Source organism: Mercenaria mercenaria, chromosome 8, assembly GCF_021730395.1.
Source record: "Mercenaria mercenaria strain notata chromosome 8, MADL_Memer_1, whole genome shotgun sequence".
In the NCBI taxonomy this organism is placed as follows: domain Eukaryota; kingdom Metazoa; phylum Mollusca; class Bivalvia; order Venerida; family Veneridae; genus Mercenaria; species Mercenaria mercenaria.
This window is the reverse complement of record NC_069368.1, coordinates 55,875,545-56,163,902: the sequence shown is the minus strand read 5'-3', so window position 1 is coordinate 56,163,902 and position 288,358 is coordinate 55,875,545. Positions and strand designations below refer to the sequence as shown.

At 34.2% G+C, this 288,358-nt stretch overlaps 9 protein-coding genes across 19 annotated transcripts; 6 read left to right on the top strand and 3 right to left on the bottom strand.

Moving 5' to 3' along the window:
* Window positions 1–3,024: 3,024 nt before the first annotated feature.
* On the bottom strand, window positions 3,025–4,861 carry LOC123565726 (C1q-related factor-like). The gene is made up of 3 exons (XM_045359526.2): window positions 4,801–4,861; window positions 4,176–4,454; window positions 3,025–3,806 (listed from the first exon to the last, which is right to left on the bottom strand). The coding sequence occupies exons 1-3, from the start codon at window positions 4,859–4,861 to the stop codon at window positions 3,346–3,348; spliced, it is 801 nt and encodes a 266-aa protein (XP_045215461.2). The 3' UTR covers window positions 3,025–3,345.
* Window positions 4,862–58,790: 53,929 nt separating this feature from the next.
* LOC123566297 (uncharacterized) lies at window positions 58,791–79,231 on the top strand. Of its 2 annotated transcripts, none has more exons than XM_045360256.2 (15): window positions 58,791–58,829; window positions 60,744–60,925; window positions 61,356–61,473; window positions 62,163–62,391; window positions 64,513–64,642; window positions 65,389–65,498; window positions 67,146–67,230; window positions 67,558–67,685; window positions 68,404–68,575; window positions 69,089–69,210; window positions 70,011–70,253; window positions 70,888–71,045; window positions 71,560–72,081; window positions 73,625–73,800; window positions 74,550–79,231. In XM_045360256.2, the coding sequence occupies exons 2-15, from the start codon at window positions 60,776–60,778 to the stop codon at window positions 74,766–74,768; spliced, it is 2,562 nt and encodes an 853-aa protein (XP_045216191.2). In that variant the 5' UTR covers window positions 58,791–58,829; window positions 60,744–60,775; the 3' UTR covers window positions 74,769–79,231. The 2 variants fall into 2 exon arrangements, with proteins under 2 accessions (XP_045216191.2, XP_045216190.2); XM_045360255.2 differs by having other exon boundaries at window positions 73,586–73,800.
* A 6,743-nt stretch (window positions 79,232–85,974) lies between these two features.
* On the top strand, window positions 85,975–112,883 carry LOC123566298 (ras-like protein family member 12). Its single transcript, XM_045360258.2, has 5 exons — window positions 85,975–86,471; window positions 107,241–107,297; window positions 107,618–107,691; window positions 108,398–108,585; window positions 111,171–112,883. The coding sequence occupies exons 1-5, from the start codon at window positions 86,405–86,407 to the stop codon at window positions 111,487–111,489; spliced, it is 705 nt and encodes a 234-aa protein (XP_045216193.1). The 5' UTR covers window positions 85,975–86,404; the 3' UTR covers window positions 111,490–112,883.
* Window positions 112,884–126,090: 13,207 nt separating this feature from the next.
* Window positions 126,091–126,564, top strand: LOC128558891 (uncharacterized). Its single transcript, XM_053549160.1, has one exon. The coding sequence runs from the start codon at window positions 126,091–126,093 to the stop codon at window positions 126,562–126,564; it is 474 nt and encodes a 157-aa protein (XP_053405135.1).
* Window positions 126,565–129,722: 3,158 nt separating this feature from the next.
* LOC123566299 (uncharacterized) lies at window positions 129,723–136,315 on the bottom strand. Its single transcript, XM_045360259.2, has 5 exons — window positions 136,205–136,315; window positions 135,080–135,119; window positions 132,617–132,706; window positions 130,652–130,781; window positions 129,723–130,034 (listed from the first exon to the last, which is right to left on the bottom strand). The coding sequence occupies exons 2-5, from the start codon at window positions 135,106–135,108 to the stop codon at window positions 129,948–129,950; spliced, it is 336 nt and encodes a 111-aa protein (XP_045216194.2). The 5' UTR covers window positions 135,109–135,119; window positions 136,205–136,315; the 3' UTR covers window positions 129,723–129,947.
* A 4,846-nt stretch (window positions 136,316–141,161) lies between these two features.
* On the top strand, window positions 141,162–158,379 carry LOC123566301 (adenylate kinase isoenzyme 6-like). Its single transcript, XM_045360260.2, has 4 exons — window positions 141,162–141,290; window positions 147,110–147,261; window positions 149,287–149,432; window positions 152,480–158,379. Exons 1-4 carry the CDS (start codon window positions 141,248–141,250, stop codon window positions 152,664–152,666), a joined length of 528 nt encoding a protein of 175 aa, XP_045216195.2. The 5' UTR covers window positions 141,162–141,247; the 3' UTR covers window positions 152,667–158,379.
* Window positions 158,380–162,195: 3,816 nt separating this feature from the next.
* LOC123566302 (sodium channel protein 1 brain-like) lies at window positions 162,196–264,126 on the bottom strand. Of its 10 annotated transcripts, none has more exons than XM_053550023.1 (28): window positions 264,029–264,126; window positions 249,223–249,746; window positions 230,770–230,984; window positions 224,153–224,281; window positions 222,944–223,056; window positions 218,406–218,621; window positions 214,850–215,052; window positions 213,738–213,872; window positions 211,939–211,989; window positions 200,997–201,087; window positions 196,683–197,029; window positions 192,806–192,838; window positions 192,174–192,342; window positions 189,735–189,991; window positions 189,237–189,407; window positions 188,319–188,512; window positions 187,514–187,664; window positions 186,771–186,993; window positions 185,697–186,132; window positions 184,411–184,428; window positions 183,668–183,809; window positions 182,737–182,910; window positions 181,873–181,995; window positions 181,332–181,595; window positions 180,668–180,859; window positions 179,771–179,881; window positions 178,242–178,512; window positions 162,196–166,222 (listed from the first exon to the last, which is right to left on the bottom strand). In XM_053550023.1, the coding sequence occupies exons 2-28, from the start codon at window positions 249,592–249,594 to the stop codon at window positions 164,931–164,933; spliced, it is 6,093 nt and encodes a 2,030-aa protein (XP_053405998.1). In that variant the 5' UTR covers window positions 249,595–249,746; window positions 264,029–264,126; the 3' UTR covers window positions 162,196–164,930. The 10 variants fall into 10 exon arrangements, with proteins under 10 accessions (XP_053405998.1, XP_053405997.1, XP_053406001.1 ...); XM_053550022.1 differs by lacking the exon at window positions 264,029–264,126 and adding an exon at window positions 257,313–257,480; XM_053550026.1 differs by lacking the exon at window positions 264,029–264,126 and adding an exon at window positions 252,648–252,744.
* Window positions 264,127–264,159: 33 nt separating this feature from the next.
* LOC128559048 (molybdopterin synthase sulfur carrier subunit-like) lies at window positions 264,160–273,013 on the top strand. The gene is made up of 4 exons (XM_053550020.1): window positions 264,160–264,200; window positions 268,733–268,854; window positions 269,916–270,056; window positions 272,905–273,013. Exons 1-3 carry the CDS (start codon window positions 264,189–264,191, stop codon window positions 270,043–270,045), a joined length of 264 nt encoding a protein of 87 aa, XP_053405995.1. The 5' UTR covers window positions 264,160–264,188; the 3' UTR covers window positions 270,046–270,056; window positions 272,905–273,013.
* LOC123566303 (molybdopterin synthase catalytic subunit-like) lies at window positions 272,914–286,097 on the top strand. The gene is made up of 3 exons (XM_053549159.1): window positions 272,914–273,010; window positions 280,691–280,848; window positions 282,816–286,097. Exons 1-3 carry the CDS (start codon window positions 272,914–272,916, stop codon window positions 282,876–282,878), a joined length of 318 nt encoding a protein of 105 aa, XP_053405134.1. The 3' UTR covers window positions 282,879–286,097.
* The last annotated feature ends 2,261 nt before the right edge of the window (window positions 286,098–288,358 follow it).

The window sequence follows — 288,358 nt, the reverse complement described above, 5'->3', positions numbered from 1 at the left end:
TGCGACCAGCATGGATCCAGACCAGCCTGCGCATCCGCGCAGTCTGGTCAGGATCCATGCTGTTCGCTTTTAAAGCCTATTGGAATTGGAGAAACTGTTAGCGAACAGCATGGATCCTGACCAGACTGCGCAGATGCGCAGGCTGGTCTGGATCTATGCTGGTCGCAAACCCACTATGTTGGTTTTCTCATGGCGCGGCTCGATTATGATTTTTTTATCTAGAATTCTCTTCACAGTTTCCATTTTTAAAAGGACTATAGTAACAGCTACCATTACTCTTGGTACAATTGATCTTCCAAACAATATGAAAAGCATCATACTGTATAGTTTCAAATGTGGTAAATATAGAGAAATTCTGTTTACTTTTAATGGTTGCGTTGGCAAACCAGTTCTGTTTAAGGTAGTTTACACGGGACTGATGATGCTATATATTTTAAGTATAATGCTCCAATATTTTAATATTTTCTGCTTAAAGAAGAATCCTCAACAATTATTTCTCAAGGAGTTTTACCCCAGAGAACTGGAAATGTTACTTTTGCACAAAACTATACAGTTAATGAATAAAACAAACAGCATTACATTTGTTTCTTAGACCATAATTGGAAGCCTTATTGAATAATGTTCATGCACAAGACTTGACATTTTGTAAAAGTAGAGCAGAAATAAATTTTTATTAAAATAAACTTATTATATGCGTGAGTGTGGGAGAAAAAGAGGGGTGTTATGGAACATTATGACGGAAAAATAGGAGGAATAAAAATAAACATTATTAGACATCTGATTAGTTATTAACTAATTAAACAGAATAAAGTGGAGGCATGATAGGAAGGGGTGGGGGGGGGGGGGGGGGGGAGGGATATTAAGAGACAATATTAGATATAAGATATTTGTTTTGGGGGGCGGGCTGGGGTGGAAGTGGGTGTTATGGTCGGGGGATGAGGGATTCCAAGAAACGATTTAAAATATGACAGAGTATGAGGAAAGTCCAAAGTCAAAACAAAATAACCTTAGGGGAGGACATTGGAAGGTAGGGTGGTGTTAGGGGCGGGGTATGAAGATGAAGGAGGGGACCTAAATGGTTGTTAATGTATGAGAGATACTTAGAAGCAACTGAGATAAAAGTTAGTTTAAGAAGATACAGTGATAATGCGAAGTTACTGGCCTAATTTTGAAAATAGCAATGTTCATCCTCTTAGATTCTGCTTGGATTCTGCTTAAATGAAGAGTCAGTTGACTTATATTTGTTTTTATTGTACCCTATTGCAGTATAGATAGTATTTTGTAATTTATGACCAGTCGCGGTGAGGTGATTTTTAGGTTATAAGTAATTATGTTGCCTTTTAGCATTTTCATGATCTTTTAGAGTGTGATATGTGAATAATACTAATGGTATTTTCTTCCAGTTAGGCGCAAAACGTAACTCATAATTCTTTTTATTAATATAAGAACAGTCATACGCGACGACATTTACGACATACATTTTTGTATTTATCAACAATAAACACAATCTAGCTTGAACTTTCTTATTTTGTCTGAGTGTATTGATCCGTCTGCTCGAGCAATTTTGAAGTGATATTTTGTCCGACGTTATAGAGAACGAAAGCAGTGTGCTACTGGTGACCGATCGCTTTTTTGCTTGCACATTAGCACATGACTGCTTCATACAATCGTCAAGTGAAATATCGCAGTTAGTTGTCGACATCATGCTTGAAAGACAGTGGGACCGCCATTGCTATTTTTCGATAGTTATACATCAAGCTGGTTTCAGCAATTGTTACATAAATTGCTATTATGGGCATGTGCTTAGTAGCGACTGATTCAGTGGAAGAGCGAATAATCTTGATAGAACATCTGGACACGAAAGATGTTTTGATGTATATAAATACCAGCCACTTTGCAATATATTTTTACCCATTGATCGCCGTTGGTCAAGAGCACGTGCGATGCTGTGTACAGGAATGCGGTATTAATATGTGTTAAAATGGTGACTTAATTGATTTGGACAAAACAACAGTAGATAAATAAAGCTAAGATTATTTCAACTCTTAAAGTATACATATTTATATTCCCAATACTTTGTTTTATTCATAGTAATTTCCTTACTAAGTCTTACTGAGTTTGCACTAGTACACGTTTATATAAGCTGTGAATGTTTTTGGATGCAATGTTAGTCTAATCGTCAAGTATCTTGTATGAGTTTGCATAAGAATTTATCAAATTAGTCAAATGTTGTCAGTTGCTTAATATTGCTCGCAAGTTAAACCACATTCAAGACTTGGACGACCTGTGGTTTTCCACTTTTTTATTTTGTTACACTTAATCCTCATGATATTTCTGTATTCCTGAATTATCCTTAATCGCTGGACAGAATGATTAAATAATCAGTTTCAGATTTAGATATTTTTAAAATTTCTTATTCATGACCTGAAATTGCCATATTATGGAGTTTCGGTAATTTCCAAATCGGCTCGAAACAGTAAGAGTCGTCTCAATAAATCTTGTTGAGTAGACTTCAGTTTTTATTTAATAGATCACCTCTGTAGGGATCACGTCGTGTGCCCTTACAAAGCCTTGCATCTAGTTAAATTCAGTAACAAAATTTCCGAAAAAGAGTACAGAACAAGCTATGTCTACTTTGTACAAAATAAACATTGAAAATGCAACAACCGTCGCCAGTATTTGTGGTGCTTGCTATTTTAGGCAGATGTTGCGAAAGTAATTTAACACTATGCGGTAGAAACTTCATGTTCATATGTTTTAAGGTTTTGATGACTTTCTCGCCTCATCGTGTAACTGGAAAGAGAAATGTGTCTTTCACAACAAAAAAAGAGATCATTCTATGTTCGATGTAATTAAAATAGAGGTCAAACACAAAAATGTCACTTGATAACGTTATGTCCCAGTTGGTACATACTGTGGTTATATTAAGAATCACTTAGGTGACAATTGTACTATATTCACTCATGTCGCTTATCTGACATTTGAGGAGTGGAACACTTAAAGACGAAGGAAGAACTAGCAATCTTCGATTTTATGTATCATGTATTTAACCCAATGTTAATGTCCTAACTTAAAATTATAAAAACAGAATAAACTTATTAAACTTAGTAACATGTTTCCCATACAATAACTGGCGTATGTGCTCAACTTCAGATTTCTTTAAAAATACTGTTAGTTGTTTTCATGCTACAAGCTAAAAACTCATTTCGAATGAAAATGTTACACATTTACAACATGGTTATCACATTCCGTTATGCATTTAACAATGTATATAAGTTCAAGATCTGTAAAAACTGAAAATTTTGAATATAGCATGACTTATTTTCTTGTAATGTTCTTTTGGCCTTATTTTCCCACAATAACAGAGCTTGAGTAATCCTCCTCCAATAAGAATCCCGAAAAAATGCTGTGACTGTCTCCGTAAAAGGATTTGTCCGAGTCGAGATTTTGGACTGAAACATCTTCGCCTTTCTCAAGCTGAAGAACAATAGTTTGGCTAGTCGTATCATCCCCAGTTTGTCCAGCGCTTACGTACATAGTTGTCAGAGCAGTTCCGTTTTTTACGAATTGTGCATGTGCACCGTTGAAATGGCGTGACACCAGCGTTGTTGAGAAAACGTACGTTCCAGGTAAGGGAGCTATGAACGTGCCAATGTGGCTGTAGTAAGCGTTTCCTACGTTTGTAACGACGCTGTCAAATATAACGGTCTGATGTACACCACCATGCTCAAGATGATTTACCATCTTAGCAAAGAATGCAACAGGAGTTTCATTTTCTACTCTCCGTATTCTTTGCATTGATGAACCTACAAAAAGAAAAATATATTGTTTTTCACATTTGATATTTCAGTAAATGATGACTGAAAATGGTCATTTAAAGGATATTAAGCAAAATTATAAGCAATAAACATGCAAAAATTTACTCCGACTTCAGCAAGTGACATTTGATTCTATCTCATATATGTGTGTACGTTTTGAAAGTATATCTATCACTACTTGAATTAATGCAAATCAAATTCACAAAGTATAATAAAATCGAATAGTACAACATTTTTCGTAGATACAAGAGAGTTGATTTTTTATTAATTGATATACTGAGAACAGGTACATGTAATATAATATAAACATGTTAATAATTTTCCTGTCTCAAAGTAATCTTGAAAATTTAAACCTGCCATTGTCTGTAGGGAGAGAATGCTTCTTGGATGGTAGAACAGGAGACCAGTCTGTTTTATCGGAACTCTCCTCTTTGCCAGAAACTTTAAAGCTCCTCATTAGAGTTTCTAGTTGAGAGCTTCGTTGCTGCTGGGCACGAAGTTGCTTTTCCATGTGAGCAATCTGGCTTCGTTGAATCTTGTCTTGAGATTTCACTTTGTTCACCTCTTGAAGAAGATCCCGAACTAGGCTTTCAGTTGCTTCAAGTCTTTTAAGTAAAGCTGTTTGAAATTCGCTTTCTGAAAAAAGATAGCATATAAACCTTGTTGAAAATCAGACTGCGTTCCATATATAAGATGGGCATTTTCTCTTTAAAATATTACTGTCTTGGTTTAAACAATACTTTATTCTTATATATACATTAACAACATGAAACGCTTCATTATTAAGGCATGAAGTATTGAGTAGAAAGCTAAGCTTATTCGAAACTCTCTCCTTACGTATTTTGATATATTGTTTCGGTAACATGTTAACTTTACAATATACAGTATCGTTTGTATTACTGTCTTGTTTCCTGCACAAGTCGAAATTTTATGACTACTTGAAAACTGAAATAAATTACGCAATGTAATAACTCAAACCGACCTGTTTCAGCTGTAGTCATCCCAAATATGGTGACACAGATGATGAGTAAAAATTCAAACATGTTTACTTCTTAATTAAAGGCAAATTTTACTAACACACTCTATTTAAAGTAAGTAAGATAAGAAATATATGAGATGTCAACTTGTGAATGAATGATAACCAAATAACCCAGGGCTGAAATCTAGGTCTAATATCTGGTTTTTAAATGCTTTATGAAGGAAGCGAAAAATCGCTTCCTAAGAAACACGACATGTACAGTAAATTTCATCTTTCCATGTAGACCATCAAACATACAAATCCAATACCTCGAAGCAATTATTAGAGTCAAACCATCAGATAATTAGGTTCAAAACTAATGACTCGACTGCCGGAAGCAAGACACTTGAAACATATGCTAGTTATTTTATTTTAAAACTTTAATTTTATGTATGGTTGGTATCACGTGGCATGGAATTATGATTTTGTTACGAGGAATATTATTCTGCTGAAGCTGCTAGAGGTGCATCTGCCAAAAATTTTGAATAGTAAACTGTTTTTGTTACAAAAGTTCGGCTCAAATTTGTAATTGATCTCGAGGTCAATTGTCGGGCCTTTCAATCTTATTCGTAAAAATATGTAAGGCAAACGCCAAAAAGGTGCAATAACGTATTAAACACCATGCATCTGGAATAAAAACTGAGCTTTTCAGTTGACATTTCCAGACTTTGGCTGAGCTGAGTTCACTATATAATAATTTCATAGCAATTTTGCATGTTTGAACACTAATATAATAAAATTTGTGAATATTGTTTTGACTTTTGATGTTGTTTTTTACCATTAAACGCAAGTTAACCGTTGTTGGTTGTTTTCTTTAATCCAACTTGAGGGGGAAAAACAAGGCATTTACTTAAAACATTATCGTTATTAAGGCAAAAATGTTATTTACAAGTTAAATGTACACACATGTTAAATGTTGCTGGTTAAAAAATGAAATTAGTTTCAAATACCTACATGAATATATAAAGGAAATAGATGCTTCTTCTTCAAAATACAACACGTTTTTATTATGATTATTGTTCAGACAACACCGGCATGTGAAACAATTAACAGGAATCTAACCACGTTGTTAAGTTTTGAAACGTACCTGTCTATTAATGTTTTGAATCTTTTTAGATTAGATTTATTAAAAGACGAAGCATGCTATTATATTCAGGTTTAATTAATTGTGGGTTAAAAATGTTAAAGCTGGTATTCAGTTGTTGTTGTTATTATTATTAATATTATTATTATTATTTTGTTATTCATATCGCTATTTGGCTCTACAATTTCCATATTTTAGGAAGTATGTTGCATCATTTATTTTGATATATTTGATGATCTTTTTACACTTGGAAACAAAAATGACAAATGAGTTGACGAAAATAGAATATGTAACAGGGTCCGATCAGGTGTATGTCTAGCTATTATAACTAACTAAATCTGAAGCTTTATCCTGTTTTTAACTTTTCTGAGAATGTGCCTTATAAGGTCTCCTCGTGTCTTCGGTTAAAACAAGCCTGGTTACATCAGATAAGAGGTTGCTGTTTGCAGAAATGAAAATAGTCTCTTGCAATAGAACTGAACACAATTGGTTTCTCCTTAAAATCCAGATTGTCAAAAAGTTTATGTTTCGTTAAAGAGATGAAAATACCTTCAGTTTAGTCAAATTGCCAGTTGTCAGATTATATTTCGGTGCTTTTTGGGGCCGATGCATATATATAATTAAAAGTGGCTAGAAACTGAAATGTATTATATAACCATAACTGACGCTTATATTCGGCACCAAGAGAAGATATTTCAAAACGACAACGTTGAAGGGAAATACATACTAGTATGGCCAAAAATCTTATCATATTAAAATGATTTCATAACCGGCTTAAGCATTAGACTTGAGGTAAGTGACAAATGAAAGGACAAAATTGATTACCTCTATTACAGACTTTACAACCAAACATTAAGAAAGGTATTTCAGCGAAGTACATTAACACGGTAGACGATATAGATGGTATTTTTCTCCCTTCGAGCCAAATTAGTTTTTATAGGCGCCGAAACAACCGACAATCCTTTTATAAGTGTGAGAACTGTCAGTCATAATGACATTTCTAGCATATTTGTCCACAATGAATACAGTGTAGGCTAACAATTTCTTATTATGTTTGTATTTTCCATCTGCTCAAAGAAGCAATCGTGGTTCTGTAAATTTTGTCCGATGTGATATACAAATATAGAACAATAACTAAATTATTGTATCTCTGATGGCCGATCGTTAACGTTAATTAAATTGAACTTTTGGAAATTGTTCCATTCACTCAGTCAACATAATTATTTGTTTTCTTTCAACATCAAATAACAATGTTCAATTTACAAATTTAAATGATATTTGTTAACTTAGTGTTTCTCAAAACGAGGCTTCTAAAGGAGATGGGGGTGGGGTTATTTCTTTCATTCTCTTTGCATTCAACTCTTCATTCTTCTGTTAATTATTTTGTTGTTCATTTATTTAGGTCTCATCCATCCTATAATACTTAACAAATATGACATATTTTAAGATACATCATTAATGTTAAAACTGGCTATTCTTCAAAATATTTTAATAAAAACAATATACAAGACACTTCTTATAAGAGGAGAAACGAAACTATGTTAGTCTTTTGTTAAAATAAATGACAGTTGACAACTTTGTTAAAAAAATCAGAATCTACAGGTTATACATCTTCATTGAAACTAAGCACGCGATATGCTAATGTTTTAAACACTTGGTAGACTAACAGTGTGCTCATTGATCTAGACGATAAACGATTACGGATACGTATTAGACGATAGACAATGCGATGACCCTAATTACTTCATAAACAAACTCTGCAAGAAACACGCGCAAAAAGCTTATATCAGCTCATTTCCTGCAAGAAGGTGATTCAAACATTGCTTTTATTGACATTTTCGTTTTTTTTATTCTCTTTTTTTTTTTGTGAAATTCACGTGCAATTGATTATATTATAGTACACAGTTGACGACGCAATCGAGGTCTGATGCACATCTTTATTTGTAGAAGAGATTATCGATCCACCCACGCAGTCCATACCTATATCACGTTTCAGATATGTATTGGACATTTACAAATCTATACATGATACAGTAGGGCATTCTCTATTAACAAAACAAATATGTTGTTAGTCATTTACTTGTAAAAATGTACCATGTCGTGTGAAAAAATTATTTTCATTTGAACTTTGTATATGTCTACTCTTATGTTACTGTAACATGTAACCAGAATTAAATAAAGTGATGTTATGTTATGTTATGTTTATGTTATGTTATGACATATAGCACTCTAAAGCAAGTAAAAGCAACACAGATTGAAGCATGACTTTGTTCTACTTTCTATCTTAAATGCTGAAATATAGACAATGGTGTCTCATATATATGTCACTTCTTTGTTCTATTTTTCATTAATTAGTATAATGTATACATGTGCTCAGTTGTTGTGACCAACAACACATTTATATATACATTTCTTTCAGTGTGGAGTGCCACTCCTTGCTATGGAGATAAAAAAATACCGGGTGTATCTCCATGCAAAGGGGTACAACTCCCCCCAAAATGTAACCGCCCGTTTACTGTGTGTGGCGACCCGTAAGCTGAGAAAATGGTCCTTGATAATAAAGTGCCCCATAGCACCCAAATGCTTTGATGGTAGCTTTAAACACTTAAACTCCTGCTGATCAAATTATTTAAAGCACAGATATCCTGATACGACAAAAAACAAAATCAAATCAATAAAACCAAAAGGATTCTGTGACTGAAACTGACAGAATTCGATGATATGAAAACCAACCTTAAAAAGTCTTGAAACTATCCTTAAATATTTAAATCCAAATTCAAAGAAATCAAATCGAATGAAAGGATTTTTCCAAATTCATACTGCCGATTTCAAGGACGATTTAAAGGTAGGCTGTGTTGCCGTCAGCCGTTGCCTTAATCGATCAAAATTACGTTTGTCACTAACGCAAAACTATCTTCAGCTAATGCAAATGCTATTGACTTAGCTCTGAATTTTATATCTAAATACAGTGAAGACAACCATATCATTTTTCAGATTCTTATTGTGTTTTACAGCCACTTAATAACAAAATTATGGAACATTCTTTTATTCAAAATATCATCCCCAATACAGGCTTCATTTACTATTTTTCTAATCGTCTATTACAGTTTGTTGGAATGTTAGTGTAAGTTAGATTTCCCGGAAGCATAGAGGACAGCAAACGTATCGAAAAGTAGGCCCGAAACAAGTAGTAGTGGGAAAGATATAGCAGACAGATTGCTTTAAAACTCCAGCAACAAGTACACTTTAAAAAAAACTCCAGCAACAAGTACACTTTAATTATGTAAGATGCAACCACAACGACAACAACAACAGCAATTACTTTTATTTAAGTCAGGTCACATAGTGTAACAGTATAACTGAATAAAGTAAATAAAGTGTGCGTTTTTTATTAGCAATAATACAATAAGATAATTTTCTGTAATGAACATGGGGACAGTTATTTTGTTATCAACAAAGCATATTGTTAATTGTACAGATAGATGGAATTATCTTGCAAATAAATACAGCCTAATCGCCTTAAAATTACAGATAAAAAAAAAGTTAAGTTAAGAGAAAGGTAAAAGAAAAATTAGTGTCAGTTTCTCGCTGAAATACAGGTATACACAGCAATATTGAATACACATGCGCAGACAGGATTTAATGGACCATGCCAAAATACGGTCAGTTATCGTGGAAAAAAATCTACAACCGTACTACGATGGTACTTTTGCACGAAAATCTCGCTTACTGCGGGTTTTATGAATGACATTCTCGATAGTGATTAAAATAGAACAAAACGTGTGTCAAGTGTTTCTGTGAACATAATTTCAAAACAATATAGTAAAAATTATAGCGAAACAGAAAAGGGACTTTATTCATGTGAATGATTTATGAAGGGAAAAATGCTAATTCTTTGAAGACGATATTCTTAATTTGGATTACATACACATGTTCGGGTGAGTTAAAAATAAATGCACTTTCATTTTTTCCAAATTTGACATGTCATCAAGTAGTGCATTTAGTTTCTCGTCACTTGGCAGTTTCTTCAGTTCTTCCACATTCACATGCGTAAATGGTTGAAATACAGGTGCATTTACCTGTTGTCCGTGTAAAGACCCACCACCTGTGGACCGGCGAGCTCTTTTTCCACGTTGCTCCTCAAATCCATCAGAAAGGGGCTCAAACCTATTTGTAAATCTGTCCGTAGGCAAATCACTTGCCTTTGCGAAATAATTGCTAATATTTGCATGCATTTTTATTGTTCAAGTCACAAAAAGTCCATCAAAATATTGCCACGTCGAAAAACACGTCCGCCATGTTGTACCCACAATTATCATTGCAAAAATGGGGATGTGGTAAAGAAAAGGGTGGGGATGTAGGGGGAAGTGGATAAAAGTAAAAATAATGTTGGTATTAATGGAATAGCGGTGATGTTACAGCACAGAAATCCCTTTCATTACAACAAACTAATACGAAACTTCAACATGATACTGATTTAAAGCTAATTAATACATTTTTTATCTAAATATTATAATCGTCACGGAACGATGCTGAATTTAATTTAAATCTACTTTAGGTGAATGGCATCAAGGTAAAAGATCTGTTCGCAGGGAGAAAGTTGTCCTATCCCGCTGGTGAATAGGTCATACATATTTGCTTATTCTTATCTTCTCAAAAACAACATCATTCTGATTTTTATTCATTCAAATTATGCTGCTTATAATCTAGACGTTGTTGCTATATAGTATTTCATACAACGGAGGTGGTAAATTAGCATCGTTAGACGCGGATATGTTTTGCTCTCTTTCAGCTTGATAATGAAGCGGTACCTTGTTTAAGATAATACTCCGCTCGACAAATACTTCCGCACGATTACTTGTTAACCATTCATTTGTTCAAATTGTCTAGCTGCCAATCAACATTTCATCTTGCTCATCACACAGTGTATTATAACTACTTTCAGGGAACTAAACCATGTGATTTTATGTATAGATACGTAGATGCCATGTTTCACGCTGTCTGTGAAATACAAAGATATCAGCAGTTCAAGTCTGTGGTTTCTATTTGTATGTTTTATTTTAAGAAAGACTTACAAAATAATGAATTCGCAAAAAGGAGGATTGCTTCAAGACAATATTTTCCATGAAAATACCTATTGTTAGTTATTATCTTATTTCAAACTCGTACTTTTTTATTCAAAGCAGTTTTCATTTATTCTAGATAGACCAGAGCAAGTCTACGAAGAAAGACTGTTTATGCGATAACGGCAGATGTTGACTTGGCAATACAAGCTTCTACGTCAGTATATGGTTAACACATCTTCGGTTTATATTTTGTATTTAGATTGTCTGTGATACAAGTTAAAAAAATACTGTTCGCATGTTTACATTTTCTGTCTAAATATCCATGTTTGGAAATCAGTTAAAATATTTACTGAGATCTATATCTTAAGCTGTTATATACTTCAATTACAGATTTTTTTCATCTAAGTTTTTGTCTGATTGACTGTCAAATAAGTTTACAAGTGTTTGAAAATTAACTTTAACGGACCATTTTTTACAGTTGCCAGGAATACCCGGCATGATGAAAAGGGAGCAGAAATGACAACAATACTACCAAGAAATGAACGGCTCTTTTCTCCGCTACACAGATTTTTTTTAAACACTGTTACTACGGATGTTAACCAGTTTTATCATATCTATACATTTTATGACTTTTTAAGTTCATGTCCCTTGATTTATTTCATCTTTTTCCTGTTATGAAAAAAAGACAAATTTGGCAGTTACTTGCTGAGAACAGGTTTGTTCTGGTAACTGTCTGCCGTTACATAACTGAAATACTGTTGAAAAACGGTGTTAAACCCAAAACAAAAACATATTTCACATTTTGAATTATGTCACTGGCGTTTCTCCACTACGTAGAACATATTTTGAAGTATATCTTTGAAGAAAATGTCCAATGTAGTTTCTGCTGACAGTATCTCTTCTTTCCTGAAAAATACGCTAATTTGATCATACTACATATCTTAACGATAGTTATAGTACCTGTTTCATTTTCCTCGGCGAGGTCTTGTCGATTCACCGTTGTTGTTAAAATCAATCCAGATTATGTTAAAAGTGAAGAGACATAGGTCATTTTCCACTCTATAAAGGTGATAAATCATTGTCAAGTAAGATCCTAACATAAGCAGTTTGTTTTGTTATTTAAACACAATGTTGCTGTATTAAAGGAGAACTGAAATCAAAACTAGAAATAGAGGTTTCCGATCGTGTACCAGACTTATACTTTTAAAGCAGAATTTTATTTAAAGTGTGTAATGTGTTGTCAATTTAAAACTGCACTGTCTTCAAATATAAAACGCAGAAGAGTTACCTCCGTGGCCGGACAATTAAGGCATCTGTCTACGAATCACTTATCTCTCAGCGATGTGGGTTCGAAAAGTCGATTGGGATGTATATTGTTCCTGACAGGTAATGAAATGTGCAACGCCCCTTACGCCCCCTAACACCTGCTTTAGCAGAATTCTATAATTGTAAAAATGAATGTACTCCATAATCCCAAAGGACCAGAAAATAACAACACTGAGGTCGGTGGTTCTACCTGGGTGCCCGCCAGTCTCTGACACAATGCACCGTGGGTCTTCCTCCGTAATCAGAAGTTAGAAAGTCGCCATATGTCGGTAAGAATCTAAAACCAACAAAATGAAGCGTTAGTTATTTCAGGAATTATAGTTTCAGAGTTTTCCCTCATCATCAACAGCTACCGCAGCCCGTAGTTTGAGCGGAACTTGTCAAACAAGAGATTGCTGTTTGCAGACATGAAGATGATATTTTGCACTAGAATCGAACACAGTTGTTTTTCCTTAAAAAAGACCAGGTTGTCAAACTGATTATGTGAAAAACTTTCGTCTAAGTCAAACCTCCAGTTGTTAGATTACATTAGTATGCATTTGTTGGGTCGACGTATGTATATATTGTTAAAACTGACTGGAAATTCAAATACATATATACATGTACTAATAATTGACGATAATATATGGCACCACGAGAAGGTAAACGACAATGCACGTGTGAAGGGTAATGCATTACCAAAAATCGCATCATATCAAAATGATTTTATAAACTGCTTAAGCATCAGATTTGATGGCCGTGTCCAATGAAAGCACAAAATTCATTACCTCTATTACAGACTTTACAACCAGACATTAAGAAAGATATTTCAGCAAAGTACATTATCACGATAGACGAGGGTCTTTTTTCTCCCTTCGAGTCCAATAATTATTTTATAGGCACTGAAACAACCAACCATTCATTTTTTTAGTGTGAGAACTGTCAGTCTTATTATGTTTGTACTTTTCCGTCTGGTCAAAGAAGCCTTAGTGGTGCTATTCATTTTGTCCTTGATAATAATAGACAGATGTAGAACAACAACGAAATCGTGTCACAGATAGCTGACCGTTAATAAAATTGCATTTTGAATTTTGTTTTTCACCATAGCAACATATTTGTTTTTCCGAAACATCAAACAACTACTTATAAAAGGAGTGTGAGTCTTTTATTAAAACAAATGACGGATCTTTTGTTGAAATAAATGAGGTTGACAATTTCGTCATGATAACCAGAATAACAATTTATATAATTTCATTGAACAACGTGTAAGTGATAAGCTTATGTTTTAAAAGCCTGCTGTCACATATATAGACGATAAACGTATACAAATACAAATTATGCGATGACCTTGTTTATTTCATAAACACACACTGTACAAGAAACACAAGCATCGAGCTTTCATCAGCTCATTTCCTGCAAGAAGGAGTTTACAACATTGCTTCCGTTGAAAAATTACACTCTTTAGGAAATATAAGCAACGAATATTGAAGGCATGACTTTTTTCTACCTTCCATTTTAAATGCCGAATTGTAGACAATGGGGTATATATTCTGTGTAAGTTAATTCTATGTATTATTACCGTGTTAATTAGTATAATGTATACACGTGCTCAGTTGTTATGCCCGATTACACATTTGCATATACACCTATATCGATGTCGCGTGTCACCCCTTGCAAGAAGGGATATAGAAAATGGTGGCTGTATCTCCATTCAGAAGGGTACGACTCCCAAAACAATGGGGCTCTGAAGGCCCTGTATAACTCACCTTACCTAGTTCTTACCCTGGATAATGTCCTAGATTTTGCAGAAACAAATATTTGGACCATGTCTTATGTAAATCAAATAAATGATGGGTTTTTTTTTTCAATTTGCGTTTCCATTTAATCTATCCTCGGCGATACATGACATTTTGTGTCGATTCTCCGTAAAATCCAACTCACTCACTTAATGCCAAGTGTGCTGTGAGGATGGCTACGTTCTTTAAATGCGGTTTACCGTGCTCATCTTTTGTCCGTGTTGTTAATTATTTCTTTATAAATGTAAGAAACCGCTGTTTTATTGACTTGAATTGATAAGGACTTTTCTTTCGCTGTGATTCATTTAAACCTGATTTATGTCATCAATTTTGCTACAGTTTCTATAATCAGACTAGTAGCTTGTAATTGCATTATATACATTTAAGTTAGGCTTCTGTGTTCATAGCAGTTTTCATTAATTCTAGATAGTCCAGATCAAGTCTAAAAACAAAGACTGAGGCAAACCCTGTTTACGCGATTCCGGAAAATGTTGACTTGGCAATACAAACTGCTACGACAGAGTGAAAGATCCTGTAATGTTAACACGTTTAAATATGTAAAAGGTGCCAATTGTTTTACAATTTTTGTTCGTCAGCTCTTAATTGAAGACACTTGATGTCTGCCTGTCTATTTCATCTCATCCGTTCATCTTCCGAAATCCTTTATTTTTTGTACCAGACTATCTTTGATACAAGACTTAGTTTAAAAGTTTACAATTTCTGTCTAAATATCCATGTTTGGAAATCAATTCAAATACGTGCTATAAGATAAATATTTACAGAGAGCTAAAACTTCAGTTGTTATTTGTTTTAATTACATATTCTTTCGTTTATTTTTTGTCTGATGGATTGTCAAATAAGTTTCGAGGTGTGCGGAAATAAACTTTATCGGAACTCTTTTTTATATTAGCAAGGAATGGCCGCCATGATAAAAAGCAGCAAAGTTTACGGCTAAGAACGGGACTGCACAGAATTTTTAGACACTGTTACTGGGGATGTTAAACATTTTCATCATATCTATTTATATTGTTTGACTCTTTAAGGTCATGTCACTTGATTTATTCCATCTGTTTCTTTTTTATAAAATCTATACATGTTAAATAACATATTTGACGTATAAATTATACACAAATATCACATGCTGTTTGTAACTTGAGAACCTATCTACTATCTTCATAACGCTGTAAAACAGTCTGTAAAGCAGCAGAGTTTTACTTGTTTTTAACTTTATTCAAAGTATATTGATTTTAATATTATTCATTTTGCATTCATTTATAGACGTTGCTTCTTGAACATGTTGATGTGCGATGCATGATTGGAGTATGCTGCTTTAAATCGTACTCATTTCATTTTCGTTATAGATGTGTTCTCTGCTTGAATTTATTGTGGTCCTCCAGAATCTTGATTTGAAATTACTATATCGAAAAGTTAAATAGACAATAAATGCGTATACTTCATTCAAATGACAATGAAAATATACAATTCATATTCTAAATACATTCTGGAGGCGATTGACACCGCAGAAACACCTCTATTTATATGGTAGATTTCTTTCATCATTGTTGTTACCCTCTAAGTCATTCTTATCTTTTTAAGACTGCAGATCAAATACAAAACATATCTTACTGTATTGCATATCTTTATTGTTGTTGCGGACGTTTCTCCACTACGAAGATGTCCGAAGTACGCCGTCTTTCTTGAAACAAAACATGTTTTATTTTGAATAATAAAACAATTTGTTGTCAAAAGAGTTTGATCATACAACTTATATTTTAACAATATTTACAATAACTGTTTCAATGCCCTCGGCAAGGTCTGGTCAAGTTGCCGTTTTCATTAAGATTAATCAAGATGATGTTAAAATGTGACAAAATTGGAATTTTCCACTCTACAATGGTGATAAATCATTGTCAAGTAAGATCAAACATAAGCGGTTTATATTTAACAACATGTACAACACTGGTGCTGTATTAAAGGAAAAATGTAAACAGAACTAGAAATGAAGGTAGATAAAAATACAGGTCTCCGAGTGTGTATTACAGTGAGTTTTATCTGACTTAACGAACACTTTTAATAGCATTTTGATTTTTTTGTCATGTAAAGCTGCGCTGTACGTTAAAAAGGGGGCCTACGTGGTCGACTGATTAAGGCCGATGACTTCGAATCAATTATCCCTCAACGATATGGATTCGAATCGTCGTTATTGATGTAGATTTTTTTCTTGTGAGAAAGCCATCACGAAATGTAAGTGTTTCTACCCGTGCGCCCGCAAATGCCCGAAGGAATGCCTGGAGACTTTGGGTCTTCCTCCATCATCAAAAGTTGGCAAGTCGCCATATGACAAAAAAATGTGTCGGTATGACTCTAACACAACAAAGTAAGTACATAAAACGTTAAATGTTGTTGGAACAATATATTTTTGTTTGGCCAATAATAGATTCATTGTTTGCTGCATACATGTTAATGTATTACGTTTATCATTTAAAATACTAAAGCATACACGTTGATTAAAAAGACTATGATTGCAGAATTCAAAAGTATTGTACGCTCTATGCATGCTTATAGTTCATGAAACATAGCAATTGCTTTTTTTCTAGACTCTGACTAATTATATATAATTATATTGGTATTTATAGGAGGAAAATATAGAAAGGTAATATGAGACAAATATATTCGCTGATGTATTGCCAGAAGACGTCATTTAAACCTTTGACGTAATTGTTAAAGGTTGATACAGGTTTAGATTTCAGACTAATTCAGTAACAAAGAAAGGCGATGACTATCCCAAATATAAAGAAATTTATACTTATAATAAAGCTTTCAATTGTCCTAGCAGGACCAAAATATCTGGAAATTCTTTAATGACGTAAACGACACTAATGGGAACGTATCATTATTTTTAAACCAAACGAATAAGTCTGTGCTATTACAACAAAGTCACAAGCTTAACAATTTGTAAAATCTAGTCAGGGACCCGTTTATTATGCTGATCATAAATGAGACTGAAAGATCTGTGAAGAACATAATACTTGTATACCATCGAGCAGTTACACAAAATGGAAACAATTTTCATTTTGGGTTTATATAGTTTATATATGGCAACAGCTATTTAGGCGATTTTGTTGTTTCACTGAGAACTATTGAGAACTATTTTTTTCTCCCTTTTAAATCAAGCAGATCTGGTTTTATTTCGCCTCCTCAGATTGGCCAACGGTTTTTTTTAGTTTAAATCCATCTTAATGTATTGGATTTTTATTTTGTTTCTTTAATCCAGTACGAATCTAGTCAGATTAGTTCATTCATCATTTTTTCTTTGGTCAGATCATTTAAAAAAATCAAGTCTTCAAAAAACGGAAAATTCTCCGCTCAAATTACATTCTGCATTTATAGTTCATAATATGTGGAAATCGGAGAGGAGTTTCGGAAACATATTGGAAGTTAAAACATTTGTACACAATTTATGATGCCTTCATTAGAAAAAAAGTCAAGTCGGCAGATAATACACACGTCAGCGGCGAAGGATTTGAAAGCCGCTAAAATGAAATTCCTTCCGACAGTACAAACGACATTGATTCTCAGCTTGCCAATGCAATTGCAACAGTTCGCACGGAACGCAAGGTAAAAGCCTTTATGGGATTCGATGGCAAGAAAAAAACTATCGAAATACTGTCCTGTCGAGACGGACCGGAATAAGCCAATATTGTTAATTTGATAAGTGTACTCGCCCTCCCGAGGCTTCATACACTATGTTTGTAAGAGTGTATCATAGTTTGTTGGATTCCAAAAAATCAAAATGCAAGTGTTAATTAGATTTCCCGGAAGCATAGAGCACAGCAAAAAAGAAGGCCAAAAATAGTACTGGAAAAGATATAGCAGAAGGATAACTTCAACAACCCAGAAATAATTACATTTTAGTTATATATTAGGTGCATAACTGGGGGGGGGATATAGGGGAAAGTGGATAAAAGCACGGATCCTGTTGTTATATATGGGATAACGGTGACGTACAGCAAAGAAATCCCTTTCTTACACCACAAACTAATTTGAAATTACAACATATAGATTTAAAGGCGCTCGCTACAGTTTATCCGGACGGGTCTATATTTACCGCAACACCGTGCCAATTTGGTTGTGTTTCTAGGTATGAAGGTATTAAATGCATCCGCTGCTATTTTCTATATAAAATTAACAACTTATAACATATTTTTATCAAGATTTCTAGCCTTTCACTTCCTGCGAGACTACCCTTGTCTTGAAGGTCTGTCTTTAGGCAATCAAAATATACCCCAAAAATATGGGGTTGACCATAATGCAGTGAAACCATGTTCACGTGACTGAGACACGTGATGAAAACGTTAATATTGCGTAGGTAGACATCAGGAAATACCTACTTTCACTTTCATTTTACAAGGCAGCTTCCAATCAACTTCTGAAGCATATAACGTAGCTTAAAATCATCTGCGGACATTCCTTTTTACAATCAAGCATAAATAAAGCTTATATCTGGCATGAAAATGGCCTTTACTAGGCGGGAAAATTGCACTATATATTGATATGGACTACATTCGAGTGGACCACGGAGGCATATCCGGCTAATTGCCCCCTTCATGCCTATAAGAAATACCAAAGTTTTCAAAATCGTTCTGTTGTAGTCAATTATTGTACGTAAGTCAATTGTCAACAATTTTGCCAACGTTCAGTTTGAAAGAATGGCTACTGTTGGAATTATGCCCCATTCAGACAGACAGTCCGCACCTGCAAAAAACGTGTCAGGGGCATAGATAATGCCAATTTTTCATTAAATATAGTATCATACGGCCTTACTTATCTTATTTCTATTATTTGTTTGCAAGAAACAGCTAGAAGTACACGAAAAATAATCGATTTCTGTCATTCTTACCTAAAATGGTGACGCTGATGCAAAACTGAGATGTGGGGAATCACCTTAAAAATCAGAATTTTGCCTACTTTCCGAAAAAATCTCAAATTTGCCCAAAATATGCAAATAATATGCCATGTTTGTCTTAAAATGGTGCTTATTGCTCAATTCTGATCAGAAAATACCAGTTTTACATCGGTTGAAGCAATTTTCACGAAGTGCGAATTTTTCATTTTAGGTATGAAGGTATTAAATGCATCCGCTGCTATTTTCTATATAAAATTAACAACTTATAACATATTTTTATCAAGATTTCTAGCCTTTCACTTCCTGCGAGACTACCCTTGTCTTGAAGGTCTGTCTTTAGGCAATCAAAATATACCCCAAAAATATGGGGTTGACCATAATGCAGTGAAACCATGGTCACGTGACTGAGACACGTGATGAAAACGTTAATATTGCGTAGGTAGACATCAGGAAATACCTACTTTCACTTTCATTTTACAAGGCAGCTTCCAATCAACTTCTGAAGCATATAACGTAGCTTAAAATCATCTGCGGACATTCCTTTTTACAATCAAGCATAAATAAAGCTTATATCTGGCATGAAAATGGCCTTTACTAGGCGGGAAAATTGCACTATATATTGATATGGACTACATTCGAGTGGACCACGGAGGCATATCCGGCTAATTGCCCCCTTCATGCCTTCTAATCGATGTAGCTCACTGCAGAGTTGGAGCGGTCTTCTGCGCATGCCCGGAAGTGATTATCTAATGTCGCATACGGCTAAAATTCGCAAATTATTGTATGTTCGAATGCATTTAATGTATAATATGTATAATATACTGACTAAAGGTTAGGGTAAGTATCACCATAGTTACAAAATATATACATTCAAGGTACTTTTAGTTCAGTCCTCCATATACTGGAGTCTGTAATTTATACCGGCGCTCCAACTCTGCATTGAGTCACAGCTGTTTCTAATCCCGTACCGTACCCATACCGTACATCCGTATTCGTAAACTATAGGTTTTGTTCGGAGAAAGGCGGAAACTTTCATCGTTCTATGACATCAAAATGCTTCAGAAACACCTTAAAATCCGCTTATTAAGAAATCTGCCGTTTGATAATTTGATATATCTCTTAAGTCATTTGCTCAAACACTGAAAGAGTATTTCATACCAACCTGCGTTGTATAAATGCTCGCCACACCCAACATCGTTGTAATTTGATTTAAGCGAAATCTAATATGGTGACCTATCAATTTTATTTTTGTTTTAGATTAGTTAGACATAACCAAAGGTATGTGCGGAGTTTGATTAAATTCTATTATGTGAAACTCGATAAAATATCAGAAGTACCAACTTAAAATTGACAAAAATATGCAAAAATAGCCCTTCGGTCTGCTGAACATGCATTCCTTTCTTTACAAAATCATTTTCTTTTGATTTCTCTGAGCATGTTTCAAATAGATATATTGTTTTCCGTTATAAAAATACTTAGATATCAAATTTATGCTGATTATTGTACTTTACTGAAATATATTTTAGGTTTATAGAAATTTTGAAAAATGTAAAAAATAGCACCATATCTAGGGGCAAATTAAATTGAAACAAAGCTGGTGACCTAGTATTTTTATTTCATTATTCAATACATCAAAACATGATCTTTTAATATAAAACATTTCATCAAAATCTATTATTGAGAAAAAAATGACGAAACTGTAGCGAGCGTCCTTAAACCTAAATCGTCATGGAAAAATGCTTAAATAAACTTTATGGCATGATACTAATTCAACTTTAGGTGCATGGATAAGTTCATATCTTTACCGCTGCAGAATAGGTCATACAAATTTGCTTATTCTTATCTTCTGAGAAAAGGTCAACCTAAATGCGTACTATGTCAAGCACTACTTAATATTAATTTCAATTATATTTTAATTGTTTATGTGTTGCTTAATTTGAAGTGCAATCTATGAAAGAGTTATTTAAAATAGTTTCTGTTGACTGTAGATTATCCTTTTCAAGATAGACAAGCCTCTGTCATACCATATAAACTATTCTATTTACTTATACATGTATTTATCTATTGATATATTTACAACTAAAATATTAACTATCCAACTCACTCTCTTAATGTCAAGTGTGTTTTTCTAAATGTGGCTTTTAATATTCAACTTTTGTCTGTATTGTTTATTATATCTATGGAAATGTAAGAAACACCTTCTTTATCTAATTGAATTGATACTGGAAATTTCTTGCGCTGTGATTCAGTTAAGCCTGATTAACGGTCTTCAATTTTACAACAGCTTCTGTAATCAGAGAAGTAGCTATTGCTTACATTTTATACATTTAAGGTAGGCTTCTGATTACATAGCGACGTCCGCTAATAGATTGTTGCTAAGTAGCATTTCATTCAACGGAGGCCGTAAATTAGCATCTTTAGAGAGTGATTTGTTTTTCTCTTTCGGCTTGATAATGAAGCAGTATCTTGTTTAAGATTATACTCCACTCGACAAATATTTCTGCACGATTACTTGTTCAGCATTCATTTGTTGAAATTGTCTACACTACCAATCAAAACTTCATCTTACACAACGTTATACAATGTATAATAACTACATTTACTTTAAGGGAACTAAACCATGTGATTTCATGTATAGATAGGTCGATGTCATTTCTTACGCTGTCTGCGAAATACAAAAATCATCAGCAGTTCATGTCTGTGTTTAACACGTGAATGTGCAAAAGGTATCTATTGTTTTATAATTTTTGTTCGCTGACTCACTAGGCAGTATAGCGAATTTCTAGCTTGAAAAGGAAGACCTTTGGCGTCTGCCTGTACATTATGCACAGGTGGTTCCCTGCTTAAGACAGTTCATCTTCCAAAAGCCAGGCAGTTTATATTTTGTATCTGTCTGTACTGAGTTGCAAGTTTAAAAAATATTCCTTTATTTACATTTTCTGTCTAAATATCCATCTTTATAAACCAGTCAAATATATACTATAAGATAAATGTTTACTGAGAACTAAAACTTAAGTTGTTATTTGTTGTAATAACAGATTCTTTCGTTTCAATTTTTTCTGATGGATTGTCAAATAAGTTTCAAATTGCTCGGAAATAAACTTTATCGGAACTCTTATTTTACAGTAGCGAAGAATAGCCGCCATGATAAGAAAGGAGCAGGATTAACAACACAACTACCAAGAACGGGACGGCTATTTCGATCGTTACACTGAATTTGTAGGACTACTACTGGGGATGTGGGGATGTTAATCATTTTCATCATATTTATGCATTTCATGACACTTTAAGACATGTCACTTGATTTATCACATCTGTTTCTTTCTTATGAAAATGTGTTTCTTTCTTATGAAAACCAATACATTGAAATAACATAATTACATGTATATTTGAAGAAATGCTTTTTGTTACTTAAGAACTTATCTACTCTCTTAATAACGCTGTAAAACAGTCTGTAAAAGCAGCGGGAATTCACTTGTGTTTTACTTTTTTCAGCTTATATTAAAATGTTATTAATCAAGCAATTTCATATTGGCCTTGTTATTTGTCCAAGGGTTGTCGTATTGGTCCGAGGCCGTAGGCCGAGGGCCAATACGACTGCCCGAGGACAAATAACTAGGCCAATATGAAATCGCTTGATTAATGATAATATTATTATTCAACTTTCGACTGTTGGCGGTAACAGCTAGTATAAGAACTCTGTGAGTTACCTTATGGCAGCTATACGCATTCAGGTGAAAAATCTTGACAAGTTTAGACATATTTTAGAAATCGGAATCATTTTAGCAGGTAAAACAGAATGACTTGTATGTAGGTACTCGAGAACAATTTTGAGAGATATTGTTGATGTGACAAAATCAAGAGTAACAGAACTTACCTTACTTCTTGAATTCCTATAGGCGTTATCTTATCATTTGAACTGTGATAAACCTGCTTTAAAAATTTCCTTTTATGTTGCAGACAACGAGACACAAAATTGTATACATATGTGTTGATCAACATAATACAACCAACCAAGCACACATTATACACTCCCATGCCTCGTTTAATTCTTATCCGAAAATTGTTTGCAGTTCACAACTGACACTTGTTCGCCAATTTATTCATCCACTTTCCAGCATTTGAATCGCTATTTATCATTGCATATAGAGTCCACACTATCAAAATGTCTGTTAAAGATAAGTCTCATCCTTTTAATTAATCTGAGTTTCCGTATTTTCTCATTATTTTCCTTGACAACTGCCAGAATTTCTGACAGGAAACACTTGCATTTTACACAATACCGAATAAGCGAAAATATCGTTGTAATCTATGAAGACGTACATACCGCTCAGTCATACTTGGTTATTACATGAACATGTCAGATGATTTTGTTTGGTCAAAATGTGAAAAAAATTGTAATCTATAACTCTAATGTAAAAAAATGGTGTCTTTTAAAAATCTAACGGAAGTGACTTCTCCGTATTGGCCTTCTCTTTTGAACCAATCAAAATGCTTGAATTCCGTATTGGCCCTGTTTTTCTCGTATTGGCCCTGTTTTTCTCATATTGGCTCAGTTATGTTTTGTATTAGCTCTGTCTGTTTCATATGATGTTTGCAATTGATCTAATACAGTGTGTAATATTGTAAAGTTGAATAATAATGATTTGAATAATATTGATTTTGCATCCTTTCTGTACATGTTGATGTGCGATGCCTGATAGGAGTATGCTGCTTTAAATCGTACTCGTTTCAGATTAGTTATCGGTGTGTTCAGCGCTTGAATTTATTGTGGTCTTCCACAATGATCTTTATTTGAAATTACATGACGGGTATTATATACTAAGTTAAAAAAAATGAATGCATATACTTCTTCTAAATGACAATGGAAAAAAAAAGTCATATATATACTAAACAAATTCTTGAGGCAAATGACACCACATACACGCATTTGTCAATATGGGTTTTATAACCTTCTAAATCAATCTTATCTTTAAAGACTGAAGATCAAATACCACGCATATCTTACTGTACTGCATATTTTGACTGATGTCGCGGAGGTTTCTTAATTATGTAGAAGACATTTCAAACTGTTTCTTTGAAGATGTCCGATGTATACGAAAGACCCGTGGTGACACTTCAACTTCATTATTTCACGCTTTCTGCTTCGTGATTTCACGATTTAGACTTCATGAATTCACGAATTCACGATTTCTACTTTCTGATTTCACGATTTTCACTTCACGAATTCACGATTTCACATTAAAACTTCACGATTTCCACTTCACGAATTCACGATTCCATGATTTCTTGATTTCACGATTTCTGCTTCCTGATTTCACGATTTCCACTTTATGAATTCACGATCTCACGAATTCACGATTTCACACTAAAACTTCACGATTTCACGATTTCCACTTCACGAATTCACGATTTCATGATTTCATAACAGTACAATTTTAACTTCTCGCGACTTTATTAGTCACATGACTAATGTATGACGTAGAAAATCGCGGGTGATATTCGTTACATGTAAGATGGCGTGTTATATAATTGCACAACCAGGCTTAGGTACTGAAAGTGGAAACTGGCCGAAAATGCCTCAACTGATGAGGAAATAGACTTACAAACAATACTTTTAGAATGCATTATTGCTTTAAATGTGAAACTGATCCAGTCCCTTTTTTAGGTTTTAGAATCTTTGTTAGATATTTTAAAATGAAAAGCGAGGCATCTTATTCACATGTAAGCTTTTTCCACCTGCTGTGTAAATGGTATGCAAACTGAGGTGATCAAGAGCACGGCTTACCACGAGGCCGTTTAAAACGTAAAAATGCGGCTTAGACGTTTTACTACGTTGCAGGCTGGAAAGGATATACATACAAAATACAATTTAATCCATGAAATTCTTTTTTTAACTGTATGGAAACAAATGTTGTCTATGGACGGATAACACGGATTCCAAATAACGGACTGACGGACGGACAACTGCAAGGTTTAATGCCTTGTCGCAATAAATAGCAGGGGCATAATAAACAAACTCAGTTTGGAATTGTCTAAAAAAGTTTAGCTACTTGGGCATCCTATTGTATTCATACATCTATTAGTGCTGAAAGTATCCAATACTGTGTTGGTACAGGCACCAATATCCCTTCCCAACCTCCATACAGATGTATGCAGGAGTATAAACTCATCCTCGGTAACCCAGGCCATTCATCACGTATTCATTGACTGGAGAGTTACGGAATGGATTGGCCAACTGGAAATAGTGAAATCAAGAAATCGTGAAATCGTTAAGTTTAATGGTGAAATCGTGAATTCGTGAAATCAAGAAATCGTGACGTTTCATGGTGAAATCGTGAAATCAAGAAATCGTGAAGCTTAATGGTGAATCGTGAATTCGTGAAGGTTAATGGTGAAATCGTGAATTCGTGAAATCGTGAAGTTTTATCGTGAAATCGTGAATTTGTGAAGTGGAAATCGTGAAATCAAGAAATCGTGAAGTGTTATGGTGAAATCGTGAAATTGTGAATTCGTGATTTATTTTGCGTGAATTCGTGAAAATGAAGTCGTGAAATCAGAAAGTAGAAATCGTGAATTCATGAAGTGGAAATCATGAAGCAGAAAGCGTGAAATAAGGAAGTTGAAATGTCACCACGGGTCTTTCGTAGATGTAGTTTAGAATGACAGTTGATCTATGTTATTTAAAAAAAATGAAAACTTGTTTTATAACACATTTTGAATACCAGAACATTTTATAGTCATGTTAACTTGATCAAATTACTAATTTACTATAACTTTCATTTTCCTGGGCGATGTCTGGCGGATTCGTTCTTTTCATTAAAATAAATCAAGATGATGTTAAAAGGTGACAGCAAGTGTCATTTTTATCTCTACAAAGGTGATAAATCATTCTCAAGTAAGATAAAATATAAGCGGATTATGTTTTATTATTACAAAAACAATGCTAATGGATAAAGTCAATAATGGTGCTTTATTAAAGGAAAATTTAGGTAAACAAAACTAAAAATGAATGAGTTAGAATTACAGGTTTCTTAGTACTACAGTGATTTTTATCTGACTGATCAAATACTTCTAAAGCAAAATTAAGTTAAAATTGCGCTGTTACTCTGAAAGGTATCCATGGTCGAGCAATTAAGGCTGCTGACTACGGGTTACTTATCCCTCAGCGATGTGAGTTCGAAAACTCGATAGGGATGTAGGTTTTTATTCTGAGGATGCATCAAGCTGGCGTACGGAATGTTGGCGGTCTTAACCGGGTGCCGGTGCCTAAAACAATGCCTGCATGAGCACTTTAGGTCTTTCTCCATTATCAAAAGACGGAAAGTCGCAATATGACCAAAATTATGTCGGTATGACTCTGAACCGAACAAAAAAAAATAAATAGAACATTAAAAATAGTTTAAGGAATTGATGTTTCGGACTTTTTCCTCATCAACAATAGCTGCAGCAGCCCGTAATTTGTGTGAAACATCCCTCAATTGCGATCTAGAAATGATTAATTGCTAAAATACTTGTCTTTTATCTACGCAATGTAAGCTTATTAAACGTTTGTTTAAACCCGCTTATTTCAGAATAATTAAGCACCTTGTGCAGCGTATGTGACATAATCATATTACTACGAGAACATGGTCGCCGTCTTCTTATATGTCTTGTCAAATCAGAAGACTTCGCATTGGACTTCTTCACTATGTTAACATTATATTATGATGTAAAAAAGTATGGTAGTCAATGCTAGTTGGCTGGACTTGTTTCCATGCTTATATCTAAGCTGTAAAATATGGGTGATTGGTCTAGGATCACCATGACACTTTTGTTTCAAGGTAAACTTTTATCAAGTTATCGACTTTTTTCTCCGGAGTACGATATAATATCTCAAGCTTTCAACAGATTCTATCAAGTGCTCAACACATTTTAAGCGCATAACATAATATCCCGGAAAGCGGACTTCCAATCTCGAGCACTCGGCACATTATCTCAAGTGATCAGTAAGGAATTTCATTACAGAAGAGATCTTGATTAAAACGCTCTTGTCTAGCTAAATTGCAAATTTGAATATCTATTTACAAAAGCTTAAATAAGTAAATGTTACACTCGTATGCTGTTTACCATTTGACATATAGGCATGTAATGTAAGGTATGCACTACTTCAGTGGGTCTTGCGAGTGACGTTAGGCGGTCACACTAAACTGGTTCAAAATCCCTCAGTGGTGCGTTGAACATTGGTTATTTCGCCTTATTTTTGCCTTTGTATTTTGGTTTTATATTTATCGTAAACAATTTTCATAAAACATATGATGTAGTTGTTTGAGGGGGCACCGTTGCTGGAACTCTAGAGTTTCGTTTGACAATAACATTGTATTCTTAATCATCTAAAATAATAAGCATACACGTAGAATCCTTCTATTGCACAGGATTTGTTTACTGAACAAAGGGTCACTGATCATGAGAACGAATTGTATGCTCCATGCATGTTTAAAGTTCATAAAATATAGCAATGGTTTTTCGATACTCCGAAAACACTCAAATTACTTATATCTTCTACTGAAATTTACAGGAGCCTAAAGTAATGTCAGATAAATGTTTTATCTGATATGTTGCCTGGAGACGTCAAATAAACTTTGACGTAAATTTTAATGCTTAAGATAGGTTTAAATTTTAAAGTATCTCAGTTGCAAGGAAACACGTCAACTATTCCACAAAGAAAGAAATTTATATTTGTAATATATCTTTCTGTTGACAAAGCAGGCCCAGAATAACTGAAAATTATTTGACTAAAGTTAATGTATCATATTTTTTAATCAAATGAAGCCTGTGAAATTACAATACGTCATCAGCCAATTGCATTATTTTCATTACGTGTATTGCTCACAAAAGAAGTAAATATAGGAAAAATCCGTCTCAGTCCTTTGTTGCTAGACCACTATCCATTTTGCTTTAAAACAGGCAATATCTGTCAATTATGTATAAACAATATTTATATGTTATTAGCTTTGTATCGGGAAATATGCACGAGTTCTTCAGCGGAAATATTGCGCGACTTTAGGAGCGCAATATTCTTCCGCTGAAGAACGAGTGCATATTTCCCGATGCAAAGATAATAACTTTTTTATTACATACGCATCTACACGTATAAATAATATGTAAATATCATAAATATGTTCAATAGCCTGAATAGGATTGACAATACTGAACTAAACAGAAAAAAATAGTTCAACAACACACACTGAATTACGTCACGCACCCGATATGAAATTCAGGCGTCAGTGTATGGAAAAATATTGATGTTTCCGGTACCAGTGTAACTTAACGGGGAATAGAAACGAGTATGTAATAAAGTACTATATATCACAATATGTTATAACACAACACTTGAATTAACATTTGCATATACAAATATCTACAGTTGTTGATTGTTTCATAACATCTATAAATATAAAAAAGTATGAAATCATCATATTAAAGGGATGTAATTCTGAAGACAATACACCAACATTTTTTTAATTGGGTCCATATGACGCATGAGCTTATATAAAAAAAATTACAGACTGGACAGGAAAAGGTCAATGTTGACTTTTGACCTACAGGTGTGACCTTGACCTATGCACTAAGGGTCTGGGTTTTGCACATGACACATTGTCTCATTATGGGGAACACTTGTGTCGAGTAATATTAAAATCCCTTAATTGATGACAGAGTACTGGACCAGAAAGGAAATAAAATCCTATTTACCTTTGACCTCTATAATTGACCTTGACTTTGAGTTAGGGATAAGGGATTGTCTCATTACGGAAAACATTTGTGCTAAGTAATATTAAAACCCCTTCATGGATGACAGAGTTATTGATCATACAGAAAAAACCATCGACTTTTTGACAGCCATTTGTGACCTTGACCTTTGAGTTAGGTGTCTAGTTGTTGCGCATGACACATTGTCTTACCATGAGGAACATTTGTGCCAAGTAACATTAAAATCTCTTTAAGGATCGTTTAGTTACAGACCGGACAGGAAAATAAAGCCCTGTTGGCCTTTGACATTCAAGTGTGACCTTGACATTTCAGCTTAGTGTTCAGGTTTTGCGCTTGACACGTTGTCTCATCCTGGAGAATATATTTGTGCTAACTGATATTTAAATCCTGTTTTGCATGACAAAGTTACGGACCAGAGAGGAAATCAAAGGCCTGAATGGCCTGAGTCGGCTAATGATTGATGTACTGACAGTATAGTCTACCAGTTTCAGTTTGTTTTTAGTTTTTTTTCTTAAAATTTCATAACACAGCTCGATATTTACCCAAAATATTATATCCGGATACGATTACACTTTTCTCCAGTTTGAACAATATATTTTACAAATTGTGATGATACGAAGACATTTAGCAGCAATTGGCACTATCTGACATTGAAGTTTACGGTTAAATTACCTCTTATTTAAATCTTTTCATAAAAAAGTTGTTTCATTTCGCCAAACATAGACGATCTACTTTCGATTTCAAAAACTACAAGAAAATACAATTTAATGTTTCGCCGATTTGTTTATTTCTCGAAAAATAAGAATTAAAATTATTTTTAATATCTGTAGTAACTAAACAAACCAGTAAGAGCTTCTTCTTCCGATAATTTATCCGTTTACTGACTGCAAAATTCATGTGTGTGTGTGTAGAAACCCACGCAAAGTTTATAGAAATCATACGATGCGTGTATACGTTCAATGTGGGAGAATTAAGGCTGATCGGGATCGGCTATGTTACCTAACGCATCCAGATGATTCAGATTTTGTTTTTAAAAAAGCACTGTGTGCATTTCTGTAATTTTATATTCGTTTAGAAATTATTAGACATGCGTATTTGCATTATTTCTATACGTAATTTACGCTAATACGCATCTTATCTGGAGCCCTGTGGAACTATTTTTTGTCTTTCGCTGGATGTTACGCAAGCTTTGTAAGCCTGCGCAATTCATAAAATGCACATTTATGCTTAATGAGTTACATTCGAGTATTGCACAATTACAAGTCATAAATACGACAGATTACATCGTATATTGGTCATAGCAAAGGGAATTCACGCAACTTAATTTCATTCTTGCAGTGAACTGTTTGAAGTTTGAGAAATCTAATGGAACTACATCGCTTCACTGTGTTATTTGGTCCATTTAGACTTAGAGAATCGCTGGATAGCAAGGACTCGTCAAAACGATTACATCGTTTAGCCGACTCAAAAACCCTATTGACCTTTGATCTCCAAGTGTGATCTTTACTTTTAAGCTTGGGGTTTAGGTGTTGCGCATGACACGTCGTCTGATTATGGGAACATTTATGCCAAGTAATATTGTAATCCCTTAATGGATGACAGAATTCTGGACCGGGCACGAAACAGACGCTGTTCATGCCATGTTAACATTTGACTGCCAAGTATGACCTTGTCCTTTGAGCTAGGGTCTGAAAATTGTGCACGACACCGTCTTATTATGGGGTACATTTTTGCCAAGTAATATTAAAATCCCTTCATGGATGGCAGAGTAATCGACCGGACAGGAAAGAAGCCCTGTTGATCTTTGACCTCAAATTATGACCTTTATCTTTGAGCTAGGGGTCCGTGATTTGCGCATGACATGTGCTCTCATCATAGGGAACATTTGTGCCAAGTAATATTATAATCCTTTGATGAATGACACAGTTTTGGACCGGAAACGAAATTGCGAACCAGTAGGGGACCAATATCGATAATTAAATGATATTATATACAAAGCCAAGGCGTTTAATAGATGTATCAAAATAACAGCTTTGTATGTTTGTGTGTATGCCGTATTTTCAACAGTATTTCAGTTACATAACGGCGGACAGTTATTCTTACCAGTTTTCAAGGATTCTGAACCTGGACAAACCTGTTCTCCGCAAGTAACTGCCAACTTCCCCATATGAATCAGAGGTGGAGGACGAAAGATATCAGACGCACAATGTCTTTTATCAAATAATCACGGAGAACATGCACCCCTCCTAGGGGATCGAACTCATTACCCCGCGATCCAAAGATCTGCGCTCTACTACTGAGCTAAGCAGGCGGTTAACAGAATATGTGTTATTATAAAATACAACTACTTAACAATATCATATAGAACTATAAAAAGCAGCTTATTATTTTCAGTTTTCACAAAACATTCCAGGGAACCTTTTTGTCTAAAATCAAAATGGCAATTAATTTTAATGATACGTAATCATTTCAACCTGAAATATAGCAGCTGAGCTCACAAATTACGGAAAGAGAGCCTAGATAAACGTGACTTAGCATGAAAGAAAATATCAACAAAAACACAAAACACAAGTATGATTACGTGCTTTTTAGGAAATATCTAAATATACCACACATTGTTTTTGTAAAACTAATAAGATCCTTTGGAAGTAAAAGGCGCAATCCAGCGACATAATTTACAGACTCGTCTGTCCAGGAGAGATTATTTCATGTCACGCCAAAGTCATGAATTTGTAACAAGAATATTTTCTTTTTCAAAATGCATTGGTCATATATCACTTTTATTTAACTTTAAGCCTCTATGTCTGTAAAATCATTTTTGTTTCTATTTGCACTTCTTGTTTTGTTTGATTTTCAAAAGAACTTAATCGTGACCATATCAAGTAATGTGTCAAAAATAGAGAGTTTTCCAAGGAAAAATACTTGTTTTGCTAATGAAACAAATTCAGAAAATTAAGAGTCAGGTAACAGCATTTTTGTAAATAATGACACATTTAAGAGTGTTTTCGAAACAAAAAAAAAAGCAAAATGCTATTCGACACAAAAATGAATAAAGATCATATTTTTGAATTGCCAGATTATAAATTTAAGAAGAAACCCTGTTATCACGAAAACTCGAACTGTCAAAAAAGTATTGAATCATGAAAAAGACAAATTTTCTAATTCTTGTGCATTCTTTCTGGAAATGTGACGCTACTAATGACCAAACAGGTGTTAAACAGTCATGAATGTTACATGTACTTGAATAGGGAAAAGGATTGGCAAAAAATAATCGGGAATTTGGTTGCACCCCGGGAATGGAGTTGCTCGTATACATTATATAATTAAATAATCATTTTTACATCCCTATTGTTTTTCCAATGTCCTTGTTTCCTTCTTGTATAATTTTCATTTATTTAGTTTTTGGCAGGAAAACTCTTTTGTAGTCGGTGTCCTTATAATAGCAGTTTACGGTCAACACTATGCTGAAAGTACACATGAGCCGTGCCATGAGAAAACCAACATAGTGGCTTTGCGACCAGCATGGATCCGCGCAGTCTGGTCAGGATCCATGCTGTTCGCTTTTAAAGCCTACTGCAATCAGAGAAACCGTTAGCGAACAGCATGGATCCTGACCAGACTGCGCGGATGCTGGTCGCAAAGCCACTATGTTGGTTTTCCCATGGCACGGCTCATTTGCTGTTCATATTGAGGTTAAAACTAATGTAACATTTGCTTCAAGAAATTTGACTTCAACTGGTCTTAATCGACATTAGAGCAGAAAACCTGATGTTGGCTTTTGGGGTTTTAAAACGCCGTATTCAACCGAGGATCGAACTCATAACCCTGCAATACGTAGATCTGCTATCTCCCTGATTATTGCTGTTTTGTATACGTGCGACCTGTGTGGCAACATTTCAGCAGGAAGACATCTTAATTCTTGCAAATAAATACTCCGACAGAAGAGTGTCCAGAAATGCAGAGAAACTTCACTACTAAGCAACTTTCCTTAACCATGGAATATTAGATTTGTGTAAATGCAGTCAACGGCATTTGGTCAATGTTAGTCCAGAATTGCAAACGTTGCATATATGTTGGTCTGCTAATTGCCATGTTATTATGCAAATGATATAGACAATGATAATAGCACGGTTTAAAATATAGCACTTATGCATGTTTTCCTCATGACTATATTTCCATAATAATTACACTAACATTTCTAAGGTCCATTGTACCATTGGTACGTACAATAATTTAATGCGTGTGTTTCTTTATCTCCGATGGAATCAAATCATGGTCCCATTTTTCTTGAAATAATTCAGGCAGTTATTTCCATTGAATCGATACAGGTATAAATACGTCTGTAGGTGCAAACTTGTTATGCAGTCAAATATGTGACAGAAAATTTTGACATTATTGTGTATACGAGCAACTCCATTCCCGTTGCGTAACCCCATTCCCGATGATTTCTTTTGTCAATTATATCCCCGTAAGCAGGATTTGAAGCAAATATTCGCTAGCTACTTTATTACAGTAACTTTGTCATTAGAAGCGTCAGATGTCCTCAGATTAGGCATATGAGGTCAGAAACTGCCATTTTTGTTAATTTCATACTTTTGGTCGTGTCGTTTTTTTTTTGTGATAATAGAGCCAAGTCTTAAACTACAACCAGATATTTTACATATATGATGTATTATCATATTTGTGTCGAATAGCATTTTGCTTTATTTTTTGAGAAAATTTAATATTGTCTCATACTGAGCAAAATCATAACTTCACATATCTCAATTTCGTCTTTTTTTACGCGCAGCACCAGCACCGGACGTCGCGCAACCCATTTTAAGAGTATTCCCAGCGGGTATTGGATTGCATGTTTACCACCCGTGATGTTTCGATTTTTCTGATAAGATTTTGCCAAATCCAAAATTAAAATATTATGTATCCCAAACAGCGATTTGTCGATGGATAAAATCAATGTTTGGAATTCAGATTCAAATTGATTAGTTGTATTATAATACACATCTGAACGACAATGGTTTCATTCAAAGACAAATCACTAATAATATATATTATTTCGAATTTTACACATTTTAAGGATTATTATCTATATACTTAACTTACATTTGTTTGTTTTGTATGATTTTCTATTCAGCGCACCGACGTTTTAGCTATGACGTAATAACTGTGACGTACAAACAGTGCAAATGTTGCATAATAACATAGAATCAGTCTGGGAATAAATTGGGTCGTGTTATAATGCTCAGTTTTAAATGTTTAATGCCAAATGTAATTATGGAATGTTAAATATTAAATGTTCATTACCAAATTTAAGTGGCAAATGGTTATTGCCAAAGGTGAAATGTCAAATGCTTTTTTACTATTGGTTAGAGACTTTTATCTCTATTTGAACAATATTTCAAAATATATTATGACCTACCATTCTAATATGCGATAATTACATGTTTTGCTAGAAAAACGAACATAGCAAGACAGTGTAAATAAACACACGTTATGGTTACGAATGGTACGATATGTTAAGCACAGAAATTACACTAAATGTACGTATGCTAAACGCTTTTGCCAAGGCATCACAACAGGAAAAATATTACTTAGGACCCGATAAAACAAGACGGAAAAATAGATATTGAAGAAGTTCAATACCTGCGGGCCAAAATGTTTGCCTTCAAGGCTTCTCCGCTGTTTAGTTACACTTCTTAAAAGAAGAAAGCGTAGCACCAGGCGGTTAATGTACTGAACACAATATGGAATGTTTCGAAATAACCGGGTCATAAACTCTTTCATAAAAACCTTTTATGAAATACCAAATACGATTATAAATTGCTATGACCCAGAAGCTTACCAAGTTTATGAATAGTATCCTTATTAAAGTCAGGTATAAATATTCCTTGTCGAAGAAGTGTCTTTGAATTACCATTAAAATTTACAAACAAACAATAAGCATCGTAGTTTGGGATAACGATAGTGCATTGGAAAGATTTACCACGCTTACTAGGCTTCTCACTCTGGCAAATCTTACCGATTGAAAGGGTATACCTAATTAGAAGGTCCTCTAAATCGTCTCTCTTGTCAAAATTTGTATGGATAATATTGTTACTTACAGAGAATTTTAATCCAAAAAAGAGTGTTGATTTAAGAAATAATTTATAGCAAAAGCGTGTTATAACACTAATTATGCACGATGGGCGGTTAAACGTCGGGCGTAATAATTCCACCCACGAGGGCGCAGTCCGAGTGAAACTATTTGTACGATGTATTACCGCCCGAGTGTATAAATAGTGCTTAAACACGGTTTTGGTATAAACCATTTCGATTCTAATATGCTCTTAATCTAAAACAGTAGATAAGATATAGTAGCGTCCTTCTTGGTCGCAACAAAAACATTGACGTCACCGCACGTTAACGTGACGTCATTCTAGCGTAAGAGTGTTTTAACAGAGAAAAGCATATAAGATTTATCTCAATGCATTTCTCGGGAATATATCATCGGCTTAAAAAGGAGTGCTGGAATTTGGAAAATTGTCATTTTCAACGATGTCAGGTACGTTTTGAAGCTTTTGTTCTATTTGATGTTAAATCCTTTATCTTAGAAGATTTAACGATCCTACAAAACTTTGCTGAGTAACGGAATGCTAAAAGAGATTATGTAGATTCTAAACACAAATCTAACATCATTCAAGTTAAAAATCCGCTTTTCAGGGTATAAGTGCAAATATACATTTTGATCTCTAATTAAGTATCAACGCCTACGTTTAAGACCTTCTATTGTTTCGTGTTATACTGCATTCAATGTTTTCTAATTTAACTGCATACGCATTAGTTGTTGTTTAAGCGACTAGGCGTTAAATAAACTCAATGTTATTTTATTCTATTGTCATACTTTACAGCACACCTCTTCACATTCAGACAGATTAATTGTTCACATTGTTCGTAATATGCATTATAATATGATACTTTCCAAAGAGCGGTGATTTAGAGCCATCTGGGCGAGTAAAATAACAATCCCATAAATACCCTTATTGCAGGATATCCGCTCTGCTTACGTGGTCCCTATGGCAGGTAGGGTATGAAAGGGGCTGCTGGTGACAAATTTATTTCATTTAAATTTGGATAACAAATATTAAAACAAATGACCGAGCATCGACGCAAAGAAAAGTGATAATTTTCATAACTAGCCATTCGTATCTTACATAGTGTTTCCAAGATGTCTGATTCAGTCTATTGACGGCATATTTAAAATGACAGGCGTCTTTCTTTTATTAAAACAAAACACACCGATGGTATAGCTGATGATGAAGAAATTAGTAGTCAGTATGGGGATCTCGTCTAAATTGAGACTGCTTGATATAACAATGTCTTGTTAAACAGCATGTCACTTCCGGTAGACGATTCAAAAATAAAATGACTAGGCAGAGAAATCCGTTCAGATATTAATATTCTTACATTTGCCATTCGGTTGCTTACTTATTTGTATAAACTGGCTAAAAGTCAACACATGTATGTCAAATCCTGTTCAATGCTGCTGTACGTGTAATAAATTCGGTCACAATGAAGTCAGATGCAAAAGAAGGTACACTTGTCAAATATTGAGACAAAATAGAAATTCGCATAACATGACTAGACACGTGAAAAAGTTCTGTGGATTGCGGCGACAAAAGTGATTCTCAAAGACAAGAAAAAATAAACAAGACATTAGATTCCTATACGCCAGACAAATTGGAAATGCCAGATTTACGCTTCAATCACTCACATCAACGTATTCATCATACATTATTTCAAGCAGCAAAAAACATACAGTCTATTGGTACTGTCACTAAAATTGATACAGAGACTGCCTCACCCTCCATTTTCTGTAGCCAGTAAACATCCATGAACTTTGTCAAAAAATCTGCAAGCCAAATCCCCATCTGCAGTACAAAACATACTCAATTACAAATAACAACCACAACGACAGGAACTTGTTATAAAATGTGATTATCATATGGACTTTGTATTAACATTTCTTGTCATTTTACCAGGTATACAAATGACATTTGTGACGGTATATATTTTACAAACATAATACTTTTTCATTTCGAACTATTGCATCTGTGTATCAAATCTCAGCTGAATCCAATTCGCTCACATGCGTACTTTTAAGTATTTCGGATTTCTGTATTCTTGCTTAATGCAGTGTGTTATTTTGATACTAGTTTGCAATATGTAAATGTTTTACCACGATTTGAATTAACCCTAGTATATGGACAAACAACAAGTCAAAACATTTTAGAGACATTTAATTGTTATTCCAACAAATGTGGTATGTTTTAGCAGATTTCGGATTTCAAATTCATCCTTGCCCTCTTTCTGCTAATAACATATTTCAAGATTAAAGACGGTGTCACCAAATCCTTGACATTAATTTACTGTCAAATACACATTTTAAAGTGCATATGTACTACTGGTTAATGGAAATGTTCTTCATGATATTTCCTTTCCGTAAAATAGACAGGTGGATTTACATCAACAAAATATAAATCTCATTACAAGAAATTTACGACTTCGCGTGACATTTATGTTAAAACCGAGACATTACGATTGACATTATCAATTGGAAGGAACAAATGATGCCTCATGTTGGAGAAAATATGTTCACCATGAATATTTTTCAATAGATACGAGGAGTTAAACACTTTACAAACATACAGATATGTTCAGGTGATCCGTGTTTCACTTGAACGAAAGTTCGATTTGAGATCCGTTACAGTAACTAACCATTCTGCAACGCTTAGACCAAGACGGCAAAGTTGTATATTAACAGCATATTGACCCAGTGTCTCCCATGTGTCCTTTAGATTAATATTAAGTCACCGAGGATCTTTATAATGCGCTATTCGGCATTCCACATCTACCATAGGTCCTTGGGGATATATAGAAATTTTGGAATCCATTCCTCAGGAATTATAGAATTGATTTTTGTGGTTTTAGTACGTCATATGTCGGATTAAATATCTTACCAGAGAGATGTATTGATGAAGCATGGATATGAGACCATGGAAAGTACTTTTGTGTCCGCAAATTGTCCTAAACAAATAGTAGAATAATATGTTATGAAAACGTTTTATGTGTACAATAAATTGTTCACTGTGTTTCATTTAAAACAATTGCCCGAACTGATACTCTATCCTATGCAATATTCCTGCAGCGCCAGAATCAAGCTAGTAAACGATCCTCAGATTCTCGCAAACATTTTCATGGTTTTTTTCCATACATGTTTAACACAACAACCTATGGCCATATGTTTTATCAAAATAGAAGACATCATCATCAGAAATAACGATAGAATCTATTAAAAGATCCTATGGAAGCAAAGGCGCTTTTTAAATACATTCACTTCGTATTGTCAATGTTGTTATACTTTCTGGTCCTTCGGAATCATTGATTTAAACTCAGTTAGATTTGAAAATTGAATACTGCTTAAGCCGGTGCTAGGGGGCGTGGTCAGTGTTGCATTTTCCATTACTGCTCATGAACAGACTCAATCAAACCGAGTCTGCAGTTTTTACTGTTTGGATTGTTCTCGGTGCTTCCGAGGGTTCTACTTTCCAGATTATATTATACAGCCTCCACAGTGTTGAGTTAACAACCGTGCCAACCCAAATGATTTTTCGGTATCGTACACACGGAAAAACCGCACTATTCAGATTACATGTTTACCTATAATTTAATCATTACTTCATAGTAATATTAAATAAAAAGCGTCGAAGACAACATGAAAATTGATGTTTTTCTCGCCACAAAGCTTCTGTCAGAAGTGTTTGAAGAAAGTATTGGTCAAGTCAGGCATTGTTTTTTGCAGGGGAATCCTCGACGCTTTTTATTTTATTAAAATCCATCAAGTAACAAGGAAATTACGTACAAAAATATTACATGAATCGAGATATCTTCTCCGTGTGTAAAGATATGTGGGTTGGCCACCCTGATTAATGAACCTTGCATTTTTGTACTTCTGCGTCCTAAGTTTAAAACAAAACACGTTCAAACGTTCTGAAGAAAGCTCCTTAAGGCATTGCCACAGTGGCGGCCATTTTACTCAAAATTTTAAATGCAAATTTTCATAAAAATAAAAGATGACTAAGTGGTAATAAAAAGTCAATAATTTTGTCATAATTATGTTCTAAATATCTATGTGAACATATGCAAGTAGTAAAATGGTGGCATTTCACTGCCTGTATTATGCCTTTATTCGATACTTTTCTCTGGCCAAAATGCCAAATTTTGCAATTTTACGTGCAGTCAAACTCAAAATATATTCAATACATGTAAAAAATAATTACAGTCAATTGTAAAGCAGACCGTGAAGAATAAAGTCTTTGGGAATTATTTTGAAATTTTACCTGGTTACTGAATTATACAGAAAAAAAATCCAAACATCATCAATTTATCAAATTTGTTTTTCCGTTCACACAAAATTAACATGTATATAAACAGGTGATATTATAGAACATTGTGTACTGGTTTATTCAGCCAGCTGTGGTCAGTAATGCATGTATAAACAAATTAAATATACATGGGGTTGTCTTTTTTGTGTCTAATGCAATAACCAGGAACAATTTTGACAAAGATTCCATAAGAGTTTGTAGTATACATATTGTACATGTACTTCAAAAAGAACTAAATTTTGTCTTTGTAATATGTGTTATAATGGAGTTCAACTGCGCGTAAGATTTCAATATTTTTGGGTAAGCTTTCAGTCTAAACGTGACACAAACATTTTACAAACGGCGTATGTACTATAAATCATCATATGCTTCTATGTTTAGGATATTTTGACCAACTGTTAAGGCTTTAGAGAAAAATACTCAGCCTGAAAATATGAACTGATATTGAGTTGTGACTGTGGCGATGCCTTAATTAGCTGACAGTCTGTCTTTATGTCAGTAAACTCATTTTTGAAATCATACGGTAAATTCTTTAGATAACATGGATTCTGGAGAAATTTCAAGAAATGGTTTAGGCGAAAGCACGATTTTCGGGTACGGTAAAGACAGCGATTTATGTGATGGAAAACGATACAAATCTCTCACTTAAAACAGTGAATTTTAATACTGCAATTTTCTACGTCAGGACACAACTTTTCTTCTTCCGGTTTTGACGCTATTGACAGGTCTGTTATACCCGTGAGGGGAGTCCAGCCGTATACAAAGACAGATAGGTCATTCACGGAAATACATTAATGCAGCAGGCGCGGAATGTCGTACAAAACTCTTAGCCGGGTACAAAATGTTGAAACATTAAGGTAAGCCAAGCAAACAAGTCTGAATCAAATGTTATCAATACACATAACAATAAATTGATTTACAAAGAAAGAGTCACATTTCTTTTTATTATCGCCTGTAAACAATGCGTCATTAATTATTATACGCTTCGATCGGTTCGTTTGAGTATAAAAGTACAGGGATTGTCTGGCACCAGAAGCACAGCAGTCCCCTGAATGATCATTCCTTTGCGAAATCAGTAAAAAACGTTGCCGATAAACCTTCGTCATAAAAACATTAGAAAAACCTCAGTCTATATTTCATTAATCCCCACCTTTTGAAATTCATTAAACGATTTCACTTGTACTTGCGAATTAATTTGTCCCGAGTCTAATATGTGTCTGCAAATAAACTTTTTAAAAGTTTTCAAAGTAACGGTTTCTTAGCAAACCTTCTTGACACACTACCTTGATGACACGTTTAATATGACCATGACATTATTACTATGAAAATACCGGTATCTACTGAAAAAGAAAGTTACCAAAAGGTCCTATCTATATCAGACATGTAGCAAAACGGTTATGGAAAGGTATAATTCAATGCTCATAAAAGGAATGAACACGGGATAGGAAAAGCAGTTGCGGAACCTGAAGAAAAGTATTCTGTTCAGAGTCCGCATTTGCAAGGCATTGTTGTGTAAGTCATTTTTTTAAATGAAAAAAAGACTTATTTAGCACTTTTTAAAATTCATACAAACACTGTTCTTACTTATTATAAAGTTTGGTGTCAGAATAATTTGTATGTTTGATATATTGATAACGTAACACATACGCACAAATAGTGTTCCACTCCCTTTTTATGCTACCATTGCTATAATTATATTTGAACTGGTGTAAATTACAGGATTTTGGTCATTTATGGACGATTTGGGTAAATTACATTGATAGATGGATCTTAGCATCACGTATTATGTTACATACAAAAGTAAAAGGGAACCAACTATTTGATAGAGCAAGTACTCATTGTAAAACACAAAGTTGGAATTTGGACATATTGGAATCAGACATAAGTTCTATAAATAGCACCAATCAAAGCGCACTTCGTGGAGCCGCCGTAGCGCAGTGGTAGCGCGTCCGCCTTGAGATCGAAGTGTCCCGGGTTCGATCCCGGCCACTGCCTTGGTGGTAGTGTCCTTAGGCAAGACACTTTAATTCCATAATGCCTCTCTCTCTCTGCTCTTAGAGGTTGGTTCCATTTAGAATGAGTCTCGAGAGCCATTAATATAAGTTGTAAGAACTTGTTTGGCAATCGAGAATAAATAAATTAGTATAAACTAAAGCGCACTTCGGCTGGCGTATAAATAGGTAGGCGAATGACAGAGAGATCATTTCGTCTCTCTTGCTCTCGCAGCGTGCACGTCGTGGAGAAGGCATGCGGCTCCACCGGAAGTCTTCATAATTATATTGAGGTCAGCTGATGGAGTCACAACTAATGGCGAGAGCTGTAGCCTTATGAAGGGCGGTGCCTCCTCTATGCTATGTTTATTGTCATGATCAACCAACGACTAGGACTACGATAGACGGCAAGAAAATACGCCCGTTGCGGCTCTACAATCAGCGACGAAGGCGCAGATATTCTCGCCCATATTAGACTCCCGGTGGCGAGTATAAATAAACTCAACAACAACAACAGAGAGGTCATACTGTATCTAGCGATTGATGTAGACACATCGGGGATTCAACTTATAATTTATCCCAGTACCTTGATGAGTAAGTTATTGCAACTACGCTGTCAGGGCGGATAAATTTTTAAAAAGAAGACGTTTGACGTGCATAGACTAAAGAAGAGTTGCAGAGTTGTAACAACGTTTTGAGCTATAGGGCCAGCACATATGAGTTTTACCTTAACGGTAGTTGAGTGCTGTAGACGATAGCAAATATAGGCTGAGCATCGAAAAGCTGAGGCAGAGACATAGTGTTTGGTAATCTACTGAGACAGTAGGAGAGTACCAGCTTATAGACGAGGTTCAGCGTTATAGGCAAAATACAGCCAAGTCATCGGAGTTTTACCTAATATGATAGTTGATTTACTTATTTTGTTGGGTTTAACGTCGCACCGACACAATAATAGGTCATATGGCGACTTTCCAGCTTTGATGGCGGAGGAAGACCCCAGGTGCCCCTCCAAGCATTATTTCATCACGAGCGGGCACCTGGGTAGAACCACCGACCTTCCGTAAGCCAGCTGGACGGCTTCCTTGCATGAAGAATTCAACGCCCCGAGTGCGGCTCGAACCCACATCGATGAGGAGCAACTGATTTGAAGTCAGCGACCTTAACCACTCGGCCACAGAGGCCCTTATATGATAGTTGAATGTAATAGCATATAGGCGCTAAGCATCCAAAAGTCAGGGCAAACATATTGAGTTGCAGCTTCAATTAAGAGGACATAGGCTGAAAATCTATGCTATAGGACTCGTATGTTGTTGATTAAAAGACATTGTCTGACAAGAAATTCAACAAAAAGACAGTCATGTATAGTATCTCTAGCCTATAGGAGTTTGAGCTAAATATCATGTATTGAAGATTGTAACTTTGAAACATTTAGTGATTCGCCTGATCCCTGAAATTATTTAGCTCCTAATTGAAATCATTTACGAATCATTGATACACGAATCATTAAGGCAAGGCAGCCGAAGATAAAAATTATATACGAGAAACTTGGTGTCACCAGCTATACGTTTTAACAAAGGACATTCTACATCGTTTGTCAGCTTGTCTAAGACATAGTCACCTTAGCGATTGGACCCGTTTCATTGTTTAAGCACCTGGGTCTTATAACTCGTATCCTGACATTTGTAATGATTTATGAGAGAAACCGGATTCAAATGAACTGTAAATAGAAATTCGAGTTCTTAAATTAGAAAAGGATACATAGCTATCTTAGTAATTCTACTGCCTGATGTTTATCCAATTGCATACACCCGGAACCGCGTGATTTATTGTTATTGTGATTAATCTCTGATTATTTTATTTCATTTTTTGTATTATCAATAATGTTATCAAAACGCAAAATCGTGCCCCCGGGTGTTGATTGTTGGATCTTAAGTTTAAAGGTGAAGATCATATGAAAGTCAATGTCATCTTCGTATAGATCAGTTTTTAGGTATTGCCACAAGGTTCGTCGAGTGTGGGTGTTAACTAACTACAGCCATTTTTATGAGATCGAAAATGGCGTTAAAGGTTTTAGGCCATATCAAGGTCAAGGTCAAGGTCATTTATATACAGGCCAGTTTGTAGGTCTTGCCACAAGGATTGTTGAGTGTATGAACTACATTCAATCCTAAATGTGGGTTGTAAGACCATGTCATGTTGTTTCTAAGGTTTCACGCTTGAACTAGGTTATATGAGGTTAAGGTCATCTACTTATAGGTCTGTTTGTACGTCTTGCCGTACGGATATAGAGTGTGGGTACGAAAAATGGGTCTCAGTATATTTTTTTCAGTTTCCGTTCCATGATCCACTATTTATTTCACTTTTTCTAGTGGTAACAGTCATTTGTTTTTAAAATCTACCAGTTGTGCAGTGGAGGGGGTGTTAATGCCGTTTGTCAACAGTATTTCAGTTATGTAACGGCGGGCAGTTAACCTAATCAGTGTTCCTGGTTTCTGTACCAGTACAAACCTGTTCTCCGCAAGTAACTGCCAACTTCTCTACATGAATCAGCGGTGAAGGACGAATGATTTGAGACACGTCTTTTATCCAATCATCACGAAGAACATACGCCTCGCCCAGGGTTCGAACTCCCGACCCCGCGATCCGTAGATCTGCACTCTCCCTAGTGAGCTAAGCGGTCGTGCTTTTTTTTACCTAATACATAATAGTACTGTTTATATTTGCACATGTTTATTCGTAACTCATTTTTTTCAAATTTAGACATAACTTAATTTTTAATTTGATATCTGTTTGAATATATACCTTATACAAGATAACCCATAGCCTAAAGTGAAAATTATATAAACCATGATTTAATAGAAATTAAAATGAACGTACACAAATAAAGAACAGTTTAATTAGGAAATATTTACCGACATATCGACACGTGTGTCTTCAGGTTAGTATAATCATTTAGACTGCTTTAAACAGTGCCTTTTTAAACGATCCAAGATCAAAACAACTTGGGAAAAAAATCAAGTTTATAAATATCTCTACTGTATAGATATAGGGCATACACCCTAGGTGCTACTGTAAATCCAACTTGTATGAAGTGCTAAGTGATAATAAGTAACTGTAAATGATAAAATGTTAAAGTTTCGAACAAGTACGTTGTTTAATAGACATCTTATTAACCACTTTTTGAAACAAACTTACAGTTTCTGCACACTAATCTATAGTGTATTGCCAAAGAGGGAAAGGTATTTTCATACAAATATTTAATTTAATAGTTCACTTGCACTAGTTCAAGTGCTGTTTGAACTTTACCTCCTCTTCACTCTATTATAGAATATGAATACATTAGCGCGTCTTAAAACTGCAGAAAAGTCTGCAATGAAAGTACAAAGTGAGGCCTTGACTCTCTACAATGGAAATAGAACAAACATTCATAACGATTACGCTTGTGACTAGGTAGAAAACGTAAAGCATCCCCTAAATAGAATGTTTACTGTACTTTTAGATAATAGGGTTAAAGAAAGAAGACAACTCAAGTACATTTAGATGAAGTACATCAATGAAAAGAACCGTATTCATTACGTCAATTTCGAAATAGACTGACGTTTTCTTATCATTTGTTATTATTATATTCATACGCATGAAAATGTCAACATGTTTACAGAGCGACTTTGTTAATCATCATCTGTGTTCATATTTTCACAATAGCGCAAATACGTTAAGATATCAAGTTATTATTAAACCTCTTTTTTTTAGAAATGAAGACGTTTTGTGATGAACGCTATTTTAATAGCTTTATCTTCATGATAATTATAATTTGTAATTCGTATAACTAGGAGCTATCACGTATGACAAAAAAAACTATATACTCGAAATGTTGATATTTAAGGAAGATGATTTAATTAATGAATCGCATTATTAAGCTCCAGACGATAGGACAGGGCTCTTTTGTAATTTTTGTACGATTTGTTTCATTCTATTAAACGCCCACTTCATCAGTATTCCAAAAGAGTTTAAAACGTGAACTGCTTATTTTTAATACATCATTATTTATATCCACGCACAATTACAGAGGATGGTAGGTGGTTCTATTATGGCACCCACCCATGCCTGAAACAAGGCCTGGAGTGGAACCTCATGTCTTCCTCTACCACCAAACTACTGAAAATGTCGTCATGTGACCTAACGTTATGTTGGTAAACTCTTAAACTGACAAAACAAAAAAAACATGCACACATAATTTTTACTATTTTATACAATGTGTTGGGTCTTAATTGCATGAATTCGTGTAAAATTCCGAGCATTATTTCAACAAATTAGCCATTAATGGACACTGTGTGCAAAGATGTAAAGTGCAACCGCAATATTAAAGGGGTGTCTTATGTTTACGGACTAAAAATGTTTCATTTAGCATGGTTATATGCAGGATACTAGGAGATCTCAAAAGACGGTTGCAACTTCGGAGCTTATACGCGCATGAATTTCGGCTTTTATCACTACCTTTGTTCTTATTCCTGATGATCTATAGTACTGAGATAACCTCAAACAAAATAGTTATCTATGTCCAAATTTCTTTTACAGAAAATCAATTTTGTCAAAATAGTAAGTGCTTCTTCTATTTTATTTCCTGTGTCACAGAGGATTTATAACATGAACAATGACAACTGTGATGTTCTTGTCATACGATTTTTATCCATAGACAATTTATTGCGTTTTTATAATAATTTACATCGTCAAATAGAATCCCCTATCTGAGCAGGAAAAACGCAGCATGGCGACCTACAGTTTTCTACCTATATTCTAAGACTGATGCAGTATATTTGTTTCTACATTTGTGAAACCTTACAAAAGAAATACAATTTTATCGATAAAAATATAGATGTTTTCCTGCTGGCATTTTTCACCATTCAGCGTTCATGTTGTGTCGTGTTTGAAAGCAAATGATGGTTATGTATTTACTTTATTTTTTTGTTTAAGGTAGTGGGCCCGTACTGACAATCGGTAAAAAAACAGGGATAAATATCAAATAGGGAATGCCATGTTCCATAAACGCAGCCTCCCCAAAATAAAACCCACAGCACGCAGATGTGCACACTACACACACACGCGCGCACACGCACGCACACAAACACACACACTCGCATACAAAGCAAACACAAGAGGACAAAACGAACAAACAAAGGAACACAGTGGGGTACCGCCTTGGAACGGTCAGGTGCAAAAACACCACTGGGGACCTTAAACCGGTTTATGGTGTGCAAACCGGTTTATGGTGCACACCCAACCTGTAAATATAAGTAATCCCCGCCAGGTGAATCTCTAACACACGTAATGGAAACAAAAAGGCATGGCATGTAAAACACAAAAATGCTCCTGTATATATATATGAAAAACAAACCTTAAAAAACCAAAAACGTATGTAACTCAATGCCTTTGCAGAAGAAAGAGCAACAAGAAAAACACCTATAAGGGCCCGACGAAACAGGCCAAAAGACAGATATCAAAACAGTTCAGTCCTGGTGAAAACTGCTTATCATAGAGTCCTCCCCCTCTTCCGTCAGACACAATCAAAGAGGGAAGCGTAGTGTCCAACTGTAAACGGATTGAACACTAAACATGCGGTATGTCTCAAAACAGTTGGGTCGTAACCTCTTTTAATAAAACGTTTTATGATTTTACCAAATACAGTTGGAAAAATACCATGACCCAAGATCTTACGAAGTTTGTAAACCACATCCGCATAAAAACCGGGTTTGAAATACCTTCTCGCAGAAGTGTCGGATTTTAAAACCAAATCAGAATTTACGCAATGTGTAATAACGGTAGCCTTGCTGAAGAAGTGTACTTGTAATATATTGATTACGTCCATTGAAATCCTTGACATGACTACACGCTCTGGCAAACCGAATTAATTTAGAAATATATACCCCATAAGATGTAGCCTGAGGTACATCCACATCCAAATGGGGAAAATTTACAACACTGAAATTAAAATCACCGTTTCGTTCGATAGCGTTTTGTATTCGCATGTGATATCGCCGTTTTTCTGTTGATACCGAAACTCTTGCTGGTATGCAATGCATTAACGGCTGATGTGTGCTGAAATAACGCACGACAAAACGTAAATTGCCGAACATCATTACATGTCCACTACCTTAATATGTATAAATTATGTATATCTTTTAAAATTGTAAAATGTTCAAGCTCGCTTATTTTTAAAAGAAGATTTCATTAAGTTTCAAGACGTAATGAAACACTACAATAATGAAATGTGTCAACACTGTACACATGATTTTAATAATGGCATTTTTGTTACTTTGCGGCATAAACCGACTTTCTAAAGCTTTTTTTATTTGGTAGTTTCTCTTTAGTAACCTAGTATGTGCTTGAGGATTTACAATGGAAATTACTGTATTTTATGAGAAAATGCTTTTTACAGACTTCACATCAAATCCAAATAATGTAAGGTAACTTACAGACGCCATAATTACTATTTGCCTTTAAACTGCATGCTGTGTTTGAAATGACAGGTCTCATGGGTCTGGAAACTGTTTGTAAATTGTTACGACAGTTCCAATAACTAGAATAATATCTCTTGTTTGCAAGAAAAAAAGCTTTAGGGCGATATAGACAGGAGTGCAGTAAATTTCTTTATTCTATAACTTGCATTTTCAGATAAAAATGAATGAGTGTGTTTACGACACGAAAATGTAACATATTGCCGTAAATGTAGCAATGTCATAATAAATGTGAATAAAACTATTTCATGCGTAAGTTTTGTAACATATTCCTTTCTGTTTTAAAACGGATAAAAAGGTCAACTCTTGTTGAATTTTTTTCTTAAAAATAGGTATAAGGTTGTGGAGTGAAGTCCAAACATTCAATTAAAATATTCTAAAATTATGCATACCAATTTCCAATAGAAAATGAGACTTGTCGTCTAGCAAATAATAGCAGGCTGATTCAGTGCAATCGTACCAGGAAGCACTACAAGATTCAATTGATTTTACAATGAATCTCCATTTTTCAATCATATGAACAATTTTGACCAAATAAGCATATTGTTCTGTTCCATATTGTCTTAAGGCTTCATTCTAACATGTTAGTGCGAATAGTATGATAAACGTCATCAACCATTTATGCAGCAGTTTGACTTGATGACTGACGTCATAGTCAGTGCTTAAGAATTGTTTATCGCAAAATATGATGTTGGCGCAGTTAATGAAAACAATAGACCTTTTGTAATCTGTAAGCAAGTAGCTTGATCTGGGTGGGGTGGATTTTGAAGCGCCGAGTGTGATCCGGCCTGACAAAATCCACGAGGGCCGAATACAACTACTGTTATAATGACCCTTTCATTATATATCTTAGAACTGCTTTGTGTTTGTTGTCTTCCAGCAATAGATGACTAAATACACATCTGCAACATTGAGCTATTTGTTTACTTCACGCAGGAATATGTGCATTGACACGCATTCAAAACCGTTAAAGCATTGATTGCCACCCGTTCAAACGTTTCAGAGCTTTATTTCTATAGGAAAAATAGTCAAAAAAGTACAAATTAGGATCATTTTTGAAATTTATTCTTGCATAAAACCTTTGTTTTTTGCCGATTTCGGGCATGCACAAACAGGGAAAAAACGTGTACAAACAATGAGATTCTCGTGAGCACGCTCTGTTGGTGAACGTTTTGAATATGCTGTTGCGGGTCCAACGTAAGCAAATTATGGATCCCGAATTAATTTTGGCCTAAGTCGAAATGTCCGAGATTTATGAAATCTTTTCATCTGCATTTTTATTAAAGATATCATTTTTCAACCTTACTTTACTTTAACTTGTAATAAGCGCTACCTCTCTTGATACGCGACTGAATTGACGTTCCTTATTATTGTATTATTACGCGTATTTGACTCAAAAGAAGTTTACACGCCGCGATTTAATCCCTGAAAATGATAGGCAAACAACATTTACAAAAATACTATTTCGTTTTCCAAATTAATTTGAGTCGAGAAAGTTGACATGCTAACTTTAAATCTTACACTTAAACTTTTAAAAACTGTTTGTGTCTACTTTACATATGCAGTCTACTGATATAGTGATGGTGTGTAATGTAAAGCATAAACATGACGAAGCTTTAAGTTTGAAGGATTTTTCCATAGTTAATGAACATTTGATGAACAGAAGGTATTTATTATATATTTTTCAATTTATTTGTAGTTCTCACCAACCATGTTTGAGTTTATAAATCCAATCTAAGTTGATTATATCGATGTTGGAAAAATTCAAATTTTTGTGTTTATCAAACTTTGATCGCGATGGGGTGGGGTGCAAAGCAAAATTTTCTAGTTATAGACCTAGAGATTTCATTTTTAACGACATGAAGAATATAGGTATCGATACCAGTTTCTATTAAACGATAATATTTACATTTAAAAAGCGTAAGGGACGGACTATTAATTTAAACCAAGCAGAATTGTGTTCTGTCGACACCTCACCTGCAAATTGTGTAAAGACAGGATGCCGTGTATGCTCTTTTCTCATAATTCCGAGCCTCTAAAGCTAAAGTTCCTACCGATAGGCCTATATCGGAAAAAGGAGGAGTCATGCTTATTTTACATATATTTAATATTAAAGAAATTACCACAACAAGAATGTCCGTTCGACATGTATAAAATATGCACTGTTCTGTATGCCCTGGAAATGCATAAATAAAACATGTGTCCATAACAACCTGAAACGGCCGACTTCGATCGGCTAATGTCAGCTGAATAGTCTTGTTTTTTTTTCGATATTTCCAGCACTTTAGTTGTGTTTTATGCAAGAATAGCGATAACACACGTTTGTTTCGTGAAACAACATCTGCAGAATCCCTCGGGCTATGTTGGTGCACTCGCCCTACGGGCTCGTGCACCAACCAATCCCTTGGGATTCTGCAGATGTTGTTACACAAAAAAACGTGCGTTAACCCTACATTCTTGCATAAAAACTACTTTTTTTCACTGGATCTGCCCATGTATAAACGGGAGAAAAATCGTGTGCAAACAAGGCAATTCACGTGCTGTTAATACATGATTTTTTTTTTGAAATGCTTTGCCAGGGACGTATGTATGTATTTCTGCGCAGACTGATATTTGGCATCTGCATCTTGTTTCTTCCATAATAACCTCTTCTTGTAGCATTATAGATACAATGTAATCCATAGTATGTTTAGCTGTATCAGTTTCCAACCCCAAACGTACAGCTCCCATCAATGTACGCTCTAGCTTCTCTTAGAGTTTACTCCCTTTACAAAGCGTCTGTTCAGTTATTGTAAATAACTGTGAATAAATAAGTATCGCGTGTAACTTGTGCTATTGCCCGTTTTTAGGTATTATATTAATGATTTTTGTTAGTATCAGTCGGTTTGTTTTTACTTGATTGTTCGCAGAATTCATATAATAAACCTCGAAAGCTAGTCACTAGCTTCGTACTCATCCGTACTCTGTTCGTTCGTACTCAAAATAATTCGAATGTAAAGTTGTTATTCTTAAAATAATTGTGTTCCTGTTTATCAATTTTTTTAGTTATATGCAAAATTATGTGTAATGTAAAATTTGTAATAACTAAAAATAAAAATAAGATGCTCAAAAACCTTCAAATCACGCTTTTAGTAGTGTTGTTGTTATGTGTGCCCCGGTTATGGATATTTAAAACATGTTTACCGTTTCCAAGAACAACAAGAATGGTAAATAAAAAATGTACCGGAATCGTCAAGTCATCACATATGAAAGCAATGCATTTAGTCGTCATGTAATGTTTTTCATGCAAGAATAGCGACAATACACGTTTGTTTTGTGTATTAACGCCTGCAGAAGCCCTTGGGATATGTTTGTGACCTCGACCTTCGGTCTCGGTTACAAACAATCCCGCGGGCTTCTGCAGACGTTAATACACAAAAAAAAACGTGTATTATCCCTACAGAATTACATTTCAATTTAAAAATCATTGATGAATGCTTTCAATGCTCTGCAAGATTTAAACGTCCTTTTGAGCACAGCTAAGTTTTCAGCCATTGGTTGCCGACCGTAAAACGCTGACAATTGAAATCATAATATCATCGCTCCTCCTACATACGTAATAAGGATCGCTTTAGATTTATCACTGTGGCATGTGTCTTCGAATGTCTACGGTTCCAATAGATTATTTTCACACAAAACTAAAGAAAAAAATCTGATACAGTTTCAAACAAATAATATTGATAACAGAATAATAACATAAATGGATAAAATGTTCTGCTTAAAAGTCTATTGGAGTTGGTGTGCGCTGTTCATAGAACTTGGTTAGGTCATGCATATTGATTAATGAGAGTAGTCCGGAAACATGTAATACATGTAATACAAAAGGTACAATACGGATTTTTTTCGGCCTCTTCATATTTATTTGTGGAATATAATCTGTAGATTTTGCAGATTTACATAGGTATAAAATAGGGTTATTATCAGAGTAGCTCGATCTGGATGCTGTTTTCGGCTCGAATGGATTTTTGTCACATCGGATCCCACGAGGCGCGCAAGCGCCGAGTGTAATCCAAACTTGCAAAATCCACGAGAGCCGACTACAAAATCCCAGATCTAGCTACTATTATAATGACCCTTTTATTATATACCTCCATCTTTGTGTTTGGAGTTTTGAACGAAATCTTCAATGTTTATCGATGTTAAAATGGAACTTAGTGAAGTTTTTATGTGCGCTATTGATAGAACTGTATCAGGTCATGCATATTAATAAAAGTAGACCGGTAACATACAATACAAAACAATACAGACTTTTTTCTGCCTGTTCATATTTACTTGAGAAATACAAGCCGACTTTTCTACAGAATTCATATAGGTATATAATGTAATAAAATAAAATATTAATATACTATGCACACCTTTCATTAAAATCTTATATCATTTGATATTAATTATAAATGTAGAAAATCATAATCAAATGTATTTAAAGGGACTGGTCTCCGATCTCCAGATCGAACGACAAGAAAGAGAAAAAAAAGAAAATTTGAAGACATCAGGAAATTATTGCTGTATTTCTTAAATTGCTTTGAAATTAGTGTTACGGAAAACAGGAAAATTAGTTGTGTTCACTATTTTTTGCTCTTGATTAAAAAAAACACACATTCCTATGACAACAGAATAATTTGTTTCAACCATCACAGGCTCTGGAGCTCCCTACTATAATACTTTGTTTGATAATGATAATCATAATGATCGAAAATTAAAATTTCCAAAAAGTCTTATTTCAAAAAAAAAATTATTTCGAACGAACTCAGTGATCGAAAATTCGTATTAAGTACATCGCGGGTATAAAAACATTCAATTTAAAATCTATCTCCACATTAACCTATTTTGTTTTTTGAGGAATGGGACCTCAAATCAATGACACGAGAAGTAAAATAAAAAAAAGTCGTAAAAGACAAATAGAGATGCATTTTCTAGACGGAGCACTTCGTCATACTAATATTCTACAATATCGGTTTTAGAATACGATAATTGCTGATATTGCCGACAAAAATATCATTCTTGTTGGAGTGATAGTAATTCGCCCGCTGTGCTTCCGTTGTCCACTCGAATGAAGGACATAATCATATAAAGTATCACTTGCCAGCAATGTAATGGCATATATAATACTGTAAGTTCCTTCGATGCTTGACTGTGAGGAGGAATTTTTAAAATATAGAATTTGACAAAATCCTGATTTTTCACAACTTCTGAAAATACTTAGAGAAGTCAGCGAATAGCGATTGTCAGCTAGAAACTGACTCACACGAGTCTTCGTAATTGGAGTCTTTGGGAAAATCAATTTTGATGACATTATCGTATACTACTGATAAACTGATTTTCGTTTCCGTATGCAGAATCCATGCTTTGTAATAAATTGTCCGGATAAATGACATTACTCCATTACTTCTGGTTAATTAAAAGTGGAGATTAATTTTAAGGAGAAAGGCAGCGTTGTTTCAATGTCAGTTCCATCTGAAAGTTATTCTTCAATTACTTAAGAAAGTGGAAGAATTTTTTAAATCAGCTAGGAAATGAGAATGTTAAGAACATCTCAATATTTGATCAAAATGTCAGCCATTTTGTACCCATAATCCATGACAATATCAAACAAAATGTTTTTCCTAACTTTCATGTTTTGCATCTTAAACATTATAACCTATAGAAATGTATGTATTGTAAAGGATATGTGCTTAATAAGCAATCCGATGGTGTTCAAAAGACGTCATAAACGCATTACAATCTATAATAAGCTATTTTCTAAAAATGCAAACTTATCAATATTTGCCTAATTTTAAAAATGATTTGAGCCGTGCCATGAGAAAATCAACATAGTGGGTTTGCGACCAGCATGGATCCAGACCAGCCTGCGCATCCGCGCAGTCTGGTCAGGATCCATGCTGTTCGCTAAAGGTTTTTCTAATTGCAATAGGCTTTAAAAGCGAACAGCATGGATCCTGACCAGACTGCGTGGATGCGCAGGCTGGTCTGGATCCATGCTGGTCGCAAAGCCACTATGTTGGTTTTCTCATGGCACGGCTCATTTCATTCTTACGAACGCTTGATTGTGGTTAGGCGTTTCCTTTCCCTTTAAGTCATTTGATATGCTTCCAAGTTTGCGGCTGAGCTGCTGAGTAATTTAAATTGACATTTCCTGATACATGTTTATACTTAAAAGTAATATTAGCGGTAATAATACGTGTTTCAGTCATGTTACCATGGTTTTCTCATATCATGCTTTTGGTACTTTCAAGATGTAAATAATTGCGGTGCGGAAACATTTAGCATAATTATCATTTGCATTGGATCTTTTAAAGTGTGTATTTTCAAAAACTGTGACATTTTTTTTGGTAAAATCGGTATTGAATATAAATAATATGAATAATTTTCCCTCACATAATCACCTACATAATTATTCAAATATTATTCATGCTCACAGAACTCCTCTCAGATACTAGACTATTTGGTTTGCACGAAATTTGAACCTTTTCTCTTTGGTAAATATGAAATTAATTGGAAACTGTTCCAACTGTAAATCGTCTGCCGGTGGGCGGACATTTTTCCTTTACATTAAATGGCAGAAGACAGTTATTTGATACTAATTATGTTCTATATATATTATGAACACTAACTAAGCGTTCTTACACAATACCAAAAGCATTACGTCTGGCAGGAAGTCACCTGGTTAGAACAACAACATTTCAGCAAGGTGCTTCCACACAAGGAAATAGTCGCTTACGAAAGGGGCGATTAGCTGCTGGTTTTCGTAGCAATTCAGTCATGTCGTGTTTAATGATAAACATACATCATTCTGACTTATCTTTACATTAATAGTGTTGATAATAACTGGTCATATTGATGTTAAACTCGTGTAAAACTGCGCTTTGTTAAGTTGACACCTTAGATAAAATCCATGGTTCTTTGCTCATTGCAACCTGACAACCGTGAAAGTCTGGTGTTAATCAACTGACCAAATTGTTAATTGAATTAATTTCTCGACGTTCAAGGTTGCAGAATGACTATGTTCAAAATATAAGAGAACGTAAACGTTAGACATTTTTGACCATGTTTTGGGTGTAACTTTTGGGTTTATACCTTATGTACTAGTAAAACATTGAGTCGCCATATGATTACAATAACATAAATATGTCAGTCGAACTAATATTCTTACAAAGCAAACTAGCAAACTGAATTATCGATACCCAGCATCCAGCAAAATAATAGTAGGCTCGGTCCGATAAAGATGTTCCTGAGATATTATAAAATGTACCCGTGCGCTTCCTAGCACCGGTAATGCAGAATTTAATTATACGTATGCATTGAATGGGCTCCATTATCCCAAAGGACAAGAAAATATAGCTACGGGGATATTTTGCACGTCCGCCACATGTTATTAAAATTGCTGTTTCGAAAGCAATTATTTTTTTTTTTTAAAGATGACGTATCAGAAACAAGGACGTAAGTCCAACAGGAAAAGCAATATTCAAAAACGATGCTGTCTATACTGCACTCCACATAGAAATGGAATTTCAAAAAAAAACACGGATGTTAATACAAGTACTTGTATTCATGACGAAGGAACACAGCAGCACCGTACAATAATACAAAAACTCCCCTCTAAGGCGAATCTCTAATATACATAACAGTAACAGCAATTTGTGGACATGCACATAGATAACACTGGAACGTAGTTGTCTGGAAGACAACCGTTGTAAAAAAAAAAAGGGCAGATTAAAATAGTTCTCATTGTTTTTGCTCAGTGAAGTATTTGTGCTGAATTTCATTAAAAACATTTATGCAGCTATTTGATAGCATTTTCATCACGAAATACCTATACTGAAGACTTTTATAATGTATATTTATGTTATAACAAGGAGGAATTGAAGTCAAAAGTTTACAACGTACGTGATGATTAAAAAATAACATTTTGTTCCTAATTAGGTTAGTTACTCCAAACAAAAACGATTCTGACTGAAAGTGGCAAAGTAAAGACAGTTTTAGCTTCAACAGTTACTATAACGAGATGTTGAACGAAAACAATTATTATGAAAATCTTTTATTTGTTAGATATGCAAATGGAAATACTGTTTAGGCGGTAACGAGGCTCTGTCAAATAACCGCAAAACAATTACCCGGGAGCCAGATATTTCCATCCACACATTCAACTAGTGATAGAGATTTTTCTTGCATACCGTATATTTCGATTAACAGAAGAAATTATGTTAAACGAATACTCTTCTTTAAAGTACTATTTTATTAGTAGCATATGAATTTACGCATTCATTCATTAATTCAGCATGTGTGTCATCCTGCACTACTGAGAATGTTACAAGACGAGCTTTTCTAACACCGGCAAAACACATGAAAATCATGTCCTGTATAATCAATGAACGTATACAGACAGAGACAAAGCAGGCACATGAGGACAAAACGAACAAACAACAGAACACATTGAGACACAGCCATTGAACTGTCATTTTTCACATAGTTTTGCAATCTTAACAGCTAACATACGTTGCTATGTAACTGGAAGTTGTTTGATTCGTTTTACATTTGAGTACATGACGAGTCTGAATTTAGCAATAATGATAAAAGATCTGTTAAAACATGTTAGTGTTAGAACGAAGTCAAGAAGAAATGCTCGTTTATTTTAAAAAGTTAGTATAAATAAAACATAAAACAAAAACAAAATCGGAATAAAATTTGTTTTCTCCGCTTAGAATATATGAAAATAACCACGTTTCTGAAGCAATACGTAAACATACCAGCTTTTGATATGATTGAAAAATTCTGCTGTTAATTATATCATTTAAAACATTCTACCTTTTTTCTTACACATATTTTTTAATTATAGAAAATGATGTATATCTCCAAATTTTGTATTTGTCCGATTTTGCAGGACAAGCACAAACGTTTCGTGGAACCCAGGCCTGGCAAAATCCACTCTAGCCTAATACAATATTAGAGATCAAGGTACTGTCAAAAGAACCCTTTGGCAGAATGTCAAGACAACTGATTTAAACATGAGGAATGTAACCAAGGTTTCATTAAAGGCTATAATCATGCCAAAACGACGCTAGAATATGACAGAAAAAGATGTGACAGATTAAATATGTACGTAGATGTCCAATAATCTATAAATAGTACAACTTGCGAGCAATAGCGTGAGCATTTTCATTGCAAGTCGGAAATTTTATTGATACCGAGTAAAGTATATTTATTTTTGCTCGTTTATATATTATGTTTATCAATTACAAGCAGTTCATATCTATATCTATTAGTCCCCTACTAGTGTTTTCTTCCACGTCAGCTGGTGTATAGTTAGAGGTGGGGAAGGAAAAAAGAATATTGTATCAGCTTTACTCGTCGCACTCCTTGAAAAAGAATTGACGAGCGTAAGCGTCCAGCAAATTTCATTTAGTTAGAGCCATTGAATGCTACTAAACAGACAAGCATCACAGGGGACGGAACAAGTAATTACCCTAAATGTTGGGATCAATGTGAGAAGAAACATGTCTTATCTAAATGCCAGTATCAATACAACTTCGATATATCATCCGCTCTGTGTGAACCTAATATTCCGTCATGATCTAATCAAGACGTCATTATTGTTATTTGTATGTATTGATAATACAATATTTTGAAAAGTCCATATAAAGGTCATTGTCATTTACCAAACGGAAGGAAGGACGGACATTTCTCCCAATTATATACGCCTCCCTTCGGGTTATTAAAATCGTTAAAAGAGGCAACACAAACAAGTGAGGCGCAGTAAATACGTTTAATGATAATAGAGCTCCAAACTGTAAAACAAATTACTACTGAGCGGAAGAAGGGGATGGTTAACGTCGCTGACTCAAAAAAACACAGATGTTACACAAGTATTAGTATTCATGACGAAGGAACACAGCATGGCGCCGGACAATAATACAAACACTCAGCTCTAGGCGAATCCTTAATATACATATAACAGTAACAACAAATGTGTGGACATGCGCAAAGATAGCGCTGGAACGTAGTTTTCTGGAATACAACCGTTGTAAAAAAAAGAGGGGCAGATTAAAATACTTCTCATTATTTTCCTCAGTGTAGTATTTGTGCTGATTTTCATAAAAAAATATGCAGTTTTTGATAGTATTTTCATCACGAAATACCTAAACTGAAGACCTTTATAATGTATATTTATGTTATAAAAATGGGAATGGAAGTCAAAAGTTCACAACATACGTGATAATTGAAAATAACACTTTGCTCCTAATTAGAATTCTTATCTACATGCCATTATCAATACAACTTCGATATATCATCCGCTCAGAGAGAACCTACTAGTGGGTAACGAGCTAATCAAGACGTCATTATAGTTATTTGTATGTATTGATAATAAAGCATTTTGAGAAGTCGATACAGAGGTCATAGTCACATACTAAACGGACAGAATGGCGGACATATCTCCAGCCATATACTCCTCCCTTTGGGGCTATCAAAATCATTAAAATGGGAAATACAAACATTGGAGGCCATTAAAATGGGAAATACAAACATGGGAGGCCATTAAAATAGGAAATACAAACACATGGGAGGCAGAAAAACAACCTAAATAAGTTTATTGTTAACATAGCTCCAAATTGGGAAACAAATTGATACCGACTGGTAAAAGTTGGTAAACAGGCATCAAGAAAATAGGAAAAGATTCCTTAAACTGAATGATACAAACATTTTAACTGATTTTTCTGATCCTGCCAGAGATCGTTAACAAATAAAAAAAAGTGTAGAAAACACATATCCGCATCGTATACACTAACAAAACACATACTACATGTGCATTTATCCTTTCTTTTGTGGTGGCGACTGCAACATGATCACTTGATTACTTAATAAAAATTGTACTTTTACATAACTGATTATGTGATGACAATGATTATTTAGTAATTTGACACAATCTAAAGACACTCATATTAGCTGATAGTATATTTGGAGTATGAAACACAACTTAAATGCGTGATAAATGTGTTTTCACACTATGTCCCAGGCGTGCATGTGGAAAATATATAGCACCTGTCCTGTACTACCACAGTATGGTATAGGTTTTTTCGTTTGCCTGACAATGCCAAAACGAGGTTGTAAACAATATGGCTGTCGAATGAGAAGTTTGTTTTGTGCTTTATTTCTTAAATGACTGAGGAACCGCTCTTATAGATTTATTTAGCCATATATTGTTGGTTAAATTATCTGCAAAGTTTAATATATAGATTTCATTACCATTCATATATCACGTAGATCTAATCCTCTGTTCTAATATTTACCGGTTGTTCTTCCGTTTGTTTCGTTCCAGTAGCTGTTCGAACCACTAAAATATGTCAGCTTTTTAGCAGCTGCATGTATATTAGTGAAAGTGGACGTTGTGCGAAAATGCAGTTTTTTTTGGGTGGGGGGTGGGGGGGAGTTTGAGATCATGTAATGGGGTGATTCATCCCTCTTAGTCCTTTTACTCGCCTGTTGGCTAGCCTTACTCATTTGGATGGCTTAGTAAGTTAGTTTATACAAGTAGAGAATTTATTTTAGCTTGATTGTGATGAAAGCTTAAAGCTTATTTGAACCAATCTCGAGTCCGCTTCCTGGAAAAACCAGTGTTGTTGTCATTTGATAGGTTGTGGTTGTGACCCTAGTGGGGCTCGAACCCACAACCCCCAGGTTGAGCGGCCGGCTTATTTTATGATCTTAAATTTTGTAGTTGCCATCCCTTTGACAGGACTGTGGCAGTCAAAAACTGCCGTGCTATTCCTAAACATCCTACTATTTAGACATGGCGTACAGGGCTCTACAACAAGAAATTGCAATTGTGCAAATGGATTTTTAATATGTCACCAAAATTAAGATGATTGTGTCTAGGAGAATGAAATAACGCCGGATCTGTACTTTTAAAATCTAGAATCTGCATTCTAGAGGTACAGATCCATACCTCTAGACAGTACTGTTAGGGTTATAATGTAGAGGTTACCTAACAGACCTCATTTTCCCTGATATTTTTGGTTATTTACATAAACTTTGTTGAAAATAAAATATCAAATAAAATATAATCAGTATTCACCTAAAACGTGAGTCTAAAAGGCCCGGTTTACAGATGCCAGCTTATATGTTCTTCTGAAACGTAAATAATCAAGGACTTCCAAAGAATTTACTGTTCTATGCCGATTCATTTATTTTATTAAAGATTAATGAGTGTATCAAATTCCTGTTCAAATGAATTAAAAGCTAAATTGTTACAAACAAATTTTATGACATGACAAGGCATATGCACCTATTTATGTCATTATTTAATAATAATAATAATCAGCACAGAACAATTTGTTTTATAATCAATTAACAGACACGAGTAAAAGGGACATTTTGCAAAATCTTCAGTATGTCTCGTATAATGATTATCAAATGTGAGGGAAACATAAATACTCTTAAATATCATTTTATCAATATCATTTTAGCTAGGAAATGGTTTGTCACCAAGTAATTTAACAATTTTTCTAATTCATTTTGTGCCTGGTCAATTCCTCATGATATATCAAAGTCTGGTGACTACCTCGGTTATTTACATTTTGAAAAAATACCTTGACAATCTGGTAAATGCTGGTATCTGTTAACCATTTAGATTCAAGTGGTGAATATTAGGAAAATAGTATTTGATATTTCATTGTCAACAAAATGTAATCTGATGTAAGTAACCCTAAATTTATATCTTGGAAAAGGAGGTCTGTACCCCTGGACAACCCCTATCAGGCTTGTCCCCTATCAGGCTTGTCTAGAGGTACGGATCCATAACTCTAGAATCAGATTCTAGAGGTACGGACCTGTATCCCTAGATACTTTCTTCTAAAATAAGCTCTTTTATTTTGAAACCAGAATGAAAATATATTATGTATTGTTTAGAAGGTAATACAGTTTTAAAACGGTAAGCTTCTTAGCTACATAAAAGAGCTTTAATTAACATACCTTTTAACATAATATTAATTATATGTTTTATAAGTGATTTTTTCATATTTATTTTCCTACATATTTTTCTTTCTTAGGCAGTATATGAGCTGTAAAAAGGCACTGAAATATGGCTAGAAGTGTACCATGGAGAAGAACTTGCAATGATCTTGTGTTCTGGCGACAGACCCAGGCTCAGAATGCTACCATTTATATACTACGGGAAACAGGGCCAACAGGTTTCCTACTCAAGGAAGAGGGTGAAACTAAGCCTTGCAAGGTTTTTAAATTTTTAGTATTAAATTTTTTCTTTAAATATTTCACACGGCATAGCTGTAAAAATCCTGCAAGCCATTTTGATATATTTTTTCATGGCTGGCAAGTCTACTGATCATAACAAATATGCCATCTATAGTTCATAGAATGTGAATGACAAAGCTGACCACAGCTTTGGAAGAAATGTCTAGCTTGATCCTCCTGTAGTGTCAGTATTGGTAAATTTAAGTCAGATACATTATTATATAATGCAACATACTTCCAACTTTCTTATAAATCTGTCTCAAGAGGCAGAGAGGCCCTTGTTTCAAGAATAAAATACAATAAAACTAAATACAATGGCAGTTTTACTTTCAGAAGTTTCCATTTCTTTAAGGTTTTACTTTTACATGTATTTAATTATATTTAGTCTCAGGTATTCCATCTTATTTCAGGCATTTCTTGGAGACCCTCACAGCTGTACATGTACACAGTTTATGAAAGATCGAGATCTATGTAAACACATATGTTGGTTGTTACTAAAGAAATTCCGTGTGCCACAAAACAACCCAAGTATGTTTCTCATACATTTTTTTTTTGCTTTATCAGATTTATGCAAAAGTGCTGATCAGAATTTCTACACAATGTTTATTTGTAATTTACATGAATGACAGTGATAAGACTATGGTTTAGGATTATATTATCAAAACACAGAAATATTTGATAAATAAACAACATCAGATCTAGAAATAAAGATAAACAGTTACTGAAAACTATGTTCCACCTAGTTATGTGAAAGTTTAGCAATGGGACATTATTGCAAATGCATCAAAACGCAGATATGTAACAGTTCTATGAAAATGGTGAGTTTTTAAAGGCGCTGAACTGCCTGAAAGTGTGGCCGCTTTATGCAGTCCTCTTTTCTTAATTCTATGTATAAATCAGTAAAGTGACAATTGTTTTATAGAGTAATATACATGTTCAACATGCTTATCAATTTTCATGCGAAACTGCCCTTTCTTTCTAATTGATTTGGTGTTGATTGAAGTTTTTCTCAAAGTGTACGGCTAAGTGTTAATTCTTCTCTGTAACAAACAGATTCACTTACTGGCAATCGTTTTTGAGTTCAAAATCACAAAGGAACATTCATCCTTCAGTGTCACACAAACTTAGGCATTTGATACATTTTTGAAATTCTAGCAGTAATAGTGGCCCATGTATAGTCTCTAAGTGAATGTGACCAGGAATGACTTGCATTTCAGTGTCTTGGCAGAAAGGTTTGGTAGAGCGAGAGATCAATGAAATTCTACGTGGCATTACACAACAGATGCGTAAAAAGGTTCCAACAGCCGTGGCACGATGGAGACGCCCAATGTCATCAGACAGTGATGCAAGGGAGGTAATCCCTCAACGTGACATTGCAGATGATGATGTTTGTCCAATTTGTCAAGATGAGTTGTTAGCTAAACGGCTCCCAGTTACATATTGCAAGTAAGTTGACTTGTAAACAAAACCGCTCTCAGTTACATATTGCAAGTAAGTTGACTTGTTAACTGAACAGCTCCCAGTTACATATTGCAAGTAAGTTGACTTGTTAACTGAACAGCTCCCAGATACATATTGCAAGTAAGTTGACTTGTTAACTGAACAGCTCCCAGATACATATTGCAAGTAAGTTGACTTGTTAACTGAACAGCTCCCAGATACATATTGCAAGTAAGTTGACTTGTTAGCTCCCAGATACATATTGCAAGTAAGTTGACTTGTTAACTGAACAGCTCCCAGATACATATTGCAAGTAAGTTGAGTTGTTAACTGAACAGCTCCCAGATACATATTGCAAGTAAGTTGAGTTGTTAACTGAACAGCTCCCAGATACATATTGCAAGTAAGTTGAGTTGTTAACTGAACAACTCCCAGATACATATTGCAAGTAAGTTGAGTTGATACAAGCTGTTGAACAACTCTCAGTTACATGTTTCAAGTAAGTCTAGTTGCTAACTAAATGGTTCTCAGTTGCAAATAAGTTGAGTTGATACAAGTGGCCTAAACTGCTTTCAGTTACATATTGCTATAGTAAGACTGAAAGCTAAATGGCCCCTGATTATATATTGCAATTAAGTAAAGCTGTTAACTAAAGGACTCCCAGTTACATATTGCCAGCAAGTAAATGCTCCTGTTTGTGTTTGCAAGTAATTTGAACAAAAAATCAGTTTGGCCAATCACCTGAGGAAAACCCTGTATTCTAATGTTAAAATGGGCAGCCATATAAACTGGAATCCACGTGAAAAGAACTTAGTCCTTGATTTGCTTTTGTTCCACTTTCAATGGAAGTTATCCTACAAATAAAACAACTCTGCTGTAGATACTAGCCCCTTATTTAAGCACTAAAATTACAACCTCGTGATTGTTTTTTTGAAATTGTTAACAGAAACAAAATAATTTTCTGTGAGTTTATACTGATTTCATGAAAAGATCAGTTATAATAATACAAATAGGTATTAAATATCTGGCTGACAGCAAGCTGCATTTTTTGTTATACCGAATGCATATTTGAGCTTCTATGATGTGATTAATTAAGGTCTTTTTGAAAAGATGAAACATTGTCCTTCTTTTACTGTACTGGTTTGGAACCATTTTCCAGACAGGACCATTTTCCGGACACATGTAATATCCGCTTTACTTCGTTGTTATTCATGTAATTGTTTCATCTAGATCATTTAGATGTTTGTTCTTCATGTCTACAACAAACCACTTTATTATAAGGCTGTATAATGTTTTGGTGTTTGATGATAACTCACCTGCGTTTACAAAACAACTTTCTGTCTTAACTGGGCATGGAGATAGCATTGCGCATGCGCAGTAGTTCACACTTGCCGAGGTATCAAGTGGGGAAGAAATAATTAAACTACATAATGATTGCCTGCTGATAACATGTTCTACTTTTAATTTCACGGTAAAAGTTACGTAAGATGCTGGGCTGTCGATTTTTGCACTAATTTTATTCTATATCTGTTGGAATTATCAAGAATTCGTGTCAGACGAAATTCGAGTTTTTTATAGTCAACCTCAGTTTGCTTTCATAGCTGCTATTGAACATCGAGTTATGTTGCATGTGCAATTGAATTCTGAAGAGGTGAATGATAAAGAAATGTGTAGAAATAGTTTAATTACTTATTTTGATATCAAATTAACAGCAAAACACCGTCAAAATATTTGTCCGGCTACTGGTTTACCTGATGGGGAAAATAACTTCTTTTAGTGGCCCCATTTGAGGCCCAATGGAACCCATATTTTAAGTCACAAATCGATGCTGATTACAACATTGGATGCAGAAGGAGCTGAAGTTTGTGCAGTGTGGGCTTCATTTATGTCAAATATTTTTTTAGGGAGTTATGGTGCCGAAATATGAAAATGTGTCCGGAAAATTGTTCCTAACCAGTATAGCAAATTGAATGTAAAAAATACCAACACGTTATGACAGTAGAAATTTTAAACAATTTATGAATGAATTAGCTGCTCCATTACCACAACTGCAAATTGCACTGTACCCAGTGAATATTACACAGAGTTACACAGAATCTCATTGTATCTACCTGGAAACTTTTACAGGTTTGGTTGTGGGAACAGTATACATATAAAGTGTATGAAAGTCTGGGCGGAACATCAGAAGTCACAGGGAGAAACTACTGTCAAGTGCCCATTTTGTAGAGAAGATTTTGGACCTTTTGAAATGTTGAAGGTAACTTAGAAATGATTTAACTGATTTCTTGTAACAGGGCTACTTAACTTTGTTATTTCTGTGATGTGAAAAGCATTGTCTGTGTTGATGCACTTTGGAAGAAAGAAAAAAATTTAATGTTACAAAAAAAAATGACTTTCATTGACTGGAAGAGTCCAGATTTTCAACTCACAGGTGAAGTATTCAAAGCTGTATTCCTTTTGTCAGCAAGCAGAAGTCAAACTATCATTATTAATTGCTGGGTATAAGGACAGAAAGTACTACCTGACTGTCTGTACAGGCAGAGAAACAGTTACTTAAGCAGGTAATTTTCTGTCATTAATCTCAGCAGTGTATTGTACATTTTACATTTTTATTTTCTGCAACAGAACTTTGACAAAAACAAATGGTTAGAAATATATGGTCCTTACTCATATATTCTACACATTACATTTGTGGTATATCTTGAATATCATACACATGGATAGAACGACTGACCTTCCAGTATGAAACACTTCTTCACCATGTGCCAAATTTGACTCCTTGGCAGTAAGGGACAAGTGATTCAGACAGCAATCTTAATCATTTTCTTATTGAGATCTCACTATATGCATGCAGTTACAGGTTTGTATGAATAATTGTTTACTTATACTGCAAAGGCTATGTGTGATATGTACCTATAGAGAAAACTAACAGGGTTTTAAGTATATAATACTAATATGAATATTAGAGAACATGTCTTAGAAAAATGTAAACTATTTCTTCAGTATGAGAACCGTAATGCGGAGGGTGCCAGCCAGGGAGGCCGTATGGACAGACATCTAGGTGTAACCTGTCAGAGCTGCAGGGTATCCCCAGTGGAAGGAAAATGCTATAGGTAATACCAAATTAATGTTGTGTCGTAAAAAATATATATACATTCTATTAGGGATACTGGGATCCCAAAATCTGGAAACATGAAGGAAATCTCTACATATAATAAAAATCTTTTGAAATACAATTATCCAATAAATTAATTGATAAACATGGTTTTGAAATGTGAAAGTAGAATTTACAAGTGTCCTATAATATAAAGAAAGCTAAATTTTATAGTCTCCAGAATGTTGTCACATCAGAAGCTTATTCAAATGTATTTAAAATCTAAAACTTACTACTCTTTGAGATATTGTTCCAGACATGAAATCCCATAAAATCTGTAAATTTATACTTGTACAGGCAATTTATGTCTGTAATATATCTATTATATGGCTTTATAGGATGTGCACATGTGAGGCTTCTATCTTAATAAACAAAAAAATCAAGGATGACATATATTTGAATCAAACAATAACAGGATGAAAACATTTCAACATGTTATTTCCTACTGTTACAAACCAGTGTTATGTTCTGTCACTCACTTACGGACATTAGACTAATATGTGATGTTTTATGTGAGGTTTCTTCAAAATATGAGCCGCGCCATGAGAAAACCAACATGGTGGCTTTGTGACCAGCATGGATCCAGACCAGCCAGCGCATCTGCACAGTCTGATCAGGATCCATGCTGTTCGCTATCAGTTTCTCTAATTGCAAAAGGCTTTGAAAGCAAACAGCATGGATCCTGACCAGACTGCGCAGATGCGCAGGCTGGTCGCAAAGCCACTATGTTGGTTTTCTCATGGCGCGGCTCATATATTAGCTTCTGCATGAGAATTGACGAGGTAATACTACTACTACCTTTATTTCCTCCAATAGTGAAGAGCAGAACATTACAAGAACTTTTTTCAAACATGACATATTAAAAAAAAATACAATTACATATTATATCCTTATCTAATACTATAGTAACGTAAACATCTATTCACAGGCATTACAAAAGTCTCAGATGCTCTTTGGCAGTGAACATTTTTCTAACAAGACACAACAGTTAAATATTATGTATGCATACAGAAGTTATAATAAAAAATGAAATAATAACGGTGTGGAATTGAGCATTAAAAATGAATGCCGATCATAGTTACACATGGTTAGTGATATAAATGGAAGTGAGGACAATATTGAGAATCTTGCTATGTGCAGAAACAGTGGCTCAGTTACACCATAATACACATCTAGAGCCCTCTAACGTAACAGAGCGAGCAACATTTTTAAGAACTTGTACCACAGCAACTTATAACATGTATATTCTTACACTTTTAAGAATTGCATCATCAAAGTTTCAGGTCATGAATCAACTTTATCCATGTCTCAAAATTAAATAACCTGGTTCCGTGAAATAAATTCAAAGCGTAATTGACCTCCAGAAATATGTAGGATTTTCCACCAAAAGTTACGCTGTAACTTACTGTTTGTGTGCTTTTACAGTGTACGATAATGAAAATATATTTTTATCACATTAGTTAATGCAGGTTCAGTCAAAGATGTAAAAGGTCCACAAATAATGCCCTTTTTTGACAAAAATACTTAACACCCCAAAATTTGAACGCTTTGAAAAGCTTATTTTGCAGAACTTTTAACCATTAGCAGTTCTATTTTATGTTTTCAGATGCAGTTCATGTGCAGATTTCCACCTGTGTCAGTCGTGTTTCAACACTCCTATACACACACAGCATGCCTTTGAATACAGACATGTAAGATATGTTATTTGAAACTTAAAAACAAAATTTCTTTGTAAATATACCAAACAAAGATACAAACTTTCGAATATTGTAGTAGATAAAATGTCATAAACCTTATATGAGCCAGGATTTAAATTAGTCTTTAGAGTAACATTTCAATGTGTTCTTTAAGTCCATAATAAAGGATTAGATTTAGATTTAACTATTTAATGTGCAGGTAATCTTATGACTTTTAATTAAGACTCATAAATGCAAAAATTCAGACACTAGAAACTATCAAGATTAGAATTTGTTTCAAAATCTTGTGCATATGTCCATATATGTAATTGTGTAATGCAGAAACGTAATCAGCGTTGGAGGGCGGCAGGAAGAGCGTATGGAGCTGTATTACCTCAAGCAGTGGTAGATGATCTAGTGAACAGGGAAATATCAGATAATGATTATGATCTGCTCATGCAGCTGGACAGGTAAACATGCTACAGTTGATCCTGACATTATGATCTGCTCATGCAGCTGGACAGGTAAACATGCTTCAGTTGAACCTGACTTAGCAGCCACCTGTAATAACCAGCCAGTCAGCTTACTTCTCAAATTGACTTTTTGTTTTAATTTCCACTTGTCTTAAGAAAACCGCCTAAATTAAGCAGCCAAATGCTTTGGGGCTTTGGTTTAGCTGCTTAGTACAGGTTTTAATGTAATATTGTTTGTTAGTGTTGGTTAGTTCCATGTCTTTGACAGTGTGATAAGGCTTTCTTTACACTAAAGCATCTCTTTACTGTCATGTGGTCATCAAAGCTAAATCTTTCTTCTAATAGATGCTATAGCATCATTGTTGTTATTTCATTCTGTGAACCAGTTTGATTCAAGACAGGTTATCTGATTAAATTCATTTATTGTTTATATTCACCTCTACCAGGACATACTGCTTTTAACTTCTGCTCCAAAAAATGTTGTCCAAAAAGATTGGTGTTATTAATATGCTGATAGGAAAGCATTTATACATTTTGAATATCTTGTAAAAAGAGAGATACAGTTACAGTTGTTGTAGTAAATAGTACCTGAAATAATAGTGAATAGTACAATGTAGTTTGAGTCAAATTTAGCAATCTGTAAATCCAGTTATATATAATATGGTAAACAGTGACATTTCTTGAGTAGTTTTGAATATAAACTTTATTGATTCAGTAACAATGCAGCTACAGGGAGTGATATACCTGAAGAAGTTATCCAGACATTCCCTCTTGAGAAAGTAAGGCAGAATGGTCCCTTGCTTCAACCAGGTGTTCAGTGTAGAATCTGTTTACATGGGTACCAGCTTGGCCAGTTTGTTAGAAGACTTCCTAGATGTAAACACAAGGTAATACATAAAATTATCCGTTCAGTTACAATGGAATCAGAAACGTCAATATTTTTCCATATTGACGTCTGAATTTCATATCGGGTGTGTGACGTCATTGCATTTTTTTTTTCATTTATGCCAGTATTGTCAGTTTTTTCAGGCTATTGAACTTATTCAGAATATTTATATAACATTAATATGTGTACATGTTTTTGTAATGATGAGTTTATGCAGATCTTTTCCACCTGGTCCTTATATATGAACCGCGCCATGAGAAAACCAGCATAGTGCGTTTGCAACCAGCATGGATCCAGACCAGCCTGCGCATCCATGCAGTCTGGTCAGGATCCATGCTGTTCGATTTCAAAGCCTATTGCAATTAGAGAAACCGTTAGCGAACAGCATGGATCCTGACCAGACTGCACAGATGCGCAGGCTGGTCTAGATCCATGCTGGTCGCAGATGCACTATGTTGGTTTTCTCATGGCGCGGCTCAATTATACTCACATACTCTTGTGGTATATATTTCAGTTTCACAGAGATTGTATAGACCCCTGGTTGTTACATTCCCGGCCTACCTGCCCTATTGATGGTCTGGTAGTGTGGGACAGGATAACAGCCCAACTTGATGAGGAAGACAATAACAGAAATAGGTTAGTATAGCAGTCCTTGTCATATCTTAGCTTTGTAATTATTCAGAGACATACATTTAACCTTTACCCTGCTTAATTTCTAAAATGGACTGGTCTATCATTCAGTTTGGGCAGTACCATTTATTATTTGAAGGGGTGTTCCCTGAAAATTTACTGACTGAATAGCGAACAGTGCAGACCATGATCAGCCTGCAGGCTGATCTTGGGTCTACACTGGGCAAAGACAGAATCACTTGCTAAAGGTTAAAGCTGAGAGAGGGAGATTTTGTTACAGGTATTACATACTAGTAGACAAATTCATGAACAAAATGCTTAAAGCTGATGTCTGAAATTATGAGTGTGGTATAAAATGGATAATTTTTGCTGTTAAATCAAATTTTTACTACATGTAGAGATATTCTCTAATTTTTTAAAGACTACAGGTATATTGTCACAAATAATTCACCCTTAATTAACAGTTGCTAGTAAATGCAGGTATTTCCTAGAATTTGAGCAATTTTGCATACACTTTGAGGTGTGTCTCTTTACAATTTACATTAAAGTATTAAAACTGTATGGACTTGAAAAATAGCGGTCTTGTTGTTTGCTACTTTAAGTTATTTTTCAATAATTTTTTGATGCATGTATCATCTTTTGTTTGATTTTTGAACCAAGCATTGTGGTAATTGAAATATGCAGTTAGATTACAAGTAAGACTTGAACCTGGGTCCAAGAGTACTCATCTGACTCTGCTCTGGTAGAATTGCATAGAGCCTCCTAAGATTGTTTTATGGGGTGACTTTTGTCATTTTTGCTTTCAGAGCAAAGAAAAGACAGAGCAGTTCAGATACCACTGTGCAGCCCAATGGTATTGTTAATTTAGAAATTCCTGGAGTTGGCATTGCTGCACGAGCACCAGAAGCCAATGAAAGTAATTCCAGAACCAGGGTTTCAGGTAGGCCGCCACTTAGGCGACCTCGTGACAGGGTAGACAGGGAAGCAGAGAGAGTACTTGGCTCCATACAGAATAACTTTGGTGTCAGTGGAACAGCTGTATCAGAAAGGTCAGTCATTCTACAGTATTATTGTAGCTTAACCGAAGCAAATTGGGGTGTTTTTTTTTGTTTTCTGAGTAGTGTTAAAACATTTTTTTGATTAATTTTCAATATGCCATATCAAAGCAGTTTGTAAGCTTTGAAATCTCCATAGTAATTATATAATCTAGCCACTAGACTGATAATAAATATCTTCTACATTTTTCCCCTTTTTTGTCTAATTCAATTTCATAGAGACAAAAGACAGTCTATTTTAGAGATTTTGAGGAATGATGTTAAATGATATTGGACATAGAATATAGACTGGCTCAGTTCACCACATTCAATTATAAAAATGTAAAAAGATATATCATAGTCTAGGAGTCTAGTAATTATACCTCTTTTCTTCTAAACTACTTGAAACAACATTAAAATTTTATCTCCCTACAAATATTCAATTAATTCCACATTTGGAAAATGATCATTTAATTTAGATTTTGTAGTTGTGTTATTAAACTGATATGGATTTTCTTAACAGCATAATTTATATCACGTATCCATTCCTCAACATACCTCGTAACTAATACTGTCCAAGTGAGCAATATGCAGTAGGCTGATAAGTTCATCTTTGTCCTGTTTATAAACCTATATTATATACTTGCAGTGAAAACAATTTAGAAACCAGTGTACGACTACCTGGAGGTCGGTTGTTAAATCGTGCAGGTCATCAGAGGGCAGCTATGAGTGACCGGTTAGCAGGAATTAATGAAAGGTCAAACCCAGCTGATGATCATTATATGTCTATACAATCTTCACAAATAGGTATAAGCCTGCAGAGAGTATTATATCCTTTTATGAAAGTTTATGAAATTTAAATGAAAATGTTAAAAAAATTTCCATTGTCAAAAGCTCTTCTTTTGATGCAATTTACTTTATTAAATGCTCATTCAACTTTTTACACAGTAATAACACTGATAACCTTCATATCTGCAACAAAAATACTCTGAGTGCTTGGTATGAGTGCTTGTCTACATATTTGTGTATTGTCCAATTTGCGGTATAAAGCAATTGTCTAAAAGGTGAACATAAATGAGACAGGACTTTGTTTTCGATCATTACCGTATTCAGACTTCAATAATACTGCCAATAATTAATTGAATTGCACACTTCAAGTTAGAAATAAAATTTAAGAATAGTACCTTATTCTAGTATTTGAGTTATAATGATATTCTACATAATTCAGGATCACCCCTTGAATGAATGCTGTCTGTTTGGTCAATATTGCAAGTAAAATACTTCATGTACTAGTTGTTGGGAATTTATTGTCATATTTCAGAACGAGAAAATATAGACCCTCTAGATCAAGTTGTAGCTGCAAACAATGAACACTGCCATGCTGATCCACACAGTCAAGGTCACAACACAGGTGCACAAGGTCAAAGTTCAAATCATATACTTCAAGAGAGACAATTCAACCATGGTTCTATCTTTTCAAACGATGTACAAAATTCACCAGATGTCACTGCCGCTCTTTTATCGAATATGGAAAGATTGTCACCATGTCGAGAAATGCCTAACGTGTTTGCAGACGCTGCATCCCAACAATTGATCCTCGACTCAGTGAGGTCTGAGGATGCTGGGAGAAATCCTGAAAGTCAAAGGTCAAGGTCACTTGGTGGAGCAGTAGCTGATATTCCACCTGAGCAAAGACTGTTTGCTGATTCAGGTACAGGATCCAGCTCACATATAGTTTTTGATTCCTCACAAAATGTGCCCAGGGGCAGTAACTCTGGTCAACCTAGCTTGAAACAGCGTAGACAGCAACAGCTTGTCTCGAGTGCACCTGCTTCCAATCCAGGTACTAGTATTGATATAAACAGATGATTGTGAAAATTATTTCATTTAGTTTAAACATACAATGTATTTTATTTCTAAATCAACACCAATCAGAATTTTACAAGTATACATATATTACACAAATACGAAAGGGTTTGGAAAACTTACCATATATAGTTCCTCTCTTTCATTTCATTGTAGAAGTTCCTACTAAGGACAGTGTAATAATAAAATTATTCACTTTTATATTTATTGTATATTTCATGATGTTGAATGATTCCATACACAGTCATAATCATCAATATCAATAATGAGATTCTCTGTACATACCTGTAATATGCTGCTTGTCTTTGGTTTAGAGCTTCTAACTTTCTGTTAACTTCCTGACATTAGTTAGATTAGATAATTCTACATTCTGACATTAGATAATCCCACAGTAGTGATGTTATGCTAACTTAAGATAGTTCCACAGAACTGAAGTTAAAATCAGTGGGCAACCTTAACCACATCACTATGACTCATGTGTAACTTATACATGACTTCATAAAAGGGAGCCTTTGCAGACATTGGAATTCCCTTTTTTTCACATAATTTTATGTTGATAATAAATCTGCAACTACTAACCTAGCCCTTCTTTTGTGTTAAAAATTCTGATGAAGATTTAAGTCAGATTTATGTCATGTTCTTTTGAAAACATTTTATGTCTTTGACATAAAATTTTGTGATTTTGACAAAAACAACATTTTTATTTGGCCATAAATTCATAGTTTTCAAATTTTTTGATGGATTGGTTGAAAAACTTGTGTATTCATTGGTGTTAATTTCATGGATTGAAACAACCACAGATTTCAGAAAAAATAAATCCTCTATATTAATGAATGTTGTGTGTAGCTTTTATTGTCAGGATTATGGATGATTATGTTTATACATGATTTTGTCAGTGTAATGACATACTTTGCTGTATATTTTGAAATTTGATTTTGTTTTTAGTAAGTTGTCGCATCTTTTTTTATTACACCTTATTCTTTTATCTCCTGTTGTTTTGTACATATAATGTAGCATGTTTACTGTTGTAGAAAAGGTTTTCAGGTACTTTATTCACCTTCTGTACATGTAACAATGTTTGCATACACTCACCTTGCATGACAAGATAATTTAAACCCCTGCTTAGTTCCCTTGTATGTGACCTTTCTTTGCATGCTGGACTGAACATGTGATAACACTCCTTAAACTTCCTTAATTATAGTAGTCAAAGTACTTTTATTTAACTCAGATAAAATTAGACATTTTGATATTAAACTATTTAAACTGGAAACTAATTGCTCATATTAAGAAAATTTCAGTTGGCAAGATATTGGTGCACGTTTTAAAACTATGAAAAATAAGATTCTGCAAACATTTGCTTTATATAAAATATTTTCGAAAAAGAGCAGATATCACATGTTTGGTCGTGTTCTACATAACCTTACCTTTTTGTTTTCACTAACATTTTTTTTGCTTTTGTTTCCGTTCCTCCCTTCACCTAGTCGCTGGATTTTCATACCATTTTCCACTCTTGTCATCAGAACGAGGTAGAGCTGCTCAGAGGGGCTGGTCACAAAACAACAGCATGGCTCGTAACCGTAGCAGCAGCAGAGATAGGGGGCGTGATAACAGCAGAGAAAGAGGTGGACATGGTACAAGGCCATTGGGTACAGGTCCAATACCTAAAGAGGGAGAGAATCTGCTGGAAAGGCTTACAGTAAGTGAATAACATAAAGATTAATGTTGTTTCAATAACAACCATTCATCACTTTTACTAGGATCATATCTGTTTCCTTCTTGATGGATTTTGAAGTATTTTGTAAAAAGTGATACTGCAGGTTAAATTTGACTCCCAGAAACTTCAAAGTAACAAATTTTCAGGTTGCCATAACTTTGCTCATTGTAAATTTATACTGAGGAATTGCTGCTGAGCTGTCTGTAGGTTCAGAATGAATATTCATGCAAAGAAGGTCATATGTCAAGTTTCCAGTGACCTGGAGAATTCTGTAACCAAACTGACTATGGTTCAGTGCTTACGAAACAGCAGATTTTGAAAATAGAGATGGATAACAGGCAGTCTAGTTTTGGATTTAATTATGAAAAGAATTGGAACCACTGCCTTACCCTTGCGTGATCATAAGAGGCGACTAACAGGGTTTTAACACTAAGTCTTGGTTTTGCTGTAACTCTGTGATTCCAGCAGGTATGCAAATTTTGATTCCATACCTCATGTTTTTATTTCGATGTAAATGCGATGTGAAACCAAAATTTGTAGTCCTGTTTGGCGCCATATAACCTATACTGTGTTGGTGCGCCGTAAAACACAAATAAATAAATAAATTTGAAGTTAATTTGTCCTATTGTACAAGACTGCTTGTTTTTGAAAATTCCATGTTTTAGCATTTGAATATAAACACAACACATTTCTTTCATTTCATTCATTCAGATTTATGATATTAATTGCAGCTTTTCACAGACTTATACCTAGGAAACAGTCCCAGGTCACATCCCCCAGTGTCTGGTAACATAACAGCCACTGGCCTGCCACCAAGACCCATGCGTAGACACCTAGATAACCATGCTGCTGCGAGACAGAGGCGCTTCGAGAATGATAGACGTAGAAATAACTTCAGTCTGGAAGGAAATGCTTGTTCTGATATAACACTTAGAGATCTTCTTGGTTAGAAAAAACTCGGATGTTAGTGTTGAAGGCAAAACACAGATGATAAAACTGCTTGTTCAAATTAACAGGAACACTAAATGATCAAACAAATAGCTCTGTATCATTATTTCTAAACAAAAAGGCTAAATATAAATTTTTCAAAAGGGAAAAATGTTTAAAAAAGTCAGTACCAGTACTTTAAACTTTGTATGTATTGTAATACAAACGTTAATATAGAAAAAAGGCAGATTGCAGTTTGTTTTAAGATGGCCATGATTGAATGATTAGGTAATTTTATGTGGTTTGTATTTAGAATAAAACTATATTTTTTATTAAGATGTTATACATTTATCTGAGTCAGTGACATATTAGGTTGGTTTGTCAAACTTTGAAACTAGTCTTTACTTGAGAATTAGCTCAGTGACATGCAGCAGATCAGTAGACAGTATATCTATGGCACTGTCCTAGTATCCTGTGACTGTAATATTACAAAGTTTTAGGAGAAACAAAGTAAGTTTCAGAATTTGAAATGAAAGTGATTTTTATGCCCCCAAAGGAAGGCATATTAGTTTTCAACTGTCCGTCTGTTAGTTCGTTCGTTAGTTAGTTAGTTCGTCACAATGTTAACTTTTTGCATGAAGGCACTTTACTCGCGAACCACTGCACCCAGGACCTTCAAACTTCACATGCTGATAGTACTTATTGAGTACACAACCCCTGCTGACTTTGGGGTCACCAGGTCAAGGTCACCAGGTCAAAGGTCAAGGCGCTGCGGGGGCATTTGTCACCATTAGTGACAGCTCTTGTTTTATGAAATTCTTAAAAGGCAAAACAGAATTTTCAGTTTATTTTTCTGTTAAGATTGACAAAATATCCTAAATTATTTAAAAAATGGAATGTCTTTTAAACAAAAACAAACGTCAAATATTGGTTAAAATCGGGCTTAGAATTATTGTTGCAATTCTATTTCGCGTAAGTTTCTGAAACTGCACATTAGGCTTTAAAGCAAGAAATATCTTGTATCAAAATTATATGTTTTATAAATTTTGAATTTTGCAGCATTTGAAATGGTTATTTGTTTCAGTAATTTTTCCAGAGATGCAGCAAAGTACATTACATTCCCAGCCCTCTAAAAATTGTTTTCATGCCAAAATGCAGTTACAGGTTTTTAGAGCAGAGCAATGTACATTTTATAAAATGCTGACATGTTTTATTTCTTTATAATTAGCTAGAGTACCTGTACTTAATACTTGTATTGTTTCTTAACATTTAGCCTGCTGGCAGCAAGTGATTCTGCCTTTGCGACTAGTGAAGACCAAGATGTGCAGGCTGATCATGGTCTGCACTGGTCGCTTTTCAGTCAATAAATTTTCAGTGAACACCCCTTTAATTAATAAATGGTATTGCCCAAATTGAATGATGAACCAGTCATTTTAGAAATTTAGCAGACAGTGATGCCAATATGTACATAAACAGAAAGTATTGTAGTTTGGTGTTTTTAGTTTATTCAGGTTTCAGATGACTCCCATTAGAATTTAACAGTGTAGGTGATAATCTAGACACTAAAGTATGTGTCCTTGTAGTGTACTTATAAATATAGTAGTTTCTGGCCTATTGTTAAAATCAGTCTACAATATTTGATGATTAGTTCAACATTGAGGTAATTAATTTGACCTTGAGATGACCAGTTCAACCTTGAATTGATAAATTTCACCTTGAGGTGATCAGTTTGACCTTGAGGTGATCAATTTGACCTTGAAGGGATCAGTTTGATATTGAAGGGATCAATTTCACCTTGAGGTGATCAGTCTGACCTTGAAGGGATTAATTTGAACTTAAGGTGATCAGTTTGACCTTGAGGTGATCAGTTTGACCTTGAAGGGATCAATTTGAACTTAAGGTGATCAATTTGACCTTGAGGTGATCAGTTTGATATTGAGGTTATCAGTTTGACCTTGAGGTGATCAGTTCGACCTGGAGGTGATCAGTTTGACCTTGAAGGGATCAATTTGAACTTAAGGTGATCAATTTGACCTTGAGATGAATCATTTGACCTTGAGTATAAGTATATAAGTAGTTCTGATACCATTTTGATTTCTTTGTTGACCAGTATTGTTAAGTGTATAGTATTTTATAATTTTATCAAATCTGCTGTACTGTGATATGTATCTTTTGTGATATATAGGTTTGTTATATTTTTAATGGGAACCAGGGATGTCTGTGTGAGGTATTAGCCATGTGTTCAAACAAAGAAAATACTTCAAATAAAAAAGATAAAATATATGCATGTATTTTTGTGAAATGCTTAGATTCAGTGTCAGTCATCAATATATGTTTGTGTAAATTTGTTTTGTAATGTGTACACTGTAGATGAGATCATATTTGTGGTTGTTATTTTATGCTAATATTCATGAACTGTGTGACTTATAATGTTACCTACAGCATAGCTATTAAGGTGTACTTTGTCTTAAAATGCAAACATTTTTGAATAGGACAATTTTTGTCCAAGACAGTAACTGGATCTTGTTTTGCAAAATTTCAGCAACTTGATGAAAAATGATGTAAAGTGTACTCTTTTTCAAAATTCATTATTATGTTGCAATATAATAAACTTGTTTGTTGTGTTTTTAAAGTAAAGGTAATGTGACAAGGTTCTACCACAAATAACAATATTGAGACTAGTTTATGTACTTTCTAGAAAGTCGTATCTTTAGTGGTAAACAATTCTTAGTCTTGAGTCGTACTTGTTTGCGTTGATTCCTTTAAAAATGTCGTAAAAGTGATGATATAGAATTAGCAAAACTTTATTTCTTACTTATTTGCTCAACTACTTCTCCGCATTGTTTATATTGCATTATCTATTACATTTATGTTTCGTAGGGTGTAGTCATTTGAAATCTGTGTCGGACATCAGTTCTTCGAATAGTTGAGCGCACCAATTTGGCATTTTTCAACATTGTTTAGGCCATACAAATCATTATATAATAAGTGAGCCTTGCCCTTTGCTCTGTAATGTGAGTAAAATGCGAAAGAAGGTTTAAACATGCCATATCGTCACAAATGGCACACCCAATATGAAATTTTAATCTCAGTATTGAAATATTTTAAGGTAAGGTAATATATTTCAGGTTCGTTTGCATCTTAACAGATTTTGTTGATACCTATGTAATGATAAATGGTATTGTGGTATAGTTTGAATTCATTTAATTTAATGATGGTTCCTGCCAAAATGTTTATTTCCATGAGAATTTTACTGCCTCATTGAAATTAAATTTTCTGCATTGACTCAACCACAAAATTGGCAAAAATCATCCCCCATGTAAATTAATGATTTCGCAATATTGCACTGCAGAAAGTTCCTGCTGAAAGGTGGAAAAAGTGAAAAAAGATGCTGATTTAAGATGTTGTCTTTTCTTCACTGGTGAAAGTAAACAAACTGCATGTTCTTATAGACAGACAGACCTTCCTTAGAAATATTTGTAGGACATATTTTCAGGATAATGTTGCTCAGAAAGCATGTGTGTTATTTATGTAATGTAATGTAGGATAGGCCGATTTCCTAAAATTGGTTTTCTTTTAGTTTCCAATGTAAATATTAATTTCAAGTTATCCTGGGAAATTTGTGCATTAAAGTTTTTACACCAAAGTCTCTGTATAGTGGGTATATCAGTATTTCATGCTGTGATATTTATTTCAATTGTTGAATTTTATACTTTTGTTGAATGATAAACTTGTAATGAAGATAATTAGACAAATCCACGAGATATTCTAGAATTGCTACTGCCAAAACTAATTTCTAGAAATAGATAACTAATTTCTGTAATAACTATTTTGTGTCATAAAATGGAATCAGCAACAGAAATTATCAAGAGCTTTATTTTGTTATTTTTTTGTAACAGTAGTAACAATTATATTTGCTGCAATATCTTAAGAAAACATTTGAACAATTTTACAAATGATTGTTGTCTGTATGTTAGATTAAGATCTTCTCATGTTTTGGAATCTGTTATATACAGCCAATGTTATTTTTTTAAAGTATTAATTCAAATATATATGTGATACCGATTTTATGAGTCTATTAAATTGTTGCTTTTTTGCTGTCATATTTATGTACTGCAGTTTGTATGCAGGTAGGTCAGTTAGAATGTCTGTAGATTTTAGAGAGATTTCAATAATCCATTTTAAACACAAGTCTACATTACCATTATTTTTTTCAAAGCAAATATATTTAGTTTACATGCTTTTGCTGAGTTTTAAATTTTTAATCAGTATTTTTTGATGATAGGAAAATTGTTTCCCACAATTCCCCCTACTACATCAAAATAAAAGAAACAGCATGTTTTTTGTCAAGAATAAATTATGTAACTGTAGAATTAGTATACTGTGCTCAAGATATCTGTATGTCTATAGATTTATTAACTAACCTACAACATTTGCATTAGATGCGGGTACAGTTTCAGTGTGAGATGCAGAATTAAAAAAATAGTTCAAATGGTCTTCTGTTATTAAATTTACCCTGTACATGTTCATTATCATTGAAACAAGTCCCAAATTTTCGTACCAAGTTTGCGGAATATGAACCATGTTTTCACGTCTGTGACTTACAAGAGTTGTACAGTGTGTTCTTCATATCTACTAGAACTTTCCCATTAGCTGAGCAAATTGTCTACAGACTGAAAATTTTTTAAAAATCGTGTGGCTTCCTACAGATTGCGCAAGGCCTTGGTGCAGTTACGAAGATTTTTTTTTTGAAACTTCGCAAGTGCAATTTATACAGCCCCGACCAGAGGACTGCCAAATTTCATTTATATGGCTATTTTAGGAACTGCTTTACAGAACTGTCTGGCAAAGAGCGTTCTGATTTTATTATGTTTCATGCCATTCCTGTAACCAATCCTTTGTTCCTACGTTATCCGAATGTTTATTTGTGTGTTCCTTTATTTTGCTTTGAGCATAACGCTTATTGCCAAAATAAGTGCAAGCTGGCTTGCTTCATGCAACTACGGTAAAAATTAGACGCTTATGTAAGAGGAATACAAAAAAACAGGTGTAACATGCTCATTTTTGTCACTTCAACACACCAAAGGCGTATAATTATTATAACAATAGCTTTGAGGGTTTTCTTTGTCGTTTTTAGATTGAAAAGAAACATATGTTATGTCTATGTTGTAACTGAATCTGGAAATACGATTACCAGTAAATAGTATTTACCAGCAGATACGATTTTGATGAGAAATTTAGTCAAATGGCCAAGCTCCCGTTCCTAGTTGTATAATATATATCTCCCAGCAATGATTTTTATCAACAACAACAACAACAAACTTTATTAGCAATATCGACATAACATGTCTTTGGCTAATGAACAGATAAAACTATAATAAATAACTAGATCTACATGCACATGAGTAAACATTACAATTATATGTATAATAAAAGAAATTCATATCAATGGTCTTAACTATAACGTTTCTGCCCTTAATTTATATGACTCGTTGATAAATTTACAAATATTTATTACAGTTTTTCTTTTTCTTGACCTCATTAATCTGTTGAATTTTTGCATAGTAGGCCATGAAAGATGTGGTATGTATTTTGATCGAATATTGGAATATTTGCAGCAAGTCATCACAAAATGATATTCTGATTCTACGACATTATGAATACAATTTCTACAAATTCTATTAGCTCTATCGGTACCAACATATCTTCCTGTTTCTATAGCCAGGCTGTGTGCTGAAAGACGAAAACATGTAAGCAACTTTCTAAGACAGTCATTTTCTACAATATCAAGATAAGGCTCATATCTAAATTCGATTTTGAATTCTGAATAATAATCAAGTTTTGCCATATTGTTGATATCAAAGTGCCAGTTTTGCTTAAATTGGTCTCGGAGACGATTCTGTAACATAGGAAAATAATTTATATTTTCATTAAATGTTGTTCCACAAATTGCTATAACCTAAGTCATTCAATAATGATTTCACATGTTTAGCCCAATTTAAACATCTTGGGGAGTCAATATTATTACACTGCATAATAAAAACATGGTACATAAGTGAATTTTTATTATTCATCAGTTTCATCCAGTACTTCAAAACACTTTCCTTACACAGTATAGACAAAGAATATCTTCCTAATTCACCAAGAACAGCCATATTAGGAGTTTGGGGTTTAACCCCAAGTATTTTTTTGCAAAATTTCAAGTGAACCCTATCTATAGATTTGGTATCATATACACCCCATATCTCTGAGCAGTAGAATAAAATTGGTTCAACCATGCGATCAAATAATAAAAGCTTAGTTTTCAGATCAAATTTAAGTCTAGAAAAGATTGAATATAAACCATTTATTGCTTTGAGGGACTGGTCGGACAAAGATTTAATTGCCTCCGCCATTGATCCATTACTACTAAACTTTACCCCGAGGTAACAAAAAGAGTCTACGATTTCTAACGGTTCATTATTAATACACCATTGGTAATTTTCTACTTTTCTTCGTTTTCTAAAAATACATATTTTGTTTTATTAATATAATTGATCTTTAGTCCCCATTTAACGGAATATACATATAAACTATCTAATTGAGCTTGGAGGCTTTGTTTGTTCGTAGTAAAAAGGACCATGTCGTCTGCAAATAACAACATATAGATACATTAAATCAGTTTCAGTCAGGGAATTAAAATCAAGGTTTGATGTTACATCGTTAACGAAAAGAATAAAAAGTATCGGCGAGAGTGGTTCCCCTTGTTTCAAGCCAAGCGACACCTCGAAAAAATCAGACATATTTGAGAAAACCTTAATACAGGCTGATACATGTTCATAAACTGATGTTAACATTTTAATCATTTTACTACTCACGCCAATGTCAAGTAGTTTATACCACAATATTTCTCTGTCGATAGTATCAAAGGCCTTTTCATAATCTATAAAAGCACAATATAGTGTTTCATTGGCTGACAAAAGTTTCTGAATAATACTGTGGAGGATGAATACACAGTCAGAAGTACTTCTATTATTACGAAATCCAAACTGTACATCACTGAATATAGATTGACTCTCACACCAGTTATTTAGTCTGCCACGTAAAATAAGAGAAAAAATCTTTGCCATTGTACTTATAAGGGATATGCCTCTATAATTACTAGGGTCAGACTTGTCACCTTTTTTATGTATTGGCACAATAATACCTTTTGTCCAACACAGTGGGTAAACACCATCATTAAATATCTTGTTAAAAATTGAATGTAAAAATGGAGTTATAAAACCTTTAGCATCAATAAAAAAGTCTGATATTATTAAATCACAACCGGGTGCCTTATTTCTCGACAAAGAAGAAATCGCTTTATTTATTTCACCCTCCTCTATAGGTTTATCTAGGCATTGTATTTCTACGAGATTACCCATATCATTAGATATATTAGGGATGAAATTACTCTCAACCTTCCTGTTAAGAATTTCAGAAAAATATGAAGCAAACTGGGCTGCATCAATTTGTGATGATTTTGCATTTTTCAAATTTCTGTATGTATTGACTTTGCTCCAAAATTGTTTTGGGGAATTTTTGCTCAAGTCGTAAAAATTTCTTTTTTCTTTCGAGAAATATTTAAATTTGGCTTTTCTTTTGGCGTCAGAAAAATGTTTTCTACTTTCTAAGAATGCAAACTTATTGACTAAAGAAGAGTCTAACTTGAATTTTCTCTTGGCATTAAAAAATCTTGCCTTAGCAGCTCTGCAGTTATCATCAAACCATTTACTTTTACGCTTAATTGTTTTTGGTCTAACTTTAAAAGTTTTTCCAAATACCTTATTTGCACATTCATATATGGTTTCAGTAAACGAAGTAATATTAGAGTCAAGGTCACCCACATCATTTACAATATTGTAAGTGATGTTTTCAAATACATCTCTGCTCCTCTCTAATACATTTGTTAATTGATCTTTAATGCTAGCGTCCCATACAATTTTAGTGCTTTGAACACATTTATTATCTAACGGTGTGCACAGGTTATTTTGACATATAATATCAAAAGATATAGGACAATGGTCAGAGTATTCATTCATATCTAAAATTGACATATTCGAAATATTCTCAAAATTGCGGTAATTGGTGATTAAATAATCCACTACACTAGAACCAGTTCTGTTCCTGTTTAAGCAGTGATACGTAAACTCTCCCGGCTCCAAACGCCCGTTAGCTATAACAAGTCCGTGCTCTTTACATAAATTAATCAATTTATGGCCAAATGAATTTACCCTTTCATCACTAGAATTTCTGCATTCGATTGTTAAACCTTCATTTTGCGGCAAATCTAAAAATCTATCAAGGTTAATATTTTCTATAAAGTCCCGCAAATTTCCCGTTCTACAGTTCAAATCACCTGTCAAAAACACCTCGCCTAGGGCACTATATCGCAAAATGTCATCACTTAACGAATCGAAAAAGTCATATTCATATATACACGAGTTTTCATTTCTATATACAGGCGATTCCTCCGGTGGAATGTAGCACGCGCAGCAATACAAGTCTTTTTCCTCATTTGATTGAATACATTTCAGTTTAAACCATAGTATACCGTTACGATTAACTTTTACTACTCAGTACTACTATTTAATGACTCTTTTATATAGACCACAATACCTCCGCTATGCCTTTTTGCTTTTTTATTCGTCTTTGGTCTCGGGCAATTAAAGCAGTCGTACCCTTTCAAATAAATATTTGTAACGTTAGAGTTCCATGTCTCGCTAAATATTAAGATGTCATACTTCGAAATAAAGCATAAAAATTCTTCGTCATTTAATTTACTCGCCAAGCCCTGTACATTCCATTGGAGGAAAGAAATTGTCTGTTCATTTTGTTCCTAGCCATCATTAGTGGAAGTGCTAGCTGAGTCCATGTTGCTGCGGTGATTTCCATTTAGATGCTGCTGACTGTAATTTTATCAATATCAAAATTAACTTTACTCAAAAATGAGTTTTCGATACATGCGAGTGGCGCAACCCATGATATGCAACAATATAGAATTTGTGATCTGTCTTCAAACCGTTATATGCTATAACAACGTATCCTGTTAATATATCCGCTGAACATTTGTATCTGCGTTTACAGAAATCATTCTAGGGCGACGCTTCCAAATTTCAAAAGAAGTGACATCATCAATTGTTTAATAGTATTCGTTTCATATATAGTTGTAACCAAACGCATCATGTAAAATGGAGAAGTTGAAAAATGCTGCCGCGGAAAACAGTGGCTGTTACATGCTTCACTTTAATTAACTGTGTGAAATCATAATAGTTATTCTTAGACACATTATATTGTTATTTTCAGTGTGTATTTCTAAATGCCGCGTTAAACGGTTGTGAAAACCTCGTAAACTGATGTTTATGACTTTCCGTATTGTTCCCATGGTTTACAATTTAATGGGATATCCAAATATTATTCTGAATATGTTTCGTAGATCCTTTACATTGTGCATTTCTGTATAATATGTATAATGTTTTTGAATGTTAAATTACGCCATGCTGTTGCATACGTTTTGACGTCGTTGTTATGACGTCATGTTCCACATGACGTCATCAACGTTATTGCTTGTAAACATTATACCCCTGATGAAGGCATTAAAAGCCGAAACTAGTTGGAAATATAGAGAATAATAGGTTAGTGCCGTAGATGAGAAAGTTTATCTGGCGAGGTGGAGGAGGTTATCGGGTGAGCCAAAGGCGAACCTGATAACGTCCGGAGCCAAGCCAGATAAACTTTCTCCATCTTAGGCACTAACCTATTATTCTATTTATCTTGTCATTACTTCATATTCCGATATTTGTCAATTTATTTTACAAAAATAAGTGTGCGACAATCGCTTTAATGACGTCATATTCGTAATGACGTCACTTATATAATGACGTGATTACCGGCAAAATCGCAATAACTTCTTCGTTTTTTAATAAAAACTCATTATTTGACCACTCATCTTCTTAGTTCGGACATTTCCAACACAATGATGATGGTTTCGTTGCAAAATTTCTTATGACAACAATATCGATCATAAGGTCACATGATCAATTGACCGTATATCACTGGTCACATGATCAACTGACGGTATATCAAGAAAGATATACGGCACCCTGATATCGGGTCGAAAATACTGCAAGTGACAGGATAAAAATTAAAAACCAGTTTGAAGTTGTTCTTCCATTTTCAATTGTAGAATATGTTTTTCATAAGACTTTTTCAAGAACATTTGTAAAAGATATTTGATAAATGGACACAGGGTTCGAGACTGGATTTTCATAGGCCAGCTGGTCAGATTTTGAAAATCGTCTTTGACTGTTTATTTGAAAATGTGCAATATATTCAAATATTGTTCTTTGATAAACTACTGTTATGCTTATTACATTATATGCATCTGATTGTATATACCGCTTGTCCAGTTATTCATAAAGCGCAAACGCTGCGCGGCAACAATATCTGTTGCTTATTTGAATTTATATGGTAAATAGGGTACGGTAAGATCAATATATTATATAAGTATTCACTCCATGACATGATCTTTTAAGTATTTGTTCCAGGAGAAAGAAATCTTCAAAGATCATTCGACTTGTCAACAGGGATAGTTAAAGTCGCCTCCTCACTTAACTTTGTCGATGAAGCCGAAGTCGCCTACTGACTCGACTTGGTCGATAGCGATAAGTCCTTATTCGAAATGCTCGATAGGTACAGGTGAAGTCGTCTCCTCACCCATCTAGCTGAAGCCGCCTCCTCCGCAGCTCAAGATTACACATGGTTACTAAATAAGTAATTTACACAAACCATGTGTTATGCATTTGATGTAAGAAATCTTATTTTATCAGAATATTTAATCAAACTATTGCTCCTCTAAAATTGTTAGATAATAACTCGGGTATTAAAATGTTATTTCGATTGATGTATTATTTTATAACTAGTAATATTTAGATTTTATTATTCTTGATGTACCCAGACATTCTCAATATGCAGTATCATAAAGCTATATTTAGAATGAATACATTTGGATAGCGTTTTAATTTTAATACTTTTTAAAACTCTTTCAGTTAAAAACATTTTTATATAATATGCTCCAGTTAAACCAGGCAGCTCAATCATTGACTCGTATACGGGCTGAGCGAAAAACATCGTGCCACTTAGCGTATGTGCGAAACGGGAAACGTCAGACGAAGTGCATTCAAATACCTTAGGATCTTACAGACTGATAAGCCATTTCGGCTGGTAAACACACCTGTGGAAGGGTAATTACGGACTGAAGCACATCTGTAGTCTCCAGTAGCTATAGGCTACTGTGTGTAGATATATATCTCTACCTTTTCTTACAGAGCTCTGTTCACTTGATGTACTCTTTAGAAGAAAGAAAGAGAAATGTGTATTATTTATCTCTGTGTAAAATTTCAAAGTTGGATATTCATTATTTGAACTATGATGCAAGCATTTTCAAGTGAATAAGAACATAAACATCTGACGTGCCAACAATTTAACGGTAGTCTACGTAGAGAAAAGGATAGTAAAATGATTCATGTGTGTATATGTATAACAGTTGAATTCTCTACTGGATTTTAGTGATTTTTAGGGAAACAATATGACGCTTGGATTTGTGTAATAGAAGATCGGTGCTTAAATCTGCAAGGACAGAATGAGTGGAAGAAAGAGGTCAGAGTACAATATAGTACTGTTAGGGGCGCTTGGAGTAGGAAAATCTGGTATGAAAATCCTGTTGTATTTTCTCAAAGTTCATTTTATATGCGTGATAAGCCACTTCAGACATATAAATAATTATAACGTACAGGAATTGTAAAGTACGTAACGCATGGGAATAATGCGCTACGCATGGGAATAATACGTAACACATGGTAATTAAGAAATGATAAATCTCATCCAGTGATTTGGCGTTGAATAAATCATTATTTGGAGTTCAGATGCGAAGAAATTATATCACGAGGGCGCAGCCCGAGTGATATAATAATACGCATCTGAACGACAATGATTTATTCAAGAGCAAATCACTAAATGAGATATATTATTTCGATTCTAACACGTTACCAAGGATTTTAAAGTACATCCTTGACGACATTCATTAAAAATTTGCCCGTTTTCAATCGGTTTCTTTTCCAGCGCGCCGCTATGCCATTTGACGCAATGACGTAATAATTGTGACGTCAGAACAGTGAATTGTTGTATAATAATTCACTGTTTTCTGCCTTCTTTGTTTAATAGGAAAACGAATCGGATCGTGTTAGAATAATACGTAACGCATGGGAATAATACGTAACGCAATTGTAAAGTACGTAACGCATGGGAATAATGCGTTACGCATGGGAATAATACGTAACGCATGGAATAATACGTAACGCATGGGAATAGTAAAATATGTAATGAACCAATTCGATGCATATTTCATTAATTGATAATTACAATAATGAATAGTTAAACTACGATATTGGCTATAGATAATATATTTTTCTTAACAGTGTCGGTAAAATGTATACAGAAAACGTTTTGCGGTAAACACGGTTAAACTAATTGAAATCCGAGGTTACAGTACATACAAATTAACAGTGTTTTGGCAAAAACATATGAGCCGTGCCATGAGAAAACCAACATAGTGGGTTTGCGACCAGCATGGATCCAGACCAGCCTGCGCATCCGCGCAGTCTGGTCAGGCTCCATGCTGTTCGCTTCTAAAGCCTATTGGAATTGGAGAAACTGTTAGCGAACAGCATGGATCCTGACCAGACTGCGCGGATGCGCAGGCTGGTCTGGATCCATGCTGGTCGCACACCCACTATGTTGGTTTTCCCGTGGCACGGCTCAATTATAACAAGATATTACTGTTTTGGCAGAACTTCACACGCCATTTAGTGTATGGTGTAATAAATTTTGTATAATAAATCAACATACAGTTATCACTAAAACACACAGATTGGTTGGTCCCACGTTTTTTGTTTCATAACAACTTTCTTGGATTATATTTTAATTATCAACATGATCTAAAACTAATTGGAAAAAAGAGCACAAAGTTCATTCAACTTACAGAACAAATTTCTACTAATTGAAAAGTCTCGTGGGGAGAAAGAATGCTGACCGTAAAGAAAGAAAAAAATCATTAGTAGACGAATTAAAAACAACAATAAACCATAAAATACCTGTTCAAAGTGAAAAAGTCATATAGTTGGCTTGTAGAGATCGGTGGTTAAACTCAGGAGCACCCCCACACTCCCCTCCACTCTGCTCTGTCCCCCCGCGCCCCTCCACACACACACACCTTTCCCACCACATGCCTGAAATTATGTCATAGGTTCTCCACCTCCATTAATTTAAGAGGTCGCTACATGACAGCGTGGAAAATAAAAAAAAAAACACTTTGGGAATGAATACTTTTGTAAGCTGACGATGAAAATAGGTACTGATAACAGCTTAATACTGAAAGACCTCTTGGATAAGTTCCATATTCCTGTCAAAATTTTATCGGAAAGAACGAGATTAGCAAAAAAAATGAAATTCTTCACAGAAAGAAAAAAAAAACACGTGGTAGAAAGAATATATCTATATAACGTAATATTTAAATCATTTCGCTATTAATAAGTTGAACTAATCACTCGGTCAGCGATCTGGCTATTAAGACTATTTTGTTTAAACAATTGTGAAGAGCTAAACTGTTTCGTTTTAATTTGATACGTAGGCCTATTTACCATTTGGTTAAATGTTTCAAACAAATACGGTGAGTAACTACTATAGTATGACAATGATGTTTCACACAATAGTAACAACTGTTTTTGGTGTTATATTTTGACATTTTGTCCTCCACTGATATAAGATGTTAGATTTTGAAAGCTTTAGTCATGGTCTTTCATAGAATACAGAGCCGCTCATCTGGCCAGTTCGAACCTCAAGCGTCTGTGAAAACATACGGGTTTCCCTGCATTTATACAATTCATCCAGCACTAGTTCATATTTAAAATCTGTTGCGTTATTATTATTATTTTCTGTTTTGCACCGATAAACATTAGCAAAACTGTTCCACAAGATACACTTGCGTCAGGATTCTTTAGTAACATTCAGATGCATTATTGTTGTCAAAACTATTTCTTACTATCCAACATTCTCGTAGAAAAAATGGAACACTAAGTCATTGCAGCGAAAACCCATGTTATTAGTTAAAAATAGTGTCCCAAAAGTGTAGACAGATCGGGTGAACTAAAACGGACAGTGCACGCTATATTATACATTTATGAGATGGTAATGGTGTGCTTTAAATGCTTATTGGCATGACTAAGGCTAACCTTTATTAGCACTAGGTGGAAGCCAATAACCTTTTTATTGAACACACTTCCGGTTATTGGGATGAGTTTAGGAGTGTTTTTATTACTAAATGATATGTTCAATACCTCCAACGCCCCTCACACTCCATCTCCCACTCCCACTCCCGCGCCACATGCTTCCGCTTCGCCTCTCGTTTGAATATATAATAATCTGCCACTGAATAGATCTATATACAGATGGGATTATCCGGTTCTAGCGTAACTGTTTTGCCGGTACATGGCCTTGCCGAATTACGGCAAAATAGTTTTACGTAAGTCGGATCTACTACCAGTAGATCTAATATATGATTTGATTTTACAAATTATAAAATAAATAAAGCGAAACGAAATGCTTTCGTTGTACATAGCGCTTATTCTTATAGAAGTATATTTTTAATTCTAACACTATCCGATTCATTTTCCTATTAAGGTAGTTCTGCACGTTTGGATCGAAATTTTTTCTACAATGTAGAATTTGATTAAACACTAATTTTTCAAAACTTCAGAATATACATAGAAAATTCAGTAAATAAAAAATATATGGTCGTGTGCCTGATTTTCTGCTAGACTGATTTGAAAAATTTGGACCTCGCGCAATATTTCATAATGGGAGTCTATGGGAAAATCATAACTTTCATAACATTTTCTCGAATAGAATTTTTTCTACAATGTAGATTCTGATGAAACTTCTCACAGTTGTAAATAATCACATGACCTATAATTTTGTGAAATAAAATTTATAGGCCCGTGTGCTTATTTTTGAGATATTTGACCATGATTAAAGGGAACCGGACATTTCACGTTAATTTTAAGACCTTATTTTGAATTTGTTAACGTCCAATATGTTTTAATATCAAATTTTGACTTTAGAAATGTAGAAACATTGCCATTGTAATAAATTTACTCACAGGTTTCAGTTAATTTATAAAATGATTTTCATTTCCGTACGCCGAATCCAGGCTTTATTCAACGTTTTCCGGATAAATGACGTTACGCCATCACTTCCGGTTTTTCAAACGTGCAGAACTACCTTAAACAAACAAAGCAGAAAACAGTGAATTATTATACAACAAATCACTGTTCTGGCGTCACAATTATTACGTCATGGCGTCAAACGGCATAGCGGCGCGCTGGAAAAGAAACCGATTGAAAACGGGCAAATTTTTAATGAATGTCGTCAAGGATGTACTTAAAAATCCTTGGTAACGTGTTAACTAGAATCGAAATAATATAATTATCTCATTTAGTGATTTGCTCTTGAATAAATCATTGTTTGTCGTTCAGATGCGTACTATTATATCACTCGGGCTGCTCCCTCGTGATATAAGTCCTTCGCATCTTAACTCCAAACAATGATTTATTCAACGACAAATCACTGGGTGAGATTATTATTTCTTAAACAAAGCGCGGGAAAATAACTGTAAATAGAAATGACGTCATGGTGTTTTTCAAAGACGCACAAGTTGTAGCGCAATGTCATGTTGTCTGAATCGATAAATGTGATAAGGAACGAAAGGCAAAGAATATGCATTTCTGTTCGTTTGAAATACACGTAAATAAGAACGCAATTTAAGACTCGTTGGAAGCATTGATTCACACTATCTTACAATTAAATTTAGACATTTAGCATTAAAGATTCTGTCGTTCAGAAAACGCCAGTTATTATCTCAGTGACCTTTTTAAACATAGGAATGATGCGCTGTAAAATGTATAAATAATGCGACAGCGTGTATCAAATAGCGTTACCACCACGTGCAAAGGACGTAAGCACGTGTGTTTTATTTGGCAGCTGCAATAAAACGTTTCAAGTTATATCAATAAATTACAATATTCAGTTAATGGAAAAGCAATAATACTTCAAATATCTTGATGATGATCGTTAACTTTTATTTTGAAACGTTCTTTGAAACTGAATATAAAAAATCAAAGACCTCAATATGACAGAACAAACATAGAGGCGGAAGTCAGTCTTGTTATGCATTTGATCGAATTTCCCTGTTCACTATTCATACTTAGGCTAAATGTTTGTGGGAACTTTTGAAGTATGAACTATGAACTGTGAAATGAACACCGGGCTTTCGCAAAAACGTATGTTTGAGTTTCATATCTTGTTTAGTTTATACTAGATTCTTCTAATTTGTTTTAGCTGGGATTTCTACCCGCGTACACTCTAGATTGTAAATTATTATAATGTTATTAATCAAGCAATTTCATATTGGCCTTGTTATTTGTCCAAGGGTTGTCGTATTGGCCCGAGGCCGTAGGCCGAGGGCCAATACGACTGCCCGAGGACAAATAACTAGGCCAATATGAAATCGCTTGATTAATGATAATATTATTATTCAACTTTCAACTGTTGGCGGTAACAGTATAAGAACTCTGTGAGTTACCTTATGACAGCTATGCACATTCAGGTGAAAAATCTTGACAAGTTGTTTCCTTTTAGGCTGCAAGCAACGAGACACAAAATTATACACATATGTGTTGATCAAGATAATACAACCAACCAAGCACATATTATGTAGTCCCATGCCTCGTTTAATTCTTATCCGAAACTGTCTGCAGTTTACAACTGGCACTCTTGTTCGCCAGTTTATTTATCCACTTTCCAGCACTTGAATCGCTATTTATCAATGCACAAATAGTCCACACTATCAAAATGTCTGTTAAAAATAAGTCTCATCCTTTTAATAAATCTGAGTTTCCATAGTTTCTTATTATTTTCCTTGACAACTGCCAGAATTTCTTACAGGAAACACTTGCATTTTACACAATACCGAATAAGCGAAAGTACGGTTGTAATCTCTGAAGACGTACACCCCGCTCAGTCATACTTGGTTATTAAATGAACATGTTGGATGATTTTTTTTTGTCAAAATGTGAAAAAAAAATGTAATTTATAACTCTGATGTAAAACAAAATGGCGTAATTTAAAAATCTAACGGAAGTGGCTTCTCCGTATTGGCCCTCTCTTTTGAACCAATCAAAATGCTTGAATTCCGTATTGGCCCTGTTTTTCTCGTATTGGCCCTGTTTTTCTCATATTGGCTCAGTTATGTTTTGTATTAGCTCTGTCTGTTTCATATGATGTTTGCAATTGATCTAATACAGTGTGTAATATTGTAAAGTTGAATAATAATTGTTCTTACAAATCAAGATGTTAGAAAGATACACTACTTGTCATATTTAGATAGCCATGTAACAAAACCTAGGCGTCTGGTATTTTTACTCATGTGAATGTTTTGTTTGTATATGTGTTTGCAGATTAACTTAGCATAAATATACAAACAAAAAAATGACATTTGTTTTTGCAATTCCTCATACATATACTTTTTCATCTGAATTAATTTCCTTAAGCTGTAGTACTCTCTTCGTTTCACTCCTCTAAAGTGTCCCGCAGACGTTTGTTTTTCATCTCTTCAAGGACAAGAATATGTCTGCTTGTACTCTTAGCTTATAAACGTTTTTAGCACACCTGAGAAACTATCGTAGGTGAACAACCACACACTAGTAAGATGCAGTTTTTATATTATTCATGGCATTGAGATATTTGGCAAGAGGATTTTATGGGAACATAAGCGACCTTCTTCTTTCCAGTTAGGTTCGAGGTAATTTCTTGTTTTCGTGACTGATTTGTGTTTTTTGTACAGTTTTAGCAGTTCTTGGTTTACTTTATTAACGCCCCTTGTCATTTGTTTTCACAGAATGAAGGTTTTCCTTTATTCAACGTTTGGATTGTTTGTTTTTTCTTTCATAAAGTTGACAGTAGTAATTGACAGTAGTATTCTTTAAAATAAAATAGAGCTGTTGCAAAGTTTCTTGTATTTAAAATGGTAAATGGTTTTAGAAAATGTTTCAATTTTCTGTTGCAAGTATTTATATGTTACCCTGTCGAATCAACGCATTTTTCGTAGTATAAAGCTTCTAATGTTGTACCTGCTGCACGAGAAATCTCCATAAAATTTCAATGTTAAAGACAAAGAGGTGGTTATCAAAAACAATGGTACCTTTTGAAAGACAGCAACATATATGACCCTTCTGCTTGAAAACAGGAACCATCCTCCGCACACCTCCATGTTTGTCTAGTCACAGTCAAAGGGTAATGAAGCTCTTGTCTAGATTCAAGACAATTTTGGGCATAGGCAGACTCGTTCACTGCAAATACATGTATGGACAAAAATGTTTTAAATAAAAATAGAACACTGACAATAAAGTTATGACCCAGATAAAATGTGCAATATCTATGACTCTTTTCACCAATAGACCGGTCACCATAGACCTTTAGAATATAACAAGAAAAAAATAAGACTATATGTCGTATCATTGTGACACATTTTTCTACTAACTTGGAGCACAAGCGCAAATTGGGTAACAGAAATATGGTTTGAAGACCGGACATGAAAGTTCATAATAAAACTCTGTTTGACCCCAAGTGGCATTGACCATACATATGGAGTCTAGACTTCATACATGTATACTACTCAAAATCTAAATTTAATCATAATATAGGTAACATTGATATAACCCGTAAAGATGTACAACGACCGATGAGATTTCAAGTTACTTAGATATCAAAGTAAGCATAGGCAAGGTGTGTATAAAAGTACATTCAAGATTTTTATCTTGTGCGATTTTAAAGATTTGAAATTTTAAAGATACCTCTTTAAAACACAGGTAGATCTACCAAGCACTAGAATTCTGTAGATACCAACTGCCTTTAACAGATTTTCTAAACAAGTAATCTTGTAAAAATTCGGGGGTCAATTAAATGCTATTTTGTTAAATAAGGTGTGTGTGGTGGTGGGGATTGGGGTGGGGTGGGGGGTGTCAATGCATTTTTGATGTGTCAGTTTTCGGTTTTCTTCCATATTCTTATTCAAAGAAAGTACTACCCCTTCCTTAAAAGTTACTGGTTTTTATTAGCTTCATTAGTAAATAAATCATACTAGATTATTCCCAGTTTATCTCCAGGAAATCACTAGCTGATTAGGCAAATTGATAACTAGAGAAAATAAATGTCAAAAATATGATAAGTCATCAAGGCAACCAGTTGCCAACGCTAGTACTTTTTCTTGTTTTATATGTAAAACCTGCTAAGTGAATGATGTAATTATTTTCTGTTTGGCACTGACATGAGTTCGCAAACAGTATCCACAATTTAGTTTACACATTCACAGTTATCTCAATATGATTTGGACAACTACTGACGTTTGTTGTACATTGTTTCTAACTATACAACATTTACGTAGAAAGTTATACCACTATCACGCTGTAACTTTTACATACGGTCGGGTACTTATAAAGCAAAACAAAGTGTTGTTTTTAAAGTAAAATTGTCATGTTTTTATGTAGAATATATTTTACAGAACACATATTTTACATCATAATTATATTAATAATAATCTAGAGAACTTTGACAAAAAAAAACTAAAAAGGAGAGGCCGAAATGTGGGGACGAAATAACCAATTTGAAATAGTCAAGGGATACGAAATGACCAAAATGGGGACGAGTTGACTATGGGACAAGTTTACTAGAGGACGAGTTGAATGTATATCATTTACGGGAGATCACTCCGTATCAGAGTGGCAGAGTTGGCAGGTTTGTAGTCGAACTCTGTCGCGGGGGGATTCAGGTTTATGACGTAAGCTATTTCCACAGGAGTCTTGCAACGGATTATACTGTCTAACAATACAGATCAGAGCACCTGCACACCCCTTAAGGAAATATTATCTATTCCATTCGGAAACCTGTGAAATTTTTCATCCACCAATCAAAATGTACATTTAAGCAGCTGTTAAATGACTTTCATCCCAGATATTTACAGGAAGTAACTGTGAATTCAATACCGGCTGCGGCCGGAAAAATTTCATAGGAGTTATTTTGTGAAATCTGACCTCTCACATTGGTCATGTGATGGAGCAAATCAGTGAACAGGGAAGTAAACACATGTCATTTCAGGTAACAAGGCAACAGCTGTTCACTGGTACTGGTTACAGCTAGGTTATCAGCTTATGGTGTTTATAAGATATGTTATATGCTTATTATTATATAAGTTACTATAAATAGTAACAAAAAACGGTTTAAAACGGTCATTATGGCCTCTACTGATTAAGCCATAATGGCTTATTGCGCCTCACGCGCCATAATCATAATGGCTCCGGGTAACCGGAACGTCTGCGCGTTCTGTCGTTGACGTCATTATGGCGGTTGAAAGAGTGCTGAATCATTTTCAGATCGATTGTCAAATACTGATGCCATTGTTGATGAAAAAATCAATACAAATGATGCTTAGGTCCCATAATTTTGTAGAAAAAAATATGTAAAATGAAAATACCAAGATGAATATGAAGCGAAGGTTTATAATAAAAAGGTCAATAAACGGCTTGTTGTGCCTTCTAAGACACAACCAAGCCGTATATTAACCTCTTCCTAATGTTTATTGTTTTGTATTTTTACGTGTTACCAGTCTATTTCAAAGACTGTTAACACTTCATTCAGTTGTTTGCATGTAACTTTCTGTTATCAGAACGGCAAACCGGTTAGGTTAATAATTTTATGAAAATATGTAATTAACGCTAATATGCGCCGATGTTCGTTATATTAGCCCATACGGGTTTGCGATAGCCCGTAACGATGTACATTAGTCCTAGCCGGCGAACGTTAGCCCCTACCATTTGGGTCAAAATTCTACTTTATGTGTGCACAGATTTCAAAATGTACAAACATATATAAAAATACGCTTGCACGTGTTTAATATATAGAAGAGTCTGTGTACACTTTCATACGTACTCCCGTAAATATACGGCCACTTAATATACACGAGCACCTTTAAATACAAGTGCACTGGACAAATATATACGTCAATGTGTAATCCTGCAAGTGCAATCGTAAAGCGCTCATGCATATAGGCATACATTTTCCATATAAGCGTGAACCTACATATTTATGTATGCCCGTATGAAAATACATATACACACATTCACGTATATATTTACGCGGGCAAGCCTACTTTTTATACCTGCACATATATGTTGAAATGTGCTTGCGAAAAGCCAGCAATAAAGTGTGTTAGGCATTTTGTTCGCTATGTATTTTAAACTATGGATCATCAAGTGATTCTTATTTTTCTGTCGTATGTTAATATTAATAATTTTGTCTTTATATGATCTTTAATAACCATATTAACATATTAATTCAGTTAACTTAAAACATACGTGGCATGCATGTGTAAGGACAAAGTCATTATAGTTTATATTGAGTCTTACATGTACCAGCGTTTATGCCCTTTAACCCTCCACATGCTGGACATGATGGATTCTGTCATTGCGACCAGTGTAGATAATGATCAGACTGCACGGATGTGCAGTCTGATCAAGATCTGCACTGTTCGCTATTCAGTCAGTATCTTTTTGGTAAGCACCACTTTTAACAGTTAATGGTACTGTCCAAATTAAAAGATGGACAAGTTCATTATAGAAAAGCATGGTAAGGGCGTTGTAAAGTTCAGAAGTTATATCATTATGTTTTTGTTTGTTAAAATTCAGTGAAGTTCGTGCAAGTTTCTGACCTTTGAGCAACGAATCATTATATGAATCTTCTGTCTTATTTCAAACTAAATGCCAAAGTTATACTACTAAAATGCACATTTCTTTAAGGTTTGCATTGTTTGTCTATGTATACATAAATATTTCCTCTGAAAACCTGACACCCACTGCTTCCAGGAAGAATCATTATTTTATGTGCAGTAACTGACTTACCAGTATTTACATTAGACAAAAAAAAATAGTAAGACACAAAGTAATTTGGAAGGAGATTGCGCTTGAATGTTCGGTAAAACAATAGGCACTCGGTTAAATCATGATATACGTTGTATCTGTAAATAATTGTGATTTATCTTATATGCCAATTTATGTTTTAGATATTGTAAACATATGTACCAGTGTTTTAGATATCGTAAACATATATGCCAGTGTTTTAGATATCGTAAAGATATATACCAGTGTTTTAGTTATCGTAAACATATATACCAGTGTTTTAGATATCGTAAACATATATGCCAGTGTTTTAGTTATCGTAATCATATATACCAGTGTTTTAGATATCGTAAACATATATGCCAGTGTTTTAGATATCGTAAAGATATATACCAGTGTTTTAGTTATCGTAAACATATATACCAGTGTTTTAGATATCGTAAACATATACACCAGTGTTTTAGATATCGTAAACATATACACCAGTGTTTTAGATATCGTAAACATATACACCAGTGTTTTAGATATCGTAAACTAGTTATAATTTTCTCAACAAGTCTGTAATGAGGTATTTTGTTTACGCTTCTGACAAAACCTTACATAATGCAAAAAAAATCTGCTTAATTAATCAGAGTACAATCTACACTAACAAATACAAGTTGTTGTTTTCTGGATCACCTTAATAACCAAGATATTCTGAAATAGTTCAAGCACTTGGAGAAAAAAACATTTATAAAAGTGATAATCTCGTTTAGAAAGACAGAAGGACAGAAAAACAAAATAAAAAAATATGGAAGACTGAAAATACTTAGAAAGGTAGAATGATGAAGAATGAAGTACTGTTTCTGTCTTAAATAATGCACAGAGGGGGACCTTGGGTCCTCCTCCACTATCAAAAGCTGGAAAGATAATTGTGTCGGTATGTCGTTAAACCAAACACAGATTTTTTTTTATACAACTTAGCATCGAGGGAACACATTAATATACCAAAATGTAACGTTATGTAATGAATCGTGCTGCAATCTCGCGCAAAGAACTAGTCTGCATCAGTGTTTTTATTTTGGCAGCTTCAGTAAAATGTTTCAAGTTATATCAACAAATAAACACATTACAATAAACGAAAAGCGATAACACTCCAGATATCTTAATAGCTTTCTTTACCGTTCTTTTAACCATCGTGTGAAAATAAATTTAAATTCAAAGATCGCAAGAATCTCATATAACAATGCAAACTATATTTAATTCACAAAAAAACAGTCATCTTCATGTAATAACAATTAATTTTAAAGTAGAACTCTTTATACAATATAAAATAAATTCTGATTTCGAATTTTTCATCTCTTGTCTTTTATAAAGTGTACATACATCGGGATCGGGAGGTCGAAGGTTCGAGTCTCATGGAGAGCGTTCGTCCGGGGGATGTTTGTCATGGGACTCTTTCGAAAAGGCCGGTTCGTGAGCCGCGAGCTAGTTAAAATGAATAGTTACCGACTTCTATCCGCCTGGCGCCTGGCATAATTGTAGGAGTTGGGAGGTAGTTGGTACGCACAATAAAGGTGTCTAATAAGCCAAATTGGCTGACCCTTTCAATAGGGGTGACTAATAAACAAGACCTTTACCTTTACCTTACAGCTTTGTAGCATCCATAGTTGATGTAAACTGAGCCCTTATTCATCAGCATTTAAAGCTTGAAAGTTAGACGTAGACTTAACCCTTACCCCACTGAATTTCTATAATGAATTAGTCCGTCATTTAATTTGGAAAGTACCATTGACTGTTAAAAGGGTGCTTACAAAATGAAATACTGACTGAATGGCGAACAGTGCAGATCTTGATCAGACTTCACGTATTTTAGAAAATACGTTTCAGTTTTGATCAATTTTGTTATTATTTTTATGTTGAATGCAAAATATATGTTGACAAATCAGTAGGGTAATGCCAATGTAGGTATTTTGAAAGTGGGAACATGTTCATTCAAAATGATCGTTTCGATCTGACCAGAGTAAGAGAGCGAGAATTGCCTCCACAACAGAGCTTATGTAACCTAGCTTGTACGTAGCTTGGTTCGTAAACGTGCCCGGTGTAGAACACCAAAAAACACGAAGCCTTCTATTCCTGGGAAGAAGAACTATATTGGACTCTTAGTTGGCTAGAAGACACTCAAGGGCATCGCAGAGATGTCCAGTGCCTAAACCGGGATTCGAACGCCGAACCTCTGGATTACCAGTCAAGCTTGTTACCATAAGACCACTGGGAACAGTAATATTCTATTAATTTACTGAATAAAAGGTACCCATTGCTTTACAAATGAGGTCTTTAAGCAGCAGACTTGTTACAGAAACCTGGCCACTTTGCAAAAGAAAAACATCCTTTAACAAGTGACGCTAGCCTCATAATTTTGTTATATCTGACATAGATTATGTGCAAGATATATAATAAGGAAAGGGCTGACTTTAACCTTTAAAATGACAAATGTATACATAAAAGCACAAGCGCGGTGTAAGTTCCGTGTTGATCAACAGTAAACTATATTAACCGCACATTTACAACACGTCGTGCATCCGAACACAAATTATGTCAGAAATCAAAATAATCTGATGTTATATTTTACACGTTATTTATGCTGGTAATCACCTTTATCAGAAACCTTTTTAAAAGCTTTGTAAATGGAAGATTGTCGAACCAAGTTTTGCCATTCGGGAATAACTCGACTGTACCACGTTGGTACCTCTTAAAAGTTTAAAGGTCCAATACTAAGGAAAGTGAACATTTTAATTTCTTTCAAAAAGCACAGAAACTATTTCATTTTATTGGAAAATGAAAGTTGGTATTTAGAAATTCGAAATAAATCGCAGTATATGTACACTTATTTTTCTATGAAGTATGAAGAAAGTTAAAAAGACCTGGGGGGTCATTCTGTCGATTCATTGAAATTTCAACATAATACACATACATTTCTTTGAGTTCCAAAGACCTTCTGTAAATTTTGACCTGCCAATCTTCATTATTTAGTGTCTTGCAGAAGTCTATGCACTGGCTATGAAAAAAATTGCCAACTCACTTTCCCTTAGTAATGGACCTTTAAACAGCGTAGAATATAAGTCTGTAATTCTTTGGCAGTTTTCAGCGATATTTTGCATTAAACTAAGTATACTGAACTGCTCAACTGCCAATGTGACACGGTATGCAACTACCTTAAAATTTGTAAACGGTTTTCATATAAGTATAATATAAATCATGTTGGATTATTCCCAATTTATCTCCCTGATCGCATGCTAAATGTGAAATGATAACTAGGGAAGATGGATACAATTCATCAGGCAATCAATTGCCAACGCTAGTACATTTTTGGTTTTTTATATGTAAAACCTGGTGAATAATTGTTTTATTTTCGGTACTGACACGTGTTCGGAAGATATACACTTATGTCAGGATATCTTTAAAAAAAAAATTATAATTTCGAGAATTATTGGACTTTCTTGTAAGACTTGTTCTATTTATTGTTTCTTACTATTCAACATTTACGCAGACTTAGATAAAACTGTGGCATTTTAAGAAAATCCCATTAAAGCCATGGCTTTCTTTAATTTTGTTTAGAGTCACATCTACATAATTTAGATAATTGCATGGGGTGCTATGCTCTATGTCGGCTCATGTAAAAACCCTCTTTCTTAATTTTGCATTGGATCGGTCAAGTTAAAACAAATTATTTTGTATGCCTTTGCCCGGTGTTCACAAGGGTGTTGAAATAATATATTCAGATACCTGGTTCAGGTTTATTTATGTAATGTATACACATTTTTCACGTAAAACCGCTAAGAATGGTTGCAGAGTGACGAAAAGGTGGACAGATATGTTAAACGGCTGTATATACCTATTAGTGTGATACTTCTTACTGATATTGTATGTCCATTTGGTCAGGATGCTATTAGCTAAATATTCCTGTTAATAATTGAGCATTTTGAGTTTAGTACGGGTTTCCATCAATTTTTCGGCGCAGCCGTATTAACCTGCTTTTGTCCGGAGGTCGACAAGCTTTCGACAGCCCATGAAACGTTGTTTGAAGGATTTTTAGACTCGGGAACTAACTTTATAATGCATCTTTTGATTTGGTAATATCGCCTGAAAAAGGATAAGGAATTACTGTTTCATGAACATTGTTATTTTTTATATTACATAAATTAAGACCATCAACGTTAACACAATTGTTTCTGACACAAAGCTGATGTCGTCGGTGTGAAGGGCAATTATGTTCTTCTATCGATGAAACACTGTAACTTTTTCTAGTTTCAGTGAATTTAATTTGCCTGATTGTACACGACAATACTGTATTCGTTGGAACATTAATTTCTTCATATTCAGAATAAGATAAAATAAATAAATAAGTAAATAATAATAATAGATATATGTTTGAAAAGTAAAATCTATTTATAAAATTGAAATATAATTCCGCAAATAAAAAAGTAGTTTCTTTGGTATTATCTGTTGTGTCAATTAACTAATAAATTCACATGGATGTATGTTACCTCACAGTGTCAGACATGCAATTTCTAATATGGGATATTCGGTTGATTACTTTGAGCTCCATATAAAATGCAGGTAGACATCGGGGAGAACAATCAGGTGTTGATACACATTGAATTTTGAAAACATGTTCATTGGTGAACAGCTCAGTTTTTAGCTCACCTGAGTTATTGTGATCGCTCGATGTCCGGCGTCCGTCGTCTGTCAACATTTAGCTTGTGTATGCGATAGAGGCTGTATTTTTCAACTGATCTTCATGAAATTTGGTCAGAATGATGTCCTTGATGAAAGCTAGGCCAAGTTTGAAAATGGGTCATCTGGGATCAAAAACGAGGTCAGTAGGTCAAATCAAAGAAAAACCTTGTGTATGCGATAGAGACTGTATTTTTCAATTGATCTTCATGAAATTTGGTCAGAATAATATCTTTGATGAAATGAAGGTCAAGTTTGAATATGGGTTATCTGGGTTTAAAAACTAGGTCGCTGGGACAAATCAAAGAAAAACGTTTTGTATGCGATAGAGGCTGTATTTTTCAATTGAGGTTCATGAAATTTGGTCGGAATGATTGCTGTGATCAAATCTAGGTCAAGTTCGAATGTAGGTCATCTTGGCTCAAAAACTAGGTCACAAGGTCAAATTGAAGAAAATACTTGTTTACATTCAAGAGACCACATTTTTGGTCCAATCCTAATGAAAATTGGTCATAATATTTGTTTCCATGAAATCACTAGGTCAAACATGTTATGGTGTGTTTCTCAGGTGAGCGACCTAGGGCCATCTTGGCCCTCTTGTATAGATAATTAAAGTTGTTTGCTCAATATGACAGTTTGAATCTTGGAAGTTCAAGTATACACAGAACTCCGTGTTTTACAGATTGATCTGGAGTGCGCAAACTATCTTCTTCCAAGATAGTTCTTGTCTCACACAGTTTGTAGTATTAAGACCCATGTGCATACATCATCCTTAACAACATTTTTCTTAAGATGTAATTGCGATAATTTATTTTCTTCTTCTGTGACAGGGAGCAAATCCCCCAGCTATTAGCTAATGATCTTTATGGCTTTAACCGTTATTTATTCATTATCAAGGGGCATATTATTAATAATGATAGATTACATTTTCTGAATATTTCAGCTCTGTTGGACATAATAGATATCAATTTTGAGTGTTACAATCTGGATTGACATATTCAAGATCCAGCTTTCTTTTACATTCCATTTTGATTATGAATCTAAAGATTTGTAAGTACATGTAAACCAAAGACAAATTATTTCATCAGTAGAAGTTGAAGTTTCTTACTGCTGTTCTATCTATCTGCCGTTGACGTCAAACCCCTTGCTGGAACATAGACGTTTGGCGCGTCAAAATCAAAAAGAGAAAGAATATAGTGATAAAAATTTAGAGTGGAAGAAACTAAAAATAACTTTGGTGATATAAAAAGGTTAAAACTTGAGTTTGCAGGATAACTAGGGCGAGACATGTTTAAGGTTGCAAACTGCAGCACTGAACTGCTCTATCGTAGAGAGGTGGGCGACACTGGGGGGAAGTTGGTTTCAATGGTACACTGTTCTCGGAAAATAAGAACACTTGTATAAATAGTCAGTGGTTGCAGTAATTAACCTATAATTTAGGGAATGGCCATAGCGGACACAACGGGTCCTTGGGGTCAGGTAATCTACGATTGAAATAGCAACCAGATCAAAGACATGATGAATCTTATAGAAGAGTGATAACCTAGAAGGCTGTTCTTGAGGTTGATCATATCATTTGCGGTACTTTCATCTGTATATGAGGTACCTGCATCTGTATGTGAACAATTTAACTTTATATGTGGCGAATTTTATTGTATATCTGGTGTTTTCAATGGTATATATGCAATTAACATAATGAGCTAACTACATTATGACATCAGAATATTACGAAAGTTAACGAATATTGCCGAAGGACAATCTGTCAACTATGCGAGACGTTTTCGACGATGCTCGTTATTTTACGTAACAAACTGGATCTCATAATGTTGTTTAACCATAATGAAGTTTGTACCGGAAATACACTTCAAATCACCAGATGAAAGTGCCAAAATACTGGTATGCAAATCCAACCACTACACATAATGAAAAATGACCAATAAAATTTAAACAGCCGTATATATAAAACTGAAATCACCGAAAAAAAATTATGCAAATGAAAATGTAAAACCAATCCATATACAGTTGAAAGTAAAAAGCATATCGTATAAAATAAAATCACATAGTATGAAGTTTAAAGCATCGGGAAGTTAACTTTACCCCACAATCTGATGAAAGCGTCGCATATACAGTTTATAAAGTTTAAAAAAAAATACATGCTTATGAAAGAACCATATATACTGTGTTACGTGCAACATATACATGTATAAGCACTGCAGATGTAAGTAGAATCACTTCATATAAATCTAACTGAAGTACACGATCTTACTAAGGCTTTATACATGATCTCGATCAGATTATGTGTAGTACTTTAGGAGATTATTTCAATCAGATTGCTAAATATAATGATATAAGTACAGCATAAACTGCTGTATCAACAACATTAGACAGCTGGGACATTCCATATCTTAAGCTTTCTACTTTCAAGGATAGACTTGTCAAGTGGAACATGTAAATATGCAAGAATTGTTGATAAAAATCGTGGACTTTTTCAGTGATATCAAATGATTCAATACCTTTGTTATAAACCACAATTGTATAAAAAATAGAGATTTTTTTTGTCGAAAAACATGTGTCTCCTATCACTTAACACGCAGATTTGTAAACTGACTCATTCCACCTGTTAAGTTTGGTGGAATTCTAACCAGTGGTATAGCAGAAGTAACACAGACATCATAAAATTTGACATATCAAGGGACTTCATAACTCTGCTGAAAACCCACTTCTACGCTGCACACTGATCATTTGACTGTAAGAACAGTGGTATACAGGAAACAGTGTAAACGCCGTAAAATACGACTATTCAAGGGTCATAATTCTTCTGAAAATCAATTACCCGTAATATGCCAATAGTATACATAGCTGAGGCTGACACAGATAACTCCTGTAATGTTTGATGAAAATATGACCAATAATGTAACAGAAGTTGCCCAAAACATAATAAAATTTGACATAACGGGCCATAACACTGCTAAAGATCCACTGTACCGGAATATGACTACGATATGCACAAATATACTTGGCATTGATTCATCTGATTAAAGGCAGATCTTGGTAGTGGGCCAAGGGATTTCTGTTTGCACCAGCACAGTTGGTGGGAGCGGGGCGGCTAATGACTATCACAGTATTGTTCCAATAAACAAGGGTCATTGTTTATTGGAGATTCAGTCTACCTTACAAGTGTATCAGTTAGTGAGAAGGGGAAACAGTGTAATTTATTTAATAAATATTGATAACTTTTAAAGTCATACCTATTTTTGGCATTTCTATGTAAAGAAACATATTTGTTGATCAAACACAATAATAAAATAATAAAAAACTTATTTTCACAATATTAAAATAATGAGAAACTTACTTTAAGAAATAAGCAAATTTTAATTTTTTCAAAGTCTGTCTGGAGAATTGTGATATTTCAGAAAAATGTGACTTTCACTAATCTAAAGCTTGCAGAATACTATAAATAACATTTGTCTAAAATTGAAAACCGAATGTGCATTTCAATGTTACAAAGTAAAGCATGACAAAAGTTCACTTTTGGCAACTTACTGAAATTGAAAATTCAGTATAGATGGAACACAATAATTTGATTTTACCCAGTAATATTATATTCAAATAATGTTGATTGCATGAATACGAGAAAATCATTTACCCATTCTTTTGTAAGTATTCTATATAAATATAATGGAAGGATCACCTTCATTAATATGACCTTTTTCATAATAATTATGATATCGGAAAATATTGTTTGTCAACACAAAGAACTCATTGAGTTTTCACTATACCTGTGTTTTATTATCATTATTATTTTCAAGATTATTACTATATCTTTTATTATTTTATATGTAATATTATATAATAATAATAATTATTATTATTATTCATATCATTATTAATATAACATTAAATTAATAATTATTATTATCTATATAATATCAAAATAATAATTATTATGACTATTATTCCACATTCACTGAAGGAAAATTAATTTCTTTCAACTCCACTATACACATCTTCATGGTCTAGTTGGGACCCCTGCTGTGCTAATTGCCCTCTAATCAGTTACTGTTACATAATCACTGATAAGCAGCAGATAAGATGGGAGTTGTATATTGGATTTGGGTGGTGGGGGGGGGGGGGGGTGGACTTATATAGTAGTCGATCTAGGCCTTTAAGTTTGGTATAATTTCCCCTTGTAGTACTGTATCGGAGCCGATGCGTGTACAAAGTAAACTGCGACAAATCAAGGGCTATAATTGATCACTATGTGTAAAACATTAAACTGAATATATTGCCTATCAATATCATCAAATATTCATGAAATGAGAGGAAATGTCAATATTGTTTGATAGTTTGATAATTTAAAATTTTATTATAGTGAATTGTAACTGATTTTTGTATGTTCTGTATACAGCAAGATTTTTGGCTCTAGAATAAAGACAAACACATCCTGCCATAACACTTAAAATATACTTTACACTAAAATACCTCACTTCCCTTTTTTCAGCAGTTGTTTGTTGATCACCGTTAGTGATTTTCATGAAATACATTATGGGGCGTTATGCCTTTAGCGGAGAACATTGAAAAACATGTGTTTATGTTAACATTTTTAAGATTTATACTGCAGCTGCAATTTCAATTATTTTGAATGACGAAATACGACACAGACAATTGTTAACATGTTGTTTTTTATTTCCATGTATCTTTGTTAATGTCGGAGGTTTGTGTTTTAACTTTTTGCTGGTTTTGTTTAGATATAATCGAAAAGCAATTACTCTCAAGCGTTTTCTATCTAAATAATTTTACTAAAGTTCACTTTTCAATTTCATTAAAGATGGCAAGTGGTTGATTGAAATCTAAATACATTTTATACAAACTGCATTTCTTAAAGTATCTGATAATATCTTGAAAGTACCTTTTGAATACGGCATTAATATTGATTGAGCTCAGTTCACAATATACCACCTATCTTAACATAATCTCTGTTCTCTTGAATGTTCTCCAAAACAGTTAATTTCAATGAAGGTTTTACGATTTTTACAAAGGGAATGGAAACCTTTGAAAACGTTGATAGTGACTTAAGAATTTTGAGAAGTTTTCTGTCATTTACTATTACTGAAAGTGGTAATATTGTAATATCTGAGAACATAATATAGTAGTTAGCCAGGCATAGAACAAGTCTCTTTCAGAGCACAGAATAACCTATTAAACATTTAACGGAATTTTTTTTTCAAAGCTTCACGTTCATTGTTATTCTGAAAAAAGATAAAAGAATTAATTCTGCTCAGCATTTGATAGACAATATACTGATGGCATTAAACAAAGCAAATGAAATGAAAGTATTAAGTCATTTAGAAGGTAGTTTATGTATAATAGTTTATTTCGTAGGCCTTGTTTCATTGATCTTTGATAAATGTTGCTATTTGTAGAACTGATAGCGACAGAAGCATGCTTCCGTCGCATGTTTCCGATTGGCTTTATTGAAGGACAGTTCACCTTACCTTTAGCCTGCTGGCGGCAAGAGATTCTGCCTTTGCGACCAGTAGAGACCAAGATCAGCCTGCACATCCGTTTTCGCTATTCAGTCAGTAATTTGTCAGTGAACACCCCTTCAAATAATAAATTTTACTGCCCAAATTGAATGATGGACCAGCCTTTTTTAGAAATTAAGCAGGGTAAGGGTTAATAGTATTGTTTCTGTTTCAGCTTTAACGGTGAAATACATAACCAGGAGGTTCATCATGGAATATGACCCATATATTGGTGAGCCCTATTTTTGTTATATTATCATATTGTTAGGCACAAAATAGCTTAATGTTTCAACGTTATCTAACGTTATGGCGTATCCAGTGTAACTATGCATGATGTGCCGATTAATCAGGCATTAATGTTTATTTCAAGATTTGTGCGGAGTTCAGTGCATCGTTTTATCTAATTTACAGTTTGTCTGTTATGTTTACCTGTCGACAGAATCAAACCTATCTTGATTCTAATTATACTGCATGCAAACTTCTTTTTTTTATATCTATTTCAAGTACGTCTTCATTTTACTTAATAATGTCTGTATTTTTATATTTTTTTAGAAGATATATATACCAAACACGAGGATGTTGATGGGCAAGAATTCATAGTAAATGTCATGGATACGTATGAAAAGGTAAAAAGATATGAAATAATTAATATTGACTATCAGAATACTCTTTTGATGTCATGAATATGTTCTTGAGATCTAATGAAATGTGCAACCCCTCGCGGACTTAAACGGAATTCTAAAATAATATCGAATAGACTCTACGAAACCAAAAGCCTAGACAAAATAAAACAGCAACAGTACAGAATGACTCAGATATTCTACAATACGCATAAACCACATTACGCATCAGACATATCAGAGTTTCAACAAATACATTAAAAAAACTTCATGACGTCACGTCCGTTGTTTTATTATGTATTTATCCTGATGAAGGCGTAAGCGCCGAAACGCTGATAAAAGATAAATATTTACGTGTTGTTGTTGAATTTTACCAACAAATACATTTCAAACTCGATCTACACCTTATTATATATGATTTTTGAGTAGCGGTATAGATTGTTTATATCGAAATAACTTTTTTTCTTATATTATGGAACAAATTTATTTCAGAATGTTGTAGGAAACTATTATAATTATAATTATGCCGTGGCTCATGCTCAAACAGTCACCAGTTAACATCTGAATGACCCTAACTATATGACGACTATAAAAGGTAAATCAAATCATAACAACCTGTTCTGTATAATTACTTTCTTAACAAAAGTACAGCTTAATTGGATTGTAATTTTACCTTTTCTTTAAAATTCATTAAAATTCCAAACTGTTTTAGGATGATTCCAACAGTCAGCGATATCTGAGATGGGCGGACGCCTTCATTGTTGTTTATAGCATTACAAATCGGCCTAGTTTTGAGACAGCTCGTCAGTATCTACAGAAAGTTTCTGAATATCTTCGTACGGCGAACAAAGATTGTCCAATTGCTCTTGTAGGCAATAAAAGCGACCTAGAACGATACAGGTATTATTCTTAGTCATACAGCTGCATGAGTTAATAATTTTGATAAATGTAAAATATATTTGGATTTTTTTTTTTTGTATTTGCTGTATACTACGATTAAATACTTTAAGTGGTAGTTGCTAGAACGTGTAGTCACAAAAGAAATGTACGTGGTGATAATATTGCCAATATAATACTGTACTGGGTAAATAATTTAATAGATTTTATAATGTTAATTCATAGTTATTTTTAAAATTCAATAGTAACTGTAAGCCAATTTTGCAAAAATGTATCTGACGGAAGATTTCATGCCAAACAGTTTTTGAAACCCGCTGCGACAGTGCTACTTTGGTATTGTTATCTAGCTCTTAATGGTGCTCTCATGTTGTTCTGCCTATTCGGAAACACGTTGAGCACGTTTTGATTTGTGAGGTTTGTTGAGCATTTCTGTGGATACAACGGGAGTGGATAACTTTTAGTTACACTGTCTTGTAACTGTGGGACATGTTCGAGATGAAGAGTAAGGTTTTGTGTACATTGCATTAGTTTTAACTTTATCAGTCATGTTTTGCCCATGACTATCCTATGGAGATGCCCAATTGCGTTCTTTTATTTAAAAAAAATGTTTATTTGTTTTTATTTGCCTTTGTGTTGACATGTGCCTGTCCGTTATGTACACAAATCTTTTGCATTCACTTCTCTGATGCTTTGCTTTAAATGGTCTGCATTCTTGGAACATGACTATTTCTTTTGGATATTTGTTCTTGCTAAAAGCGCCTGATATCAATTTTAATTTCAGAAACAGATTTGTTCATTACTTGCAAGCTCACGTTTGCGTACTAGTTGTTTTACAACAATTCCTATTGTTTACAATATTCAGACGTTTTTTTGTACGGTTTTATTGGGCTTTTAACTTCGAGTGGCATTTGCATGGTATCCGTAAATCGTTTCTTCTGGAAAAAAAACCTTCACGAGTAGGTGAATTAGAAAACAAGCTCTATTAAAGTGTATCAGTACTGTAAACCATGCCAATTTCTTTTCTCCATAAATCATCGCTTTGAACGTTTCAAGATAAAAGGTTATTGTTATCAGAACTTTTCTTGTAAATGGTGTACTGTTCCATTACATAATCATATTCAATTTTGTTCATGGTATGATCATGTTAGAAACCTCTTACATTAATAAGAATTAAGGTTCATGTCATGCGATTATTATATTTATCATAATGTATTGTAAAAATCAAAAATACATGATAAGATTGGTATGCCATGTACATTTCCAAAAAAATATTATATTCTGTTCTGACTATAATTCATCGTTCAAGTCCACTATTCTCAAACGTATGAAAGAAGGACAACTTTATAAGAGGAGATATTGAAGTTGCATAAAATGGTACACAGTCGATTTTGTTGAAGTTATTATAAAGCGTATAATCAGCAAATTTCAAATGAAAACGCACTAGTCATAAGGAATCCAAAACGAAATTCTATGAATATCTCAATGTCAGTTTGGATTAATTAATCGGAGTCTTACTTGTCATTTCCGTGAATGTGTATGGAACGGTATGTCCTCCGACAGTAGAAGTATAGAACTATACCTTCGGAAGACTTGAAAAGGCAAAGAGAAACTACTTTTTTCCGATTAAAGCAGTTTAAAAAACACACACACCTTACCATAGCAGTTGTAAATTTTTGTATGCACAAGACACGCGTTTTTGAACATTTAGAAGCATTTGATTATTACACTAATAACAAAGAGAAGATGTAATGATTTATAGATACTTCAAACCCTACTATCGTTTTGTCATCTTGGTTTGAACAGTATTAAATATCTTTATAATACTTAATAAACTTCGACATGTTGGCAATATTTTTCATATTACATTTACAAAATTTCTTACACAATAAAGTACGTTTTAATGTATTAATGTATAAATACTCAACAAAATAGAATAAAGCTATGATATCATTCGATTTAGTTTACGATCCGGTCCAAATAATTTTAAAAAATCCACATAAATGTCTAGAATTTACAAACGAGCGAGTTTGGTTATGGAACGATTTCTGTATTATATACTAGTATATATATCTTAAACTGGGTAAGACAATTCACCATGCATCAGTGGAAAGTAGATATCTGTTTCCATGTAACTTTATACACCTAATAAAAGGGTATTTTTGTGGATTTTTTGTCATATTGGCCTTGTCTACATTGGGACACCAAAAACATAAAAAAAATATTTTCTTTTAATTTTTTTTTATTTCTATTATGGTAGTTGTTACCTCGTATATTTTCCATAAGATTAAATATTTGATTAACATAGAAGAAAGTGTTACTGATTGCACTTTAATTATAACCTCTCTTTATGTCCCTGACTGTAAATTCAACTGCAGCTTCGAAAGTAGTGCAATTATGCAAATTGTCATTTGGACAACTGCTTTATCTATTTTAACTTGAAATTAGAAGCATTATTGTCCTTTTAAAAAATATTTAGGACGTTTCATAGATATACTGTAATATGGAAAAGAGCGTTTGAAGTTTTGTTAGGGTAAAAGTATGTAACAAGATATCAGAGCTGATATATATCATGGTGATTTTGTTTCCAGACAAATCAGCAAAGCTGACGGACAAACTTTATCATGTGAATATGATGGAATTTTCTACGAATGTTCAGCAGCGGAGGAGTACGAGTACGTTGAGGACATTTTTTACGGACTTGTTCATTCAATACAACGTCAACGAGGAGAAAGAAGTCTAGCCTATTCACCGCTATTTATTACGGAAGACAGACATCACTCCATGCAAAGAAATAGACCGCGTTCTCCTAGAAGTAGTACGGAAAAGAAGGAAGACAAAACACAAAATAAGAAAAATCCGACCAGTTTTAAATTGTTCAAAAACAAAAGTTTTAAGATATTCAATTGACCCTTTCTTTTGAAAAGTAGAAGTGAATGGTATAAAAACTTGATATTTCAATGGTTGAAACGAAGCCGTTCGGGATCTTAAAATGGTTTAAACACAAAACAACCAGGGAAATTTCGATGCTGGCAAACGTTTTTCATCCTTCTGTACAATGGGTGGAATATCACAGTCACTCCTTTTTTCTTTTCTATTTTTTTTTTTTGTATAGTGAATAATGTTTGAAATGATTGGCAACGCTGATAAAAATGTTAACCTTCAAGTTCGAAAGTTCAGTCTTCAAAAATACATAAAATGGGATGGGAGTTCCAACAAGAATTGGCGCTGGCGCTGATAGTGAATTGTTTTATCTATTTTCAGGAAATATACTTGGAAAAAACCTCAGTCTTCAAACATACAGTTTCAATTGACGTATTTGTGTTATTTCCAGAAAATCTAAAGTTATGAAGAAGGATACAAGTGATGAATTATGCGTCGCGGTTAATTTCAAACTGGATTTTATGTTACGTTAATAATAATTTAGCCGCACAATGAGAAAACCAACATAGTGTATTTGCGACCAGCATGGATCCAGACGAGTCTGCGCATCCGCGCAGTCTGTTCAGGGTCCATGCTGTTCGCTAACAGTTTCTTTCATTGCAATAGGCTTTGAAAGCGAACAGCATGGATCCTGGCCAGGCTCTGGATCCATGCTGGTCGCAAATACACTATGTTTGTTTTCTCATGGCGTGGCTCATATGTTTTCCGATACATTTCATACATGATATGAAAAGTTATAATAGGTCTGTTTTACGAAACCGACACATATAATGCTAATATTATTATCAACCTCGAAAAAACACATTCTATTATATTGAAACAAAATATTCTATTATCACTGAATCCGTGAGACAATTTGCTTTAGTTTCATGGTCCTTAGGATGAACATTAGAAGCAGATGTGCAATATCTAGTGTACCCGATCAAACAATATTTTGATTTTGAATTTGAGGCAAACATTTTCTTTCTTTTATTTTATGTCTTTTTCTACGGATGTAAAATTATTATACCAATTTCATAGTTCCGTACCAGTGAAACATATATACTATTGATATTTTATGTTATATTATAAAAATAAATTTATGTATAGTTTATATCAAATTTAATCTTCACTGTGAAATTATGAGACAAACTTCAAATTTGAGATGAAACATATTCCATAATGAATCATTGACAGGCTTCATGTCTGAGTAATGGGTTACTTGCGAAAGCAATGTATTAAATATGCAAATAAAGAAACAAAACGTTTTTAAAGATGCAAGCTTAACTGAACTTTTGTTACTATTTAAATGATTTACTGTGACCACTTTTCCTTTATACTAAAGTCATGTAAATTACATCAATGATAAATATTTGTAATATGTTTTATTTGGTTATAATGAATACGAACAGTCGGGAAAGGGAAGAAAAATGAAACAAAGATATTTGATTAAGCATATAGAACCACTTCAATCTTGGTTCCGTATATCTAGCTCGGCTTGATATCTGAATCGCATTTTATTTCGATTCCAGAAAAGAAAGGTAAAGGTATCGTAATAATGCTATGAGAAAGTAGGGTCCCAACCAAACCCCAACCTGCTGTCTCGGAAGCAAGCTGTAACGTAGTGTACCTGAAGGTTGTCTTGAACACAACACATTAGGACAATTCTAACATTTTTATTTACTACGAAGAGCAATGCACATACTTATAAATGTTCAGTCTAATTTCATGAATATAATCAATGTTCAATAAGTCTTTTAAAACAGTTCTGTTTACTGATCTATTTAACAACATTTCTTAATCATAAATATATTTCAGCCTAGCTCTTAACATTGCTTACTAAGTTTCAGCTCATGAGAGCGGGAAAAAGTCCCGTCGCCTGCCGCTTGGGCAGCCTTTCCCCCGATCACAGAGTGTATTGAGTTTATAAAGGATTATACAGGAAAACACAGCAGACACATTATTTCACTTCCGTAAACTTAGTAATTAATTCACGGATGTTTTACACCCTGAAGCTACTGCACATGTAGAGTTGACAAGTTTTGTCTGACTTTTGAAATGTGCAGTTAAAATCTTAATTATCCGAAAGAAATACCAAAATAGAAAATTATAAACCTAGGTATTACATTACAAAGCATCCAACACCTTTACAACTAGATTGCCACGCTTTTGCTGACTTAATAGTTAAGATAACAGAATAGCTTTTTACCACGACATAATTGATTAGGGATTAAACGATGCCATTTTAACTGGACGACTATCAGGAAGCTCTTTCCCTACAAATTAGCTGGTGACCTGTGAGGAGTGGATTGTCATTTTCACTGTTCAGATCTAGTTAAAGACCGCGGATATTAATTGTGAATTAAAGATTACAGGCATATCATACATTAACTTTAATTCTGAGAAACTACATCTAAACATTAAGGCAATACTAATGTCGCAGAAAATTGCTTCTCGGACAGAATCATCACTGGCAGAAGCAGTGTGAAGTGAAAGTGACTATAGTTTCTTGTTAATGATCAAACATGTATGAATAATATGTTGTAACGATTTCTTTTCTATTAATTTTTCATTTCCGATTTCCCCAAAAAATTGAAAGCTAAAATAATGATTATAATTTCAATATAATTATGTTCTCTTATAAATGACTGTATAACGTCAGAGGACATTTTCGTGTCAATATACACATGACTGATTTATACCAGTACTTTTCTCTGATATTCTAGGCAGGATATTGTTCGCAGATACGTAACAGTTGTGTTTGTGTAAAATATAAATATATACGACATTATAGTTCTGGAACCATTGCCAACGCCTGTTTGTATTGCACTTTTTACATTTTACGAGCCGCTGACTGAATAATTGTATCCAGTATGACATGGAAATGTTTTTGCGAGAGATTTTACGAGAAAAGAATCATTGCGCTAGTATCTTGTATCGCTCCTATGTTTTATTACATTTGAGCCGCACCATGAGAAAACCAACATAGTGCATTTGCGACCAGTCAGGATCCATGCTGTTCGCTAACGGTTTCTCTAATTGCAATAGGCTTTGAAAGCGAACAGCATAGATCCTAACCAGACTGCGCGGATGCGCAACTTGTCTGGATCCATGCTGATCGATAATGCACTATACTGGTTTTCTCATGGTGCGGTTCATTTGTCTTTTGGAAGCAGTTTATGAAATAAGGTTTTTGTTTGCAGTGTTTGACTAAATAAATAATACTCCGTTAGAATAAATTGAAAGACGAAGTGGAGCTGGTGAAAGTTTTTTGACGCTTGAAACAGTGAATGTGTATATTTTTTGACAAGAGAGGATATCAGTAGAGAGATATCATCCGGCATCCAGTAAAGTTCTGTTAACAAATAATTAACTTTTAAGGAAATGTTGGAAATTCTTTGAATTCAAGCAAAATAATAGCAGAGTTTTGATTCAGTTTTGGCTGAGAATGAGAGGTAGTGAAATGTGTAACACCACTCACGCGATATATAAAGCCGGCTTAATCGGTACTCAGAAAGTAACATTGACACAAAAATGACCAGAAATATAAACAACTCTTAGACAAAGTCAGTTAAAACTGCGGATTAGGAATCGGCTAATTGGTTGACAAATCCCACTCTTTATTTTACACTTTCTAATGCACTTTTGAGCAGTGGTGATCAAGTGATCAAATTTTCATAGTACAAAAAAATGTATTTATTTTTCACTGCAATGAAATATATTTCCATATTTTCACTCAATTGAGATTATTTCTATATTTTCACTAGTTTTACGGAACTATTTTAGTATTCTCGGGCAATGGTTTCGGTATCATTTGATGAGAAAAATACATTTGGATACTTTGATTCAAAATACTAGTATGTAATTTACGGTGACCGCAACTCGACTACAAGGAGGTTTCTGCGGCCTAGTGCTTCAGGTCGATGTCTTCAAATCACTTGTCCTTCGCCGATGTGGGTTCGAAGCCTCGCTTGGGTGCAGAAATTATCATGTCAGGAAGTTATCCAGCTTGCTTACAGGAGGTCGGTGGTTCTACCTAGCTGATTGCACGTGATCTTGCTTCACAATGAAAAACCAGGAAGAATCGCCATATGACCTAGATTGTGTCGGTGTGACAATGACAAAAAAGTAACCCGACTATGGTAAATGTTACCCTACATATACATGCCATTTAACTGTCCACAAAGGGACATTGCTCGGGGCACCTTTGAATATAAAACAGCAACAATATGTTGAAAATTACCGTGAAGTTCGAGTTGTTCACAACTGCTGTTGTTGTTGCCATTTTGAATGTGAACAAGTGACGAGTTCAATTATATCATATATGTGTATGTAATAAACACGGAATATTCAAGCTTTTATCTTGAATACGGTTTTCATTTCTTTTGTTTCATGATATAAAAAATCTTAGTTCATTCATGTCTACGCAACACTTTTCATATCATTCTATGGAAACAGAAACCACATGCATAAAAAACTTGAAATCTTCTATTTTCTTTTACACTTCCAAGACAAGTCATTAAGATAATAACAAATTAATTGCATGCCAGAGAGGAAATTCCAGAATTGTTGCTGATACACATAATGACTTTAATCATTATAAAGGGATAGGTTACTGATAATGATGGATTGTTTTCGGAATAGTTTTGCTCTTCGGAGTATAATCTACATCAACTTTGAGTGGTAAAATCGGAAACATCTGGAGGTTTGACAGACTCCAGGTACAGGGCGTATAACTATGCTTTCGTGTACACATCTTTTGTATTATAAAGCGTTGGATGCTTCTGAAAGATTTGCTTATATATCCCTGCTGCAATATCTAACATTATGAAGCTCGACTATTTAAAATGCAAAACAAAATTGTGTCTAGAAAAATGTTTATTGTTGGAACAATTATATGTTAAGAGTAATCTTTTTAAGGCTTTCGGAACAAATGCCCATAAACAGAGGTTCATAAGCAAAGGTCCATACGGATTGTATAAAAGAGTTACCGTATATGCTGTAAAATGTATACAGTTATTTATATAAAAGGAGATACTTTAATGCAGGTTGCTTGGCCTTTTCTACAGTTAAAAGGGCGATGTTAAGATTGAATATACGCCTATAGACGACTTTGTACGGCTATAGACAAACACTATCCTTACGTGGAAACCACAATTTCATCAATCTCGAACAAACAGGCCCTAAAAGTTGATAACAACGGAAACATACGTTAAAGCTACAATTTATATGCACATTTTAAATAACATTCATTCTTGTTAAAGGCTTAATTAATCTTACTTCTTTTCATGCTTCTTTTTTCATATTTAGGTCCAGCGTGTTTTTCATGCATGAAAAGACATCTTGAAACGAGCAAAGAATAAGACAAGATAGAGCTTACGTAATAAACAATGTACAGTTTATAATTTCCCATATCATTGCAAGCACATCAATCTTAGCCTGTCGTGCTATCGCCACCGCCACAAGGAAAGAACGTTACTAGTATTTTTGTTGGATTCTTTTAATTGTGTCATTGTCTCGTTATTTCAACCCCACCATAATGAAAAGATGATAATTTGCTATTTCTACATTGTTTCGTTGTCTCGTCTGTCGCCCAGCCAAAACGACATGACGAGAAATACAGCGCACTTAACTTATGTATGTACGTACACATTGAAATGGCACCCCAAAACTGTGCCCGTAAACGCCGCCTTTTCGTTCTGTCATTGCGACGAGGGCAACAGGACGAGACAACGAAACAACGAGGAAACAGCGTTTGTTTGGTGCAGCCGTAACGATATTTTCTTATTTATTTTTGTGTCATTCTTTCGCTCCCGTCACAACTACAGAACAAATGGATGACACTGGCAGCAGAAATTAGCCAAGCTGAAATAGTCAGAAATAAATTACACACGACAGGTTGTTACATGACTCCTTATATAAATCGCCGGTGTGTAGTTTGTGCTATTTGGAGAAATCCTTCATTGTCATATACAACATTACTTTTTTGAGATTGCTAAGACGTTTCCAACTATATCTGTACATCAAACAAGCAAAGATTGCTTTATTGCTCCAGGAGGCAATTAAAATCGGAAACAGGTATTTACGTTGATATTATTGTTACCTGGATATATATTTTATGTTGATAAATAATGGAGATTTTGTTTATAACGTTGATAGTTGGTTTTCTTTTTATTTTTCTTGTATATAAAGGGCATTGAACTTTTACAGATAAATTGAAAACCATCCAACTGTGCAATCATTGAAATGAATTCAAACTGTGACATTATCGTGTTTTCCTGCTGAAACTAAATAATCAATTTACACTTCATTTTCAACACTGATATTTTGAACTGAATTTGCAATCCATCTTCTGTTTATTATTAAAAGTTTGTTCTTTTACAAGAAATTTCAAAATGTTGCTTTTTAACATTACATTGGAACGCATGTATTATGTTTGACGTCGAATATTAAACAGGGTTTTATACTCTTGTACAAAATATACATTCATGATATATTTATAAAATGTTCTCTTTTGAAAAAGTACGTTATATATGGTTTATAATTAATGTTGTTAACTCGAATGGGGAGTCAAGACTGAATGTATCACTTGTAAAATATGATATCACATTAAAACGGTTCGTTGCAAATACTTATAACAATACAAACATATATGTAGAGAAACGAAAATAATTCGAGGTCAACGCAATAAGGCGTATCACAATAAAATCTATGTGAACGCTTGTAGTTGAACCTTGATATGCATTTCTTTCAAAGTATCTGTGTTGAAGGCTGAAATGATTGTGGTACAAAGACATTTTAGGTTAAGGTGGTGTAAATAAATTTATAGTCGTATTTTACAGAAAAGAATCGTTACTGTTCTAGACGTATCCCGATTTAGCAGAACAATACATTGTGCAGTAATCAGTCTTGTGAACTTGGATAATGACAAAAAGCTGCAAGCGTTTGGTTTAACCTTCAAAATGGCGGAGTATTACTCGATGCTAAGAACAGAGCAAAGACTTATTTAATTAGTTTCGATGCGTGGACTCCGCCATATCTATCGTTTTTTGCTTTATTATTCTATTTCTTCGCATAGAAAAAACACGAGGGCGCAGCAAGGATGTCGTCATAAGAATGATAAACACGTGATAATCACATGTCGAAAACTAAAATCCCAGATTAAATATCGATTTTTTAAACTTCTACTTTCACTTTCAAAATGTTGAAAGCAAACCTCTGATTGGCTAACGGAAAGGTCGTCTGAACGTGACCCTTAATCGGTTGTCATCAGATCCTATGCGCAGCGTTATAGGAAATGATTTTAATCAGATTGCAAAATAATTAACTATAAATTATATGTCAAAATGACAGCTAACTTTGTATTGTTTAATGTCACATACCTATTCTCTCCTGTCGATGATCTGGAAGTCGTTGGATTTCAACATTTCAGGTAAGTAATTTGTATATAGTCATTTACTATTATTTTGTAAAAATAATGACATCGTACATCCGCCACCCTGTATATATTTGGTAACGTCTTTCTTATTAATTATCAAATTTCCAACACATTTAGAAAAACATGTCAATGATAAAATATTACAATTTCAGCAAAATCAAGTTATTCAATTCATTTTTCGACCTCTACCATTGTTTTTTTTTTAAAGTCACAAAATTACTAGTATACACACTAGGAAAATTTTATAAAACGAACATTAATCATTTGTAAGGATAAAGAGATTTCTGTCTTTTAGTAAAAATCGTTTCCTAGTTCTAGATAGTTATATGTATTTTTGTGACTTCTTTAAATTGGTTTGAGGCAGCAGAATGAATAAAATAATGCAATAGCGTCATTCGCGTTTGAATTCCAATATAATACAAGTTAAAGCATAGCAAAAGCATATTCTGTGGCACATTTATATAAATATATAATGATCATCTTGTAAAACTTTGGTTGCAATGTCTGTTTTAAATATTGGTCATCAGTGTGTGGAACCCCGGGATCGGACACAAGGACAAAACCATTCTACCTTATTGACATTCCGCATCCGCACGTTTAAGCGCCCCGGGGGGCGTTACATGCTGCATCAAGCGTGCGTTTATTTCTGTACCAAAATACAAAACACTAGAATTTTAAAAAAGAACTATGTTGTTTTCTACTATCTAAAAAGTCAAATCCGCTATTTCCAAACTATTTACGCTAACACAGATGTAAGTTATTAGACCCTACAACAAAATAAATCCGTTACCACTTTCAGTTGAGTAAATGCGGCAATTAAGAGTAAATACGGCAATAAGACATTGACCCGGTCAGTCAACACATGTAGTGTACCATTCGATGCGTGAATGTTTTGCGCACAATTAGAGAGGGTCGCAATGGTGTTTGTTTTCACCTATATACCACGCATTCGAAGGTAACGACGTATGTTAACTTTTGTGACAAATAAGATGTTTGGCATGTTTTAAAAAAGCCACGTTTCCATCCTCGGGTTTAGTAATATGTAATTCGCGGAGCGCGTTAAGTCAGAGAGTCGCCAAAAATTAGGAAAGAATAATTTTAACGTCAGAGGTTATTTCTAAGGTCACGGAGTTTGATTGGCCAGCTTGTAATGACAACAGCTTTCGAGGTCAGTTGCTCAGTCAAGTGTGACTTACCGAATCAAAGTGTTCCTTCTCAAGAGAAGGAACAATTAACATATCTTTTCTAAATAAGTGCAAAACTTTCAAAAATACAGTAAGTTGTATGAACGATTGCCAAAGATACCGAGGGGCGTTATAAGTTTCGTTCAGTGTAGTAAAAGATATCATTTCACCAAAATACATACCTCCTTTGCCCGCAGATTTATAAAACGATGTTTGATGCAGTTTGGTTTAGCCAGCAGTAATGTTTGCAGCAATTAAATGCAATGCTGCATATTGTACAGTGTCTCCAAGAAAGTAGAACGAAAATAAGAATTGAACCAACTCTGTATAGAACGAAAATAAGAATTGAACCAACTCTGTATAGAATACTGCTGTGATTTTCAGCAAATTTTAAAGAAAAGTCCAACAATTTGCTAAATATGCAATACATACAGGTGATATTTTTGCAGTATTTATACTAGTCCAACACGTGACGTAATTATCACTTTCATTTCATTTCAGTCTGATATTACGTGGACGGACCGTCAGGGGAGGTAACTAGAGTCACGGATAGGGACTATATTTATACAGACAAATTGGAAAACGTTCCAAATGGTCAACCGTTTAAGCCATTGCAATATATGTGATTACATTTTATTCCATTATATGAATATTGCGATGCCCTGATAATAATTTAACAAAATATCTTAATACGTTAGTATATACAGCACAGGGAGCTCGTAATATTGTTTGAGGGTTGTTTATACTACAATATTGGCAGCCTGGAAAACCTGGGATGTGCTAATGGACATGGGATCGTATACAAATATGAACATGAAAAGTTCAACTGAGCAATTAAGAGGTCCGTTAAGGATAGCCGGGACACAAATTGTAATTAGAAAGAGTGAGTGTATTCGCTGCCAATTATTCATCTTCTACCAAGCAGGGACACCAGCACTTAGTTCTCTAGCTTACACTTTACAATGTACTTCTGCTGTCCCAATTGTACAATGTCTGCAAGAAAAATGAAAACAGGATTTGAACCAACACTTTCACGAATACTACTGCTGTATCAAGCAAATTGTGAAGGTAATGGATTTCCTAGTAAAACAATGTTCAATATGTAATATATATGTGATATCTTTGCAGTATTTATACATCCAAATTGGAAAACGTTACATGATCAACCGAATCCATTGCAACATATACGATTCCATTATATGAAGAGAATTTTGTGATGATCAGATAATAATTTCACAAGGTTCTTAATACTTTAACACATATGGCACAAAGAATCGTTACACGGTAAGAGATTAATTTATATTGTTATAATGACTGCATTACAGTCTAAACGAACCAAACAGAATGTTATGAACACCTGTGGGAATTCTCATTGATATTTATCTACCAGGAAAAGCACAGATTAGAGTTGCCACATGCTATAGTACTTTGAATAAATGTAATTTAACTTCATAACGGGGTAAAACAGACAAAGCTTCCATGACTGCATTCGTTCCAGCAGCCACTGACCTAACATACTCTTTTTGTGAAAATACGTGAATTTGTAATAATGATTTCTTCTTATTTAAACAATGTTTAAGAATACAGTATTTCTGGTCAGTACTTTTTATGTGTGTCTGATGTTTTCGTAGTCATACCAAAAAACCTCACATCATGTAAGAAATCTTACCTGTATTAATATAGGCGTGGCGGCCTGTGTTAGATTTCTCTTCAATTTGTTTTAGTCTATCTAGTGCATGTAAACCATTTATAAATAATCATTGTACTTTTATTTCATACGTATTTATAATGTACAAGAGGGCGTTGTTTGGTGAAAATGTAACATTAAATGGACATTAATGATAAGTACAAATAAGTAAGTTGGCTGCTATTTCGATTAGACAAATTTTATTAATTCAAAACAAAAGAAACCATGAACAGGAAGTGTTTCAGAAACCTCTGTGCATTCACACACACACGACATTTTTATAAATGTGTATTTAAGTGACGAGCTTCACAAACCTTCATTGCAGACAAAACATATCTGATTTTGATAACCATGATAACTGCGAAGCCAAAGGAAGAACAGCATAGATTGCCGATAAAAAAACTAGTGGTATATAGAACGCAGTAGAGGAAAAGCTAAAGTAAAATAAAACTATGTTTCCCAGAACAAAGGTAAGAAAAGGCAGAACCTAATTATGAAATGTGCATACGCCTTTATAATTACATCAGTTTTCCATTTAGCAATTACTTAAAACTTTTTTTCTCAAATATAGAGACCAAAAGTTAGCAGTAAGCAAATTGAAATAAAAACAAACATGCGAAAATGCAAATAGTCTTTTACCTACATATTCTGAAAACGCGTTTTGCATATTATCTCGTACAGTACTGAATATAATAAGATTATTTTGTATCTGTAAAGCAAACATGATTTTCATCATTTTAACATCCAAGACGCAAGGCAATGTAGTCATATTTTTGTGCATTTTGGAAACTATAGTAACGGACGTTGATTCGTACAGATAATGATGGTAACCATATAAAGTGTAATCGAATTCTTGTGCTAATTTTGCAAGATTAACGATATTTAATTTATTGAATTATATATTACTGCGCGGCAAAAGTAAGCATTCAACAACATAAAAAGAGCCTCACCAATATCGTGGTGGCAAAGTTTTCAAATTAGACAGTAAATCTTTTATTTTTATTAACAGATTGCACTGTACTTGCCACCGTTTCAGGACGTCGCTAGAATGTCACGATTTGTACTGTTGCTAATGAGCCTTGCAAACTAAAGATCAATGCGTATCAAATGCAATGATTTCGTTTTCCTTTTGTATAAAGTCTCTGAAGTTTTGTAGGTTCTCTAATTTTTTTTCAAAGCGGACACAGGATCTGATTCAACATGAACACGGCAACAGTGCCCAGAAATAACAAATCTAAATGCTCTAAATTTTCATATTTCATCTAATGTATATTCCGGCGCCGTTTCCTAAGAGCACTGCTCGAAGCTTAGGTGGTCTCAAAGACTTCGCAGAAAATACCTTTTGAACAATGTTCCTGAAAAATGTGAATAAAAGGCGGATGTAAGTTTAGATGGCTTGCTGTATGATTTTGAAAATAATAATACGTAAATAATGAGCCTAACACTGGAGTAAGATACGTTGCAATACACGTATAGTGCATGCAAATGAATAAGTTCAATTTTTATTTTATTGTTATATTGGTTAGTATGTGTTCTTTACATGTTTAGCATTTAACATTGAATGTTTTCGATCGGTGTTCAGGCTAGTTCTTCTGCATAAAAACTATCGCATAAACCAAATAAAAGATTATAGTTTTGAAATAATAACAATCTTTCAATTATTTTAGCAGCTGTTTATCACTTAAATGATTTTTGTAGGAGTTAAATTATACGTACTATTGTTTATAAATCAGAATAGAGTCTACTTACATTGTAAACACAGATGAAAGATATTTTTATCATACAATTCTAGAGACGTTCCAACCAGAATTAGACGAATCTTGTAACTAGGACAGTTTACTATAAATATAAACATATATGATCCATGAAATGGTTCTGCTGAAACATGGCATAGACAAATGTTTTATTTTTGTTCCAAGTTTTTTATTTATATATATTGTGGGGGTTTTTTTTGTGTTTTTTTCTTTTACTTTTTGTTGGCACTGGTATGTGTTTAATGATAGAAGGTGTTTGTACTTTAAATAGAAACACCATCAGCTAAATATGAGCCGCGCCATGAGAAAATCAACATAGTGGGTTTGCGACCAGCATGGATCCAGACCAGCCTGCGCATCCGCGCAGTCTGGTCAGGATCCATGCTGTTCGCTAACAGTTTCTCCAATTCCAATAGGCTTTAAAAGCGAACAGCATGGAGCCTGACCAGACTGCGCGGATGCGCAGGCTGGTCTGGATCCATGCTGGTCGCAAACCCACTATGTTGGTTTTCTCATGGCACGGCTCATATATACTCATAGTTAATCATGTATGCGAACAGAGTAGATAGTCTGTATGCTCTAGTCGTTAAACGGCTCAGTGTAGCTATTTCCAGAGTGTTTCTGCCGATTAATATTCATTTTTTGAAGATCTCAGATAAAACGACTGTTCAAATTTATGTCCCTGGTGGATTGAGCAAAGCTGTAGATAGTTTGCAAAAGATATATATCTGTATACGACTGAAATATTAATGATATATAACTACATTTTCTATTTACAATTAATTATTATTAATTTGAGAACTTGTATACCTACAGAAACTTTTATTTTGCATTGTCATAAATTTTACAATTATATGAGCCGTGTCATGAGAAAACCATCATAGTGCGTTTGCGACCAGCGTGGATCCAGACCAGCCTGCGGATCCGCGCAGTCTGGTCAGGCTCCATGCTGTTCGCTTTCAAAGCCTATAGTAATTAGAGAATCCGTTAGCGAACAGCATGGATCCTGACCAGACTGCGCGGATGTGCAGGCTGGTATGGATCCACGCTGGTCGCAAACCCACTATGATGGTTTTCTCATGGCACGGCTCATATAAACTGAAGCTTGCTCAGCAGTGTATTCCTTTAAGAAGTGGTGACATTCAAATCAATTATCGCAGCGACATGAGGTTTCCATCTACTTCCTGTGGTCTCTGAGAGGCACGTTCTTTGTTTCCTATTTTGTACTTAAACTGCTTCATAGAGTCTCTAGATTGCTTTCCAGTCCAATCATGTGAATGATTAGGACGTCCCCCAAAATGTGGAATTGTGTCCAAGGAGTAATACGTTACAAACAAAATCAGCTGATACCAATCCACACTGCTTCGTATATTTTGCATATATTGGTAATGTACTTATTGTTGGATTTTTGAAGCAACCCGTCTACAATATTTTTCCGTTACAGCTTATTTTTGTTGTGGGCCTACTTTGCGATGCATGACTCTATGGCTGTGTTCGGGGTGCTATGTGCTTCCGGGAAATCTACCCTTTTATTTTATCTTTGCTAGGTAGGACTGTTTTGCAAAAAGTAACTACATTTTTTGTATAGAAATTTAATAAATAGTTTCAGAAAACGTATAAGTTTTATAAACTGTTTTACATATTCTAGAATTCTAGGTACTAACTTAAGTTAATGCTACAAACTGGTTGATACATTCCCGTACCTAGCTTCCATATTTAAATAAATTGATGAACAACGCGGGTAACACTCGATGACCAAACCAACTGCTACCAACTTATTTTTTATTCTGCTTCTGATATAAGAATTAAGAATGGACGATTAATGTCAAATATTCATAATTTTTTTATTTAAATGCTTTATTACTTAACTCACGTGAAGGAACCCCTTGAGAAATGTATATTTCTTTTGTAAGATAAAATGAGGATTGATCCAGAAGTATTGTGTAATAAACTTAAGATGCATGATTACAATTGCATGGAGATAACACAGCTGAAATAAGTGTTGGGATTTAGTCAAATTTTCCTCGCCGAATAATCAGTACAAAATCACTGATCATTGATTAATCATGACGAAAATCAGATATATGAAGTGTAACTGAAATACAAAACTGACAAGAATTCGTCATTAACGTAAAGGTAATGCAATATATACTCCTTGTCTGAAAAACATATGAAGAAAAAAGTCTGTTTCTGCAGAATGCATCAGTTGCATTTTTGGGCAACGCGTGGGTTCGTTGTAGACATAATATACACTTTACAACATTAGTTCTTGATCAGTCAAAGAAAGTGTACTTTGAAATATTTGGTTTTATCGGTTTTATCGACAAAAGGCATATATCCAATTAAGATACAAGTACAAAAGTTTTTTTTGAAAAAGTCTGATTTAAGTGTAAAACAAGGCCACGTCTGTTACGCATAAAGTGATCCAAAGGCTAACAGAAAAGATAACGACACTGAGGCCAATGCAGGGAGATTTTTTACGACATGCACGTAAGATCATACTTCTTATACATACAATTTAGAAGTATGTATACAAATATGCAGCAAACTTCGGATTGTAATTTTACTTTTAAAAGCATAACTTTCAAGCCAGCTCCCCATCACCTACCACTGTCCCCAGAATCAGCTCCCCATCACCTACCACTGTCCCCGGAACCAGCTCCCCATCACCTACCACTGTTCCCAGAACCAGCTCCCCATCACCTACCACTTCTGACCTCCCATAACCACGTCCACCATCTCATCACACACTGTCCCGGAACCAGCTCCCATCACCTACCACTGTCCCCGGAACCAGCTCCCAATCACCTACCACTGTCCCCGGAACCAGCTCCCCATCACCTACCACTGTCCCCAGAACCAGCTCCTCATCACCTACCACTGTCCCCAGAACCAGCTCCCAATCACCTACCACTGTCCCCAGAACCAGCTCCTAATCACCTACCACTGTCCCCGGAACCAGCTCCCCATCACCTACCACTGTCCCCAGAGCCAGCTTAAGGGTAAATCTATCATGAAGATACTTCGAATGAGGACTGAACTGGACACATTTTACAAGCTGACATGCATAATTTGTTTTATATTATTTCAAAAGCTGTCTCCGAAGAGGAGGCGGACATTTATTTTTGTTCAGAGCAGTGGCAGTTTCACGAGTATTGTCAATGATCCTGAACTTGTTTCACAAAGTTCCATGTAGACTGGTACATGTTAAGATTGCTGTATCCACCTTTTTCTATTTAACTATAGCAGCAGCGTTGTTTGTGCCATGTTGCGGCTGTAAAAGTCTTCCTGTACATTCAGAAAGAACTGTTTTCAGATCTTTCACCACGACATTAATGTTGTGTTAGTGGTAAAAATGTCCGTTCCATTGACCTGCACTTTGGTAATCAATGCATAAAAAAACAACCTGGTACTGAAGTAAGATATGCTGTAGTACATTTATAGTACTGTACATGTTACCTGAATAGGTACAGTTTTAATGAATTATTCTATTATTGAATTGTTTTATTTATTAATGTTGAAGGTTTAGACTCAATATTCCAATCAGTCCTGCAGAAATACCATCATTATTTTTCCGAATAAAATGTTATATTTGGAAATAACAATATTTTAACAGCTGTTTATCATTCATGTGTGTTGTTTAAGAATAAAATTGTCTGTGCTTCAGATCTTTGAAGTCTATTTATATTGTAAATGTAGATGAAAGATATGTCTATCAACAAAATGTAGAGAATTTTCTATTAGAATTATTTACCAACAGACCGAAGGAGAAACTAGTGCAGTTACGGGAAGGTGGCACAGATAGATATATTGCTTTGTTCCAAAAAAAATCTGTAAAAATGTTTATTTATATGTATCAACTTGATTTTTCTGCATTGTTTAGTAGTAGGTATGTGAAGTTAACGGCAATAAAACTTTACTAAAATACAAACACCTGAGTTCATAAATACATATACATGTCTGGTGTGCTCCTGTTATTGTGTGCTAAAATAAATTGGTGAGCCGTGCCATGAGAAAACCAACATAGTGGGTGTGCGACCAGCATGGATCCAGACCAGCCTGCGCATCCGCGCAGTCTGGTCAGGATCCATGCTGTTCGCTTTTAAAGCCTACTGCAATTGGAGAAACCATTAGCGAACAGCATGGATCCTGACCAGACTGCGCGGATGCGCAGGCTGGTCTGGATCCATGCTGGTCGCAAACCCACTATGTTGATTTTCTCATGGCACGGCTCAATTATATTTTGGATAGAAACGGCAACAGATGTATGTTTCAGCCGTGTACCTATACCGAATTTAACTTTAAATTTCTTATATCAGCGTAAATCTGATTTAAACCAATATAATATCAAATTATTTTAGATGGCGATCGGTAACAAACCATTTTACACAGAGGTAACTCGAAACATTGTCAGAATTACAGTCAGATTTATATTGATGAATCTGCCTTTCAAGTGGTTCAATCCAACCAGGGTGGAGAGAAATGTCATTGGATAAAAACGGCCACTACATCAAAACATGTGAAGATGAAAATCCAAAAACGAACAAGTGAAGTTTACATGATATTAAGATACATTCTTATCTGTCCGAAGATTAGAAAGCAGTCATTTAGTATCCCAAAACATGCCCCATTGTTACTGACACTATGCCTTTTTTGGCTGAAATGTGCTGAGACAGCTAAAATTAGAGATTTACTCATCATTACACCAGTATTTTTATAACATACTATAAAAATTTCTCTGCCTATGTATGTTGAAAAAAAAATTGCAGGAGGGACTGGAAAAAATGTGTTCGTACATTATGTCACCTACATATGTTTCCGGTCAATTTCAGCCGAAAACACCATATCTGATGTGTTTTTTTTTTATGATTTTTACTACTTTCTACGTATATCAGTCGAAGATTTAGTATTTTCTTTTTAGGGATCATGTGAAAGCCGATTTTTGGCCAAAATGTCAAAAAGCATAAAGCTACCAGGTGGTAAACCAGGTGAAAGTAATCCCCGGTATTCATTTATATTTAGCACATTCTCATTTGTACTCATGAATTATTTTTCTGTGCAGTCGAAATTTCATCTACAATTTTATTCGTCCACTTTTCGTGGATCATGTTATCAGTATTTATGAAAAGGTAAACACATATTTAAACAATTTATAATCTACTTATCATAGAAAATATACCGGTATACCTGGTAACTGGAAAAACAAAATCAATATTTCAGAGCCATGGTAAACTGCACGCGCGTTTATAAAAAAGATATATCTTACAGTTATACAATATTTTGAGTTTTGTTATTAGTTGTAGATATATGCCGCAAAATAAAGTTGGTCGACGTGACGTCCGCGGAATAATCCTTCCTTTTGTGAAAGATTTCTAAATTAAGATGTTATATAGCTAATTAGTAAAGTTGTCATTAACAGGGTGATTTGACTTGGACTGCCAGACTCGACCATTACGGCAATCTTCGGTCAGATAACAAAGCAAATTCACTTAATATTACAGAGTGGCCTAGTTTTGAAACAGTTTGTCAATACCTACAGATTGCCCTATTGCTCTACCTTGGAGGCAATAAAACAGGCGTGGGAAATAAGATGCATTTTGATATGCTGAACAGTGTTACAGTACAATCCATCTAATGAGACCACTTCTTCCGGTTCTTTTGAAAAGTGACTTTAATAGCAGGGTGGTCTCATAAACATACTTTCCTTTATACATATGATATGGAGAATTATATACGGAAAGATGTCGGCCCGGGAATCATATCATTGTTTATCTCGTTGACACCGAGTATTTAAGTTCGCACGAATGAACCGCTATGTAATTTTACCCAACAAACGGTAAGTCAATGATCTATATCTGGAAAATGCTTTTGTTGTTGTTGTTGTTGTTTTTCAAGAGAGCATGGTTCAATCACTTTAAACTTCATCATCATCACACGATCTTAATATTGTTTTATATTTCATTTTTTGCAACTACCCATTTGGGTAAACGTCTGCATGCTGAATATTTCATGAATGAAACTCATTCTTTTTTAACTGATATTTAATTCTCAGGAACTGATTATTGGTGTCATGTAAATCACATTGGAATCACTAAATTAGCAAGGCTAGTGTTTAAAGATATATACCCTACTAAATATTTTGGCACGATTACACTTGATCCATATACTTTGTTTCTTTATTTTCACAATGTCCACAAAAGTAAAAAAAGCAAAAACTGTCAAAAATCTTGAAGCGTAGATATAATTATGGACGTATTAACAACTATGCATAGGCTGCCAAGTTTGCTTTGAATTTAACAACTGTTTCATCATTCATCTCTTTTTGATGTATAACCAATATAAACCATAATGTCATTTAATGGTATTCTATCAAGCTGCAGTTATCAGAATGTTATTTCAAGAGCTCTCATTTCTTCCTCATACATCTTAGATTCTTCTTCCAACAACAGTCTAAGTGCTTCTCGCCTGATCTGAAAACATAATCAATACTGGGATATTTAAAGACATATGACATACAAGCCTGGAATTAGAAAAGGTTATAAAACATTTGTACCTTTAATCTAGCCCTAATCGCTTCACATACATGTACCTCATGCAAGGTATCTTAAAATCCAGTTATACCCAGTCGACGACACCCATAACCAGAATAGTTTCAGCTTACTACTACAAGACAGTGATAGAACATGCCTGAACACTGGCATAAGTTATCATCAAGAATACAACTGCAAGATGCAATTAATAAATACCAACAGCACCTAGAATACTTTGCAATTCGTGTTGCTGCGATTTCTCTGAAAACGTTCTTTTTTATCTTCTTAGAACTCCCGAAAAATATATGTTGTCTACTTGAAAATCGCAAATTTTATGATTTGATGTCAACATTTAAATGTCCAAATGTAAATATTATGCTTTTTAACATGGTATCAATAAAAAATATGAAAGTCGGACAGTGTATTTGCCATCAAAAGATGATAGTAATACAAACCGCTATAATTGCTTAACAGTTAAGGCTAAGCAAAGATTAAGTTTTAAACAATTGAGGAGGTAACTGTTCAGCCCAGCATCCAAACATAAAGTGATAACTTACAGCTAGAAGAGCTTTGGCAGTCATTTTCAGTTCAGCATTGGCCAATTTTCTTTCCCTAATGATACGTTTCTTGTGACACGCTATCTCCATGTCTTCAGTCCAACGTACTCGCTGACTTCCTTTCCTTCTCCTGTCAATAAGTAAACATTAATAAAAACATAATGTCCGTCAAGCTTGTAATTTAACTCAATGAACGTTTTACCAATAAGACAAAGAATACATATTCACAGAAAATATGCTTATTATACTATGACTGTATCGTTATTGTAATTAATAAGATTTTGATTTTAACTATTTTCTAAACTTGAAATCATATTCATTTTCTTTAAAGTAGCCAGACTATAGTAAAGGCGAGACTAATTTAGGGGTCAGCAATTTTAGATAAAAGTATGAGAAATGCTACGATGGTATCTATTCGGCGTGCGGATATTTATCGCTATTATAAGCTGTTACTGGATTGCTTTCCTTAAATATACCTTGTTAGAATATATTATATACTGATTCCACTAAGGTGGAATGAGAAATGGTCAGCAGTTGACACATCATCTTTTACGGTTTTGCTATATAACTATAGTCTCCTCGACAGACTGCAGAGCGCCTTAGCTTTCGAGCAGAGCTGTAGGATGATGAGTGTCTCTCAGTTTTGGCATTTAAGATTCTAAATTAAAATTATTATTATAATATTAAACTTATTTTATGCTAAATGACTATTTTGGAACTATGGATAAATTAATTTAAGAAAGATATAATTATCTATTTTAAGTGTGCATCTAGAGGGAGAGATTTTATGTATTAATTAATACAGAATAATTTCGGGCTTAGGATTAAATAAATCATATATAAAGAAATTTGTACCTCATGTTTTTATGTACTAAATAAAATCCACTATACGATCGGCTAATGAACTATGTAAAACGGCTGATAGGGGTACATGCTGACGGCACACATTTTTCGAGATGTGTTACCAAATTTTGTGGACTCCTTTCATTACCAAGTACAAAATACTTTTGATGTTTCGTGTTCATGGAATATACAGTAGAAAAGGGTTAAATTCCACAGGTTGCTATACACGAAAAATAAGAGTTGCAGGCTCGGTTTGATTGTTGCTTGTACTCCTCAAATAACATGAAAACAATCCTTACCTCCTTGAAAAAAAAACTCTTTAATTTCTCTGTTTTCAAGATAAATAAATAACTATGACAATAATTAAGATTTGGAAAAAAAGGATGAACATTTTTTGTATGTCGTAAAAGTACATATATAGCCAACGCCTCTCAAGAGGACAACGCATCCAATTAGTAATCAAATAGAAAGAGCAAATATGTGACTGTGAATTTCTAAACTATTTTACTAAAGTTGGTAACAATTTGTGCACATATAAGATGTGATCTACAGTAAGCTGCTTGTTAACTGCAGTCAAAATTTATAACTAAATTAAATATTATTACGTCATAAATACCTACTCATATAATCGACAGACATTGTCATAGCATTTCTACTTTTATTCTGTACACATATTCTGTAATTGTGTGTAATGGTAATAGAAATAGATGATTTTATTGCCCATTTTGTGATTTTCATTGGTACATGTGTAATGACATACATTAGGAAAGGCAACCAATATATTTCAAATCAAATAAATAATGCTGACACTGAAACTGATATTTACATTCACAAGTTTGTTAACAGTCGTTTTTTTTTAATATTTTTGTTCACAAAATGACTCTATAAAAAAGGTTCTTTGTGATAAGTCCTTAAGGGAAAGTCGTCAATTAATGATGCCTGTTCGAATAGCGAACTCTCAAACGTCGGATCAAAGTGCACACTACCGGGACTTTTAACAGATCCACAACGACATCTTATTTAATTTAAACTGTTAATGCACAATTGAGGGAATCAATAATACAGAATATGTGTAACTCAGATACTAAAAACTACAATTAGTTTGTCAGCTAATGCTTTTACGATTTCTTTTCCTCCTCGTCTTCTTTTGCTTTCTGCTCAATAGCATCAAGGTCTTTCCTCAAAGTATCCCAAAAGTCATTGAACTTATAGCTAAATACAACAGAAAGAAATCATTGAACTTATCGCTAAACAGAACAGAAAAAAATAACTGAACTTATCGCTAAAATTGTATTATGTAAATCATGTTTAACAATGTACCTGTAGTGTACTCGTTAATAAACTTTCTGTTCTGTTCTGTTCTGTTCTGTTCTGCTAAATATAACAAAAAAGTCATTGAACAACAGAAAGAAATCATTGAAATTATAACTAAATATAAAAGGAAAAATCCATTAAATTTATACCTAGGTATAACAAAAAGAAAAGAAAATCTTTAAGCTATATAGTGTCATGTATCACAATATCCAATGATTCCAACAATCGTCAATTGTCAAAATCAGTTTATAAATGCATAATAATTTGTTTTCCAATCAATCATATCATTTTCGTCACCTATAATTCTTGGATATATTCTTAGAGTGTTTCCTGTTGTTTTGTTCAAATCACTGGGACGTCAATTTTAAATTGCAAGTAAATTTTCCCAATTGGCCAGCTCCGTATTATGAGTGATCCAATAATTTCTTACGTTTCCCATTATCTTTATATTTATTAACCGTACCTGCTAACTACTAGGTAAAATGAAATCATTGACTGCGATCATGGGTATAAATTTATAATATTCACGGTGATGGATGCCGGTAACTGCTGACAAGAAATATCATCAGCGGCAGTTATCGACATAATCCAGCAGCAATAATTTTTGATGAACACATTTTCCGGTATTGAATTATATAATTGTTTGTAGTTTACAAAGATTTCATGCAGTCAAGGTAATAGCTAGCCGAGTGTTAAACAACCGGACCTCAAGATTCTGGAAATGCATAAAATTACAGACCCTAAATCTGGCCACTTATATTTACATATTCTTCCAATACGCTGTCAATTGAGACTTTAAACTGGATTGGTTCTTAAAAATAAACAAAGAAATTCATAGAATTGATCAAATACAATGAAGTTGCTTAATATGTAAAATACACCATGATGAAAAAATATCCATTGTGTCTTTTATTAGCTAATATTTCTTTCACATGTATGAGTATACCCCCGTTTTATCCTTTCCTCTTCTTCAAAATTTTACAGGACCATCTTGATTCCAATAGAATTTTTTTTAACACAAACATACCGAAGCTGTGTTGTAAAAGAAATATAAGATCAAATAACTTCCTCGAAGTTCAGAATTTTAACATTTATGAATAAAATAATTTGAAAAACAAGGATGAATGTCCGAAGACGCTGCCTCTCCAAAGCGCAATAAACAGTACATAGACAAACACACGCACAGACAAAGGTTTATCGTGCACCTAACCTCACTTTTACACCAACCATGTTCCAAAGTCACAGGACAGTGTGAATAAAAGTAACCCCGCCAGGCGAGTTCTAACAAACGGAATGGCAACAGGAGGTGCTGTATGTAAAATACAAAAATGCTCTTGTAAATTTATATATAAAGCAAACCTTAAGAACTAAAAGCGAATGTACTCAATGCCTTTGCAGAAGAAGAACATCCAGAAAGCACTCTAAACGGACCGACGAAGCAGACGAGAATACAGATGTCAAATCAGTGCAGTCCCGTTTTGATTTGAAAACTGCTTATCATAGAGCCATTCACCTGCCCCGTCAGACTCGATAAAAGCGGGAAGCGAAGGGTCCATTTGTAAAAGATTTGAACAAAAGACTAAACAGTTGGGTCATAACCTCTTTTAATAAAACGTTTTATAACTTTACAAAATACAGTTTGACAATTACAATGACATAAAATCTTAAGAAGTTTGTTAACCATATCCCCATAAAAATCGGGTTTTGCTATACCTTCTCGCAGAAGTGTCTTTAAATTACTATACATCTTACGTAAAAATCATTTAGTGTGGTGTACTTAAACTTGTAAATTACACAGTGCATGTACTTTGAAATTTAGAAATAACTTTTTAGTCAAGTGAAAGCTGGTATTTGTAACTCAAAAGTAATTACGGTGTTTAAAATCTAAAAACAAGATTTTTCAGCATCTCAGCAAAACAAGAAAAACTAAAGAACATGAACTTTCCATAAAAGATACTTTATTCTACTACAAATCTCATATGGATTACCAGACCTCCAGCTAAATCCACAACGGATATGTTAAAGGTCTGCTGGATGCCGGACCCCAAGACGTCCTAGGTCTTGAGCGCCAGTAACCGGACGTCAAGCCACTGCTAAAGTAGTAATAATTTGAAGCTGGTATTTGTGACGTAATAATGTGTCAATCTACAGTCATCGAAACTTTGGCTGATCATGCCTTACAATATTGATCAATTTCGAATTAATTCACAAAGACAATCAGATATGTTTCAACAAAGAAGCACAAGAAGTGGTAAGAAAACAAATACGTACTATTTCATTTTGTTCTTCCTGCACGCCATAACTGTACTGTCTGTAAAATAAACGTGTCGAGTCCTTAGCATTATACAGTTTCAGAGCTCTACACAAGTCATCTAAAATATGCCTAGCAAAGAATTTGGTTAGAGCTACTACAGTTCGATAACTAGGTCATACGTGTTTACACGTTTTCAACCCAAAATTTCTCTACTTGCAAAATGACCTTTCTACTTTTTGATTATGTTTTGTTTTAGCTAGAGCTCACGTGTTTCTTATAAAGACACACTAAAATATGGAACCCTGAGTTAAGGTTACAAAACGCAATCTTTAATGTTTACAAACATGGTGTTTACGAAAACGAACTGTATCTATAAAATTGCTGTTATTTATGTGTCTCTATATGTCTGTTTCCATTTCTTGCATATGTCGCGTGTTAAAAATGTCTCTCCATGCCCAGTGTTGTTATATATCCTAGCTGGTTCTTTGTATCATGTGGTACATTAAGTTTATCTACATGATAAAGTTGGCGCTATTAGACGTGAAGGTTATGGCACATTTCTACATTTCATAAACAAACTCCATCGTACCGATTAAGGTATTATTTTGTTTGGTTACATGTATGTTCTTTTTTTTAATTTATGGAAGCAAAATGTTATGGAAGTTGTAGCTACTTTAACTATAAAACTGTGCAGGTCAATAAAGTAATATCACTTAGCTTTTCTGCAGAAAAAGTAGCTTTAAGGTACATTATATGTTCGCGACCGGCACTATGATAATAGCTAATAAGAAATGGAAAGCTAAAATCAAAGTGTCCGGGTGATGTAAGGATTCTTAAATATATTATCATATACAACTATGGTGATCATATGAGTATCAGAGTATTAAACAAGAATATATACCAACAAACAAAAATGTTTTTCAGCAGATATATTTAGTACTAGATAGTGGACGACAATCTGGCGAGATTTGCATAATAACTGTTGCTATAAACAGAACACAAATAATTGTGCAACACTATTTAACATATGTATAATATCAAACTCATTTTGATTAAGAAAATATAAACGTTTTTAATCTAAAACTACATTTACAGTTTGAAAAAAAAACTGATTTTTATAGTACTAAAAAAATTAACTTTACCTCACTTCAGTAATTGTATACAAGCTATTCACGTAAAGCTGGTTTCCTATGTAAACATATGCAGTAGGTCGGCGTATATGAAATGTGTTTATGAATAGAAATTATTCAAGCATCACTTTTAGGTGCGTAGATACTACTCATTTTCACACCTGAGGAAATTGAGCCGCTTGACAGACCCCGGCTAAAAAGAAATATTGCATGTTTGTATTATTTAGTCACACCGACAAAATTCTTCCAGCTTTTAATAAAAGACTGCGTATATACCTCTGGTCGCATTATATCAGGCACAGGCAAACACATTAGTCATCTGGGCATCTTCCTCACAGAAATTGATTCTGTGCATTAAGTGAAGTTTCAAAATCACTCCGGTGAGGGCAAGACTTTTTTGTCAATAAAAAAGTCTGTAATTTGAGCATCTTCTGTACTTGCACTATTTTCCCAAGATATGACACACAAAAAAAAAATAATAACAATAATGATGATGATGATGATGATGATGATGAATGCGACGGTGGCAATAGAAATTGGCTTAAAGGCCTAGATTCACTACTATATAAGTGTCCCACCCCCACCCCCCAATCCAATATACAGCTTCCATCTTATCTGCTGCTTATCATTATGTAATAGCAACTGATTAGAGGGCAATTAGCGCAGCAGGGACCCCAACTAGACCATGAAGATGTGTGCAGTGGAGTTGAAAGAAATTAATTTTTCTTCAGTAAATGTGGAATGATAATAATAATTATTATTATTTTGATATTATTCAAATGATAATAACTATTACTTTAATGTTATAATAATAATGATAATAATAATAATAATAATAATAATCATAATCATTATTATTATTATTATCATTATTATTATTATTATTATCAATATTATTATTATTATATTATCATTTAGTATATTATTATCATTATCATTGTTATTATATTACATATAGGATGATAAAAGATACAGTAATAATATTGAAAATAATAATGATAATAAAACACAAGTATAGTGAAAACTTCCTGAGTTCTTTGTGCTGACAAACAATATTTTCGATTTGGATATTGATTTTCATGTATTCATATAATCAACATTATTTGAATATAAAATTATTGTGTTCCATCTATACTCAATTTTCATTTTCAGTATGTTGCCAAAAGGGACTTTTTCATGCTTTGCTTTGTAACTTTGAAATTCACATTCTGTTTTCAATTTAGACAAATGTTATTTACAGTATTCTGCAAGCTTTAGATGAGTGAAAACCACATTTTTCAGAAATATCACACTTCTCTAGATAGAATTTGAAAAAAATAAAAACTTGCATGTTTCTTTAAGTAAGTTTCTCATTATTTCATTATTGTGAAAATAAGTTTCTCATTATTTTATTATTGTGTTTGATCAACAATTTTTTTCTATACATAGAAATGCCAAAAAAAACTAGTATAACTTTAAAAGTTATCAATTATTCATTAATTTAAAATAAATTACATCGTTTCCCCTTCTCACTAATAGATACACTTGTAAGGTAGACTGACTCTCCAATAAACAATGACCCTTGTTTATTGGAGTTATACTGTGATGGTCATTAGCCCCCAACTGTGCTGGTGAAGACAAAAATCCCTTGGCCCACTGTCAGGTCTATAAAGTTCTTACAGCATTTTGCGTGTTTGACCATAGTTGATAGAGTTATATCGAACTGCTTATCGTTTTAATCATTCGATCTTGCATACGAAGGACTAGTCGATCCAGCTCTTTCGTTATTATTACAGTCTTCGGACGGACCAACAAGAGAGGTACCTAGAATTACATATTTATACAAGCCGGTGGCGAATGGTAGATCAATTTCTAAGTATGGTATTGTATGCTTTTTTACTATCCTTCTTGTCTTGCTGTGACTATCCAGCTTGTTCTTCAGTTTCTTTTGATGAATCTCAGTGAGTTCTATGCTTTTGGTGTTATTGATCTGCTTGATCAAGGCAGATTTTTACTTAATGTGACGAGCAGGTGTTTTTGCAGCGAATTTTGAGCTAAATGTGATACATTGTATAATGTACATGATTGTTTTTAATCTGTCAAGTAATTATCAATAACTCAAACTTGATGTTTTGATTGAACTCCATTGACCAGCCATTTTATCAGGCTTCTTAAGAATGAAAATCACTGAAAAGGGATTTACCATATTTGGAGAATAATAATGATGTCATCTGAAAAAGGTCGAGATTTTCTGTTGCAAGGTCATTAATTTAAGCTAAGAAGGGACAGGTGCCAATGACTTAAATCTCTAGGAACGTCAGTGAGAACTGGTAACTCATTTGAAGTAAAGTCGTCCGCTATACCTTTTTGGGCTCGGTCCAAGTGAAATGGCTTGATCCACAGTGATGCTAATGGCTCCCATCTGGGTTGGGTATCGAGCATATGATTTAACGTATGATGTTAAGGATTGTTAAAAGCACCAATTAAGTTGCTATGGCGCAAGTGTTTTCTCCATTCTCAATACGTTAGAGATATAGACATGTAGGTAGTTGCTAGCCTTAATTGGATTGGAAGTGTCTACGGGTCTAAAGGCATCTTTTGACTGGATGATAGCGCTTGAAAAAAAAGGTTAGCGAAATACTGTTGTGTTTTCAGGCTTTCATGAAAAGTGCTTTTTAACATTACATAAACAGCAAATCAACATCATTACAGTTATTTCTGACTCAAAGCTGATATCGCCAGTGCGTAGAGCAATTTTTCTATCGATGAAACGTTACTTCTGTGCTAGTGAATTCTTTTGACTGCGTATATGACTAATGTATTCGTTTTAAAAATCAAAATAAAATAAATAGATAATAATGAAAATAAATACATTTTTTGAGAAGTAAATTTCATTATATATTGGAAAATAACGAACGTAATTTATATTAAAGCTTAGTTTAATATGTAAATAAAGTTGTTTGCTCAATATGATAGTTTTATAATGGAATTATACACAGGCCGGACCTCATGTTTTATAGACTGTTCTAAAATGCGCCGACTGTCTTTTATAAAATTTGTTCTTTTTCACAATTCATTTGAGTTTTCGGTTTTCTTTTCTGCTGGATTTCAAATGTATTTCATTAAAACTTTGGTACACTTATTGAACTTTTACCAATAGTTTGTTTTACAAAGGGACTGTTTGTCGGATCTTCCCTTTTATCTCGTAGTGTGGAAAACATAATTGGATTCCGCCCCTCAATCTAAACAACTGTCCCCTGAATGTTTGTGAAATCTAAAAAAAGGTTTGATGTATGGTAGTATAACATCATTTTTCTGTTCTATTTTGCCTGATCGATTCCGATTGACTTTTTTGTTGTTGCATGGTTACTTATATTTCTAAAGAAAATGTTAAAAGTCGAGTGAAAGCTGGTATTTGTAATATAAACCGTTTAGATTCAATACCTATTTGAAAATAAATTTAGTTGTATTTGCTATGTCATTTTACAACAAAATTATAGATGTAATTAGCCCATATAATTAGGTAAAAGAATGTCCGTTCTTCTAGACAATCCCCTAAATGTATGTCTGGAGGTGTAGAAATAATTAAGATTCTAAAGGTAAGACCCCTGCCAGTCACTTCCAAATGAATTTTGGACATTTTCTTGTAGATTTGAGCAACGAATGCTCTTTTTCCAGAGTTTTAAGGGTATGACCAGATTTATATGCTCTTGTCTTTAAGCTGTTGGAGAAATTAGTTCAAAGCTAATTATTTAGAAAAGACGGCGGCTGGTAGTACGGTCTTGATTTCCAGTTACGTGACACCAGACAATTCCAAAACAGGTTAATCATACATGAGTTTGTATTACTGAGTGCATGTGCTCAGCTACTGTGTACGTGTATGCAGTTTTACGTGCCCATATTTCCATTGGCGGCAGCGTCATTGATGTTGCTTTTCCTATATTTTCCAATACTATGTTTGTCGGAAAATAGCTCATGAGCTAATGTTAACTTGTTATATTGTATCCGACGTAAAATAAAGCTCTTGTATCTTGTATCTTGATGAGCTTTTGTCCTTGTTTGTGTTTTCAAATCAGATATATAAACACATTAAATCCTTAACTTATTTACCTTTTTAAGCATGTTTTATCCATTAAGTACATGTTTCGTTGTTTGATTTTTTCATTAAAAATGTCGCGTTCATTTTGTAACAATTTTGGTATATTGTAACAGGAAAGGACAAGACTCAGACTTTAAAGGGTCCTTATTCTGTTATTACCCAGGTTGCTCTGCTAAACTACAATAAATACCAAACACGGACTGGGTTCAAGATCAGTTTTAATTATTGGAAAACATGACCTCAGTACATTGACAGCATTGTACACTTTATAAATAGCACAAAAACCCTAACATATTGAATGCAAAACTTAACAGTTGAGTATATAAAAAGCCCTGAAACTTGCCTACCTAATTTTGTGATTTCCGCTTCCCCGATCTAAAGAAAAACATTATGCCCCAAAAAAGGAAGATGAAGAAAGAGTCAAAAATAGGTCCCAAAAATCTACATACCTGAAGGTGGCTAGGTTCTAACTAAAAGGTAAAAGCTACCTTGCGAGAGTCCGTGAACACAAGCAATGAAAATGTGAAAATTCGGAGCTTATATACCTTCTGCTGGCTATCTAACAGTAAAGCAGCATGAAATTTAAGAGGAGCGATTGTAATATTACACAAGGGTCGGCCAAAACGTTTAACTCTCACAAGTAACTCGGACAGAAATAAGCTACAGTTATGTATAAGGCAGACAATAGAAAACTTTTGTAACACCCATTGTACTGATCAAGGATAAATTTACACCTCAGTGATTTCAGGAATACAGCATTTCTGTAAGATGGAAATTATATAAGTACACATATTTGGTAAAATTACTGTAAACTGTGCAGATTTGGATGGACTACAATTTTTATTTTCAGAAATAAGCAGCAGAAAAGGAAACATAGGAGTGCTTAAAAGTCATTCCTGCCACAATATCTTTGACTTTGTGGTACTTTAATTTCTTTGTTGTAGTTAATCTCCCACGTGCGTAAACAAACAAACAAAATGGAAAATTTACGACCTGGAGGTCCTAACATATTAATTACTGGTAAATAGTAAATTTGTGATGTCTTGTGATTGTGAAATTACTGCGAGTCATCGTGATAATAGTAGTGTACAACCCAAAACTGCGTTTCATTAAATTGTCATTTGTTTTCGCGATAGTGAAAGCCGTCGCAATATAGTAATCAAACAGGTATACCCATAAATACACCATAGTTTGGCTGTTATAAACATTGATGGTATGCAAACAAATCCGAGGAACACGAGTTTTTATTTGCATCCAGTTTTCAAATGAAATCAACATAGTTGTCGGGGCCATAAGATGTGTAAGAGCGACATGGAGGTTCAAAGGGGCGTTTACATGCATAGGCTAGAGAACCAGAATTTTACTTCTATGCATAATGCTGTCGAAATCCACTTTGTTTGTTGGTAAATGTCATGATTATTATTATCTTAATTGATTTTACCATGCCCTTGCATTTATCTGCGTTTACTGTCTCCAAAGTGTACTCGCCGCATACCGTGTCTGCCATATTGGAATGATATAAACTAGCATGAATGAGTACATGAAAACTACTTTGCCGTTAAAACGGTTTTTAAATGTTATTTGCTTTAAAACTTGTATCATGTTTAAATAATTTAAATACCAAATAAAATTGATTTGTATTTGTGTCATTACATGTTTATAGACATACAAACTTATTCAGTTACCATGAAAACTTCATGCGGATTCTTTTATCACTTTAAATACTGTTTTGTAACACCCAGCATTTCACGTTCAGAAATATGTGATCAGTACTAATTAACAGAAATTACTTAATAATTTTGTTTTAATTATTTCTGTTTTTGTATTGTACCTTTTAAGTTTCTTCCGGCTTGCTCCAGTGCCGATGATTTCCACATTCATTCGTATTAGTTTATTTTATCATTGCAATATGGCGGACAGTATGCGGCGAGTACACTTTTGGAGACACAGTAAACACAAATAAATGAAAGGGCATGACTTGCTAAAATGGTAAAATTAATTAAGATAATAATTTTTAACATGCATGATACTTACCAAAAGAAACAAAGTGATTTCAGCAGCTTTATGCATAGAAATAAAATTCCGGTTCCCTAGCCTATGCACGGTACTTTGGCTAGAGAACCGGTTCTGGGCGAATAAGTTCGCTGTCTAGGGAACCGATTCCGGTTCTCTAGCCACTGCCTTTTCATTAATGGTTACTGGACCTGTAGACAACTCGTACAGCAGGGTTTCAGAAATCTGCAAATTTATTGGTAGCCCAATGGGCTACCAAAATTTTAATCTGGTAGCCCGAACATTTAAGTTTATTTGGCAATGGTCATTTCGGTTAATTTACTATGTGCTTCTATACTACAGTGGATGGAATGATTAAATTTCATAATTTTAGCCATAAGCACATTGTTATAAATTTTGTTCTCTTAAATAGCAATTATCATTACTCCTTTTTATCATTTTAAAGATAAAACTAGATGTATTTAAACTAGAAATATTACAGGAGTACTCTGATAGTTAATTATTGCAACATGGCAATGTAAAGGAATGCAATCAATTTTTATAAACTTGCAATTTTTTAGAGCGTATGAATTGTGATTTATCTCAAAATTATTTAAGTTGACATAATAATTCTGTCTGATTCTAAACATCTGTCTAGTTTAATAAACGGACTAGAACCGCGTATATAAAGTCTCTCAGTTTCTTGGCACTGTATATTCACTTATCCGAAATTATGTTTGTCCAGAATTCTGTATACTTTCTGATATCTTGCTAAATCATGGTCGAATTTTTTGCATGTTAGGCAAGTTTTTAAATGAAAGCATAAACAGTCAGTGTAGGCACTAAACTGTCTCAAAATCAAACATCTATTCTTTCTGATCGCTCGATAAATATTGAGGTCAGCAAACCGAAGTACACTTTGGCAGGTGGCGCTAAAATGACGTAATTTTAAGACTGGTTTGCATATTGTTTTAAACAATAGCGATCAGCGATTTTGATGTTATTGTATTAGTCTAAAATCACTTGTGCACATGTTTTTGTAAACATTTGCCTCCGGGTACGATTAAACGGTTAATTGTTTGCCGATTGTGACAGTAGGTGGTAAGATAATTAAAGCCCCGGGTGTGTATCTCTTGATAAACAAAGGGGTTATAGACAACTATCAAAATTATATTTGAAGACTAAATTATTGATTTCCGGGCTACCAGATACGGAGTTTCAAGGTAGTCCAGCGGGCACGCTGTGAAAAAATTTAGTAGCCCGACAGAATTTTCTGGTAGCCCCCGGGCTCCGGACATGGGATTTCTGAAACCCTGCGTACAGGGCAGGCTAGAGGTCCAGTAATCAATATGAATACTGAGAACGGCATTTACAAATAGCTAGGAGACTATATTTTATCTTTAAAAATGGGAGATGATTTCATAAATATGTTTTATTTTTCTTGTTGTTTTAAATACATGGTAAGTCACAGAAAACAGAAGTATTTATGATTCATAACTTTATCATGACATCACCGTACATCAGGGGTCCTAACTGACCAATCAGAGAGCAGCATTTTCTAGTACCTGTCAGTTTCCACATGGGTATAACAAAGTATATTTACAATGAACATATAGTGACTTTAGTTTAGAAATAAATACACACTATTTTAGAAATCAAATTAAGATTTTTCAATGCACATGCCCCAGATGATGCTACAAACAATAAAAGTTTGAAGTTTCATTGAAATATTATATGGATTTAATTAATTACCTTTATTTTAGTTTAAAGTTTGAGATTTTACACAGAGAGTCTATGATAAAGTCCGAGTAAAATGTAATGAATACCCAAGTGAAATTAGTATCATTCCGCAATGTTTTGGACATGTTAAAATTATGAATTCTTTAATCCCGGGGAAAACACGATCGCTAATTCAACAAATAATTAATAGCTAACCATAATCGGAATTTAAGCAAATCAAATCAAATCAAAATTTTTTATTGTCAGAAAGATTTCAACATTAACATAGCTATGTATAGCTTTTTACCGACACAAAGCTTTTATTGCTTTTCTTGGGACTGATGAATTAGAATAATAAACATAATTTTTATGCCCCCAAAGGGAGGCATATTAGTTTTCAACTGTCCGACCGTTAGTTCGTTCGTTTGTCACAGCGTTAACTTTTTGCATGAAGGCACTTTACTCTTGAACCACCGTACCCAGGACCTTCAAACTTCACATGCTGATAGTACTTATTGAGTACACGACCCCTATTGACTTTGGGGTCACCAGGTTAAAGGTCTAGGCGCTGTGGGGGCATTTGTCACCATTAGTGACAGCTCTTGTTTCTTTAGTATTTAGGACATGGATTGTGGTCATGAATTGTTGAATTTATTTTACTGTTTGAGTAAATAGATAACGATAACCGTTAAAGGTCTGGTAATCAATATAAATGTACTATTATGAACTGTAATACCAGTGTATAAGGTAAATACTGGTAAAAGTTACGATAAGTTGTCATAAAGTTGCCTTTTTTACGTTTATTTTTGTAAATATTTTACGTATAATTAGCTCTCATTCGTGTTTGATACATATTTTAAATATGAAATTTTAACAGCGATTTCCGGTAGTCATGGTTATTTGTTTACTCAAGCAGTAAAATGAATTCAACCATTCGTGAACACAATCCATGTCTTAAATACTGAAGAAAACATTCTCAGTTTAATATTTTTTATTCATCAGTCCTAAGAAAAACAATAAAAGCTTCCGATTATGGCGTACAAATTGCTATTAATTATTGTCATATTTGCGATCGTATTTTTCCCAGGATCAAAGAATTATAAATACATCTGCTTCCTGTGACTTAAACAACGAGAAAAATACGAAAACAAATTTCTGAAATCATCTCCAGTTTTTAAGATAAAATATAGTCTCCTAGTAATATACTTATAGTCTCCTAGTTCTTTGTAAATACCGTTGTAATTACCGGACCTCTAGCCTGCCCTGTATGGGTTCACCCGTTGTCTACCTTCGGGTCTAGAGGTCTGGTTACTGGACCCCTAGCCACTGCCTAAAATGTATACCAAAGTGTTCAGAAGAAGTAGCATTGTCTTTCGAGGGAGGTTGTTCTGTTCGGAATAATAAATTTTCTCTTATATCACATGTACTTTGCTTGCCCACATTCTGTTTTGTAGAAAATATCAATTTGAAACTTCTTTTTAGAAAAATATTTTGACTTTATATATCTACTTATTGTGTGCCTAACACATTTCTCCAGGTGAGTGTTGAAAATGTTACAAAACATGTACATTTCAAAACATTGCAAAAATTGCAAAATGAAAGTGAAAGTAGAGCTGTCAAAATGACACAATACACCTATGTTTGAGAAAATACATAAGTTAACCATATTTCATTACTGGGAGTACCTAGATAAATATGTTAAACACACAACCAAAATAAAGTTAAATGAAAAAATACTTTTGAAAAAGCAGTTTGATATTTTCTACAAAATAGTCTGAACATTGACAGTTGAAGTAAATGTAATATTAGACAAAATACATATTCCCAAAGAAGCTAACCTTTGTATAAAGTATTTCCTGCATCCTCTGAACAGTTCAGTATATTTGTTATAAATAGTAATGGTCTGTGAGGTATAAATTCTGAAATTAAAATTCACCTGAGGGGTGGTCTCCAAACACTTTCGATGAATCTTAACTTACTATGGTCATACACAGCAAACATTAGAGCAATCAACATAAGGTCTGTTGTTGCTGCCACTTACAGCTGCAGCAAGTAAAATATGGTGCATCAGTGACTGTCCCCATCATCTTTCCAAGGATTTACAGTCAACTCGTCCCCCAATAAACTCGTCCCCCAGTCAACTCAAAATTACCAAAAGGGGGACGAGTTGACTAAATTTTATCATGAGGGAGACAAAATGACCTATTTTAGGGGATGAAATGACCATATCGGGGACGAGTTGACTGGGGGACAAGTTGACTTGATACCTTTCCAAGATATGTAACAATTTACCAGAACCGTTTCCAACCGCAAAATCTGAGAGAAAACCGTGGACAGTTCAGACCATTAATTTATCTTAAGTTAAGAATGATATTCCGTGTCCGTGACTTAGTTTTAATTGAGATGATTAATGGAGACTTTCCAGTAACTGGATTTTTTTCTGAGAAGTAAACAAAACTGATACTAAGTGTTTTTAAAGTAAAAAGTTTTTTTAATGAAGAAATGATATTCACATAATGAAATAATTCCTTTTATAAGTATTTTATGGGTTTTTTTCGCCACTTTATCCATTAATTTTAATCTCTTGATAAAAAAACCCATAAATTTTGTCTTTCAGTTGAAAGAAATGCATAGTTCTGATCTGAGAGGGTTACAACCAGTTTGCATTGTTTAAGATAAAATAGGAAGTTTCTTTATTTTATACTTATTTATTTTAGGTTAATTGTGAAGCAGGTTCTACTACTTATATTATTCCCTCTCGACACCTCATTCCTGTTGGAATCCATCGCCACGAGGGTATGAGAAAGAGAAGCCAGCTAGTTTCCCTTTTAATGCTGAGTGCCAAACAAGGGAGCTACTGGTACTATTTTTCACACCTTTGGTATGACACTGTAGGGATCCAACCAAAGACCTCCCGCATTCGAAGCGGACGGTCTACAACAAGGAAATATTTTTATTTTAGTGACATGTGCAAACATGTAGAGTAAGTTTCACAATAAGAAAAGCACCTTGCCCAGTGCGCCTATATAACAGCACAAAATAAGTATTAAAATTGTCTGTAATGAAGCTGGTTATAAATGCATTTAAGCCTTCAGTAATAAGTGTTTTCCCTAACAATTGTTTTTTAGGCACACCAGGGACTGGGAAATCTACTTTGGGAGCTGAACTTGCACAGAGGACAGGGTTACAGTATGTTAACGTGGGAGAACTTGCAAAACAAGAACATTTTTACGAGGGTTATGATGATGTCTATCAATGTCCGATATTAAACGAAGACCAGGTATTTATAATAGATATTAAATTTTACTAATTTTGCTGAAAGGACAATGTATTTTATCTAGTTCACAGTTGTGCAAAAACTGTTAACAATGTGCTTTTTGGATCTGAAACTTAAATTTGGCTACTTTCATGTTTTAGAGTGTGATTGAAATAATTACTTAACAGAACTTGAACCTGCAGTCAAGGATTTGTACTGCTTCACATCTTTGCCTTCTTCTATACATCTTGAAAACACTTATAATTCTAACTCTTTTATGATTATTTTGAAATTATGTGTACAGTTTTATTCAGAAAATATTGCCCTAGATAATAAGCACAGATTTTTATGTTTTTAGCTCACCTGTCACAAAGTGACAAGGTGAGCTTTTGTGATCGCGTGGCGTCTGTCGTCCGTGCGTAAACTTTTGCTTGTGACCACTCTAGAGGTCACATTTTTCATGGGATCTTCATGAAAGTTGGTCAGAATGTTCATCTTGATGATATCTAGGTCAAGTTCGAAACTGGGTCACGTGCGGTCAAAAACTAGGTCAGTAGATCTAAAAATATAAAAACCTTGTGACCTCTCTAGAGGCCATATTTTTCATGAGATCTTCATGAAAATTGGTCAGCATGTTCACCTTGATGATATCTAGGTCAAGTTCGAAACTGGGTCACATGGGTTCAAAAACTAGGTCAGTAGGTCTAAAAATAGAAAAATCTTGTGACCTCTAGTTCTGATATGTTATTCTTGGTTCCAGTTTTGATTACAGCATAGACTCAAGATATAAGCCAAACATTGCAAGCAGATTTTTGCAGCAGATATCTGAAATGAACTAAGGAAATATAGAGCTCAGCTTTTGCGTTTGAAATCAGAGAACATAAATTAGATGTGGAGTGTTACCCAGTACTTTATTTTGATGACAGTATATTTTTAGCTCACTTGGATTTTGCTCAGACGAGTTTTTGTGATGTGCCTGTGTCCATCAGCATCATCTTTTTACTTCAACAACTTCTCTCTGAAACTGCTGGTCAGAATTAAACCAAACTTGATATGAAGCAACCTTATGAGGTCCGCTCTTAGATTTGTTCAGTGGTTCCACTTGATTGATTTTAGGGGCCGACCAGAGCTAAAAATAGAAAAACCTTTGACTGATTTCTCATGAACTCATTGATGGATCTTCACCAAACTTTGTCTGTAGCATACTTGTATGATCCTCTCAGATTTGTTCAAATGGTTCCACAGGACTATGGGCTGTCAGAGCTAAAAATAGAAAAACCTTAAAACAACTTCTCACCACCAAACTTGGTCTGTAGCATCCTTGTAAGGTCCTCTCTCAGATTTGTTCAAATGGTTCTGCTTGACTAATTTTATGGTTTTTATCAACCTTGAAAGATCCTCTCTCAGGTTTATTCAAACGGTTCCACTGTATTGATTTTAGGGGCCACCAGAGCTAAAAATTATTACTAAAATCTATGGCCGCAATCTGCTGGGCTTAAGTATTTGGAGGACTTTTTGAAAATTGATCTTGTTTGAAACTGTTCCATTTTAGAATAATTTAACACAATACATTGTATTTTCTTTGGTGACTTTATAATACAGATTGTAATCTAGTTTCTAGTATTAAACCAAGAGGGAATCATTCTATAAATGTTAGGATGTTAATGATGCAAATGCATCTTTTTGGTACTATTGGAAAACCATATATGTTAAAATTGACATATTATTATTAATTGAATTTAACAGCAAGTTATACACAGTTTAGCTCACAAAAAAACAGTGATCTAAATTCAGTTCACCTCGGGACAGTCTTGATGTTAAGATTTAAAAAAAATTGTTTAATTTACTACGGTCATACACAGCAAACATTAGTGCTATCAACATTAGGCCTACAATTGTTGCTGTGACTTACAGCTGCAAGCAATAGTACATCAGTCATTCAGTGTCTGTTTCCTTCCTCATTCTAGTCTTTGATATTTTGAAAGTCACATAGTGATAGGTGAGTTTCACAGAAGCTCTTGTTTCAATCTAATGTTTATATTTTGACAGGTGATAGATGAGTTAGAAGATCAGATGAGAGGGGGAGGCAACATCATAGATTACCATGGTTGTGAGTTCTTCCCAGAGAGGTGGTTTGATATTGTGTTTGTTCTCCGCACAGATAACACGGTGTTGTACAACAGGCTAGAACAAAGGTATTATTGTGTACAAAATAATTTAGACATTGCAATAATCAGGAACAGCTTTTAAGAGACCCCTGCCAGTTTTTGACTAGAGGGGACTGGTCTATCCGTCAGCCTGTCAGCGAGTTTTCACAAGTGGAATCCTGCAATATTATAACTTTAAAAGTACAAGACATTTTACAACAAAACTTTCAACAAAGATAGATGGCAATATGAATATTATGTATGTCCTTCAATTTCGTTGCTATGGCAACAAAAAAGTGGTTTCTGTGGCAACAAATAGTCCAGAAATACGAAGGGTAGTGGGATCCTGCAGTCATTCAGAAAGTACAAGATATTTTATGCCATGATGCATAAATTGAACTGTACATCCATGTGTCTCACTCCTTCAGTCACACTTCCTTGTGTACTCTATTCCTCATACAGTTTTCATCAAATTCAGAAGAAACTTGGTATACATCCACATGAGGAAGATATGTTCAGATTCTCGGCCATCAAAGCAAAGTATAGAAAAAAAAACTTTAAATATCATACATTTTTATGAACCTCTTAAAGGATGTAAAATGTATACATCATTTTATTTTTATTTTGACTCTATATCCATCTGTCTGTCTCTCCATTTGTCAGTCACAAAAGGTAGATCCATTTTAACTTCAGGGGTTTAAGATTTTTTTATGAAACCTGATTTATAGATAGCAAGTTATTTGGAGAATATGCAGGTTCTTTATCAGTATAAAAAATGTAGGTTCCCTTCTGGTAGTGGACTTTTATTGCTGGGCAATAGTCTTGTTTCAGATAATATTTGAAAGTTTTGTACCATCTAATACATTTTATGCTGAGAACTGTCAATGTTAAAAGTGTATTTTAAACTTCTGTGTGACACACAACAGCCTTACACAGACTTTAAGATATTTTACACAACATTACCTTTTTTTTAAAACAGCAGAACCAGTTTGAATAAATCTTAATTATGTCTCCCACCTCACAGTGGTGTGGGAGACATTGATTTACTCCAGTCTGTGTGTGTGTGTGTGTGTGTGTCTGTCACAAAGCTTGTCCACACTCTTTAAGTTGAACATTTGTCATCCGATTTTCACCAAACTTGAACAAAATATGTTTGACCATAAGACCTCAGCCAAGTTCGATAACTAGCCAAATCGGTCCAGGCGTCTTGGAGTTATGGCCCTTGAATTACCAAAAATCGGTCTTTTTACTCTTGTCCGCACTCTAATTCGAATATTTCTCATCCAATCTTCACCAAACTTGAACAAAATGTGTTTGACCATGAGACCTCGGCCAAGTTCGATAACTAGCCAAATAGGTCCAGGACTTACAGCCCTTGAATTATCGAAAAATTGGCCTTTTTACTCATGTCCGCACTCTTAATCAAACATTTCTCATCCGATCTTCACCAAACTTGAACAAAATGTGTTTGACCATGAGACCTCAGCCAGATTCGATAACTAGCCAAATCGGTCCAGGCATTTTGGACTTATGGCCCTTGAATTATCGAAAAATTGGCCTTTTTACTCAGCCTACTTGGCCTCCGATCTTCACCAAACTTGAACAAAATGTGTTTGACCATGAGACCTCGGCCCAGTCCGATAACTAGCCAAATCGGTCCAGGCATTTTAGAGTTACGGCCTTTGAATTACCGAAAAAATCCATCTGTTTACTCTTGTCCACTCTCTAAGTCGAACATTTCTCATCCGATCTTCACCAAACTTGAACAAAATGTGTTTGGCCATAAGACCTTACCCAAGTTCGATAACTAGCCAAATCCGCCCAGGCACTTTCGATTTATGGCCCTTGAATTACTGATTGGATCCACTCATCCAGACCATCTAATTGGATCCACTCGTCTAAAAACATCTAGAGAAACTAACATTTTTCATAGGGGCAGTTGTGGGAGACATGCGCTTTTCTCAAAAGCATCTCTAGTATTATTTGTGTGTTTGTTTATTTTGGGTTTAATTCCATTTTTCAACAGTATGTCAGTGATGTAACAATTGGCAGTTAACCCAACCGGTGTTCCTGGATTCTGTTCCTGTACAAACCTGTTCTCCACAAGTAACTGCCAACTTCCTCACATGAATCAAAGGTGGAGGAGGAGTGATTGCAGATGCAGTGTTTTTAGCTCACCTGTCACGAAGTGACAAGGTGAGCTATTGTGACCGCTTGATGTCTGTCGTGCATAGTGCATCATGCATCGTGTGTCAACAATTTCTAAAAAATCTTCTTCTTGAAAACCACTGGGCAGAATTACACCAAACTTCACAGGAATGATCCTTGGGTGGCCCCTTTCAAAATTATTCAAAGAATTGAATTCCATGCAGAACTCTGGTTGCCATGGCAACCGAAAGGAAAAACTTTAAAAATCTTCTTCTCAAAAACCAGAAGCCCTAGAGCTTAGATATTTGGTGTGAAGCATTGCCTAGTGGACCTCTACCAATTTTATTCAAATCATGACCCAGGCATCAAAATTGACCCCGCCCCAGGGGTCACTTTATTTTACATAGGAAAATCTTCAAAAATCTTCTTCTCAGAAACCAGAAGCCCTAGAGCTTAGATGTTTGACATGTAGCATTGCCTAGTGGACCTCTACAAAAGTTCTTCAAATCATGATCCCAGGTCAAAACGACCCCACCCCAGTGTCACTTGATTTTACATAGGAAAATCTTCAAAAATTTTCTTAAAATAAACCAGAAGGTCTAGAGCTTAGATATTTGACATGTAGCATTGCCTAGTGGACCTCAATAAAGTTTGTTCAAATCGTAACCTCCGGGGTCAAAATTGACCCCGCCCTAGGGGTCACTTGATTTTACATAGGAAAATCTTCAAAAATTTTCTAAAAATAAACCAGAAGTCCTAAATCTTAGATATTTGACATGTAGCATTGCCTGGTAGGCTTCTACAAAATTTGTTCAAATCATGACCCCCAGGGTCAAATTGACCCTGCCCCATGGGGTTACTTGATTGTGCATTATAGAAAAATCTTCAAAATTTATGCTTATTTTTTTCTATTTTTAAAAAAGAAGAGATTGTTTTATCCATTTCAGGGGATATGCAGGGAAGAAGTTGGACGACAACATACAATGTGAAATATTCCAGACAATATTAGATGAAGCTAGAAATTCCTACAAGGCTGAAATTGTTCATGAGTTACCCAGCAATACACCAGATGAACTGGAAGATAATTTGGACAAAATCGCTGCCTGGTTACAGGAATGGAAGGTTTCTCACTAGCACAGGCTGACTTTTAGTAGTTTGGTAGTTTATTGGTTAATTTACCATAATATTGTGTAATTTATGCCATATTATCCCTGGAGAGAGAAAAATGAAAAGGAAGTCCACGGTTTTTGGGGAAGTTTCTTCGACAAGTGGATAGCAAAGTTTGCTGAAGCAATGTGAATTTTACCAAGGAATGGTAGAAAATGATGTTAATGCTTTTATAACTGAATTAAGCGGGTGCTTTGATCACTTTTAAATTAATCATACCAGTGAAAATCAGATTGCAGATTTGGTTTTTGCTAAGTCTGATGTCTGTCTCTGATGATATCACTAACCAAAGACTGATAGTTAACAAGATGTTAACTGTCTGGGGAAAATAGATTACAAGATGTTAACTGTGTAGGGAAAATAGATTACAAGATGTTAACTGTCCCTGGGAAAATAGATTACAAGATGTTAACTGTCCCTGGGAAAATATATTTCAAGATGTTATCTGCCTAAGATAGTTTACAAGAAGTTAACTGCATAGGAAAATAGTTTACAAGATGGTAACTGCCGAGAAAATAGTTTACAAGACGTTAACTGCATAGAAAAATAGTTAACAAGATGGTAACTGCCGAGAAAATAGTTTACAAGATGTTAACTGCCAAGAAAAATAGTTAACAAGATGTTAACTGCTGAGAAAAATAGTTTACAAGATGGTAACTGCCTAGCAAGATTGAAATTTGCTAGATTTAGAAATAGATAAAAAAAGCAGAAACAATGCATTCAGTATTAAACAAATCACTAGAAATTCCATCATTTTTAGCTTGACTATTCAAAGAATAGCCTAGCTATTCTACTCACCCTGGCGTCGGCGTCACACCTTGGTTAAAAGTTTTGCATGCAAGTACATATGGCTATCATTTAAAGGCATATAGCTTTGAAACTTATGTTTTCTTTTTGAAGCTTTTCTAGGTCAATTACCAACCTCACTGGGTCATGTCCCATAACTCTGACATGTATTTTGGCCAAATTATGCCCCATTTTGGACTTGAAAATACTGGTTAAAGTTTTACATGCAAGTTACTATCTCCAAAACTAATGCAGATATTGAATTGAAACCTCACATGTGTCTTCAGGGTCATAAAACTAGGTGATAGCATCAAGAGCCATAACTCTGACATGCATTTTGTCCAAATTATGCCCCCTTTTGGACTTAGAAAATCCTGGTTAAAGTTTTGCATGCAAGCTTTGAAACTTCTTTTTTCTTTTTTTTTAGGTTAATTACCAACCTCACTGGATCAAGTCTCATAACTCTGACATGTATTTTGGCCAAATTATGCCCCCTTTTGGACTTAATAGAAAACCCAGGTTAAAGTTTTACATGCAAGGTACTATCTCCAAAACTAATGCAGATATTGAATTGCAACTTCACATGTGTCTTCGGGGTCATAAACTAGGTGATAGCATCAAGAGCCATAACTCTGACATGCATTTTGGCCAAATTATGCCCCCTTTTGGACTTAGAAAATCCTGGTTAAAGTTTTGCATGCAAGTACATATCGCTATTACTTAAAGGCATGTAGCTCTTTAACTTTTGTTTTCTTTTCTAGATCAATTACCAACCTCAGCGGGTCAAGTCCCATAACTCTGACACGTATTTTGAGCAAATTATGCCTCCTTTAGGACTTAGAAAATCCTGGTTAAAGTTTTGGATGCAAGTTACTATCTCCAAATCTATTGCAGATATTGAATTGAAACTTTACATGTGTCTTCAGGGTTATAAAACTAGGTTATAGCATCAAGTCCCATAACTCTGACATGCATTTTGGCCAAATTATGTCCCATGTGAACTTAAAACTCCTGGTTAAAGTTTTGCATGCAAATTACTATCTCTAAAACTAATGCAGATACTGGATTGAAACTCTATAGATATTCTAACATTTAGGGTAATATTCCTGCTTCTGGGACAACAATTCAAATAGTCAAGCATTTGCTGTCTTACGGGCTCTTGTTATTAGGGTAATTATAGATACTGGGGATTGAAAGCAAGCAAGTAACTTTTATAGAGTTAATTGGTTCATGCAGTAAAAGTTGTTTTTTTTTCATAGCTCTAAGCAGTTGTGTTGAGTGTTGAACATATAAATGTAAGAAACCACTTCTAACTATTGTATTTTATCACAGTTTAGATACAAAGATTATCATAACAGTGTACAATGATGTTGTATGTTATAAGTTGTGATATTTATTGATATTTAATTATTCATCATCTTGACATACTCAGAACTCTTTCATAATTCAAGGTGTTAAATGTGGATGTCATTTTTAAAATTTTTTATTCATTGGCCAGTTAATTTATGTGGGGTAAAACTTTGGCAACAATATCTTTGAAAACAATACTGCAAAGAGATGTCTATAAATCCATTCAGTTCCAGAAGGCCATGTTTTTTTTTTTTACTGAACTACAACTCTGATCAAGAAATGAGTGTCTCTTTTTAAATGCTGACAGATTAATATACTTTGTTAGAAGCAAATTATGTGTCATATGCTATTGGTTTCCTGTATGGAATATAAGACCACCAAAAAATGACACGCTAAAGATATGTGGAGAGTTTGAAAACATTTGGTCAAGCTATTTCTGAGAAACATGCTTACATGCATGATAATACAAGTTTGTGTGTGCCATATATTTGTCAGGCACCTATCTTTTTTCTGTCTTCCTTCATAACAATGTGCTGTGTGCTACTTCTCCTGACATTATTTATATTTTACAAAATGCTATTAGCCAATCTCATTGTTTTGACATGAAATTTGTCAAAAAAATCTTATAAATATTATTGAGGAAATGGGTTTCTTGTATAAGATATGATTGTTTTTATGGTTTGAGAATGGACATATGTGTTGTGAAAGGAATATTATGCTAAAGAAGAATGAAGAGCAAATGTAAATTCAGTTAGTAAAACAATAAACATTTTTGATCAAACATATTATTAGTATGCTGCTTTCTCCTTGATTCAAGCCTCTTAAATCTTTGAGAGGTATGCATATTTTTGTTAACCTTTTCAATTAAATAATTTTTGTTTGTTGTTACAAAAATATTTGCATTTAACAATGGACATTAAGAATTACAATGTTATCATCTTTTATATGTACTTTTTTTTGCACGCGACTGAAGGAGGTCGAACTCCACATCATTTTAAAACTTTCTCATCGATTCGAGCCCTTTGTTTGGTAGGTCAATAAGGTTAATGTTTGCACAGTCTATTTCCATAACGCAAATTTCTATCAAGATTGACTTCTTGTTCACTTGTTACAACAGTTGAAATATGCTCAGGATGCTTTTAATTTGAAACTTGGGCTCACAATATTACCCACTGTGTAATTTCCTTTTGAAATAAGCAATTTTTTATGCAGAATATTAAAACAGGTATTTACTTAATTTTTCAGTGGTTTCATGTCTAATATTTTCCAAGGCATTTTAAAATGTAAATGACACAACTTTCTGATTGAATAACATGCTACATGAGCATGAATTTTACTAAAACACAAGGGCCCGAATCTATGAGAAAGCTCGAATCGACAAGAAACAGGCATATCCCATTTGGTTGAAAGCCAGTTTTGGAGACGATAGGTTTGTGCTGTGTCATTCTGTCCATCCTTCCATTTCATTCCAAGTTTGTCCAGTCAAAAACTTTGCCATACTTAGATGGATTTTTGAAATAATGTTCTGCACAAGCATACAGACATAATACATGCAAGACTTTGACCCCTTGCTCAATGGATATTGTCACAGTAAGAAAATCTTAAGATTGTAGGTCTTTAGGTTATTTTATGCATGGAAATCTTTTGCTATAAAAATTATAAATTGTCATGTTTATTGAAAATATTATTATGAAAAAACTTACATCATGGCAGAGATTTGATAATGTTAACAATGATACTAAGTAGAATTCAGTAGTAGTATGAGTCCTGTATCATATATTTTGTATACATGTATATTTATATATATGCGTTTTAAATTGGTTTGTAAAAAGAATATATGTTTGTCATAAAATCCTATAAATGTGATGGCATTTTCCCAACTTAATTTGAACTGATTTTGATTTAGTCTCAAGATGTTAACACTTTAAATTTACCCTAAAACAGCTATTGAAAGTGTGTTTGTATCATTTAGCTTCCAAAGTAGGAATAGTCTTAACTTAATTTCCTAGGATATAATGTCTTTATGCCAATAAACATGTTTACATAAGAAAAGATGAATGATTTTGAAGTTCTCTGTTTCTGTTGGAAAACCTGTAAGTTTTAAGTAATTGTCTAGACTTTTTAGATAAATATTAAACTATTAAGTTGGAGATGATTTTTATGTTAAAAAAAGTTACAAAGATGGACTGTATGGACTAGACCATATTTGTCTGAATCTGAAATGTAGTACTGTAAATGTACTATTATTAGCACTGGACTTCTTTTGGAATTGGTAGCACAATGCCGTGTTCTTGCTGATTCTACTATTTGTTCACACTTAAGGATTTTCCAAGGTTGTTTGTTAAGTTCCTTATTAAAGTTAAAATACATTATAGGCATTATGTGTGTGTGTGTTTTTGTATCTGGTAGCTCATCATTCCTTATTTTCTTTAATGTTTTGATATATTATTTTAACAATTCAGAAATTTGTTTTTATGTTTAACTATGGACTATGCAAAATCTGTTTTTAATAAGTTTGATGTGGGTTTTTTAATTGAGCCCCACCATGAGAAAACAAACATAGTGCATTTGTGACCAGCATGGATCCAGACCAGCCTGCACATCCACGCAATCTGGTCAGGATCCATGCTGTTCACTTTCAAAGCCTATTGCAATTCGAGAAACAGTTAGCGAACAGCATTGATCCTGACCAGACTGTGCGGATCCATGCAGGCTGGTCTGGATCCATGCTGGTCGCAGTTGCACTATGTTGGTTTTCTCATGGTGCGGCTCAATTACACATTGTAATAATTTATCTATAAATAAACAAAATAGTCTATATTATTTAAGCTTGAAATTCTTTTATAAACGAAGTTCATGTACTTGCAACACAGACTTCTGACTTTCTTAACACTTAGCCTGCTGGTGGCAAGTAATTCTGCTTTTGCCACCAGTGCAGACCAAGATCAGCCTGCATGTCATTGAGGCTGATCATTGTCTGCACTGTTCTCTGTTCAGTCTGTAAATTTTCAGTGAACATCCCTTATAATAGTAAATGGTACTTCCAAAATTGAATAATGGACCAGTCCATTTTAGAAATTTAGCAGGGGAAAGGTTAAAATATAATCAGTTTTCTTGACATTTTGAACAAGGTATAGGAGCAGTCTAGTTATCTTCTCTTGGTGGTCAGTCATAAGTTGAACAATTATCAAAAGTCAGTATAATTATATTGTTAGGGAATTTAAGGTAAAAGTTTGCTCAAGAAACTCTTAGTATACTTTGTTTTCTAAAGTTGAATTTTGAAGAGCTAGTATTTATCCTGCAAAAGCTTGAAAATGTACAAAAACCTGATTGAAAGGGGACATCACCATTGTAACACTGTTTCAGATTTGCTCTAATAAATTTTAGATTGCACATTTTGACCAGAGAATTTAACTTATTATATAGAAATGAAGTACATTTACAGTGTCTGTATTATATTTAATTGTGGCATTGTTATATATGAATTGAATGCTGTCAACTGTTAGTGAGATTGTTACTGAAATAAAATATAATGTTTGAAATATGTTGTATCTTCTGTGCTCATTTATTTATGCTGACTATATAAACTTCCTTAGCAAATTCCAGCACGCTTGTGGTGAGCTCAACATATTCATCAGAATGGCTGTTCTGTGTATATACATAAGTGCATGTTTTAAGTGTTAGTGCATCAGTCTGCTGTTGTCTGGACAATAACTTGGATATGCATGGAACAGTCTTTTTGTGTCCCCCTAACCCGCTTTCTAGGGGTGGGGGAGGGGCATTTAGACTTACCCTTATATATACATCTGTCCGTTCTTCCCGATGTTTGTCTGTCTGAATGTGTGTTGTGCATATCTCAAGAAGTATTAGACCTAGAAACATGAAAGATAGGAATGTTCTTCAGGATATGTAGCTGTGCACCTGGAGTGGGTGCGAGGGTTTGGCAGTCAAAAATAGGAATAAAGGGCCTAAATTAAAAGTTTGTGTCATTTGTATCTGGAACAATATTTACACTAGAGTCGTGAAACTATAGAAATGTAATTAAGCATATCAGTTGTGCAGCTAGGGATTTGTTTGGAAACACTCAACAAGAAGGGAGTTATTGCCCTTGACTTTGTCAAAATATGCATGAAAGAGCCTAAATGTTTGTATCTCTTGTGTCCCGACAACTATATGAGATAAATTCATAAAACACATGCAGATTGTTATTCATTTTAAGTTATGCTTGGGATTTCACCCAGACCAGAGTTATGGTCCTTGACTTGGTAAAACATGGCAGATTTTATAACTATGAATTACATTTTATAAAAATTTAGCCCCTTTTTAACAAAGAAATGTTGGTAAAAGTTTTGCATGTAAGCATGTTTTCAAGAACTGTCGTATTTTTTATTTTAGATATATTCTGTAACGCCGACTTAAGGTTACAAAAGTCAGCCTCTTGTTGAACATTGAAAGTTCTGGTAAAGCTTTTGCATATACCCTAGTATTATGTGGAGGGTTCCAAAAAGTCAAGTACGCTATCATACATAGCTCTAGTTTTATTAGAGGCAAATGTTTGTAAAACGTTCACAGAATATATATGGTTACAAGAATAGGCATAAATATAAATTTGATAATGAGCAAATTGGTTTTGTTACACCAGAGTTGTGACACTTGAACACGTATTTTTTTGTTTTGCAATTCTAAGTAATTAGCAGCTTCATTTCGCGAGCAATACACAGAATGTATATACCCACAAGATTTAATGAATCCCCTAATGGACCTTTCTTTTCATGGTCCTCATTCTTTTTCTTTTGGCTCGTATTAGTTCACATTGGCTCAGACTGCTCCATATGACATGCACAATTTATCTAATATTGTGTCAAATGTTGATAGTTTGAATATTGGACAATATTGCTTCAGTTACTTACGCAAAGCGGTTGTAATGTGTTGGCACAACACAATGATACAAAGACAAGAGACAACACAATGATACAAAGACAAGAGAATGAATCTGAAGTGGTTGTATTTGAAAGCCTTGAAGGTTGATATTTATAGTTTCCATAGTTATTTTTGTTAATGATTTCAGACACCCTGGTATGGTAGGTAGACCACAGTGTAATGCAACATTCAGTCAAGCTGTTTCAAAATCTACTTGTTTTGCAAATATGTAACATATACATTCTACAGTAGGAACATTATTCTAGTAATACACATGGCCGACGAATCATCAATCAAAGTGTAAGACTTTATTTAAACATGGTACAAGTCATTTTTGTTTGCAGAGCACAGAATATTCAAAGTGGATGTCGGAAGAGATCAGATGATTCATAGAATGTTGCATGTTTTCTGATACTTTGTCTAGGCCATAGTTTGTTATCCTAGTTTATTTTATTTAAACTGAGCTTTGGATCACGTGGTCGCGAGTTCGATCCTGGTCGTGACGTATGTTCTCCGTGACGATTTGATAAAAGACACTGTCTGAAATCATTCGTCCTCCACCTCTGATTCATGTGGGGAAGTTGGCAGTTACTTGCGAAGAACAGGTTTTGACTGGTACAGACTTCAGGAACACTGGTTTTGTAAACAGATACAGTACATTTACAGTGTCTGTATTATATTTAAAGGCGTACGCTAGAATTCCCTGTAGATATGAGATGGGCGAAAATTTTCCCAATAACAGAATTTCTTTAAACTTTCGATATTGAAGGACAATCATCTAAGAAACAAAAATATGCAATAAAAATCATAGGTCACCGGTATCGAAAAAGGGTTATCTGCCCCTGAAAACGTCATTTTTGGGGGAAATGCCGTTTTCAAGGGCAGATAACTCTTTTTCGATACCGGTGACCTATGATTTTTATTGCATTTTTTTGTTTCTTAGATGATTGTCCTTCAATATCCAAAGTTTGAAGAATTTCTGCTATTGGGAAAATTTTCGCACCAAATTCTAGCATACGTCCTTAATTGTGGCATTGATATATATATGAATTGAATGCTGTCAACTGTTAGTGAGATTGTTACTGAAATAAAACATAATGTTTGAAATATGTTGTATCTTCTGTGCTCATTTATTTATGCTGACTATATAAACTTCCTTAGCAAGTTCCAGCACGCTTGTGGTGAGCTCAACATATTCATCAAAATGGCTGTTCTGTGTATATACATAAGTGCATGTTTTAAAAGTATTAGTGCATCAGTCTGCTGTTGTCTGGACAATAACTTTGATATGCATGGAACAGTCTTTTTGTGTCCCCCTAACCCGCTTTCTAGGGATGGGGGCGGGGCATTTAGATTTACATAACCAGATACTGTTTAAACAAAAGCAGGGCACAGGCTCATCCTTACTATTTTCGATATAAAGGTCAAGAAGGGTAGTTGTTGCCGTTATAGGCCTACTTAATAGAAGTAAATATCAACACGTTCTAATAATTGTGTAGTGCACACAATCGTCATCCCCTCTTCAGGGTCAAGGTCAGGAGAGTAAAATACGTATTAAAATACTATTGTTTCTTGTATGGGTCATATCTCTTACTCTTATCCCGATTTGGTTTTCACTTTGAATATTTATCATAATATCGTGGTGGGCGATGCTTAGAATTTATCTGTCTGTCTTCTAAGCCAGTGTTCTCCAGCTCATATTTGGTGCTTCCTTTTGCGATTTTATTTCATTCTGGATAAATTTTAATTAAAAACTTTTGAACCTTGTTGTACGCTCTTCCCTACGGCTACTTCCCCGCCATTTTTCAATAGTATTTCAGTTATGTAACAGTGGGCAGTTTACCTAATCAGTGTTCCTGGATTCTGTACCAGTACAAACCTGTTCTCCGCAAGTAATTTCCAACTTCCCCACATGAATCAGACGTTGAGGACGAATGATTTCAGACACAATGTCTTCCATGAAATCGTCACGGAGAACATACGCCCCGCCCGGGGATCGAACTCACGACCCCGCGATCCGTAGATCTGCACTCTGCGGGCGGGCTGGCTTTGGTTATGTAGTGCTAACTAGGCCAGACATTGATTTATACCAGTTAATACAAAGTTATATGCCCGGGCTTATATGGCAGCATTTTTCTTGTTCCTTCTACTGTATATACCTAAAATGGTATGTAATGAGAACAATTTATTTATAACTTCTATTACTTGCTAAGAATTGACATTTCAAATGACTTAGAAAAGTTTGCATGTCTCATGGAGAGAGAGAGAGGGTTTGTCCGATTCTTTACTCCCTCTTAACAGCTGATCGCATGTGTGGACACGCTGCAGACCTAGGCCCAATAGGGGTAGCTGAATTCGGAGCTCTATGTATAGATCAATGATACAGATAGTTAACATTTGAAGATTGGTAAAATTATTCATAAAAAGAAGTTAACACGCATTCATTTCAATTTTTATTGTTAAACTTTGGTCAACATAGCTTCAAATAGAGTCTTAGATTTTATTTTTTCTTACAAATAAACAAATAAATAAAACAGAAATAACAACAGAATTTTATATGAATCAATCATATAATGTTATCAAGGGGCGTGGTGAAAGTACTTCAAATAAAACGTGACAGAACATTCATACTTTCATAATTTAAGCTCGTTTGATGTGTACGGCAACTTTTATTTATAATTATTCTATTTGATTTGTTAAAATAGATATATGCCTAAATTCAAAGAATTCTGGGGTAATATTATATTAAAAAATACTTTAAAAATCATTATTTTTTCTGTTGTTTTGGCTAAAACCCACATTGATCGATTAAACAGACAAACAACACATTTATTTCTCATTTAGAAAAGGCAACAGTTTATCAAAATGGTCAGGCCTTAAAGTTTCTGTAACAGAATATATTAACCTTTAGCCTGCTGGCGGCAAGTGATTCTACCTTTGCGACCAGTGCAGACCAAGATCAGCCTGCAGGCTGATCACGGTCTGCACTGTTTGCTATTCATTCAGTAAATTTTCATTGAACTCACCTTCAAGTAATAAATGGTACTGCCCAAATTGAATGACGGACCAGTCCATTTTAGAAATTTAGCAGGCTAAAAGCCAAACGATCAGAAACAGATGAAATGGAAGCATGATCATGTCCGAGACTGTTTCTATACAAAATAATGATCACATAACAGAAACAAACAACTATTTTCACCCGATCTAGCCATCCTTAATACATGAAATGTGAGCAAATTCATCTATAAATACTTAACAAAAGAGTAAAATGATAAATATCACAGCTTAATCTTCAAACCTATCCAACACTTGTACAGTCTCGTCACAAAACTGGGATTTTCAATGGACATACATACATTCCAAACACTTTACAAAACAGTACAGTAAAATCATCATAATACAAACTTTAAATAGTTTTCATCAAAATCATTGACGTTAACGGAATGTCAGAATATTTTTTAAAAATGCACATGTACATTATTTTTATTATAAAGTACAATTAAACAGGTAGAAAAATGCATCTGCTTTCTTAAGATAAATTTAATGAATATAGCTATTCATTATATAGGCATGATCGAAATGTGAAAACCAACATAGTGCGTTTGCGACCAGCATGGATCCAGACCAGCCTGCGCATCCGCATTTCCCGACCAGATGCGCAGGCTGGTCTGGATCCATGCTGTTCGCAAAGCCATTATGTTGGTTTTCTCATGGCGCGGCTCATATAGGCATGATCGAAGTATAAGACCTGTAACGACACTCGGCAATTTCCGTGTTATTACGTATTCTCGTTGGGCAATTCGGTATTCTCCGGACGTTAAGGTAACTCAACGCACACATTACTTGCCGTAAAAAAGGAAAACTCTCTGTATACGTAATTTGCTGATTGGCATAACGAGTCTAATACCAGTTTAAGGTAATAATTCGGCTCGGAGTACCACCTACATCTGATGATGTGAAATTAAACAAACTGAACAAGAGATAGATAATAACGGTTAAATGCTGGACTTTTATGTTTTCATTGTTTTCAGGTTTTGAAAATTTGACAAATCACAATCTGGTCTGATAAAAAAATGCGACAATGTTACAAGCATTAAATTCTTTTAAGGAACTTAAACATAAAAAACTAACCCCGAGAACCTCGAACAGATTTTATGATTTATTCTTCCTTGTCACCTGCCAAATTCGTCGTTTAATGCCACAAATAATGTTTACTTATTGTACTGATGCATTGCATTGGTGTAGATGATACTTCCGGTAGAATAGCAGTCATCCCTTTCATTGAACCAGTCAACAGTTACTTACACTCAAAACCATGAAAACAAACCGTAACAATGATGTTGCTGGGTAATTTCCTATATGTAGCCTCAGAACAAATATTGGACATATTTTGAAATAAAATAACACAAAATTAAAATATTTTCTGATCACTTAATGTAGGAAAAAACTCAATATAGGGAATTTAACTCATGATTAAAATACAATTTTCATACAAAATAACATTTCTTAAACTTGTCAAAAAGTACTATTATCACAGACGAATACATTATTTTAAGTTTTGGCAAGCCATTCACAATGAAGGCCATTGGGCCAGATTAGGTACATTCCTACCGAAATTATTGTCAGAACCCGTCGCCGTTTTTTTGAAAACTTCACTCAAAGTCCACATTTATCTATTAATGGACGGAACAAAGTGCAATATTTGGTGATGCTTTTCCTGACAACTTAAAAAGTGATTGTAATATATAAATGATGTAATGACGAAATGCTTAATAGGTTTTAAATGCAATACAATCCAACTGATTACAAGTCATGTATTTATTGCCTGCTAGAATTCTCTGTCAAAGGATTATTAAATTGGGCTACTAGTCTGGACAATCCAGTTTTTTGGCTGAAAACCCCCAGTTTTAGAATTTATCAAATTTTAACCAGCAATTAAAAATCTCATTTCCCCTTTAAAATCGCTTTTGTCCGGCTCCAACTTGAAGATAAAACATCATTTTAATCTAGCAACCAATGAATACAAACCGCAAAAATGATACTGTCTATCACAGACATTTGTAAAATTATTGTCAGAATGTTTAAAGTTTAGCACAATTATGCAAACATAATATACGTCTATTGGACTGACCTTGTTCAAAATAACAAAAACAAATCATAACAACTCTACTTCTATCACAAAACAATATCTGCATCTTTGTCGGGACTGTATAAAACAGATACTTTCGGCATTTCCAGCGCGTTCCTCACCTTTTCCGTTTTAGAGTCATTATTGCTCTTGGATTTACTGGGTTGTCTCTTCTCGTTGACGCTGGTTACACTCACTCTACTAATAGCACTGGAGGGTCGCGAGGAGGTGAAAAATCCGGTCAGAGCAGACGACAAGCGTATACTGAGATTACGTATAGAACTAGCTTTAGCACGAGATTCTTTAGATTTACCAGTTTTCTTTTGATTTTGTTGTTGTATTGCCAATGTGGCAATATTTTTCATTTGTTTCTGTGTTTTCCAGCTCCTCCACGCGCGCTGTAACGTTTTTGCCGCCACATCTTCCTTCTTCCTCATCATGGTCGTTGTTTTCCGTGTTGTATTAACACGTGTTGGGAAAGCATCTTGGAATCTAACTTCCATTTGATCATGAAGTTCTTTAAACTCTGGCGTCTCTTCTACACTACCAAGCACGTATTTCACGAGAGCCATGAGCACGTCAAGACAGTGTAATTTATCACCTTCAACTATAGGAAGATCAAATGACACAAGTGCTATTTCGTTTGGCTTAGGAATACATAAAGGCGGTTCCAAATCCGCAACAAAGTGAGACAGTTGTTCAAATTTAATAAACTGTGTGGCTAGCGGATCATAGCGTTCCCACACAGTATAAAACATTTCAAAATCATCTTCAGTAATCCCGACTTCCTCTTGTTCGTGAGCTTGATTGAAGTTTTCTAAAATAACTGCTATGAACATGTTAATTACCACAAGGAATATAATTAAGATATACGAAGTAAGTGCGGCGATCGCCATAAACGTATTTCCGCAATCGCCTGGACTCTGCTCCACCACTTGGCCGTCTGGCCGTGTTATATGTGTGCTATTACAGTTTGGTTCACTGATCATCATTGGAATGAGAATATCATTCCATCCTGCCGCAGTGGACAGTCTAAACAACAACAGGAAGCTATTTCCAAATGTTTTAAAATTGACTACATCTTCGTCAAGAGCTCCTGTGATTTTCAAGTTTTGAAATGTTGAAAGACAAACAATAGCAAATATATACATGATAAGGAATAACAGCATTCCAATATTAAACAAGGCTGGTAGTGAAATGATAAGCGCAAACATCAGTTTTCTTATTCCCTTCGCCGCCTTGATCAGACGCAAAACACGCCCTATTCGGAATACTCGGACAACTCGCAGTAACGTTGGACTGAAGTTGATGTTTTCTAACAGGTCTTCGAGAATCACACCTGAAATATTGAAAAAAAACTCTCCAATATTGACGTTTATTGACTTTTAATACAAGATTTGTTATTTCCTGCCTTTGACAGAGTAATTACGGTAAAATAACGCAATATACTAGAATTAGTTTGTCATTTGAAACGTTCAGAAACCGTGTAGCACACGTATTTTAACAGTATTTAAGTGACAAAAAATGAGCAGACACAACAGTCTTTTTCATGATTAATTTACTCATTTCAAACTGCTTTTTAATTATTTCTTTCTTCGCTCAAAAACGAATTAACCGATGTTCAAGTCAAGAGTAGATTTAGCTAATCAAAAAATAACTACTCATGTGATGACAAATGAACTTTTTGCAAGGCAATGAGATACAATGAGAAAGTCATCGCCATTTTACTAAAACGATCAATATGATTTCAATATCAAATTTATTTTCATGAAATCTAAAACTTCATGAGTGCGATGCAAATGTAGAGGGATTGAAAGAGAGGTAGAACAAAATAGCGTAGAGAAAAAAAAACAGAAAAAAGCAACACTGAAGGAAGAAATAATTCTGTGCTAAATACTAAACAAAATCACACATTTGACACTGTCGTGGTGAATCTGGGTATCTAAATGTGAAATTTAAGCTCGACTTGAGAATGGTTGTGCAATTCCAGCCTACTGCTGATAGTAGAATGTGAGCTAAGCAGGCTCGGCACGGTTGTATGACATCATTTATCACTCTCACAAGAATCGTGTGTTTTCTGATCGACAGATAAATTGTAAATCCTTGTAAATAGCCATACGAATTTGGACAAGGATATTTTGGTATTAGTTTAGTCAGTAATTGTGACTTAAGATATATGAAGTAATACTCGATAGGGCAAAGAGTGTTGATTTATCATGGCATTTTAGCAAACTGTTTGGCTTTATATATTATCTATAAAATCATCTTTGATGTAAGGTTCTGTCAATATATGTGCACACATTCTATGTGAACAAACTTCATCTGTTATGAATCATATTTAAGTTGTGCAGTCGGAAGTCAAATTAGCACTGTATAGGAATTTTAACTCTAATATGGCTGTAGGAGGAATTGTTTTGCGGTTAGTATAAATATCAAACAGAGACGTAAACTATTCAGTAACGATGACGATTAGACAGCAATTTTGTTCTCGATATTTTTAGTGTTAGCAATCTTCTAAATGTATATGTAGGTTTAGTTAATAAGAGTGTTATTGTCTTCATTACTGCATCACTGTATCATGCGGACATTGTTTTGGTAAGGATTTACTCCAGTAAAACTGTACCATCGCGGTGTCTGGAATGGTTTAAATATACACATGATTGATGGTGAAACTTTGTACACATTTGACGTTAGCTCTTCAGAAAAAAAAACAATTAAGAAACAAAAGTCTAGAGACAGAAAATAAACTTTTAAAGAAATGTAACGTCTATGAGTTTTAAAGACAACAAATGGTCAAAATCATTTTAAAGTTTCATGTATCCCGGGATCGAGAGATCCAGCCCACCCACATTTTTATATACCTTACATTAGTAAAGGTAATGTTGGCATTAGCAGACTTAAACGTGTCTCAACGTACTGGTTTCAGTATGGTCCTTTGGGATCGTGGAGTTCCTTCGATACTAGTATATATGTAATAGAATTCCGCTTAATTAAGTCGGTGTTAGGGGGCATGAGGGGTGTTGCACTTTCCACTACCTCACATGAACAGACTCAATCAAACCGAGTCTGCTATTATTTTGCTTGGTTGCATTCTGTTTCCTCTTCTAACAGATTTTATTTTCAAAAAGTACACACAGCCTGAACCCAAAGTTTAATCAGTATTTTTATATCTTACATTTGTTTTTATATCATAACATGGATCTGATTTCAAGTTAATTACTCGTTTCAGCCCGACTGTAACATAAACGCGTTTATACTGAGTTCAGTTATTACAAAACAAAGCGGATTTTATATTGATTATTTTGAGATTAAAGTTCAAAAGCTGCATGCTTTATATAGGCATTCCTGTCGTGCTTTATATGTATTGTTTCAGAATGAACATTAGAGAACATGCAATACACAGCACAGTTTAGTTAACGACTTACTAGTATCTATAAAAATTGGGTATCAGGTCGCTCACCTTTGCTTTCCTCGTTGAGAAATGTGATGAACGCTACTGAAATATCTATTACTACCGTTTGTTAAGATTAGTTGTTCTTGTCAACAGATAAGAATATATAAAATAGATATACATACTGTATTCTCAACTGGATCATTTTTTTTTCAAATCAACGGTTATAAAAAAGTGCTATAGAACTTTACTAACGCTTTTTATTTTTAGCTAGTCAGCTCAGGTGAGCGATTTAGTCCTTAAAAACGAATTCTAAACTGTGCTTAGTATATTTGATAACTTAAGCTCGTTACTTTGTTACAAATTTAAAATGCTGAACATGTATGTTAAAATGAACTTCTTGATGAGTCTTACCAAAAACTATAACTAAAAATAAAAAGTAAAACATATGTATTTATCAATGAAAATAATATTTATCAATGAAAATCATGTTTCAAAGTTTTATTCTTCCTGTTTCAGAAATTTATCAGAAGCTGAAATCAGCACCCACAGAAATATTACCAGTTCGAAAAAACATTTTTCTTTTCTTTTCTTTTTAACTTATCTCACCTGTGCTAACAGCGAAATCTAATTGAATTACATAAACACGTCCTATGTGATACAGCAAAGTACTGGAAATTATTGACATCGTAAGGGCAACTTCAATAATTATTCTAGGTTACTTTGACCACTTTGACATTGTAGCAAATGTTGGTGGATGACCATCATATCCTATCCTGGCATTATCAGATTTGGGATAGGTTTTAAGTACATGTATCCCGCAAGATAAGGAATAATTACCCGATAGAAGGGGTGAATTCATTTTATGCTATATCGATATATAACGCAAAACGTTGTAGTTAAGGGGAATTTGACCGTGAATACGTACTACGTTCCTAAAAAGGTGGAGTACGTATGCATCAAGCCCCTTAACATTCATATACTGGTGTTGTTTTCTTTTTTTCACAAGTAGCTTGTTAAAGAATTCCATCACAAAAATCATGGTGGTATCTTAGTTTTAAGTAAACTTGCTATTCAGAAAAGCATTGGCGAGCGACCATTACCCATGTTCTGTTATATCAACTGCGCTCATTTTAAACGTTTGAATATTTTGTTCTCCTTTTGTTAGAGCAGATATATTCCGTTATTGTAGGAAATCGTGAATTTCGGTGGTGCAGTTGTCACCTATCCTACATGGATTCAACCTTATAGGAGCAATGGTGAACTTAATGAACCTAACATTTGAAGACCCACCACAACCTAGTGACCTATTTTTTCCTACCACATGAACTCTGTGAAAATCATTCTGATAATACCGGTAAAGTAGACGACAGGTGAACAACTTAGGCCTTCTTTGAATTACTATGTTTTCACAACTTCATCTACAAACATTTTCAGTGACTCTCTTTCCGGTATAGTTTTAAAAACATAAATAAATAATTATCTTACACTGTAGACAGAAAGTGTGGTCTAAACGCAACTTACATAAAGTACAGTGTATAATGCAACATTCTTTCAAAAAATGTTTAGACTTAAACACATTGTCTTGACCTCATGGAAATATAAAAGAATACAGTTATTCTGTGGCGCGTCTTTAACTGTAAAATTAAGGGGTTTTTTTTAGATATACAATACTGCAATTATCTGGTATATAACATGCTCAAACATTTGACCTTCAGGGGTTACCTTGGACTAGCTCATTTAAAAAAAAAATGTCAAAATGTCAAACACTGTCATAATAAAAGTTCACAAATCTCGTTCAAGTGAATTGGAATGCACGGACCGGAACAGGCACATTTGGAACATGTTTTGCACATCGTTTTGTTGAGATGAACAGTGAATCCAAGTTTCTAGGTATATGGACAAAAAATCATCCGAAGGACAGACTGATGGACGTGAAAACTCTACCGTTCAATCTGTGATGGTGGGGAAAAATAGAATTAAGTTGAATAGTTTCATGTCTGTGTGCATTCAAATGTACGTTTAGTTGGTTAAAATGTTCATTCCTTAAATAATTTGCTACGCTAAGCAACGTATTCGTACTACTTCTGATGCAATTACGAGTTTTACTGGCTAAAATTATAGTTAAGCTCAATACAGTACAACTCTCTAAATGCAATTTACTCTAAATATAATATTATATAAAAAGTGGCCTCATACTTAAAGTGGTCTCCATTTTATTGATGATAGACGTGGTCTCTTGGGCACGATTGACTTTATTTAATAGTGCTAACATTTTAAATTGAATTTTTGAAGACAAAATCATAATCTACAGTGTACGTCTCATTTACTACTTCACGCCCCCTTCAATATTGTGCTTCGCTTTCCCTCCCAGGACAATGCTTCTCTTTTAATGTGTGTTTGTGGGTTTTGAAGAATGGTGGTGCTGTACTGTCACATGCTGTGACTTTAAAGGACAAATACAAACTAACAACAGTATTCTAATTTATTTTATTTCATAAACTTTTGGTCAACCTAGCATCAAGTTATGAGGCTTAAAGGTAAAACAAACGTCAACAACTCTGGGAAAACAATAAAATATCCCTCGACATTAATAATGTTAAATATACGAAGATTAATTACTTATACATGCAAAACAATGACTTCTGTGCAGTTTAATGCTATACATATTCTTGGTAAAAACTAGAATAAATAAAACATTGCCATCTTTTGGAATATACACCACTCTAGTGATTAAAACCATATTACAATACCATTCTACATATTTGCAGCAATTTCAGTCTTAGACATTTGAAGTTCAAGTACATGTACATTTTAGAAGCTATTAAAAGATTATATTTGATTTTGCAAAATATTGATAGAGTTGTAATGGTACTTTTAAAACACCGACACAGACTATGACTATGCTAGATTCTACAAGATTATTTGAACCACTCTCGAGTCCGCTTCCTAGAATATAATTAAATCTTCTAACAACGGTAAAAAACAGTTGGTGTAAAATGTGTATGAATATACGAAAAAAGATTTACACAGACATTTTTGTAACATCTCGCGGCCCTTTCTCAGTACTTCTAGGAAGAAATGTACAAAGTTACTAAGATATTTAAACTTAAAATTTCTTCGTCGGGAAACTGCTGGATAAATTTGTCAAAGCATTAAACAAAACTGACTGTTCCCCTTCCTAAAATATTAATATATATGATGAAATCATTTAGAATAGCATAGAAGTAAGCATTTTAACTGTCTGATATTTATTATGGTATATGACGACGTTTTAAAATTGTTATAAGCTGGCTGTATTCTAGCTGGTCATATCAAATTTATTTGATACTGGTAGTAACATGTAACCTGATAGGACTATTCCAATTAATTTTACATGAGACAACCATAACTAACGCCAGTGCTCTAACATTGAAAGACGGCCTTGAGACCAAGTGGTTACGGAAGAAGACCACTTCAAATCGCCGCTCTTGATTCGAAACTTCGCTTAGGGAGCAGAATTCTTTTATGTGAGGAAGCCATCTAGATGATCGATGGTTCTACCCATGTGCCCGCTTGTGCCTGAAATAATGTTCGAAGGGTCACCCTAGGCCTTCTCCACTGCTGGAAAGTCGCCATATGACGTATAGTTGGGTCGGCGAGATATTTATAAACAACAAAATATCTAACATAGACATTAAGGTCAGAAAAAACATACTGACATAGTAAAGACAAAACAAAATAATTATGGAATAAAATACGGCAACAAATTACGGCAAGTTCAAACTGCTCACGATGAAAAAGAAAAAAAATGACAAAAACAATCAATATATAATGCAAAAGATGAAACTGGAAAAAGTAACTGATAACATTTGATACTACAATGGGCACTTATGATAACCGTTAAGTGTTGCTACGTTCGAAATGTTATATAAATGAAAAATACACAAAATCTTACTATTAAACCACCTCAGTACCTCGCGCAATAAAATTTCTATATCATAATACTGTACGTCATTCTTTTATGTAACACAGCTTTTTTTTTTGATTTTCGTATGATTCTTTTCTCATTAAATCTATCGTTAAAATTTTGATAAAATATACAGGATACAATAAAACATGAAATTATTCCAATTTACAAGTAATTATTTGACTTTTATACAGAATTTCAAATCATGCATATTTGATTTGGCTCAATTTGTGAAAATATATGTGTGTATATACATTAATGAATGGGAGAAAGGCAATTACCTTAGATGAAGTAAAATGGAAATATTTATGTTTGTCTTAACCAACAACGTAAATACAAATGGTACCATACTGCAGGTTGATATTACGTTTTTTCCCCCAAATGTATATGAAAGTAATTAAAGTTGGTTTGTTTTAAATTTTCAATGCCAGATAAAATACGTCTTTGCAACTGTTTGCGACATATAAAAACAATTAGTTACTAGTAAACGAATTTTCGAAGTTGTATAAAAGAAATAAAATACGTCTCTGCGAATGTTTATGGCAAATAAACGAATTTACTTCTCGAATATCAACGGCATGTATTTATTAAAGTATTTTCAAAATTGTATACATGAAATAATATGGAAATTATTTCTAGAATGAAATATTAATGATTGGAACATATTGGGCAAACATATTTTCCAATGGACAATTATGTACAGAACAAAATAACATGTTACAAAATATAATATCAGTCATCATAATAAGTTATCACAGATGATAAATACTATTTGGCAAGGGTTTCTTCGACATGTACATGTACAGTAAGTTTAAGTGACAAAAGTAAAATTAACTGCTGCAAAAAAACAAAAACAATATCTGCAACAGGTTCTTTTCTCAAAATTAAAACATAAAGGTTGAATAAAGGTATCTGTCACATAATGTTTTTATTTGTTTTGAGATTAGCGCCCTTTTCATTTAAGTATTTCTGTTATATAACAACGGACATTTGATTTAACCAGTGTTCATTTTTTCTTTACTAATATTAACAATACTCCGAAAGTAACTAACAACCTCTCGACTTGAATCAGAGGCGGATGACGAAATGACGTAAGTACTGACGTAAGATATAATGTCTCTTTTATAATCATCACGTAGTACATACGCCTCGCCCCGGGACCGTGACCGTGGATCTACGCTCTCCCTATCGAGGTAGGCGAGCGGCCTCTATATTTGTTAACATCGATAAAAACGTTATTGTAGGTAAAAGTACAACAATGCTGAGAGAAATAAAACTTTAACGTTTTCGAGAAGAAATCTTGCTAGGTAACGTATTTCTCTTTACCAGTAAGACTAGTGTCAGCGAAGACTGTCCTTTTTTAAGTATAACGTTACGCATTTTTTCATACATTAATTTGGAATCCGTGGCCAGTTCTGGTCATTAACTGACATATACATATGACTCCCAGTTATATGTTTCACGACGTGTTTGATAATAAATCTAACCTAGGGCACTAGATCATTTTATTAACGTTCTATAAAAACGATATTTTGCAAGTAAAATTCTATATGTTTCAGTTGTTGCAAACAGCGATATTACTATAAATTTATATTGAGATAGGGGTCACACGACCGTTAAAGAAATAAACAAGAGTGACATCTTTCAACATTCAATATCCTTGTAGAGAGTAAAAGAGTTAACACCTAGGATATATGAAGTTTAAATGAAAAATAGTTCACTTTTTCTCTGTGAAGTATATTTCTTATCGCTCAGTTCTTGTGTTAGGAGTCAGTTACACATTGCAACATAAAATGTGCAATACATTTTATGCATAAATATGCCATTCTGTAAAAATACGTCATTGTTCTTTTAATGTAACATACATTAAAACCTTATAAATGCAACAACTAATGCAATAAATTACATATTCACATGTTGACCTATATCAACCATTGTAGTACACAGATTTAAACAACAAGACGTATCAATAAGGCCCCTATCATAACAACACATCACGTTTCCTGTCTCGACTGTGTGAAGATGAAACCTGAGGCATCTCCATAGTGCTCTGGACATTCCTTGCCCTCGGATTGTTTGATTCACCGTTTGTTAATTGTTCACTTGCTAAACTACTAACAGCACTACTAGATCTCGTCGAACCAAAGAATGCACCCAGCGCAGTTGAAAGTCTCACTCCAAGGTTACGAATTGAGCTCGATTTCTGGCGAGTTTCCAAAACATTTGCAGCACTTAACTGACTGTGATGTTGCATTGCCAATGCAGCAATGTTTTTCATCTGCTTTTGAGCTTTCCAGCTTCTCCAAGCTCTTTGCAGGGTTTTGGCTGCAACATCTTCCTTTTTTCGCATCATAGTTGTAGTCTTACGAACAGTTGTGACACGAGTTGGGAAAGCTGTCTGAAATCTTCTTTCCATTTGTTCGTGCAACTGTTTAAATTCTGGCGTCTCTTCAACATTTCCTAACACATACCTTACCAGCCCCATTAGCACATCTAAACAATGCAACTTATCACCTTCAGCTATAGGAAGATCAAATGAAACTAACGCTATTTCATTTGGCTTAGGTATACTAAGCGGTGGATCCAAGTCTGCAACGAAATTCGACATCTGTTCATACTTGATAAACTGCGTTGCCAAAGGATCATACTTTTCCCAGATTAAATAAAACATATCAAAATCATCCTCTGTTATTCCCGCCTCTTCCTGCTCATGAGCCTGATTAAAGTTTTCAAGAATAACGGCAATAAACATATTTATTACTACTAAGAATATAATAAGAATGTAACTTGTCAGCCCAAAAACGGCCATCCAAGGTGTGCCGCAGTCGCCGGGCGATCCTTCGATAACCACACCATCATCACGGACGTAATGGGTATTATTACAATTTGGTGGTTGAATCAACATTGGAAGTAGCACGTCATTCCATCCAGCTGCTGTTGAACAGCGGAACAAGAGCAAGAAACTGTTGAGGAAAGTTTTAAAATTTACTACATCCTCGTCAAGGACTCCAGTTATTTTCAGGTTTTGGAAGGTAGATAAAAAGATGATGGCATAGATGTACATAATCAAGAACAAAAGCATTCCAATATTGAGCAGCGCTGGTAGTGAAATTACAAGTGCAAACAGCAGCTTTCTGATTCCTTTAGCCGCCCTAATGAGGCGTAATACACGACCTATTCGGAAGACTCGCACCACACGCAACAATGTTGGACTTACAATAACACTTGAGATAATGTCGCTGAGGATTACACCTGAAAATTGACAAGAACGAATAATTCAGAGAGGCAGGTGATTCCTTCTGTAATAGGTTATGTGAAAATACTAATAAGAAAGCTTTGGGCTCTAACTGCTTTACATTTATAAAACAATCTTCATAAACAACGTAAACAAACCGTTAACATGGAACAATTACTTCGACAGTTTCTTAAACTAGTGTTCAAAAAGGATTAAAATGGTGAACAAAAAGCAAGCAATATGCATAATAACGCATCTCCAAGTGTCATGCAATACAAGGTAACTTTTAGAACAATTTTAAATACAAGCTTTACGTTTAATATGTTAATTTATGGCAAGAAACTCCAAGAAAAAATAACAAGTACTGAAAAATTAATAACTTACCAACTAGTAACGTCCACATGGAAATATACTGAATCCGTATGGAATTAAACCGCGAGTTCCATATGGATTTTAATTTTCCATGTGGGAATTAACATGCATCCCATGGAATCCTTATGGAAAATATATGGAATACGTAAGGAAAATGCACGGTATCCCGAATTATTATGGAATACGTATGGAAATACGACTAAAGAAAACTGATTCGAAGTAAGCCCTATATATATTCATATCGTTTGTTTTCATGTCTATTCTGAAACAGTTTTAGCACTCAAAAGTGTGTATTGTACTTTTTAAAGTTCCATACATATCCCATAGTGTCCATATCAACTCCATACGTTGGGAAATGCTATTTCGGCACTAGGAACAGTACAAAAAAGGCAGTTGTATAAAACTTTCAAACAAAAACTAGGCTAACAACCGCCTCCACCGAGTGCTCGTAAAAACATCGTCGTATACAACTGCCTAAAATTACAAGCGCATGCAGTAACAAAAAAACCATCAGTATTAACAAACCTATGGGAACATTAACAAACATGTACAAAGCAAAATCAAATACTTTAAACACTGGCGTTTGCGTTTTTTTACACATCTCCGACTTTTATTCGCAAAGTTGTTCAGGGGAGGAAAGCAATTGGCGATAGTGTGTAAAATAGAATAAAGAAACGTCTAAATTGAGGGGAGGATAGAAAAGAATAAGACTAAAGGAAATCGAAGATTTGGTGTAGCAATACTTTTTCAACATTATTTCATACCGTTTTGCGTCGAGGCAATCAAAATCGCTACGTCTGCATGAAATGTAGGATGCACACCATATATTTAATAAGGAACAGGAATAATTTAACCCGTTTTTAACCTTACTCGGTAAACTGCAGCGTTGTGAAAAGATAACGGCACTGTTTATATCGTTTAAGGCTGAAAAAATCCTTACACGATGTTTTGCATATTTGCCTCTCGGACATTGACCTTGTGATCAGATGTGTCATTTTGTCTTTCTTTTGAACAAACGGTCCATATTTATGCCAAATAAAGTTTTTAGTAATATTAATGTCCACTTATTATAACAGATAATTACTTAAGTTTAGTAAAATTATTTCCCAATTGTACGTCATAAACGAGAAAGACATTACGCATGCATGCAAATGTCGTTTCCATTTATAGAATACGGCTACCTAGTAATTTAGATATAAACAAAATTTAATGCTTTTCCCTCTGTTGAAAAAACCATTGATGCAAAATAAGAAAATAAAAATAACTTTAAGAGCGATAAGCGACTTAAAGAGATAAAGGAAATGATCTACTGAAATGTGCGCTGTCTTAATGCTAGTGGACACTAAAATTACTTTACATTTTCTGACCTAATGGATACTACTTATGATCTATATACATTTAGCTTAGAGAAGATTGACACATGTGTAACATTTATAACATTTAAATCTATGAATCTAAAGCTAGCGGACAGAAAGACAAGATCTAGAGATCTGAACTGAATCCAGCCTACAAGTCACGCATTAGACCACTAAAAGGTCAGGCCACTCTGGAATTTACCTCCTTTAACTTCTTTGAAAATAACGTCTGAACAAAAGTGTTTACATTAATATTTTACTTACATAATATGGCGAAATACATAAAATGTGCATATAAGCTTACGTCGCATGAACCCTCCATTTAACGATCAATTTAATACATTTTAAAAGGTCAATGCTACTCTATTTTTTCATGCAAATGATACACTGAGTACAACATGTCGATGCATTTACTTTGCAGTAAATTTTCCATATGGAACAATCACCTACACATTACATACAACTTGCAAAGAAAGACTTGGTCACATCAAGCCCTCCACCTAAATGGTGTACAGTTTAGTCAATCATCTTTAAAGTAACAATAAAATTCCAAGACGCTTTTAATAAATCAATCTTGTGGAGGTAATGCAGCCTTGTTAAATGAGCAGCCAATCTGATTTCAAAGGCCTTTTTGAATGAAAGACTTTACAGTACACCATAGAAACACAGTCATGCAGTAATTTCTGGTTAGTAGTTGAGAAAGAAGGGCATAACATTTCATGAATTCGTACAGATACAACTAACGTATCATCGTATTGATACACAATGGTTTAGAAAAACTTTGAAATTTTCTCTCCCATCTCTAAAATATAGTTTAAACGCCGATTTTCCTTATTTTTAACTTTCCTTTCTATTTGCATATATAGATAATTCGACGCAGAAAGTATGTTTAAATCATAAACAGGCATTCATGTAAAAAGATACGCCAACGTTCAAATTCTTATATCGTAAGTACAATAAAGCTAATTCATAACAAATCCAACAGTGCAAATTCATGAATAAACGTAGAAACTGTAACATATCAAAATTCAAAAATTCAAATACAATTTCACTTACCCAGCAAAGACAGTATAACGACAACGAAGTCAAACACATTCCATGGCATGGTGAAGTAGTGCCAACGGAGACCAATAATTTTGACGATGGCCTCCAGAGTAAAGATGACAACAAAGAGAATGTTGAGCATGGCAAGCACGTCTGTGACCATCTGAGTCTGGTTGTAATGATCCACGGCCATTTGGATCATATTTAAGAAAATGAAAATCACAATACACAGCTCAAACTTGCTGCTATTGGATATATCGTAGAAGATTCCCTGAACTTTGTTCTGAAATGATTTACAAGGAAAAAAATGTTCACTCATTAGAAACAAATCTACCGATTCTATGAAAATGTAAATTATTTCAATTTAAAGTTTATATACTTGCAGTGGGAGCTTTATCACAAAATACTGTTTTATACAGCTAAGTATCTAAAAGAAACAAGAAAACAAATGAGCGACATTCTAAATTTGAGATTGCTTTGCTTATACATAAGTAGTTCTGGAGAATAAATGGAGTATTCCTGTCTTGATATAAGTTGTAAAATACACATGTTTAGTGCAAACAGAAGTTAAAAAACATTGAAAAAGCGGATAGAAAAAGATAAGCTACCACGTGAAAAAGTTTTTGAATCATACATGATCCATTTCATGTAAGTATCCACTTCTTTTGTTTAGAATTTACTGACGTGATACTCTACACCTTCTAGAATGAAAACACATCTAACTGTCAGCAAAAGACATTAGAATACATTTAAAGAAAATAATGTTGTGCTGTACAAATTATTTTCTATTTTGAAAAATCATATACGCTGATTTTCATTATTGAACAATTTTCTATAACAGGGTGCAATTTTATCCCACTCACCATCCATCTTAAACAATTCTGTGCATGAAATATAACATTTGATACTATGAAAAATGATGCAAAAGCAACTAGACAGTATTTCATGACTTAATGAGACATGGAAGGGAATGAACGTTTGTAAATGAAAGAGATAATACTAAACATTTTATAACGTTTTACCGCTATAAGCTTGTAATCAAATTTTATATGAATACTTCCAAAATGGGAAACATCAAACAGTCGAGATTTAATTACTTCAACAGAGTTGGAACTGTTAATGTATTTAATAAAATAAACAAGGATTACCACAAGCTCAAAATAATACATAACTTTTTCAAGAAGCAAAGCTAACATCAGACAAAAAAATAAAAATTGATTTACTACACAGAACTGTAATGCAAATAGAACACTGTATATTATATATTACGACCAAGCTACAGTTCATCTTATTTTTCATGTTATCATTTTGTTTCATGGATTAACGTATCAATAAACTTTAAGCATATTTAACATTCCCTTAAAATATAGTTCTTACCTTTTTTCAAAAATACTCAATGAAATTGAATTACTAGCCTGTAAATGACTAAATGAGGACGCCTAACCTACTGTTAAAGAATGTTGACTTATACCAGAAATAAACAAACATAATGCCTGAGAAAAGACTTAATTCAAGTGGTTTTGCAAAGATTCCAAACATACCTTTGGCCTTTTTATAGTTTTCTGTGGCTTCTTATTGCCCAGTTTCTTGATTGTGTTGTAATACTGACGTTGTCCAGAAGTAAGGAACATATCTAGATAACTTCCATCGTACTGAAAAAAAACCCCCAAACAATAGCAGTCATGTTTGTGATGTTAGATACTTTGAAAGTAACACTTATTTAGGATCAATAACCTTGACACCTCGTCTGCTTTTCATCTCTTGTGTACAATAATTGTCCTTTTGTGGCCAATGATTGATAAATTACTGCTTCCACCAAAATGAACATACATAAAATATAAAAGGTTTATGATAACTGTTTTGAATTTTAACATTGTTTTCAAATGTATACAGCTAGATCTATCACAAAAGGGATTAATACCCTCAGATGTTACTTTGATATCAGGAAAGTAAACTGTTGTATCATGATCTTTAGCATTCAAGCATAACCTTGCACCCTACCTGTAGCCTAGATTATATTAACAACCATGCTAATTTTATGAAATCCACTGTGATGGTAAAGACACTTTGTAGAAACAAATTTAAATTATTTAATCTTTGACCTCAAAATGTGACCTTGACCTTGGACCTAGTGACCTCAGTTGTGACTCCTTCTTTATTTAATATAAGTTACAGCAGATCTGTGTAATCTCTATGTATCAGTTGAATTCTTGTATGATCTTGAAATGAATCTAGTAAAAATGTTTAACCATAAATGCACAATTGGGAAAGAATGCTTTCCATTCAAAACTGAAACTAGTTCAGAGCAAATCAAATTTATAAACTTAACTCCAGGATTAAATCTTTAAGATTGAAACTCCATTATAAACAAACAGTCCTTGCTTCAGTATTTCATTACTGAAAAATGCTTTAATGAAAAAGATTGTAAAATGTCAAACCTTTTTCTTGAGCATATTGAAGTTGTCAATAATCACACCAATGAAGAGGTTAAGGGTGAAGAAGGCTCCAAATATAATAAATGCAACAAAGAACAGGTACATATAGAGAGAGTTCTCAAACTTGGGCTGCATGTCCACACCAACACTGTCTACAGCCAGGGACATCACCTCCATCCACCCTTCAAATGTTGCCTAAAAATTAAATACAAACGTTTATGAATTGATATCAAGTTAACTAAAGATATACACTTACCACTAGATTAAATTAGCATTATTATACAAGTTTAATAAAGACTGATGCTGAAAGATTATGATGACTTTCATTTCCACAAACTTACTGCTCAGGATTTATTCCCAAGTAATCATTAGGCATACAAGTATTTTATAACTTAGATAAGTTGTTCAAATAAAAAAATAATCTTAACATTTAAAACTCACAATTTTCTTACATTCTTAACTGAAAAGAAGAATAATTTAATCTATAAACTGCCATATTGTTTTCCCTTTTTTACAGAGTGTACCCAAACTCAATAAAACAAACCAAAATGTCACTAACTTAAAACAGACTCACAGTTGTAAATTCAAATCCTTTACTTGTGCATTTAATTTATTTAACAGAATTTAGTAAACTATTAAAATGTAAAAATGCAGCAACAGAACTTGCCACTTGAAATAAGGCCAAAAATCCCTGCAACACATTATCGAAATTGATGTCATAATTTTGCCAAGTCATGTTATTGGCGAGACAAGTTGCTTTATCTGGAATGACATCTGGATCAGCCATTTCATCAGCAGATGGCCCGCAGAAATAAAACTCTCCCTTGAAGAACTGTACACCCATGATGCTGAATATGAGCCAGAAGACTAAGCATACCACAAGTACATTTACAATACTTGGGATAGCCATCATCAGTGCATTTACAACAATCTGAAGGAAAAAAAAGAGAAAAAAATGTAAACGAAATATTTCATTAGAGTAAAGAGAAGTAATTCTAAAGAAAAAACACCATTCATATATTAGGTCCATGTCAGCTTATCATGATGAATGTAATGCCAATTTATGTATAGATATTTAAATAACAATGCACAAATGAAAAATTAAAAAGTTACAGTCTGTATAAAGAATGATAAGAAAAAAGTATTTGACTTCAAAACATGACATGAAAAATATAACATAAAATAAAAATATATTTATCTTGATGTACCCTCATTCCTTGCCATCTTGAAATAGCTCTAAGAGGTCTCAATGCACGTAATGTTCTCAAGGAGCGGAAAGCTGAGAAGTTTGCAGCACCATATGCTTCCGCAACCAAGCTAGCTACTGAAATCTGTAAAGAAGAAAGTGTTTATATCTCTACATGTATTCTACTTCTGCTTCTTGGGAGTTATATCACACCAACACAGTTCAGCTGAGAAAACACAAAGCAGGTCGTCTGGCAGAACTACATGTATATAGCTAGGTAAATTCCTTGCAAAAATGAATTTAACCTGAGCACTAAACATGGCTGAAACAGAAAGACATGGGCCATTGAGATTCAAAGATGGCAATCTTCATCACAAAGTCACTGAGTACTTAAAATCCAACAATGAATTATTGTTAAAATTCATTATGCATATATACTCTTACATGAATACATATATGTCTAAATCATTAAAAAAAAAATCTTATTAATGTAGAGCAAATCAGTTAAAGAATGAAACTGTTAGATTGAGATATGCCTTTAAAACATCTGAGCAACTTTAAAACCATTGTGATAGGTTACGCAAACAAGCAGAGTGATGGAATGAAAATGCTTTTCAGAAACTTATGAAAGAAAAGGACACAACCAACAATTTTCAGATCAAGAACAATGAAATTTTCTAAAACAAAAAAACAAATGGAATACTATAGATCTGCAAATATATACTGAATGTAACTTTTACTTAACATTACAATCTGCACTGTTCTCCGTTCAGTCAGTATCTTTTAGGTGTGCACCCCTTTTAACAGTTAATGGTACTGTCAAAATTGAAAGATGGACAAGTTCCTCATAGAAATTTAGCAGGATAAGGTTAAAACAAGTTCTTACCACTACAATGAGGAAGTCGAGTAAGCACCAGAAGCTTGTGAAGTACCTTTTGAAACCAAAAGCACACCATTTTATCAACATTTCAATACCAAATAATGTAGCAAAAATAATATTTAGCCAGTAGAGGGCACTTTCCAGTTCCGGTCTTGAATACAAGTTCACATCCTCAAACGCCTGCAAATTCAAACAATATGTCAGTGAGTAAAAATCAAACTTTTAAAGAATCTTATGAATATAAATTTATTTTAAATTAAATTCTTAAATGAAAATGTATTCAGTCCAACGTTTACAACAACCCCTATATGAATTTTCTTTAAGATCTGTGCAAATAGCTTAAAGAAACATTCACATTTTGGGGTTAAAAATAGCTTCTGTAAATGTGTTGTAAATTGTATCTTCCTGAAGTGATATCTTGTACATGAATTAATCAGCATGTGAATGTTGTACAAAATAGAAAAACCTCGTTTCAAAAAGTAAGGTATCTTGGACAGTTTTGTATTGATGAACATAGATCAGCATTTCTAAATGATTTGAAATGCCAGTTTTGACTAGTTTTCATTTCACATGGTCAATTGCTGGTTTTTATATTGAACTTTAGCACAAGAAATAATTATCAAGTAACTGCCAACTTCCCCACATAAATCAGAGGTAGAGGACAAATGATTTCAGACTCAATGACAATGAGAACATACGCCTTGCCGGGGGATCGAACTCACAACCCCACAATCCGTAGATCTGTGTTCTCTACGCTAAGCGGGCTGGCTATTATTAACTTTTTCAGCTCCAATTTAAATAAGCCACTTTAATTGCCAAGAAAATTGAATAAGATCATGCCAGTAGACTTGTAAAGCTAAAGAATTAGTAGAGTTAACCTTGATCTAATGACCAAGGCAGGGACAAGATTAGCCACCATTGATATCGTTTTACTTACCAAGGAAATACTGCTGGCACCAATCAGGAACAGTATTATACCCTCAAAGATCTTGTGTTCTGCTATCATATTCATGTACACACGAAACATGAACCAATTTTCCCAAAACTTGGAGTCCCCAGTGCCCCAACAACAGAAACAACTGCAAAAAAATAAGTTAAAATAACAGTATGTTGTAAGTGTTTCAAAGATTCAAAAATACAAAAAACTATAAAGACATAGGCGTAATCTTTGAGTAAAGTTAAAATAATGAAATAATAAAAATGCAGCATATTTCATTTGTATTAACATAAAAGCACACTTGACTATTTGAAGCAATTTTGCTTAATAGATAATTTCAACATAAAAGCCTTTAAAAGGTTTGCGAAGTTGAAAAAGAGGCATAAGGTTGTAAATTTTAAGTTACAGATATGAAACTTGGCTAAAAATAGTCATCTCAGGATGCTGACTCAGTGTTATTAAACCTGCTCTGTAACGTAATGATGACAAAGAAGTGTGCAGAAGTTGAAAAAATTTGGTCAAACAGTTCTGAAATCTGAATTTCATTTAAAATAGTCCAGTATATTAATTACCTCATTAGTAATTATTGTGAAAATGATAAAATTAGCTTTCAATTCCTTTCATTTAATGAATCACGAAGAATGTTGACTAGTCTGAAGGAGGTGCACAAAGTTTGCCAAATAAATTAAATGGACAAAAATACAAGAAATCTCAAGAATAATGAAAAGATTGATGATACTTACCGATTCCACTTCTTTAATCTGTAATATGAAAACAAAATGGTAGTAATAAACCTTTTCATTTAATTTCATCTGAAGTATTAATTATGATGATTGTTTAGAAAATATTATTACATTCATTTTCTGGAGCCAGCTATCTTTATACAAGAGGGTCATGATGACCCTGGAGCGCTCACCTGAGTAATATGAGCTACATGTTTCAAATGTCAAACTGATGTAACGGCGGGGCAGTTAACCTAACCAGTGTTCCTGGATTCTGTACCAGTACAAACCTGTTCTCCGCAAGTAACTGCCAACTTCCCCACATGAATCAGAGGTGGAGGACTAATGATTTCAGACACAATGTCATTAATCAAATAGTCACGGAGAACATACACCCCGCCCGAGGATAGAACTCACGACCTCGCGATCTGTAGACCGACGCTCTACCTACTGAGCTAAGCAGGGACTACTAGACAATGCATCATACCAAATATCAAAAGCCTAGGTCGTATGGTTTCAGACAAGAAGATTTTTAAAGCTTTTTCCTATATAAGTCTATGTAAACTTGGGACCCCCAGGGCGGGGCCATATTTGACCCTAGGGTGATAATTTGAATCATCTTGGTAGAGGACCACTAGATGATGCTACATACCAAATATCAAAGCCCTAGGCCATGTGGTTTTGTACAAGAAGATTTTCAAAGTTTTCCCTATATAAGTCTATATAAACCATGTGACCCCAGGGCGGAGCCATATTTGACCCTAGGGGGATAATTTGAACAATCTTGGTAGAGGACCACTAGATGATGCTACAGACCAAATATCAAAGCCCTAGGCCATGTGGTTTTGTACAAGATTTTCAAAGTTTTCCTTATATAAGTCTATATAAACCATGTGACCCCCGGGGCGGGGCTATATTTGACCCTAGGGGGATAATTTGAAAAATTTTGGTAGAGGACCACTAGATGATGCTACACACCAGACATCAAAGCCCTAGGCCCTGTGGTTTTGGAAAAGAAGATTTTTTCAGTTTTTCCTTTCGGTTGCCATGGCAACCAGAGTTCTGCATGGAATTCATTTCTTTGAACAATTTTGAAAGGGTGCCACCCAAGGATCATTGCTGTGAAGTTTGGTGTAATTCTGCCCTGTGGTTTTCAAGAAGAAGATTTTTTTAGAAATTGTTGACGCATGATGCACGACGGACATCAAGCGGTCACATTAGCTCACCTTGTCACTTTGTGACAGGTGAGCTAAAAAACGATATAAAACACTTCAACTGCTGATCTTGGTTAAGTAATTATGACTTACCTTCTAGACATCCAGAGAGGCCACCAATCATACACTTCAATAATCTTCTCTTCTTCTTTTTCATCTTTATCCTCCTCTTTGATATTTGATGCTTCAGCTCCTAGTTCTAGTTCATCTGCGTCTTTCACTGGTTTCACATTTAGTGTTGTATCAACTTTGTTTATATCTTTTGCATTCTTTTTTGGTTTTGGCTTTGGCTTTGGAACTTTGTAAATACGCACACCTTCTTTTTCCTTTTTCTCTGATTTTTTGTCTTCATCTAAAATGGCTGCTGTGTCTTTAGTCTGATCTTTAATATCATCAGGTACTACTTTATCTTTTTTCTTAGAATCCTCTAATGTTTTGTTAAAGTCATAATACTGATCACGTTTTGCAGAAAATGCATTGTCCACTACATCATTTTTGTTGACAGCACCATTCGCTGGCTTCACACCATCTGAGGAAGATATTGTCAAAGACATATTAAATCAAAGGAACCAAAAGACAGCGAGGCTTCAGAATTCATTGATTTCCAATTCATCTTGGTTGTGCAATGAAGACTGGTAAAGGGAGGTAATTATAATTTTGTAAACTTGGATTTCTGATGAATTTCGACTAAAATATACTTATCTGTATGAATCATTCACAAAAATGATATGATAGTAGCCAAATTATTTTATCAAATCTATACTTATGACAAAAAATAACTCTGTCTTGGACAGGCAACCTGGTTAGGAAAATTGAATTATAACTGTGAAATCTATTAATAACTTAGTCCACAGTGAATATCAATGGTTTCATAAAAATCACGTTTAATTGTGCAGGTACACCAGAAAGCAGTTACCAAATTGGTGTACTTGCGGTGATGTGCTCTACAAGTGGTACAGTCAAACTTGCTAGAGAAATCATGTCCATATCAGACCACTTTTTTTGGTTCCTTTTTGTGTAGTTAAAAGAACAAATTATGTTGTATTAAGAGATCATTTTTGTTGAGAGACCATTTTTTGCTCTTCTTTTAGGTGGTCTCTTTATACAAGTTGGACTGTACAAAATAACTGGTTTTAACAAACTCAACAAATCATAATAGAAACATACTTGACTTTTCATGTATTTCCTCAACAGAACCTAGTTCTTCATCTTCTCTGTCAGGAGTAACAGAATTAACATCGCTGTTCTTCTTCTTGAGGCAGCAACAGAACAAGTCATAGAGACGCTTGAAGGCAATCTTCAGCTTTGTATCTTCCTGGCTTTCCTTCGCATCACGTAAAGTATCGCTCGCAAATGCATTCAGCAACAGAGCCAGGAAAAGGTTCAGCACCTAAAGAACACAAGGAGTCAGTTACTGTAAATCAATTATATATACAATCAAACTTTGTTCAATCAAACTCTATAGGACCGGTAAAATTGGTTTGAGTTATCAACAGTTCCAGCCATTGAACAATTTACATTATACAGGGATTTTACTAGGACCCCACGATGAGTTCGAGCACAGGGCAGTGTTTGAATTATCTGAGTGTGAGCCAACTAAGTTTGACTCTAATAGATAGGAACATATTGATAAATTAACAATAAAAGACATTATATATTGTTTAATAGAAAACTGAGCATTTAGGAAGGAACAAAATATTCAAGTAACAGAATGATTCCACGAAATAAAAAAATATTCTCTACTATCGAGTGAAATATTTTTACCTTCTGGTCTTAATCAATATAGTAAACTTAGCTCTTTAAGAAAAAAAACTGCACTGTTTTGCAGAATATGGTTTGTTAGTGACAATAATATTACCTTAATGCAATAATTTGTTTATCACTTATGTTATAGAAAGACATCAGCTTACAATGAAATATCCCAGAACCAGGGTTGGTAGGAAGACAGCCATACAGATTTCATTTGCAGCACGCATACAGTCCCACAGTGGTTCAATCCATTCTCCACACAGCACTCGGAAAATCATCATGAAGGAGTGAAATATATCTTTAAAATGCCACCTGAAAACAAAGAAGGACTTTCTCATTATCTATAAATACTCTTCTTTTTTTTTTATTAATGTACGAGTCCTTAACAACACCCCAAGGGGTGTTACATTTCATAAGAGTGGGTTTGTTTATTTTGAAGCCAAAACAAAATTCTTTAGACCTTTTATCCCCATTTTTATAAAAGGCCAATTTATCCTGATAAAACATGCTGATAAAATGTTGTACAGTAATTGTGGCTTTATTAGAACTATGGTATATATAGTCGGTAACCATGCACTTTTTGACAATTTTTGTTTAAATTTGTACATTTAGTTACAAAATTTGCTGCATTCAACTGGAATTTGCTGTCAGAAATGTGTTTTATATTTTTTAGTTTCCATAAATATGCATGATGGCATTTATTAGAGGAAGAGTTAATTTGGGAATATATGACAAGAACCAAATGGTCCAAAATATTGTTTGTTCTACTTTGAGTTAACTTTTAACTTTGTAGCCATATATTTCCAGTGAACACAAAAAGATTCACGCCATTATTCTATATAAGGTAAATTGTATAATAATGAATGATAAAATGATATAGTGACATAATTTTAAAAATTCTGAGCCATTAATCTGGCATTAAAGCCCAGTCTTATCTATATAAGTACTATTTGAGAAAAAATATACCTAGGAACTCCATCACCACCAAATTTCTCTTCTGTATATTTATCATTGAAGAGTTGCAGACCAATCACAGCAAATATGTATATGACAATGCACAGAATCAATGTCAAGTTTCCCAGGGCACCCAGGGTGTTCATAATGATAGACAACAACAACCTCATTGTAGGCCAGGACTGAGCGAGCTTGAAGACACGCATCTAAAATACATAAATACAATAGTTAATACATGATTCATATTCATTTATTTATTACTTATTATACCAGATATATATAGTGCCCTTTTCACAATAAACAGTTCAAAGGCACTTTATGTATGAAGTTAAACAATCTAAATTTCTAAATATTCAAATTTTAGATTGTACCATCATTTTCTGTTTTGTAAATTCCTTGAATTATTCAATTTTATTAAAAGAAATCTTACACAGGGAATGGTATTCACCATTGGGATATGACTTGATTAGGTTCATTTATAACAAAGTATAACTGCTAGACTTTGTTCAACTCGTATTACAATTTGAAATAAAACTGTTTTTCATGAAAAAGCTGTTAAAAGAAAAAGAAACCTCTTTGTAAATCAGATGTCCAAAAAAAACCCCAAAACAAAAGCTTTTGAACTGTCTTGCATTTACAGTATAGCATCCTAAAGATGAGAAAAACATGTAACCATGTACAGTATGACATTGATTTAACCGTTATCATGCCGGACACGATTGATTATGCCTTTGCAACCAGTGTAGATCATGATCAGCCTGCACATCCATGTAGTCTAATCAAGATCTGCACTGTTTGCCATTCAGTCAGTATCTTTTTGGTAAACACACCTTTTAACAGTTAATGGTATTGTCCAAACTGAAAGATGGACAAGTTCATTACAGAAATTTAGCAGGATAAGGGTTAAAAGAAGCAGCATGAAACACTCACTAATCGGAAGGATCTGAATACTGTAAGACCATCTACACCGACTACAGCCATATCTACGATACTGGCAATCACGATCACCAGGTCAAATATATTCCAGGGATTACTGAAATAATACTTTGTCAATGCCGACAGCTTTAGTATTGCCTCAACAATAAACACTCCAGAAAACACCTGAAAATATGAACAGAGCTTCCGTCAAGTTTTTGGTAAAATTAATCAAATAAAAAATTGTCACAGGTAACATTTTAAGCTGGGAAGTATTTTCAACACTGTTTTACAGTAACAGTCTTCTTGCTGGGGTTAATACAATGTACATAATAAGCCACATGCCCTACAAAAATTATAGTTTAATTAAAAATAGGTATCATTATAATTTCAACGAAAACATAAAATCAATTAAGCAAATATCTTAGTCTTAAGAGTCCAGCTTTGCAATAAATACCCAAAGGTAAGATGTTGATATCAAAAATAGTTTTCTGAGACCATTAGGAACCTTACATAGTTTGAGACATTTAGAAGTTGTGTGAGTCCCTCTGGTTGATTATGATGTTCAGCAGCCATGAAAGCTGTGTTCAGCAGGATACAGAGAATGATGAAGAGATCAAACAGGGGCTCGGCTATAATCTTGAAGCATATCTGCTGGAATCGTAACCACGGTACCATCAGTTTGCCCCCGCAACAGTTGAAACAACATTCAGGGTTTCTGTTGACTACCTGACCTTTTTCTGGGTCATTCTCATATGTTTCTCCTCCAACTGAAGTAGATAAATTCAATATATTAGAACATCATAGGGAAACAAACATCCTAATACTTAAAGATAGATATCACAACAGCCTGTGGCAGCTGTAAATTTTTTTACCCATACTTGAACTCAATATTATTGCTATTTCCAGTCTTTTGAGTCCAGTCAACAGTCTTTAACCCTTAACCTGCTAAATTTCTGTAATGAATTTGTCCGTCTTTTAATTTGGACAGTACCATTGCTTACCAAAAAGATACATACTGAATAGCAAACAGTGCAGACCATGATCAGACTGCACAAACTGCAGGTCTGATCTTGGTCTGCACTGGTCGCAAAGGCAGAATCACTTGCCGCCAGCAGGCTAAGGGTTAAATAGACTTTAAAGGGTTGTAGGGGTGTTGTACATTTCATTACCTCTCATGAACTGGTTCAGTCAAACCAAGTTTGCTATCCACTATCATTTTGCATTGTTACGTTCTATGCTTTCAAAAGATCATCGTACAGATTTTTTTCTTAAATAAATTTACTAAATTGTGTGCCAAAGGTAATTTTGCTTTAACATGCTTTGCTGAAAAAAAATTAGCCTGTATAACAATGTTATGACACTAAAAATCTCCTTATGTTTTATTTTCTGATTAATAGCTAGTGAAGTAAAAGGCTTATCTTCACCGAATCATTAATGAAACTGAGAAAATAAATACTTTTTGAGAACTTTACAACCCAAAACATTTTTCATTTCTGTTTTGGTCAATGTCTACCATTATATTTGCAATTTAAAGTATGTTTACAGTGTAACAGGTAGCAGGTACTAAACTTCTTCAAATAAGTTCACAACTTTATTATGAAGGTTCCATAGTATATGAATCTAATAAACATCAAAGCTTTCTAATGGCTTTCTTTTTCATTTAGGAGCATTAAAAAAATATTTTCAAAAGCTATTTTTAACACTGTCACTATACCAATAAAATAAACTTTCATTTTGAATATTTTGTCCTGTTTTATACCCTTTTAAAATGCACTTTATATATTTTATCGATTTATTGATTTACCCTGACCTTGTTGTGGTACAAGTTAAATCGTAGAGCTAATAAAACATTTAACAAGGGCATTAAAATCCAACTTTCTAAACTTTGATCTGATTATAACAACAGAAGCTAACAAGTTCCAAATGAAATACCAAGTAAAGAGATTAATGGTGAAAATGGAATTATCAAACCTTAATCCGATACATAAGGTCATTTATATTACAGCATAATAATTCCCATGATCCTCCAAAATTACATGGCGTGATCATTTCTGGTGTATTTTGTATCTTTAACCTTTAGCCTGCTGGTGGCAAGTGATTCTGCCTTTGCAACCAGTGCAGATCAAGCTCTGCCTGCACATACATGAAGGCTCATCTTGGTCTGCACTGTTCGCTATTCAGTCAGTAAATTTTCAGTGAACACTCCTTTGAATAATAAATGGTACTGCCCAAATTGGATGATGGACCAGTCCATTTTAGAAATTTAGCAGGGTAAAGGATAAAGAGGATAATGTTTAAGTTTTCTGTTATAAAGAGATATCAAGAAAATTATATCGTAAAAGTATATAACTAAAATTAATAAATAAATAAACAAGAGCTGTCTCGTGACAACATGCTTGACTATTCAAAGGCTTGTCTGCAAAATGGATTTTCTGTCCAAGAATAGGTATACTGTCCAAATTCATGTAAGAATTATGGGACTAATATTGATGCTGTGATCTTGTTCAATTGCACCCAAATCTTTTTCAAGTTTCAGCCAAGTATCTCTGCATTAGTTTTGGAGATCATAATTTCCATGCAAATCTTTAACCTACATTTTCTAACTCCAAAAAGGAGCATATCTTAGCCAAAATACAATTCAGAGTTATGGGACATACACCTTTCACAACATTCTCAATAACATGTATAAAGTTTCAATTCAATATCTGCTCTGACTTTGGAGACAACAATAAGTATACAAAACTTCAACCTAGATTTTCTAAGTCCAAGAAGGGGGGTAATTCATGTAAGAGTTATGGGACTTGATGTAACCTTGCGTTATTTACCACAGAATTTTTATGTAGCATCTGCAATGGCTAAAAACAGTGGGTTGAAAAGTTTACGTATTTTTAACTCCCATTAATATTTTTCCTTCATTCTGGAAAGAAAGAGAATCATTGTGTGGCTTACCATCAATGATGACTAAATTTGGGTATTTGTTTTCCACATATTGTCTACCAGGACTTGTTTTTGTTTCATTATCCTCTGAAGTTTCATCATCATACATTCCCTGATCAATATCCGCTTCTGTTTCACTCAGGATCTTTTCCTGTGTCAAGGTCACACCAGATGATGACACCTGCAACAAGAAATGTGAAATACTTTCTTAATAAAATAACATGAAGACAGCTTGGAATTAAAAGACAGATCTATGTTGTTGTACATTAATAAAGTGTTAATAAACATGTGTTTTCTTGTGTTAGAGTTATTTATTAAATTTCAAACAAATAATCTCAAAATGTAAGCTTTTTTTAAGAAAATAGACAAATTCAAATATCATTTGTTTAAGAACCTTACAGTCTTAAGCTGCAACACTACCCTAAAAGCAAACATTAAAAACTGCATACTCAGTGCTGAACACTAACAAAACAGGGTGCACTGAAAAAATGATTGAAATACTCACTTCTGTACTGTTTACTTTAAAGCATTGTTGAGATTTGAGAATATTACAGAAGAACTGGTTTAGGCAACAGACAGGAGATGTATTACTGATTGTTGGCTGTTAGTGCGGCAACAGAGAGAGATGTTTGATTATAACTCACCATAGACCTTTGGGTCAAGGATTTATTTTGAAACTGAAATTAGTACCATCAGGGTTGGTTTTCATTTTGTTAAATATACTGCAAAATTAGAATTTTTTATGAGGGGGTACTTTTCCCTATATTCTCAATCTCACTGTTCTTGCAAAAATAAATACTTATGAAAAATGCTTCTCAAGTTATATTTCACAAGTTACAAATATTCTACCTTGCATTCAAATTTGAGAAATAGCCAAAGTTTAGCCTCATAAAAATAACTTGTTTTACAGTACTTATCCAGTCTATATATTTTAGCCCCATAAAAATGTCTGATTCACAGTACATATACAGTCTATGTAATGGTCAGTGAATATCTGGAGAATACCAACTCACTATATATATATGAATACATGCAAGATTCTATACCCAAAGACACTATATATATACAAATCAGAAGGACCTTTTGTGCTGACATACTTTCAGTACCCATAGCAGTGTTATCACTTAGCTAACTTTTATCATCTCTATAAATATTTATCTAAACAGTAATTAGCATGCAAAATACGTTTTACATAAATGAGCCGTGCCATGGGAAAACCAACATAGTGGGTGTGCGACCAGCACACCGCGCATCCGCGCAGTCTGGTCAGGATCCATGCTGTTCGCTTTAAAGCCTAAAGGAATTGGAGAAACTGTTAGCGAACAGCATGGATCCTGACCAGACTGCGCGGATGTGCAGGCTGGTCTGGATCCATGCTGGTCGCATACCCACTATGTTGGTTTTCCCATGGCACGGCTCAAATGTGAAATGAACGAATACAATAATATAAACATATACAAAAGGGGCCACAACTTTGTTTAAATGTAAGTACATTTTTGTGTAATAGGCATAAGACTTTCTCAGATACCAGCTTACCTACAAAAAAACAGTCAAAAAAAGGGGCATAACTTTGTAAAAATTAGAAACAGAGTTAAAAAAAAATTAAAATCTGTTCATCAAAATGAACAAGTTTGTAAAGCTGCTACTGGTTATTAAGATACCAGCTTACATAGTACAAAAACTTAAATCCAAAAAAGGAAATACATTAGTCCAGCTTGAAGAAAGTTATGAGAGGAGTCTGTTTCATTTCAAGTGAACAACTTCAACAACTGTTTGAACTTTTAATCCATTCAAAATTGTGATTATGCATTAAAAAACCTTAAGCGATCAGGACATTGATGAAAGCATGAGTGCAACTGCTACAAATTTTCTTTGAATAGTCAAGCGTATAAATTGTACACATGTAAAAATGGTTAATTCCTACATCAGTTGTTAAAAATGCTGTAAGATGTATTTGAAACTAGATGCTCAAGAGCAACATGTCGAGCCTGCCCTTTGACCTCCAAATGTGACCTTGACCTTTGAAACAGGAACCAGGGCTTTGCACATGACACACAGTCTCACTGAAGTTAACATTCATGCAAAATATAAACAAGTTTGCTCAATGCATGTCAAAGTTATGGTCCGGACAAACAAATCAGGACGCACACACGCACGCAGATGGACACAAGCACGCACGCACATACACCGAACAGCTATTTGGATGACTATGTCTTCGCTTCCGCAAGCGGGGTCGACAAAAAAAGATCCATCATGCCAAAAAGTCCCTCCAATTTTACCCATAAAATGACACAAGAATTAATTTCTATGCATTACAGTTGAAATTGAAATAAAAACACCCTAATGGTGGTGCTTTCTGCCATTACCTACCATCTATAGATACATATAACATCTACTACACAATTTATTCAACTACACTTATAATACTTACATTATTTGACATCTTATTTTGAGAGAGAAAATATGAAGTAATTTTTAGAACTAAGAGAACATACATCTAGAGGAACTGATACATGTATCTTGCTGAGGTATGAAATACCAAGAAACAATGAACTAGATCCACAAAATGTAGTGGAAGACTTTATCAACAAGAGGGCCATGATGGCCCTATATCGCTCACCAGTTATCATTGCACTTGAGAACAAGAAGGTCCTCAGAAAAAATATCTAAGTCCAAAGGACAGGAACAACAAAGGAAAGAAATTTAACCAAACAGAAAAAGAATTCTAACAAGGTACAGATATGTCAAAATACACCTAAAAATTGGAGGTACCATCCATGTTGTACCACAGAAAAGTGGTCTCGGTTTTTCCCTACGGCCAATAATAAAAAAGTTACTAAAAATAAGCTATTTATGGTAATGCAAAAGGGAAGTAATTAAAAAGAAAATTATTGTAAGTGAACAAAAGAAGGATCTGCCAAATAAATCTGTAGAACATAAATGAAATTTCAGATCAGTATCTTCATTAGTTACGGAGATATATCCATTTTAATAAATAATTCATAATTTGAAATAAAGGAAGGTAATTTGACATAAAATCAGTCCATAGTTATCTACCCTGATTGACTCAGTGCAACTAATGACAATAATGAAATTTCAAATAAGTCATATAAGTACTTACTGATATAAATCCATTTTGATTACAATCAGGGGAGGTAATCAGATATAAAATAACTCTGGAACCTACGATTGGACCTGATTTGCCATGGAATCCAAGATTTATTGTTGTTGAAGATATTTGGGTAGTTTGTATCAAGTAAAACCATAAAAGAAGTCTCTATATGGCTGCGAAAGCCAAAATAGCCAATTTTGGACCTTTAAGAGGCCATAACTCTAGAACCCATGAGGGAATCTGGCCAGTTCAAGAAAAGAACCAAGATCTTGTGGTGATACAAGTTGTGTGCAAGTTTGGTTAAAATCAAATCATAAATGAAGCTGCTATTGTGCAGACAAGGTCAATATAGCTAATTCTGGCCCTTTCAGGGGCCATAACTCTGGAACCCATTAAGGGATCTGGCCGGTTCAATCAAGGAACTGAGATCTTATGGCAACACAAGTTTTGTGCAAGTTTGATTAAATTTAAATCATAAATGAAGCTGCTTTGTGCAGACAAGGTCAAAATAGCTTATTTTGGCCCTTTCAGGGGCCATAACTCCGGAACCCATAATGGAATCTAGCCAGTTCAAAAAAGGAACCAAGATCTTATAGTGATACAAGTTGTGTGCAAGTTTTGTTAAAATAAAATCATAAATGAAGCTGCTATTGTGCAGACAAGGTCAAAATAGCTAATTCTGGCCCTTTCAGGGGCCATAACTCTGGAACCCTTATCGGAATCTGGCTAGTTCAAGAAAGGAACCAAGATCTTATGGTGATACAAGTTGTGTGCCAGTTTGGTAAAAATCAAATTATAAATAAAGCTGCTATTGTGCAGACAAGGTCAAAATAGCTGATTTTGGCCCTTTCAGGGGCCATAACTCTGGAACCCATAATGGGATCTAGCCAGTTCAAGAAAGGAACCGAGATCTTATGGTGATACAAGTTTTGTGCAAGTTTGGTTAAAATAAAATCATAAATGAAACCACTATCGTGCAGACAAGAAATTGTTGACGGACGGACACACGCACGGACGCACGGACTGACGACGGACGAAGGGTGATCACAAAAGCTCACCTTGTCACTATGTGACAGGTGAGCTAATAAAAACAAGGAGTGGAAATTAGAAACAGAAAATACAAGTAAAAATATATACAGTAAAACAAATCTCTCAATATTGCAAGGGGATGAGCTAATGAGTTTAATTCCGGGTTTTCAGTTATTAAAATATAAAAAAAAAAAAATTATGAAAAATAACCGGAGGCCTCCTCAATTGCTGGAGAGAGCTTGGTTACTTAATAATCGATACTCAAGTTAGGAGTGTTTCAGTGTATATGTAATTAGAAACAGTAGCTTCTACAGTGTTTACAAAAATTTCTCAAGTTTACGAATACGTGTATAACCATAAAAATATAATGAAATATTTACCATGCCGGAGCTGGCTTGTTTCACAAATGGCTTTCTGAATGGTGGTACTTTCTGTCCTTCTTTCTTGAGGATGTCAACTGTACTTCCACCAAAACTTCCATCCTCCGTTATCAGATAATCTCCATCCTTGCTACCGTTTGACCTTGAACTTTCCACAGAATTTCCCGTGCCGCTGTCTTTGCTTGCCATCTTTACCATAGGATTACGTTTTATATGTGGGCGTGTCTTGTCTCCCAATGATTGGTGATTTGGGTGGCCAAGTGGGCGGGTTGTTGAGCTTGTCGGGATTTTTGCATGGTGGTGCGGGTAGGCCAGTTCTACAGCAGCAGTAGCAGCCTTCACTGTCTCTGTTAACATAATCATACAACTTAATATCAACACCACAATCATCAGTGTTAAATTTGTATTACTAGTAAAGGATTTACTTTCACAAAATTTTGCCCTTTTCATGGTTATGGTACGCTCACACTGTTAATCATTTAAAGTTTTACAAACAATGTAAGGTTTCCAAATACAGCTGAAACTCGGCATCTCAAACTCCAAGGGATCAAGCATTTTACTTCAAGAGAGCCAAAATTCCACTTAAAATGATATTTTGTGCACGTGTTTTCAGGACTTAAAAAATGAGCCGCACCATGAGAAAACCAACATAGTGACTTTGCGACCAGCATGGATCCAGACCAGCCTGCGCATCCGCGCAGTCTGGTCAGGATCCATGCTGTTCGCTTTCAAAGCCTATTGTTATTAGAGAAACTGTTAGCGAACAGCAAGGATCCTGACCAGATTGCGCGGATGCGCAGGCTGGTCTGGATCCATGCTGGCCGCAAAGCCACTATGTTGGTTTTCTCGTGGCACAGCTCAAATATCTATGAGATAGACGGAATCTTGAGATAAGCTGATTTGAGATATTGAGATTCAACTGTATCTGTAAAGACCGACTTTATATTACTTTCCAGACTTTAATTTCTCATGTTTAACATATGAAATGCTACGGTAATTATTTCTTTTCCAAATCTGCATCTCAAAAATGAGCAAAACTGAACTGTACAGAGCAACATAACCAGATGTCCTAGCAAGTACACACATATATGTATATCATATAAACTGTCACCGGATACTTTTTGACTTCAATTGAACTACATGAATATAGATAAAACATTTTATTATACTGATGAGCTAGCTGACTTAAAGTGGAATTATACGCATTTCTCAAGCAAAAATCCAGCTGAAATAGATGTCTGTGTAAAAAGGGTGGGGGAAATTGTAGCTTTCAAACCACTATACGAAACTCTTCCTGTTGCCAGTACGAAATAATAACTTTCCAAATATGACTTTTCTTATTTTGACTGGGGCAGTCTTTTTAAGAAAAGTCAAACTGCGCGCAGGAGTTGCTTCCCTTCAACTTCAGAAATCTCTACCTACATGTAAGGGAGATCACTACGCAGAAGACTGAAGAAAAGAACTATTATTTTATTAGTCCGATTTCTTTATTTCTAAAGAATCAACTTTAAATACTTATGCGGCATTGTCGTAAATTTAACACATTTAAATGCACAGCAACCGAAAATTGCTTTTATAAAACATTCACCAAAAACACACTGTGTGCGATTAGATGCGCATAATGTCACTTTAATGAATACTTTTTATGTTTCCCAATAAAAGAAATCTATAAATCTCATGCAACTATTTAACACTTTCCAACATAAAATTGTGAAATTGTAACATTGTGTAGATGAGTCACTGACATGACATCTCGTAAGAAAATTTGTTTGTTTTACATCTAAAATCAAAATATATTTCTGAGACAAATATGAAATTATACAATTTCATCTGTGGACACATGAAAACATACTCATCACATGTATCTGGTGTTTGCTGGGAGGAGATATTTCAATCTCTACCCCTTTCCCTCCCCACCCCCTCAAATGTATGCTAAATATGTAAACTAAAGGTCATGAATATTCATTTTTGCTCCACAGATGTTAAACCTCTAGTTGTTGGAAAAATAACTTATTAATTTGTTTAGGCATAATGTTTAAATATCAACAGTTTTAATTTTTTCAAATAATTTTCAGTTGTTAGGTTTCAACAATTAGTACAATAAGAATTTATATTTTAACGTTTGGCACAGTTAGAGGATTGTATGTCTGAACAATGACAACTACCTACTAATTAAAGGATTATGACTGATCAATTTAGCTCCTTCATTTAACAAGAGCTGTTCACAAGACAGCATGCTTGACTATTCAGCAGCATCTTAGTCCAACAAGGGCCGTAACTTGGCAAGACTTATGTAATTGATTTATTTTGTTACAATCTAAAACAAAGTTAAAGTCAAACAAGGGCAATAATTTGAATATAAATTTCAAACAAGAGTTCTCTAACTTGGGTATGTATGTTAGAGAAGGACTTTTTGTGTGAAGTTTCAGTCCACTCTAATTATGTAGCTATTACTGAGATACTCTTTCAAAGGGACATAATCTGAACTGAATTTAAACAGGTGTTGTCAGCTGGGCATCACTGTGTGAAGTTTCAATCCAATACTAATAATTGTTACTGAGATATATAACTGGATAGCTGCACACATAACTTTAATCAAATGTTCTAAGGTGAAAAAGGGCCATAACTTAAATCTAAATCAATCAAGAGTTATCCAATTTGATTATTTCAGTAGGTCTAATGACAGGGAAGCATTATGTGTAGTTTCAATCCAATAAAAGAACTTGTTGCTGAAATACAGCTTGATAGTTAGCTGCAGGCAAAACTTTAACAAAATTTTCTAGATTCAAGAAGGGCCATAATTTGAAGTAAATTCATGAAGAGTTATGTAACATGGTTATTTCAGTAGATCTGATGACTAGAAAGCCTTGTGTAAAGTTTCATGCTAAAGTAACTGGGATATGAACTCTAACGTGTGATGCCAACACCAATACTGATGCCCAGGTGAGTAGAATAGCTCTCACTATTCTTCAAATAGGGAAGCTAATAATTGTTCCAAGATTAATAAAAAGTTTGTAACAAATAAAACTGTTAACAAAGATGGGAGCAAACTGATCAGTCAACAGAAATAAATGTTTACATTTACCTATATTCTGGTTTCCTGAGATTGTCATAGGAGGGAGCAAAACAGAAAAGAGGTCAAAATGTAGTTCACTGTCTATCAACATGTCTATAGATTATCACAATAATAGGTACATATAAATACAATTCTAACACGACCAGCTAATAACCTACATACTTGTAGAGCAAAATCTATCTCGGGTTATTTTGCAATAAACAGACTTTGAACTAAGCTGCGCGCGCACTGTGTTTTGGCTACATGCTGCGACATAGCACACTTGTAACTTATGTTTGATGAAAATACTCCTCTGATTCTCGTCTAACGTTATTTGAAGTAAGTCGTGTTAGAATCGAAATAACAAGTATCTAAATAATGTTTATCATAGAATATAACTCTCCTTTGTCATTCTTATGCGTAGAAATATATAACTCAGGCCTTCCGCCTTTGTGATATATGCATAAAAACTCCAAACTCTGGTTATTCTACGATAAACCTAATTTTGATACTTATTATTTCTTAAATAGACAAAACATATACAAATGTATCTACTATACAATTAATTAACTTAATGAACTTAAGACTTCCTGGGGAGCAAAATAACCACATTTAACAAGACTTTCAATTTGAACACAAATTTAACAAATGTAAAAATGGGCATAACTTTGCAAGAAAGCAAAATAAAGTTACAAAACCTGCGCACCACAGCATACAAATATGTACAGTGAACAAGTCAGATGAAGTTTCAATAAAGTCCCACAAGTGGTATTTATTTATTTTGTTGGGTGTAACGTCACACCAACACAACTATAGGTCATATGGCGACTTTTCCAGCTTTTATGGTGGAGGAAGGCCCCAGGTGCCCCTCCGTGCATTATTTCATCACAAGCGGGCACCTGGGTAGAACCACCAGACTTCCATAAGCCAGCTGGATGGCTTCCTCACATGAAGAATTCAACCCCACAAGTGCTAACTGGGATACCTGCTTAGATACAAATTGAGAAGACCAAAAAAGGCATAACTTTGTACAAATGCAAGAGAGAGTTATGGAACCTGTGACAGCATATCACAGTGTAAAAAAGTGTATGACATTTTAATCTGAGACTTTTCCTATAAATGATTACTGAAATAACAGTTTGCATACAAAAACTAAAATAACAAGAAAGATGTCATCACTGTTTGACAAATGCCCTCCTAAATCTACTGTCTAAATATTAAGAAAAACAGCCAAATGCGAAATGGATTGATATACAGACCATCAGCCAGTTCTTGCCATGGATCTTTCTTCTCTTCCTTCTTCTTCTTTTTCTTCTTTCTATTTTTATTTTTCAGTTCTTTCTCTTTTTCCTGAAATGAGAATAGCAAGGGGATATTACTAAAGCAATACCTGAAACAGTGTTCATACACAAGAACATAAACCTCTCATATCTTATACAGAATTCTGTAAATAAAAATGCTTCTGTATCAACGTACTGGTAGTATCAGTATGGTACAGTTCTTTCAAAAGATTTTGTATTTTTTGATAACTTGACAGTGTAAAACAAAAACGCTTACTGAACAAAATAGGTATGGTGTATTGTGCGTTTTAACTGATCTGGCGGGGCGGGGTTTCGCGACTGTCCACTGCATTACTGTACAGGATATGTAGTATATTTGGCAGCCTGATTTCTTATTCAGTGGCCATCTACCTTACATTGTAACCAATGAAATTCAATGTAGCGTTGAATTTTAGCCGTTGGTTACCGAAAAATTATGGAATTGAACAATCATACTGCTCTACATATTTTGCTCGTTTTTTGAGATTACCATATTTGCATAAGTCAGAGATTAGCTCTGCCCAGCCAGGTCGAATAAAATGCACAATATAAAATGTCAACTAGTATAAAGTTATTCTTTCTAAAATTAACAAAAGTCCCCTCTGTACTGTGCAAACGAGCAATGCGTATCACTGAAATTTAACTTTCTGAATAAAGGTTCGAATCTGACATTTGTCATTTCTTTCTTAACACTATAGAGTATTAATTTTACATTTCTTTTAATAATAAATAATATTAAATCCATTTTAGAGTAGAAATTAATGAAACATGCAGTGCACATTGTTTGTGACTATACACCCTAAAATAACTCGGAATCACTTACAAAAAGAATTAAAGGTCAGAAAACAAGAAGCAGCGGCAAAGCTAAAAAAAATTCTGGATGGTTTTGAGATATATTTCAAAGAACTGGCGGCTAAAAGATTAGAATTCCAAAAAAAAAAACCAAAAAAAAACAGTCTTCATGTTTACCATTGGGTGTAAAAATCCTGATGGCTCTACCAGTTGTGCCATGTTTTCGATAAAGAATAAGTTACTATGTTACTGTAAATGCAAATATTTTCGAGGGGTAAAAATTTCACAAATTTGAAATTTTGAGTATGTTCGCGAGGTTTAATATTCGCGAAATTGTAAAAATGGTATCCTCCTTGAATTAGAATTATACTAATGGTGAATATTTATGCGAAGATTAATTTTCGCGAGATGTAGGGCCTGGCAAATATAGCAAAAATTGAACCATTGCGAAAATTTCTGCTTTTACACTATATTAAAAAAGAAACTTATTGTCTGCAAATTTCTCGATGAGAATTATTTATGTTACAAAATATTGTCATACCTGATGATACACGTCATGATACCATATAAGGGAAGTATTAAATTTTGTACAAGTTGTTAATTTATATACTTTATAAGTCATAGACTCCTAAGGAAACCATTTTATGGTCTGAATAGACTACTGCTTTTAAAATAACTTTTATTTTTCAACAAAACTAAAACCTTTAAGCATTTTCAACTTCTTTTAACATTCACCCACATCATGCATAACATATATATTAACCAGTATATATCCCAAGTGTATTAAATACATTTATCTATAATTATGATTCATCTCTGGAAATATCAAAACAAGTATAAATACATGTGACATAACAATAGATAATGATTTACATTTTACATGTGCATGGTCAATTTATTTTTAACTGGAAGACGTTTTTTATTAACCAGTGTTTCAGGAAGAGCTCTGGAAATTAATAATATCATAAAACCAAAAAGCTATAGGAGTGATCGCCCTGACATCACGCATCAACACCTGTTTATCTGGTGGTGGGTAAAACAAAATATTTTTACATCGTTTGTGTATGGGATCGGAATTTTCAATTTTTAACAACTTCTTCGTTCATTTATGGATTTTAAAAATTCAAAAAGTTTTGAAATGCTTACGATTTTCATATTTTCTTATTCAAATATCTTTTGAAAATGAATAACCGTTTTAAATGACATATGATTTTAATAGCGGCATAGCGATGCTCCAAACTTTTAGAAAAAACACTGTAAGTTAAGCGTTCATAATTAATCCATTTTATTTCGAAATAATGATTAAAAGTTATCAATAAATTGTTTGTTTTAATCCTTGCCATTGACCAAAAAATATTGATATATTTGTATATTCAGAAATGTTTAAGCCATTAGAAAAACATCACTGTTAAAAAAAAAACATGGACGTACGAGTCATGCCATCCATCTTTGTCTTATCATTTCTAAAAGTAGATATAACAACGGATCTGGTGTACAAAACATTACCACCCTATAGGAAAAGCTAGATTTACCGGTAACTATCATCAGAAAGATAAAGAGCAAATATTTTCTAATTTCAGGAGCTGGTGAGCTCATTACCTAAAACAAGCAGGTCTACTAATCAGAAAGCAGCAAAATGAAGGTAGACAAAACAACTGCTTTCTAACAAACTATAGACCTAATCTGCATGGAACTGATATCAAAATGGATTTAGACTTTATGTAAAGAATAATGAAATAAAACTTCATCTATATTAATTTATAACATTTCCTTTTATCGACTATTTATGTTATGCAACGATAGGCAGTTAACCTAACCAGTGTACCTGGATTCAGTACCAGTACAGACCTGTTCTCCACAAGTAACTGCCAACTTCTGCACATGAATCAGAGATGGAGAAAGAATGATTCCAGATGCTGTGTCTTTTACTGAATCATCAGGGAGAACTTACTGTAAAATCATTTAATTCCGTGGGCATGAAATTTCGTGGTTTTGGTCAAAACGGCAATTTCGTGGGGATATGAATTCATGGATTTCAACTTTTGAACATGAAATTAATGGGAATTTTACTTGTTCGTTGGGATTAAATTTCATGGACTGACTCAACCACGATATCTACGAAAATTAGTCCCCCACGAATATTAATGATTTCACAGTATGCCTCGCCTGAGGATCAAACTCACAACCCAGCGATCCATAGATCTGCGCTCTTGTTACTGAGCTAAGTGGGTGGGCTTATAAATCAATTGACCATACACAAAAGAAAAACATGTAGAACAATAGTGAAAAACAGTAATTTATAATAACAAGAGTGAAATAACATGTAATTTTAAAAATGAATATAAATATGTAAAAAGTGAAGTGTTTAAAGTGAAAAATATGAAATGAAAACCTACCAGCTTCTTGAGCAGCTGTTGAAAAGTTGAATTAAAAGTGGCAATTATATTATGTGCTATAAATATAAGCAAAACTAATCAATTAAAAAAACAGTCAATTTTTCTCTTTGTCTCACACCCAAGGAAGAGAAAATTCTGAACAAAACTGAGAGAGGTCAATGATATGAAAAGAACACAAACGGTATAAAAATATGTAAAGTCACCAAGATATCAAATAAAAAGTGAAAATGAACAATTTTACGTAAATAACTAACGTTAAAGTTGTGGTAAAAAAGTATAATTACACTGTTAAGAGGTAAATTACAAACAAATGATTTTTTTTCTCGGCACTAACTGCTAAAGAAGAACTTTTCACCTTATTTAAAAGCTTACTTCTCACATATTTCAATTAAGTTTCTGGCGACATTTGATTTAATTAATTTAAGTTTAAAAGTCTTAGGTTTCTGTTGTCTCTGTTGCCTCTTGGTGCAGTTTAAAAGCCTGACTCCATTTGAAGAAAATGGTCTTTGCTATCATGTGGACATTACTCAAGTAATGACTTTGTGCCATTAGCTCCCTACTGCACAGAGTAACGATTGATAAATATCATAATTATAGGTTATTAGATTTGTATCGAGAAATATGCACAAGTTCTGCAGCGGAAATATTGCGTGACTTTAGGAGCGCAATATCATTCCTCAAAACAACAAGTCCATATTTCTCGATGCAAATCTAATAATCTTTTTATTACATACACATACTACACTTAAAATTAATATATAAATGATAATAATTTGTTCTTTAGCCAGAGTAAAATTAAAAAATCGTTGTTAAAAAACTTATAAACGCAATGACATGCATGAAACTGACGTCACAAATGACATCATGAACCCTATATAATATTTGAATGTCAAAACGGAAAAATATTGACGTTTTAGGTTCCACTGTAACTCAACGAGTATGTTATAAAGTGAAAATATTAATACTCAAAAAAAAATTGTCAATAGTTTACATTGTAATAAAATAAGTATGTTTTTCCTACAATATAAACAAATATTAATGTAGATTAACAAATGCACAACATAGCAGTAATAATTATGAAATAAAACGCCAACAACAAATACACAGTGACAAATCTAAGATATTAACTATGTACTGGTGCTTGTTGTTTTGTTATGTCTTAACTATTGCAGAGATGAGGCCAGAAAAGTGGGGTAAAAAGTGACATGGTAAACAAAAACATGTAGAAATGTTGAAGAGAATAGTGAAATTATGCAACCATTGCAAAATGAAACAAATAACAATATCCTTGCTTTCTTCAAATTCTGATTTGAACGGACTTTACTTTTTTATCTGAAATAGGCAGAGTTATTCAGAACTGCGGTCTAAGATTTACATGCTATCTGGCAATGTATTATAGCAATTAATAAAGGGTCCATATACTGGCTTCACCTTTTACAAAAGTATTATTATAAAAACTATTACCACATGATTATAACATTCTAATTCAATTATTGTAAGCTATGGTATTGAGTGCTAAGAAAACAAAGTCTGTCATAGATGACAGCATGCTCTTCTATTTCAAAGCTGGGTAGTGAAACTGGGCACATCTGAAGAAGCTGTGGACCTTGTGTTATATGATAAGGATGATGATGTGGTAGACTATTTTAAGTTTGAATTAACCCTTAGCCTGCTAAAATTCTATAACAGACTGGTCCATCATTCAATTTGGGCAATACCATTTATTATTCATAGGGGTGTTCACTGAAAATTTACTGACTGAATAGCGAACAGTGCAGACCATGATCAGACTGCACGGATGTGCAGCCTGATCTTGGTCTGCACTGGTCGCAAAGGCAAACCAATTGCCGCCAGCAGGCTAAAGGTTAAATTCATTAAGTAATAACAAAAATACAGTGAAAGTTCATCAAAATTAACCTGAAACTTTAAGTAAAAAGGGGGCGTAAAAAAATAATAAAATATTGGTGCAACGGTTATGGCCCCTAAGTCATATGTTGTGGGTGATGTTGTGGAATAACTATTTTAAGTTTGAATCATATCTATTTGTTAATAATGAGAGCGGACAATGGTCCAGTGGTAACACTGTCTGACTATGAAACCAGGGTTCGTGAGTTCGAGCTCGTGCTCCTCCAACTAAAAATTACTAACATTGTGATAAGAGTCATGTGTATGGGTGCTGTACACCTGGCACCCTAAAGAACCAGGGAAACTTTTGGAATTGGAGCTTTGATCATCTGTATCTCGCACTATCCTCCCACTAACATTACTAACAGTCTTCTGGAGAAGTTGCCCATATGGGTTACCGGTACTGGCAACTATAAATAAGCTTACATATAAACAGTCAATTGCTAATAAGATAGAGTGAGTGAAAATACATCGAAATTAGCCAAACATTCCATGTAAAAAGGGGCATAATTCCATGATTCATGAAATATTGGCACCAGAGTTATGAACCTTGCATCATATAATATGGTTGATGATGTAGAACAACTTTTTTCAAGTGCATTAAAACTTAATCTAGGACGCGGAACAGACACCGAAGCGGATGCAGACGCTAGGTCGAGAAAGATAGCCCTCCATATACTTCATAATTATAGTCAAGCTAAAAAAAAATTATCGCAATAATTTCTAGAATGTTAGTTCAATAAATCTTAAATAAGTCTATGTCAGTAATGAACTGTTTGCAGAACCAAATATGTTTGTCCATTTGAGCCGCGCCATGAGAAAACCAACATAGTGCGTTTGCGACCAACATGGATCCAAACCAGCCTGCACATCCGCACAGTCTGGTCAGGATCCATGCTGTTCGCTTTCAAAGCCTATTGCAATAAGAGAAACCATTAGCGAACAGCATGGATCCTGACCAGACTGCGCAGGCTGGTCTTGATCCATGCTGGTCGCAAACGCACTATGTTGGTTTTCTCATGGCATGGCTCATTTATGTTCAGTGTTACTAGTCTTTGGATAAATATAAAATTAGTTGGTAGGTAATGTGCAAAAAAAAATAAATCACAAGACTTAGTGCAAATGAATAGAATGCAATAGAATCTGAGTACCGCCACACCATAGATGACAGAGTCACTTACAAAAGATATATATATACATATATATGAAGACTAAAATAAATTACCATACATAAAGCCAAAGCACAAAGTCATGTGCAAGAGAGTTTTGTGAAAAAGGAATCAGACAAAATGTAACATAAGATAATTGAAATTAAGATTTAAATTTCTCATCTGACACAAATATGAAGGAGGCAATTTTTTTTTTTTATGAGACATCTTTGCCAAGTCTGTCTCCTGAATCTTATTAACTAGCTTAAGCAACTGGTCACATCAGAATGGATTCTAGTGGGAAATGTACCTTCGACTTTCACTTTCCGAAGTGGATGTAAAACACTAGATTGTGGTTTATGGATATTCCAATAACAAATTTCATGTAAACAAGCTGTGTCTCCATAGGATACTGGTGCCCCTACATACCAAGACGCAACTTTCAGACCATAAGCATATTGTTTACTATATCATGGGCCATAACTCTAGTCCAGCTAAGTGAAATCAAAACAAAATTGCAGTAACTGTTGCACAACTTCACATGCTGTATAACAATCCTATGTTCCATGACTCCTGGTCAATTTTTTTTTTTTTCTAATTTCTAATATTATACTTCTTTTATATTAATTTTGTCAGAATATTTTTGGTATAGGCAGTTTTTGTGAGAAGGTAGTGTGAGGGGAAACAAAATTTGGCCTGCGATACATCTGTGGAGTCCGTAGACCGACAATATCCTCTTTTCTGTGTGGAGGTAGGAGGCGGCAGTGTGATTTTCATATGGATTCAAGGGTTCGGCAGCCTCTACGACTTTTAGCAAAAAGTTATACAAATTTGAAAAAATTGTAAGCCCGTTGACATGTTGCAGGTGGCATTGCACAATCCCCGCACGGGCATTGTTAGGAGGCCGCACGCTGATCGTGCAGCCAAAGCACAATTTTCAGTGGACATGGTGCCTAGAAATGGTACGGAGATTGTAGACTCTTGGGACCTCTGCATGGCCCTCGCCCAGCTGCTGCAAGGTTGCCTGTGAAATCGCATGGATATTGAGCAATCATTGCGAGGCAACCCTACAGCGGCAGCAGCATTAATTGCCTTGCCCTGACTGTAAAATATAGTTTCTGACAAAAAAAAACAAAACACACAGTCATAAAATGTTAGTTTCTACATCATAAATTATTAAACAAACATCTAATAAAGCTGTATCACTTTCTATTATTCAATTAAAGGGAATTTGATTTGTGAGCTGAACCTTGTCTGTGCAGTCTTAACAGATATAACTTAAAAGATATTAGGCAATTTTATATCTATTTTTGAAATTTTAAAGCAATAACTTAAAACAATAGAAAGAGAAAAAAATGTAATATCACTAAAGTTTTGAATTCAACATAATAACATCAGTCATTACATAATTAACAGGTAACAAAAATATTGCCAAAAAAAAGCTAGAGCTATCACTGAAGGTGATTAAAACCCCCAAATGCCACTTTGATACAGGAAAGGTAAAATATTTTACCCCCTGAGTGTCACCATGACCTTAGACCTGTGTCATCTTGATAAGGTCAAAACTGAAGGTAGTTTTAAGACCAATCTGACTAAAGTACATATCCTATATTACGCTACGCATAGGATCTGAAAACGACCTATTCATTGCCTCGTTCTGACGGCTCTTTCGCTAGCCAATCAGAGCCTAGCTTACAACATCTTGCAAATCTACATGTAGCATTGACTTTTGATATTTACAATTCTTATGTCGTAATGTATCAGATAGCCGGTTAGCTCAGTCGGTAGGCCACTTGCTTTGTAAGCGAGGGGTGCCGGGTTCGAGTCCTGGAATAACCGCATATTTTTCTTATCCTTTGACAACCGAACAAGTCTTCTGATTGGATAACATAAAAATAGCAATAATGGAAATCCAAAATATACAGAAGACGAATGTGAATAGGTCGTTCTCAGATCTTCGTTTAGAAGATCAAGTACTTTAGTCAGATTGGTTTTAAGACAATCCTTCCAGTGGTATATTAAATAAAACTATTTGACTTTTGACCTCTAAATGTGACCTTAAACTTGGATCTAGTAACCTGGATTGAGCAAGATTTTTGTCATATACTAAAATGACCATGAACATTGCATGTAAATACACCAAAATCAAATAAACAGTCGGAAATAAAGCTATTTGACGTTTGACCTCCAAGTGTGACCTTGAACTCTAAACAAATAACCTGAAATGCATGCTCTGCACATAGTCTTCATAATATAAACAAATATTGTTTTGTTTTATAAAAATCCTTTCAGCTGTTTATAAGATATGGAGCTAAGACAAAGTTAAGCTATCTGACCTCTAATGTGACCTTGACCATGGACCTAATGAGCCTGGGTGATGCATGAATCTCATTGTATTATCATGATGAACACTTATGTGTAGTTATTTGAAAACTGGACAGCTACTTGAACATTGAGCTCCTAATGTGACCTTGACTTTATCCTTTTTCTCTGTGTTTAAATATGATAAACATATATGTGTAGTTACTGGAAAATCCAACAAAATGTTTCAGATGTATACCTTCAGACAAATGCACAGACAGGCATGAATCCAATACAGCGCCAAAATATTTTGTATCTCGGGGCATGACATAGCTGCTACAAATTTTGTAACTTACTTATGAAGAACATTTCATTTCAATAATATCTAATTCAAATGTACTCAAAAAATAGTTATACATATAGCCTTGTTTTCTAGTCACGGTAAAGCCTAATTCAAACTAGACACTAGTGCTACCAGTAATTAAGGTATTTGTAGGACGTCTGTGCTGGAATCATGAAAGGTTTACTGCAAATATTCCCCTGTTAGGCCAAAAAAAAATTAATGTTTAGTTTCTCAGGCCCCGCCGCATACAATTTTGACCCGCCGCATCGAAAATTTTTATCAAAGAAAAATTGACGAAATTCGCGAAAAGAGAAAATTCAACAAAAAAATGAGGACAAAAGAAGGAAAATATGTGAGTACGTACAAATAAATCGTCAAGAATGGTTCCGTTGTTCATCAATGTCTTTAAGTGTGTTAAATATGGATTTACATCATTGGATTTCATATAAAAATGGGCAATGTCGTTAATAAAAAAGAAAATAATAATAATAAAAAAATCCGCACTGCCTCATTAAATTTTGCAAAAAGTGGCCTGAAAAACTAAACATTATTCTTCTTTTACCTTACCAGTACAGTAATATAACATGTGGCGAAAGCATGTGTTATCTTTGAAGCTAGTTTTTCTTGAGGTTAAAACCACTCACCTAGACCAGTAAAACATATTTTTTCTATACTCATATAATTTACACTATACTTTTTCTTTCAATCTCAGGGAACAATGACGAATTACACAAATTTAAACACCAGTAGGTCCAATCTATAAACAAGAGCACCGCCTTGCGGGTGCTGACGCTCATCTGATTTTTTTTGTGTAATAGAAATATTGTCCTACCCATGATTTTCTAAGTCTAAAAAGGGCCATCATTCTTGCAAAAAGCAGGATAGAGTTATGTTTCTTGATGTACAGTGTCCACTTATGATGGTGAAAAACTGTTGCAAGTTTTAAAGCAATAGCTTTAATAGTTTATGAGAAAAGTTGACTTAAACATAATACTCAACCAAGAAAATGATTTTCTAAGTCCAAAAGGGGCAATAATTATTGCAAAAAGCAGGATGGAGTTATGTTGCTTGCTGTACAGGGTCAGCTTATGATGGTGAACAAGTGTTGCAAGTTTCAAAGCAATAGCTTTGATAGTTTAAGAGAAAAAGTTGACCTAAACATAAAACTTAACCAAGAAATCTGATATTTTCTAAGTCAAAAAGGGGCCATAAATCTTGCAAAAAGCAGGACGGAGTTATGTTTCTTGCTATACAGGGTCAACTTATGATGGTAAACAAGTGTTGCAAGTTTTAAAGCAATAGCTTTGATAGTTTTAGGATAAAAGCTGACCTAAACATAAAACTTAACCAAGAAAACTGATTTTCTAAGTCCAAAAGGGGCAATAAATCTTGCAAAAAGCAAGATGGAGTTATGATTCTTGACGTACAGGGTCTGCTTATGATGGTGAACAAGTATTCCAAGTTTCAAAGCAATAGCTTTGATAGTTTAGGAGAAAAGTTGACCTAAACATAAAACTTAACCAAGAAATCTGATATTTTCTAAGTACAAAAGGGGCCATAAATCTTGCAAAAAGCAAGATGGAGTTATGTTTCTTGCTATACAGGGTCAGCTTATGATGGTGAACAAGTATTCCAAGTTTCAAAGCAATAGCTTTGATAGTTTAGGAGAAAAGCTGACCTAAACATAAAACTTAACCAGGCAACGCCGACGCAGACGCCGACGCCGACAACCGCTCAAGTGATGACAATAACTCATCATTTTTTTTCAAAAAATCAGATGAGCTAAAAATATTCAAAATATGAATTCTGATTTATATTGAAGTCAATGTGATCAGAAAAACTATCCCTTGATCGGAAAAAATGAACAGGATAAATGTTTTCACTTTAGTTTATCTGTAGGTGAGAGGTTTTAGTAGAACAGTTGAGCTGAAACAAGAAGTCAAAGACCAGTCAACAGACAGCGTTATTGCAGGCTACACTAAATGTATCATGTTTACCTCCGTCCCTTTTTCAGCATAAGGCTTAAACATAGTCATTTTCCGTTTTTCCTGAAACAGTGTCACCAAATAATTATTAAATTACGGTCAGGCTGTGACAAAAAAAAAACAACAACAACTGTAAACAGCAATATATATGTATCACCTATGTCCATATTTATATCAAATATAGAAAAGCAGTCAGTACTGAGATTTTCGGAAGTGAATATTTTGAAAAAAACAGTCACTTCATATTTCACACGATTTACGAAAATTTTCAAAATAATTGAGAAGTAAACTAATGAAATTAAATTCTCTAAAAATAAAGAATTTGAAGTATCAAATAAAAAACTTACAAAAGATGTTAAATAGACTTTTAATTGATATAAAACTACTTTTAAAAAGTGAATGAATAATTCAAATGGTTGTTTGTGCATGATGACAAAAATGGACAAAAAATGTAGATGTTAAAATGACAGGGTGATTATTTTGTAAAATAACAATACCCACTAAGACACCCTTAAATCTAGTGCATTTAGGTTTATGCAACTATAATGAAACGCATGTACCAGTGGCACTATACTAGAGTGGGGTCCAAAACAGATCTTAAAACCAAAACAAAAAACGAAATGCATTATAAAAAAAAATTCTAGAAAATTCCTCTCTTTTTGTGTGTAACAATTTGAACAATGTTTTGGTATTTTCAGGTTGTTGTTCAAACAGTCAAACTGCAGCTGAAAAAATCACTGATGAAGTGTTCTAATTTCGAAATAATTGTGGTAACACTGCAATCTAGTAATGATAAGTGAGAAATTAACTGCTTTCATACAAAATAAGTGTGCATAGAATAACTCTGCAGATAAAAGAAATATAAAAATAAGTATTAGAACCAGTTCGCCAAGTAAAATTGTGAAAGTTGTTTTGGAATTGCATCTATTCTACAATTAATTATTACCATGTCAACAACATTAGTTTGAGAGGGTATCTTTGGCTTGACTGCTGGGATGGGAGTCTCGGGTCGTCTTCGTTTAGGAACCGCCTGATTAGCGAGTAAGCAAATAGCAAAAATATGCAAAAACTAAAATATGCAAATAACTAAACTACTGTGGATTAGTTACTATTGGTTTCATCGTTAGTTCACAACCTGACGGAATACAGCCTTGCCTGCAGGAGGTAAACCTTTCAAGATTATGCTCATTAATATTTACGACTGTTTAAAAGTAGAAAATTGCAACAGTTCCAAGTTTTAGCTAAAATGAAGTGATTGCATATATCAAACTTTAACAATCTTGATTTAATCTGCTATCAACAGCATCACACATCATGTAACATTTGTATAATGAGTCACAAAAGATCTTTCTTGTATTATACATATATGGTAACATTGCATTTGTACTAGTATTCTGGCATTATGAATTTTCATATCATAAATTAAAAGCAATCTGAAATAATGAGTCTTCAAGATGAAGCTCACTGGGTTTAATACAACATTTCTACTGACTTCAGTATTTGTACATCTTTGCAGTTTAAAAACAATATAAAGATTTCGAAATATCAATATGTATATATACACAGTGCATTTTATGGAGTACATTTGTGATTTGAATACATTGTGTGCATCTAGAATTCAAACATCATGTTAAAATGTCAAAATGACCACTTCAATACAGCAAAATATTAGTGCATATTTATTAGTAGCTTATTTTTTGTTTCAAAGCACCACAATAAGCAGGTATTAGTTTAAAGCTGTGCTCTAAGGGAGGTAACTTGAATGAAATTGCAATTAATTTTTTCTAAAATGTGTTTGCAGAGTAGCTTACCTTGCCAGCTGCTTCGGACTCCTGCTCATAGGACATCGCGACCACAGCTAACATGAGATTGACCAAGTAGAAAGCACCAAAGAAAACCACAATGATGAAGAATATAACATTCCAAGGACCCGAGGTCTGTAAAACCTGCAGATATTCAAACAAAGAAAGAGACCTGTTATTTTAACTTAGAAAGTAAAACACAACATAGAACATGCCTTAAATAATATAATTAACAAGGATAAAATGAGAGTTGTATTTTTATAACTTGCTTCTCTAGAGTCTTGAAAAATAAGAGATACAATTTACTATATTTCAGACCCTTGAGCAGGAAGGGAGATACCTACAACTACTGCAGTTTCTAAAATTATTTCCCTTTGCTTCACAATATTACTGAATGAATCAATAAAAACAGGTGCCTCAAAAATCATAATATCCATTTTATCCCCTCAGGTTCTGACTGTTCTATCTGCTTCTTTATATACAATTACAGTAATTTCACAACTAGAAATGTCTGCATTTTGTCAGAATAAACAACACCCCTGTAACACTGCCTTCAACCTTTTTTCACAAATTTAAAAAGGGGCCATAACTCCTTTAAACAATGGTTGATTGTTCAAAATATTAAATTTGGACCCTATTTTATTATCATAAATTTGTGTGCTAAAAATAAATTGAATCCATTCAGCCTTTTTAAAGTTATTAAACAAATATGGACTTTTTGTGAAATTTTAACTCAGAAAAGCGCAATAATGCTGCCCAAACAATTGATGTATTATAAGGAAAATTGAACTTTGCCTGTATTATATGATATAAATATGTAGTTAAAATGAATTGAAATGAACTCAACCAAATTTTAAGTAAAAAAGGGACCATATTTTTGCCAAAAATTGATGGATTGTAACCAGAATCGAACTTAGACTGCATATCATAATCATGTACCTGTCTAACGAATACTAAATTCAATTGATTAATCTTTTCATGAGTTATTGTGAACTGAGATAAAAATTCTTTTGAATTTCAAGTTGAAAAGGGGCCATAACTGCAGCAAAAGTTGTTACAGAAATAGAACGGGCATGTGGTAACAATATGTGTAAGTTAGAGCTACAAGTTTTGTTTAATACCTTGTTATAAGTGTCTTCCCAAAAATCTAAAGTCATCAGTTGAAATGAGGTAAGCATGGCCCAGCCAAAGTGGTCAAAGTTTGTGTATCCCCAGTTTGGGTTCTCTCCAATGTCCTTTAGACAAACATATCCATCTGGGCATTTCTGTGAGCCGGAAACATTGCCACATAATACTATCTCACCATCAGACTCATACCAGTTTGCTGAAATGAAGTCAAAACAGTATAAATGTATGCTAATTTGAAATAAATTGGATATATTTTTGTGAATTTTTGCTAAAAATACCAATAGCCACCGATTCTGAATACTTCTAATGCATTAAGAAAAGCTTAACTTGGCATTTGGTGAAAAGTTATCTCTAACTTGTATAAAATGAGCCGTGCCATGAGAAAACCATCATAGTGGGTTTGCAACCAGCATGGATCCAGACCAGCCTGCGCATCCGCGCAGTCTGGTCAGGCTCCATACTGTTCGCTTTTAAAGCCTATTGGAATTGGAGAAACTGTTAGCGAACAGCATGGATCCTGACCAGACTGCGCGGATGCGCAGGCTGGTCTGGATCCATGCTGGTCGCAAAGCCACTATGTTGGTTTTCTCATGGCAAGGCTAAAATGATTTTGTAATGCTCTTATTTCTGTAATATGAAACACTAATATAGTCCTTCTTCAAGTTGGGAATGCATCCCTTTTTCATGTATATACTAAATCTGCTGTTAATATATTAGGTGAAGGAAGATTCCACATCGTCAATTCTTTATACATTAACACAAATTTTGTGATGAGAACCAGATGAGATTATAGACCACACTAGAATGTGGGTGATGGCCAGGTAACCTATACAGTCTGACAGTTACTGACCACTGACACAATCAAAGTACTTAAAGACTGATGAACATGCAAGATTAGCTGGCACTGACAATACAAGTCAAGAATAAAAACATACAGCCTAATTTATCACCATCTGTCAATTTAATATATTGGAATTTCATCAATTTTTTTTTTCTTTGGTAACCATATATTTTCAAAGCATCATTGTATGCTATGGAAAGTCTGCTGGTTAAAAGGATAGGATTGTGTGCTCAATTTTTTGTAAGACTGCTTATTTTGTACTGTTAATTTGAATTATTTTATATAAAAGCCTATCTATCATATCAAAATCAACCTTAAGAAAGACAGCAGTGCTGAATACACAGGATAATATATAAGACTGCCTGCAACATTTACGCAACATGCTTAATGGCTACAAGGCATTATTCTATGTTTCCGCATAAATGATTGTCATACCGTTACTTCTAGTTATTCAAATGTACAAGACCACCTTAAAAAAGGCTCACATATGTGAATTTTTATCATCAAGACTCATAAGCACATATATGAGTGTATTTTACACTGAAATATTACCTCTAATGTGCTTAAAGTTGAACAAGTAAATTTCAATTCTGCCTGTTTTTGAAAAAAAAAAAAAAAAACTACTCATGAATTCCCATTTAATTTCTTCTAGTACTTATTTTGTATAGGACACTAGTTGTTAATTAAACAAAAGTTCTCAAGGACATTAATTTGTAAAAAGCTATAATTAAAATCAATGATACGGTTTCCTGCTATTCCATATGTATAGATTATGGTTATGATACCCGCTTGTACCTCTATATATTTGATAAATAGTCTATTTTCAATTATTTGTTTTGAACAGTAAGGTCATTCACAGTCAATGTTAAATTCAATAAAGAGATATTCGATATATGAAAATCGTGAAAGTGATCTTTCATTTTGTTTTATGATATTGTGAATGTTAAAACATTCAATTTCATCCAACTATCCGTCTTCTTTTTAAAAACAGTTTTAAAGAGGGTTGGAAATGTCAACTAGTTAAAAAGCGGTATTCATAACCATTTAAAAAAGAACATAGTAAAAAGTTCATTTTGAGTCAAACAGCCATCCAAAGAATAAAGGGATTATTGATTAAGAGCTTTCAATTTGTGATTTTATATTAATCGTCAAGTGTACCAGCGTAAAGAAATAAGTGAATAAGACCTTTCAATTTTGAATTGCTTATTAATTTTCAGGTGTAACAGGTAAAGAGATAATTGATTAACAGCTGTCAAATTTGAATTCTATGTTAATTGCAGTGTGTAACAACCTAATATGGAAAATGGTGAAGTTCAAGCAAAACATCCACAGCTGAATTACTAAAGGTGGTCCTGCTTTTAATAAGATATATGACAACTTAGCAGGGGCTGATCAGGGAACTGGTTCAGGTGTAACGAGCTAAAAATGCCATAGGACAGACTCTAGGAAGGAGGGAAATGATGCTTTGTAGGAACAATGGTCATAAAAATGAGCCTGAAGAGATTCTTGGATAGTAAGAAGTTTTCATAAGCTGACTTATTACCTAAAATGGGATGTGAATTAAGATAATATGTAGTGTTTCTAAATTCTGAACTGGTACAAATATGTTCTCCCTAATACTGTGAAATCATTTTTATTCGCGTAGGACGAATTTTTGCGTATTTCACACTAGGACCAATGCGCGAATTTAAGACCGCGCTAAAATTATTTTTTCATTATATTTTTCATTACTAAAATTGGAAATGCGCGAATTAAAGCCTGCGCGAAACAGCCCTTTTTCACGTTTGTGCAAAATTTCATGTCAGCGAATTTAAATGATTTCACAGTACCTGACAACTTCCAGATTGGGGTCCAAGCTCAAAGACAAGCCTTCAATAAAGGCAGATGGGGAGATGAGGGCGTCATCCCCTAACCAGAGGCAATCAGATCTTAGCTGGAAAGTCTTCTGTCAAACTGTCACAGAGAACAAATGCCTCAATCAGGGATCAAACCCATTACTTCAGGACTAATTGTCCTATTCTCTTCTTACTATGCTAACCTGGCTGGCTGAGAGGTACAGTACATTGTGTGTAAGAAATGGAGTGGGTTTATGTTGTCCCCGATACAAATGGGGAGAAAATTCGTAAATACAGGTTTACGTCCCGAGAAACACTAAGAAAAAATACAGGCCTTTTACTGCCTATATATGGAAAATTGGGAAATAATGTCATTATTTTAATCTGTCATAATCACAGCAAAACAGCTTGTAACTGCATATCCCTAACCCAATAATTTGCCAGCTAAGTGACTGGAAAGTGCACTGCCCGTGTCAAGATGTTTATAACAAGCGTCAAACCAGTCAAAATTTATGTAGAAATTTTTCATTTTCATAACAAGACTTAAATATTTGAAACTTCAATCCTAACTTCGCAAACTGGCTCAGTGACGAATGACAGCATGGCCTCAGATCCTGTTCTAGCCCGATACTGGGCTTTCCATGACAGGGATCTCTGCTTTGGATCGTAATTTTTTTTCTGGAATTAGGAAAAAATATCTTTTTGGCTGTGGGAAAGTGGCCGAATGTTGAACTTATGAGATAGAAGAAGGCCTGGAATAAAGAAGCTACCTTTCACCTACTTTTTCAATACTACGATAGGCATGTTGCTCTGAGACTCTTAATTGCTTGTGCACTGAATTAATTACACATATAAACACCTGAATACACTTACAGGAATTTTTGATGTGATCGTTGTAATACTGAGCATAGCTGTAGGAGGGTGTGGCTGTATATGGAGGTGGTTCTACTACACACTTCTGTCGCAATGTTCCCATGTAGATTTGTAGAGAAAACAGAGCAAAGACCATAAGGCAGAACAAAATGAGCATCATCACTTCAAGCAGCATTCGGAAAGCTCGTAGTAACGCATTCACTATTGTTTTGAGACCTGAAACAACACAAAATATGAACAGTGCAGTAGTTTGTTTTATACATTATATTTCTTTTATTTGAGCTGAATGTTGATACTTATGTAACTGCAGACAGCTAATCTTTAAGACTAACCATTTTTTCTGAATTACCTATCTGTACTTATTTGTTCCTCTCAAAAAGCTGACAACTTTCCCAAGGGTGTCTCAGGTAGATGATAAATGACTCCAGACATATTATTATATACAAAAGCATCAAAGAAAAAAATTCCTTTGCAAAGCCCATTAATTACTTCACTGTCTAACACTTAGTACCTACAGAGCTATTTTTGAGCACATCAATATCAACAACTGTCATATATTTGCACTAGTGCCTACACTTTTGATATATTCTGAATGCAGTTGTTAACTGGTAATTCATGATATTCATAGAACACATTTGTTGACACTAAAAACTCATGTATAAAAACTGCAATTCAATGTCAAATGATAAGGAAGAAAGCTATTATTTCAATTTCATATATTAAAAAAATCTAAGATGTTTACCAAATATACTTGTCATTTACAATATCAAATGTTGTTTCTTTGCAAAACAGCATGCAGACAAAACTGTTACTGTTAAAGCTTTAATGGCAGCTTAAGTCATATATAACTGATGGAATGAAAATAGTACATTTGTCCCTACAGAATTTTTTATTAATTGTAAACACATACAAACTGCAAACAAGCCATCTGTGAATTAAATGCTAATTATTTTAAGATGCTATTATCTGATTTAAAGACCCATTAACTTGTCAAATATGAAGAATTCAAGTTTCTATAATGCCTATAATTTTACCTGAACTCAGCCATTATATTTTCCTCACAAATCAAATGGTATATAAAAATTGAACACTTAAAAGTAATTAGGCCCCTCAGTTATTTCACAAGAACATTTTATTAAAAATCATCTGTGTAAAGTTGTGTACACTTTAAAAATACCTGTGTGTGGGTGGCTAAGCTAATAGATATATTTTTCTAATACCAAATTATCTAAACAGTTTGCCCGATTTGATGCCATTGTAACTGGCTGATCTGATTATATATGACAATTGTATAGGTTTCTACATGTTGAGGAAGACCCTGGTAGGGAGTGGTGAAGACTGGAAATCAACTGCTTCTAAGCTCTAACTTTAATCATTTGAACACTGAGGCCCTTTATACTTTTACTCACTTTTGTATTAATGACAAAACTGCTAAGTGGTTTTACTGAACAATTAACAAGGACGTTTTCTTCGACATTTATACAGTTTACATTATTATTTTACACATATCAGTGTCAATTCCAAAAAAAATACTGTTGTACCAAGATATTTTACGCCATTCACACAGACACCTGACCAACAAAAGACATTTCACCAAACATTTGTTTCATACAATTATTTCAACAGATCAAATCTCTTTCTGTGTATGAGTAACGCATATTTTTTTCATGTTACAACATCTGCAGAATCCTGAAGAATTGGTTGGTGCCCAAGCTTGGAAGGGGCAAGGGTACCACCATTTCCGGAGGGATTCTGCATAATTATTGCAACACGAAAAAACATGCGCTAATGCTTATAATCCTAGCTAGAACATGTAAAAACCTAAAAATATAACTATTATAATTATCATCCATCAACATCATTAAAATTTAATTTCCATGAAATGCACAGGAATGACATAGTTGTTTGATCACACTGACCTTTTTCCTTTTGAATTATCTTTTATAGGGCTGCAATATGTCTGTGCATCGCAACAGAACATGCATATATAACAAGGGTGCCAGAATGTCACAATATACGCCCGTCACAGCAAATTTCTTTATACTAGCACCTGTATTTGCAAATGGGATTTTAATTTTCTAGTTGTTTACAATGTTGTTTTTTTTAGAAATTATTGTAATTCTTTTATTTTTCTAAGTCCACAAAAAAAATCCTTACCAGGTAGAGATACCTTAAAATACACCCAAAATTTGAAAGTAACATCAATGTTGTACCACAGAAAAGTGGTCTTGGTTTTTCCCTACGGTCAATTATAAAAAAGTTACAATGTAAGATATTTATAGTAACAACTAAGGGAAGTTAATCTTTAAAGAGAAAAAAAAAATTAAAAAAAAAATTAAAAAAAAATTACAAGTCCACACAAAAATCCTTACCAGGTAGAGATAGCTCAAAATACACCTCAGAATTGGATGTAACATGCATGTTGTACCGTAGATACCCATGTAAAATGCGCACCTGTGTATAATGCGCACCCCCGATCTTAGTCCAAAATCCTTGGGGGAAAAAAAAAAAAAAAAAAAAAAAATTTGGTCAATTTTTGAGTTGGATGGAAAACGAAAGTAGAGTTTACATCGACACCGGTAATAAATTTTATCTCCGCGGCGGAGAGCAGCATCAGTCTCACGGTATTATCGATTTTTGTTTTCTCGAAAATAAAACCAGTAAATTATTGTTATATTTGTTGTTTTACCTTTTTTAATTCACTATTTTGAATAAATAAATAGCAGCTGATTCAATATTTCGGAATGGTATCTTTCAAAATGACATGAGCTTCTCAATTCAAACTGATAACAAAAGGTGTGATAGTCTTTTTGTCACGATCATAAAGCCAGTAATTACCGGCAATTAACGTGTCACCTTGTGTCAATTATGTTGTTCAGTTTGATCTCGGTTAAAGATAATTCTCGATCTTTAATAAGTATCATAATTTTTGTGATTTATAAACATTTCTTTCGTCAAAATACTTTTAAATTTATATGAAATTAATTTTGTTTCAAAGAAAAATAAACAATTCGATCTTTTACGAAACATAACGGCAATCTTAGATTTTAGCGGAGACAGTAAGCGCGGGGAGTAGTTTCCCTTTACCAAAATTGCGAACATCGGTAACAAACTTGTTTTGAAGTAGGAAAATTGTCTATACCTGTATATTATGCGCACCCACGATTCAGGGGTGGTCCCGGGGGTCAAAAAACTGCGCATTATACATGGGTATCTACGGTACTACAGAAAAGTCAGGTCTCGATTTTTCCCTACGACTTGTAATGAAAAAGTTACAATATAAGCTATTTATAGTAACAGCAAAGGGAAGTTATTCAAAAGAAGGGACCAGTGCATGACACTCCGTCTCATGATGGTGTACAACTGTGCCAAGTTACATCAAAATCCCTCCATGCATGAAGTAGAAATGCTCCAGACAAAGTCATTCTTGTATCTGACCTTTGGCCTCTAAGTGTGACCTTGACCTTAGACCTAGGGATCTGGTTCTTGGGCATGACACTCTGTCTCATGCTTGTGAACATTTGTGCCAAGTTGTATCAAAATCTCTCAATGCATGAAGAAGAAATGCTCCAGACAAAGTTTTCATTCTTGTATCCTTGACCTCTAAGTGTGACCTTGACCTTACCCCTAGGGACCTGGTTCTTGCGCAAGACACTCCGTCTCATGATGGTGAACAATTGTGCCAAGCTACATCAAAGTCCTTTCATGCATGAAGAAGATATGCTCCGGACAAAGTTTTCATTCTTGTATCCTTTGACCTCTAAGTGTGACCTTGACCTCAGACCTAGGAACCTGGTTCTTGTGCATGACACTCCCTCTCATTATGGTGAACAACTGTGCCAAGCTACATCAAAATCCTTCCATGCATGAAGAAGATATGCTCTGGACAAAGTCATTATTGAATTTTTCATTCTTGTATCCTTTGGCCTCTAAGTGTGACCTTGACCTTAGACCTAGGGACTGGTTTTTGCGCATGACACTCCGTCTCATGATGATGAACAATTCTGCTAACTTTCATCAAAATCCCTCCATGCATGAAGAAGATATGCTCCGGACAAAGTCATTCTTGAATTTGACCTTTGACCTCTAAGTGTGACCTTGACCTTAGACCTAGGGACCTGGTTCTTGCGCATGACACTCCCTCTCATGATGGTGAACAACTGTGCCAAGTTTCATCAAAATCCCTCCATGCATGTAGAAGATATGCTCCAGACAAGGTCTGTGGACGCCTCCCGCACGGCCACCCATCCGCCCGCCAGGGGCGTTCCCATAATACGTCCCATTTTTCAAACGGGCGTATAAAAAGGTGTTTTAAACAGCACTTTAATGCAAGAATCTCTCTGCTGAAACATGTTTACATGCCTGTTAAAATGCCCCCCAAAAAGTGACAAGAACGGTAATTTTAAGCTAGATTATATGTTAGTGCATGACTTAAATTAACATCAGTAACAACACTCATGAACAAGCTAAAATAGATGTTAAATATTCATTTCAGAAGAAAAATATACACACAGATTACATCAACAAGCAAGTTTTACCTGGTACAATTGAAATGGTCCGAAGAACTCTGAATACCCGAAATGTTCGTATACCCTGTAGATTTCCCAGACCTCCTCCACTACTTGTGTTTTCAAGAACAATTGTTAAATATCTGGAAAATATCAAAGACAATATGTAAAATGAAAAACCATGTGAACACAATTATTTTTCATGTCAAAAATATTTAATTAATTTAATTCTTGTCAACAAAGTGTACAGTTGAGTACTCAATATGAGCCGCACCATGAGAAAACCAACATAGTGCATTTGCGACCAGCATGGATCCAGACCAGCCTGCGCATCCGTGTAGTCTGGTCAGGATCCATGCTGTTTGCTAACGGTTTTCTCCAATTGCAATAGGGTTTGAAAGCGAACAGCATGGATCCTGACCAGACTGCGCGGATGCGCAGGCTGGTCCGGATCCATGTTGGTCGCAAACACACTATGATGGTTTTCTCATGGTGCGGCTCCTATTCAGTTTTGTAATACTGAATCTGGTAATGACTATTATCATCATATAACAGACATGAATAGTGCAGATTCTGAGTACAAAAATTCCATGTATCTGTTAAAGATGATTATTTTCACACAGATAATGCTTTTCTGTTCTGGAAAACAAATTATATAAGAACTTGAGTGGGTATTCTTTATCATACCTGCTAATATTACCTGTCACTTATCAGGAAGTGTTTACTAGGCAAAAATATTGTTCAAGTCAACCTGTTGGATATTGTCAAATGATTATTTAACCTTTTCGATAAGGATGCAAGAAAAGTTTTCTCATTTTAGACTGGAAACAGACTTTGTTTTATAGGAATATGGTAACTGTCATGCACTTAGCAAAAACAAACCAGTCTACACTACATTACTTTTCTATCATATGTATGCAAAAAAAATAATGCTAACATATTTTCAATGCATACATATGAACCAACAAAATTTAAGTATGACTTTCACAATTTGAACATTAATTCACCATTTGCCCAATCATTAAAACCAAAATGACAATGGGACAAAATTTCCGTCCCAGTGAAGCCATGAAATCTTTCACAATCAAATCCCTCAATTTAATGTTGTAAGTTTTAGTACTTCTTTGGTATTTCAATTTAACTTTATTATAGACAACACACTTGAATTACGGTATAAAGCAATAATGTACAGTTGGTTCCAAAGAAACAAAGTACTGTGTTACAAAATATATATCTTACGCTGAGCAGATGACCAGAAAATCCAACCAGTTCCAGGCATCGCGGAGGTACGTGAAGGAGTTGATGATGAACCCTCGTGCAAACAGTTTAATGAACATCTCAAGGGTGTAAATAGCAAGAAAAACATACCTGAAATAACAGAAAATAGAATAATTTAGTTTTAATACTGGTAGTGCAGTAGAATCTGCTGATTAGTACTAGCAGTTTAATTGTTTAACATTTTATAAATTTAAACCTTTTTTTATTTATTCAAATGGCCAAAAAAAAAAATGGTATATTTTATTATTTTTGCAATATTTAATTGTCATAGATAAAGCATATCTTATTTTACATTTAGTACCTGATTTAGGAAGGAGAATGCCAAAGTCTCCGGCAGATGTGTCTTGAATTTCCGCTGGGAACTTCTTGTTTATCATTGGATTTATTATTGTTTGGCTTATAGTATTCTGATACATTTTCTAATTTCAAAACTGACCAGCTCTGTTTCACAACCCTGTTTATTTTTGTAAGTTCGTTAGTACTTAAACTATTGTTTAACAGTATTTATTACCCAAATCTACGTCAGAGCTGTAAAATCTATTCTATATTTGGTAAAAATCATTTACAACATAATTATAACATTCTGTGAACTAAATACTAACAAATGCTGTTGCCAAAGTTCAAGTATCAGTATTAAAGATAATTTGTATGAACTAATATATTCTTTTGTTTTATAATGCAATGTAATAGGCCTTTCAAGTTTGTAAAACATCTTGTCAATATTATCAATTATTGGCTCATACTCAAGTCACAGTCAAGGCTGGCTCACCTACTTTTTTTTTAAAGGGTATTATGCAACTGATTTTTTAAACTATCAGTCTAGATAAATACTGGTTCAGTTATGATTTTACAAGTATTATAATTTGAGATCAAGTATATTTAATAACTGCCAAACAGCATGGAACAACAATTTATTCAAAGTAAAAAGTGTCTGGCTCTCTCCAACAAAGTGCACAGTACAAGTGGGCATTTGTTTTTAAGCAGAGTGCATTTAGAGAAAAAGTTAAGCTGCATTCATTTCATCTCTTAAGAGAACATGGTTCCCAGTTACAAAACATGGTTTCCAGTGAAAGAACATGGTTCCTAGTTACAGAACATAGTTCCCAGTTACAGAACATGGTTTCCAGTTACAGAACATGGTTCCCAGTTACAGAACATAATTCCAAGTTACAGGACATAGTTCCCAGTTACAGGTATCCTGATAGATGCAACTTCATGTTGAAAACTATGATTTACCTTTATTTACATACAGACTGACACAAATATTATTTACAATTACTATGGAATCTCAAACATTAGTGTATACTCTGAATGATATAAATGTTGCTTTATATTTTGGTTAAAAATCAAATACTTTCCCTGCCTTCTCTACAACCTACAGAAAATGCACTAGAAGTTATGTTAACCTTAGTTTTTCCAGAAAAAGGAAATCAAAATGTGATTACTTGTAACAAGACAGTAAACATACAGACTATTCTCTCATACAAAAAAAATAAGACAAAATCTTCCATCCATCATCTCTCCACGGAACATGTGGTGCGAACATACAAACTATTTGCATAACATCTGCATCTGAGACATTTCATCTCGTTCATTCTGTGTCTTTCTATTATACTTTTTGTGGACAAAAATTCCATTCACTGACTACAGAAATAGAGATGTCAAGTGCACATTTCACAAAAATTATATTGAATGAATTGCTCAGAAAATAAATAGAACTGATAAATCTTGAAAATGATGTAAAGTATAAATGACATATACAGAGGTGAAGCAATCTCACACAACTTTTAAATCAAATTCTCAGGCAGTATGCTGTCTGCATTTTTGAAAAGATAACTTATTTAGAAGGAAATCAATGCTGGTATAAGAGAATTACTCAAAACAAGGCCGGGACCCAGGAGAAAAAGAATTATATCTTTAAAATTATTGATACTACATTTTTGAAAATTCGCACATTTTTTAGAAAAATAAACACAAAATTTTTCATAGAATCAAGTAATGCCACAATATCCATTTATAATTTATTCTATGACCACAACCATTTTTAAGAAGACATACAAAGACTATTAAATGTCGGCAATTTACAAACATTTAACAAATTTCGTTACAAGGCAAGAAAATTTTGACAAAAACAAATTAGTATTTCTTAGAGATATTTGCTGTCATATCTAGGTAATAAATTTAAATTTGGTCTGATATTTGACCATATCAGTGAATAGTCGTTGTATAAAAACACTACTTAAGGTCATAGAATGAACTGAAGAGATGTTTTTACAATTTGATTTGTTGATATTTTTATGTTAGATGCTTTAACAACATATTTATCTTAAAATGTAAGAAATTTGATAAATGTTCTATTAGAATTATCAAAGATACTACAAAAACTATTGAGGGGGCTGCAGAAGTTTTGATGACAATAAGAAAGGGGAGGTAACTAGCACAAATATTCCACAGTCAAGTATGTATATAGTTATGTATGTTATGGTAATTACTTTGACAACTACCCAAGATTCAGTCACAGTGCTATAGTTATGAAACTTCTGATGCTGCAGACATGCAATTATAAGGTATGAAAAGGGAGATAATTCAGTGAGGTAACATTTCAGAAATGAATAAAAACATAAATAAATATTAATCTATATCCAGAAATTGTCACGGTATAAATATTTTATATGACAATGCTGAGTTAAATCAAAGTGCATCCACTGAGAGCTCATCATTGTACTGATAAGCCCGCCTGGCTTTCAATGGACAAATTGTGCCACTTAACAGATTAAAACACAGGTTAATTATTATTTAAGTGGATATTTATTATCTGGCCAGCTGAGTTTGATATGTAATTATAACACTTCAACTTCTCTAGAAACATCCTAGCTACAGCAAGAACTGGCGTAATAATGACTGTATATCATGTCAGACTGATCAATGGTTTCCTGAGACAGAAAACCTCTATATATTATATATATATATATGTAATACATGGCTCTGTAAGAAACAAAGGCATGACAGACACAAAATATATACCCAGTAAAACAAAATACATCTCGAGGCATTAAATACTTTCTCAATGTTACAACATTTGCCGTTCATTAGTTTTATTACCCACATCCAAAGTGTACAATTAATATCACATACATAATATTCGACTTTGCCTTGCAACGGAGAAATACTTTTAGATAAGACACAATGTTAACAAGAGCTGTCCGTTAGACAGCACGCTCCACTATTCCGTGATCTGACAGTAAAATGAATATATTTCTCAATAAGAGACCTCTACTATAAAAGAAGATACACCAAGGGGCATAATCTTGTCAACAACACAAATTAGAGTTATTGGGATTGTTACCATGCAGATTGTTATATGCAGATGATGATGGTAAAGATATATTTTGAGTTTCAAGTCATTATCTTATATAGTACCAAAGTTATGTCCAGAAAATGAAGTTTGTCAAAAAAATTAAGTATGAAAGGGGCATAATTTGGTCAAAAATACAAATCAGAGTTATGGGGATTGTTACCACACATGTAGATGATGATGATAAATATACATTTTAAGTTTCAAGTCTTTATCTTATATTGTACTTAAGTTATATCCAGAAAGTGAAGATTGCCAAAAAACTTTAAGTATGAAAGGGGCATAATTCTGTCAAAAACACAATAAGAGTTATGGGGATTGTAAACACACATGCAGATGATGATTATAAAGAAACATTTTTAATTTCAAGTCATTATCTTTTAAAGAACCGATCTGTCTATAAACGAAGCTTTCGAAAAAATTTAACATGAAAATAATTCCAAGTATAACAACTTTGTGACCTTGACCTTGGGTATAATGGGCCCAGCCCCTGCACTTACTTTGTTTGTATGCTGGATAATGTTTATGAGAACTTACAGTAAGATATAAGCAATAGTAACAAAGATATGACAGAAAAACAAAGGTTGCCGAAAAACTTTAACCTTAAAAGTAACCTAAGTATAACACCTTGGTGACCTTGACCTTGGGTATAATGGACCCAGCCCCTGCATATACTCTGTTTGTATGCTGGACAATGTTTTTGTGAACTTACAGTAAGATATAAGCAATAGTAACAAAGATATGACAGAAAAACAAAGGTTGCCAAAAACTTTAACCTTAACACCTTGGTGACCTTGACCTTATGTATAATGGGCCCAGTCCCTGCACAAAATTTTTTGTATGCTGGACAATGTTTATGTGAAGTTACAGTAAGATATAAGCAATAGTAACAAAGATATGTCAGAAAAATAAAGGTTGCCGAAAAACTTTAACGAAGAAAGCTCACGCCAACGCCGGGGCGAGTAGAATAGCCTCCCTATTCTCCAAATAGTGGAGCTAAAAATGTAGTCAAGACTTATAAAACTGAGTGCAACATAGCCAAAAAAAATGGGACACGTTTTTGCATGCACCTATAGTACCTACAATATAATTCTCACATAGTAACTATGACAGGACAACAAAAGCAAATTTTATTATCCATTCATAATAAATGTCTTTGTCTAGGTTCCCCACTTCCCACCTTGCAAAATGTTCTCATTTGTTCCCCCAAACTTATTGGCAAAATGATGTCATTTCATCTGTCTTAGATTATTAGCCTATAAAATATAACATTCAAAATGTCTGTCTAGCTAATTGTCTTTGAGTATATAGCAGTAAGTAAGTATATGCAACACCCACACCATGAATTCCCATTTGATCCAGATATTTCATACATATAACAGGAATAAGCCACATTTTTTCCCATTAGTATCAGAATGTTGACATTTTATTAGCATCATTGTTACATAAAAGTTCCTATTTGATATTAGGAAAAAGCAGCATTTTATACTAATCGGAAAACTGTTACCTAAGCAATCAGATATACACAATTTGTTAGCTTATATGAATAAACAAATTATTTATCAAGATAAGTAAAACATCTTGTGTTCATCCATATCAATTATAAATAATATCAAGCATGTTTATTTTTATTTGCTCGACTGCTACATTTTCCTAAATGTTTATTGATGCCTTTTCAAAATACAAAGTTCAACAAAACAGAGTTGAAATTCAGTACTGGTATATAATAATTTGAAGTTCATGAATTCGATAAGTTCAAAGTGTACTGCTTTTATATGGGATTAGCTGAAAATGTGACATATTTTGGATAAAGGGTTGTTTCCGCTAAATTAGTTATTATTGTCATGTTTTACCAGAACAAAACAATCACAAATTTCATCCAAATCTGTCAAAATAACTATTGGCAGATATAGAAAGAGAGTGTGGAGTTAGAAAAGTTGTTGAGTATTATATACATTTATTATTTAATACGAGTGAACCAGTTATTTACTAAATTTGTTTTCCTTCTTTTCTGACAGAACATATTGCTAGTACTATATATAGAATGTGTTCATCAATTTCAAATACAAACTAGAGCTGCTTCTGAGAAAAGCGCATGTCTCCCACAACTGCCTAATCATCTAAATAGCTCGTCAGTCGTTATATACTGTTTACTCACTACAAATATACCTTTAAAGAGTAAAAAGGCTGATTTTGAGTAATTCAAGGGCTATAATTCTGAAGTGCCTCGTGCGATTTGGCTAGTTAATGAACTTGGCCGAGGAGTTATGGTCAAAAACATTTTGTTCAAGTTTGGTGAAGATCGGATGAGAAATGTTCGACTTAGAGTGCAGACAAGATTTGTGACAGACAGACAGACAGACAGGAGTAGATCAATATGTCTCCCACACCACTGTGTGGTGGGATGCATAATAATAAACATGTTTATATCTATCCATCCAACTGCTATGTTTTCCTAGATTGTTAGTAATTCTATATCATCATTGAAATCAATGCTTTTCATAACTGGAAACTGTACCCTACTTCTTCAATGGTAGGTAAAATATACAAGTGTTTGATACAAAGTATAGCATTTGTGTAAGATGATACCTAAAACAAATAACAAATGCTTTTGAGAGAATCCTATGTCTGAGCATGACGTATGATGAGGTAGATTTATAAACTTCATGGACACTAACATATTGTATTATGAATGTTTGCTCTCCATTCAACTTTGCAAACCTGCCTTCAGAAGTACCATATTCATTTTCAGTGCACTAGTTTGACAAAAATTGGATATACTGTATTCAAACCTTTGATCAGAGTTAAAGTTCAAAATTCTACTTTAACCCTTAAAAACTTCCATTTTATTACAATACTTTTATATATAGCATCCTAACCTAGTCATTGAACTTTGGGTATGATTTTCAGTAAATATCACTGTAATCTGTAAAATTTGTTCTACACAGTCTCAGCTACACAATCTACCCAATTAATGGTAGCATAACCTTTTCAATATGTATATATTACAGTGTCATATAAAATTTCTTATAGTAGCTGAAAAGTTCCTATTTGGGAATTATAATCAGAAAGACAGAATGATACAGTCAACTGAAGATTATTTTAGGATGTGCAAGTGAGCCAGTATCTTGAGCTGTTTATATATTATTTTATTTGGTTGCACTAAAATCATCCAAAAACCTAATAAACGCAGTTGCAGCAATCCCTGCTAAAATGTACTTACTCTGAAGTGACGGCGGCATCTGAGGATGGCATGGCGAGAAATATGCAATTAGTGAGAATGGTTGTAATAATCAAGTAGTCAAAATATTGATTGGTGGCAATGTACACACACTGTCTTCGGAATGGATTCCATACATTCAACAAGTAGAAAGACGGAGTGGATGAAAAACGATAGATGTATTCTTTCTTGAATCTTGGAGCAACCACACAGAAAGTCTGAAAATATATACAATAGAATATTAAACATTTGTAGTCTTAATAAAATAATCTAATAAGATAATCTATGTCATTACTTTTATCAACAATATCAAAGTAGCCATTGATATGATCGTTTAGACTCTGGACTTCTCTTTTATAAGCATGGACAGAGAATTTTATCAATTGTTCAATGCATGAGAACTGATTTTTGTTTTTTATTTATGCTTGTTTGGTCTTGAAATCTAGATAATGTCATTTTTGGTATCTTTTCTTCAGCTTTATTCAGTTTTCAAACAGTTTATCATTCAATGGCATGGAATAAAGGATGAAATTTAAATGTCATGCTTCTTCAAATTATTATGAAGTTAACTGCCCGGCTTGAGACTTGAATTCAAGACAAATGGGCTTGTAGTCATAATTATGAAGCTTCATTATCAATTTTCCAGCCACTGTTTCCTGTCTACATGCAATGACTGATAAAATATTTATAAAGAATCTTTCACTGCAAAAAGACTGCACTAATTAAAGCAGTGTTGTTTATAACCAATCTAATTAAAATCTAAGGCATTAACGAAGCGTCAATTATCGAACTGCAGGTCTCTAAAATTTTGATTAAACAGTTCCTGCTTCACAAAAGGCAAGTACAAGACAGAATCTGCATGCACCATATATCTTCACAACATTTATACCCGGCTTAGGGAATAGCTTTATTCTGCTCAATTAAGTTTGCAGTGAGGCCTGCAGTGCTATAATGAAAACCTGATTGATCAGATATTGATCTCTGTAATCTATGTTTCCATACCTTGGTCCTAGTACTTGGCTATTTTAGATATGGATATATAACAAAATATCAACAAACTTTCTTATGTTGTGATTTGACTTTTCTTTAAGAAACATTAGATAAAGATGAATATGATTATTTTTTGACATTTACGGGAATAAAAGATTAGTTTTTCAAAACCACTTACAAGCGGTCAATAATTAAACTCTACTAAGCAACACTGACGATATGGACATAATTATAATGGCTAGAATTTGCATGCTGACTTAAACATTAGCTCTTCATCTGAAAATTATATTGTATATTATAAAACTTTACGCGTTTTCAAGACCGAGTCAAATATCCAAAAAGATATCAAATAATGTATTTATAAGGCTTGTTTTTCAGCTTTTTCAGGAGGCTATACTTTGAATAAACATTTTCAACCTGCATAGTGCCACAGAAGTGTGATTAACTCTTAACCATTGTTTGTTAAGATATATTACCGTTTATCAAAAACCATTTCTCTTACTTTAAAAGGATCAACTTGTTCTGGTACAACTTCAAAGAAAATTTTATTTTGTTTTAGAGCACTGAATATTTTTGAGTCTTTTAGGCTTTTTTATTGTTGTTGTTTAACTTACACGGACACAATTATTGGTAGCGTGGCAACTTTCTAGAATTTGATGGTTGAGAGAGATCCCAGGTACCCTTCCAGAAATTATATCAGGCATGGTTTGACACCAGGGAAGAACCACCAAAGCAGTGAGGTCCAAGTGATTTGAAGTTAGGCCTACCTTCTTTTAAGCTTATAGTTCTTATACAACATTAATTATGAATGAGAAGATTGTAGACAAATAAAACAAAATAGAAAGTTATGGTAGGCACTTATAAGCTAGGTATGGAAAAGTCAGGTTACCCTAAACAAAACACTTTATTCTGGGCCTAATTAAACTTCTCTTTAATATTTATGTCCAGTGATGAAAAAGTACAAAAAGATGTGGCATCAGCACATGCCTAGAGATTTGTTTGTCATATGGTGTTGATTAACACCACACAAACACTGTGTATAACTTCTGTTAGGTTGCCAACAGGACAGAGGAATCACATGATACTACAAGATATCTAATTGAGCCGCGCCATGAGAAAAGCAACGTAGTGCATTTGTGACCAGCATGGATCCAGACCAGCCTGTGCATCCGCGCAGTCTGGTCAGGATCCATGCTGTTCGCTAACGGTTTCTCTAATTGCAATAGGCTTTGAAAGTGAACAGCATGGATCCTGACCAGACTGCATGGATGCACAGGTTGGTCTGGATCCATGCTGGTCGCAAATGAACTGTTAGTTTTCTGGATGCACAGGCAGTCTGATCAGGATCCATGCTAATCACTAACGGTTTCTCTAATTGCAATAGGCTTTGAAAGCGAACAGCATGGATCTGGATGGGCAGGCTGGTCTGAATCCATGCTGGTCTCAAATGCACTATGTTGGTTTTCTCATGGTGTGGCTCAATTATAAAATAGTCAAAACTAAAGATGCCATGATAAATCTTTTCGACCCAAAATAAATAATAAACCATTCCTACAACTGTATTATAAAGATCTGCATAATCATGCTTAAAAAATTGTACATAGCACTTGTTTAGAATCATGGTATTCTTTTTTGAATGTTCTACCAACTAAGTATTTCATTTTGCATTTTCATTATATTCCTCCAAAAGATGTGTGCCTCAGCATAACTATGTCACTGTATTACTTCGACGCACAAATCTTCACAAAGTGGGCTTTGCTCATAATATCACTAAAATCAAATTGTTCTGACTAAACTCAATCTGCTTAATGTTTCTCCCATACAGGCATTTTAAAAGATTAAATCTTCAGATGGGGCAAGTCCATGCGAACATTAACAAGGTTAAATATTACAAGTCTCGGAGGTTATTTCACTTACTCCATCTTAGGGCATAATCAAATCTGAGTGACCTGTTTTGGAAATGAGGACCAGCTTTATTCATTTAGTCCCTTTTAAGCTGTATAAAAAGGCAGCAATAAATGGTCTTGTGGGTCAACAAAAATTAGATTAACTTAGTTCTATATTAGAATTAAGGTTCTCTATTGAATCAGCTCTTTAATTAAGAAATCATTCTGGGAATAAATAGGATTCTGCCATGACTGGGAGTCTGTTGTATTAAATTACAACTACACTTAAGTAATTAATTCTTGGCTTTGTTTAAGGCAAATAACACACTTTGTTCGACCTTAATAACATGAAAACTGTTTATATTTAAATATTTACATTCGCCCTATACTTTTCCATTGAAAATTATAACGTTCATTTTTAATGAACAGCAAAAGCAAAGGCGTCAAAGTTATGACAACGCTGCTTCGTGATAGCAGGCCGCTGTTTTGACGTATAGTCATGGAGAACACTCCTTAGATGACGTCACAGTTGCTCCCTCTGGCAAACAGTATGGCAGGAAAGCTGATTTTAATGTTAAATGCAACAAAATGTGTGCAATTTATGATATGACCTTGTTTACAAATGGAAAGGAAATATAATGTAAATACAAAAAATGAATCTGCTTTCTTTGGAGTTCATGCAAAATGAACAACAGAACAGAATCTGCAAATTAAACATGAATTGGCTAACGTGATTCATGGATTTGCCGGTCCTATTCTGTCGTTCATTTCCCATGAACTCCTAAGAAAATATTTCATTTCTTAAACAGTTTCTTGAAAAATATAGTTACCGTATCTGATCATAGTTTTTGCCAAAATGAAGAAAGGAAATGTCATGGAAATAATTATTTACTGTACATAGTACTAGACATTACTGATCATGGTTTTGTTTATTTAATATTTTTACAGACTGTTATATATAACTACTACTAAATGTTGCATTCATCTGACAGTAATTACTGTTTCATTTCATAAATAGGTTCAGTCTGCACAATATGAAATTACTAACTTTCCACTGCTCTGTGGGACCAGGGCCAGTATTCATCAAAACTTCTTAAGTCATAAATTTAGACTTCTTAAGTCATAAATTTAGACTTCGAACTTTAAAACACAAAAAAATTCAAATTGCTGTAACTTTCCTTTTGATAAATTTATATTGCTGAAACTTTGCACAGCTTTTAGTTGGTGTAGTTCAATGTCATAAACTTGCCAAGTTTTATTACATTCCTTTACATGATTAAATATATTGGGCACAACAGAAAACCTAGCATTTGAAAGTCCAAGTTTCACACTTTTAAGGTTGATGAATACCAGCCCAGGCATGTATATTGGTAACTTAAGGGACATTTATGCATGGGGTATGATAATTGGAACAAAAATTTAAACCCAAAGACAAAAAAAAGTATCAGTCTTCATGTTTTGCTACAAAAATCTTAAATTTGATCATAACCGATTTTCTCTTCTAAAAGTACATAATTATCGATGTCCGACTAGTACTTTTTGTTACAACATGCAGCGACCACTTAATCCCGTTTAACAAAGGAACATTTATAAACTAAGTAGACGATTTCAAAATTACAAAATCTATTGCACTTGTTGATCTTAATTGGTCATTTATTGCCATTGATAAATTATAATTGAGCCGTGCCATGGGAAAACCAACATAGTGGGTATGCGACCAGCATGGATCCAGACCAGCCTGCGCATCCGCGCAGTCTGGTCAGGCTTCATGCTGTTCGCTTTTAAAGCTTATTGGAATTGGAGAAACTATTAGCGAACAGCATGGATCCTGACCAGACTGGGCAGATGCGCAGGCTGGTCTGGATCCATGCTGGTCGCATACCCACTATGTTGGTTTTCTCATGGCACGGCTCATATATTAATTTTGTATCACACAATAATTTCTTGGATCTTAATTGGTCATTTATTACCGTTAATAAGGTATATATTTGTAGCGCATAAAAGATTCTTCATAATATAAAGACAAATAACGCTAAATTCTTTGATCTTTATGTATCGTTTAAAATGACAAGCCTGGCATCATTGATTATCTAAAATTAATGTTTTTATTGTGTGTTTTGGTAACTTAATATGATTCAATGTTATATCAATGCTTGAACCTTGCAGCAGTGTGTTTTGTCTGTTTTGATAGAATAAAAAAATCCATTAGATAAATATGTACTTTGTGTATAGAAGTTTCAACCGTTTTTGTTAATTATACATGATCCAGTAGATTTCACAATGAGGATCAAGTCCTACTTTCAATCCAATACTGAACTTGTAAAACTTTTAAGATATTCTAAAGGTTCTTTATTTCATAGAATTTTTAATAACCAGGACAAAAAAATTGTTTGAAAAGAAAGTTACAGGGTGAGGTTAGCAAAACTTTTTTTATGATTATAGAATTCAGCATGTAACTTGAATGATGAATTTAGATAAACTGAAAAAAAATTCAGCTTAAAAAAATGAAATGCTAGTCACAACATATCTGATCTACACTTCATTACAGGTGAGAAAACTCCTTTTTAAGCACATTTCTACTGAAAATAAAAAAAAGTCATAGTTCTACATTTATTGAATGGCCTGTCAGTCAATAGTTAAAACTATTGCCCAATGGACAGAAATTATGCCTATTGACTGGCAAGCTATTCTGCCAATGTTTTATTACAGACATCAGAAATTAATTTTCACAGTTTAATTTTTTAATTTTTTTAACTTATACCTGTGGTAGTCTAAGCTTTCAATATAGACTTACAGCACAAACTATGGACTGGGGATCTAAATAAGGAAATATGCACTGCATGAGGACTATTTACGCAGTGGACAACTTTTCTTCGCATCTTACAGATTATAATTTGCCTCACTAAATCACTTTTTAAAATACTTTATATATAAATTATCCTACAAATCTGCATCCTTGTGTGTCTCTGAAAACTTGTCATTATGCATGCAATCTCCATATCTTGAAGATTTTTGATAATCATAAGATAAACTTCACATGAAATATTGTGTGAGTGTGTGTGTGTGTGTGTGTGTGTCCGGGTTTAACCTCTTTTTCAACAATTTTTCAGTCATATAAAGGACAGTGTCTACTTGTAGCAGTGTGCACAATGCCCAACTTAATAATGCTGCCTCACTGGAATGTCACGCCGTAGACACGTGGCATGATACCCCACCCAGTCACATTATACTGACACCGAGCTGACCAGTCCTAGCACTATGCTCTTACTGCTGAGTGCCAAGCAAGGAAGCTACTAGTACCATTTTTTACGTCTGGTATGACACGGCCTGGGATCGAACCCACAACCTCCCACACTCGAAGTGGACCCTCTACCATTGAAATATTGTGTATACCCACGAATAAATGGCATTGTTTATTACTAAGCCCTAGTAATTCTTAACCTATCCCAATCTTTCCTATATAAGGCAAGGATAGTCCCATGTTGTCAATATCACACATTAAAACATTATTTTCCAGTAACTCAGGCTCTATACAAATAAATGAACTGAAAGTTTGACAGTCTGCAATAAACAACTTATGTGATTTTAAAGCTGTGTGTATATATATGTAAGCTGGAGATACAATCACATACCACTAAGTACACACCACATATACTTTTGTTAAGCAGGCAATAAACTTTCCACACCATTGCAAGCACAGCATGGTGCTATAGAGAATTTCTATGAATTATTAAATATCCATAATAATTATATCGCTTCTTCATTTATCACAAAAGACGGTCTGCGTGTTATAGAATGTAGTTTAGATTTCAGCATGGATGAGTTTTTAGGTGACTTTGATATATATGTAGTACACTTTTCTATGCATTATATGCATTTTCATATTAATTTTGTCATTATTTTCAGCAACTGTGTCCCTCTTACTAGATTATTCTCATAGTATGGTTAAAAACTGTGTGTAGGCCAAGGGACTTTAAATGCTATTATGGACAAATACTGCCTCTCTAAAGCTTAGAATCATAAGAGATAGATGATGTATCGAGACAATTAGTCCACATGACAGGACATTTAGAACAGTGTGAATGTTATCTGGTTACTGTCCATTAAATTGTTCAAAATATAAGACATGTACATTCTCACTTTAAATTTACCTTCAACATTTATAATTTTATATTTTATTTTTAATTTGCGTTGTACTGGCTCTACAATATAATTAAACCTGTAAATAATAATAATAATAAACACACAGAGCTTATATCTATGTCTTATTTATAGGACTGTAGAAGGATAGTTCTATTATTATGAAATATCAGATCACAAAATAAGCCATCCTGAGAAACCAATGAAAAAGGCCACAGTATATGGGCTCGTATGCATGTCTATGGCAACCTGAAGGTGGTTATTCCATACAATGAAGGTCGTAGCTGATAAATGGTGCTGTTGCAACACATCAGTCTGAACTGTTGGATATTGCAAGTTTCCTCTAAAAGATCCGACTAGAAGACATAAACTGTAGTCCATTTAAAACGGCGCTTTACAAGTGTAAATGGCGTTTTGAAATAAAAGGGAAATAACTCGGTGTTGACACCACCTTACCAGCTCGATATGTAATGACGGCTTATTTGTATTTAGTAGCATGAGTGTATGATTTTTCACTATACAATTTGTCGTTTACCCAAATTAAAATTATCATGGCCTAAGAATAATTACTTTTTTTCCGACATTCGTTCAGGTAGAAGAATATATAGTGAAACAACGACTAACCAATGTAACAAACATTCCAGCTTCAAGCATATATACGTCCGCGTCAAGTAACTACCTGTAGGTTACGTGATTCAGAAGGTTTCCCCTATATCTGCAGTATTTTCAACAAGGTTCAGATTTTCTTTAAACATAAATTTTATAGCCTTGTTCGCTTTATCGTACATAGGAGTTTTGGCACGCGTTTTAGATGCTATTAACTTTTACTGCTGTCTTCGCAAACTGAATTACTTGGGCGATAAATTTATTCTTTTATCACTGTCCTTTGTCCAAAAGACAGTTTTGTGGGGACTGTTGGACGTGATGTAAATACATTACAAGTAAAGTGGTTACTGGTGTATAGTCAAACAGTAACTAGATTATACCTGCTCCAATTTTTTTTCGTTTAGCCGACCAAAAGAAAAACGAAGATTCAAAAGTTTGACCATATATCCTGTCTTAAAGTCAGATATCTGTTAAACTTATTTTGCACAAAAATGAAAAGATATTGCCCAGTACAAGACTTCTTTTTAGTTTGAATAAACTCTCGATATATTTCTAAACCCCAGCAGCATGAAATGAGCGCGGTAACAGCTTTTTTCTCAAGTTATTCTCATATTTATAAGTTTGAATGAATATACAGACCATAGCATAATTGATTTAATAATTTTGTCATAAATCATTAGCAAATCAATTCCGATTTTTACATGCATTAATTCTGTATGGAGGTTTTGACGATGGTCGATAGTGCATATGGTTCAAGTCAACTTTCTGTTTTGTTAAAGCTTTTTATTACCAAGACAAGAACGACGACTTATTTCTCTACATGTACTGAAGATCCTTTAAAACAAGCTGGTAGTGCAGGGCAGTCGAAACAAACGGCCAAGAATGTGATCTATACTTGCGTCTTTCATGTTTTGTTCAACAGGATACACTAAAAATGACCATAAAACCGCACTCTGTCTTTCAACTCAGGTGATGTTAAAAGAAGTTTTTGCTGAAGAAAAATAAAAAACGCTGACAAGCACGCTATGAGTTTCGAATTTTACGATGCCTAAATAGGTTTGCCTAACAACGTTTAACTATTATGTGTACCCATCCATATTAATTCTCATAGTCCTTTTTGCGTCATCACTCATAAAATGTTAGGACAGTTTGAACGTAATGACTTGCAGAAAAATAAGATAACACCACACTGAAGACGGTAGATAGAGAGAGAGCTTGCGGGAGATGGGTATCAATCAATTAAATGAGCCGTGCCATGAGAAAACCAACATAGTGGGTTTGCGACCAGCATGGATCCAGACCAACTTGCGCATCCGCGCAGTCTGATCAGGCTCCATGCTGTTCGCTAACAGTTTCTCCAATTCCAATAGGCTTTAAAAGCGAACAGCATGGAGCCTGACCAGACTGCGCGGATGCGCAGGCTGGTCTGGATCCATGATGGTCGCAAACCCACTATGTTGATTTTCTCACGGCACGGCTCAAATGTATATATCTCTGTATCAGTGTTTCTACTACTAGCCAAATTTGCTTCGATATAATCACTCTATCGACGCATATTTGTTTTAAATTTATAAAAGAATCCAAATATTGTCCTTCGTAACATATGTAAATAGGGTCAGTGAAGATAAATATCTTAATTAGACGAATATAATGAGGTTTTACCATCGTTCTGTTATGAATATCCTGTAATCAAGACATGCCGTTATAATTGATTTCGGTCATAAAATACAGGCATTAAAGGGTATAGACACAGAATGATGATCGTTCATTAGTATCTCCATTGTTCCAGGATCATCCTATACACTACAGGTAGATAATTTTGATACCTCAAGCCTTGATTATTTCGGGGTTTCGTTACACGTGTCTTTCATTATTACACCATGATTTCAGGAACAAACTACAAAATTGATGTATTACTCTCAAATATAGATATGTACTTTCTAAATCATTCTCAAAGCATGAGATTATCTATATGTACTCAACAAATATTCTGCGGCCGAAGAGAAATCATGTACCCTTGGTTCCGCTTAAGGTAGTTCTGCACGTCTGAGTATGATAAACCGGAAGTCATGACGTAACGTCATTTATCATGTAGCCTGAAAATCTTTTTCATGAATTAATGGCAACCGGCGGGCAACTTTGTTACAACGGCAACGCTACTATCTTTCTAAAGTTGAAATATGATATTAGAACCTTTGATACATTTAGTACTTCCAAAAAATGTCTTAAATCAGCACGAAATGCCCGGATCTCTTTAATCAGGGGCAACTATCTAAAAAGAATTACGCACACGGACCTACATACTTTATTTCATCATATAAAAGGCCATTAATTTTGATTATTCTATTCGCGAAAATGTTATTAAACTTGTGATTTTCCCATAGACTCTAATTATGAAAACTTATGTGAGGTCAACATTTTTCAAATCAGTCCAGTAAAAAATCTAGCACACGGCCCTGTATTTTTAATGGCCGAATTTTCTAAGTATAAGCGTGGTTTTATCAAATTCTATATCGTATAAAATTGATCCAAACGTGCAAAACTACCTTAACAGCGATCATCTTGAACGCATCCGAAGTTCATAACTCATGCGCCGTGACGTCAATCGTCATTTTTGTCAGAAGGTTTCCAAAAGAAGATTTATTCTTTAAAGACCGGAACGGAAGTTTATTTGTAAATACAGAATAAATAATCATTAGTTTCTATTATTGCCGCATCGACCGATACCGTTATTTGAAGTGCAGACACTGCCTGTTTTTCAACTGTCAACCTTGACCAGATAAAAATTTATAGAGCTCTTGATGTAACTGTCATTGTAATATATTGATAGGTTTTAACCGCTTGTTCAGTTTTCTTCAGTCAAGTGCTATAGATCGATATAACACTGATTGTCATTCAATGATGCTGTCCCGTTACGTAACAAACACTGGTTTTGTCTTATTGCTTCTTATTTATTTATTTATTCATGAAAGTGCGTGCCGACAAAATGTAAGCAAATCAGCTCTTGACAAACTCGCCCTGTCTCAAATAACAAATTAAAATCTGTAGCATCCACTTTTGCATTACAGACAGAATGGCTTTACACAACGATTAAGGACTTAAATTCGGTTTCGTAGCTTTCATTCTCATAACGAATACATTGGTCGAGTTGAATGCTCAGAACAACTTTCAACATAATTATGCATTTTATACAGAAAATACAATTATTCATGTCGTATATACAATGTACAAGTATTAAAATTCTATCCTCTCTTTAAGCGTTGAAATTTATCAACTTTACCTTCCTTTACAACAAGTTACAAAGTTTGACTGAAACAACGAACTCCCTGGCGTCTCGACAGAACGCACGCTTTCAACCAAAAAAAGTCTGGTAAAATGTGCAGTGTGCAAGAAACACGATTGATTTCGAGCAATATGCATTTGAGATTTGAAAAAAAGACATCACTGTCTATTGTTTAAGTATCTAAATGTGTGCGTAAGACAACGTTGTGCAAAACGATACAATATACTTGTTTGTTCAAGAATGGCAGTTTTTCGTACTTCTAGACGTTTCTGATATTGATGTATAAAAACACATGCAAAAGAATACAGTACAAGATTCATGAACATCTACCGGCTGCCTAATGCAAATGGACTAATTAGTACCCCACGGGACAATCTCTTTTGTTTGGATGTCGTTTATATTTTGTATTGACGTAAAAATCTGTATATTAACAACCATACCATAGAAGCGACAGCTCGATGAGATAGCATTATAAATTCATAACGAGGACACATTGAGTTCACCCGTAACATCGATCTGTTCCTCCTACACCCGATAAATGAAACAATGCCTAAAGAACCGACTTAACCTAGAGGGAAATTGCGTTTTGTTTGCTCCGTACACTGCCAACACTTCGCATGAAGTCTTTTTTTCTTCTTTAAAAATAATGTCAAAGCTATTTATGATTTTTGCAAATTTACGTAGTTGATGTAAGTCTTGATTGCATGGTTTTACTGACCGACGGTACAATGCATATCATTCCAAGTTGGTCTCAGATTTTACGTCATTAATATACTCGCTAGACGCTTTATCAAGAGAACGTAACTATATAGATTGTATAACAGATATACTCAAAAGTATGCATTCATTTGTTGTATTATTAATTTATCATTCTACAAATTTTAGTTTCAAGGACTTGTTATCTGTCATTCCGTAGCACTTCGTTAACAAACTTTATTTTGTCTTCAACATCGCAAAAAAAAAAGAAAAAAAAAGCCCGCAATGTCACTGTGCTTACAGTATCGGAGTCACTTGGTGACGGGCAATACGAGAATAAATAAATTGCTTAGAATTGATCCATAATTGCTTAATGGTCTGCTTCTAGTTTTTTTTTTCTTCAACTGTGTTTACCATTTCGGAGCCGCCAATAATGATCGGATACATGACAGCTTGAGTTCGATCTATATAGGTTCCAGGCTCTTTTGTTCCTCACTATGTTACAGTTCTCAATCTGTGTGGATACTGTTGGTATTACATATACGGAAAAGCAGTATTTGAGTTTATGGAAAAAAGTGCCCCAAATTAAATATATTTTTATAAGTACAAAACATGTACAAATGATTTACAAGAAAAATGGAAACTGTAAACTCTCGCGAGCTTATCTCCACAATATGCAAGTCAACAATATTGACGTAGTTAAGGGCTAATTAAATAATTGCTTTTTACAATATATTGTGTATCAAAAGTTAATTGCTGTGTAAAATCTGCATTATATATTTGAACTTTTAGGTCAATGTGCTAGCTGTCAACAAGAGAGATATTGTTACTAAAGGTTTTGTAGCTTCATCATATACCTTTTGGCTCTGACTTACTACTAAATTGTAAAGCAAAGTGCCTGCTTTTGAAAAAAAAATCAGGATGGTAAAAGATGGAAGTCTCTAAAATAGGAAACAATCTTGTAATACAAATACCAGAACTAGTCAATATACGGTATGCATAAATAAACAGACATGGCTACTCGCTTTTATCTCTCGAATGCTCAAAGACGGCAATAATCATAAAACTACATTCCTACACCATAAAGAATCGGGCTTAATAAGCCGGTATTAAGCCGGTTTTTACAGCTGCAATTACAGAAAATTATTTCGTGGCAATATTTGACGTCTTGGGAATAAATGACCGAACACTTACACCTTATCGTTCCGCCACTGTAGGCAGTGTCAGAAATTTGAATAATTAAACAAAAGTAGAGAAGAGCGCAAGAATTTCGCATTAAAGAACTCTTTATCGATTGCATAATGATTTATGAGATTGAGGCACTGGTAAGTACAGCGTACGTCTCTCTTTACATACGCAACATTGAGACGTTGATAGCGTTAAAACACGATATCATTTTCTAACTGTTGATATAATGTCAAAACGAGTGCAAATACACAAGAACATCTGCTAAGTTTCAGCAGAATTTTGGCGCGTGTCGGGTACATTACTACAAGTACCGTTGACAGGCGTCACGTCATTTTTTCGTGATAAATTGAACGTCACAGGTTACGTAATAATTACACAGAAAGATCGTAAACTAGAACGGTTACAAAACGTCTTACAAAATTTAAAAAAACAACATATACTGCTACGCTGACACTGTCATAGTTTACTGGAAGTAACAGTTTTTTCTGGATACGGATAATTGAAATGTTTAACTGGCCACTATGTAAATTTACCATTCATCCGATCGCAGACGGTTAATAAGTTGTCTAAACATATTTCTTTGGTATCCTTCCGACCTTCGATCCATTTCATTGACTTTTTATAGTTAGTTAATTGTGAAGTTGGAATTGTTTTCGTTCAATGCTATTTTCTTGAATAATTAATCGTTAAGAGTTGACGCATGCGCACACATGCTAATTTTGTATGTATTTGATGGCCGTGCTCATTAATGAATCTGTATCTGGTAACAATCATAAAGCAATGATAATCTATATATTACATTGACAAGAAGATGTCAATATGTATCAAACGTGAGCTATAACTTGCAGCTGCAAGGCTTGTCTTACATATAAATATATAGCTTCACTTGGCTTATCATACAAGCAGAGTTGATGTCCATGTCACTTTGTGTTATACAGCATGAAGATGGTTATGCAGAAGAATGACCAGTTAGACTACACAATCTTCTAAAGGCTTTTACCATTATAAGACTTAATGTAAATATGTCTTCCTTTTGTGAAGAGATAACAGAACATTTTCTGTATAAAATTATATCAAGTAGAATATCTAAAGTAATTTCGTATTATATTAGTCATTTGTTTGTCATTTTCCCCTGGGTTTGTCGCATGCTCATAGAGGTTTGTTTAAGTCACACCTACACAATTTTGGTCAGATTGCCATTTTCCAGTTTGTTAATGGTGAAAGAAGACTCCACATGCCTTCCCGGACATTGATTTAGGGACGGGTGAGCAAGTGTGTAAGAAGAAAAGACCATCCATGAATCAGCTGTTCAGATATTCACTCTGAGATAAAGTACTCGTAATTACTGTTTTTCACGCTGAGAAGACTATTATTTATCTCCGGAATGGCAGCTGTAGTGGATATCTATATAAGAATAGTCCATCTTGTTGAATTTATCAAAATGCAAGTTATTGCAGATTCTTAAAGCATAATATTATACTGTGCACTTTATCAGAATTTGTCAGATTTATGCTTATTTGCAGTATATATTTGATCTACTTTAAGTAAAACTATGTATGCGACCACAATGGCAGAAACTGTGTCCACTAACATCTCATCGTCTCCAATGTACGCAAAAAGACGTTTGTCACTTTCTGGTACAAGCCCAAATACTTCTTCTGTAATGGGATGGGTTAATATGCATGGGATGTGATCAATCTAAAGAGGTTCAATATCATATATGAAGTCGGTGATTATGAACAGATTTGAAAAGGGTAATGAACCGGTATTAGGAAACTGCATAGAAATGAATGTAGGTATTTTATAATGTATGAGTGTAAACTGTCAACGGATCAGCAGAGTTTTAAGTCGTTTATGTTGTAAATAAATAATATAGTAAACACTCTAAAAGCATGTTTGTGTCGTTCAGTAACTTGAATTTAAAATAACAAAACGATAATTTGAACAAAATGAGCATCTCGTATGTACATTTGACTTTTTGCCTTCTACCAGGGTGGTTAAGTACTGTATAGTTAAAGGCCCACCTCAGAATAAGTGTATTCTTTTAATATGCTTCATTCTAATATGCTTGTCTCTGTTAAAACGCTCTTACGCTAGAATGACGTCACGTTAACGTGCGGTGACATCAAAGTTTTTGTTGCGACAAAGAAAGAGCGCTTCTATATTTTATCTACTGTTTTAGATTAAGAGCATATTAGAATCGAAATAATTTATAGTAAAACCGTGTTTTAACACTATTTATACACTCGGGTGGTAATACGTCGTACAAATAATTTCACTCGGGCTGCGCCCTCGTGATATTATTACGCCCGACGTATAACCGCCCATCGTGCATAAATAGTGATAAAACACTCATTTGTTATAAATTATTTCTTAAATGACAGCCATTATACATGATTTGCATCTAAAAATGAGAAATACAAGTGCTGACTGACCTATATGAGGCAAAGACAATATACTTAATGACTAAGTATTTTATTTGATTAATGTAGCAGTATGCGTAATACTTTATGTTTTTAGTTAACATTAGACCTCAATTTGTTTCTACAGTGTAAAACAGTTGTATATTTATGTTTTTAAAACTACAGTGAAAAGAGATTGACTGAACAAATGTAGCAGATTGTGGTTGTCTAAAATACGTTAATTCAGGTGGGCAAATTATCCATACGTCTCATTACATATAGCTTAGTTCTTCTGTTTTAACATTAATAATTTCAACAAAAGTTTCTGTTAGTGAAAAATGTAGGAAACTAGGTTGTGGTGTGTCTTTAAATGATCGTGTGCATTTTAAGTCGTGCAAATATTTTTTCATACCATAGTCTCATTACATATGTAGCTTTAGTTCTGTCTAGAGGTTTGTACACATTTCAAACTATACAGAACAAAACTATTATCGTATTATGTTTTGCATGCCATATATTAGCCTTTGCTGATGATTGTTAAATGTTTATTGTTCTATTCCAATGACTGCATCGCATTTTTGACTGCTGATGTGTGATGAATAGTTCTGCTTAAAAATTAATGTAAATGATAGATAGGTCCACTGGGTCCCAAGCTATTTCCTCTATTGTTGTCATAATGCTATTACAAATGTCAAGGTATCGCTTGATTTATATATATGTCGTGCTGATTTGCTTAAGTTTTGCCTTTGTTCCTCCGGAGACCAGTTTAAGAATGACTCAGCCCTAGTCGGTCTCACAGACTTTCGTTTATTTTTTCTTGTCCTAATACTTCCAATTTAATACACAAAAGTACTCCTGATTTTGTCACACGCAACAAGCCATGGCCTGCAGATAAGCGAATTTAAGAGACCAGTAGCCAGTCTACCATAGCCTTTGCACTTGGACATTGTTAGTTTCAAGTCTATGTCTAAAAAGACGAATTAAAGTCGAAAGGTAAACGTGTATTCATTCATAAAACAGAAATCTGCAGCATAATGCCAATACTTTCTTATTATAATTATTCGATGACGGGAATGTCCCTTTTTTACTCGGGACAGCAAATATATCGTATCATATGATTCTAACCTATGTAAGTCGAATGGCTAAACAGATGCAATCAAACGCTGCATTTTGGCAAAAAAGCAGAAATATTAATTTGTACAATGTTAGGTTTTTACTCATATTTCCATAGATATTACAAATACGCACTGCGTACAGAAAGCATGATTTGGCAATACCTCACACGATTTATGTTGATTATTTTTGTTCTACTTTAGTTCGAGTTCAGTTCTTACATATTTTTCAACAAGGATAGGAAAATACAGACGTTCGTTGTTTGGCCCATTCTGTAAAGACAACATCTAATCTAAGTTTTCATGCGACTGATGTTCTGTTTCATTTGCAGAGTTAGACTATGTTTGTGGTTAAACGAGTAAACAGTCTTTTGAAATGTGCGTAATCAGATTCAATAGCATGTTATATTACACAGGTTTTCCCCCATAGATTTGGAAATGGGGCCGGGCCTTTACAAATGGGAATAAAATGCTGTCGTGAATTTAACGTCTAAATTGGGAACTGTTAAAAAGTCATATTTTTTTTAATGTGTTACACTGAAGAAAAATAATTGTCAGGAAGTCATTATGGTAGCATACTGTCTTGTGTTTCAAATGTTTAAGGAATCAATGGTACAGTATTGGTCAAAAAAGCAAAACAAAACGGGAATACAAAAAATGTATTAGCTTTGAAAATGAGGGAAAAAACACTAATATTGGGCCGAATTATATTTAAAAATAGTTTTTCAATTAATTCATAAATAGGCTTAAAGAATATATTCAACACATCTATAAACATGTTTCATTTCTTTTACCGCTAACAGGCATATTCATTCTAATTTCTAGGAAAACTTTCTGAAACTTGGATATATATCTGCTTTCCTCCAAACTTTTACTAAAATACCATTCAAAATGCAAACTAAATATTTTCTGCCTTATTTTCAGATCTTTTAGAAATGTTACCTATATTTATTATACCGTACTTGAACATATTCGTGATGCCGCCGTCTTCTTGCGAATATAAATAAGTTACCTGTCAAATACATGTTTTATAAACTAACTCAAGTGAAATACATATTCTATAAAAACTTACTCAAGTGTGCCGACTCGTAATGTCAGTATTGAGTCACCTTTAATAATAAATGATCGTTTAAAAAACAATGTTGGGATGTATTTTGCCCAAGCATTATGTTACCTATCTCTATAGGTAAAATCTTACCAATTATATTGTTATAAAATGAAGGGAAATAAATGGACAAGTTATGTTATATCGTGCTTAAATGCGAGTCAAAGTGGTACTTAACTACCGTTGTGGATTTAAATATTGACATAGCTCTGACCTTTTATGTACACATATATAATGGTTCAATACAAATAATCATCTATTATTCAGTTTTCTTCATATACATGTCTTTGATCTTTAACTATAGCTTTTATTTAACTCCTTCCAGGCGTAAAAGGGGAAAACCATTGACCAGAGTATGTCCATTTATTTAGATTTTTACGTTCTCCTTAAGAATTTCAATTGCGTTCTTTCTTTTTTTTTTCAAAACGTCGGCCTATTAGGTTAAGTACTATTACCTTGTGAAAAAATAAAATGCTATTAGTTTTCTTTCTTGTTCTTTGACTATCGTTATCATACATGTATGTACGGACGGACGGTCGTTGTATATAATATAATATGTTTATTTCTATGCTGGGTAAATGATGTTTGAAAACGTTTTATCATTCGATACTAGAACAACTTTCTTTTACAGTTACTCTAAAAATGCACAAGTCGACTAGATTTTTCATTACCCAGCATAGTATTTGTTCACAAACACATTTCCTTAACGACCAGAAGTTTATTGGTAGTTAGTTTATAGCGCCGGCTTCACGGTTTTATTAGAAACGTTTATTCTATTAAACTAATGTTATAGGGAGGTGTCATACATACATTCATGTTATATCATTTAAAAACATTTAATGTAACTTTGACCGAGGAAAAGACACCAACAAATATTTCACGACGGCGTTGTATAGATACTTGGGAAGAAATTTTCTGTCATTTGCAGGTTCCACTGGCAGCTGAAAATAATATCATGTCCTCATTTTGACTGTCCATGTTATTATATATCCCGTGTAACTAAAGAAAACACAAATGATTAAAAACAAAACGTCTGGACACGCCTTACCTTATCTCTTTCTGCGATGATCTTGTCAAATTCCTCGACAGGTTTACCGTACAATTCTTTCGGGAACCCTGAATCTTCTTTCAGTGTATTTCCTTCTACAAGGGCTGGGTTTCTAGTTTTCTGTGGCCCATGATGTTCCTCAGAGTCAAAGTGTAATTCACCATCCACAAGATGGGCCTCGCCCTGATTTTTCTTATTTTCTTCCTCTTTCTCTTTATTTCTTTTTTCGAGGAGAATTTGATTATCCCAAGATTCCGCCGTATACACCGTAAATACGAGATTTTCATCTTCTTCATCGTCGTCACTATCCTCCTCGTCGGCCGGCGGGTTAGTCGTCGGGATATCATCTTTCGACGCTTCTACTGTAGTCATGACGACAGCTAAACGATGTTTTCTTTCCAAAAACCTCCCTTACTTTTGTTTTATGATGTAACACTATATTCCAAAGTTTTGTTAACTCTGTCAGTTCTCCAACGTTTAGTCCGTAAATTCATCGCGGATTCCAGGGATCACATTTTCGGACCCTGAAAAAAGTAAAATATTTCCTTATTACTCCTATTCTACGAAACACACTGAACCCTTTTTAATGTTAAGAAATGACCTTTCAAAAATGTTTACGTTCCAAATATCAAACAGCTAAATCATATTCTATAATCCGAACCAGATTTCCAAATCACGAATTCTATATAAGCACTTTATAAAATTAATAGGACTTTATATACCTAGCTTGATCACACTGTATAATTTTAAACTGATTCGGATAATCCAAAATCGATAAACCAAATTTTCAATATGTTCATGTACAGAGGTCTTAATTTATATAATTTCTTAACTATACCATGTATCACATTTTCAATACTAGTTTACACAGAGACGACTGGTAGAATAAAATCCATTTTAAGCAGACTTTTTTTTTCAGTAAAATTTTAATATTTCAATTCACCTCCTCTTATACACTGAAGCTTACATTGATTCTTTCGCGTCGGTACAAATAATATCAACAAGGTCCATGGTAATGCAACAATATAGAATTAATATAAATTTCTAAAGCTTGCGTTTAAACAAACAAAATAGTCCGGATCGGAATACCTGTACAATTCAAAAGGCGATGAATAATTTACGGCATTCTAGCGATATTCTCTGTGAATAAAGCGCCAACCAGAGCTCCATATGATATGTACAATGATCGATCTATAGAGAATAGCTGCGGAACGAGACATTTACTTATGTCACTAATTACGGAGAGCTCAACCAGACTTATCTTGTTCCGTGTGAATTACTGTGAATTTCCATTTTATTCGTACACCCTAGAGACACTGACACAAGATTATTTCGCTTTAGTTTCTATTTGTACTTTTATTTCATGTCTTCTACTTCACTGTCTGTGTTACATACAAGGACAGATTTTTTTTACATTATTATGATAGTGGACATAGATCTATGTAAAACTATAGCCAAATATATTATCCTCTTCAAATAAAGTTCTTATTATTCTGATTATTATTAATTTGTTTATATCGTATTTTAACATCTTGTTAATGAAACTCAATTATTTGACTTTATCAATGAATGATATATTCTAGTAACAGTGAATGTACCTTTATGATAACACAATTTTACCATTTTTGTAACTGTAGCATATTAATATAGAGATAAGATCACTTTTTCTGGTATGACCATTTTTATTAAATCTGAAATATCGTTCTACTATTTATGCACTATTTTGTGATATCCTAAATTCATTTTGAGTTATCCATAACTCATTTTATGATATCATTAAATGTATTACACAATTACTAGTATTGCCTTTTAGTGATGTCGAAACGAGAACATATCGACCTGGAAAAAAATGATATTGACCTAGGTCAAAGACCCAGGTTGATATCATTTTTTCTATGTTGATATATCCTCATACTGATAGAACCTAAAAGGCAACAATTGTTTCATTATTAAACTGAACATCTTGATGTTTAATTCGATACAGAGACATCAAAGCGCGATTCCATTATATAACGATTTAAAGATATCATGAAATGGAATATTTGATATCTCTAAACGAGAACATCTTTTCATATCCTGAATTCGATTTAATATATCCTTAAAACTCATATTAGGGTATCACAAATTCATTAAATAATTAAAGAAATATCTCATAATATGTTTGAATTTATGATATCCAAATTAAGATATCCATAATTGATTTAATAATATCCTTAAATCGATTTAGTGATATCAGAAAAATTGATTTATTTATGATATTCTTATGTCTATTAAAGATTTCATAAATATATTTTGTGATATCCAATACCATTTATGCATATCAGAAATATAATTAAAGATGTCATTAAATCTAATGAAGGATATCATAATACAAAACTGATATTAAGATATCTAATAATCGAATACTAGATTTATTGTGTATCCATAAATCATTGTATGATATCTATAAATGCATTTTATGATATCCAAAAATATTTGATGATATCCATAAATGAATTTAGGATATCAAGAAACAGTGAATAAATAGTGAAACGGCGCCCTATATTATCGAATCAATGATCGAGTTTTCACTATACACAGTCAGTTTTGTTTAAACATAATTTCTTATTTAAAATTTCAAGAATGGCTGAAAATAAACAGACGGTAATTATAATGTTACCATTCTCAAATACAATTTACTCGAAACTAAGTTTGTACATTTAATACAGAAATATGCACGACAAAAGTCGAGCGGGACCCACATTTGATATCACTGAACTAGTTGTTAACCATATTTTAATAACATTTGCAAACTTATGGTTTTGTTTAGTGGATTCCTCCTTAAATAAAGATTTTTAATTGAGGTTTTAAGCTTTCATATTAAGAAGATTATATTGGTCTTTAAGTAAAATTTGTAGCGCGGCTTTAAAGGTAATCTGAAAAAAAGAATACATAAAAGTTAACTGTCATGCTGTCATCGATAATACACCTTTAAAAAAACATATGAAAACAATGCACGTCTGCCAGATCCCTGTGATACTTTCTTTTTTTTTGCGCTCGCGGGGGGTGGGGGGGATGTAAAACATCGCAAAGCATAAAAAATCAACACACTTGGTAGACGTTACAGCTCCAATCCACTCCCTCCCACACACAAACAAAAAGAAAAAAAGTCCATGATCAACATGATATGAAGCTTTATTGGTTAATTACCAAAAAAAAAAAAAAAAAAAACACACAAAAAAAAACAATTATTTTCCTTTTTATTTTCATTTTCTGGTGTCCGTTTAAAAGAATCATGCTACATGTGCAAGCAATTCGAGTAGAACCAAATGCGTCATTTTTACTTCAAGTTTTAGCATTTTCTAATCGTTTAAGTATTTTTCTTTCATTTTTATCAATTATCCATGCCAAACCGCCCTCGATTTAATATACTTTTATCTACATACCCAGTAAATATTCCAAAATACCACTAATATTCGGCAGAATATATCCACACAGCAAGAATGCACCAAGTGTTAACTAAGTTTTCAGTACACGGAATAATTGAGTTAGCATGGCCTATTGTCGTTAATTACGATGAAGGCACGTGTAGAAGAGGTAACATTTCTATCAACAATCAATGCACGGTACATAGGAAAGATTCATCAGAAAACAATTATCACAGAAACAAAAAGCCAACCCGTTACTATACATCAACATGAAGCTCCTGCAGCTGAGCAACAAATTTTTGTGATACCTCACAGTGTGATCGGGGCGTTTCTTTCACCACAGGCGCGTATAGAGTGGTCGAATAAAAAGTGCGGTCACAAAGTTAAAGATCGAAAAAAAATCCAGGCAGAATTTTTGCATCACGGTAAACAATTTATAATGTCTTACAGCATGTTCAAACAAGAGCACCGCCTTGCGGGTGCTGACGCTCATCTGATTTTTTTTGTGTAATAGAAATATTGTCCTACCCATGATTTTCTAAGTCTAAAAAGGGCCATCATTCTTGCAAAAAGCAGGATAGAGTTATGTTTCTTGATGTACAGTGTCCACTTATGAATGTGAAAAACTGTTGCAAGTTTTAAAGCAATAGCTTTGATAGTTTATGAGAAAAGTTGACTTAAACATAATACTCAACCAAGAAAATGATTTTCTAAGTCCAAAAGGGGCAATAATTATTGCAAAAAGCAGGATGGAGTTATGTTGCTTGCTGTACAGGGTCAGCTTATGATGGTGAACAAGTGTTGCAAGTTTCAAAGCAATAGCTTTGATAGTTTAAGAGAAAAGTTGACCTAAACATAAAACTTAACCAAGAAATCTGATATTTTCTAAGTCCAAAAGGGGCCATAAATCTTGCAAAAAGCAGGACGGAGTTATGTTTCTTGCTATACAGGGTCAACTTATGATGGTGAACAAGTGTTGCAAGTTTTAAAGCAACAGCTTTGATAGTTTAGGATAAAAGCTGACCTAAACATAAAACTTAACCAAGAAAACTGATTTTCTAAGTCCAAAAGGGGCAATAAATCTTGCAAAAAGCAAGATGGAGTTATGTTTCTTGATGTACAGGGTCTGCTTATGATGGTGAACAAGTATTCCAAGTTTCAAAGCAATAGCTTTGATAGTTTAGGAGAAAAGCTGACCTAAACATAAAACTTAACCAAGAAATCTGATATTTTCTAAGTACAAAAGGGGCCATAAATCTTGCAAAAAGCAAGATGGAGTTATGTTTCTTGCTATACAGGGTCAGCTTATGATGGTGAACAAGTATTCCAAGTTTCAAAGCAATAGCTTTGATAGTTTAGGAGAAAAACTGACCTAAACATAAAACTTAACCAGGCAACGCCGACGCCGACGCCGACGCCGACAACCGCTCAAGTGATGACAATAACTCATCATTTTTTTTCAAAAAATCAGATGAGCTAAAAATGAAATACAATATGAAAGTCGCCTACGTTTTGCATCCCAGAATTCAGTACATTCTTATACTTGTCTATTCTAAAAAGTACTGCACACGTACGTTACATTAAGAAATAGCAACGCAATATATACTCAGTTCCAAAAGAAAGTGTGCACTTTTTAAGTTTAAATATTTCAAAAAAATCCCCGACGTTTTTGTTTCATTTTTTCATACACTAACTCTCAGGTATAACTCAAAATCTAAAATGCACACCAATTTGTTTACGAACTGATTTAAATTTTGGTACCAAACAATATAAGTTTTCATGAAAATAACCGAGAAAAAATAACAGAAAACTAAGTGCACACTTTCTTTTGGAACTGAGTGTATGTTACTAGACCGGCGCTATATGCATTAAAAGGACTATTGCTGTTATATTGCACTCGTGGATTTTTTTTATTCAGAAAGACTTGTATTGCTCCTAAACAGTAAAGCAGAATTATCTACATTTATATGAATATACGAGTAATTAATATATACCATCCGATGATAGCAATTAAGATACTTGGAGAATCCACTTAAATCATCATCAGTTTGTTACCTATTTGCCTATATACCTGGAATCTTCGATCTACTTTAGTTATAAAGTAAAATAATTGCTGTACATGTAGACCACATGGGACCACTTTGTCTTGAACATAAAATGACGAACCGAAAACAGAAGCACATAGCTGACACATTTATGCTGGAAATGGCTAGTCAACTTGTGTGTACATTTTTAATTCACACTTTTTTTAATACTGAGTATGTGGGCAATATCTACAGGAAATAAAGCCATGTTTAAGCATACAGGGGATCTGTCCTGTCGTTTAACCAAAATGTGACCATGAAATACGTCACGGCATGGTTGTTAGAAATACCCAATTGACAAAACACAATGGTAAAGAAGTTTTCAAGTTGATTCAATAGACTTTCTGTAAATATAAGGCTGGGTATCCACCCAGTACTGTAACTAATCCTCTTTTTGTTACTTTGGGTTTATTTACATAACGAAAACCTTAGTTGACGTTGTCAAATGTAAATTGAATCTTACAATGTATGTTTCCAAAGAGAACCGACGGTGCTCCTAAAATAGCTGCTCATATCAAATGTTTTATTGAATTTCCTTACAATAAAACGGAAATTAACGAATATCAAATTAAAACTACAACTCTTACAACTTGTTCTAAATTTCAACTCGTTTATGCATGTATGGAAAACTATTTTACCACTTTTTTTTTCAACGAATGCCACTTTATCATGTATAGTGGTTCGACTTTCTCTTCTCTCATTTATCATATACTTATCTGTCTTGTATCATATTACAGGAGTATTGAAATTTAATAAAAAATCATCTTTAACGTTTTCCACACCAAAAGTCATGTTTTATCGAAACTATTGAAACTTTTACATGGCTCATGCTCGTTTTGCAGTTTTAAATGTCGAGTTATGTGAAAAGACTGCCATTATCACATGTCATATGGATGTCTTGCAGTTATATATCTACTACAATATACGTGAAAAGACGTTTTCAACATAAAACCATTGAGACTGCTGCATGACATATGCTAGTTGCAACTGTTAACCGTCATATATGCCATACAAACATTTTCAGCATCAAACCCACGAAACCATGGAAACTGTATCATGTTATATACTAGTACTCGCCTTGCAGCTTGAAATCCATCCCATGTGAAAGAAATAAAATATGTCATTTGACTTGCCTCCAGTTTAAAAGTCATATCAAATAAAAGATTTCAGTGTCACATTTGCACTTATTACATTAAAAAATATAGCAATTACGAGTTTTATGAACTATTTACACTGGCACTTTATGTTCAGTACACACATATATATGGACCCAAATTACACGCATGTAAGAATGCAACAACGGAATGTCCTGGCAGTACAATACATGTAGGAAGAATTAACAAAAAACTAGGATGTTGATGGCCAAAAGGCAATAGTATCAAGCCAGTTATTTGTTGATACTCCGCTTCAAAGAGTCAAACGTGTAATACTCCATACAGGTTGAATTTGCAGAACCGACCCCTTAGTGTGCCCTTGACATTTCAGATAGGTATCTCTTCCAAATGAAAATAAGAATTGCCCAATGCATGTTATCAAAGTTATACAGCCTGTACTAGTTTTACAATGACCATTGACCTCTAAGTATGACCTTGACCTATAAAATAGAGTCTAGCGTGTGCGTATGACATTAAATCATTTCTACTAAAAAAGATATGGTTGCTCCATGGTTGTCCAAGTTATGCCCCTGACAAGCTTAAAATATCATATGACACCTATCTGGGACCTAGACCTTTCAGACGGGGGCTGGGGTTTGCAGACGACATTCCGTCTCATTGAGGTGAACATTTGTGCGAATATGAAAAAGACTGCTCCATGCAATACCAAAGTTAGAGTCAGGACAAAATCGGACAAACGCACGCACGCACTCGCACATACACATAGGCCTACTGTGCATTTCGTATGAACCTATGAAATGAAATTTAACATGCCGGGCCACAGGAACTTCCTGTATCCGTTCCATTTATCATCTGCCGGTATAATTGTTCTTCCAATCTGTCTACAGGTCTTAGCAAAGAAACTGGTACATTAATATCCGTACTCTATCTTTAAACAGTTTTTGAAATCTTTAAGTATATAAGACTTCTCCAATTAAAAGAACGCACTATTTAGCGGATAATATTTCACAATTTAACAACAGCTTAATGACGTGTGACATTCGATTACCCAATTAGTATACTTTTTGTGTGTTTTATGGACACAGACCTTTATGTCAATACTTAAAATGGAAAATCGACACGCTAAGATATATTCATGTATTTAACTACTGGAAATTGCCGACGTCTTTAGAACTGGTCCATAAATAACCATTATCAACTTGATTACTAAAACAAATCAGTTTGGTAATGAAACTGACGGAGCTGTCAATAATGTGCTTTTAGACAAAGTAAAATAATGTAAAATTATGACTTTCACGGACAAATATACCATCTTAAAGTACTCTCTTTAGTAATTCCTTTCAAACTTGAACATTTGAAAGAACTGAAAATACTTTTTGTCAGGGAAGTGGAGACAAGGTGTTTATAAACATCTTTCTTAACAACAGAAATTACAACATGCAATTATTCGTAACAAGTGTCCGGCTAATAATGAACTTTCTTACCAGGTATACATGCGTACATCCATTATCACAATCCCATTGTTTTCTCCACAATTAAACAAAACAGTTGCAAAAGATAACCAAAAATTTATTGTAGCGGGTAATAATACACGAAAGGTCTTCTATGAAGTCCAAAAACTATACAAAAGTTCTCGTTGGAGCGTATAAAAATGATCCACTGTTCAATACCATATGTATCTAGGATTATAATGTAACCTGTGCGAGGTTTTGTTACAGGTCCTATTCAAAGAGGTCGAAAATGTAAAACGTTATTATTGAATTTTTGGCAGTTTATATTTATGTGTATGTCTGTATGATGAGATTAATGTATTTCGGACGAAAACAAGAGGGGTTTAAAGATCACCATTGTTTTCATGTATAAAAGAAAAGGATTATATATTTCAAAGTTAATCCGCTTATAAAGTATATAATATTTACCAGGGCGATACCAAGCAAACTTGAGTCCGTGAGGGCGGAGGGTGTAGAGAGCCTTTCATTTTTATGAAGTTCCAAGATGGCAACAATATACCATTACATGAATTTGATTTAAAGTGACACACAAACCCAAAGTCGGACAGGGCGTTGGAATATGTCCGACATCGGTCGCACATGCATAGTGTCACCGAACTGCTACCAGAAGTTTAGATTTCAAGTGAACTGACTTCTCCCCCTTCCCATTAGGGGAGACTTAACCTGGGAATCCAGTCTGGCAATTTCTAACTTTTTTTCTACCTGCAAATTGACAATAATAATTGATAATATCAGAAAATCGATAAATGCCAATTAACACTAATTAGCGCAAATTAAGATCCTTTAACGCATAGATATTAGGTATGATTTCTTCTGACAAAGCACGTATATTATTAACGGCTTCCCAGGCTAGGGGAGACTGGTAAGATGGTACACTTTTAATCTTTTGCTCTGGAAACCAGGAAATCCCGCCACTGTCATACACTGTCCTGACAACAACCTGGCCTTTCATCCCCGTTTTTCTCTTAAACCACTTATACATCTTTTCCCCTTTACATTGACCATATTCTGTTTTGTTAAAATAAGTTTTCACTGTGAGTAACGTCTTCTACTAATTGACGCACACAAATGTGTTTGGTTCCCTAAACAGGGTTTAATAATATCATTACAGTAGTGTATACTGTTCATTCTTTCAACTCCCGAGTTCTCTGACACTGAAAGTGTCACAGAAATCTATCATTTATATATGTATACGTATTTTTAATTGCATTTATTTTATATACATACTTTCATTCAATTGTTTTTTAACTTGTACTTAGTGGTATTATGACTGTCTTTATAGTGTTCTCATCTTATCTTTTTAGTTGTGTATGATTCCTATTCGATGTCAGTCACATGCTTTTTTATAATTTAATTGTCTACACATTTTTTCTCTTCAAGTCCTGTTGCGTTAAGCGTCAATGTCTTTACAATGTTCTCATTTTCTATGTAATATCTTTTGTTTTCTTAAGTTTACTTCTTCTATTACAAGTATTTTATTTCATGCTGATATAATTACAATATTGCTGCCTTTTAAAAGTAATCCAACGTTTTCCCGCACTTTTCTCACATAGTGTTTAGGGTTTTTGAGCGCGAATTACGAATAACATTATTTTTTTCTTTAATCACTTCTACATGATAAATTTTACTATAGCTTCTTGGTTACATGGAGCCGGTTACATGAATCATAATCCTAGAAATCAGCTGAACATACCAGCATCTGGTGTTTCCCTATATTACTACCTAGTTTTCATTAATAATCAACTTGAAGGATACCTGTAAAGCTATATTAAACAAATAATCTTGATGGTAAATAATCTAAATTGTCTTCAGAAACAATACATAAATTCGTGATCCATGAAACAAATAATTATATAGTGTATAATAAATTAGGCTGTCGTTTCCTAATATATCGCTGCACTAAACATACATATGTTACCGCCATTGATATTATTTGAAATGTTTTTTCTTTACTGTGATGCTTTGCTGTTCATTATGTATGAATCGTAGCATTAAAATAAAAGTTGAAAAGTTGAAAGCTTCTGATCTGCCTAGATATTACAGTCTTTTCAGAATGCGACATACTGTTCATATCATTTCCTATTAGTTTGTAAACTCCTACTATGATATACATTTGGAAGACAGAATAAATTCTGACCCTGAGTTTGATAGGTTCAAATCTGTTCATCTTGCATGTACCCCGTCCAAGTTGTACGTACTAGCAAATACCAAATCACTCATACGTCACGTCCTCAATGTCGTCAGGCTCCTTACAGTAGGTGGTATACATAGCAAAGCTATCTGTCAAATATGCAGATCGCGTGTCACTGATATCAATAGACACATGATTTCGGAATGCATTGGTTTTCATGAAATCAGAAAATCATTCCTTGTCACAGTACTTGAAAATTTTGGGTACACAGTATTCCAGTAACTGTGCTATGATAATTCAGAACATTTTCTGCGCTGCCTGATAGACCCGGATATATTGACAGTACTAGGTTCAGAGGCTAGCAAGTCCCAGGACTATATGAACTTAACATATAAGTTCATTGGTTCTGTGCAAAGCGCTTATAAGTTATCTGCTAATTCTTAATAGTTTAACTGTACTTGTAATCAATTCCCAGGCCCTTCCTCAAAGTGATCTTGTTTTTTCGTTTCGGCAAGATTTCTAACAATAAGGAATGGTTGATTATATATAGCGCATACTAATTTGATGAATCACTCATGTGATTAAATTTAACATGACGACAAAATTCTGCTTGCATTACTTGAAGTCTTAACATATATTGATATGTATTAACATATATTGATATGTGTATATGTATGTGTACGTATACCAGTTGTGACCAATATATAGATGAAACGCGTGATTTTAAATATGTATCATAAAACTTTTTGTACATGAAATTTATTTATATTATTTGAACCTCTGAATATTATATATATTACTATAAAATCACAATTCCTTGATACCTCTTGCATTAACTTTTGACAAGGGGATTAAATATAAATGTTACCATTATCCCTATATCTATTTTATCTACTTTTTCCAGGCAGTGTTGAATTATATCAAATACATGTATATGTTATTGTTGTGTATTGCTACCTGATATTTGTACTTCTCCACTTTTTCTTGTTTATACTAAAGTCTTGTATTATATGTTGCATACTTTTCTGAAACTTACATAATGTTTGTTTCATGTACACATTTGTAAAATATGTTAAAAGTTTCTCAATTTTGAATGCCACGCATTTTATATGTTATTGTTGCTCACTTTATTTGTTTGTTAAAAATCTCAGCAAATGGGAAAATAAAGAGTATATGGAGTTCCCCAATAAACTGCCATATTTATTCAATACGTTTATTTTGTTTCGTTGACAGCTCGTTTTGTTCGTGTCAGTGTTTTTCTCGAAATCTTAGTCCGTTTTTTTTCTTTCTTTTAAATAATACTACAATAAAAGTTTCGAAAATACTAGTTCGTTTTAACGAATAAGTTTCCCAAAATATCGAATAAAGGCTTCGTTAAAACGAGTTTGAATTCTTGCGTAATATATGTCAGCTAAAATTAATCAAAATGATATAACTTAGACTTTGTATATGTAGGCAGAGTTTGTTGTAAACTATGGACACCGTCATGGTGTAAAGTTCAAAATTTAAAAATCTATATATCGTAAACGTGCATTGCGTCAACAAATCTGTAGCTGTTTTTTTTATATTGCAGTTTCCACCCAACACAAGATAAACCGATCGTAATCAAGTAACGGTGCAATTATTTTCGTATTCTGTTAATGATGCGTTGTTTCAAATATATGTTTACATAAAATAACATGTATTAAACTTTTACGGAATCCCAAACATACTGTTAGCAGTTACAATCGTTCAGCCTAAAGAGTCACTGAGTGCGATATACTGCAATTCCATGTTTCCCAAACATGAAATTCGAAACTTTTCTTGCTGGCAAACAAAGCTTTTCAAAAACAATGAAAGTCGTTAGCATATAACTACAAGCTTTTTAGATTGATAATGCTTGAAATTCTGCTCAGTGCGGAATATTTTGTATCACAAGGGACATCAAACGGTGAAGAAAATGACAAATGTCACGGAAAATTGTTAGAATGTTGTATAAACAACAACAAAAAAAGTACAACAACAACAGCAACAATAAAACACACAAACTTTAGTAATGTTACTTTGTACTTGAAAGACGTACTTTGGTTCAATTTTTACATATGTAGTGTACGCGAGAACATTTCTATTAAAGAAGATGCAAACCAATCTATATGAATCAATATTCAATATCGTTCGATGCCTGGAAATCGATGATATATCGGTATGACTTCATCGGTGTCATCCCTAGAAGTAAACGTGAAACTGGGAAAGGGTGCGTGCAGCAGCAAAATGACATACAGTTGTGTGTGAATATATAACCTGCGAGTAGTAGATATATTATCTCTGTGGTTTACAGCATTCGTTAGCTAAGCGTGGCGTGATGATATAATTATGATATACAGAGGATAAGGTAATGAAGACCATACGTTTGCAGAATGTTAAACTTTGGTCAGTTGGCACTCGCCACAACAGTAATAACGTATTGATATACCATAATTAACATCGAGTGATGCCAATACTAGTTACATTCTTTGTTTTTGTTGAAGTCTCCTGTATTCGGGTCGATACGAGTTGATGACCTGCGGGCTGTTGGTCGGACACAAAATGTGCATGCGATTACGAAATTTTGAAAGTAAGATAAACAATTATAGGAAAAGGTTCTAACTCAACACATATCACGGCATGACAAAATAGCCTATATTTTGTGAGTTTTGGTAACCAGTTTTTGTATTTTGAAATAACTTTTTTTTCTAGAATTGAATGATGTCAGTTAAATAGAACACACAGCACAGTTTACTGAACTATGTTTCTCTATACCTTTAACAATAACATTCATAAAACTTATGGCGTACACGTTTGAGAAAATTTTCAAACATTTAGAAAAAAATATGTTGTAGATAAATACTAATATACAAATGTATTAAATTTCAATAAAATCGAATCATGATATAGTATCATTTTAATTACTCTACTGTTTCATTTCAATTTTTAAAAACTTAAAAAAAGTCACAAAAATATGCCTAATTTATTTAGAATCGAGCTAAAGAAAGATCAGGACACAAAAAATAGAATTGTTTTTATCCTGTCATTCCTTGGAAACATATATAAATTTGGTTTTGTGTTTGGTCATATATCATAGACAAGTCAGCCTACACCTCTGTATCCTTGTATATGGCATTTGTTCCTTTTATAAAGATGTGCGTCTTGCATGTGTAACAAAATGAAATGAAGTTTTCAAACTACAACTATAATGTTTCCAGTACTTATTAAGATAAAATGAGCCGTGCCATGAGAAAATCAACATAGTGGGTTTGCGACCAGCATGGATCCAGACCAGCCTGCGCATCCGCGCAGTCTGGTCAGGCTCCATGCTGTTCGCTTTTAAAGCCTATTGGAATTGGAGAAACTGTTAGCGAACAGCATGGAGCCTGACCTGACTGCGCGGATGCGCAGGCTGGTCTGGATCCATGCTGGTCGCACACCCACTATGTTGGTTTTCTCATGGCACGGCTCAAATATTTATTGCTGATTTAGAAAATAACATAAATCTTAGTCTTGAAGTTAACCTTACTTTCTTGTTGTCGACTTTGAAAATAAAAGCAGTGCTTGCAATTGATCAGCCATGACTATTTTCATTTTAATTTAAAATGAAGTCTGAAAAGTATAAGACATGTATGGAATGTGTGACATCATCTCTGCAAGAACAAATTAGATTGACAACTTTTGTTTATGTGACATTGTTAAACTGACCACAATACTCCGAGTTCTGATTTATACAATCACAGTTCTAGAGGCAATAAAACTGGGTTAAAACTGTACATGATATGTATATACAATACAACACTACGCATATATTATTTGCACAAGGCAAAACAAACCTTAAAAGTTGCAAGACAAACATCAAAATGTTTATGTCCCTGTAAAGGGTTAGACAGTAGGAAGTTTATTTATACACACTGAACACAATACCGGACTGTGTTTTTTGTTGCCTAAAGAAATGTCAATGTGCCTGAAATAAAAGTCATTATAACTCGTCTATTGAAATATATACATTGTCCAGAACATCTTATTTCTTTTGGATATTCAACACACTTTGGGACACCTGCAATTTACTTGTATGCACTTTCAATAAACCCCTATCCTCTCATTATTCTTCACTTATAGAATAGCTGGAACTGAAACAACAGTCTACAGTATGGTTATTTTATCGAACTAAAGAATACTTAATAGTGACAAACGAGTAATAACAACATGAATACCGAACAGTTCATGAACTACACACAGACACTTGAAAGTCAGCCCCCCCCCCTCCCTCCTGTATCCTCCCCTGCCAAATTTTAGTCAATATTTTAAGACTTTTAAACACACTGAGCGTATGTATCAATCGTTAGATATGTTTTGTTACAATTTTTACATGTTTTAAAAATAATCTTAACTATCAATGCCATAACTAATAACAGAAATTTGGCCGGACCAGAGGCCGAGAGTAGTGGGGGGGTTTGACCTCCGAGTTTTTGCTCAGTTTAACAAGTTATTGAGCACGTTGATGTACAAAGAAGAATTAAAGAAAATGTTTAATGCAACTGATAAGTGAAACCTCCATAAACAATCCGCAGCAATGTATGACATTGCCGACTACAGGTTATTTGAATATATCTGCCAAAAAAACTTCGTTTCCCAAACAACCAATGATACCTCTTCCGGAAGTGCTAATCTCCGCATGCGCTAGTCAGGTGCTCTGTATTTCCGGTTCCTCCATGGATGTTGAGGTTCGCTTAAAATTTATTGAATGCTCTTTCTCCAGTGATTGTCAGCTACATTTGATTACCTTTCTGAATATGTAATTAAGTTTTGAAGAAAATTATCATAGTCTGTAATGATTTCTTTATTGCTAATTTAACTTTTGAAATAATATCAAGTGTAAGCGTGTTCGGATATGGTAAGTACCGTGTGCATAGACCAAGCATTGTGATGGTATTGGAGGCCTTTATTGCATCATTTTCGGAATGCCACCAACACCAGTAGAATTGGAAAAATGCTCTCGGGAATTGTCTTAATTGGGAAAAATTGCAAATTACCAAAATCTATGTAAAAATATCTTTTTGTGTAATTTGTGAAATATTAATGGATTGCATTGCAGTAATTGTTCAACAGTATACCTGTTGTTTCAATATCCGAAATATACATACAAATTAGCAAAACTATTTTAAAACCGCAGTGGAAGTAGCCAGGAATCGAACCTGGGGCCTTCATCTCTGTAGGAAAGCGTCTTAGCCCTCTTGTGTCCACTTCTACAAGAGGTACGTCATAACCTAAAACTTGATATGCCACGTTCTAGAACAACATTTTACTTGAAACAGTTTTCATGTCAAGTGATTAAACCTTGGAATGCATTACCACAATATGTTGTAGATGCCAAAACTGTAAATGACTTTGAAATAATTATGGTTAGATAAGCACTGGCAGGGAGAAACTCCATACAAAATAAGACACTAAACCGCTGAGCTGTAAACTGCTTTTACAGCTACATTGACAATATGAGCAGATCTGTCACCTTCCTAATATATAGACTGTGATGAAACCAAATTAAGTCATGCAGCAGCAGTTCCAGAACAAGGTGTTGGGGGAGGGGGGGGTGGAAAGGGCGCTTAAAAAGGGCATTAGCCCTTCCACTAGAGCCCAGAATCATCCTACAGGTATAGATAAACTAACAAGAGAATTTCAGACAATCATGATATGTCACATTTTCTGAAAATTCAAAGTGATCCATATTGACAAAAAGTCGCAGAGCACCTTCATTTATGCATGCAGTCTTTAAATCTTTTAGTTTAAACCTGCAGTTTTGAGTTAAGTTGTAATATTTTTACAGATTTCATATTATCCTGTCTGTGAATTATAGACTAAAAAATATTTAAATTTATGGATTGTCCATAATTATATTTACAGAATGTCTGTAAAAACGATGAAGATCTAGACCTGATATTAATTGAATAAAGGTGAACATTCAGTTCTACAGTGCTGCATTTCATGATGTCCTTTGTTTCATGCTCTGTCATTTTTCAACCAAATAGATATGACCAAATCTTTGCATGCCAACAACCCCCATTGAATATATCTTTCAGGTCCTGGGTAGATCATTTAAATGTCGTCGTTCATTTCTGTGAAATAAGTTTTTAAACATTGACAAAATTTGACAAGTGAGTCAGTAAGAAACAGTGGTGGTCATGCGAATGTCACGGATAATCAGACATTCAAATGCTTCTTCAAATAAAATGCAACGTGACGTACATATATGTTATATAACAAGTTATAACAAACACTTATCATTATGTCTCCCCCATCGCCATCTGTCTGTCTGTCCGTCCATTCACATTAAGCTTGTCCGGCTTTCATGCACATGTCAAACTGCTGGCCGGATTTTGACGAAACTTCACAGGAGTGATCAGTAACAAGCCTAGTTGTGCATATTGCCGACACATTCTGCTTCGTTGCACAAAATGGGGGCCACAGCTATAAATAGAAAAATCTTGTCCGGCTTTCAAATTTCAAACTGCTGGCTGGATTTCAACGAAACTTCACAGGAGTGATCAGTACCAAGCCTAGTTTTACATATCATTGGCACTTTCTGCTTCGCTGCACAAAATGGCCGCAAAAGTCAAAAATAGAAAAACCCTTTCAGGCTTTCACAGGTCAAACTGCAGGCTGGGTTTCAACGAAACTTCACAGAAGTGATCAGTACCAACGTAGTTGTGCATATCGCTGACACGTTCCGCCTCGCTGCACAAAATGACCACCAGAGCTAAAAATAGAAAAATATTTACAGCTTTCACAGGTCAAACTGCTAAACAGATTTTGACGAAACTTCACAGGAGTGATCAGTACCAAGCCTAGTTGTGCATATCGCCGACATGTGCAGCTTTGCTGCACAAAATGGCCACCAGAGCTAAAGGTATACATAGGTGGGAGACATACATTTTTGCGACAAAAACACCTTCTAGTTTAAAAATGTTTCTGTTACCTAGCATGTGTCTTGCAAACATATAATTTTGACTTGCTTTTAATATTGTTCATTTTGAGACTATCGGAATATTTTGTTGTTTTGGTTCAAAAACATAAGGGGAGTAACTCTAATGAAACGGTGATCGGCAAATTATGAAATTGAACAAGATTTGAAACAAGTTAAAACTACATTTATTTTGGATGTGCAAGTTAAGCATAGGTTTGAAATAAATTAAAATTATTTGCAGGGTTGTTTTTCGGCCGTTTTTATAGCCGTTATTGGGCTATATTCCCAATGCCAAAAAGTATGTATTTTTCCCAAAATGAGTGCAAAAATTCCCAATCTACATTCTGAAAAAAAAATTTCATCAAAAATTGCACAAACATTGACCAAATTATGGACAATTTTGTAATGGAAGTATGTTAAAGTGGTTGTACAATGTGAAACAAGTGTTTGAGAAAGTGCTTAAACACATCCTTACTTTATCCTATGGGACTAAATATTTCCCAATTTGGAACATTTACGCATCAAAATTCCCAGTATTGGGGGTAAAGGCTATGTTCCCAAATCAAAAAGAAAAAACCCTGATCTGTTATAACTTACATGTTGTTAATACAATTAGAGCTTGGGCGCTGCATTAAGGGGTGATTCAGCCATTTTGTGTTGTTGTCAGTTATTAGAAAAACTTCGTATGAACCTTAATCAAACTTAATTTGTTGTGGTCTTGTATGAGTCTCCCCTAAATTTGTTCAGTGTTTAACCTTGAGATGACTGTTTCTCATAGACAGCTTTCTGAATATTTGCAGTAGAGAGTTCAAATATGCACTTCAAGTTCAATCCGTAAATTGCCTCTTATTTGTAAATTTGACCCTGGCCAATTAGACACTAACAGCTGAAAACTGTTTACTGCCTCCTTAAGAAATGAAAAATCAAAAAAATTAGAATTAAAACACTTACTGTAGAATTCGCAAATTTATTTCAAAGACAGAAATTTATCCTTTTCTTATCAGTTTTTCAAAATCCATATTACTTTCAAAACTTCAGGATATACTTAGAAAATTCAGCAAATAAAAAACCTTGGGTCATCTGCTTAAATTTTTACTTGAATTTTTGCTAGACTGATTGGATATGGGAAAGTCAGGTTATGGTAACACTTTCTCAGATAGATATTTTCTACAAGTAGATTTTAATGAAACTTCTCTCAGTTGAAAATAAACATACTGTTTATAATATGGTGAAATAAAATGTAGAAGTCAGTGTATTGTTTTTGAGATGTTTGCCTATGCACGTTTCAAGCTTCAAGACATAAGTTGGACTTGTTTAATGTGTCAAACATTTTAATATCTTAGTTTATCTTTAAGATAGCAGCATTGCTGTTTTCATAAATGAAGAAAATAAATTTTGATGCTAAAGGATATGACCAATAGTGTAACAGTTCCTTCTTTTTAGATGGTTTCTTTAGAAGAAATGTTTTAATATAAAATTTATATAAAAGGCTTGTATCTACATGTATGTGAATATATAATATGAATTTACTAGTCCTAGGTGTATTTTTACTCAAGTCTTATAACATTGCATATTGTTGTTTGATTACATAAGGGCCTCCGTGACTGAGTGGTTAAGGTTAAGGTCGTTGACTTCAAATCACTTGCCCCTCATAGATGTGGGTTTGAGCCTCTCTTTAAGTGTTGAATTTCTTCATGTGAGGAAGCCATCCAGCTGGCTTATGGAAGGTCGGTGGTTCTACCTCGCTCGTGATAAAATAACGCACGGAGGGGCACCTGGGGTCTTCCTTCACCGTCAAGGCTGGAAAGTCGCCATATGACCTTTAATTGTGTCAGTGCGACGTTAAACCCAACAAAATAAATAAATAAGTTGATTACTTGATGCTTCTATGTTTGGACTAAGCCTATAATGTACTTCAGGAAATTTCTAACACTGTCAGAGAGTGCTACTCTTTCAGTGTAGAAAGACTGATGAAGAACAAATAGTAAAACCAGACCCTGGGTGACTGAATCTGATTGTTCTAATCAAAAGTACATTTATCTCTTTATCAATAATTCAAACTTTTCGCCACTAATAATATTATAAAACAGATCTTGATCATATCATATTTCTCAAGTTGATGGATTGCTTCCTACAGACATGGACATTTTTATAACCTTATTTTTTATTAATTTACAAATTATTGTGCTATTTTTTTTGCCAAAAGTCAAAAACTGACTGGAACAAGGGAGACAACTGTGTTGCTACCTGCAAACATGGACATTTTTATGACCTTATATCTTACTAATTTTGCAGATTACTGTGCTATTTTTTGCCAAAAGTCGAGAACTGACTGGAACAAGGGAGACAACCTTACATATCAGCAAAGAAACTACAGCTACGGAATTACTCAGTGTCATTATTTCTAAGTACAACAGGTAGTATCACTATTATTAAAGACTATAATTTTCAAGGTATACTAGACGCAAATTTCATATTTGAAAACATGAACAAATATTACATTAGTGTATGTAAACATGAAAATAACAAGTTTATTTGTATTAACAGTGCTTGTATGCATCTGGTTTAAAATAGTACACACTGTATATATATGTGGCTCAACAAAGTGTAAAATTTAATGTGTACCAACACTAAAAAACAGGAAGTTTTTTTTAAATAATCGGCTTATTTTTATATTTAGTAAAGTTAAATTCCTTTGTTGTGGATTTTATACATTCGAAGTAAATATCTAAAATTAACTATAAAATACTTTAGTGAAAGATAAGCTTTGGATACCTTTAGATACAGTTTTGTTCAAGGTGTTTGAATATTTAGAATAGGAAAGACATTAATGGTATACTGCACTTACTTAATTTGGAAAAAATGTATGAATATACTTTGCCAACATCTTTTGGTTATATATAGGGAAAATCAAGTTTTATTAGCTTAGAACCAAAGGTTCCAGATGTGCTGGTTGGTGGGTATCATCTTGCATCAACATTTTACTTTTTTTTAAAAACAACTTTCAACTCATCATGGATCTTGATCAAACTTCTGTAGCATGTACCTCGTTCAATTTGTTCAAATGGTTCATCTTCATATGTAAGGGGCTGTATAATTATAGCTAAAAAATATTTAAAAAGCTTTCTCTTGAACTTTTGATGGACTTGTACCAAACTTAATCTGTGGCATTTTTGCACGAGTCCCCCTGTTTCCAAAAACAGAAATACCTTGAGATGACAGTCATGAACACTTTTATGAAGCTTTGCCAAACTTGGTCTATAGCCGAGAGGTTTTCATTTCATAGGTTTATAGTTGTATCATCTCACTTAGGTTAGCCATTTAGGGCCAGTTAGGCCCTCTTGTAATGCTGAAATTATGACTAACCTGAAAGTGGAACTGAATGGTAGGCTCAGATTTGAAACTGATGCTAATCAATTTTCTCGCAAACACATTTTCTTGCACTTAATTTATTGTGTTTCTTCGTGCTATGTTTCAGCTTGGATGTGCTAAAGGAGAATGTTGTGTTGTCACTGAATGAGGAGTATATTTCTGTCAGTGATTCCCAAAACTTGGTACTCAACTCTGGTGATACTGTTGCTGTAATCCCACCCATCAGTGGAGGATAATTACCTCATAAGTAAGTACTGTTTAATCTATGTTAGTGGTACTGACACTTATATAACTGGAGGCATTTTGGCCTCTTTGATCTATAAGGATCTTATGTTGCCTGCCTAGGCATGACAGGGGACAATGGGGAATGACAAATGAATCGTAAATGATGTTTCTTATCTGAGCTCATTAGCCCACCATCATCAGATGGTGGGCTATTAAAATCACTCTGCGTCCGTGGTCCGTCATTCCGTCCGTCCGTCCGTTAACAATTTCTCGTTATCGCATCTCCTCAGAAACTACTGGGGGGATTTTGACCAAACTTTGTCAGAATGATGTATTGATACCCTAGTTGTGTCCCCCTGAAAATCAGACTGGTTCAACAATTTATGAGTGAGTTATGGCCCTTTGTTTATTTCTATAATTTACATAGATTCATATAGGAAAAAACTATGAAAACCTTCTTGTCCAAAACCACAGAGCCTAGGGCTTTGATATTTGGTATGAAGCATTTTCTAGTGGTCCTCTACCAAGATTATTCAAATTATTTCTCTGGGGTCAAATATGGCCCCGCCCTGGCGGTCACATGGTTTATATAGACTTGTATAGGGAAAAACTTTGAAAAATCTCTTGTCCAAAACTACAGGGCCTAGGGCTTTGATATTTTGTATGTGACATCATCTAGTGATCTTCAACTAAGATTGTTCAAATTATACCCCTAGGGTCAAATATGGCCCCACCCTTGGGGTCATATGGTTTACATAGACTTATATAGGGAAAAACTTTGAAAATCTTCTTGTCCAAACCACAAAGCCTAGGGCTTTGATACTTGTAATGTAGCATCATCTAGTGGTTCTCTACCAAGTTTGTTCAAATTATCCCCCTAGGGTCAAATATGGCCCCGCCCTAGGGGTCACATGGTTCATATAGACTTATATAGGGAAAAGCTTTTAAAATCTTCTTGTCAATAACTACAACATTCAAATTTGGACATGTATATTTTTGAGTGGCAAGATGAACCTTGACATGAGTTGACCTTGATTTTGACCTAGTGAGCTACTTTCACATTTCTGTAGCTACAACCTTCAAATTTGGACCACATGCACAGTTTTGTGCACTTGAAAAAACTTTGACCTTGATTTTGACCTAGTGACCTACTTTCACATTTTTGAAGATACAGGTATCACATTTGGACCATATGCATAGTTCCGTGTTTCAAAATGAAATTTGACATTGATTTTGACCTAGTGACCTACTTTCACATTTTTGAAGGTACAGTCTTCAAATTTGGACCACATGCATAGTTTTGTGATCTGAAATGAAATTTGACCTTGATTTTGACCCAGTGACCTACTTTCTCATTTCTCAAGCTACAGCCTTCAGATTTGGACCACATGCATGGTTTTATGTACCGAAACAAACATTGACCTTTACATTGACCTAGTGACCTACTTTCACATTTTTGAAGGTACAAGCTTCAAATTTGGACCACATGCATAGTTCTGTATTCTGAAATAAAATTTGACCTTGATTTTGACCTAGTATCCTACTTTCACATTTCTCAAGCTACAGCCTTCAAATTTGGACCACATGCATAGTTTTTTGTACCGAAATGAACTTTGACCTTAAGATTGACCTAGTGACCTACTTTCACATTTCTGTAGCTACAGGCTTCAAATTTAGACCACATGCATAGGATTGTGTACCGAAACAAACTTTGACCTTGACATTGACCTAGTGACCTACTTTCACATTTTTGAAGGTACAGGCTTCAGATTTGGACCACATGCATAGATTTGTATTCTGAAGTGAAATTTGACCCTTGTTTTTGACCTAGTGACCTACTTACACATTTCTCAAGCTAAACCTTCAAATTTGGACCACTTGCATGGTTTTGTGTACCGAATTAAACTTTGACCTTAAGATTGATCTAGTGACGTACTTTCACATTTCTCAAGCTTACAGCTTTCGAATTTGGACCACATGCACAGTGTTGTGTACAGAAATGAAATTTGACCTTGAGCTAGTCAGTAAGTCTTGAAATTTGGAACACTCAAAAATGGCACATTGGTGGGCGCCAAGATCACTCTGTGATCTCTTGTTTCTTATACAGGCAGAAACATTACGTCATTTTGTCACACATGCAGTGAGCTTGACATATGGTAGTCATCAAAATGGCTGTTTAATATGATGTGTGCTGCATTTATGCTTATAATCTGTTATCAGAGTTCTTGTTATACCCAGTCCCTAGGTGTAGAAGTTCATTATCCATCTGGGGCCTCCGTGGCCGAGTGGTTAGAGTCGTTGACTTCAAACCATTTGCCCCTCATCAGTGTGGGTTCGAAACCTCATTTGGGGCGTAGAATTCTTCACGTGAGGAAGCCATCCAGCTGGCTTACGGAAGGTCGGTGGTTCTACCCAGGTGCTCGCTCGTGATGAAATAGTGCACGGAGGGGCACCTAGGGTCTTCCTCCACCATTAAAGCTGGAAAGTCGCCATATGACCTAAAATTGTGTCGGTGCGACGTTAAACCCAACAGAATAAATAAATAAATCATTATCCATCTGTCTGTCCATCACACTTTCTTAAAATAAATGTACTCCACTCGTCTTACAGCATCATCTTATTCAAATGAAACTTGGTATACATCATCAACATGAAATGGACATATGCATATTACTTGGACTTTCATGTCTGATTATTGTTTAGCTCACCTGAGACAAGGGCTCAAGGTAAGCTTTTCTGACTGCTTGATATCTGTTGTCAGTCGTGCGTGGTCCGTCCGTCAACCATTTCTAAAGAGGGCATCGTGGTATCGTCCTTGTTTAACTAGCAGCAAAGTTGTTACTGATTTTTATATATTTGTATTTTATCAGGACCTGCTAATGGATTTTGTTGAGATATCAGAAAATGTTATCCATGTAGAACGACTCACAGCTAGAGTGACCTCCCCTACCTCAGGTGCTATATCTGTATTTCTAGGTAAGAATTTTTTAAGTATCTAAAGACAGAATATCAAACTAATTACCTCGGCAAAAAATCTAAATAATGATTTTATGTTTAATGTCTGCAATAAACCTGAATAAAATACATCATCAAACGCACGCTATTCTGCACATTTATGTAACGTCATTTAAACAACGTGTTGACGCTAAAATATGATTTTGGACGTCACAAGATCATATAAAATATCCATAATCCGCCCCTCTCCACAAAAGAAAGAAAGCTGGTTCGAACGTATTATTTAAGTGAGTTTGCCTTTCAATGCATCTACATTGTATTTCAAATCCAAAAAAAAAAATGAAAAAACAGTAAAATATTATGATTACTTAGGGCAGTTTGTAGTTTATTTGTTTCAATATTGTTGCCTACTATACATGAGACGACTTCCTGAGTTTTTGTTCTGCATTCCGTTGATAAACCTTTGATAATACCTAAAGAAGTTTGTACGTCAGACAGAACAGCATCTGCGACCTTTTCACGAATTTTTTCACTTTCACCTTTAATCACCTTTTCAAATTCAAGGCGCAGTCTTGTTTTTAAGGAGTTAGGACTGTTTGCCGATATTAAAGCAGATATAATTTCAGATCTTTTCTCAGGTGTATAATCTCTAATAGTATCTTTTACACATTTCACGGCCCTGCTCTTTTGCATTCTGTTTTTAAATGGCTTAGTGACAGTTATGCTGCTTTCTGTTTCAGTATGTTGTTTTGTCCGAAATTTACGTACTCTTTCTTTTGTTAATTGTCTGATGTGTTCTTTCTTTTGCTGAATTTTATTTAGTTTCTCTAGATACTTTATGTATTTCTTATTTGTTGGTGTCTTCCTTTCAGACTTGGGAAAAGAGCTTCTATGTTTACTGACAGCTTGTTTGTTTTTTTCTTTCTTTTTATTTTTATACCACTGTAACCTTTCTGCCGGAGAAAGACCTATAGGAGGTTTATCCTTCATCTGAAAATTAATTACAAATGTATTTATGCTTTTTTATTACGTATATCCACCCCAAAATTACGTACAGCATATAGACCAGAACTTGGAGCAAAAACGTACGTCAAGAAACTGACACTTCCTTGTATACTCGTATTTGAACGTCAGGCAGAAATAATGTATTTTTTTTAGCATAACACTATATACGCTGTTTTATCTAAAAGTGTATTATGTTATATACCAATAGGAAGATATGATTTTGTACATTTATTTAGAGGTAAACTGGTTACACGCTTCAGAGCATAAAACACATTACTGTTGAATCACGTAGGATACCCGTTGAACAAATACGACAAAAAATACGACGTCAGAAAATTCGTAATTATTTTAAATCTCAAATTGACCAATAACACAATGGCATTTTATACTTTCGTTTACAAAATCCATCTGTTTGTAATATGTACTTTTACATGATATAATTTTCTTTTAAAAAAATAAACAGAATAACACAAGATAAACATTTTTACATACCGTGTTCTAGTTGTATCGAATGCGTTACGCTACGACGCACTACCGTTGTTTACATTTTAAATGACGCAACCAAAGTATCTGACGTCATAATTATAACGTCGTATTTACGCGCCAAATCCAGAACACGTTGGTGCAAAAATTATCAAAATCAGATAAGAATTGCTACTCCTACAACATTTTAAAAACAGATTAAATTGATTTTTGTTACGCGTTACACATAAAAATAACGGAACACCTTATATTTATTTTGATATTCTATTTTCAATTAACAAAAAAAAAATTATACATCGTTTTACATTACATGCTACATATGTAAACTCTATCATGATGTATGATTTTACAGGTTTCTGACGCCTTAATTTATTATTTTTAGTCAGTTTCAAACGACTTAACGGATAAATCTAAATGTGCAGAATAGCGTGCGTTTGATGACAAACGTATGATACCGAAAACTTGTGTAAGGACATCGGACATTATGCTAGGGATTTTGCCCTAAGTTCAATGCTATTTCTTGACTTCAGTAGCTGATAGTTTTATATAACAGCTTCAAATACTGATAAATAAGTTATATTCCTATCAAACTGTCACAAAAAATAGTTATATTTTTTATTCGTTTTCTTGAAATTCGAACAGTTTGTAACTAAGGGTCATATTTTTGAAAAATTCTAAATGTGTATTTTTAGTTAAAATAAGCATTGGTATTTTAGGTATGTCTACTATGAAATATTTTGACACAATAAATAAACTGATACCATAGAGATTATCAGTTTTATTGACATTTTTCAAAATAAACGAAACGGAAAAAATAAGAGTGGAACAAAACATTTGGTCCCTAACTGTACTTCAAGTTATTTCCACCCGAGTGCTCATGATAACACTGCATTGATCATATCCTATTGTTTGTTTTCTATACATCAATTGCTATACTGTATTTATACACATGTACAATACTGACCGGTCATTATGTGGAGGATTATTATTGAATACATGCAGTGGTGTAGCTGGCCATACATTGGCGTAGTTGGCCTTTTTCAGTTGAAACGGAGGGGTGCAGGAGACTGCCTATTCCTCTACAGGTTCAGGGATGCCTTACTTTTAGCATTTTATATCAGTGGAACTTCACTAGCTAGTATCAACCTTATTTATATAGATATTCTTGGGGTGTCTGTGTTAGTTCTTTGAGGTCCTTACTAGTATTTCGGTTGGCTTCGAAATAAGTTTCAGATGTGTGAGCGAATTGATGTTAATTCTGGGGGTGTCAGTGTTAGTTATGGGCGAGTCCGTATTAGTTCTATGGGTGTCAGTGTAAGTTCTGGAAGCAATTAGGTTAGTTAATGTGATGGTGTCTGGTGTAGTTTCTGTTAGGGTATAGGATGCTGGATCAAATAAAAACAAATGTTGCTCTTAAAATGCATTCTATGTTCACTTCAACTGTGTCCTACAAAAGGTAAAAAAATTGCACCTAAGTGGCACTATTCCCATAAAAGTTTGTCTGTATTTCTTTGTCTACTTTACGTTGAAGACACATATGTAATATGTCGAAGCCACTTGCTTGGTTCTTGACTTATGACAGATGCAGTTGTCTCAATCCTGATAACACTCAATCGATGGCTTAGACTGTCAGGGTAAACAGATCTGATTGCAAATTTCATAAGAATACTTATAAAGAGTCCTTCCCACTTTTTCTATGTCCCCTATTTATTTAGTTTAGTGTTTTCTGTGCTTGAAATATTTACAAAAATGAATAAACTGTGTATATATGTAAGATTTAGGAAACACATGCAATAAAGTGTCAAATATTTATGTTAAAATTTATTTGCTGACACCCTGTACATATTTTTTTCAATTTTAAACACTTTCCCCCCCGTGACCAAGTGTCTTTTTGCAGCATACTATATAATAATTATTTACAAAGGCATGTGAACATTTTGTTGCGTCCCCGGTGGGAAAGATGTTAAAACGTAAAAATGATTTATGTTCATATTTTAATAGAAAAGAGAATGAGAAATGCTACAAAGTCTTCTTTTTTTGTTCATAAACTTGTAAATTGAAGTCGATTTATCAAGAAACGGTCTTCAACTATCATAACTATGCAATTTCAAAAGTCTATCCCTATATCAAGTTTTCCTTAATCAGATAGGCAATCTGAATAGGAAAATGTCCGAGGTCCTTTCCAAATAAGAATTGCTATCCTCAAGCGCAGTTTTACATGGCTAAGCAACTTTTCCCAATTCAGGCCATTGTTTTCACATTTAATGTTAAAATACATTAATTTAAATTGATGATCTGTTTTACATTCATTAATTTGATAGTCGCATAATAAGAAGCTGAAATTCAGCTTGCTGTAGTGATTTTAATCTTCACAATTTATGTGGATTATTGATGTGGACTGTCATGTATTAAAAATTTCACCATTAAATACAGAAATGACTTATTAGCAATGCAGGTGTAAATTGGGGTTTTAAATTCTGGAATGTTGCCAACTACTTTTTTTAAGCTTTTTAAAAGTAATTGGGAAGAAGGAAAATTGGGTTAAACGGAACCATGGCAAAAAAAATCGACCAGGAAACTGGAGATATGGCAGGATGTGGAAAACCTGTCTGATAGGGTTGCAAACATTTTTGTTTTGGGTTTTTGGGGGGCTCAAAAATATGTAATCCAATTTTTCAACAGAAGTTGGTTTTTCAAAATTCTGTTTATCCTACAGCTGTGTAACTTTAAAGTGTTTTCATGTGTAGCATAGGGAATTGCTTTGAAAACTCTGACAAAAATGTTAGCTCAACGAGACATAGAAAAATGACGGTTCCAAAAAAAACAAAAAAAAAAAACACTTTATTTTTTGAAGGTTACATATGAAGACATTAGCTTAGTTACAATGTGGCCTTCAGTTTGTACATAGAAATAATACAATAAGAAATTGATGAAAAAGAAAGCAAAATTGATCATTATCCTTAGACATGTGTATTTGCTGAAATCAGTCTAATTGTAAAACAAATGAATTGTGATGTTTTGCTTTTGTTTTGAAATACTGTGTATAAAGTTCTGATGTTTCACTGTAGCAAGTGGTCCTCCCATTGAGCACAATAGGGAGAGCGCAGATCTACAGATCGTGGGATCATGAGCTCCATCTCTGGGCTGGGGGTATATTCTCCATCATGATGTGATAAAAGACATTGTGTGTCTGAAATCATTTGTCCTCCACATCTGATTCATGTGGAGAAGTTGGCAGTTACTTGCACAGAACAGGTTTGTGCTGGAACAGAATCAAGGAACACTAGTTAGGTTAACTGCCCACCGTTACATAACTGAAATCATGTTAAAAATGAGGTTTAATCCAAAACAAACAAACAGATTCACTGTAGCAATGCCAGAGTGTGTGATAAGAGCTATTACTGTAAAACATTCCTACTGTTCAGTGATGGGCCAGTATGTGAAATCAGTGAAGTATCAATATAAGTTTCTACTTTTTCATTGAAGTACCAGTAGAAGTTGTTCCAAATTTTTCAGTGAAGTACCAGTATAAGTTTCTACTTTTTCAGTTAAGTACCTACATTTTCAGTGAAGTACCAGACTGAGTATAAGTTTCTACTTTTCAGTGAACTACCATAGTAAGTTTGTACTTTTTCAGTGAAGTACAAGTATAAGTTTCTATTTTTCAGTGAAGTAGCAGTATAAGTGAAGTACCAGTATAAGCTTCTTCTTATTCAGTGCAATACCAGTATAAGTTTCTAAGTGCCAATGTGTGAGATAAGAGATAATACAGTGTATGAAGTTTCTATTTTTCAGTGAAGTAGCAGCATAAGTGAAGTACCAGTATAAGCTTCTTGTTATTCAGTGCAATACCAGTATAAGTTTCTAAGTGCCAATGTGTGAGATAAGAGGTAATACAGTGTATGAAGTTTGTATTTTTCAGTGAAGTGCCATTGTGTGAGATAAGAGATAATACAGTGTATAAAGTTTCTTTTTTTCAGTGAATTGCCAGTATGTGAGATGAGTGATAATACAGTGTATGAAGTTTCTATTTTTAGCTCACCTGAGCAATGCTCAGGTGAGTTTTTCTGATCACTCGATGTCAGTCGTCCGTCGTCTGTCTGTCTGTCGTCTGTCAACATTTAGCTTGTGTATGCGATAGAAGCTCTATTTTTCAACTGATCTTCATGAAATTTGGTCAGAATGATTACCTTGATGAAATCTAGGCCGAGTTCGAAAATGGGTCATCTTGGGTCAAGAACTAGGTCACTAGGTCAAATCAAAGAAAAACCTTGTGTATGTGATAGAGGCTGTATTTTTCAATTAATCTTCATGAATATTGGTCAAAATGATAACCTTCATAAAATCTAGGCTGAGTTCGAAAATGGGTCATCTCGGGTCAAAAACTAGGTCACTAGGTCAAATCAAAGAAAAACCTTGTGTATGCGATAGAGGCTGTATTTTTCAATTAATCTTCATGAATATTGGTCAAAATGATTACCTTCATGAGATCTAGGCAGAGTTCAATAATGGGTCATCTCGGGTCAAAAACTAGGTCACTAGGTCAAATCAAAGAAAAACCTTGTGTATCCGATAGAGGCTGTATTTTTCAATAAATCTTCATGAATATTGGTCAGTATGATAAGCTTGATGAAATCTAGGCCCAGCTCGAAAATGGGTCATCTGGGGTCAAAAACTAGGTCACTAGGTCAAATCAAAGAAAAACCTTGTGTATGCGATAGAGGCTGTATTTTTCAATTAATCTTCATGAATATTGGTCAGAATGATACCCTTGATGAAATCTAGGCCGAGTTCGAAAATCGGTCATCTCGGGTCAAAAAGTAGGTCATTAGGTCAAATCAAATAAAAATGTTGGGTATGCGATAGAGGCTATATTTTTCAATTGATCTTCATGAAATAAAGTCAGAATGATTGTCTTGATGATGTCTAGGTCAAGTTCGAATATGGACTATCTTGGGTCAAAAAGTAGGTCACTAGGTCAAATCAAAGGAAAACCTTGTGTATATGATAGAGGCTGTATTTTTCAATTGATCTTCATGCAATTTGGTCAGAATGATTGCCTTGATGAAATCTAGGTTGAGTTTGATTATGTTTTATCTGGGGTCAAAAAGTAGGTCACTAGATTAATCAAAGAAAAACCTCGTGTATGTGATAGAGGCTGTATTTTTCAACTGATCTTCATGAAATTTTGTCAGAATGATTGCCTTGATGAAATCTAGGTCAAGTGCGAGTATTGGTCATCTGGATTCAAAAACTAGGTCACTAGGTCAAATCAAGGCAAAACCTTGTGTATGCAATAGGGGCTGCATTTTAGACTGGATTTTCATGAAATTTAGTCAGAATGGTTGCCTTGATGAAATTTAGGTCAAGTTCGAATATGGTTTGTCTAGGGTCAAAAACTAGGTCACTAGGTCAAATCAAAGAAAAACCTTGTGTATGCTATAGAGGCTGTATTTTTCAATTGATTTTCATGAAATTTGGTCAGAATGATAGCTTTGATGAAATTTAGGTCAAGTTCGAATATTATCATCTTGGGTCAAAAACTAGGTCAAATCAAAGAAAATACTTGTTTATACTCAAGGTTTTTGCTACAGTTTTAATGATAATTGGTCAGAATATTTTTTTCCATGAAATCACTAGATCAAACATGTTTACACTGTTATGGTGTGTTATGGTGTGTTTTTCAGGTGAGCGACCTAGGGCCATCTTGGCCCTCTTGTTCAGTGAAGTGCCAGTATGTGAGATGAGAAATGATACAGTGTATGAAGTTTCTATTTTTCAGTGAAGTGCCAGTATGTGAGATAAGAGATAATACAGTGTATGAAGTTTCTATTTTTCAGTGAAGTGCCAGTATGTGAGATGAGAGATAATACAGTGTATGAAGTTTCTATTTTTTCAGTGAAGTGCCAGTATGTGAGATGAGAGATAATACAGTGTATGAAGTTTCTATTTTTCAGTGAAGTGCCAGTATGTGAGATAAGAGATAATACAGTGTATGAAGTTTCTATTTTTCAGTGAAGTGCCAGTATGTGAGATAAGAGATAATACAGTGTATGAAGTTTCTATTTTTCAGTGAAGTGCCATTATGTGAGATAAGAGATAATACAGTGTATGAAGTTTCTATTTTTCAGTGAAGTGCCATTATGTGAGATAAGAGATAATACAGTGTATGAAGTTTCTATTTTTCAGTGAAGTGCCATTATGTGAGATAAGAGATAATACAGTGTATGAAGTTTCTATTTTTCAGTGAAGTGCCAGTATGTGAGACAAGTGTTGCTGTTGTTATATCCTCACCACACAGAAAGGAATCACTAGAGGCAGTTCAGTATGGTATTGACACATTGAAAGCTACTGTACCTATTTGGAAAAAGGTATCATTTCAGTTGTTCAATTCACAAGAAAATTACAAAGTTACATTAGATTTAAGAATTTGCCATTTTACTCCTTGTTTGTTTTTGAGCTTTATTAAGGTTTCAGAATATATATATAATTTAAGACATGATTTTTCGAAATCTTTATGGATGTAAATTTGTGTTTGTAAGTCACTGAACCTGTGTTTGTTTTCCCCTCAAGTTTCTTAAAGCAAGATGTAAGTCATTTGTCAGGTCTTCAGAGATGACCATTTGATCTTTTTGAATTTTGAGGATATGGGTGTTTTTCATGACATAGGCGTTGAAAATTCAAACCTACTTTTTATGGTTGTTACCTATTTTATATGATTGCAAATACTTCAGTTTACAAGGAAATAGCTTTGGTAATATGTTGAGAAATACCGGTCAAAAAAGATTCCAACCTTTCATTCAGTTTGTCACTTATGTATATTTGTAGCTGAAAGCTGCATTTGTATCCTTTGTAACTTCCGTTCCATGAAAATAAAGTTAAAAAAGTTATTCAAAGAATAAAAGAAGTCAGACACTTTACAAAGGAAAAGGTGCACAGGTGATATTTTTGACATGCATGAAGATTCTGAGAAAGTCAATGTATTCAACAAGAAACTACATTTTGTCTTCAAAGCTCAATGGTTAAAGGACTTTAGAAAAGGAGTGCTCTTATAAAATTGTAGTGTTCAACATTTCAATTTAGTACAAAAGTGTTATTGTCACCATTTGTTCTTGAATGGGGTTTCATAACATGATATGAGCCGTGCCATGGGAAAACCAACATAGTGGGTGTGCGACCAGCATGGATCCAGACCAGCCTGCGCATCCGCGCAGTCTGGTCAGGATCCATGCTGTTCGCTAACAGTTTCTCCAATTCCAATAGGCTTTAAAAGCGAACAGCATGGAGCCTGACCAGACTGCGCGGATGCGCAGGCTGGTCTGGATCCATGCTGGTCGCAAAGCCACTATGTTGGTTTTCTCATGGCATGGCTCAATTATGATGATGTTAAATATTTGTAAGAATAAGATCTAATTTATGAAAAAGTAAGTTACTTAAAACATACCAAGTTTAAATAACTTCAAACAATAAAAGCTATGACTATATAAGTTGGTTTCACACAGGTGACAATTTCAGCTATGTAATTCAGTATAACCTAGAAACTACTTTATAAGGGGGCCTCTGTGGCCGAGTGGTTAAGGTCACTGATTTCGAATCACTTGACCTTCACAGATGTGGGTTTGGGCCTCACTGGGGGCGTTAAATTCTTCATGTAAGGAATCCATCCAGCTGGCTTATGGAAGGTCGTAGGTTCTACATTGGTGCCCTCCTCTGATGAAATAATGCACAGAGGGGCACCTGGGGTCTTCCTCCACCATCATAGCTGGAAAGCCGCCGTATACCCTATAATTGTGTCTGTGCAATGTTAAACCCAACAAAACAAACAAACTACTTGATTCACTAGGCTGAAAGTTCACATATTTATTGACTGCATTGATTTGCCCAAGACCATTTTCTAAAAAATGAAAGTTGACAGAAAAGTAAAGACCTTGTTACCAGCAAAAAATGTATTTTTCATTAGGAACCCCTGAGTAAATGTTTGGTTCAAGAAAAGTTTTTTTTTATTTCAATTTTCATACATTTTAACATAATAAATTATCATTATTTCAATGATCTCATATTGGTCTTATTATTTGGCCTCTGGCAGTTATATTAGCCCTCAGATTTGGGTAAGTTTGACCAGCCTTGGATAAATAACATGAACAGTAAGAAATCATTTGATGAAAAACATTATATTGATATCAATAGCTGATTCAAACAAGAAGGAGTTCATGCAGGACAAAGTAATGGAATTAGTAAATCAAATAAAGGAGATATTTCAATCAAACATTGATATTTGTGCAATTTTTTTGCTTTGCTGCCGACTACATGTTAATAAGTATGTTTGTTTTTTTTTCAGGAAATTTATGAAGACGACAGTTATTCCTGGAAAGAGAACAGTGAATGTTGTGGTCATAAATAGAATGTGTTACTTGGCAACAAAATCAATATATACAAACTGAGATTTTAAAACAATTTACATAGATGGCTTAATTCATGTATTTTATGATTGTTTAAATTCTTATATAGTGTGTGCATTCAAAGTGATATAAATTTTGAATTTCTTCATTAACCTAGATTTTGATATTTCTTCATTAACCTAGATTTTGATATAAAATTTACATGTGACTTTAGCTACATCAGTTCAGTTTCACAGATGTTTATAGACTGTTTTGGGTCTCTGAGCTGAAACATTGCCCATATTGAAACCTAACAATGAATTGTGCAAGAAATCTGCCACACTGTAATTCCATCAAACTTACCTTTGAATTTATCTAACATAAGATAAACTGTGCAACACATTGTGAAGGAAGTTCTGCATTGAAATTTTAAATGGGTATTACTTTCTGTAATATTTTGCCACCATTACTATTGTCACATGATCGATATACTCTTCAGCCGGGAAACAAACATGATGCCATAGGGTAACTGTTTTTAAGTTCTCCTGAACTTTGTTCAGGTTGAGCTATTAGTATAGATGGATGGTCCGTTGACCAATCTCCTGTGTCCACATTATCACTTAAACATCTTCTCCTCTGGAACTTCAAATCAGAATTACACCAAACTTAGTCAGTTGCGTCCTAACATGGACCTTTATCAAGTTTGTTCAAATGGTTCATCTTGGCCCCTTTTTGGCCAGAGCTAAAAATAGAAAACCTTTAAAGAACTTCTTCTCATGAACCGCTTAATTGATCTTCATCAAACTTGGTCTGTAGCATCATTATAAGGTTGTTCAAATGGGGTCACTTTGCCCCTTTCAGGGGTTGCTAGAGCCAAAATTAGAAATACCTTTAAACGACTTCTTCTCATGAACCGCATGAAGGATCTTCATCAAACTTGGTCTGTAGCATCGCTATAAGGTCCTCTCCCAATTTTGTTCTAATGGGGGCACTTTGCCTCTTTTAGGGGCCCCTAGAGCAAAAAATGGAAATAACCTTTAAATGACTCGTGTCATGAACTGCTTAAAGGGACTTCATGAAACTTGGTCTGTAGCATCATTATAAGATCTTCTCGTAATTTTGTTCTAATGGGGGCACTTGGACCCCTTTTAGGGGTCGCTAGAGCCAAAATTAGAAATACCTTTGAATGACTTCTTCTCATGAACTGTTTGAAGGATCTTCATCAAACTTGATTTGTAGCCTTATTATTTATAAGTCCTTCACCAAACTTTTTCAGTTGGGGACACTTGGCTGCTAGAGCTAAAATGAGAAATACCCGTTTAAACGACTTCTTCTAATGAACGGCTTGATGGATTTTCATCAGACTTGGTATATAGGATCATTATTATAGACCTATCTCAAATTTGTTCACATGAGGGCAGTTGGTCCCTTTTAGGGGTTGCTAGGGCTAAAAGGAAAAATAAAATTTTAATGACTACTTCTCATGAACCAGTCATTGGATCTTTATCAAACCTGGTCTGTAGCATCAATATAAGGTCCTCTAATAAATTTGTTCAGTTTGGGGTACTTGGCCCCTTTTAGGATCAGATGGTTAACGTCCTTTTCAGGTAAGCGACTTAGGCCCATTTGGGCCTCTTGTAGGTTTTGTTTTTGTAATTTAAACTTTGTTTTTATGAATTTTGTTGAAAAAATGATATTTAAAATGAAATTAAATTCATAAATAAAAAAAAATTAACGATGTGTTAGGAACTTCAAATTACACCTGTTTGTCATGAGTGTTAGCTGATCCAGTGGGGCCAGCACCTAAAATAAAGCTGGTACTTATTTTCACATAGTATAGAGTGAGTTTGTTTTGACAATTTGGGCTCTAGGACAAAAAATAAGTCCTTAAACTCAATCCACCCACATTTGAACACAGTCCACTCATGTGCTAGATCACATTGGTGCTGATGTTTCAGTTTGATGTTAGGTCAGTGAACAAATAGCATTCAACCATAACCTAAAGGATGTAACTATCAGAAAATGAAAATAGCTACCGTAAAGTTATGGTAGCTGAAACTAGAAAAACCGGATTGGTACATACGATTTTTAATATTTAAAAAGTTAAACCAATGACTATTTTGTTTATAGTTTCAAAAGTATTTACACTGCTTTTGCTTTTGAAAAAAATGTTTTTGTATCTATACTGTGCCATGAAGTTTATACCAGACTGCATATTCATTACCTACACTATCTTTTATTTAAAAAAAATGCACAGATTGCTTTAAATGATTGAGTGTCAATTATGTTATTCATGTATTATTATGGTTGTTAAATAATATATACCAGAATTTATTATTAAAAAAGAAATTTAGTAAATAATATTTTATTTTGTCCTTCTGTTAGACCAGTACTGTCTCACAGTTATCAATCTATCTGCTTATATCGTTCCAGCTATCTGTCCATTTGTCAGTTCAACTGTGACTTTTACACTTTGTCATTTCTTGATGTCATTTACCTTATTAATTTCAAACACAATTTTGTCTTCCGTAATTTTGTTTTAGGGTTTCAGTTCACCTAAACAACACGTTCGTGTTAAGCACTCACAAACACACAAAAAACAAGGTCGCACTTGTGATACACTTCATAGCTCTTTCTTAATACTGGTACTCAAGTTACAAAGTTTAGATATGATAATAGGTGACGATATATCTAATGTTGGTTGTTTATGACCAGTGTTAATTCAATGCTTAAAGTATATTAGCATAAAACTGCTTTAAAGGCGTACGCTAGAATTCCCTGTATATGAGATGGGCGAAAATTTTCCCAATAACAGAATTTCTTTAAACTTTGGATATTGAAGGACAATCATCTAAGAAACAAAAATATGCAATAAAAATCATAGGTCACCGGTATCGAAAAAGAGTTATCTGCCCCTGAAAACGTCATTTTTGGGGGAAATGCCGTTTTCAAGGGCAGATAAATCTTTTTTTTGATACCGGTGACCTATGAATTTTATTGCATTTTTTTGTTTCTTAGATGATTGTCCTTCAATATCCAAAGTTTGAAGAATTTCTGTTATTGGGAAAATTTTCGCACCAAATTCTAGCATACGTCCTTAAACAGATTGTGTCGTTTTCAGGAGTTGTGTTAAAACGTATTTAAAAAGTTTATATATGCGCTAGTTGCAAATCGTATACATATCTAACGGCCTCAAAACGAGATGGAGTTGCATTTTTGTGAATAATAAACCTGTAACTCTGTTCTATTCTAGTAAGTATTTAGTCGCGCGCTAGTTGTCCCCCTTCTCATTTTGTGAGTGTTATCGTGAATTTCGTAATAGAACAACATAGACTTTCACCGGATTCATCCCACCCACTCATTCACATATTTGCAGATATTGTGTATAAACTTTTATATCTATAGCTGGATGGTTCCGTAACAGTCAGTTGTTGTCCACACATTCACCATCAACCAACTGGAAGTTTTGGACAAATCTTATTGAAAAATTGTCTGAATGTATGTCTCACTAAAACATCAAAAGAATATGAATAGATTATCTTGGATCAAGAACTGGGTCACTATGTCAAATTGATATAGAAAAAATATTTTGTTTAAGTTTTCTACCAGTCTCTAGCTAGAATATCATCCATTTATAAAATGTATGAAAGTGAAAATTAAAAAACTAAAATATGCAAAAGTGTATGTGTCAGTTACATAAACAGATTTTATAATTCGTATCACAAATGAGATGGTATAGTTTTAATTCTCTCCCAGTGATGTATAGTATCAATCGGTATCTACACTGGTACAGAACTACACTTGAATGTGAAAGAATATGAATTCAATGAAAAAGCATAAAAAACATCTGCCGTCTGGTAATTAACTCAGTATTTTGAAGATTAAACTTTTTGTACTTGTTGCACTCAGTTCGATTTCGGAATGTCTGCTAAAAACTCCAATGCTTGGTGACATCTGCTTGAATGCCAAAAATACATGAATCAAATTAGTTTGCTATTTTGCATAGTTTAACTCGTTTTTAGCTCACCTGAGCCAGCTTTTGTGACCGCTCCATGTCCATCGTCTGTCATGCATCGTGTGTCCGTCAACATTTTCTAAAACAATCTTGAAAACCACTGGGCAGAATTACACCAAACTTCACTGGAATGTTTTTTGGGTGACCCCCTTTCAAAATTGTTAAAAGAATTGAATTCTATGCAGAACTCTGGTTGCCATCGTAACCAAAAGGAAAAACTTTAAAAATCTTCTTGTCCGAAACCACAGGGCCTAGGGCTTTGATATCTGGTGTGTAGCATCATCTAGTGGTCCTCTACAAAGATTGTTCAAATTATCCCCCTAGGGTCAAATATGGCCCCGCCCTGATCCTATTTCCAAGACTGTTTAATTATAATTACCTGATGATCCCAAGTAATATGATCGATGTCACTTGACTGTGACATTGACCTGCTGACCTACTTTCTTGTTTTTTAAGATACAGCCTTAATATTTGCACACCGATCGTAAAACTGAATTTCATTGACCATGAATGTGACCTACTGACTTTCTTCATATTTTAGCATCAGTTTGACATTTGAAACATGTAGCTCATATTACTCAGGTGAGCGATCCAGGGTCATCATGACCCTCTTCTTTAACTTTTGTTACTCCATTAATATGAAGTATTGAAGTACCGTCATCTAATACACTAATCAAAGCCCTACAGGACAGCTGGGTGCCGGATTTGGTAGATATTGTTTTTCTGTTTATTAGCTCATCTGAGCCAAAGGCTCAGGGTGAGCTATTCTGATCACTCACCGTCCGGCGTCCGTAAACTTATACTTTAAACGACATTCCTCATAACCGCTAGGCCAATTCATCTAATCTCACAGAATGTCTTGGTGAACTCTCAACTTTCAAAGAATTAATCATGCAAACCGGTTGCCTGCACGAAGGAAAACTAAAATCTTCTCAAAAACCAGAAGCCCTAGAGCTTAGATATTTGGTGTGAAGCATTGCCTAGTGGACCTCTACCAAGTTTGTTCAAATCATGACCGCGGGGTCAAAATTGACCCCGCCCCAGGGGTCACTTGATTTTACATAGGAAAATCTTAAAAAATCTTCTCAAAAACCAGAAGCCCTAGAGCTTAGACATTTGACATGTAGCATTGCCTAGTGGACCTCTACTAAAGCTGTTCAAATCATGACCCCGGGGTCAAAATTGACCCTGCCCCAGGGGTCACTTGATTTTACATAGATTTCTATAGGAAAATCTTCAATTTTAAAAAAAAATAAACCAGAAGGCATAGAGCTTAGATATTTGACCTGTAGCATTGCCTAATGGACCTCTACAAAATTTGTTCAAATCATGACCCCCGGGGTCAAAATTGACCTCGTCCCAGGGGTCGCTTGATTTTACATAGGAAAATCTTCAAAAAAAATTCTAAAAATAAACCAGAAGGCCTAGAGCTTAGATAATTAACGTGTAGCATTGCCTAGTGGACCTCTACAAAATTTGTTCAAATCA

Bases quoted from the DNA above. Each gene is read 5' to 3' on its own strand.
- LOC123566301 (XM_045360260.2), top strand. From the start codon at position 141,248: ATGGAAAATTTACGACCTGGAGGTCCTAACATATTAATTACTG. The intron at 147,262-149,286 runs GTATTTATAATA...ATATTTTGACAG, and splicing joins CGATATTAAACGAAGACCAG to GTGATAGATGAGTTAGAAGA. The intron at 149,433-152,479 runs GTATTATTGTGT...TATCCATTTCAG, and splicing joins TACAACAGGCTAGAACAAAG to GGGATATGCAGGGAAGAAGT.
- LOC123566303 (XM_053549159.1), top strand. From the start codon at position 272,914: ATGGATTTTGTTGAGATATCAGAAAATGTTATCCATGTAGAACGACTC. The intron at 273,011-280,690 runs GTAAGAATTTTT...ATGTGAGATAAG, and splicing joins TGCTATATCTGTATTTCTAG to AGATAATACAGTGTATGAAG. The intron at 280,849-282,815 runs GTATCATTTCAG...TTTTTTTTTCAG, and splicing joins CTGTACCTATTTGGAAAAAG to GAAATTTATGAAGACGACAG.
- LOC123566297 (XM_045360255.2), top strand. From the start codon at position 60,776: ATGGCTAGAAGTGTACCATGGAGAAGAACTTGCAATGATCTTGTGTTC. The intron at 61,474-62,162 runs GTATGTTTCTCA...CTTGCATTTCAG, and splicing joins TGTGCCACAAAACAACCCAA to TGTCTTGGCAGAAAGGTTTG. The intron at 67,686-68,403 runs GTAAACATGCTA...TTATTGATTCAG, and splicing joins CTGCTCATGCAGCTGGACAG to TAACAATGCAGCTACAGGGA.
- LOC123565726 (XM_045359526.2), bottom strand. From the start codon at position 4,861: ATGTTTGAATTTTTACTCATCATCTGTGTCACCATATTTGGGATGACT. The intron at 4,455-4,800 runs GTCGGTTTGAGT...ATCTTTTTTCAG, and splicing joins GATGACTACAGCTGAAACAG to AAAGCGAATTTCAAACAGCT. The intron at 3,807-4,175 runs GCAGGTTTAAAT...TTCTTTTTGTAG, and splicing joins TTCTCTCCCTACAGACAATG to GTTCATCAATGCAAAGAATA.
- LOC123566302 (XM_053550023.1), bottom strand. From the start codon at position 249,594: ATGACTACAGTAGAAGCGTCGAAAGATGATATCCCGACGACTAACCCG. The intron at 189,408-189,734 runs GTAAGGTTCCTA...TCATATTTTCAG, and splicing joins TTCTAAATGTCTCAAACTAT to GTGTTTTCTGGAGTGTTTAT. The intron at 186,994-187,513 runs GTAAGCTGATGT...TGTGTTCTTTAG, and splicing joins TGGTTCTGGGATATTTCATT to GTGCTGAACCTTTTCCTGGC.
- LOC128559048 (XM_053550020.1), top strand. The intron at 268,855-269,915 runs GTAGTATCACTA...GCTATGTTTCAG, and splicing joins ATTATTTCTAAGTACAACAG to CTTGGATGTGCTAAAGGAGA.
- LOC128558891 (XM_053549160.1), top strand. From the start codon at position 126,091: ATGTATACAAATATGCAGCAAACTTCGGATTGTAATTTTACTTTTAAA.
- LOC123566298 (XM_045360258.2), top strand. From the start codon at position 86,405: ATGAGTGGAAGAAAGAGGTCAGAGTACAATATAGTACTGTTAGGGGCG. The intron at 107,298-107,617 runs GTGAGCCCTATT...ATATTTTTTTAG, and splicing joins GGAATATGACCCATATATTG to AAGATATATATACCAAACAC. The intron at 107,692-108,397 runs GTAAAAAGATAT...AAACTGTTTTAG, and splicing joins TCATGGATACGTATGAAAAG to GATGATTCCAACAGTCAGCG.
- LOC123566299 (XM_045360259.2), bottom strand. From the start codon at position 135,108: ATGGCGTGCAGGAAGAACAAAATGAAATA. The intron at 132,707-135,079 runs GTACGTATTTGT...TGTTGTATTTAG, and splicing joins AGGAAGAACAAAATGAAATA to CTATAAGTTCAATGACTTTT. The intron at 130,782-132,616 runs GTAAAAGCATTA...ACTTATTGACAG, and splicing joins GACGAGGAGGAAAAGAAATC to GAGAAGGAAAGGAAGTCAGC.